This window comes from Electrona antarctica (assembly GCF_951216825.1).
Source record: "Electrona antarctica genome assembly, chromosome: 5".
Classification (NCBI taxonomy): domain Eukaryota; kingdom Metazoa; phylum Chordata; class Actinopteri; order Myctophiformes; family Myctophidae; genus Electrona; species Electrona antarctica.
This window is the reverse complement of record NC_136810.1, coordinates 48,193,535-48,481,892: the sequence shown is the minus strand read 5'-3', so window position 1 is coordinate 48,481,892 and position 288,358 is coordinate 48,193,535. Positions and strand designations below refer to the sequence as shown.

The 288,358-nt window shown below is 43.1% G+C and overlaps 3 protein-coding genes across 5 annotated transcripts; 2 read left to right on the top strand and 1 right to left on the bottom strand.

The window, feature by feature from the left end:
* Window positions 1–9,850: 9,850 nt before the first annotated feature.
* Window positions 9,851–14,325, top strand: LOC306922929 (uncharacterized protein). Its single transcript, XM_079500846.1, has 3 exons — window positions 9,851–9,992; window positions 12,041–13,442; window positions 13,709–14,325. Exons 2-3 carry the CDS (start codon window positions 12,045–12,047, stop codon window positions 13,835–13,837), a joined length of 1,527 nt encoding a protein of 508 aa, XP_079356972.1. The 5' UTR covers window positions 9,851–9,992; window positions 12,041–12,044; the 3' UTR covers window positions 13,838–14,325.
* A 117-nt stretch (window positions 14,326–14,442) lies between these two features.
* Window positions 14,443–15,152, bottom strand: LOC306922930 (phosphatidylinositol N-acetylglucosaminyltransferase subunit Y-like). Its single transcript, XM_079500847.1, has one exon. It carries the CDS (start codon window positions 14,803–14,805, stop codon window positions 14,593–14,595), a length of 213 nt encoding a protein of 70 aa, XP_079356973.1. The 5' UTR covers window positions 14,806–15,152; the 3' UTR covers window positions 14,443–14,592.
* A 75,312-nt stretch (window positions 15,153–90,464) lies between these two features.
* Window positions 90,465–271,905, top strand: LOC306923401 (polypeptide N-acetylgalactosaminyltransferase 18-like). 3 transcript variants are annotated; one of them, XM_079501461.1, is made up of 11 exons: window positions 90,465–91,023; window positions 182,014–182,221; window positions 182,714–182,880; window positions 188,796–188,982; window positions 203,741–203,938; window positions 205,645–205,759; window positions 216,796–216,981; window positions 223,813–223,950; window positions 235,766–235,861; window positions 256,225–256,389; window positions 271,534–271,905. In XM_079501461.1, the coding sequence occupies exons 1-11, from the start codon at window positions 90,783–90,785 to the stop codon at window positions 271,678–271,680; spliced, it is 1,848 nt and encodes a 615-aa protein (XP_079357587.1). In that variant the 5' UTR covers window positions 90,465–90,782; the 3' UTR covers window positions 271,681–271,905. The 3 variants fall into 3 exon arrangements, 2 of the variants coding, with proteins under 2 accessions (XP_079357587.1, XP_079357588.1); XR_013790057.1 differs by having other exon boundaries at window positions 90,468–91,023; window positions 235,766–235,865; window positions 271,534–271,668; XM_079501462.1 differs by lacking the exons at window positions 256,225–256,389; window positions 271,534–271,905 and adding an exon at window positions 248,539–248,653 and having other exon boundaries at window positions 90,468–91,023.
* Window positions 271,906–288,358: the final 16,453 nt, after the last annotated feature.

Below are 288,358 nucleotides of genomic sequence, written 5' to 3'. Positions count from 1 at the left end.
AAATACATCTTAAAATAAATGTACTACAATATAGTTGTTAGTTAAAAATAAACCATAATAGCTATTTTCTGTGATTTATTTTAATATTGCAGGGGGAGATAGAACATGGTGAGATTCATTGAAAGATGATTAGACTATATTCTTCATGCAGGACATAAAGGGATACATGTCTAAAGATGTGAATGTGGTACCAAATCGGAATTAAACTACAAGTAATCTGCATTTACCTTATTTACACAACAGCTCAAATGTCTTCTGAAGTATAATACAGCCAACAGGCCTACATGATTACATAAGAATTGTGAAGGAGAGGACACTTGAGCGACATTTAAGCCTTTCTTATTGATAAAGCAGCTGGCAAAATGACTAACGTTTCGATTCATTCACTTCTTCTTTCGCTCATCAAACTCCTCTAATACATACAAATTGTGTCAGCCATTACAGTATAAAATTAGTTCATTTTATACCAACTGGCTTAATTTCACAGAGGTTATGGGACGAATGGATATATATTATATAAAATATCCACATAATAAACTATATATATATTGACAGGATTTAGGATGTATGATCAAGGGTGAGATAGGAGGACCTCAGACGTGTGTATGAGCTCATGTACACCCTTCATTTCTCCCTGACATTATAGTCGAGGGGCCACAGGCCCAAAAGCTCAGGAAATAGAGTTTAACCTTTGATGTCATGCTGTACTTTTTATTTGTGTTTTTTCTATTCATTTGGTCATTAAGGTCCACAGAATGAGAGGCCTGCTCTGCCTGAAACATAATTTTTGTATACCACACCAGAGACAACCTATATTATAAGGCAACATTTTCCAAATTTCATTATGCTTTAAGTAGCATGATGTGACATGTCAAACTAGGGGTTTTTCATGATTCTGAATCCATTCCAAGCATTAGCTTTGCACGGAAAACACTCCTTGGACTAATTTCGGCCATAGCCATTGCCCAAATGTGCCAAAATGTGCTGACCTCATCACATTTGTGATGACGGCTATGGCCGTTTTGTAGACCAAGGAGTGTTTTTTGTGCAAAACTAATGCTTGGAATGGATTCAGAAGCATGAAAACCCCCTAGTTTGACATGTCACATGCTACTTACAGCATAATGAAATTTGGAAAATGTTGCCATGTTGTCTATGGTGTGGTAGGTCTAAACAAAACTTTATTTCGCAATGTTTCCGGCAGAGCAAGCTTCTTATTTTGTGGACATTAATGACCAAATGAATAGAAAAAACACAAATAAAAAGTACGGCATGACATCACAGGTCCTCTCAAAGTTTGGGTGACTGGCTCCCCGGCACTCAGTTTGAACTCAACTCTTCTTTTCCCAGAAATGCTCACTGGCTTTGCTTGGTTCCCTAGGCGATGGCATCAACATTTGGCAACACTACACAGCAAACTCCTGATTGTTAGTTTAGCTCTCAAAGGACAAAAATGGACACTCTCAGCTGAGTTTAATTGAAATTTATATCGTTTTAGGTATAGAGAAGATCAGGCAGAAAAGATTAAATTGATATCCTTTCAGGTATAGGTAAGATCCAATGCAGAGACAAATATTTCAAATGACAAATTTGGAAAAAAAATAAACTTAAGAGTCAAGACACATCCTACCTCTTTCTCATCTCCAAACAACACACGTTGCTTTCTAGAAATACATGTCATGAGTCTAAATGCATAAATCATAATGCCATGGGTGTTCTGTTCTATACACTGTGTGGTGGAATTGGAAAGCCTGGTGACGTGAGCTTAATGTATCCTTAGTACAAGTAACAAACTCAATTGGTTATACATTGTAGGCTTGATATGGATTTATGAAACTAAAGCTGATAATAAATCTACATGTTAGTTAACACATTTAGGCCTGTTGTAACCTGTGCGTGTTTATAAAAGTTAATGTAGGGTCCAAATGGAACAATAATGGATCTGCAAGGATGTGTTCTTATTCTTCACGGTTACTCTCACTGTTAAGTCCATACTCTGGATTGTGAGGGGGTGTATAGAGTCCTGAGAATTGGAAACGGTCTCCCAGGATCCGGCCATTCCCCTGGGTTGAGTCACCCACTTACTATTACTAATGCATTCATGGTTATAATGTAGCCAAATAGTCTACGTAAGCAGGCAGACTTTGTCAGGTGTGACTAAAGTCAATAATGAGTTTGTTTTTCCCGTACTGTTGCAGACCAGTTGGGTTAATAATTGTAAAAAGATGAGCTCAGATTCTGAATAATCGATACATAACATCTGAGGAATTCATTCTTAAATTAATTGAGTGAATGTGCCTGCTCAATTGCCTAGTCAGTGCATGTTAATTAAACTAGGCCTATATATATACTACTGTATACACCAAATCTCTCTGCAGAAGATAGCAGATATACAAGCTCAGGATGTGCCACAATTATGTGAGCTTGTAGATTTATTTTTATTGGATGTTCACCGCAGAATAGGGATGCATGTTTTTTATGTTTCTGCCTGTGTGTGTACAGTACATTATGAGGGAAATCTCATCCCCATCCACATTTTGGCTGCTGTCTCCGCAGGATTCATGCTTGATATGGAAGAGAAACATTATTCTTGACAGAGTAGTAGACATGCCTTAAGACTTCGGCACTTCACTTCCATAAGTCAGATTGAAGTAATGTCCAACAACTTGAGAGGAAGCCTCGTTTTGGTCATACTAGGTCATTCTTACTGACCCGGAACTCGCCATCAACCACCACACTGGGTGGTTTTGAGTGCACATCTGGATGTTAGTAATCTGCGCGTGCGTGCGTGCGTGCGTGCGTGCGTGCGTGCGTGCGTGCGTGCGTGCGTGCGTGCGTGCGTGTGTGTTCGGCACGCATGTGAGTGCGGAAGTGGGATTTGAGGCTCCAAGTGTATACTGTCTCGAAGGTGCCATCTTTCAAGACGCATATTCATTTCATATACACACGTTAAGGGAGATTGATGATCCTGCAATAACATGAGCGTGTGGCCATTCAACATGAGCGTGTGGCCATTCAAAGGCGGCTCCAGTGGGTGCTCGCGTTGGCCTGCTGTCCACCGTTCCACTATGGCAAAGAGTTCATGCAAAGCCACTAACGTATGTAAGTACATTTACTTAAGTACTGTACTTAACACAATCGCTGCCAGAATTTTGAGGTATTTGTACTCTAATGGAGTATATTTTTATACATTTGAAAACCTGAAATGGGACATTCTGCAAAATGAGTACTTTCTACTTTTGGTACATTTTGATGCCAATAGTACTTTTACTCAAGTAGCTTTTGAATTCCGTCCGGTCTTTTACTTGTAACAGAGTATTTGTATATTGCAGTATTGATACTTTTACTTCAGTAAAACATGTGAGTACCTTTTCCACCACTGTGCACACATAAACATACATACAGTCATGGCCAAATGAGTCACCATGTGGAGTGTTAAAGCAGGAAACCCAGAGTGTTTGGCCCATTTCAGACATGTTGCCACCTTCACACCTGAAGGAAGACACAAAAGATCCCACCTAGGCACCTACACAGATTTAAGGATTTTGTCTCCCTGCGACATGCGATCACCGTGGCAACACAAAGCTTCTCCTCAGATGTGAATGAATTATCCTCAGCAGCAATAATATTGAAAACGTGATTAATAAATTACGAGGGCCTGTAAAGGCTGTTATCAGTACTTGTACAATATGGAAATGTTTTCTTTTGGAGAGATAATGTGATTTGCATGTCTTACAGTCGTAATTCTAAATTTCTTATAGGGAACTATACCGGGGGAATGGACCCAATAGCAGTATAAAACATGGGTTAAATATTTGATATTTACTTGCGCAAGCAGAGCGCAAGCAGAGCGCAAGCAGAGCGCGCAAGTACTGCGATAGGCTGGGTATGTACTGTATGTCGGTGCCCAATCAGGGACCAGCATTATTTGGTTACGACACCATCAACAGCCAATACGGGACCACCGGGACCACCATTCTTGGTGAGGTAACTAAGGTACGTTTCAAGGTTGGTATAAGCCTATAAGGTCAATAACGGGTCTAAAGGATTTAATTAGAACAGAAGTTGCATTAGACATTAGTTAGTAGCACTCAAAGTAGAGAGGATTTACAGAGGATTTAGACCAGCAGTTGTACCAGGCAGCAGTGATGCCAGTGGTGGCGTGCTCTGCTTGCGCACAAGTAGGCCATACATGGCCTACTTGACAGAGTGCATTTCTAGTTACTACTAAGTTTGACTTGACTTATTCCTGTAGGCTCCTATAGGTGGAGCATAGGGCCGCAATCACACCCCGCCATCAGACTCTGTTTTGGGCAGTTTTCTTCAGCTGGGCCCACGATAGTCCGGTTGTCTTTGCCTCACTCTCCACTGATCTTCTCCAGGTTTGTTAAAAACTTTAGTTTAATTACTGTATAAGTTTAAGAACTGTCAGATTTCATGGCATAATTTAGAACTAACCATCATGCTAAATAATGTTATTGAAAGGTGCTACGCAATCTTTACAATCCTGCTGCACAGATGTGTTTTAACCCGTAAGGGATGTTAGGATTGAGGCGGAAGACATCCGCTCACTCCGGATGGTTTTCCTCATTTTTTTTACTGACACCTCAGGAATCAGGTGTAGAGCTATAATACCCAAGGGGTAAGGTAAATAAATGGTAAATGGTGCATTTATATAGCGCCTTTATCCAAGGCGCTTTACATAGATTGTGCATTACATTCACCCATTCACACACACATTCATACACCGATTGCGGTGGAAGCCATGCAAGGTACCAACCAGCACATCAGGAGCAATTTGGGGTTCAGTGTCTTGCCCAAGGACACTTCGACATGTAGACAGGAGGAGCCGGGATTCGAACCGCCGACCCATGGATCATTGGACGACCTGCTCTACCTCCTGAGCCACAGTCGCCCCAAGGCTTGTTGAACATTTGCAGGCAGAAGTAATGTAGCGCCACGGACGGACGCATGGAGCATCAAGAGCAGTGGAAAACAGATGAGGACGATCCTGATCTGGAAGTCACCCAAACACCATCCCTATCATCATTATGTGTGAGGACTGAATGACACACGACTATTTCATGTCTAATATACATCTGATTCTCCACAGCAGTCATATCACATGTGTAATGTTTTATGAATTATCCTAATATAATTCAGTGTGTCTGATGATTAAATGTTGCCTTTTAGACAATATATAGTGTATTTATAGTAAGTATAGTATACAACACAAGTTGGTAAAACTTTAAAATAAATCATCTTTTTCTCTCCATAGTACAACAAGATATAACAGTATACTATACAGTATAGAATGAACTTTATGGTGTCAACTGGACCGGTATTGTTTTAGTCGATTTTGTTTATTGTGGGCTTTCATCAGGACTTCACTTGTGAAGACAAAACAGGCTCATAATCACTATGCCCAGAGTAGCTTTATCTGACCAAATCTATGCACAATAATACTAGCCTGGCTAATAAACCAGACTAATATCACACAACACTGTCGCGGTATATCAGTCTGGGCTGGCTCCACTTGGATTTCATTTCCCGGGGAACATTTTCTCTTTGACGCAATTGGTCAGAGCTACTGTCAGTCAAAAGTCTCAAGCATTGAACGTCACTGTACCAAAGCCCGCCTATATTGCATACCGTGTCCCGATTGGTCCGACCTGTTCTCTGCTGTAGGAAAGAGGCGTGCTACTGAGCCTCGCCAGACCGTAATCCGCTGGTAGGCAACTTTTTTTTGCCAACGGCTGATTCGGTCTGGTTTATTAACCAGGCTACAATAATACTGTAACTTAAACCCTAGTATATACTCTATTATAGCTAAGCTTCCAAAGCTATTAGGTAAAATCCTGTAGACATAGGTTTAGAAAATAGCAAATTAAGGAGTTTACGTCTTACCAATCTGATAGCTTTGTCCAAGGGGCTTTGGTCCAAAGGGGATTGAATGTCCTACAATGAGTTTATTGTCCCTTTTCATAAAGTGGAGTTTGACATCTTTCCTGGAAAGAAGGACAAATAATGCATCATGAAATGGTGAAGCGCTCTCTATTTTTTTAATATATTACTAGATGGAAGTGGAGTAATTATTAGGCTATTTGGTAAAGTAAAGAATTCAACTAACTGTGTAGGTGGGGAGATAACAGTGAAGAGAGTCTCAAAATGATAATAGGCTAGTGATGAAATTGTTCTTCATTTTGTTTGGGAATCGTGGAACACGCTCAAGGACCTCTGGGTGTCCCTGGACCCCCCTTTCAGAGCCACTGTGCTAGTCTAGGGAAGTATGCCTCATAACATAAATAACTAAATCATTGTTTGAATTTTGTCAGACTGCAATTCAATACTGTACACTGTGGTCGGAAATTCAAATACTGTAATTCTAGTGGTAAAGTCATTCTCTCCAGGATTTACAGTCATATAATTATAAACCAGGACCAATGTTTTTGCACCTGATGGATCATATTGTATGTCTGGAAAGAGGAAAATCCAGGAAAACAAATGAGAACATTGTGTGGGTCATGCCAGGTTTTACGTGCACACGCACGCGCACACGCACACACACACACACACACACACACACACACACACACACACACACACACACACACACACACACACACGCTTTATTGTGAATGTAAGCTGTTTGTTTGCAAATATGTCTGCATACTGGTATACCAGAAGAAGAACTATGAGCTATGACTGAACTATTTTGACCTGGTGACGTCAGTGACTCAGTGTCACCCCATAGTGACATCATAAGGTGCTACGTTACGGTTACAGGAACAAAGCACATGGTCTGCTATGACGCAATGAGCCAGGCCCACATCCTATTTCCACCGAAGAACACTGGTGGGCTCGTCTGCCTCCCATCATTTTTGTTCAGTGACCTCATAGGGCCTTCATTTTCAGACGATGGATCAGAGAGACGTTTTCCCACCATGAAAAGGGGAGTCATGCATGGAGCAACAATGGCCAGGGCCTATGAAAACACTAAGCACAGTGGGTGACCAAGGACTCACACATGCACTTCCCATGCAGTCTACTACTGTGAGAAATCTGAGATGGCCTGCATGGGTGTCAAAAGTTAGTGAAAGTAAGTGAAAGTCAGTCACTTTGACTGATTTTCACTTACTTTTTGCCTAAAATTGTTACAAATAATCCCCCAGTCTGATTGATTGATTGAAATATTTATTAACAGTTTGCAGAATTACAGTACATTTCAAGCACAAACTCAATACAAAGGCTGTTAACTGTGAGTGGACGACCCAATTAAGCATTACACTTGTTTACAAGAGGGTCCACCATGTTCAATTCATCAAAACATTTAGAGACGTACAAATAGACACTTCTATATAGTCAAAGAACAGAACAGGAATTCATCATAGTCCATGGGTTAGCCTACTTTTAAACTCATTAATGACTTCCCATCATTCCAGACTTCCCAAAACAAACTGGTCAGGCTCCTACTTGACCTCGCCCCCCGAACCCACCTCACCCCTGCCCACTTCGACAGGCTGGAATGGCTTAGGGTCGACGACAGAGTACAGCATCTTGCAATGGGTCTGGTCCACAAGATTCGATACACCACCAAGATACCCATGTACCTGTCTAGATACTTCCTTAATGTTAACGAAGTCCACACCCACAACACCAGAGGGAGTGCAACGAACCATGTACAACCCAGATTCGGCACAAACAAGGGACTACATTCTTTTCGCTCCTATGCCACCAAAATGTGGAACGCCCTACCAACAGTCATTAAGACATGCGAATCCCTTGACTCCTTCAAAACCGCTCTCAAAGGGCACCTACGGACGGCTGCAATTCGAAACTGGCCCCTGTAAAATCGGAATCCCTCAAACACGGACGCAAGGACAACAAAAGAGACGGTCGCGGCCACACAGCCAACTCAAGGTATGGCCACTGAGCCGACTTGGGGACCCAACGTAAGGACAACACAAGAGACGGTCACGGCCACACAGCCAACTCAAGGTACGGCCACTGAGCCGACTTGGGGAGCCAACACAAGGACAACACAAGAGATGGTCACGGCCACACAGCCAACTCAAGGTACGGCCACGGAGCCGACTTGGGGACCAACGCAGCTCCTCCAAGAAAAACAAACAAATGAACAGAGCTGAACGTGAATCCCCCCCACCGCCCACCCCTTTTTTTCCCTCACTGTATATGTTTCTTTTCCCTTTTTACCTCCTTTATGATGAATTCCTGTTCTGTCCTTTGTCTATATAGAAGTGTCTATTTGTACGTCTCTAAATGTTTTTGATGAATTGAACATTGTGGACCCTATTGGAAACAAGTGTAATGCTTAATTGGGTCATCCACTCACAGTTAACAGCCTTTGTATTGAGTTTGTGCTTGAAATGTACTGTAATTCTGCAAACTGTTAATACATTTTTCAATCAATCAATCAATCAATCAAATGCAGTCCACCTAGGGCGATTTAAAAGCAATACTTAAACTCATTTACAGTACTATTTGCTATAATCCATGATCCCTTCAAATACAAAATCCAATATGTATAGCCTAGTAGCCTATAATTGCCTAATAACTATTCAGTCAGTTTTAATTAACATCTTTACACCTGATTATTACTGAAGTCACATGACATGTTCACCACTTCTGCTATTCTACAATGTACTTTGTCAGTGGTTGGAAAAGTACTCAAAATGTTACAAGTAAAAGGCTGGAATTCAAAATGTACTTGAGTAAAAGTAGCCTACTTGTAAAAGTATCGGTACCAAAAGTAGAAAGAACTCATTATGTAAATGTCACATTTCACAAGTTTTCAAATGAATAAAATGTCTAAGTCTAAAAAATATTTTGTGAACTTATATCGGCTACTTTCAAATGGCCAAAGGGTTCATAGTATGGGGCTGATTGATTGATTGATTGATTGAAGTATTTATTAACAGTTTGCAGAATTACAGTCAAGCACAACGCAATACAAAAACTGTTAACTGTGAGTGGACGACCCAATAAAGCATTACACTTGTTTACAAGAGGGTCCACCTTGTTCAATTCATCAAAACATTTATAGATGAACAAATATACACTTCTATTTAGCCAAAGAACAGATCAGGAATTCATCATAAAGGAGGTAAAATAAGGGAAAAGCAACATACAGTGAGGGGAAAAAATGTTGGGTGGGGGGTGGGATAAGATTTTACAGGGGCCAGTTTCGAATAGCCGCCCGTAGGTGCCCTTTGAGAGTGGTTGATGTATGGTTTGTATAATAATCTAAATCAACAAAGTAACTTAGTTGAGTATAATATTTGCTTCTGAAGTTCTGAGATGTAGTGGAGTAGAAATAAAAGTAGTGAAAACTGGAAATACTCCAGTGAAAGTTAAAAAAAAATACCTCAAAATTATACTTAAGTACAGTAGCCTTGAGTAAATGTACTTACTTTGGATTGTAGACTATCCATTACACATTATAATATTATTATACAATATTAGATATTACACAACCAATGATGTTAGACTGCTGAAGAGAAGTTACGACCTGAGTCTCACTGTTTCTCATTCTGCATATCACTAAATGACGCAACACAACCACAAAGTATGTGCAGTAAAGCAGAGAAGGTAATAGATAGGCAGTGTTTTCTGCAGTGTCTGTCAGTTTGTTACAATGTTTCCAATTTACACTGGCGGAAAGAAAGGATATCATGCATGTTTCCAAAGTCACGCAAGCTGAGCTCGTTTGTATTATAGCATAGAGTTCTATGATAGAGTTACACAACTTCAACTTGTAGAACTCTATCATAGAACTCTATGCTGCATTGCTTGTAGATCGGCTATTTTCGGCAGGAAGACAGAAGCATCATGGGAGTGGGCGGTGGCGGCGTGGCGCGATGTTTGGGATGCAGAATTGAGCGGGCAGCAGAGTACTGCACCTATGAGCGGCCCCCTTGATGTCAACAGTCAACTTTGTTGCGACCAAATAACCCGGGAAATAAACCCCACAGGTAACTTTGACTTATTATTTTATGCATTTCTTTCACTTGTAGGCTACTCTTTATGTGGGAGTGGGGTGTAAAACGTAAACGCATCATCAAAGTCTTGCGTAGACTAGACTGTGCTGTGCTCAGAAGCCACAGGTACGAGTCCGACTAAAAAAAACACATCTGGGGGCTGGGGCAGTGGGGCTATGAGTTGAGCTGAAACCTTTGACATACGGTAATCAGAATCTACTCTAGTACGACGGTGTAGCCTGCTCGCCGAAAATACTAGATATACAACAAGTTCACAGCGCATCGTATGGCAAAGTGAGGTCTCACCTGTGCGTGAGACTGTTTTACGAGGAAGGCTTAACTCCGCAGCAAAAAGATACATTGTTGCTTTTTGTTGTGGTGGGCTACATCTTAGAGTATATATGAGGGCTACATTGTTGCAGAGGCAGAGCGCCTACATTTCAATCTGACTGACAACTAATGCTTAAAAGACAAAAAGGATCAACGTGTTTAGTCAAATTCCTTTACAGGACAAGTCAGTGTTATATTATATTTACTGTATGTAGTCGTGATACCAATATACTCTAGCCACTAGCCCTATAAAGTGTACACTTTACTGGACGATGCGATCAAGAAAACGTCATTACACTAAATTGTTGATATCATTAGAATAGAAAAATCTACCAATAATTATCTGTAGAAAATGATTACAAAATCATCCTAATGTTTTGTCAAAAGTTGCTGCTGATGCTGCTCATAACTTACTGGAAATAGCTTGAGAACAATTACTCTTGTATTTAAGGTCATATTACTGAATAAAAAAGATCCCACCACCTCCCTGAACACACTGCTGGAATGTCTTAAGGACATAAAAGCTTGGATGGCCCTAAACTTTCTTAACTTTAATGAAAGTAAAACAGAGGTCATGGTGTTCAGACGCAGCACTGCCTGTGACACCTGTGGATTTGGGCCCCCTGCAGACGTTTGTGGTCACAAACCTTGGTGTCAAATTGGACAGTGATTTTAAGTTTGACAAGCAGATCAATTCTGTTGTTAAATCCAGTTTTTATCAGTTGAGGTTTTTAGCGAAAGTCAAGTCTGCTGTAACCTTTTATGATTTTGAACGTCATATACATGCTTTTATCTCAACCCTTGACTACTTTATGTTGGTGTTACCCAAGCTTGCCTGTCAATGCTACAGTTAGTCTAAAACGCCACCGCTCGCCTATTAACAGGGGCACGGAAGTATGACCACATCTCCCCGATTCTTGACTCCCTACACTGGCTCCCTGCGCGTTACAGGATGCAGTTTAAGATTTTAATGTTTGTTTTTAAGTCTGTAAATGGGTTGGCACCAGTGAGTCTACATATCGGAACTTGTATCTCCCAAAGAATCGACAAGGGCCCTGAGGTCGACTGACCACTGTGACCAGTCACTTCTCAAGATCCCTAAATCAAACTGAAATCCCCGGGGGATAGGTAATTTTCCATTGTAGCGCCCAAGCTGTGGAATGAACTTCCACCTCATGTTACCTGTGTTTAAATCACGTCTGAAAACTCACTTGTACTCCATGGCGTTCGAACATACTGATTAAGAGTTGCACACTTGCCCACTTGCCCTGTTTAAGTATTGTTGTTTAATATGCCTTTGGTATTTTAGTATTTTTTGTGTACAGCACTTTGTTTCAACTCGGTTGTGTTAAATGTGCTTTATAAATAAAGTGGATTGGATTGGATATTGTTGCTGCTAGCACTTCACTTGTTTCTTCGCACACAGGTGAGCTGCTGCAGGCCAGTGGCCACAGCAGCAATCAGGGATCATACAATTATAAATTATCATTTCAATACATCTATATTGATATGTTGCTAGTAATAGGTACATTTCATTGCAATAATAACAGTACAAGAGTTTACCCTATTAACTATATTAATTACATTTATTTATTTGCCAATAATCAAGTTGTAAATGTGCACATGTAAATGCACTACACCAACATTCCGCTGTTTATACCTGTAGGAACACATTGCCACCCTTGTTGACTGACTCTCTCCTTGCACTACAGGATCATGGATGCAGAGGCAGATTCAGACTTCCTCAAGGATTGGGACACAAGCTGGACTTCACCTCTGAAGAAAAAGACTCTTAAAAAGAAAAAGAAACACTACAAGAAGGAGAGAGATCAAAATGGTAAAAGAATCAAAGGTGACATAGCCTTGAAAAAGGAAAGCAGCACCCCGAAGAAAAAGAAACAGAAGGACGATGAGGCGATGGTGGTGAAGAAGAAGAAGAAGAAGAAAAAGAAGAATAGCAAGAAAGACAAGGAGTGTGTGAATTTAGGACTGGATAGCAGTTTTACATCGACACAGGGTGACAGTACACCTAACCCGGTTGCTCAATGCATAAGGCCTGAGCAGATATCAGCACTCAAACCTGCCACACCGAATAAACAAATTGATACGCAGGCAAAGCCTAACAAAGTAACAAGTGACTTCATCTCCCCCAAAACACCCAAAACCAAAAAGAAAGTGGCATTTCATTTATCACCTAGGTACAGTTGTGCCAAACGCCCTAAGGTAATCTCACAGCAACCCCAAGCAAAAGACAGTTATTTCTCAGAGACTCAAATGATGAGAGATGATGAGAAACTGCAATATGGAACACAGACTGGGCAGAGCACCGGAGATGATTTAAACAGCCAGGACCTCTTTATAACACAGAAGACATTCAGATCTCCATCACCTGAACCATCCAGTGGAGAAAACATGGAAGAGGGCATCGGTTCAATTCCACTCACCGTCAGAGAGCAATTCAGGGGAAAGCGGCCACCATCACCACGTCTTATGCCAAACCATGCAGCGTCAGACAGACATCAGAAGCACTCCCAGAGACCTGCTCAACATGAACTCCCACAGTTACATCAGGAGATGAGAAAGCCCAAGAAACCTGACCAGGATGTCACAAATCTGACAGAGGAGACCCACACACAACACCAGAAGAACCAGTCTCCTTCATGCTTGAAGCCTATGAATAAACCATCACGCTTTCCCCTGATATCAACAACCAACACGTCCACACAGACAGAGAATTTATTCACCACGGAGCTCTCATTTTTCCTCAGGTTCTGCCAGGAAAGTAAAGTGACGGAGAGCTCTGAGGACTTGAAACCAGTAGATCTGAGTCTGCCGCAAAGAACAAGAGCACAGCTGGGCAGTTGTTGGTCCTGTTCAGGCAAGACTTCAGCTCTTGGTGTCAAAGACGAGCATGGCAACCAGCATCTTCCATCTTCACTTATAGAGATAAAAGATGAAAGTGAGGAGGAACTGATATGTTCCGCAGGAGATAACAAAGAAAAGAAAGGGGGTTCAGAAGAAACACCACCCTCTCCCCAGTCAGAGCCGGAGCCCAAGTTCACAGACACCACCACTTCCAGTGAGGACAGCGAGTACCTGTTGCGCCTGACACAAGTGAGAAATTCCATGTTACATTTAAATATTAGTTTAAAAAATAAACAAATGTACTATTTGTGGCTCAGATTTAACTTGGGGAAAACAATATTACCACCAAATCTGATTCACTATATAAAAAGTCATCCTAGCTATTCTGTTGGAAAACTAAACTACAGTTGTGGACATGACGTGTTTTGCATAAATATAAATTTGTTATAGAGTTTAATACAAATGTATAGAAGCACTTCAACTGACAAATCAAATTATTTTTCATTTTACTACAGCTCAGAGCGGTCCAAACAAGACTCAATGAGTCATTCTTCTTCAAAGTTAAGGGAGATGGACATTCACCCAGAGCAGACTCCCCACTGATGACATTTTACAAGGGGAAGAAAAGTGGAAAGAAACACTGAAACTAGTGTTTGATGAGATGGACAGAGATGGACTTGAAATGACAAGGGTTCTAATCTTGAGGGATTCTTTTACTGCGCTGGTACAAGAAATACCAGCCATGTGTTAGTTAGTAAACTTTCCACCCAGGCCACATAGCTCTGAACTGCCTACTTTAGAAGTAGGAAGGCTTTAAGAGGAACCACTGAAGTTACGCTAAACATTAACAATAAAGCCCAGTTTGAAATGTACACTTGATTTGAAATGTAAGTTCGAAGTTTGGTTTCATGTATATTGTAATTATACATTCATTTTGGAAGTCATCCAGCTAGTGTTTGAGACAAATGTGGTCTTTGTTAATACTTTGAAATAGGTTACTGTTTTAGCTATTGAATACTGGACAATTTCATTATTGTTATGCATTGCTGTTCACTTTAGAACATTAATTGAAGGCTATTTGTTAATGTATTGTAAAACAAGACAACTTTATCGCAGTCACAATATTCCTACTGGATTTACCATAAAATTACTAATATAAACACTGCTTGTTCTAGGTAAAGTAAAATCCAGAGTATTTCCTTGCCAACCCTATGTCACTGTATGCACTGTAAAGAAATGCACCAACCCCTTATTCAAAGGAAGTAATCGTTTATTCATATAACCACCACCTCTGCTTCAAATAAGCATAACACTTAAAGCTACATTGTATTATTGTGAAATCAACCAGCCATTACCATTTTAACTGAACAGATTAGAAGTACATCAACTAAAGAGTATCCTAGTTGTGCCTGAAGAGTTTGATCCCCATCCAGCTCCAAAGGTGGAAAAAGACATAGACCGGGATGGTGACCGGCAGCAGCAGGCTGTAGAAACAGAGACTGCTGCTACTGGTACAGCCTTGGGGAAAGTTCTCGTCCACTGCAGCAGAGTAGAACAAGCCACAAAGAGACACTATGGGCACCAGCACCACCAGGTTGGACAGGGTGAACATAATTGGTAGATGGGATGATGCTGAAAAAAGGTTAATAACTAGCAGTCTGACCTGCGTTATCGTTGTATCTGAATTAAATGTCAGTAGCCAGATAAGATTATGTTTTCAGTTAGCCATGTAGACAGTACCAAAGCAAAAACTACTTTAATTTCTCCTCGGACTAATGTGGGGTGTATATATGAGAGTAATGTCTATGAGAGCCCTTTGCACTGATGTAAGTCATTACATGTGGTCAGCTGACAACATGGATTTCAGTGTCTTCAGTTGTAGGCATGTGTCTCCGGTCAGAATGTGTATACGATAAGAAAGGACACTGTATTTATGAGCCAGTTGTAGGCCCTGTGAGTGTCTTGGTTTCTATCCCTGGGTGGGTTCAGTCGGCGCGTCTGTGTCCTTCTGTATGAGACGTGCGTCCTGCGGGATCATGTTGGGGATGCCATCGATGATGGGGTAAGCAATGCCGAGCTCTTCGTTGACCAACTCGTTGGTCTTCTCGTCGTACCTGAGGAAGGATGAAAACGAACAATACTGTAACATTAATTTCCATGGGCCTGTTATCGAGTCTTACCGCAGAGGAACAACATACAACAGTTTCAGTTTTCAGTTTATTTTATTTATAGTACAAAATCACCCCAGGGGGTCTCTGTGCACTTTACAGCATTGATACAAAACAAATCAAACACAAATAGCAATAAAAACATAGTAAAATGTGCATAGCTGTATGAATCATACTGATTAAAAACTAAGCGGAACCGTAATGTATAGAAAAAAGGTGTGTTTTTAGCCTTGACTTAAAAATTTCCAGGGAGTGAATTTCTGACATCCTGAGGGAGAGCGTTCCAGAGACGGGGCACGGTGTGTGAAAGCTCTGCCCCCAACCGTTATTTTATTATGTGTTGACTGAGTTTTCCAGCATCCTGAGAGCGTAGTGGTCTTGGGGGGATGTATATATTTATTAAACTGGACATGTAAGGTGGTGAGAGTCCATTTAAGGTTTTATAGGTCAGGAGGAGTATCTTGAAGTCGGCTCTGGCCTGTATGGGTAGCCAGTGAAGTTCTATTAGTGTTGGTGTGATGTGGTCAAATTTCTTTTTTCTGGTGAGTACTCTAGCTGCTGCGTTTTGTACTAATCTGAGGCCATTTGTTGCTGTTGATGGTAAACCGGAGAAGAGGGCATTGCAGTAGTCTATTCTTGAGGTGAACAATACATGTTGTATTGTTGTGCATTTTCGAAATTATGATTGATTGAATACTTTAACAGTTTGCAAAGACAAGCACAGGAAAGTACAAAAACAAGGTCTACTAATAGAATTAAACACAAAAAAGAAGTCGTGCTAGTTGTGCTTCAATCTGTTAATAAATACTTCAATTCAATCAATCAAGAACTATGGCTTGTTTACATTGGAATCCCCTTTCTACTCAACTCAATTCATCAAAACACTTAATGACAGACAAATATACAATACTAATGATGGCCAAATGATGCAGCTGAATAAACCATTTAGGCAATAATGACATGTCCTGTCTTCTAAAAGGACCTACCTCAGTGGATTTTTGGACAGTGGGCATGCGAGGAACTCGAGCAACGAAGTGTCAAACTGGTGGTGTTGGGCTTCGTCCTTCACATTATCAGTAAAGCTCCTGTTGTTTGACGGAACAAATGCAGATGAAATAAGCTTATGCGAAAGCGCACATTTCAAGGATCGTGGAACACAAGAAGCTTGGTTCACTAATCTCCTCACAACATTTTGAATCATGACCAAAATCTAGCTATGAGCGAAATTTCTAAAAGCTGTCTGTCAACCTCCAAAACAGGAAACGATGTGATGTGTGCAACCAAAATGTAGTCCCCTCTTTCAAATGAAATGAAATTATTTGTTCCTCCTAGGTGGAAAGTCTGGTGACGCTTACGCGAGATTATGTTCCTCCATTATATTTTCCCTTATCATTATTTTTTTTCTTTCAATTCAGCTTCGCCAATATGAATCATTGTCCCTGAGCCAATTGTTTTGTAATGTTCTCTTATTACTACTAGTGCCTGGTATTTAACACGGCAGCCTGGAAATCATCGCAGACGGTAATTGTACAGTTTACACGTGTCCACTTGGTGGCAGTATTATACCGTTTTCTAATATCTCTGGTTTTAACTGTTGAGATCTAGATACTTTAGAATGATAGACCTATTGTCTGTGTTTTGGCATAGGCTAGTATAAAACCAAATAAGCTCCTAAAATACAAATGAAATGATAATTGATTTAAAAAAGGAGATAGTCTTTAGACAATACCTCTTGTCATATGAAGTGGAATAATTTGATGGAGACAGGCTTTGTCAATTGCAATTGATCAGTTTGCATCTTAGTCACGTTTAAGTGCCAGCGACATTTTCAACATGATTTCCCAGTAGGTTTACTAGCCTATACAATATTAAATATTGTCAGAGAGCGTCAGAGACAGGACATAATATATTCCCTGCCCATCTGGCCAAAGATATTGCTCTGAGACTTTCTTAGCAGAGTGAGGCTCCAACTTGTTTTAAAACAGCTCCTAGCTTCAATATCCCACTGCTGTGCACTAGTTCAGACCTAATATATTTCCTCCAGCCCTAGGCTTTATACACTTGGCTTTATACACCATTTGTATAGTATACTCCTGTCTGTATGTCTTCATTTCTCAAGTTCTTATGAATCCAGTCTCATCTAGTGTGGCTGGGCCCTGAATACTACAGTATGCCTGCAGGTGTTTGAAGTGGATAGTGCTAGTGAGTCAGAGATGTTTAGGTGACTCATTCGTTCATTACTAGATAGCATGCTACATGCAGTAGGCCTTAGTATCCTCCTCACTATCATGACTAAAATGCTGTAGGGTCCAGTGGGGCCATGACTCAAATTCAGGATATCCTCTTAAAATGAAAACTCCATACCAACAAGCTATTCAATCTGGCAGGAGAATTAGCTGTCATGGCCAGCTAGCCGCAATTTGCAACTCTAGATTTTTTTATAATGGGATGAATCTAGAGTTGCAATACCCTCCATTGACTCCCCATTCATCCAATTTGCTTTTGCGATCTGCTTGTATTAAACAACGTTAAACTCACCAACATTGCAGCTCTAGGCCAAGCTTGAATTATCATATTTCAATCTGCCAAGCTTAAGTTTCATAAAAATCCACCGTAGACATGTTATGAGCTACTTTCTGTCAAGAAATTCTCTGCAGGTGATTCTTTTTCTAAGTGTTGGAGTTTGGAGGCGCTCGTTTTTATTAACGGGTCCGCTGCTGCCTCCTGCATTAGGTGCAAATTCGAAACAGGTGGTACGCAGGACCGTTTAGTGACTTTGACGAGTGCTTCCAAACTCTAACACTTAGAAAAATAATCACTGGCACATAATGTCTTGACAGAAAGTAGCTCATAACATGTCTACGGTGGATTATTAGGAAACAAAAGCTCGGCAGATTGAAAGAGGATAATTCAAGCTTGGCCTAGAGCTGCAATGTTGGTGATTTTAACGTTGTTTAATACAAGCAGATCGCAAAAGCAAATTGGATGAATGGTGAGTCAATGGAGGGTATTGCAACTCTAGATTCATCCCATTATAAAAAAAATCGAGAGTTGCAAATTGCGGCTAGTCTGACAGTAGGGACATTTCCTTAGCCAAAGGGTCCTTGCTGAGGTACGTTTCTACCTCTCTACAGCCTGCGGACGGTTGCAGTTTAAGGTCATGCCCAGGACAGAACGAACTAACTAACTAACTTAACTAATACTAACTAATCATTCCTTCTTTCCTTTGTTGTAGATGTATGCAGTTCTTCTTTTTTTCAACTTTATTGAGCAGTTTTTATGTTATAAACGTTTACATAACAATAAGATCACAGACTTATGTTCTGAGAATGTGATGAGAAAACAGCATGGTAGTTAAGTTACCCAGTCAGCAAAAAAAGAGAGGGCCTTCACTGCCCGGTGACATTTGATAAATATTCTGTCATCTTCACACTCCCTGGCGAGAACGGACAGATATTTTATCAACCCCAAATATCACGTAACCTTTCTGAGTCATTCACTGACCTTCACTGGTCTGCTAAAAGTGCGGCCTGTCAGTTGGAGCACCAAGTGGTTGAAATAATGAGTTTCTAGCTGCTTCTGGACATGTATCCCAGCATTTGTTTTCTGTGTGGAGAACACACATTGTACAAAAAACAACCAGTAACACATCCAACACAATGGCAACACAGAGAAACTATGTTGTGATTCTGGTGGTATTGGACAACCCTTTAATGTCTCCCATCTTCCATCAAGTGCAACAAGATGGCACTGGCTCGGTAGGTCAGTGGTTGTCAAAGTGGGGTCCGGGGACCCTCGTCCTTGAGGGAGCTCCAGCGGGTGCCCAGCTAAATGATGGATAGTTTGGAACCCTTATGGGTGTGAGATCCCCTTGTTGGAACCCCTGAGAGTGGGGTTGTACTTGAAATTAATCATTGCTAGAACCGGAAAAATCCTCTCTTATGGGTCCCTGGCATATCTTGTCAAATGGGGGTCCATGTGGGCTAATAGGTATACCACTAAGTGTATAAGTGTCAATACGGGGGTCCTTGACATGAAATCGTTTGAGAACCACTGCATTTGGTGTCCCTGACTCCTCCAGGCTGTGTTCAATTAGTGTTGATTGAACTGTCCTTGAGCAAGACACTGAACTCATGGCTCAATCTCAATTACCTCCCTCAAGCCCTGAGCCCTGAACCCTCATTGACTTTAGTGACGTCAGCTGTAAGTGCTTGAGGGTGAGAGGCTGCAAGGGCTCCAAATTGTTGTGAAAGGAATGGGACAGCACTTTGAAGATATGAGTCCGCCATTCATGACACTTTGCATCACTTTATATATACCTTATTCAAAGCCAGTGCCTAGGCCTACTGTACATGCTTGGCCTATTTATGTCTATCATGTCTATTTTAGTATTTAAGCTGATCATTTTATTATTATTCATATATAATAATATTCATTATAAATTGCATTCCCATATTCTTTTACTTTGCTCATTAGTCATTTCTCATCATGTTTCCCTTATTATTATTCTTGTTATTAAATATATAGCCTATCCTTCCATTCCGTCTCCCTTTGAGAACAGTGAGAAAGCACTATTGTGTTTGTTGACATTCTAACCGCGATACATAACTAATTTGCATACTTAAATGATTGACGTTCGTTCGGAGGATCACCCCTCCTTCCCCTGGTAACGCTATGAACTGTGGGTAATTTCTTTGCCAAAGTCAGCATCAATGCTGACTTTGGCAAAGGGTGCATAAAGGGGCGGTGCTGAGCCCTCACTGATTTACCGATTTCAAATGGGACATCCCTCAAGCCCTCGCAGACTTCACATGAACGCGCAGTTAAATCAGTGAGGGCTCATTGAGTCAGCAAGGGAGTGGATTGGGATTGGGCCTTACTCCTGCTTCCAATGAGCAGGAGTAGGAGTTCCTCCATCTTTGGTGGAAATGTAACCACTGAATGTAAAGCACTGTGGATAAAGGAGACAAAATAGAAATACAGACGATCTTATTTATTCTTATCCAATAAACCTTAATCACGACTTTAATATGATCAGAGCTAATAGACAACATGTGTGTTTCACCATAATGCATCTCCTCTACTCCCACTATTCATCTGGACCACCATGGTTTACAGCTCATCTTGTCTGCAGAAATGAGGTGTGGCAAGTAGTCCATTTTAATAATAATTTGTGCCTGCAAGGACACTATGGTGAAGTTTTAACCTGTTGACTGTTCTGATTACAATAAAAACACTTTACTTTACCACTGTTTCACACGTAGAATTAGGATACACATAATGTGCTCAAAACTGCCTGCTCAAATGAGAGTTAAATGTCAATTCAGCCTGGACATAATTCCGATCATTTTCTTGCTGAGGCTAGATTTTGTCCAATTAGAAACAGGAGATTATGCCTTTCCCTGCCAGGGGAGCTTTCATTTCCATAGCAAAATATTGCTGATCCAGCATTTTCTCCCTCTGATAGTCAGAGACCTAGATTTCCTTCCCCTGCGCTCCTAATCTGCCTGCCTTTTACCCTCTGCTCTTTCCTCTGCCCCGCTTATCTTCTCTCTTCCTTTATTCCTGCACGTCCCCAACCCCTTTGCTTTTCTTGCAAGTCTCCTCCAAAATATGCCTTTGCCTGTAACACCTTCCCCCGACCACTTTCTCAACCACATTCTACCCCTACTTTCTTCTTAATTATTTCCCCAGCCTACCCTCCTCCCTGGCTGTCCCCTAAGCCCTTTCTGAAACCAGTCCCTTGACTTGAAGTGCTCTCGGGAGGTTCCCTCGTCAGAAAGTGCCCCTCCAGCTGAATCAAGTTCCATTGATTAGGGTGCTGGGTATAAAAAACTGTTTGGAAATACACTCGCCCTCCTTGTGCAGAAACAGGAAACAGACACCATTCGTTGCCATGGTTACCATCACGCAATTGTGTTACCTGTTATTTTGTTTGTACAGTTATATTGCATTTTATCGTGTATGTTTGTGACATGTGGATTTCATTAATATGGAAAAAGGAAATACAGCGTGTCAAAAATGACATGTCATATACATCCATGGTGTTTATAAATCATAAGTTGTTTTGTTTGTGTGGTTTCATAACTTTCATTTATCGTTTTTTTCACGGTGGGGTAAATAAAGAGCCCTTGTGAACATCAGTTGGAGTGTTGTCTATTCTGCATCAGATGAAGATTGTTTAGGAGGAGTTTATTTATCATTTATTTGTGGTGGTACTTACATTTGTAGGTCGCGTTTTCCATGCGGACAGAGAACAGGGCTGCACAAGGCAATCGAGTCTAGATCGGCACAGACTCGCTCTTGAGGGCTTTATAAGCCACTTCCACTCAAGGCTGCTTGGTTTCGGACGACACTTAATATGGCGCAGCCTCGCGTGAACGCGCATATCGAGAGCAAGTGTGTAGAGCGAGTGGCGAGGAGCTGGTTTCAGAAAGGGGGCTAGTCTCCTTTCCTTCATTACCTTCTCTGCTCTTCTTCCTGCATCAGATACTTGCCCCCCCCCCATGCATCAGTACAGTACTAATGGTGTCAAAATGACAAACGAGGGCAACTCTTTTCAATGCTCACATGATGGCTGTGCTCAGCTCTAATACGGTATACCAGGGGTGCCCACACCTTTTTGACTTAAGAGCTACTTTCAAAATGACCACCAGCTCAACAAGATCTAGGCTAGCCACAAAAAGTATATATATTATCCCATAATTGCTGAAAATAGCTTACATTTTACCCGAGGGGGCTTTGGAATAGCGGCGATGGCACTTGGAATGGGGACTAGAGGGGAGCAAATGGAATTGGAATAGGGTTTTCTTGTATATACATTTGTAATGCTACTGGTGTGTGCGCAACACTCTTGAAAGCAAAGTATTGCATTGTGGGTTTGAGCTGACAGGACCTTTTTGATGTCAATAAAGTCACCTTAATTCAGGCAGATACCCAAAATAGTCTTTTTTAAAATTATATATTTTTAGGGGTGGTCTACCTGCACAGCTTTTGTACTCTACCGGTAGATCACAATGTACCTTTTGGGCACCCCTGCTGTATGGGCCATTATTACCCTTTGATTCAGGTCCTGTGGTTACCCAGCAACCATGCAAACAAAGCGTTACCCGTCAATTAAGGTTACTCAGCAGAAGAGAGCCTACATATACGATATACAAGCCACGGAGGGAAAGGTCGGCAAAACATCATTACAGCTCCTTTGAAAGTCCCAGAGTGACTCCCTATAGCCTATACCTTTAATTACTCAGGCATCATTAGCACTATATCGGTTAATGTACCGTTGTGGTTGCTTGTGTTTATTATCCACATAGCGTATTAGATGTGCTGCATTACAATAACTTTGATGTTGTGAGAGTACAAGATACATGTTTATGAGCTGTTCCTGGTTCAGCTGATAGTGTGCTATAATGACTCACCAATGGAAACACTTCATGGCTTTGATGATGATGATGATGTAAACTTAGATGCCCTGGTAGTCCTGTAAATACATGAGTGTTAATTGCATTGCATGTCCAAAAACCTACAGCTTAGCTGAATTCCTGAGTATAAGTGCTAAAGGTCAGAGATCCATTCCCATTTGACTTGATCGTCTCTAGCTCTATAATCTTAAAGGACCACTTCACCACTTTTCAACCTATCTTCATATAATAGGTCCTCACTAATAATCATGAAAAAATGGTGCAATTATTTTCTACTCGGTCTGTGTCTCATAGGAGGTCTGTGGGCAGTTCAGAAACCCGTCCACCAGTGACATCATCAATGGGGAATACAAGCTAATAGAAACTGCAGGCTTTCTAGTCCTGAAAAGTTGCAATGCGAAAATGGAAGTCATCGTTCTCACGATAATTAAAATCTGCCTAATGATGATGTCACTGGTGGACGTGTGTCTGAACTGCCCACAGCCCTCCTATGAGACACGGACTGAGTAGAAAAAAATCATGCCATTTTATCATGATTATTAGTGAGGACCTATTATATGAAGATAGGTTGAAAAGTGGTGAAGTGGTCCTTTAAGGGTCTGTCAGGCCCTTCATCCATTCCTTTCCCTATAATATAGCTACAAGCTCACAATGCAGTGCAATTAGGGGTGCACGATTATGAAATTATGACCGATATCCGATCTCTGATTATTTGCAGGGTCATATCTGCCGATACCGATTCTGACCGATTCCGATATTATACAGAGGACCACAATGGAAACAAGCCTAGACCCTAGTATAGGGGCTTGGCCCAAAGCCTGTTGATAAAGTATTCAATCAATCAATAAATAGCCTATACTCTTTTGCAAGTATCTGTTTTCACAACTGAATGACTACTGAATAAGATGAGTACACAAATTAAATGTAGAATTTTGTTTTCATTTTTATTATTTTTTTGCTGGTGAAAAACGATTCAATAATCTATATTATTTTGAAACCGTTCCGATACCGATATGGCATTTTATGGCCGATATGGCCTATTCCGATTATGCTACCGATTAATCGTGCTTCCCTAATTGCAATGCATGTGAGTTTGTAGAACTGCTGAATTTTCACTGAATGTTCATCCCAAAATAGGGACAATATAAGATTCATGTTGATTAAATAAATAAATATTTACAAAGTAAGAAGCTTCCTGTCTCCATCTGACACTGAAAAACAGGCCCATCATTAGTCTAGGTTACATTACGCTAAGAAAGTCAAGTCGAGCTGAGAACCAGTTTTGCAAACTTTATTATTATTCTTTACTGTAAATAACAGTAATGCTCTTTTTTGCTGGACTTTCTGTTAGAACTTGGAAGGCTCCAGCTCATTCAAAAATGCTGCAGCAGCCAGAATGCTCACTGTGGGAAAACAATAACTGAACATGGTTCCAATGGTTCCCAAAACAATACCAAATTGATTTCAAAGTTCTGCTTACTGTTGTTTACCAGGCTGAGGCTCTAATGGTTTATCTCCTGAATATGTAACATATCCCTGACCTGCAGTGCTCACTATATAAGCCATAAAACCAATCAAACCTCTCAGTCCCCCATGGGTGTGTGTTGTGTTGCTGTATACATTAAGGTACAAGTGATTGTGTGAGTTGTTGTGGGGGTGGTAGGAGTTCATGCTATAATGAATCTATTTTATTCTCTCCTTGCTCTCTTTTGCATTCTTCCTTTCTTTAATCTGTTTACGTTTTTTTAAATCATTATTCTAACTTGTTATCCATGCTGCTGCATTGTCTGAAGGAAGCCAAACCCAAATAAGTTTTACTCTTAGGTACCTGTACATAAGATGTGACAATAAAGTACAACCTTGAACCTTAACCCAGTCTAGACGGGAACCCCTTTTGGTGTTTTAACTAAGCATTATGTTATACTTTAGCTATTGAAAAATAGCAGATCTACAAGCTCAAGTGGCGCGCTACGAGCTTGTAGGTCTGCTATCTTTGAAAAGTCGTGACATGAAATATTGAGCACCACTGATATAGAAACATAGGTATTTCAGAAAACCGTCAGGATTTAGAAGACATTTTTTAAATTTCGACGTCAGAGTCTAAATGGGTTAATGTGTAGATGGGTAGTGTTTCTAAAAGCATTTCATATAGATGGGTGGGAGGACGGGGGCGAGGGGTTACAATTACAAACTGTTGTTTTATCCGTTTGAACATAATTTATGGCTGCAGTTTTTAAGGTCGTCACCTTCTGAAACGAATGGCCCACGTCATTTTTTGAGGGAAATGATTTTTTTGGCCTCGCTCCTCGTGAGACTGGCCACCTCTGGTAAAATCGCCAAAGTCCTAATTGAAAAGGATCATGTTGATCCTGTCCCTTTTTGTAAAATGGCCTCTCTCAATGGTGTGACTCAGGAGTAAGTTAGGTAAATTGGCCTAAGTCAGGTTTAATCCTATTTCATTCTATTTAATCCTCTTATGTTACATAACTGACAGGGTTATTTTTATATTAATAGTCAAATTGTTATAAACGCCTTTGGTGAAATTAGTAAGAAATATCATAGTTTTATTTTTAGATAGATAGATAGATAAATAGATTCATTTATTTTTATTTTTCCTGAAAAACTTTAGTTTAAGTAGGTGACGATGTGAAGAGCGAGAGTTTGAAATGTGCTATAAATTACTTGACTTGATGATGCAAAGGAGTCATGTCTGTCTTCGACATTGGGGGATTGGGCTAATAATTGCAGTCAGTGAGACTCACTGTGAGAGGGGGGCTCATTGGTCATATGGTATGGTGCACCTTCTCCATATAGGCTATGGGTGTAAGCCTAGTGTGGCCCTCTTAATTTGAGGTGTTTTATTAGGAGGAGCTCATTGCCTCTGCTGTTTTTGTCATTATTTTGGTTATTTGATTTTGTTTCGTTTAGGTTTATTGTTTTGTGCAAACTTGACGTTTATGCAAATAATAGGCTTTGAATATAGGCTAAGGTATATTTAGGCTGTGGCTGTACCAGCAGTGCCAGTAGCTACGCTACGGGTGGGCTAGAGTTTGTGTGTGTGTGTGTGTGTGTGTGTGTGTGTGTGTGTGTGTGTGTGTGTGTGTGTGTAACTATTTTCTCTTCTTGTAGTGTCCATATAATCGGCGAAATCATCTGTTATCAGCACGTTTGAATGGTGCCAAAATGTCCATACTGGCATCCTCACCACATTGCCTGGTCAAGGTTTCCCCCTGGTGGAAGTGGCATTTTGGTGCATGGAACTAGGAGCTACTAATATATACTATTCTCTGTCTATGACGTAACTCGAACGGCGCTGAGTCGGGTCTGGTGGCCTTCGCAACGCTCGGCACGGGGACTCGCTCGGCTAGCGCCTCGCTCGGCGGTGCCTCACGTAGCTCAGGGCCACCAGACACGGCGCGCCTCCGTCAGGACATCAGTGATAATGACAATCGCTACAATCGCTGATAATGACATACTGAACAGTGAGGATGCCAGTATGGACATTTTGGCACCATTCAAACGTGCTGATAACGGATGATTTCGCCGATTATATGGGGTGATACCAGTCGAATGGGGTGCAGCGTGACTGAGCCTGTGTGTGTGTGTGTAACTATTTTCTCTTCTTGTAGTGTGACTGAGTGACTGAGCCTGTGTGTCCTTTGAAGTGGCGTAGTCTGGTTTCCGGGCCTACAGTAAGTGCCCAGGTCACATAATACAACAATTTCTCTTAGCAAAATACACGATTCCCGATGAAGCTGGTCGATTTGACATATGGCTCAAGTGCGTACAGTCAAAACTGTGGGACAAGTAGTGCGTCAAAGTTTAGGGTTACTCTAGCAGGAAATGAAAAATAAAGTGTTACAATTACTATAGTCAGGGCAACCACACTAACAAGGCACGCTTTTATGCCACGACAACGACCCCCAGAGTGGGTGCCCAGCTTGAGCACCGAGCGACCGTACCTGATACAGGCTCACCACCCATGAGCGAGGATCATAATATTGTGCCGTGTGGAGGACCAAGGAGAAGGAAGACGCCGAACAGAGTATTGATGCGAAATCACAGCAACCGTTGGGCTTTACGCTCTGCTTCATACCGGTAAATTCCTGATCGACTCGACACAATACTCGTGGTCCCCAGTGCTTATGCTACAGACCCATTGCCTTGTACCTGTGACTGGCGTCTTCCTTGTCCTCCACAGGGCCCCCAGAGCTGTGAGAGGTGGGACAGCGCCATCCCACCATTGTCTTGAGAAAAAGGCTAGACTGCAACGTAATAAAAAAAAGTCAACCAAAGAACAAGATTCCTATATACAGGATCTCACTGGTCAACAAAAACACCCTAAGACCCTATAACAGGAGCCCTCGTACAAGGTTTCTTCTTCTACAAGAATTCGAAACTGGCCCCCGTAAAATCTGAATCACCCACCCACCCCTTTCCCCCTACTGTATATGTTTTTTTCTCCCTTTTTACCTCCTCTATGATGATTTCCTGTTTTTGGCAATATAGAAGTGTATATTCTTACGTCTCTAAATGTTTTGATGAATTGAAAATGGTGGGCCCTATTGTAAACAAGTGTAATGCTTTATGGTGTCGTCCACTCACAGTTAACAGTTTTTGTATTGAGTTGTACTTGAAATGTACTGTAATTCTCCAAACGGTTAATAAATATTTCAATCAACCACCTCAATCCAAATCCAAACTTTTCTGTGATTGTCATTTTTCTTCACTATAGAATCTGGCCAAAAGTTCTTCTTGTTGGCCTACACAGCACTCCTTCGAAGTTTTGTTTGGTTAATTTTATTTGGACTGCATTTAATCCACAACTCCGGGATTTATTTCCATTGCAGTCTTCTCTCAAACAAACACGGTGGGCAACACATATGTGGCAATCATGGCTACAATAAATAAATCCACTTTACATTAAGAAGTAGGGTACACAATGACATTGTATAACGCAGAATATGCTTACTCACACATGTATCAGCGAATATTTTTGTCAGATTGGCACTGACAAGATTGAGGCAGGCTAAAACAGAGATGGCATAATTGTACACCACACTGACGAGATGTTCCACATCACTTCCTATTCCAAAAGGCTTTAATGAAAGGCTTATGAACGTTGGATAATTTACAGGAAAGATGGATAACTGACTGACATTGCATAAGTTAAGGCTGACAAACAAGCACTGGCACAGATCCAACCGGTGTTGTGTTGTTGAAGTCTTTGAAGTAATCACACCTCATGAGACTATTGGCTACTAATAGAGTTTCTTTGATCAGTGATTCTTTTGAACGCCAGCCCTGGTTTGAGAAATGCTGCCAACATCATGCCCCACATAGCGAGTGGCATGATGGCATCTGTTCTCATTGTAATCTGATGAGTCAGATAGATAGATGTAATAATAATCTACTAATATTTCAGTTTTATTAAAAATAGACCTTAATCAAAGACCCATGCAGTGCTCAATAGTCAACAGGTACAGTATTCTATTCATCATTGCAGCTTCAAGAAAGGTGGAAAGAGATAGAGAAACAAGAAAGGCACGGGTCAGATATCAAGAATATAGGCAGGCTAAAAATAACAGCAGTTAAGATAGCAGCAGATGTAATAACATATGTACAGTACATATGGTGCATGGTTTAATGATATAAAAAGTGTCAGCAGTAGATGTCTCAACTGCTGACCCATGGCTGCCATGTGCATCACAACAAATGTCCATGTATTATTTGTCAGGATCATTGGTCAGTATGCTGAGGAGAAAATAAGGGCGATTTAGCTGAAAGCCAATTTGTGGTGAGAGTGGAAGACTGTGTGGCTTGAGTCTGAGAGTTGACACGAAAGCCAACTTTAGCAAAATCACTGTTGCTTGACATATTGTGCTGATAAATAGGCTGAGGAAAGAGAAGACGCAGTGCTGCTATATACTGTGACTCCCTGTTGATGCAGAAGCATGTAATTATCCTCAGTGGGTAGAGTGTCAAGAAGTACAGTAGCCTAATATTCAGTTACAAGGTATAGAAATAGTCATCCAGGATCATAAGGTACAACCTATCATCTGTCTAACTGTGAGATTGATTGATTTGGATATTCTACTGTTAGAACAGTAGCATATCCAAAGAAAATCAATAATATGTACATTGTAACTATAAACACTATAGGATGCCAGGTCAACAAGGCATCTGTCTACACATAACTATCTAAATTACATTTTTAGCTTTTGCATAAGCCTGTAAGGTCATCGAGGCTAGAGCAAGTGTAGCTCTGGTTGAGGATGAGAAGTCTTTAACGCTATGGACCAGAGTTATAGTGGAAAGAGGTGAGTCTTCAGACTACGGCAGTTCAGGCACAGGCTCCTGCTAATTTAGACCAGGAAGATTACAAATGTGGTTGAGTTTTTCAGGGGCACTCAGATATAGATTATTTATTTTAATGATTTAGATCACATTTTACTTGGGTCTAGTTGGAATTTAGCTCGATAACCATTTGAAAAACAATCCCAGCATCAGAGTCAGAGTGGGCCATGTGTTTGGAACAATGTTGTTAAGCTTGGCTGTGAGTTCCCAAAGGAGGTATACCAGGTTGTGTTATTGGCCTGGATAATGACTTCCATCAGAAGTAAGCCTCATTTATATTTCTGCTGAAGCGATCCACATGGAGCCGCAGGGGATGACGGATCCCTGCACTCATACCTCGCAGTCATTTGAACAGCAACATAATGGAGCAGTTTGAGGAGAGACTTACTAAGCAAGCCAGGCACTTGAGAGTGATGTGCCGGGATTGGATTTGGCAGTGGGGAGATTTATGAGATCAATCCATAAAATAAAATACATTTAAAAACAGTTGTAGAGCAGGGGATGGAAAGCACCCAGCATTTTATGTTGTACTGCCATATATAAAGGCACTGGAACTTTTGCTAAAATCTAGTGTATCATAGTTGAAATTACACATCTTGCAGCATCATCCCCATGCCTATCAACAACTGGTCTGTCTGCTCTTAAAAATAAAAGCATTACCATGCTTGTTTTTACCTTTGCCAGTAGGTCTTTATATTGGGTCTGGGGTTGATCATGTTACCTGCAACAATACTTTGTAACAGGTAACAACATGAATAAACCCAACAATGTCACCAACATGATCATCAGGTTAAATATGTTGCCTAGAATGCCCACTTTGTCCTTTGCCACAGTCCTTATCTATAGGCATTATGGAGAACTATAAAGCTAAAGGTAAAGGTTCACTCAGGCCCAAATTAGTCATTGGGCCACTGGGGCTGTGGCTCAGGGGCCCTTGGCTCTCAAACTGGACCGTGTGGTACTGAGTTCGAGGCCCTTCATTGACCGTTGATTGTATTAGATTTAGGTCAGAAAGATGATAAAAAATTAAAAAACCTCGAAAATGCCCCAAAAGATTACGGCCCCCATGCAGGGCCCTCGTGGGTTCTCTGTCCCTGGGTTCTCTAAAGGTAACTCTCCGCTGCACCAACTATTAGACTATACTGGGAGAACATGGTGGATGGAATTGGATGTTTAGTCATAGCTGGTTTGTGTTTTGTGTGAGTTATAACTCGACTTTAAATGTCATTGTGCGTAGAAAATCTATTAAAATGTATCAAACAACTGAGTCTATATAAAGCCAAATCATCAGCACACAGCAGTGAACAACTCTTCAGCAGGCTGTCGGTATAAAACAAACAAACAATTTGAGTGCAAAGATGAAACTCAAAAGTGGTGGGGTTTATCTTGTAAAGCCCTTTACTTTGAGTCTAGTTCTATACTTTTCCTCACTTTTGGCCAGTGTTGCTTGATATATTGAATCCACAGCAGATAGCAATGCCCAGCCCAATTCACACTGTTATCTATACAGTAACCTCATAAGATAATCTTGGGCTTTAAAAGCTACTTTGAATCACGCTCTTGGCCCTCTGCTTTTCATGTTCTGGGCTCATTTGTTTAATCATACTTCTGTTTTAGGCTGTTTTATCTGTATTAGGATTTGTATAGCCACTCGGCTACAACTCAGATCGTTTGTTATAAATTGGGATTAAAGACACTGCGGTGCTGATGGTGAGAAAAGCACAGATTGCAGGGAAACCAGTTTTGGTCAAATATATTCCAATGACATATTCCAGTGCAAAATATAGCTTTCTTTCTACACACAGTGATTAAACATGTTAAAGTTGAAGTTATTTTCTTACTACACTGATGGGTTTATAGCTTCAGACTGATTAAGAGTCTTCACTCTTCAGTCTACTGTTCAGTGATTAGACCAACAGTCTATTTGACCTGATGCCAAAGTAACTGTAAGATGTTTACCTTTAATCTTATCTGTTACTTTCAAAATAAGATCCTAATGGACAATTACTGGTTAATGTGACTTTGTGCTATAAATGTAATGATCCAGACACAGGGATAGCTTGATGATAACATGTTATTAGGTTCATTCTATTTATATTTATATTGAAAATTAAGTAGAAATAATAACTAAATCATGCTAATGTTATAATGCAGCATATTTGCTGCACTTTGCAAATAACTAAAACCTAAACTAAATCTAATTGCTATGCCGTTTCAGTTTTAAACAAAACACTAGCCTGAATGTAGAGTCGGTTTGTACAGCAGTCACAACAGAACAAGCCAGTGGAGCATAAAAGATTGAACCGTGGCCTTGGTCGTTCTTCTCAATGCAACGTGCACGGTGTTGACAGTTCTTCCTGAAGTGATGAATCTCCTCTCAACTTAAGGTATCTCCTTCTGTATTATTCATTTGTGTGTTTCCAGCCTGTTGGCCAAAATACTTCCTCCCTTGATTAGGATGATTGACTCACAAGTGTGTTTCAGCCAGGCCTGGGTCATGGCTCAGTGGTCCAGGCACCTTGGCTGGCAATCCAGTCTGGCAGTGTGCCGCGGGTTCGACTCCCGATCCCGACAGCCTTCACTGCATGTCTTCCCCCCATCTCTCTCCCCATTTCCTGTCAGCCTACTGTCTGTCCCTCCATAAAAAATATAAAATAAAGGCGAAAGCCACAAAGAAACATTACAAAAAAAAGTGTGTTTCAGCCTGGCCTGCATGGTGTATCCGATAACTTAAGCGCAGTTAATGATGTTATTGGTGTGTTTCAATTCGGTGTCTCTCTTTGTGCCAGCTAGCCCCATATGTGCCCTCTCCCTACGCTCATTCTGTAGCTCTCGGAGCTACAGAATGAGCGTAGGGAGAGGGCACATATGGGGCTATGTGCCAGCATGAAGTTAACTGTGCAAGAGAGCTGCCCGTGCTGACAATCTGTAACTCCTGAAGTAAATGTACCCTCAATGTCATTAAACTGTGTTTACCACTTTACCTGTTATTGTCTCCACCAGGCCGAAGGCATGGGGAGAGAGTATGTTTTGCACTCCGTCCGTGTGTGTGTGTGTGTGTGTGTGTGTCCGTGTGTGTGTGTGTGTGTGTGTGTGTGTGTGTCCTTCCGTCCGTCTGTTACCAGCTAATCTCCGGCACCGTTAACCCGGTCGATGCCAAACTTTGCACACACACTCCCTGGATGCCAACGATGAACCTCTGCCCCACATCTTCCAGAACGGCCTGTTATAGCGCCACCAGGAGGCCGCTTTGTGCAAAACAAGTTTTTGGACAGTACACCTACAGATTTTATCCAAACATCACACAAATTGGTACACAGTCTCTCTAGAGCCATTCAACGAAACACGCCTTTCAGATTTCTCAGACTCCATCCTGATTGGCTAAGATTGGCTTCCAAAGTTCGCAGGAGTGCTCAGTTTCAAACAAAATGCTGCAAATCATGAACACATTGTGTGATTTCCGTGAAATTGTGCACGCACATTCCCACTAGGCCGAGGAAGAAATGCCACATGAACATTTTCAACTCAGCCTCATGGTGGCGCTATAACTGGCCGAAAAGTGTTTTTACCTCTAACTGCATGGATCTGTGGATAACTTTGTATGCCAACTCCCTAGAGGCCAAGGAAAAACCTTTGCCTGGAATTTTTCACATCTGCTCTTTATAGCGCCACCAGGAGGCCGACATATGTAACACGCAAATCAGTACACATGTTCTCCATAGTCATGCGATCAAGACGGGTTTGTTTGATTTCTCATAATCCACCCTCATTGGCTACGATTGGCTTCTAAACTTTTCAGGAGTAGCCCGCTTTGTACCCGTTTTGTACAAATCGCCACAACTACTCAACGCAGCGTCCGATTGCGGTGAAACTGTGCATGCATATTCCCACTAGGCTGAGGAAGAAATGCCACTTGACAGTTTTCGAATCAGCCTCATAGTGGCGCTACAACAGGCCAAGCCGCGTCTCACACACACACACACACACACACACACACACACACACACACACACACACACACACACACACACACACACACACACACACACACACACACACACACACAAACGTTTATATATTATTCTTTACTGCTTCTTGGGATTTCACCGACTGCTTGCATACTGGCTATATGAGCTGCAGTAAATTATTTAATATATTTTTTTCAGTTGTTTGAATACTCAAAATTACAAAATTACATCTTAAAATTGTTTAAGGTGCAGTCCAATTTTTTACATTTTTTCATATTAAGGAACAAGGTCAAGCATTCACATTTCAATGACGTTTCTACATGATAGATCACACAAAAAATATATAGTTTCCATCGAATTAATAATTTCACCCGTAACTTGAGTATAATGTGAAAACTATAGGACTATTACACAGCAAATGTGCCTTGTCATTTGTCAAAAATATTTTATGATTGAAGTAAATGGGGTTTGAATTGGGCTGAAAAGACATAAATGCGTCATAGACATCACATGCTGGCCACAGATCAACAATGGAGGCGTGCTGTTCCCATGTGGATCCCGAGAACCACATGATTAGATTCTTTAACAAATGGTGTAGTAGGGCCTTGTGACTGTGCAGGGCGTTGTGACCTTTCAGAGGTGTAAATTAGAAAAAAGGCTGAAGGAGTACAGTCTGAGAAAAGGAGAAGAGGAACAATGAACATTTGGTATTTGTTAGGTAATGGTCGGTGGTGCAGGAAAGAAAGACCTTGTGTCTTTCTTGTGTTATAGACAAGATGCAAAAGAGAATGATGCAAATAATCATAGTGTCAAAAAGATATGAAGCTCACTCAATATTTTACAAAAAATTGCAATTTTGACTAATCTGGGTGGTGTAGAGTTAAAAAAAAATACCCACAGTTCTTGGCAGCAGCTAGGGCCTGTCTTGGCCTGGTTCTCGGCAAACACAAAAAAAAATTCCAATAATGAAACGTCCATCCTGGCATCCTCCACTCGCATAGTTAGCTTGTGTTTTAGCTTCCAATGAGGAGGAGAGGTGAGGACGTAATGAATGGGAATGATCCTCGCTCGGTCAGCATCATTTTGCAGCAATGGCATTTATTGTCTCCACCAGGCCGAAGGCATGGGGAGAGAGTATGTTTTGCACTCCGTCCGTGGGAGAGAGTATGTTTTGCACTCCGTCCGTGGGAGAGAGTATGTTTTGCACTCCGTCCGTGTGTGTGTGTGTGTGTGTGTGTGTGCGTCCGTCCTTCCTTCCTTCCGTCCGTCTGTTACCAGCTAATCTCCGGCACCGTTGGCCCGATCCATGCCAAACTTTGCACACACACTCTCTGGATGCCAACAACGAACCTCTGCCCCAAATATTCCTCAACGGCCTGTTATAGCGCCACCATGAGGCCGATTTAGGCAAAACACATTTCTGTAGATTACTCGTACACATTTTATCCATACATCACACAATTCGGTATACACTATCTCCATAGTCATGTGATCAACACGGATCTGCACCATTTCCCATCTTCCTTCCTGATTGGCTAAGATTCGCTTCCAAAGCTCACATGATTGGTCCGTTTCGAACAAAATGCCACAAATCACAAACACAGTGTGCAATTTCCGTGAAATTATACACGCACATTTCCACTAGGCTGAGGACGACATGACACAATTTATTTTCCAAACCAGCCTCATGGTGGCGCTATAACAGGGCAATTCCTGTTTTTATCTATAACTGCATCGATCTGTGTACAACTTTGTATGCGCACTCCCTAGAGGCCATGGAAAAACATTTTCCCTGCATCCCTCCACATCTGCCGGTTATAGTGCCACCATGAGGCCAATTTCTGCAAAACACATTGCTTATGTTAGTCGCACAGATTTCATCCAAATCTCATGCAAATCGGTATAGATGATCTCTGTAGTCATGTGATCAAGACGAGCCTGTTGGATTTCTCAGATTCTACACTGATTGGCTAAGATTGCCTTCCAAAGTCTTCAGGAGTGGCCCGTTTTGTACAAAATGCTGCACATGTCCTGCTCATCCAGAATTCTATCCTCAGAGATGCTATGAGTGATCTGGCTCTGCATTTCCTCAACAAAATGAAGACAATTGTTGCAAAAAACAAACAAACATGTTTATATCACTCCTATCCTCCTGGTGGAGACCTGTGCCCAGAAGGGCACTTTTTCTAGTTACCTGTTATTATGTTAGGGGTGACAGTGGCTCAGGGGTAGGGAGTGACCGGTAGAGCAGCCGGATTAGCCTGGCTAATAAACCAGACTAATATCACACAACACTGTCGCGGTATATTAGTCTGGGCTGGCTCCACTTGGATTTCATTTCCCGGGGGGCGGGTTCAAACATTTTCTCTTTGACGCAATTGGTCAGAGCTACTGTCAGTCAAAAGTCTCAAGCATTGAACGTCACTGTACCAAAGCCCGCCCATATTGCATACCGTGTCCCGATTGGTCCGACCTGTTCTCGGTTGTAGGAAAGAGGCGTGCTACTGAGCCTCGCCAGACCGTAATCCGCTGGTAGGCAATTTTGTTTTGCCAACGGCTGATTCGGTCTGGTTTATTAACCAGGCTACAGCCGGATGGTGTCGAAGTGTACTTGAGCAAGATGCTGAACCCCCAATGTTCCCGATGAGCAGGTTGGTGCCTTGCATGGTTTCCTTCGCCATCGGTCTGTGAATGCATGTGCGAATGCGTGAATTTAATGTGAGTGGTTATTTTAAGGAACATTATGCTTATAGTTACGCATAAGGATGCCAAAGTCAACACACTGCTCCATGCTTTAGATATGTTGTAGAGCATTATTTTATGGGAAGGCTCAAGGCTGCACAGCACACCCCAATGGGTTTGTCCCTACAGTATATGCAGCATATGTTCACACCAAGTCTCACTATATAGTCTAGTTTATTTGCACCACAGCACCGCAGTCAATGTTTGTCCATCTACGTCTTCAACACGGATCTGCACCATTTCCCATCTTCCTTCCTGATTGGCTAAGATTCGCTTCCAAAGCTCACATGATTGGTCCGTTTCGAACAAAATGCCACAAATCACAAACACAGTGTGCAATTTCCGTGAAATTATACACGCACATTTCCACTAGGCTGAGGACGACATGACACAATTTATTTTCCAAACCAGCCTCATGGTGGCGCTATAACAGGGCAATTCCTGTTTTTATCTATAACTGCATCGATCTGTGTACAACTTTGTATGCGCACTCCCTAGAGGCCATGGAAAAACATTTTCCCTGCATCCCTCCACATCTGCCGGTTATAGTGCCACCATGAGGCCAATTTCTGCAAAACACATTGCTTATGTTAGTCGCACAGATTTCATCCAAATCTCATGCAAATCGGTATACATGATCTCTGTAGTCATGTGATCAAGACGAGCCTGTTGGATTTCTCAGATTCTACACTGATTGGCTAAGATTGCCTTCCAAAGTCTTCAGGAGTGGCCCGTTTTGTACAAAATGCTGCACATGTCCTGCTCATCCAGAATTCTATCCTCAGAGATGCTATGAGTGATCTGGCTCTGCATTTCCTCAACAAAATGAAGACAATTGTTGCAAAAAACAAACAAACATGTTTATATCACTCCTAAAAAATGTTTTGCCAAACATCACACACACTCCTATCCTCCTGGTGGAGACCTGTGCCCAGAAGGGCACTTTTTCTAGTTACCTGTTATTATGTTAGGGGTGACAGTGGCTCAGGGGTAGGGAGTGACCGGTAGAGCAGCCGGATTAGCCTGGCTAATAAACCAGACTAATATCACACAACACTGTCGCGGTATATTAGTCTGGGCTGGCTCCACTTGGATTTCATTTCCCGGGGGGCGGGTTCAAACATTTTCTCTTTGACGCAATTGGTCAGAGCTACTGTCAGTCAAAAGTCTCAAGCATTGAACGTCACTGTACCAAAGCCCGCCCATATTGCATACCGTGTCCCGATTGGTCCGACCTGTTCTCGGTTGTAGGAAAGAGGCGTGCTACTGAGCCTCGCCAGACCGTAATCCGCTGGTAGGCAATTTTGTTTTGCCAACGGCTGATTCGGTCTGGTTTATTAACCAGGCTACAGCCGGATGGTGTCGAAGTGTACTTGAGCAAGATGCTGAACCCCCAATGTTCCCGATGAGCAGGTTGGTGCCTTGCATGGTTTCCTTCACCATCGGTCTGTGAATGCATGTGCGAATGCGTGAATTTAATGTGAGTGGTTATTTTAAGAAACATTATGCTTATAATTACGCATAAGGATGCCAAAGTCAACACACTGCTCCATGCTTTAGATATGTTGTAGAGCATTATTTTAGGAGAAGGCTCAAGGCTGCACAGCACACCCCAATGGGTTTGTCCCTATAGTATATGCAGCATATGTTCACACCAAGTCTCACTATATAGTCTAGTTTATTTGCACCACAGCACCGCAGTCAATGTTTGTCCATCTACGTCTTTCTCCCCCCCCCCCCCCCCCCCCCCCCCCCCCTCTCTCTCTCTCTCTCTCTCTCTCTCTCTCTCTCGCTCTCTCTCTCTCTCTCTCTCTCTCTCTCTCTCTCTCTCTCTCTCTCTCTCTCTCTCTCTCCCACTCAGTTGTGATTGATTCCATTGTGTGTTGTGTCATTCTGCTGCAGATGAATGATGTTGTTTGCCTCTCTGACAACCAGTCAATACCTCATTCTGTTTCATTTTCAGGTGGCGTGTGTGCGTGTGCGCGTGCGTGCGTGTGTGCGTGCGTGCGTGCGTGTCTAGTTAAGGATGATTGCATGCATGTGTCATGACGCATGTGTCATGCGTGGGTGCATATTGTGTATGAGTGAGCATACTTAAGCATGATTGCATGCATCAGGTCGGTGAGGTATGAACTGGAATGTCACAGAATATAACAGTCCTCTAACTCTCCTACATAAAAAAACATTAGGTCTGGGGACCCCCCTGGGGTCCTTGAGGGGGTTCCAGAGGCTCCCCTCTGTTTAACCACTTGAACCATATACATCTACAAGCTCACAATGTGACGGCATCATGACATGTTGTGAGCTTGTAGATCTGGTATTTTCAAAACATCTTGATTTGTTTTATATTTAACATAAATCTTGTAGGGGTTCTCTGGCACAACATATTTTCAGATGAGGGTCGTGGGAAAGATGTGGGAAAACACTTTAATTAGGGGACTGTTGGCATGAAAGCATATATCTTGCTCCTAAGACGGAGCAACCAGAACCCCAAGGGAGCTCTTTAAGACGGAGCAACCATAACCCCAAGGGAGCTCTTTTACACTTTCTCTCTCCTTAAACCGCCTCCCCCTTCATCCCTCTCAGCTGACGCATTCACCTACTTGAAGAAGTAGATGACATCATTCAGTAGCATCTTTTCCCGTCTTCTCACTAATCAAGTGATCACTAATCGTCTGACTCACCCGATGCTAACCCAAACATATCATGCCTGCATGTTCTCCCTCTCTCTTTTCTCCAGACGAGGTCCTAAAACTAGTGGCCTCCACTAGACCAACAACCTGTCCTCTTGACCTGACCCCTTCCCCAGTCTTCCAGACCATTGCACCTGAGCTGCTCCCCTTCATTACCTCCATCATCAATACATCTGTAGTAACTTCAGGCTGTGTCCCATCTGCCTTCTAGTCCGCCAGATTCACGCTGCTCCTCAAGAAACCAACTCTTGACACTTCAGACATCAATAACTTGCTTTCCTTGCTTTCCAACCATGCAGCATTATGCATGTCTTCAAAGCCTGATCCTACCCTGCTGCAACCCCCTCCCGCTCACTCTGCAGGGAAGCTGTCAGGACCTTCCCTAAAACATCCGGGACAAACACTCCACAAGTCCTTCTCTTCTCCCTTCTGGCTCCCAAACTGTGGGGAAAAAAACTCCCCGTTGAAGACTGCAGACTCACTTCCAACTTTTTGCCGTAATCTGAAGACTCACTGTTAGATAATTTCTGATATACCGTTCATTATGACCGCTTGACCTCATGGCCTGTCATTGGCCTCACTCTCTCCTGTATTCTATCTGTCAAACTCTGCCCTGGTCAGACTGTCAACTCTGCCTTGGTCAGAGTGGCTCCTGTGAAGGCCACAGAAACACCCGGAACACATTAACATTTGTTTGCCAGCCTGCCCGTCTGTGTTTGTGACTTGCCATATCTTGAAGCATGAGGAGTTCTTTTGACGTCAGAACAAACAAACGTTGGAAGTCTCGAAGCATCGAGAACATGCTGGAACTCTGTCGAGCTTTCTGCTACCACATCCAATCACAGATTGACAACACTGGTGTCTGTGCATCACTTGTGCCTACGTAATTTGTACTATATAATCCTACTCATAACAATTGTACACTAGGACCTCCATGATTGAACATTGACAAACCTGTATTGTGTATAGAGGCTGTGATCTGATTGACTTGTAAACCAGAGAATTAAGACTAAAAACTAAACTTACATTAACTTAATTACTCCATTTCTTGTGTCTGCTTCATCAATTATTTCAGGTAATACCTCTTCCATGCATTTTGACTATTCTGTGTACCATTTATTACTGCATAACACTTTTATGTTTTATACTAATTATATACTGAATACTTGATTTTTAAGGTGGCTAAAACTACTTTTTATGCTTATCCTACTAAATTAACACCATTTACCTCACATTGACTATATCCAAAGTATCCCTGTTAAATGCTAAAACTTATAACATTAACAATCTAATTGCATCTTAAATGCCCCTGACTGGGTTTTATGTTGGAACCCCAATTCTATATTAATGACTCTTAACGGTATTAATAGGGAATTACAGTTTAACATTATAACATTAATGATAAAGTTAATATGCACTTGGTTTTTACAGTCCTTCTGACTTACTGAGTACTTTTACTCTATTACATTTCCAGAGTTTCACTCTGTCACTTCCTGTCAAAATTAAGGAAGCTTCACTCAAATATATTACATTGAAACAGACCCCATTAAGATCCATATTCCTATTATCTTAAATATTTCCAACACTCACCTCTTCAGATTCCACCTTTAGGCCCGTAGCACTTGCCCTAGCCTTGACGACCATGCAAAGATTAAAATGTAATTTGGATCGTGACGTGTTGTGAACTTGTAGAGTGGCAAATCTTGCTACTTTTAGATACAACGTCTCTGCCTGCCAGCAACGATATACAATTAATACTTATATATAGCAGTAGTGTAATCAACAACAGGCAACGTGCCAACCTCCTCTACTGTGAGTTTTACAGCAGCTTTAACAATATGCCGAGCAGCTCAAAACAGCACTTGGCCCACGTCAAGTTATATTTCTGTCTCACTGGCTTTCTGGCTCTTGGACTGAATAAATGAATACACAATGTCTAAATTTGTTCCCAACACAAAACAAATGGTATGGTATATATATGGCTGGTCAGCTTTTAGGATGTGAAACTTTTTTTGTTCATTTTTTTTATATAAATATTTTTTGAGCGGTGCACACCTCCCCAATGAACCACTACTGTGTGTGTATGTCTATTTGGAGTACGGAATGTCCGTAGCACGAGTCACGACCCATTGACCCCTGCAGATGATTGGGGTCACCCTGAGCAGTCAGCTAATTGGGGTGTCATTCGACACACACACACACACATGCTGTGTCTAATCAAGCAATGGACGGCACCTGTGTTCTGATCAGCCAGGGGATAAAACTACGGCCAACCTGCTCGGTCAGAGGCTCATTCTCCTGGGTGAGGGACGCATCGTCAGGCGGTAACCGTAAGCTACACACACACTCCACTGTTCTCAGCAAGATATTCATTGTCACTGAATATATTCTAATTAGTCTTGTCTCTAATTCTGTAGGCAACCTCTGGAGACTCATAATAAGGGGGTAAAAGGACTGTCTGTTGGGAAGAAGATTTAAGTTGGTTTGCAAATTAGGCCTACTCAAAGCTTCTCTGCCTATTGGTGGAGTACACTACAGCACTCACCTTCAGCTATTTTGACATGTCCGTTTTGTCCCCCACGTGAAATGATTTCAATCATTTGAATAATATCGTCACTTTGCCGCTTGGTGTGTGAGTGATATGTGTACGCAATGGGAGTTGGCTTATTCTATTGATCATCTGCATTGAACTGCATGCGCTAGCTAGAGTACACACATGGATTCTCAAAAGGGCAATATACACACCATTTGTTTGATGCATTTATACACAGTAGCCTCATAGTACCTTGAGTTCAGTCACATAATACTGCTCCAGAGGAAAGTAAGCCTCTAGTGCTGGCATTTATTACCCTGCTCTACCAAATGATTTATAAAGCAGTGGTTCTCAAGCAGGGGTCGATCTGGGAACCCCAGGGGTCCTTGAGCGAAATGAGAAACAGTTTAAACACCATTTTGAAACTAAAGCTATTCAGACCAGCAACATGTGACGCAATGTGAGCTTGTAGATTGGCTATTTTTACACAAAACCTTAAGATGGGGGGTCCTCGGCTGACTTTATGCACTACCTAAGGCTGTGGCCTAACTCAAGAGGTTGTATGAGGATATGCTATTATTAATAATATAACAGACTAGACTACTTGTTCATTCATGCATACTTTAATGTACTTGTCACTAGAATGTTTTGAAGATATTAGATCAAGCTATATAGGTACAGTAACATCCTCATTACATAAAAGGGAATGTCACTTTAAAACCCTTCTGCGGTCATATTTGATATTCATTTAATCAGACGCAGCCCCTCTATATAAGCCTGCCGCATTCAACTGCAAACCCCATGTAAGACACAATGATGGGTTGGGGACTGATATTGTCCTTCTAATGAACGGGGCGACCTTTATTTTTTCCATTAGTTACAGTATTTCATTATGTTCATATCTTCTGTAATGTATACGTCAAGGAGTCCAATAGGCTAAGTCCATGAAATCCTTTAAGTCCATGTATGAAATAACAAATGGAAAAATGATGGTCTTTCCATTCATCTATCTATAGTACTAAAGGGGAGACCTTCATTTTTCACAGTTACAGTTACTTGTAGTGAATGTATAGATGCTATACATTCATCTGTCCCGGGCATACCTCCAGCATGGTCTGACCAACTGACCTCAAACTTAGCATGTGTGTCTAGTGACCCAGATAACACAGATGATTCGGTCAGTGTCTAACGCTGGGTGGGAACCTACCAAAAAAAGAGTTGCTCACGCACTTCTTTAAAGATAATTTTTAGCCTTTTATTATTATCTACACTGTGTGTCACTCCCAATTTCCTGTCAGTACTGTAGATTCTACAGTATACTGACAGGAAATGGGGAGGGGACACACAGCAAAGGTCGTCGGGATCGGGGCGATCGTTAGGCTGCAGGCCGGTGCCCGGATGACTACCCCAGCCGTCCAGGCCCCGCTCATGTTCTTCTATAGCACGTACCACTGTTCTCCCTGTTCACTGTTCTGATGTCTGTGTAGCAGTATGGGCGTTGGCTCCCACTCTGCTCTTGCTCCAGTCTCCTCCTCCTAGTAATCAGTGGACTGATTGCCTGCCATATTTAAGCAGCACACTCTAGACCGGCATTAGGTGTCGTCTGGCTGGGTGTGCGTCCCTCAAGCTGGCCCGTGGGGCTGCAGCGCTTAGCCACGCTTGTCAACGGCGTGTGCGTCAAGTAATTCATCAACCAAGTTGGCCTGTTGGGCTTCAGCTGTGTTGTGCATCAGTGCAGGTATGTGCATTGTTCTGTTCTTTAGCAAGTGGCTGCAGTGTATTGTGGCCAGGAATTTGACCAGTTGTTTGTCATTATAGCCACTTGTGCTGCTACAGTCATTCCTTCTGGAGTGTTTGTCCCTGGGGTTGCTTTCCTACTACCTAGTTCCTGCCACTGAGGGCATCGAACTATATTGTGCTGCCCTAGCAAATGTGGTATGTTCCTTTTGTCTCCGTTATTGGATCTTTGTATTTTAGTATTGCATGAAATGGTAAGCTAACTTGGCCACCTGTAATTTCAGGGCCAGTGACACCCTGCTGCTTTGCCTGGATCAAATTCACCAGTATCACCATCACCGAACAGCCACCCTTGTTGCAAGGGGCCATTTTAAGGATCAAGTTTATGTTGCGTGTTCAAGCTTCAAACTGAATGTGTTTTAATCTGGAATGTGTTGTACGAGTTCTCTAAATTGTATACTGTTCCCTTTTCAGGCCTGGTGCTGAGGATCCATGTTGGGACCAGGTGATGGCTTCCCAATGGTTGTGATAATCTCCCCCCCCAGCACTAGCCATGGGCATGTATATTTTATTGCATCACTGTAATACTTGGATAAAATCCCCTTGGATGATGAGAAATTCTATAAATGAAATGCACTGCTACTTGAATAAAGTGATTTTGTATTCTGGTTAACTGGTTAATTCTGGTTTATGCCTTTATTAATTTAATGTATGTTTTAATCAGATCTTTTAACTATTTCCTGGGGTGCAACTCCCCAGGTGGCGTAGTTGGCTATATATCAATTCATACCGCCATGCTACATCTGGTCAATGACTAATTGACAATGCGCACACAGACAAACTTATTTCCCACCCGAACGGGAAAATAATCTTCACATGCGCGAGTGGGGCATCCATGTGTGACCAGTGAGACTGGCTGCATTCATTAACATTTACATGAAGCGGAAGACAATTAGCGATCTGTGCTGCTTGCGTGCATGCCTGGTGGGTTCCTGTGATTAACGTGATTGTCTACGGCGTGTCTGCAGAGGACCTACATGCCTCCATATGTTGTGGCTGGGGGGAAGGGTAGGGAGCTTAGAGTAGCCTATATATTAATAGACGGCACCGGATTTCTCCTCCCATCCACTTGCATTAAGTTGCTCAAAAGCGCATGAGGCGATTTCACTCCTCCTTCCGGGTAGGAACAGAGTGCATTCTGGGATGGATTGGGCCAAATCGTGAACGTGCTGCGCTGGCCGTTGACTATCATTGCACGCGTTCACGTATGAAACAATAACAGCGTTCACGTGTCATCATGAACGTGTGCAATGATAGTCAACGGACCAGCCTTGGCCCCAAGCTGCAATACCAAATTTGGCCACTATGTCCATTTCGCCTCAGGGTTTCCTCCGGGTGCCATCTCTATTAATATATCATGGTGGGGAGAGGTTGGCATCAGCTTCCCTGATTAGCCAACCTTCCCCATTGGCTTCACTGATTGGCAGAGCTGTGCATCACATTTGTGCCATTTTGCAAATTCGCGATTGACCATGTATGTCAATATGATGTCAGCCGTTAGGTACGACTGGATGGATATTGCGTAACAGGGTGGGGCATGCATTCGCAACCGACCGACTTGCGTGGTCCCAGAGATAGGCTGGTGCCCAAGGGCACCTACCTGTCTAGTTATTGATGGAGAGAAACAACGGAGCTTCTTAAATTAATACGGCAGTTAAGTAGCAGGAGTTTAACTATTAATCTGGTGTCCGTGAGGTCATATGTAGAGTTGCTGGAATCCTGAAGAGGTATGCGCAGGGGAGGATTATCCATCGGGCCTGATAGGCCCAGGCCCAGGGGCCCCTGAGCTAGGGGGGCCCCTGAGCTTGAGTGACGGTGAAGAGGCTCAAGCTGAGGGACCCCCTAAAAAAGGGGTAACCGTGAATAACAGTGACACACACGGTCCTTGTCACTGTTATTAACAATGGGCTTATTCATTTGTGTCAATAAAATAACCCCAAAAGTCAAACCATCATGATACGGTACATTACTGCAAGTGTTTAAACCCTCAGTTTGCATTTATTTGGCTTATTTTTTGGCTGTTTATTATTTTTAAGCAACCCCTTCCTTGCTGTAAATTCTGAATATCGCAGGCCTATATGTCATAATTGTTATGCGTACACGCGTGCAGACAGTATGCGCCACGTCAGGGGGGAAAGCTCCAGGGGCCCAGTGGGGGGGCCCTTTTGCATGACGGTGGCCCAGGGGCCCATCATTTCTAGAGCCGCCTATGGGTATGCGTCCTGCTGTCCGGTGTCCTGTGCTGTGAAGAGTTTTGAAGGTAGAGTTGGAGATCTATCATTCTTTCTTTGTGCATCTTTTTTGGTCAAAGTTGATCCCATGCCAAAGGTCCAGCCCTCGTCAGCAGTCTCCTCCGTGAGAGTGTGGAGGTTGCGCTGCTGGGGAAGATGGGCACATGCACGCATCCGCCTAGGTGACGGCAGATTGCTGGGCAAGCACTGGTGCTTTGGCATAGGATCAATTCTGACCAAAAGACCAATGAAAAATACTACTGTCTTGAAGGTAGAATCCAGGTAGAGTTGGAGATCTATCATTCTGGAGATAAATCATTCTGTTGAGCTGGTCGAGTCATCATTGTGATGTCAGAACATCATTGTTATGTCAGAACAGGCCAGCTCCGTATATGGAGATCTAGGGGTTTGATGCGGTCAGATCAACATATGGAATGAATTCTGTACTTGCCATGTATGGAGCGTGTCTTGAGTGTACACTGTACAGGGTTTGATGAGGTCAGATCAACATATGGAATGAATTCTGTATTAGCCATATATGGAGCATGTCACGAGGCGTGACGGACTGACTGACGGGAGATGCAGGTTTTCATAGTAAACTATAAACAATAATATTGAATCGAGCAACTTAAAAAACTGTCAGGGGTACACACGAAAGGTCTGTAGACATAAAAAAGCAACTGATCCTTTTAGAGCTTGTACATCAGATTTTCGAACATTTTCGAAAAATCTTGTGTGCGAACTAATGATTTAGAAGACCGAATCGGCCTCAGGTCTTAAAGTGATGTGCTCTCTGGTCTGTTAGTTTCTTTGATAACCAGTAGGAGGCAGAGTGTCATTACTCTAGAGAATTGTATTTTTGCTCAAACTAGAATGTGATTGATTAAGGTGGGATTTGTGCAGAGTTAAAATGTGGGCAAAGAAAAGTGATTAAACGCAAATACACATAAAGCCTTTGTTTGTCAATACTAATATGTCCTTCAAAATATACAGTATGAAGATATAGATATATATATAGGCTATAAAAATCAATGTTACTCTAAGTAAACCTGACATTAAGACTGACTGATGGTTCTTAAGAACTGAACAGACAACAGAGGCCTTCAGCTGAAATCTTTGAATCAAAGACCTTGAGCATTTTCCTGCGGTGGATAATGATAAATGCCAGGCAATCAACTCACCTTGAATTGCTAATTGTGTTCTTTCTAGACTTGGTACAGAAGAGCGTAACGCTGCATGCATACTTTTTAATCGACCCCCACATTGTATTGAAAGCGAAGAACTATCAGTCATTGACATTGGCAGTACCACTGGGTTCTCTCCCTTCTCTCTCTACTAACTTCGAGTGCTAAAGACCTTGTCTCATCCTTTTAACAGATGATCATTTTGTGTTTACAATTTAGGCATTAGCAGATGCTCGCATCCAGAGCGACGCACAAGTGCTGATGATGGCATATAGATACAGATTTAAATGTACCTGACTGGTGTCACAATAACAGCAATCTAATCAGTTTGTCAACCTTTTACCATTTTTGCATTAATGCAGTCTATGCAAGGCTAATGCATTTCTGGTAGAAATACTGTGCTTGAGTGGTGCTTATTTAAAGGTAGGGAGGGATATTTCCACTGACATTCTGTGTTCTGAAATATGCAAATCCTGTAACATCATTCAAAACATAATAGTTTGTTACGTATGTATCATTCTGGGACAAATATTTTGGTTCAAAGCTGCAATATATATACTGCAATATAGTGTATTATCTTGAAATGTATAACTATAAATGCACCAAGTGTGTGTGACTACAAATTCGACACACGCGTTCCACACCCCCACAGGGAGTGCATTGCCCGGTGTCGAGTCGGTCGGACCCACGGTTGTCCAGAACCGCCCCAAAAAGGCCTCTACCCGGGCTCTGGACAGGGCCCCTGCCCATGGTCCATATATGGAGCTGGGCTGTTCTTCTGACATCACACCACTCCATATTTGGCCATGCCTGACACAGAACTCCATAAGCTGGCCTGTTCTGACATCACAACACTCCATATATGGACATAAAAGGGACACAGACCAGAGGGTGGAACGGGAACTCTGCATTTCCGGTTGTCCAGAACCAGCACAAAAGCCTCTGCCCGGGATCTGCACCTGATCAGCCCTATATCTCCATAATGGATCTGGCCTGTTCTGACATCACAATACGGGCATCGCTCTAGTGGTAAAGAAAAAGGGCTCTCAAAGCCATTAAATGAAACCACATGATATTCGCTGGATGCTGATCCAGGATCCTATACTATCCTGGGGTCGGTACATATATCCTGCATGCATATTATTAGTGCAGTTCAAAGCCCTGCTTCCGGGCCACTTTTTAGTGGTTCTTGGAAATATTCCAGCATAAAAAACAGCATTTCTTTGGCAACCCAAAGTGCATACATATTCAATCTAAAAATACAGTCTTTCTTTCTGGAAAGAAAGAAATCTATAGAGGCAGACAAAAGCCAATCATTGGAGTGGAAGCGAAACCTCATGATATGCAGAATTTTTAAACAGTGGGTTAAATAGGATGCCTGTATTGATATAGATTTTGTGTAAGTGGGGTTTGACTGACTGCACAATAGCCAAAGTGCGGGGATGCTTTGTTCCTACATGGAGATTCCCGATGTCAGCACAAATAGGTGTTGTTGGGCAAAGGTTTATGTTGTGCGTGTGATGTCAGACCAGCTAAAGAGCTCTATCAACGAGAGAGAAACGGAAAGAAACTGGGTACCGAAACCTGAGCATGCTGATATCACGACGCATCACAAAGCAATGCGTAGTTGGTGCAATAACTCTGCAATGCCGGGTAAGCTGATAATGTGGCGTGAAGCGTTGCGCTTTCTACTTATCAGAGTGCGTGCGTGCATGCCACTGCCAGTGCCTCTGCATGAGGGGGCCTTGTGTGCTAGGCCTATGTGTTGTATTTGTGCTTTATGTGTGTGGCTGAAGTGCCTCAGGTTTCAACTGAGCTGTGTGTGGCTGCTGCAACACCAATTACTCATGGCATAAACAGCTTTAAGATGCTTGCTTTAATGAAAGCTTTGGCATCTCACCATTGCAATGTTCTCAGTTTGCTTTACCTCAGATGTATTAGTGCAACATGTCGTCCTTTTTAAAGTCCTTGTTCTTGTTCTTTTCTACTCGGTCTGTCTCATAGGAGGGCTGTGGGCAGTTTAAAAAAATAAAAATAAAAATATTCCATTATAGTCTTTTCAGGAATATAGCCTGTTATGTTATGAGTTGTCCATGTACATCTAAGTCTGTGTACTTGAGATACAGTGTACTGAGATACAGATACAGTGTATTGTGTACTGCCGGTACTGTAGCATACTTTATAGATAGGCTACGAGAGACATCTCAGCGCCAGCAAGGTCAGCCTTGCTGCATTAGTCACGATACTTTGTCTCATATCTTATTGTCACGTCATTATGATCCAGCACTATACATGTTCCCTGTTGTGTAATAAACTTTGTGAACCTTTAGCGTGATACTGTCTCATGTCTTGTTATTTGTTCTCCCGGGCCTGCCGCCGCAGTCGCCGTACCAAAGGAATACTTCAACTGGATTATCACACACCACCCAGTCTGCACACACTACCCGTCTGTCAGAACCAGACGAGGGTCCAGTTTAGAAACTACAACATAGGCTGCAGTTCATTTCTATTAACTTGGATACCCTATCGATGATGTCACTGGAAGACGGGTTTCTGAACTGCCCACAGCCCCCCTATGAGACACAGAAATTGTGCTATTTTATCATGAACATCCCTGGCCGGGTCATACCAAAGACACTGAAAAATGGGAATGGGGTGGCCTCCAAGCATCAAGGGTTAGATTGGGGGGTAAGTCCCTGCGACATACTGTACTGGCATCATGTCCAGAGCGTGTACTTGTACATCAAGCTGCCTCACGCTACAGAAACAGGAGATAGGCTCCTGCCCTATGGGCCTCATGGCTCGGCAAGGCTTACTTATCATGAACATTAGAGAGGACCAATATATGAAGATACTGTAGGTTGAAAAGTTTTCTTTGTGTCTACCAGCATTGTATATTGCTGTAACAATGGAGGGAGACTGATAGATTTATAGCTGAGTGAGGCTATTAAAATAGCCAAGAGACCAGATACCTTGACCTTATAAAACTTCACTGGAAAAGTGAGAACCCAAAGTATCAAAACCCAAAAGATGAAAACTTAGAGTATTGCAAAAAACCTGAAAGGATTTTGACACAAGACACAAGCTCTTAAAGTATTTCGAAGTTATCTTTAGTTAGTTTTTCTTCAGATCCAGAGCGTGTACAAATGTAAAGGATAGAGGAGAGAGAATTCTCCTAAGTGCTCTGAATGTCATCACATCATTTTGCACAAACATATATACTGAAAAACATGTCGTAGATCAGGATTCAGCTGTCACATTTCAATAGGTTGAAGTAAGGTGTCATCAGGCTGTCATGGGCGTCCGATCGTCTGAATCCTGTTTTCGACTTTAATCACGTTCCGTGATTAGGATTCTGTTGATGACTCTTTATCTCATAGGGTGAGAGTGTATGTTTATCCTCATCTTTAAGGGCAAAGATGTTGTCATGTTGTTTTCCCTTTAATATTATTTCCCTTTGGTACAATTGATAATCTGGAGTGGGTGACAGCTGATAGTGGAATTAATACACACGCAAATATTGATATGACATCCCTGGGTGACAGGCAGTCCTGTGCAAGATGTGAACATAAAATATGAAACAATAAATCATAATGTAAGAAAATACCCATGAGAGACTTTGTTGATCGTATCTTATCATTGACATGGAAGGCAGGACAAAGCAAGCTTTGATGAACATTTTCATGCAGAATTTGTTGTCTTTTGCTTCTCTATACAATTTCCGCCGATTTGGATGTCTATGTGAAGCTACTGTACAAGTCTCTTGTGACTGTCACATCTTTCCCCCTACATCAACCTCTTCTCTCCTCTCTGCTCTGCTCCTCTTTCACTTTTCTGCTTCCGATAGAGATGTCCGTCAAAGACATACTTTTTTTTTCTTTTCTTTTTTCTTTTTTTACTCTCGCAGTGGATTCTGGGTATTTCAATCGACCACCCATAGATTAGACGCGTTTATGATGACAAAAGAGACATATCATCTTAAAAAACATCCTCTAGCCAATTTGAGGCTAATTCAGAGGTTATCACATCTTGCTGATAAGTCAGGAGTCAGAGAACATTACTGTTAATTAGCTTGACATTAAAGTAAGAAACCGAGACAGAAACAGCTAAGGCTTAGAGGCAAAAAAAAGACTGATTGCACATGACGTATGTCTGATAAAACTGGATGGAATATAGACATCCAATCTAAGATATGCCTTAAAGCATTTTCTCTACATAAAAAATTGCCCCAACACTAACAATTTACTCTCAATTAATTTTTTTTTTTTTTCATCCCTCGATTTTGAACTCATGCTTCCTTCCTGCCCAAGTTGCTCCTTTACACGTGACAGGGGGGAGTTTCCCTGGTTGGACATAGCACGTGGAAGGAACACGTTATTCCAACCAGTTCCTTTCCCCTCCATCAGGCGCCCCGGCTGGCCAGGGGGAGACAGTTTGACTGCATGTTTTTGTGAGGGTATCTACCCTAGGGGACACAGGGAGAACATGCAAACTCCGCACAGAAAGGCCCTTTCGCCAACCCCGCCTCGGGTATGGGCACTGATGGAGGAGGAGGAGGAAACACGCCGCCAGCACCCACAGCGCCCCCAGGACCTTCTAGCTGTGAGGCGACAGCACTACCAACTGCGCCACCATGCCCGTCAATTAATCACAGTTAATGGGAAAAGTTCCAGTTAGTGAAATGTTGGAGAGCGGATCCATTCATCACAAAGAAGTATTACTATTAACAATCACTGCCACTACTACTCTAGGTGTCGGTGATTTGAACCATCACCGCCTACTAGGAGTATGTCTTGTTTGAACTGGCACACTTCTACTAGGTATACTACGGATATCATCTGACTTATCCGCTGGGCCACTTGCCGGCACACAATCATGGTGAATTTCTGGGCTGCTTTAAAGTTATCCTTCTGGAAAAGCAAAGCAAAGTGTCACAGTTATGCCTAATGTGGGATTTGAACCCTGGACCTGTGGCTCCCAAGGACAGCCTCTCATCACACTGAGCTAACTGCTGGTTACTACAACACAGCTTTTCTGTGCTACTTGATGTCAGTGTGGAAAGCAAAGTGTCACAGTAAAGACTGCAGTGGGATTGCAGCCTGGACCTTTATTTTTTTGTTTGAACTTGAGTGGGGTTTGAAACCACCATCTCCCGATCATGTGGCAGCATTCTAACACACTGAGCCACTGGGTCCAGACAATTCACACTGCTTTTTTGTTGGTTTTCTTCTTCTGAAATCGGTCTTGAAAGTAAAGACTTGAGTTGTCGAAGCGGTGAAAACTGGTTGTGTTCCGTCACTTGCGACCCAGTTCTCTCCCAGTGGAATGGCACAGTAGCTGGGGTGAAGTGCTCTACAGTCGGACCCCCCCGGTTCTCACCGAAGCTAAGCTGCATGGACTGACCAGAATGCTATCCGTCGCTGACGCTGGTTGTGGACTAAACACACACGGTTGATAAATTCTATTGATACTGTAGATAGACAAACAACTAAACAATATAGTTCAAGTTTTTCGTGTCGGACCCGCTGCCTTTTTCCCCAAACTCTCCCCGGGAGGAGGGGAGGAGGGGAGGGGATGAGCAGCGTGTGTGTGTGTGATATAATAGCCCTATTATTAACTATTATTGTTAATGTTAAGTAGCCTAAAAAATCTCTCTCTCACACACACACACACACACACACACACACACACACACACACACACACACACACACACCTGTTGCACCGGACTCCGTTCCGGTGATATTGATTATTTATTAAGTAATAAAAGTATGCCTACGATAGTGGCTCAAGTTTCACATCATCTGCTAATTAAAAGCAAACATGCGCTAAACGGGGAGGGAGGGGTGGTGGAGCACCATGGAGGAGCCCACGACATACAGGGAACGAGATAGGCTACACCTCACAGGGTGAAATACAGGATACATGGGCAACTGGCGGCACAGGGGCCACATGCGGCCCTCACCTTTACTTAATGCGGCCCGCAGGTTAATATCAGAATACTGATATTATTGATTGATTTAGTATTTATGTTCATAAAGTTAACTAAATGCATTTGAAATTCCAAATCAAAAGTATAGCAGATGGCCAGATGTAATTTTATGAGGTATAGTAAATAATAAAAAAGAAATTGCTATAAAACGTTGTAAATAAACCAAACATATTTAGCCCCATGTTCGAATGCCCCTGCCCCCCTGTCAAAAATCGCTAAAACGAAAGAAAGCAGAAAAAATGAAAATAAATAAATAACACTCATCTTTTACTTTCTCTAATAACCTAAAACATGAACCTTTGTTGAAAAAAAACTAAAGTTGTCCTTTAAAGCCACAATTGACAAAGTTGGGCATTAATTTACGAAAAAGTTAAAATACAGAGAGTTTGTAAATATAGTGGCCCTCCCCTCGTCACCATCAAAGTTAAATATAGTGGCCCTCGCCACCATCAAAGTTAATATAGTGGCCCTCGCCACCATCAAAGTTAAATATAGTAGCCCTCGCCACCATCAAAGTTAATATAGTGGCCCTCGCCACCATCAAAGTTAAATATAGTAGCCCTCGCCACCATCAAAGTTAATATAGTGGCCCTCGCCACCATCAAAGTTAAATATAGTAGCCCTCGCCACCATCAAAGTTAATATAGTGGCCCTCGCCACCATCAAAGTTAAATATAGTGGCCCTCGCCACCATCAAAGTTAAAATACAGAGAGTTTGTAAATATAGTGGCCCTCGCCACCATCAAAGTTAAATATAGTGGCCCTCGCCACCATCAAAGTTAAAATACAGAGAGTTTGTAAATATAGTGGCCCTCGCCACCATCAAAGTTAAAATACAGAGAGTTTGTAAATATAGTGGCCCTCCCCTCGCCACCATCAAAGTTAAATATAGTGGCCCTCACCACCATCAAAGTTAAATATAGTAGCCCTCGCCACCATCAAAGTTAAATATAGTGGCCCTCGCCACCATCAAAGTTAAAATACAGAGAGTTTGTAAATATAGTGGCCCTCGCCACCATCAAAGTTAAATATAGTGGCCCTCGCCACCATCAAAGTTAAAATACAGAGAGTTTGTAAATATAGTGGCCCTCGCCACCATCAAAGTTAAATATAGTGGCCCTCGCCACCATCAAAGTTAAAATACAGAGAGTTTGTAAATATAGTGGCCCTCGCCACCATCAAAGTTAAAATACAGAGAGTTTGTAAATATAGTGGCCCTCCCCTCGCCACCATCAAAGTTAAATATAGTGGCCCTCACCACCATCAAAGTTAAATATAGTAGCCCTCGCCACCATCAAAGTTAAATATAGTGGCCCTCGCCACCATCAAAGTTAAAATACAGAGAGTTTGTAAATATAGTGGCCCTCGCCACCATCAAAGTTAAATATAGTGGCCCTCGCCACCATCAAAGTTAAAATACAGAGAGTTTGTAAATATAGTGGCCCTCGCCACCATCAAAGTTAAAATACAGAGAGTTTGTAAATATAGTGGCCCTCGCCACCATCAAAGTTAAATATAGTGGCCCTCGCCACCATCAAAGTTGCCCACCCCTGAAATACTTGGATCCGGGGGAATACATGGAAACCTGGCTTGTTAGCCAGGCACGGCTGACCATAGACATAGAAAGGTAGACGGGTTAGCATTTTTGTAGACGGCTGGCATTTTTGTTTCCAATATGGTGGAGGCACAGCACGCTGCCACTCAAAGTACTGACCAATCACAGCACATCTTTTCCGGGTCAAAATCATCACTTCCTCAGTGATATCACTTCCTCCTTGCCTGGTAACATCACTTCCTCCCCAGTGACTAGATGTGTTGAACGCATAGAGATTTATATATTATTAGAGACGTCACCGGATTTCTCCTCCCATCCACTTGCATTGAGTTGCTCACCCAGCACATGATGCGATTTCACCCCTTCTTCCGGGAATGGAACAGAGTGCATTCTGGGATGCATTTGGGCCAAACACATGAACGAGTACCGTGTGTGCGTGCACTGTGAGCGAGTCATGAACGAGAGCCGCCGTTGTTGTGTCTTGGCTCGGCCGCCTCGCGCGTTCATGTGATTGGCCCAAATGCCGCTCGAGCTGCAGTACCTACTTTCGGCCGGTCTTTTTCGCTTCAGTGTTTCCTCTCGGTGACGTCTCTATTAATAATAAAGGTCTTCAGTGTTTCCTCTCGGTGACGTCTCTATTAATATATACTCTAAGGTTGAAGATTCTGACAAGTCCCGGAAAAGACGCACTGTGATTGGCCAGTAGTCACTTTGAGTGGTGTGTTGTGCGCCTCCATAAGATTGAATGCCGCTCCAATGAACTGCAGCAACGAAAGAGTTAATTTTGTAAAACATGCGGCTTACTTCCAGCCCCAGGCATGTTAGTCGGTTTGTGTTTGGACTGTATTGCTCCTTGGCTCTTTATTTTTCCCTCTTGTGTATCGTTGTTACTGTTGGGCAGTAACCTTTTATGTCCAAAGCTGTTACTTCCAATGGATTCAATGTTATTATTTAGTCACAAGCTCTTGTAAAAATAACCTTAATTAAATATTTATAAAACCCACGCTTTCACTTTCACCAAAGAAAAAAGCAAAAATAACTCCACAAGCTCACAACACATCAAGTAGGGCATTAATGTATGAAAACCTTACTAGTCTATATTTAAGTGTAGTTCTAGTTGTGTCACACTCTGCCCCTGCGCTGCCTGCCCCTGCCCAGTGTACTGTGTGTACCCTTGCCCTGTGGTGAGACTTTGCAAGTTTGAAATCCTCCTGAACCCTCCCCTCTCCTCTTTAGACTCTGATTTCCTAGTAGTGGACTCACCTAAGGGTGTCAGCCGCATAGATAAAAAATCACACCCGTGTGAAGTGAGGGGCGCTAATAAATTAAAGTCTAACTCATGTCGATTAGGTGATGTAATGGTGATGTAAAACAAACGGTGCCAACACAAACAAACGCCATTAACAATAAAGAGACAATATGACGTAATGAGAACATTATGACGTAAATTTTCCCTTCATTGTCAATGGCGTTTACAAAACAAACATTAAACCTGTGCCCCTCAAAACCTAGTAAAAATAAAAATCACACCCGTGTGAAGTGAGGGACGCTCTTATCATCGTACATCATCATGACGTAAAATAGACACTATGCCTATTTGCTCAGACACTATGGGCAAATAGACACTACAGGTTAAACGGTAACCAAAAGCTGGACGTAGGAGGTGCTACGCCCCTCAAAAACTGGGTTCTATTTCCATCTTTCTGTACCTTTACTTCTACTCCACTACATCTCAGAGGAAAATATTGTACTTTTACTAGAGTGATTTAAAAACTTGCTAGTTAGTTTGTAGATTTGGATTATTATTACATTTTATACATTTGAAAACTTGTGAAATGGTACATTCTGGATAATGAATACTTTCTACTTTTGGTACCAACACTTTTGTACTTTTACTGAATTCCGGACCTTTACTTGTAACAGGGTGTGAGTAGCCTACTTAGTCCATCACAGGGAGCCACTATATAATTCTATTCCATTCTCCATCTCTCACTGCCTGCCCTCCATGGTTGTTATCTTAAGGGGGTTGTAGTAGTAGTAGTAATACTCGCTAAGAACGCTCTTACACTATTAAGCAGGTGCACCCTATTTGTCACGATCAGATAAAAACATGAAATGTATTGTGTAGAATCTACACTGTAGATAACTTGACTTCTCCGTTTAGGGATTCCTCATCTCAACATATAAGGGTTTCCAGTCTGGATACTGTATGCAAAGTATCCAAGTTCAGTGACTAAGGCAAGCTGTAAAGAAATGGTTTATTTAGCTTTGCATTGATAGAGATGAGAAAATGTGACTTAGGGCAGTGATTCTAAAAAGGGGGTTCAAATGGACCCCTACAGGTCTGTAACTCTGAGAGTTATGAGGGTTCTTTACCCATTTAGGCCTGACGTCGAAATAAAAAAAACGTTCACTCTGAAAGAATATATATTCAAAGATTTGTGCCGCATTTTTACGATTTTTCAAAAATAGCAGACCTACAAGCTCGTAGCGCGCCACTCGGTGGCCACTCGGTAGCGCGCCACTCGGTTGCTTGTAGATCTGCTATTTTTCAATAGCTAAAGTATAACATAATGCTTAGTTAAAACACCAAAAGGGGTTCCCGTCCAGAATGGGTTAAAAAGGTTTGAGAACCACTGACTTATAGAGGTCTGTGATGGCTTGAATCAAACACTGGTGTAGATATGGGTGAACGCACAAATACTGGACAATAATCCAGAAAATGATGAACTAGAGTTACTAGACTGTCCTGAACCATATATTCTGCAGGCTGTGATTGTACAATACAGTGTATGTGCGTGACATCATCATCATACCCAGAAGTTTAGCGAGAACGCCTGCTGAGTTTGCTGCCTTCTTATGATCGGCTGAATACTATAAATGTGCATTAACTTGGAGAGGTGTGTCTTAATAATTAAAGTTCAACTATTTACTTTACATGGCATGACAGAATAGAACAGTCTCTGTAAGCTATAAAATTACACTTGTGTGAAGTGAGGGGCGCTCTTATCATCATACATCACATTCTGTGCTCAGCCAATCAGATGAGCACATTCCATGCTCTCTCAAAAAACGGGGATGTGAATCTTAGGATCATCATAATGTTACCATGGATACATGTGCCTGCAGTGACAGACAGAAATTACATAGTTAGTTAAGGTGTGTGTGTGTGTGTGTGTGTGTGTGTGTGTGTGTGTGTGTGTGTGTGTGTGTGTGTGTGTGTGTGTGTGTGTGTGTGTGTGTTGTGCAAGACGAGAATCTACACTATAGCTGAATAAGTAAAGTAAAAGTACCTCAAAATGGTATACTTGAGTACATGTTCTTCTTAGTTATCCTCCACCACTGGCAGAGCAGTGGTGATGGCGTTATGATGGTCTTCTGTCGTATGTCCTTAGACCTTCAGCGCTGTTGCAGCAAGTAAAGCAAATCCAGTGTGTCATTGTCTAGGTCAATTAAGCCACGATAACCATTCGGTGGCCGGTATATGGGGCAGCTGGTCAGCACGTGTTCCACGTTCCCCACATTCGCAGTGGGCACTGTCTGTGAGACCACACTGCATTGCTACACCAATACCTAATACCCATTATGTGTGGAACCGTTTGGTCTAACAAGACAAACTGGAGATAGAGGTGTCGCTTGGCCGCCGCCACTTGCATACATGTGTTTTGGTCGTGCCCTTCCTTGCGTAGATGCGGGACTGAGATCTTTGACACCATCTCGAAGAGTGTTGGGATACGATTTGAAGCAACTGCAATGACGGCTATTTTGGGGATTTCTCCCCCTATCACTATTGAAACACAAAGCTCACTTGGTGGCCTTTATCACTCTCTGTCTTAGGGTGCACTCACACGGTTCATGCAATTCTCTGTGCTCGTTGGGTGTTGTGTCATGGCCGCCCAGCGGCCCAATGCATTTCCAATGGAGGTCACATGGTTTGACCCAACATTGTGTTGTGTGAGGGGGAGGGGCGCACGACTGCGCCCCTCCCCCTCACACAACACAATGTTGGGTCAAACCATGTGACCTCCATTGGAAATATATTGGGCGGCCATGACACTACCCAACGAGCATCCAACGAGCACGAGAATTGCATGAAAGGTGTGAGCTCAGCCTACGGCTGAGCTCACACCTTTCATGCAATTCTCTGTGCTCGTTGGGTGTTGTGTCATGGCCGCCCAGCGGCCCAATGCATTTCCAATGGAGGTCACATGGTTTGACCCAACATTGTGTTGTGTGAGGGGGAGGGGCGGACGACTGCGCCCCTCCCCCTCACACAACACAATGTTGGGTCAAACCATGTGACCTCCATTGGCAATACATTGGGCGGCCATGACACAACACAACATGCATCCAACGAGCACAGAATTGCATGAAAGGTGTGAGCTCAGCCCTAGTGTCTAATTTTTATGAAATGGAAGTCCTCTGCTTCTCCCCCATCCCATCATCACTGGATTAGAGATGTACTCCATTTTATAGAATTAGAAAGAATGACCTTATTGTCCCGAATAAGACGACTCTGATTATTAGACGACCCATTATAACATTATATGTTCTGCTTTGAGGGGTGACCAAGCCATGTTGTGTGTTGTTTTGTTTTGTCTGTCTGTGTGTTTGTCTTGTTTGTTTTTTGTTTTGACTCGAGCGGTGCCCCTGGGCACTGGCCGACTTATGTCTGTGTCCCTTTTACAGTATGCCCATGCAGTTCTTCATCAGGCATGCCCAAATATGGAGCCTATATGCAGATGTCAGAATGATGTCAGAACAGGTCAGCTCCATATGGAGATCAGGTCCAGAGCCCAGGGCAGAGGCCTTTTGTGGCGGTTCTGGACAACCGTGGGTCCGACTGACTCGACACTGGGCCAACTGCACTCCCTGCGGGGGTGTGGAACACGTTTGTCGAAGTTGAAGTCGGTGGAGCGAACGAGTTACGTGCATCACAGACGCACACATGTACAGACAGACAGACATACAGAGACGTGATGCATTGATTCAGGGTATGCGGTTTATAACTGTCCCCAGCTCCTTGCTAGAGTAGGACTATACGACTTCTTATTTTTGATACTGGCACACTAACCTGCATATTGTCTCTTGTAAATACAGGGATTTATAGGCCCGTTATTTTCTTTTTGTCCTTTATGGATGTGTCACATATATTGTAAGTGCGTCATTATGAAATGCACTGTATGCCCTGAAATCCTTGGAGTGATGGAGTGATGAGTCATGGAGTGATAGAGTTAATATGTTATTTTTTCCCTTCTTTTTTATCAGCGGCTTGAAGCGCTTCATGGTGACCGATGTGATTGTGACAGGGCGAGGGTAGTCATTCAGGCAGATGATTTGGTAATCCAGGGACAGGCACAGGGGTGGTTGCCTTCTGTGGCAGAGTGGGTATGACAGACTGAAGCTGTGAGGGGTGGAATATATCAGTGATGACATCTGCCAGGTATACACATGCCTTGAGAATGCAGCCAGGCATGGTTTGTGTGATTCTTTTTCTTTGCAGTGTGAGTGGGCATTCGTCCTGAGTCACATGGATCCTCATGGCTGGTACAGTGTTGTTGGTAGTTGGGGAGAGGGTAAGTACAGTAACTACAACTTTATTAAAAATAAATAATAATAATAATAATAATAAAAGTAAGATAAGAAATAAAAGCAATAAAACACTAAAAGCATAAAGGGCGCACATTTGATATTTGATTGAGCTATAGAGGGTATGTGCGTGACATCATCATCATGCCCGGAAGTTATGTGGGAACGCCTATTGAGTTGCAAAAAACTAGGCTACTTTCTGGCCTTGACTGACAGCCCATACATCCAAACAGAAGAGTCCTATCTGATTGCATTACGCAACGTTATACTCACTTTGCCACTCACTTTGTGTGCATATACCGTCTATACAATTCATATTAGTCAATTGTCGATGGCCTCGCGGCCCAGTTCCGTCAAAGGGCCCCTAAGAGTCAAGGGCCCCTGGGCCCCCGGCCCCACCGGCCCCCTGGCTAATCCAGCCCTGCAGTCAAGAGGAGACCGCATACTCCAATGACGATGGACAGGACTCACTTAATGCTTTATTTATTTTATTTTCTGCATGACGATGATTTGGCTGTGTTGGCTTCATCAGGTGCTGACAAAGCACCTGGCAAAGCCAACGTGGATTAAGTGAAGTGAAGCATTAAGTGAGTCCTGTCCATTGCCATTGGAGCATGCCTCCTGAGATCTTTAATATATTATCTTGCCTACCAGCACCTCCACCCGGATGTGCACGAGAGCTACCTGATATGGAATGTCATTCATATATATATATATACACACAACTCAGGAGAGGAAGTCAAGATTGCCTATTCACAAAGGCATTTATTGATCATTAATGCAGAACAGAAATTAAAGATGGAGTACCATGATTTTTTCCACCCGAAAACAGGCGTTTAGGAGGAAGATTTTTTTTCAAAAAAAGTGTACAGTATTTGTTAAAATGTCTTTCAGCCTCCAGGAAGAAACCCTAAATACAAAGGGAAGACATCATTGCACATAACAACCACACCAAGGGGTCTAATGAAGTACTGTCACCTCATAAACATGGAAAAATTGGAAAAAGTACAAAAATCACGGCACTCCATCTTTAACTTTTCCCTCTCTCTTTGCAGGGGAATGCAGTCAAAGGTAGGCGGTCAACATAAAGTTAATTTCCAAGGTAAGGAGGAGGATCGTCGTCGCTGGACGTCATCGGTAGGTATGGATTACATTTACATTCACAGAGGGTTTGGGTGGGTACTCCTGCAATGGATTCCAGAGGTGAGTATATACGGTATAGTACAGGTTTAGATTAGCTAGGCCTTTAGCTTTAGCATCTCTTTCCGCACAGGTGAGATAACAACGAGTACGCTCAGGTAGGTGAATCAATGTCAATAAATGCACTGAGAGCAGGTTTCAGAACGGTAAGTATTTCTACTCAGCCTGTACTCGTGTGTACTGGGGTCGTATTTCTACTTCTTTTCCATATCTGTTGTCGATTTCCTTCCATTTCCATAAGCCGAATATTCACTTCTTAATAGCCGGTCTAGTGCACGCACCTGTCGGCCAAGGAGCGCGTGCCCGGTATAATGCATGTGAGTGAGATACAGAGAGAGTTCGCTGTCAGCATACGGATATCATAATATAACATAGAATGGTATTTGTCTTGTCTTACCGCCCAACGTGCCTGCCCGTCCCGCAGCCTCGCCTTCTCTCTGGAGAGTGGATCTGTTGGTGAGGCAGAGACTTCTTCCTTTTATACTGATGCGCGCAGGTGTGTCAATGAGCGCAGGTGCGCTGAGTTGGCCTAGTAGGTGATTAGGGAAGTATCTCCCTTCCAGGACCTGCCCAAGGGTCTGACGTCTCCACGTAGCTCTCTGCCTCTCTCTCTCCAGAGCGGTGCTTGCTTGTTGGGCGGTGTTTAACCAACGAGACATCACAATATATATAGACATTAGACACCACAATATATATATATATCACACATATATATCACACTGTATGTAGAGGCAGCAGTGGCTCAGGCGTAGAGTGGCCGATGCTGGGCTCCCCGAGAGTTAGTGTCGAAGTGTCCTTGAGCAAGACACTGAACCCCTAATTGCTTTGGATAAAAGCGCTTTATAAATAAACGCACCATTTACTGTATGCACCGGTATGTCTGTCTGTCTGTAAATCCAAATACACATGTGCACAGTTGCACACTATTGTTAGGCATTTTGTCTTCATGTCTGTGACACATGCATGCACGCACGCGCACGCACACGCACACGCACACGCACACACACTTCACTGAAAGAATGACATCAGACTGCATTACCTGCATTAGACAGAGTGTTTAATAAACTACAACATGCTGACTCAGCGCCCCGGAGACATTTATAGGTCTGGATTCTAGACCTTGTTTTGTTCTACAGAAACCCCACCTCAAACACTAACGTTTCTTTTAAAAACAAATCCACTGCAAATCCTGCCGAAACTAATGGTTACTAATAATAATAATAATAACAACAGCTTATTTACCGCCTTTCATGAACCCAAGGATGCTTTACAAAATGAACAACTAACAAAACAACTATATGCCATAAGCCTGAGAGAATAGATGTCTTTTCATGGCAGCCTTAAAGAGTCCTGCTACACTCTGGGGCTGCACACTCAGTGTGGCGTGTTGTAATATTTTCCCCTCTCTGTCTCTTTTTGTCTCTCGTGTCAAATCTTTGACTTTGTTTGTTTGACTAGTTTTCGAAATATGCGGGCAAGGACACAAAACAACAGTATAATCCTCTAAAACCTCTGCCAGGCAGTATTGCAGCTCATTATAAAGCTCTATTTTATTTCACTTTGTTGAAAGTGTGTTGTTCTGTGCTGTTGGGCTTAGACTGGGTAATCCTGTGTGCTTCAGAGACAGCCACGGACTATCCCTGTTAATCTTCCCTCTGCTGTGTGTGTGTGTGTGTGTGTGTGTGTGTGTGTGTGTGTGTGTGTGTGTGTGTGTGTGTGTGTGTGTGTGTGTGTGTGTGTGTGTGTGTGTGTGTGTGTGTGTGTGTGTGCGTGCGCCCCCCCAGAGGCTTTACACCGCAGATAAGTATAAAGAGGAAACTTACTGCAATGAAAATCAAGCTGGTACTACATTTTCTTTTATCATATATCCTCCTCATAGGTGGAAGTAGGCCTACTATTTAATGTTTTTACTGAAGTGAAAGTACCACTAAATAAAAAATACTTTAGTAGGCTAGTAGAAGTGAAAGGCCTGTATTCAAACTTTTACTTGAGTAAAAGTAGAAAGGTTATGTCGTCAAAATATACTTACAACAGCAAAGTAAAAGTAGTCAAATTTTTCCCAAAATGAACTTCATTCAAAAATAGCCGACGTACAGGTACAGGCTCACAACATCCGCTGTGAGTACCGTATGTACATGAGCTATTTTCAAAATAAAGTAGTTTTGTAATATTCATTTAACTCTTAAGGTCTGTGTCAGGCATGCCCAAATATGGAGTGTTGTGATGTCAGGCATGCCCAAATATGGAGTGTTGTGATGTCAGGCATGCCCAAATATGGAGTGTTGTGATGTCAGTTCAGCTCTGGGTTTAGGGGCCCTGTCCAGAGCCCGGGCAGAGGCCTTTTTGTGGTGGTTCTGGACAACCATGGGTCTGACCAAATCGACACCGGGCACTGCACTCCCTGTGGGGGTGTGGAACGCGTGTGTCAAATTTGAAGTCGGTGGGGTGAACGGTTCTCAAGTTACGTGGATTGAACAGCACACACACACACACACACACACACACACACACACACACACACACACACACACACACACACACACACACACACACACACACACACACACACACACACACACACACACACACACACACACACACACACACACACACACACACACACACACAGACAGACAGACAGAGACTTGGTGCATTTATAGTTAGATTTTAAGCAAGACTGCACAAACATTCACCTGCTTGTCAAAAAACTGTCATCCGAGATTTTCTGTCCAGTCTTCAAACTGGCAGATAACAAGAAGCGATAATACAAAATATATATCAAGATAATAGTTTGGCGGTCAGCAGGAAATAGAAAAGCCGAAATGGCAGCTGAGCTCATGGACATGATGTGTCCACAGAGCAGGTGTACGGTACGGTACGCAGACAGACAGAGAAACAAACCCTTCAGAACTATTGAGAGCTAGCATCGATTTTTCACACAATATTCCAAAGACAATTACACTTGTCTCTCTCACTCTCAACTCGTTGCCAATGGGTTCCTGTCGCTATAGTGGAACATCTGAAGCAGAGGATATCCTGTTCTGTGTGTGTGTGTGTGTGTGTGTGTGTGTGTGTGTGTGTGTGTGTGTGTGTGTGTGTGTGTGTGTGTGTGTGTGTGTGTGTGTGTGTGTGTGTGTGTGTGTGTGTGTGTGTGTGTGTGTGTGTGTGTGTGTGTGTGTGTGTGTGCGAGAATACAACAGTGTAACTGAGAAGAGAAGCCATTTATTAATTATAAAGTTGCCAGGGAAAAGGGCTCCTGCCAAGTTCACGATCCGCGGAAGCAAATTATCGGCTGTGACAGCGACATAACCAATTTCCAACCTAACAAATGGACCACTTCCTCCTCTTGTTGTTATAGCTGTGCCCTGTGGCGTTCCTTCTTGTCTACAGTCTGCAGTATATAAATTACACGCACCTGGGAATTTGAGGACCAGTGAATGACCTTCAGTCTATCACCAGCACCAAATACCTGCATTCATTTCAATGCATGTTACTGTATGATGTTGAATTATTATGCACAGTGGTGGTGGACAAAGTACTCAACCCAGTACCTCTGGACAAATATTACTCAACTACTTTTCTTTTCTTATTTTTTGCCCCGACAAAAAAATTAAAGCCTGGGTATCGAGGCTACTCAACTACAAGTAGCTGTGTGACATCGTACAGGAGTACTTGCTTAAAGATGGAGTGCCGTGATTTTATTCCATCCTAAAACATGATTATCAGGTATTCTTATTATATAAGGAGGAAGATTCTTTCAAAAAAGTGTACAGTATTTGTTAAAATGTTGTCTTTATGTGGTGATGGGTGGTGATCCACTTGAACTGAAGCCGCAGCTGTTTGATAAAGGGGGAGGGGTTAGGGGAGGGGATGATATTGTGCCGTCACTTTATTGTTTTTTTCATTGGCACATTTCTGCCTCTAGGAAGAAACCCTAAATACAATGGGAAGACATCATTGCACATAACAACCACACCAAGGGGTCTAATGTAGTACTGTCACCTCATAAACACATGAAAAACTGAAAAAAAAGAAAACAAAATGAAAACCAACCAAACGCTATTTTCGTGCTCGGACACAGCCAAGCAGCCAGGCAGCCAGAGACACACAAAGCTCCTTAATGAAGTGTGTAACTGAGATTTCCTATACTTGCAGGAAGCTGTCAGTGGGATGTATTGAAGAGGCCTTATGGTTTAGAGAATCTATATCTTGCCTTAGGCGCTAGGGGGAGGGAGCTGTGAACTAGATCAGTAGCTTGAGCCCAGTGATATCTAGGTACCTCCTTGTTCCAAATACTTACTCACAATATGAGATACTTATAGAGCGTCGCAGTCCCGCCCCCTACCAGGGCCCAGGAAATGATTCTCCGTTCATTTTCCTCATAGACCTTTCAGAAAGTATTTATTTAAAGACGGCTACGCCGCGGACAAAGCCAACTCTTGTCGTGACAAATCATGACAATAAACACAATGTTTTGGGCCAAACAAAGAATTAGAAAGTAGAAAGAAACGGCAGGTTACAACACTTTTTTTGTTATTTTTCTTCTTTATAATTGAAATGTCTATGGGAAAAATGCATTGGGATTCATTTCCTGGGCCTGGGGCTGGCGTCATCATGACAGGGGGCGGGACTGCGACGCTCTATAGTATAGGACATTTACCTGTAGTATTATATTGTTCAATGCTTCTGCACGCCATATTTTATAGGGTGATGTGACGTCATGGCCTAACGTCATGCTGTCGACCGTTTCCATGACAACAAAGTGGTTGCACCACTTAAAAATATGTCATGGATCACTGGTCCTCAAATGTCCAGGGATCCCAGGGGTCGTTGATGGGGTCCCAGGCCGTCTTTTCACCTAAATGATTGAGATACAAATCCAAATGAATATCAAGCTGGGGGTGTCATTGAAATGAAAAAGGTTGAGAAGTGTGCTATAAGTGCAAAATGGCTGCTGTGTGAATATAGTCAAAGGAATCAGAGCTTTATAAAATGTATAAAAACATGCATCAAGCATAAATCTATGCTTGATACATGTAAGGAGACAGGGAACTGAGGAGAACATCTACAATTGCCTTTTTTTCCCTTCGAATAGCCAAAGTATACATAGTGTTAAATTGCTCTAATTGATTTTGACACTGCATTAGCACATTTTCTAGGAACCTCCTGGAACCGCCTCAAGGACTTCTTCGGGTCCCCAGACCCCACTTTGAGAACCACTGCTTTAAAACCCATTCTGGACAGGAACCCCTTTTGGTGTTTTAACTAAGCATTATGTTATACTTTAGCTATTGAAAAATAGCAGATCTATAAGCTCGTAGCGCGCCACCGAGTGGCGCGCTACGAGCTTGTAGATCTGCTATTTTTAAAAGATTGTGAAAATGCGGCACAAATCTTTGAATATATATTCTTTCAGAAGACTTTTTTTTTATTTCGATGTCAGGTCTAAATGGGTTAACATCCTTTCATTCAGCACCACCTTGTACGATTAGGTTGAATACATGCACTCCTACTCCTGTCACTCCATTTTAACCTAAACTATATCCCAGACACATAGCATCTGGAAGTCCTCCAAATGTGGATGGATATAGAGATGAAGGGCCGTTTTCCCCCTAATCTCTCTCTCACTGTACGACAGCTCAGCAGAGGGAGATCTGATCCTAACGATAAATCCCTTCTAGACTCAAGGGCAGCGCGGCAATTAACACTTGGACCGAGAGCAGGTGATAGAGAGTCTGCGCGCGTGTCTGCTGTGTGTGTGCGTGTGCGTGTGTGTGTGTGTGTGTGTGTGTGTGTGTGTGTGTGTGTGTGTGTGCGTTTAAGTGCACACGTGTGTGCTGAAGCATCACAGCCAAATAAGAACCACCACATAAATACTTGCCGAGGATGAATAGGTTGTCGTAAAAAGTGAGGTGTGGAGAATAAACAGTCGTCTCCGTGCCAGAGGTTGGCTGCATGCTGCACTGACCCAAAGATCCTTCACGCTGCTTTATGGCGCTCTGTTCCACGGGATTATATTCTTCTGACACGCTGTCATCATTTTCTCAAGAGTCTTCAGCCCCCTGTCTAATTATTAGGCATCACCCTTTAATTAAGCAAAAGAATGATTTCCTCTTTAGAACTAGGATACAGGGGGAAAGTGTGTTGTCCTTAGAGAGTGAACTAGGATACAGGGGGAAAGTGTGTTGTCCTTAGAGAGTGAACTAGGATACAGGGGGAAAGTGTGTTGTCCTTAGAGAGTGCTGTCGATTTGGCTCATTCACTTAAGGGTGCTCTCTTTGCCAGGTGGCATATAGCTGTGAGTGTTCCATTTTGGAACTGTTATTTATGTCTTACAATCATTTCAAAGACTCTTACGGAGACTAAATAAATAGCCTACTCATTCATCAACAGCTGTCTACTATAAACCAATAATTGCCAAATGATATGAATATACACTCTCTACCGTCTTCATGAAGTCATGCACACATAGTGGGGCTGCAGTTCAGAGGCCTACCAACTCTTGCATCATCATGCAATTTCATGGTCTCTGAGGGAATTTACTCATAGCAAGAAATAGGTGATTGCTATCTTATCCCTTGAACTTGAAAGGTTTTTGTTGTTTGATTGACATTTCCTCTATCTCGGGCTCAGCCTATCATCCATGCTTTCATCTATGCCGGTTGCGTTGCTAATGAGAGATGTGTTGGTTTATGTGTGACTCATCATTTGTGTATTGTGTGATCTGTGCTGTGTAGCAAGGCCAGTGGCACTGGTGCCCTTTGTGAGACTATTTTCTTTTCTCTAAGTTAAGGAAGGGAGTCGAGCAGTGGTATTTATATAAATATGTTTTCTCTAAGTTAAGGAAGGGAGTCGAGCAGTGGTATTTATATAAATATGTTGGGAGTTGGGATATATTATTTTATCTTTGACTTCCTCTCCTCACAGTTGCCTTTCAGATGTGTGCACTCTTTTGGCAAAGGTAGACGGTACATTTCATGTTAAGTAAAAAAGCTGATAAATAAACAATCACCTTGACATGTGATGCTTGCGGAACTCCGTTCCTGACTCCGTTCCCAATAATCAGGGTTACCCTCTCGTGCAATATTTCTTTTCTCAGGTGTTTTTCAGGGTGGGGAGGCTTCAAGCCCTCTGGACATCATTGCCGATGCACGTCCAGTTTGAAGTCAATGTGTTTACAAGCCTCTGTGTCTATGTAGAGAGTGTGGTTGTTTGTGTGCACATGAGTCTGTGTCTCCTCTCAGCTCTATGGATCGCCTCTCTCTACAGTCAAGCCAACATCATTAATCATTATCCATCATAGCCCGTGATTACCCACAAGGCTGTCAACATGCACGCACGCACGCACGCACGCACGCACGCACGCACGCACGCACGCACAACATTTTTCAGAAGCAGCGGCTAATTCATGGATATTAAAGACTTGTGTGACTCTATGGGGGGTATTTTATTAAGCTGTAGAATGTTCAATCATTGTAGTATTCTATCCCACAGTTCTGGAAGAAGACTACAGGGTTGCTCTGTCCGTGAAATGCCATTAAGGAATAAAGACATTTTCTAACATCTTCTGACATCTTCATGGAGAGGTGGCCGGGATATTATTTCTGTATGACAAAACATACAGTAGGCCTATAACCACTCCAACCCTATACATGTTGAATTCCGGACTTTCACTTGTAACAGAGTATTTCTACTTTGCAGTATTGATACTTTTACTTAAGTTTTAAAAAGTGAGTACCTTTTCCAACACTGGGAAAGGGGGCACATTATGAAATAGGAATTGGACTTGGTGTACAGTGTGAACAGTGGTGGGGTATGCATTCCCAATTATCTTTGTTCCTGTATACTTGCATTGTTCCCAAGTAGGCCGGTGCTCACAAGTCTAGCCTGAAACCCTACAAGAACATCCCTTTCAATTACGTTTTTCAACAGGCTATTCTCATTTCTTGATCACTTCCTGCATTGATATTCTCAGTCTGATGACGAACAGTTTCTCTTCTGTTTTCTCCCCTTTACTTATCACTAGTCTGTTGAGTAGTCTTTGTGAATGAAGCGCCTGACAAGGAAGTTGACAAGGTTTGATCATAGGGGGGAGAAGTGAGGTCAGGGGTTCCATTTTAGGTATCAAAAAGAGTGTTTGGTGATTGTTTGTCAAAGAGACTCTATAAGGCCAATACTATACGGTACCATAATCAGAAATTGATAAACAACATAGTAGTGGCTCAGGAAAACTTTGAGATCTGAAGAAGAAAGGTTTGGTCAAGGAACATTTCTGAGGGTTTATAAAGCTCTGAATCAATTCAGAGCTTTTGGACAAATGAGGAACCTGCTGTTGCCTCCTACTAGAATGTTGGGTGAGGAATATACTTTTTTTGCCCCCTTTTTGAGCAATGCATTGCCTTTTTATTTGATTACTTGATTTTTGGAAAATAGAAAATAGAATGCTACAAATCATACAACTTATGTGTAAAACTCAAACACGTTGGTACACATTATTTCTGAGGTCATGTGATCATGATGTATTATCATATTCCATTCCAATTTACTATAACGCCAATACCCTCCATTGACTCCCTACTCATCCAAATTGCGTTTGCGATCTGCTTGTATTAAACAACGTTAAACTCACCATCATTGCAACTCTAGGCCAAGCTTGAATTATCCTCTTTCAATCTGCCGAGCTTTTGTTTCATAAAAATCCACCGTAGACATGTTATGAGCTACTTTCTGTCAAGAAATTCTATGCATGTGATTCTTTTTCTAAGTGTTGCAGTTTGGAAGCACTCGTTTTTATTAACGGGTCGCGCTGCTGCCTCCTGCATTATGTGCAAATTCGAAACAGGTGGTACACAGGGCCGTTCAGTGACTTACGACGAGTGCTTACAAACTCTAGCACTTAGAAAAGGAATCACCTGCACAGAATGTCTTGACAGAAAGTATCTCATAACATGTCTACGGTGGATTTTTATGAAACAAAAGCTAATTCAAGCTTGGCCTAGAGCTGCAATGATGGTGAGTTTAACGTTGTTTAATACAAGCAGATCGCAAACGCAATTTGGATGAGTCAATGGAGGGTATTGCAACTCTAGATTCATCCCATTATCAAAAAATCAAAAAATCCGGTTACAACACGCCTGTGGCTCCTGATATGCATGGCAGGTTAAAACTAACCCGTGGCAGGTTAAAACTAACCTGTGGTTTCCTGTGAGGTTAGGTTTAGGGTTTGGGTTTTGGGTAGGGTGTCGGACTAATGCCTGTCGGACACATGCACCCGGCAACTCGGCCTGGCGTAGCCGTAGACCTTTTCCAGTTAAATAGGTTTTAACCTTTAACAGGCTTGTTCTTATTGGAAAGAAATCATGCTATGCTTTTGCACATATATAACAGGATTAATGCTTTATTGGACAGTCCATTCCAGAGGCAGTTATTGGCGTAATTGCCCTCAGTTTTATCAGGGCTGCGGTTTAGAGGATTGAAGGACACCATAATGGACACCATAATGTCTCCTTCATCAAGTGCTATATGCTTAATGGCAGATGGCACTTTTCCTTTCCTTGCACACTACTTTGTAAGCACTTTGCACATGTTCACACTTATACAATTTGGAAATTGTTTCCCTGTACTTTATAATCTATTGATGTATAGACGCCTTAACAGACGACGTCACACTGATAAGCACCAGCATGCACGCAGGCCGGCCGCACAAGAACCCTGCCTCTCATAAGATGCAATGGAAAAGTTCTCAGTGCACTCACGTGTAAAAAATGCACCATCACACTTTCAGATGCTGTTTTTCTCCCAGTGGAGGAAGAATGATTAGGATTTTTATTGTGATCTCTCGCCCTTGAAATTTATAATCCTTGGTTTCTGTTGTGTGTGAAGAATAATAGCAATTCAAAACAGTTCACACACCTCCAGTCGCTGTCATAAGAACGCAGGGAGTGCTCATGATCACGGCAGTTGGCAGAGAGCCTGTTTGTGCCCATCAAGTATAATTTATGCTCCGTCCCGCGATGGTGTCGCGCACGCAGACCTCTAAGCTCACAACAGTCACGTCCGCGATGTGAGCTTGTATATCAAGTTTGAAGTTTATTGAGAGGATGGCCCCTTGAGATGTCGCATCTCGTTTTAGAGGGGGTCCTATACATACAACATTACAGCAGTGCATGTACACATAACATAACATAACATAACATAACATAACATAACATAACATAACATAACATAACATAACATACAGTTCGCTTGCTCCCTTTCTCCCACCCCATCCCTGACCCCCGACTCGTTTATATATGGGAATAGTGGGGAAAACGGTATTATAAACTGTCTCAAAGTAGAGGTAAACATGTGAGCAAGCATTAGAAGCATGAACAGGTTGTTTGAAGATGTGAATACAGGGAAGTCCTGGAGCGGCCTAGAGAGATGATTGATCTGAGTGGAAGCGGGAGATTATTCCAGTCAGATGGGGCTTTGTAGTGGAAAGACCTGCGTCCAGATTCTGAAAATATTCTGTTGGGAACCATAAGATAGGGATGTTGAGTGTGTCTAAGTGGGTATGGGGATGTGAATGGTTTCAGAGACTGTTTTAGGTATGAGGGGCAGTTGGAGTGGATGCATTTGAAAATAAAATAATCAGCTGCTCTCTGTGCGCAATACTGTTGCGCAATGAAGTATAAATGTCTCCTGGGGTGCACTTCACTAGCCAACACACAGAGGTTAAATGAACTGAAAACAGTGCTCCCCAAAACAACAGGTTTGGAGATCTGTTGGGAATTGATTACATGAAACAGTCACCCGCCCCCAGTCCCAATGTTTGTAAACAAATAATTGGTCTATTGATGCTGTGAGGACCCCGTTTGAATCTGACTCCCATTTTGTCTCGCATACCTACCCTGCTCTGCGCCCTTAGTTTCCTATCGTTCTATGCTTGCCTTTCTAAAATAAAATCAGAACATGCTGGGGGAGCTAGGGGGAGACAGGTAGTCACTAGAACTGGCTGTTCTCCATTTGTCTCTGTGTATTTTACAGAGCTGGCTTTCCACTCACTTTTTTTTTTACAGTGGAATGAACACACTGTTCATGGGACATGTTACAGTAAGTATAGGCATTGGATGTCGGGAAAAAATAAACATAATCAAATCACTACTTTGCCTCAGAGCATATTTTCCATAACTGCATAGCAACAGTGGGAGTCATGACACAGCACCTCCACAAGTCCAGTAGCTGTTGGCCAAGAATGATCTATAGATTCTATAGGGTAGACGTGTGTGTGTGTTTGGTTATTTATGGGTGTGCGAGATTTGTACTCATAATGAGAAATTATATATTGGGTCAGATTGATTGGAGATTAAGCAGCTCCTCTAGAGTGGGAGAGCTCAGGTCCCCACATTCCATTCTACAAACAGACCGGTGGTTTCGGGGGTTTTACGGCCTTCTCCTGTTGTAAGACAGGCCATTATTGACTCCTTTTCACAGGGGAAGTCAACTCAGCTAGAACATACAATATTGAAGTAACCAATCTTTAATTCCTCTTCAATTGTTTAAATGTGTTCTAATAACCTATTATATATTGGGTTGGTAAAAAGCCTAAATAATAAATATGTGATAGTCTAACAGCTAAGGTCAGCGGTGCAGGCAGGGAGCTGGCTGCTGTGGCTCAGAGGTGCAGGCAGGATGGTCAGTGGCATCTGATTGGCTGAAAGTGTTAGCATGGAGGTGGGATCAGTCAGAAGGCTGCATTGACTATTCTGTATGGCACAAAGTGTAATTAGATTCACCAATACCACCGAACGTGATGCATGTAGCAGGCAGACGCCAGCGGTAATTATATGCTATAATGTATTATGCGATATATAATTGTGCATTATTCATAATTGATGTAATATGATGTTTAGATTGTAACCAAATGTCATTTGTGTTTCTTTTCTCCATTGATCAAATGGCAATTAATGGAAATTGACTGAATGCTAAGGTAGATTTAAAACCACTTAATGTGCCACTTAATGTGCCACATGATACTGAACTAAGTCTGAAAGTCATCCATGACAAGCTAAGCTTACCATGATCTGGGACAGCCTTAGAGTGTAAAATGATAGTAAACCCTACCGACAGAGTTAGGATAGAACCACAGACCAATAGGACCTGTAATCCAGGTCCGGGATACTGTATTCATCTTGTGTTGGGGGGAAGTGTGAACAGAACGTGTGAATGTATGATTGTAAGTGTTTATGATTAACATGAATTAATAAAAACCCTATAAAATGCACGTTTGAGTTCATCAAATATAAGCTATCATTGGAGCATTTAGTTCACCTGTGCGTGTTAGTCACTTTACTCTGCCTACTGCATGGGCTGGTCGGAGCCCGGGCACAACATCGCCAAATAACCGAACAGTGTGTGTGTGTGTGTGTGTGTGTGTGTGTGTGTGTGTGTGTGTGTGTGTGTGTGTGTGTGTGTGTGTGTGTGTGTGTGTATATAATTTACTGAAAACATTTCAGAGGTTAACCTGCCATCTAATATTGCTGACATACCAGGCCAGCCTGATAAAAACATAGTTGCATTTGCAGCCTTGCAGGGCTGCAGGCAGAGACGAAATGTTTTTATAATCGTCATGGGGGCCCGCACCCCCTCCCCCGCTAACACGCGGCGCGATTACATACAAAATCAATGCAAGACGAGAATTGCGCGAACGGGCGCGGCGTGACCTGGTGTGGTACAAACGGGACGAACCGAGGCAAATATATATATATATATGTGACTAAATTTGATCGAGAGACTGCCATTGGATTTTTTTGAATTTTCGTTTTTTCATATCATTTGAAAGCAGGGAATCTTAGCTTCAAATTGACATATTGGTTGTTCAGTTTGACCTACCAGTTTTGGAGATATGGCTTATAGAGTAATGTCTTGCAGAAAACAGCGAGTTGAGAAAACAGGCTTGAAAGGTTCACTTCTGTGGTCTCTAACATTACACCTAGCTACATGTTTAAGCATTTATTTCATATTTACATGTCGATTTCAGCTTTTTCTCCACTGGTGAAAAGCTGGAATTTGCGCGATGGCAGGCTCTCAGTCAAATCTGGTCACATATATATTCAGGTCCAATTGCTCATGGGGGCCGAAATCCCTGGTCCAATTCCTCATGGGGGCCGAGGCCCCCTGGACCCCACAGACTCTACGTCACTGGCTGCAGGCTGCCTAAAAGGCTTGAAACAGAGTATTTCTGCATTGCAGTATTGATACTTTTACTTAAGTAAAAGTGGTGAAAATAAAGTACTTTTTCCACCACTGCTTTTTAACCATATTGACACATAGAAATGGAAAATGGCACACTTGAGGTCCATCATAAAATGGAAGGCTACTTAAAAATGAGATCCATCATCTGTATGTATAGTATTATTTTCATTTGTGTATGTTTTGTTTTTGTTTCTGTGCTAAGTGTATTATTATTTTTTCATTTTTCTTTCCTTTGAATGGGGGGTGGGAAGGGTTTGTGTGTGTGTATATGTGTATGTGATGTGAATGTTTGTAAAGTATGTCTTGTCTTTAAACCTGAAAATGTATAAATAAAATTGTAAAAAAGAAAAAGAAAAAAAAGAGAGATCCATCAGGTTCCCTGCGTGTTTGTGTGTGAGCTAAGGTGAAACATCACTGCAAGACACCGCTCAGACCCAATTAAATCCCGCTCATTTTTAGAAAACCGCGACGGTGCTTCTTTGTTATCCAGCATCCCAATATAGAAAGGTTGCTTATAGGATTTGCATGTGACGTCTGCAAGACTGCCATGTTTATACTCACTCTTAGGTTGATGTATTTGTGCAGAGGTTGAAAGAAAAAAAAGAGAACTATCTGTTACACGAATTAATTGGCTAGCTGTGTGTGTGTGTGTGTGTGTGTGTGTGTGTGTGTGTGTGTGTGTGTGTGTGTGTGTGTGTGTGTGTGTGTGTGTGTGTGTGCTCTGTTTTTCTCAGTAATTAATCAATAGTTTCATACCATTGCTTCTTATTACAGAAGCCAACTGATGATCCCCTTTACACCTGTGCTTCCCCAACAACACACACATAAACATAAATACACATGCACGCACGCTCGCAGATTCACGGACATGCGTGCGCGTGGAACACTGTTATCCAGCACTATTGTGCTTATACAGTAGCTCAGTAGCCACTAGCTGATTGAGAGAGTGCATGTCAACCACGTCAACCAATATTGCCACAATCTGTGCCAATGTTGAGATTTCTCGACATTAGGTACTAAACCCACCTGTGCCAGTGTCAAAAATCTTGTCATATAATGTATCCACAACGTCCACATACATTATAAACACGATCTTTAGCGCCGTTTTTCTCTGAATTGAGGTGAAGGACGATGTTGGGGGAACAAAAATCCCAGCGACCTCGCGGTTATTATATTAGCGCTTCCGACGAAATAATAGTAACTAGCGGGCGCCCCGGAAATGACCGATTATTACTTCCGATTCATGGGGGGGGGGGGGGGGGGGTGAATCACTGGGCTTTCAAAATAAAATTCCCTGTGCATTCTGTTGGCAAGGGGAACTGCCTCCCTGGTTTGCCTCTGTCTGGACAGTAATCTGTGTCCTTTCCTCTTCTCTGCCCTCTGTTTCCTGTCTCTCTACACCATTTATAATATGTGTTCGACAATGGATTATAGTTCACATATGTAACTCTGTTATGGTAATGTTCTGGAGCCTTTTGGCAGCTTGGCGCTAAATTATCTGCTTCCATGTTGCGCCTTTTTGAGTGGTGCAACCACTCCTAGAACCAGCAATGTCCGTCCGTCCCTATGTTTAGGGTACCCAGTGTGTCCCATTCATCTCTCAAGTCAAATATTCCATTCTCTCTTCTCCGCTTTCTTATAGCCAATTATTTGACTGATTGTCTGTTTCAGCATTATGACGTCTAAAAACATTGTATTTCTGACGAGATGCTTTCCTTTCACACTTTGGCAGCAACACATTTCCCCTTCGATGAGATGATGTGACAGTAATTGCACATTCTCCATCTAGCTGTGTGTGATTTTGATGCTCGAGTATTATATCCAATGGGGAGAGGGAGGCGAAGATTACTCTCGACCCCTTCAATTTGCCTCTATTATATAATGGGTGACTTGTTCCATACTAAGAAAAACTTTCAAAATGTGCACCACCGGAGGACTGAATGCATCTAAGCAACAGTGTTGGGTGCATTACTTTGTATTTGGAATATATTACATGTATATTACTGTCTGAGCAAGAGTAATAATATTACTATTACATATTATTATTTTTTAAAAGCTCAAATTGAACAATTAAATATTATTATAAATTATATATATTGCGTAGACCAGTGGCGTATCTACAATAAGGCGAGGCCAAGCGGCCGCCTGGCCAAATCCATTTGAAAACACGACTGAGGAAAAAAGAGAGGACAAATACCAGACCTGAGAACTATTAGTGGACAGCGGATTGGCCGTTGCCACGTAATAATATATTGTGTTACGTAGTGCGTATTACCCAACACTGCTCAGCAATAAACCATACAGGCTAGTACACTAGCCTATACCTGAGAGTGGATGACCGGCCTTTTGCCTTTCCAAAGTCATTGCTAAAATGTTTCAAGCTTTTGTTTGTGTTTTTACAATATGAGATACTAGAAAGTATTTGTTTTTACAGTCAGTTGATACTTTTAGGATGTCATATTGGATCCACCAGTAGGCTATAATCAAATCTATTCACCTATTTCGGCAGAAATGTAGGCCTACTGGGGCTCCTTGTGGGCCTAAGCACACTTTAGATTCCATGCGCGGACAGAAGAAGCTGTATTTTACGTCATTTCCGAGTTTTTAGACAGCTGGTGGATGGAAAAGAAGCTCCACCCCCGCGGCTGACTACCGCGGAGGAGAGCGTTTCCGGGAATCTGTCCGTCGCGGCAGTCAGCCGCGGGGGTGGAGCTTCTTTTCCATCCACCAGCTGTCTAAAACTACGTCGTCAGTCAGCTTCCTTTGGCCGCGCCTGTCTGCTCAAATGTGCCCACGGTGAGAGTGTGTGTGCTTCACTTCTTTCAGCCAGTGTCCAGCCATGTCTGCTTATTATAAGCAACCTTTGGCTTGTTTTTCTGTAAAGTCAGTTAATAAATTATTGGTAGTTGCTGGTTGTGTTTTTTTGGGGTTGTTTCTAAAGTGTACAGTAGTTGGTTATTTGGGCTTGCTTCCTAATGTTGTTTAAACCAGTGGTTCCCACATTTATTCACGTCAAGGAACCCCTATTGTCCACAGACATCCATCTGAAAATATTGTGCCATTTTTGTTAAAATGTTTACAAAATATTCAAAATATTTCAATTTATTCTCAATATCTTTTTAAATAACAGATGTACAACCTCACAATGTATCACTGTGAGCTTGTAGATCTGCTATTTTCATGTGTGCTTGTTTTCATAGACCTGGCCACTTGTTTTCTTGCAAAATCTGCCAACACAGCAAGAGGAAGTTATGCACACACAAAACAAACAAACAAGACTTATGGGCCATAGGAAAACAGGTCAATAAACCAGTGACTGTCAGCCTTTGGGCCCTGATTCTTCCTGCTTACAGCTGTCTCCCTTCTGCTGTTCTGGGATGTTGCTGTACATTTAAGAGGTTCATCCGCAGGAATAGTAATCAATTGATTTCACTTCAAATTAATCAACAAAAACAAAGTCAAAACTATCGATATGCATTATGTAGAAGACGGTTGAAGATGGATGGATGGATGGATGGATGTTCGGAGGTCATTTCTGATTATCCAGTGATCGTGATTGGAACATTGGCGTTTTCTAGAGCAAGGATGGACCTCACTTTAGCTTGCTAGCATTGGTGCTATTGCTTTAGCATCCAGGAAGATGGCATTCAATACCGGACGCACGTCATAGTGTTGCTTCTCATCGCGTGGCACCCAAGCGCCACCACTTTCGTCCACCAGATGGCACTCTGTGTTGATCTAATGTGAATACTACATTATAAAAAGTCACCTTTAAAAGGTGTCATGATGGTCTATTTCTCGTGACATCTACAAACTGATTGTTTTATGCTATTCTTTCAGTTTTCCATAAAGACTATTATGGGCTGGCTCTGTTTCTGACACAAATGACTAAGCCACTTGACAAGAAATGCAAATAACATAACAGTGACAATTCACACAAACGCTCTGGCTTTGGGCTCTTGGGCCCCATTCAGTAATCCACCCCTGCATTTTTGCATCAGTGCTGCTGATGCAAACCTGCACTATACTAAATGGAAGGTTTTAGATAGCATATTCCCTGCATGTCCATCAATGTGCATTGCGAGAGAATGCTGTGGAGGGGAGTGGGAGAGAGAGAGAGAGAGAGAGGGGGAGAGGGGAAGAGAGATAATTTTATAGCTCAATCTTTCTGTGTGTGGCACTTACATGTCTCACTTGGCTCATAACTGCTGCTGGTGTTGGAGCCTGGGGAACCAGAGAGAGAGAGAGACATGTGCATATAAAAGCGGAGTCGTGTGCAGAAGTTCTTGCGTGGAGAGCATGAGGACTGGAGGGATGAGGAAGGATGAGACAGCTTGCTCTGCGGGGAAAGAGATGAGAGGATTGGGACCTACACTGAGCTCAGCCAGTTGTGACACATCCAGTGAAATAGACAGAAATTCATTCTGCAGTAATACTGACATGCAAATGAGGGAGGTGTCGACTGGGGATGTCAGCAGATTTCCACCCTACATTTAACAATCTGGAGGTGATTTAACATCCCCAATATACGTCTATACTCTGGGGATAATTTGTGAAAATTAGTATTACTCATCAGGTCGGTAGGGAAGCTTGCCTTCGCGATTTACTTCAGTGCACAGAAATATTGTGTATTGTGATTTTTCTTTATTTGTTTAGCTTGGGTACATAGACTACCCTCGATATACTGTAATGTACAGTACGCATCATGCTTCTAATTTATTGAAAATTACATTATAATGTAAGATAAGATGGGTGTACAGGTAAGTGTCAACCAAAACAAGATAAATAATAATCTTACTGTAGTTTTACATATATATTTTTCCCCCACGTGTTTAGAACTGGGAATTTAGATCAAATTGAGTTGAACCCAAAACTAATGTAATAGTCAGAACTGACATCCTGTAGTACATGGGTTCCCAAAGTGGCGTCCGGGGACCCCTGGGGGTACTTGAGGGAGTTCCAGGGGGTACCTAACTCAATTAGAGATAGAAACCAAATGGACCCTTATGGGTCTGTAACTCTCAGAGTTAAATTAACAGTGGTTTTACAATATAAATTGGGGTACCAGAGATAGAAATGCCATTAAATCGGGGGTCCATGAAGTTAATGTTTCGGAATCACTGCTATAGAGCCGTAAAGATCCTCCCTTATCGGGGTCACTGGCATAATGTTTTCAAATGGGGGGTCCGTGGCCTAATAAATGTTGATTTGGGGGTCCTTTTGACACGAAAAAGTTTGGGAACCAAACCTCTTGGGTATAGATCCTGATCATCCTGTATTCTGTGCCATTAGAGTTCCATCGGGAAGGCACTCGCCCTTCGGGTGTTGACCTACTAAGTCAGAAATACACACCCCACCCGTTGTGCAGTGGCCTACCGTGTTCTCGTTCGCTTTCTTTGCCCACGACCACAGCTTTCTGTTCCTTTAGTTTACACACTGCCACTTACATTGGCGGCGCAGCGGAGATTCGGTGCACCCAGCTCCGCAGACTGGCAGTCAGACAGATGGGTTTTTCAGTTCTCCGAAAACATTCCAATTGAATTGTCACTCTGCACTGCAATGAGTTGACACCCCCCCGCCGGGTCATTTGGGACACACGCGCCAAGATTGAGGCGGTTCGGCCCAGGACACTCAGACACACACATCGTACAGTACATACCCAATAAAACCCTTGATGTGCCATAGTTTAGCTTATAGGAATAGTTTGTTTGGTATATCCATCTTCTATTCCAACTCGTAGCCACTGGCTAAAATAGTAGTTATACTCGATTCAGCATTTAAATGGGGATTGGGAGAACCAAAACAAAGCGGCGCTGAAAAACGGGAAGCCTTCTGGGGGGAACCACCATGTTTTTTTTTCCATATCCGTGGCCTAGAGCAGATCACACATTTTGGAACGCAGACCAGGCTTTCCTCCGAGGTGGAAAGGCGAGGTTTCAAGGCCCACTAGTGCTTTTAACCTGAGATCTGAAGTTCATACATAATTCCTCAAACAGTCTTTGGTGAAAGAGCTTTTAATGTGTAAATGTTAAATGGTGCATTTATATAGCGCCTTTATCCAAGGCGCTTTACATATATTGTGCATTACATTCACCCATTCACACACACAAACACACACACACACACACATTCATACACCGATGGCGGCGGAAACCATGCAAGGACAGGGGTTCAGTGTCTTGCTCAAGGACACTTCGACACTAACTCTGGGGGAGCCCGGGTTCGAACTGGCAACCTTGCGATTTCCATCCGGCCACTCTACCCCTGATCCACCGCCGCCCCTAATGTGTGCTACAGAGTGTGGGCAACACACATCTCAAACTGGGTTATCTTGTCAGCATGGACGTTTTTAAAAATAGGAATTGAACTACTTCATGCCCACTGACTTCACATGACCCGTTTTATTTTATTTTTATGTTGATATTTGTGTTATTTTATGTGAAACTTTGTATGCTGCTGTTGACTCGACTCCCTTGCAAAACCCTTTTTTATCTCAATTATGGGACTCATCATTTACATCTTATGAATACAGGATGTTTTTGAACCATTACATTCCGGTTATCCACTAAACCAGAACTAGAGTGCACCCGTTGAATTTGGGTTACCTTTTTTGCAGATCGGTTTTTTTTTCTCCGCTGCATGCACCACACGTAACAATGATTTACAGCCGCTGTATGGTGGGTGCCACTTAGAGCCCGTGGGTTCAAGCACTGCCAGTCACATTAGATGCACTACAGCCAGCTCATCAGAATAGATTTGGAGGCAGGGAGAAATGGGCAGGAGATGCAAACAGGTAAGCAAATTGCAGATTTAGTCATGAGGAAGGATATACTCTTAAGTTTCTCTACCTGTGCTCTCTCTCTCTCTCTCTCTCTCTCTCTCTCGCACTTGCATGCACGCACACACACATACAGCAACAGGCGTGAAAGCATCTTACTCATCTCTCCCCTTGTCTCTCTTTCTCTCTGTGTCTCTCGCCCCTTGTCTCCTGCACACATACACATGCATACATACTCACACACACAATGCGACAGGCGTGAAAGCCAGGCGTTTTGCTCTAATGGGTTCTAGTGGAATAAAGCTCTCCCGGGCAGAAGGCTCCGACACTAGCGAGAGAAAAAGGAGGGGGAGATGCAAAGCGAGGGATAAAAGTGTGGGAGGGAAGAGTGTGGGAGGAAGGTTGCAGTGGAGGACAAGAGAGATGAACAGAACAGGGTTGAGCAAAGAAACGTGTTTAAAGAGGGATCAGCAAAGTCAAAAGAACAAAGACAAAAGTTATTACGGAAAGACGAGAGGAATATGACATGAGAAACACATGGACACTGTGTGAATGGTCAATGGACTGAACAGAACAACAAACAAACGCAGGCGATGAGGGGAGGAAAGAGGATGGGTGAGAAAGGACCAAATGAGGCAATGTAGAACAAAGCAGGATTCTGGCCTTCTACCATGACGGTTAAATGATAGACTTGTAGGAAATCTCACAGAAACGTAAGAAGGTCATGATAAAGAAATTAGTTTGCACCGATTCCCATCAGCAGGGGTTGTTGGGCTGTTTCAATAATGATTTAATGTATCTTACAGTATGCCCCTATGCCGGGAACTCACATATTGAGCAAACCAACACCGGTCAGCTCCAATACAAATCAAGGCCTTTCCATTTAATTAGGTCCCAGACTGATTGTGGTACCTTCAACTTCACAAATTATTACATCTGGCAAAGACACAGTGTTTACAGTATAAAAAAAGTTCTCCGTCAGTCCCAGGGGTCCAATTTTAGAAGAGGCTTGCACATTAACAAAGTACAGCTGTCATCACTTTTGATCAAATTGCCTTGGCAAAACTGTTGGATTTATTAAATGGTTTTTCAATTTATGGCCCAGACGGTGAAGAATTATGGGGATTATTCTGGAGGTGAATTACATTTCATGGCACTTAATCACTTGAGTAAAAGACAGGATGTTTCATTGGACATATTTAATTTCAAGCAGTCATCATTTAAGAGATTTGAGGGAATATGAGCTTAGGTTTTAATATGAAAGGTGAGCAAGATTCTTCTCCTGAGAGGGAGAATCATTGCTAATCAGCTTTAAACTTACACAGACGTTGATCTCTCACTCCTGTGTGATTGAAACATGTAGATCTCTATATTCCAATTCTTACACTTTCTTGATGAACAGCAAGAATCTCCACCAGAGCCTCAGGACTCCGACGATGAGGGTTTCAGTTCTCTTTCCTTCGAACAGAAGAGATAGTGCATGCACAATCCAATCCCATAGTCCAGGTGCAAACAAATGACTCGGGTAGATGTCCTAAGGATGCCAAAAAAGAGATAAGTAGAAAAGAAAACTAGAAAAAGTGCCTCTCGAGGCACAGGTCTCCACCAGGTCAGGTTGTGGCAGGTTGTGGTGGTGGCGCTATAATAGGCCATTTGTTCTTACACCATTGATGGCAATTGGATGATTTGAGGCATTTTGTTCCAAAAATGTGTTTTGCAAAAATCCACATTGACCTAGAACAGGCCAATGTTAAAAGGGTGGAATATATTCCCCAGCCTAGTAGGAAAGTAGTAGTTTCATGTAAATTGCACACTGCGTTCATGATTTGAGGCTTTTTGTTTCAAAAGGGCCAATCCTGCAAACAAAAGCCAATGTTAGCCAATTAGGATGGAATCTGAAATAACGGACATTTATTTAACGGAATAAATAATTGGGACAGAGGTTCCTCGTTGGCATCCAGGGAGTGTGTGCAAAATGTGGCATCGACCGGGTTAACGGTGCCGGAGATGAGCTGTTCACAGACTGACGGACGGACGGACACACAGACGGACTGCAAAAAATACTCTCTCCCATGGCTTCGGCCTGATGGAGACAATAAGGTGTACGTGTGGACCCTTTTTAGTACTAAACCGTTTTCTGTAATTGTGGCCTCTAATTTGCATATTTAGGAATAGGCTTAGGCCGCATAGCACTAATTACATCTAAAAAACACCCTCAGAACATACGTAGATATAGACACTTTATTTGTCAGTTTTTCTTGTCATATTTTTTTATTTTAGTTATTGAAGAAATAGTTTAAAATTGGCAGCCCTTTTGTTATGCAAATTAGAGGGTTAAAAAAAAAGTTTTGCTTGGGAACCATGTTTTTCATATTCAGCACCCTTGAATTATGTAAAATGGCCTGGTTCCCCACTTTTACTCCAAAATGCCTCTAACCTCCTAATAGAAGGCAATTTTTCGGAATAATTGAAATGAATGCAACTTAATCTGTAAAGGCAAAAGTGGGCGTGGCTGTTTTTACACTAAGGAGTGGTTGTAGTGAAAAATAAATGCCAGCAATCAACTCAGAAGCATGAAAATGCCCTAGTTTGACAAGTTACTTAAGGCCAAATTAAAATATTTTGATTAAGGTTTTTTTTAAATAATTATGTAGTAGTATATAATAGGTTTGTCTCATCTATGGATACATAATATGCATACGATAATATAATATGATGACACCTACTATGTGCTCATCACCTCACCAGGTGTTAAAAGATTATTTGGGCCAACAGTATCAAGAATCAATCAGTTGATTGCTCAGTGTACAAGCAGCAAATTGTTGATGGGACATTCAGCAATCTAACAACATAACATCATTTGGGCCACAAACAAAGGAAAATAATTGGAATTGGTTCATTCCTTTGCTTCTGTTCTGTGCATGCTACTTTCCGGCTGGGAAAGCCAGTAATTCAAACTATGCATTTTGTATTTTCCAAATGGAGGCTTATATTTCTTTATGTCTCTGAAAACGTTATTTCTCCGGGGATGTCTATCACTTTGACGTTCCATGTGAGTTGAGTTGTGCTGCTGGAAGCACCCGGGGGTTTTTAGGCAAAGGAGTTTGTTGTTTAGTGGAGAAATTCCGTAAGCGTTTACCACTATTTCCAGAGTCACGTCAGGATATTCTCATAAATTAGACTAAAGCATAATGAACTAGAAAAAGTGCGCTTCTGGGCACAGGTCTCCACCAGGAGGATAGGGGTGTGTGTGATGTTTGGCAAAATGTTTAGGAGTAATATAAACATGTTGGTTTTTTGCAACAATTTTCTTCATTTTGTTGAGGAAATGCAGAGCCAGATCACTCTCTGAGGATATAATTGTGCAGCATTTTGTGCAAAATGGGCCACTCCTGAAAACTTTGGAAGGCAATCTTAGCCAATCAGTGTAGAATCTGAGAAATCCAACAGACTTGTCTTGATCACATGACTACAGAGATCATGTGTACCGATTCGCGTGAGATTTGGATGAAATCTGTGCGACTAACATAAACAATGTGTTTCGCAGAAATCGGCCTCATGGTGGCGTTATAACCGGAAAATGTGGAGGGATGCAGGGAAAATGTTTTTCCATGGCCTCTAGGGAGTGCACATACATAAGTTGTATACAGATTGATCCAGTTATAGGTAAAATCAGGAATTGCCCTGTTATAGCGCCAGAGGCCAGAGGCTGATTTGGAGGGAAAAAAATAGTGGCATGTTGTCCTCAGCCTAGTGGAAATGTGCATGTATAATTTCACGGAAATTGAACACTGTGTTTGTGATTTGTGGCATTTTGTTCGAATCGGACCAATCATGTGAGCTTTGGAAGCCAATCTTAGCCAATCAGGATGGAAGTTGGGAAATGGTGCAGATCCGTGTTGATCACATGACTATGGAGATAGTGTATACCGAATTGTGTGATGTATGGATAAAGAGATTTCTAATGTACAGAAATGTGTTTTGGAATATTTGGGGCAGAGGTTCGTCGTTGGCGTCCAGGGAGTGTGTGTGCAAAGTTTGGCATGGATCGGGTGGCGGAGATTAGCTGGTACCGGACGGACGGAAGGAAGGACGGACACACGCACACACACGGACGGAGTGCAAAACATACTCTCTCCCCATGCCTTCGGCCTGACAATTAACATTTGAATACGATGTCCTAGACCCAGACGGAGGAATAGGTTCAACAAGCAGATATGAAGACTGCAGCTGTGGTGTTATTGTTCTGTGTGTAGCTTCATTGTGACTTGTGGTGTAATTTGGTCTACTATAGAACTATTCCCGAGTAGGACTACTCAGGAAAGATGCAAATAAGGAATGCTTTTAATTTCACCTACTCTCTTTGTTTAGCAGTAATAATTGTGAAATTGGTCACTAGCACTGTAGACTTGTCTCGATATTCAGTTCAGCATTCACATGCAGGACAACAAGCTATGTCTCATATAATCCCATATGGGATATATGGGAAAAATGCATGACTCATTCATTCATTCGCACAGTAGGCTACAAAAACACTTGTCCATCTACCTTGTGCAAGTAACATTTTGAGCAGGATTTACAGTTTTATTTTGTTCTTTTTTTTTGGTCCTCATTTTTGGTCCTCACTCTGACAGTCCCAGAGGGAAAAACTCTTTCTGAGCCTTGAGCCCTGCAGCTGTGAGACACCTCCCAGTGGCAGTGCTTCCATTTCAGAATGGAAAAACAGTCAGTTACTAGGATGATGTTTGTCCTTCATAATTCCTTTTGCTATATTCAAGCACTTGCTGTTGACATATAGAATTTTACAGTGTGCTAGAAAAAAAAGTGTATACGGGGCTAAAGCATTCTTAACTGCCTCTCTGCATGTGTAGAGCCCTCAGTAGTACAGCTCATTGTTGACTGAGACTGTCTAGCCCTCAGTACTACAGCTCATTGTTGACAGACTGCTCAGCTTGAAATTTACATTAATTGATAATGACCAACATGCTTGTCCCCCTTGCCCCCCCCCCCAATATTAATCTGATTGATAAACGTCTGTACTACGCCAATGATTCTGTCAGTTATTACTAAATACTTGGTCGTGCCCTTATTTCATAGCATCATGACAGACATCCACTCTTAGTTCAGCATCCTCAGGTGAACGACTTTGAATACATACTAGTTTATAATATGATGTTTTTGCATAGTATTTTATATTATTGTTCCCCGATGAATTGAATACACTGACAGGACCCTAATGGAAACAAGCCATAGCAATTTCTTGGGTTTAATCCTTTTAGCATTGTTTTGTATTATATATAACTGTACTTTCTGTGATTTATTTTCTTCTTGTTTGCAAACTGTTAAAGTATTCAGTCAGTCAATCAAATTGAAGCCCATCATTGGCGCAATATTGTGTGCCTAACATTGTCGATTTGCAGTTTGTCCATGACCATGAGTAGGTAGTCTGAATGTGGCATTGAATGCCCATAGGCTGGCGCCATGGGCAAAGGCACTGCTACCCCGAACATGGGAATGATTAATGGAATGGTGCACTGTTGGAATGAAAGTCCTTTCTATATGGTAAAAAGCACAGCAGGTCAGGATGTCTGGGAACATTCAACTCTCAGGGTGAAAAGGCAGCATGGTTTGAAAGTCAAAGATTTAATAGGCCTATCTATTTAATTTTGGAATATTATATTCATTTAAAGGGGCATTCCACTCATTTTCAACATTTTACTATGTCATTAATATACCATAGAGCTGTTGTGTGGAAATAATTAAAAAGTCCCCCCCATTCTGTGTTTCCTAGAACTGTAAGTATGAAAAAAATCTTGATGACATCATCAAGATGTGTTTCACCATGTTAATGATTTTTTTCAGATCTAGTTCAAGGAAACACAGAATGGGGGGGACTTTTTTTTTATTATTTCCACACAACAGCTCTATGGTATATTAATGACATAGTAAAATGTTGAAAATGAGTGGAATGCCCCTTTAATAGAATTGTATTTGTAACATGTACCATTTAGTATAGGTTTCACAGATTTTTTTTAAAGGCCCTATCGGCAGCTTTCTTCAAATACATTTCTAAAATAATATTTGATTGGTAAAAGTATCCTATTCAACAAGAAGTGCCGACTTGTTTGGTAATTTAACTATTCTGGTATAAGGGAAAGAATATTAATCTTCAACGTGAGAAACAATACTTTAGGAGCAAAGAAAAATACAATGCGTAATTCCTGCTCTGATTAAGAATGCATATACTGTAGCTCTTTCATTGTTCAATTAGTTTGCAGTGCAGAGCCATTCCTCCCATCCATTCCATCAGAGCAAACACTTGTCAACAGCGCTTTTCAATTGATCCACACACAAACTGATTTAATTAAACCCCCGTCGCAGCCAGGCATGGCCCTACATAATCATCTGGATATTGTCTGAAACCATTGGAAAAGCTGTAGTCTGCCATCATTGAATAGGTCAGCGCTGCCAGTTGAGATGTTACACTGCAACAGACAGTATACACGTATCTGAATGACATGTTTGTTTGTCAAAACCGTGACGTGTCATTGTTTTACCTTCAGAATACAAGAATGAAAGAAAGAAAGAACATTTCTATCCATTTTTCACAAATATCTGCACATAGACAAACGGATGTTGAGTGACTCAACATGGTTTAATGCCTGAAACTGGTAAAACTGCCACGTTAAAGTTTGTCAAAAAATTGCAGTTTCTGTTAAAACGATGAACTTCCCTGTATTTTTGGAGGATAAATATTTATCATACAGTAGCACCACCACTTGGACATTTCAGACAGATGCCATAACTAGGGTTGCCAACAAAATACAGAATTGTCCCGTTTTCGGACACTAAAGGACGTGTCCCATATTGAAATCATACGGGACAAACTTTGTACCATATTTTGGGGTTGGGGAATCAGTATGAATGGCAGGGCGCTCCACTCTCATTGCTTTGTGTGTGAGTCTGGTGTGTGAAAGTGCACTCAAGCACAACATTGGTCTTTACTCATGGCATGACCAATGAGAGAAGCGCTTTCAGCTTTCAGGGGCGACTGTGGCTCAGGAGGTAGAGCAGGTCGTCCAATGATCCATGGGTCGGCGGTTCGTATCCCGGCTCCTCCTGTCTACATGTCGAAGTGTCCTTGGGCAAGACACTGAACCCCAAATTGCTCCCGATGTGCTGGTTGGTACCTTGCATGGCTTCCGCCGCAATCGGTGTATGAATGGGTGAATGTAATGCACAATCTATGTAAAGCGCCTTGGATAAAGGCGCTATATAAATGCACCATTTACCATTTAGTAAGACATGATGGCTGTGTGCCTCAAAGCGATTGGCTCTGCTAACCCCCACACACCCTCCCTCCATTCAAACCACAACAAACTCAGTTGCAAGCATGGATGAATTTGAAAGTACTACGCGGCTCAGAAGTTGAATGTCTAAAGAAAAACAAAACAGACGTCAGAAGTATAGGACTGATTGGGAGGAGAAACAAGGGTGGCTAGAAAGTGTGTGTGACAGAAGATTAATTATGTACAACTTGTACAAGCGAACTGCACTGTCTGCAGACAAACTTTTCCAGTTATCCACAGTCTAATCCGTGATTTAAGAGAACATGCACCACAAGAAAAAGTGAGAAGCAGCACAGAAACGAGAGAGACAAAACAAGACAAAACGGGGCCCAGGTTGAGATGTTATACTGCAAAGGCACACATGCCTGAATGACAGACACGTGTATGTGTAGGCCCAGGGTTAGCAGGGCCGTGAGCTGTGATTCCTCAACTGTCAACAAGGGAGCATTGACAAGTTGAGAATGACACTTCGGTACTGTGCTTTCCAACACAAAACAATGATATGCAGTGACACACAGCCGGGCAAAATGGTCAGCTGGGGAGTCAAGTCATGTCAACAGAGGGACAGATTGAGAGAGAGACAAGCAGCCAGACAGACAGATAGGATGACAGACTATAAAGGCAGGCAATCAGAAAGGATTGAGAGCAGCAAAGGGTAGAAAGCCTTAATATTTCACATCTAATGCATTATTCATACCCTTGGTGAGCCCGCTGTATCCGCTAGAGTGCTCATGGGTGAATGGGGAGTTTTTGATTTGGCTTTGCGTGTGCCTGCCTGCATTTGTGTGTGTGTGTGTGTGTGTGCGAATGATTGGTGAACCACTGCATGAAAGACAAAGATGAAAGCAACAGCCCGGAGGCCCAGCCTGCAAGATCCATCTGTTCCTGACAGAACCTCTGAAGTTATACTTTAGCGCTCAGGTATACCACCCTAGGTGGCCTGTGTGGTCGGGTGTGTGTGTTTGTGTGTGTGCGTGTGCGTGTGCGTGCGTGCGTGCGTGCGTGCGTGCGTGCGTGCGTGCGTGCGTGCGTGCGAATTTGTATAGCAATTCAGTGTGCATTTGTGAGCTTAGTTTGAACGACTGTTAGAAGAACTTTGGTTCCCCTTGTGGATGACCTGTGTTTGAATCCAACTGACTAATCAGTGACTACACGGGGGCTTGTGTGGATTGCAGGGTTTCCCAGTGGTGAGGTCACTGGGGTGGTCAAAAGGAGAGTGAATGTTCTGTAGCCCTGCATGCTTGAAGCCCAGAAGTGACCTAACCTTGACCATTTACCTTTGGAGGAGCAGAATAGCCTAATTCCCACACAGGACACCCGGGGTTTTAATCCAGGTGTGTGTGTGTGTGCGCGCGCGCGCGCGCGCGCGCACACACGCACACACGCACACACACACACACACACAACCAAGAGATAATGGAGAGATGGAGGTGTGTGGGCATTGTCAAGTCAAATGCCAACAATCTAATGCCCTCAGACAGACCTGCTGTGCTAGCTGAATCTCAGACATCCATTATATTTTGTTTGTCTCTTGTTTCAAATTTACAGAGATACAAGAGATGCTATTAAAGCATGCTTGTGCTCTTGCGTGCGTATACACACACACACACACACACACACACACACACACACACACACACACACACACACACACACACACACACACACACACACACACACACACACACACACACACACAACAAAAGTACTCGGATGTTTTACTTAAGTAAAAGTATCAATACTGCAATATAGAAATACTCCATTACAAGTAAAAGTCCAGAATTCAAAATGTAGGCCTACTTGAGTAAAAGTACAAAAGTATTGGCATCAAAATGTAATTAAAGTACAAAAGTAGAAAGTACTCAATGTGCAGAATGTCCCATGTCAAGTTTTCAAATGTATAACAATTTTTTGAAAACAGCCGATGTCATCTAGGCTACAAGCTCACAACGTGTTGCGTTGCGATGCGTTGTGAGCTTGTAGATCAGCTATTTTCAAATGCCCGAAATGTATATAGGGCTAGAGTGTTTAATGTATGTTTTTGTAAGAATAATCAAAATCTACAAAGTAACTAGTAACTAAAGTTTTCAGATAAATGCAGTGGAGACAGTAGTAAAAGTACAATATTTGCCTCTGAGATGTAGTGGAGTAGAAGTAAAAGTATTGAAAATTGAAAATACTCGAGTAAAGTACAAATACGAAATACCATTGTACTTAAATACAGAGCTCTACTTAAGTAAATGTTACTTTCCACCAATGCGCGCGCGCACACGCACACACACACACACACACACACTCCACTTTTTTTTGCTTACATGCTTGCTACAACGACAACAACGTGGTCTTGGTGTATCCATCGCGGTCGATGCGCTTCGGTTAAACATGACATCTCTCCTCCAGTCCTCCTCTCTCAAGCTGCACTCCTGCGAGGTGGGCCGGGCGGTACGACGGAAGATAACCCGCCTCCTCCTACGCTCCTATTGGGTTGTACAAAGGCTGCTGCCTCTGTTGAATGTGCAGCTGTAGCTTCTGTTCTGAGTGCATTCCACACTCACTCGCCGGGTGCGCATTTGCGCAAGTACAACTGCGCCTCGTTAGCACGGAGCAAGCTCTAGACTTTAGATTGGGGGAGCATGACTTCATAGTTATGGCTAGATCTATCACTTTTCGGCACCGAATTGTGTGGTGAATCTACACAGTATATTGTTGAACGGGATTGGGTTCCTTCTTCTTTGAGCGGCTTCATTCACCTGCTGCCTGTGCTGTGCGCGTCAAGGACCTATGGAGGGATGTCGCGATGCTGTGCACAAGGAGAACTAAAACTTTGGTGTCAACATGTGTGATCCTGAGCGGAATGACGAACATCGTCTGCCTACTTTATGTCGGCTGGATCACTAATTATGTGGCCAACGTGAGCCCCCGAGTTCCGGAGAGCGGAGATCTTACGGAGAGAAAGTTTGAGGAGGACAGCAAAGAAACTCTGAAAATCATCGAAAGACTGGACCGACTGGAGAGCGTTGTCAATGAACACATTAAAGGTAGGTTGTTGTTATGTTGTTGTTGTCGTCGCAGTTTTTTATTTGAGTTTATATTTGTGTTGGTGATACCGTGATTTTGATTTGTCTTTGCGCACCTGACCCATTTGTAAGGTACAGCGGTTGCTGAATCTAAATTCGGAGAGCAGATTAGGACACACACACACACACACACACGCACACACAATAAGCCTATAGATCAGTGACTTGCCAAAGTGTTAGATTTCCCCTATATTTCCTACATGTATAAATTAACGACTAGCCTATATGTCTCCAATTAGCAGTTATCAACATTTGCGAACATCAAGCCTATAGATTAGCCTACAGATTTCTCTAGCCGCAATTTGCAACACTATAGATTTTTTTCCCCCCATATTAAAAAAAAATCTAGTGTTGCAAATTGCGGCTAAACTTTCTCTTGAAACAGAGTCGATTCTGACATCAGTGATGCAGGTGGTTTTTCTTTTGTCAACTACAGTGAACATGACTTAACTTTAGACTAATTGGATAATAGCTTTAGCTTCACACGGTCACACCTATACCCTTTTCATGTCATTCCAAATCCAAAGCATCATTCACGCATCAGTGAGACAACGCGCCAGAGAGGTTCAAACTCTCATGTATTTGTGATTAGAGAATAGGGATTGCCGTGAATTAATTCACATTTGCATCGTAGGAAATGCATATTTGACTTGTCTACAGTTACTTCTGTCTGCTATATTTCTCGCTATAAAGCGTGACAGACAGGCAGAGAACTCAAATCCCTCGGGAGGAATCGGGGCCAAAAATGATGATCCGGGATTAATTCGGTGTTCGGATTCCTGATGACTTCATGGGCCATGTCATGTGAGCCGTGCACTGTCTGATCCCAGATCAGTGCTGTTGTCTCTTGATCAGAGAGGTTGAATAATATTGTTCAGGAGAAATTATTTATGCACAGATGTAACCAGCACCAAATGGGCATATGCCCATATAGTGACACCATGTGTACTGGCTGATGCGCTTTAAATGTATTGAAAAATGCAATTTTGCAACAAGAAAAAGTCAGGTAGCCTGACAGTATACTTATACCTAGCCCGTCTCCGGACCCCCCGGGTTGAGCTCCTTTGGACCCCTAACCCGTAGGGTCCGGTCTCATCGACTTCAAGCGACGTAGTACGCAATCTGACTTAGCCTGACTTACCCCTGTGCTGCGCTGTGGGTATGACGCTGACATATTCCAAAAGAAGCATATGAAAGCTATAGGAGACAACGAACCCTCTGAACCCCCCCCCCCCCGCGAACGGTGCAGAAGCCGTTAAGTATTTGTAATGTTTGTTAGACCGTTTTGGCAGCTCTCTTCCTTCCTTCCTTGACTTCCTTATTGACATCCTATTGTACCGCCTCCAGCACCGTGGCTGGCTACCTGCGACAGAGCGCCGGAACTGGCTATCTGCGCGTTCCTGCCTCTGTCGCAGGTAACGGCTTCTGAGCCGTTCGCGGGGGGGGTCAGAGGGTTCGTTGTCTCCTATAGCTCTCATATGCTTCTTTTGGAATATGTCAGCGTCATATCCACAGCGCAGCACAGGGGTAAGTCAGGGTAAGTCAGATTGCGTACTACGTCGCTTGAAGTCGACGAGAAGGAACCCTACGTAAAGTCATCAAAATGTCAGAAACTTTAACGTAGGGTTCCGAAAGGAGCTAACTTATACCAGTAAGACGCTGGCGCTTTGGGATGGGTGGTCAGATCAACACATGGAATGAATTCTGTACTGGCCATTTATGGAGCGTGTCTTGAGTGTACAGGGTTTGACGAGATCAGATCAATGGAGTTTGTATGGACAGGTATCAGTCAAAAGGGAGACATCGAAGAGGAAGGACGGGTGGGGAAGGATCAACATATGGAATGTCAGAAGTGGTCAGCTCCATATATGCTCTAAGGGTTTGAGGTCAGATGTAGAGTTGCTGGCCGGCCCCATAAATGCAGAGTCTTCTCCATGTATGGCTATCCAGGGTTTGATGAGTTCAGTGTCATGATCTTTATATATGGACGGCCATATATAGTGGTGTGACGTGTCACAAGGCGTGATCATATATGGAGGCATGACACGATGCACTGACTGATGGGAAATACAGGTTTTCATAGTAAGCGTGACTTACGGTCGCAATACACTACGTGTGTGTGTGTGTGTGTGACTGTGTGGTTAACCCTGTTTTAAGTAGTGTTTTGTTTTTTTTACTTAATATGCTTACTGGTGAACACTTATTTTGCAGTGTTTGTGTGAATCTGTGGCAACAAAGGGCCTTTTTCTCTTTTGTATTCTTTCCTGCTCACCTCCTGTTCTTCTGAACAGCCATCATTTCACATGCAGGGCAACGTGTCTCAAATGTTACCGTTACCGGTGACGTTTGCTAGGTACTGGACGTTGCTGAGACGTGATGTACAGCATCGTCTTGTTGAAATTCCTGGCATGAAGTGTGACCGTGACACTAAATTACATGACCACTCTAGAGTCTAGACAATGCATGAAATTTAGCCAAAAGCCTCACACTTTGTCTCACTTTCTCCAGCATCTCTGAACTATTGTAATAAATATCAGCCAGTGTTTTTTATGCAGTAAGTGCCAGCTGTTCCTAATGGTGTTCTGTATGTCATTCATCACGCCGGCACGGGTAAAAAAACACCTGGTGGCATAGAAAACCTGTGATGATGTAATACCACTTCTTCTTCTTCTTCTTCTCTTACCGTTGTTATTTACAGTACCCTCTTGTAATCTTGAAAGCGTTTGCGGCCCACCCATCTGACCACCTTGGAAACAAGTGTTTCATTATGCTTTAACATGTTATCCTGGGTTTAAGTTATGTTGTGATTTTACTTCTGTATCTTTGACCAAAATTGAATCGAATCAAACCACTTAATATGGCAGGCTGTGCATTTTCAAAGCATGTTTATTTTATTGATTGATCAATCAATGATTGATCAATCAATTGATTGTTTTCTGTCTTGGATCAATGCATCAATCAATCAATCAACGCATGCTTTAAAGCAGTGTTTTTCAACCCTTTTCATATCAAGGAAGGATCATTATATATTTGGCATTTGAGCTACGGAGTAGTACGGACGGACCACCATTTGATGTGATTTTAGCCTCTCAGACCCATTATTTTGTTGCCGTTGGATAAGATTTTGTCCACAAATTGTGGCATAGGAGAGAACAGGAAAATGTTTATCAAATTAACAATAATTCTACATTCTCTAATTTTGTAGACTGATTTTGTAGAAATACTGTGATGTTTTAAAATGTTTAATGTTATCATTAAATTCTTATTGTTTCGCCAATTACTTGGGGGGGCTAACATGCAAACACCACGAAGTCCACGGCCCACAGGCTGGTAATCTGTGTTAGCCGGATGGTCTGCAGAGCTACACAGTGGTAGTAATGCAATCTGCTGCAAGGGTTCAGGGGCTACACTGGGTGAGTCAATTTAGTCCCAGGAGCAGTTGGCTAGAGTACTCCCATATACTCTGCGTGTTCCCCGGAGCTGTTGCCAGAGTACATTATCAGCCATGGGCTGATGTGTTTATGTGTTTATGCTCTGTCACTGAGACAAAGAAGGCAGGGGTTCAGACATATAGGTTTGAATGAGGATTGTAGAGATAAAAGCCTAGAAAAGTGTTTTGTGTAGGCATATGTAAATTTAAATAAAAAGTGTAATTTGCAATATTCTTGCGATTATGGACAATTCAGACAATATTTGTGATCATGAATTATATTTTCCTGAAATGGATTGGGAATCCAGAGATTTTCAATTTGATGTATAATCAATTGTGCCATCTAGAGTGTGACTTGAGCCACGAGAGGCACCGCAAGTCGCCGTGCCAAGCGCTGCGAAGTCTGCTTCAGCCGACTCAGCGCTGTTCGAGATACGTCTCAAGTCAATAAGGACAAAATCGGAACTCACGTCCGCCCTCGTCAACATGTGACCCCGCGGGTACCCTGACCCGGGGGTCACATGTTGACGTTTGGTCAAATCAGTCCCAAGCTGTCCTGTCACCCGTTTGCCACCTTGGGAGTGAGAATGTGTGGACTGCCCATAAATCAGACATCCCGGCCACGCAGGTCTGCGTGGCGGGTTAAGACTCACCCGTGCTGCGTATTAAAAATCACCCGTGGCTCCCAACATGCATGGCGGCCGGCGGGTTACAACTAATCCGTGCTGCGGGTTAAAAATCACCAGTGGCTTCCTGTGAGTTAGGTTAGGGTTTGGGATAGTGTTAGTTCGGAATTATGGGAGGTCGGAATATTGTGATGTCGGAATAATGACAAGGGAATTACTCTCAGCCGACTGAGTAACAACCGAAGGGCATGATGAGATTTCACTGACATTCACAGCGTTTACAAAACGTGACATTTTTAAACATTTGACCCCAGCACCTGCTGTTGTAATTGTCAAGGTTTGTCTGATCAAGTGTCCATAAAATTAACCTATTACCCTATTGTGCTGAATGGACATTTGACATTCAATGTTCTTTTTCCACAAATGAGTCTTGAAAAATGGGGGTCATCAGTCGTCTTATATTCGGCACAATACGGTATATGAAAGGATAATGAATAAACTAGCTTGTCTCTGTCAAAACGTGGAGTTGCGGATAGATAAAAGTCGGTGACCTATTAAAAAAAATGGAATGAACTATCAGCAGTCACATAGGTCGCCACTTTTGGTGTGACAGAGTAGTACAGGTTTGGTTCTGTATTATATTAATTGGTCACACTGACCATGTGACCAATTAAAAAGTTTAGTCGCACATGATAGATTTTTGGGCGACTCAAACAAGGCAGGCACACTGATAAAAGTGAGCTTCAGCCCCCTGTGAGGCAGAGGCGTGCCGGAGCAAGGTGTCAGCCGTGCGAATGCTCTCTGAGTAGCATACACATTCGATGGGAATCAGACTATAACTAGGGTTAGTTTTAACATGGGATGTGTTGAATCGCATTGTCTGCATCTAGAAATATTGATATGGATTATTGTCAACGTTTAACATATTTGTGATTTGCAGAAATGTAATGTTTTGTCTTTCGACCTGCCTGCAATAAACCCATTAGTCACCTGTCTCCACTCGAGATTAGTACATTTGTGTTTTGTTTTGTGAACTCTCCCTTTAAGTAAGTAAGGAGAGATAAGAGGAGGCAGCTTTGTGTATATATTGAGTGGCCGCTCTAGCTGGTGCTGTGTTACACTGCTGGCATGGGAGAGAGGCAGAGGCTCAGGTTTAAGATTGCTGGGAAGAAAATTAGAGCAGTCGGGTCAGGAAAACTGGCATCTTAACCACATTTTGCTTTATTGCAGTTAATATGCAGATTTTGCACCGAGCACTTTGCATGACGCGAGGAAACATTCATTCGAATAGTCAGAACAAGCCTTTCTCCACCACATGCAATCTTCTGCTTTGCATAGAAGTGATGTTTGTTTGTGTGTCGAAGCAAACAAAGATGCAAAGATGAAGTTTCTGGAAGATGATGCATGTTGACAGTTTCTGCAGAAGAGCATGTTGCATGGGGGACAGAGATGGTTTACTTTGTGTGTGAGCGTGCATGTGTGTTTGTCCAGAGAGGAAGAGCGAGTTGCATGCCAGATGTAATAGGTCATCAAACATACATGATAGCAGTGTGAGCTCTAGTCGCACAGGCAGGTCTAGCCTTGCATGAAGAATGTCTCCCCTATACGCCAGTAACGCCACACTTGACTAAGTACTGTCTGTCACCCGTAAGTTTAGCCTCCAGTGAAACCTTACTGAGATACATAGGTGCAGTGGCAACGTTCCTCTAGTATGTCTTTACTATTTTTACAGATCATGTTTTTGTCCTCTCCCCCTTACGTACAATCTAAAAAGCCCAGTGATGTAAATAGGTTTTCAATGTAATGGTTCCCGGGCCCAGGGGTGTTTTTTTAGATGGGTCCCACCGTCCCAGGGAGTCCTACTTCAACGACGTTAGAGTACAGTACTGTATAGTACAGTATTGCATCCCAGGACCTCCGGAGGGTGACATGATTGCGTCCTTTCTCAATTTAGCAAGTCTAAGGATGCAGGCTATTTGCATCACTGAAAGCCCTGTAAGCGATTTTTGAATAATACTAAAAATTACAATACTAACATTAAGAATATGAATTACCAGCAGGAAAGGGTGTGGCTTAACCAGTCCTCCTTGTTAAGGTAAAAAGTAGAAAGGGAAGTTATCAAATGTCCAGATCATTGCCAGAGATATGGGGGGATCACACATTAAACTTAAAGTGGCTGCCAGTAACTGCACTCACACCACTGAAGGTGTAGAGGAGAGGATGTGACGCTCCATGATACTTCCCTCATTGTTCTGCACTTTCTGCCTCGTTGTTCCCTAAAGATGGAATAGTTATAGTGTGACACCGTCGATTCCAGCAGTGCAAATTTATTCAGATTAAAACGCGACGATTGTGACATTTCCACCTCCTATTATACACCTATAAAGCTTGGTGGCTGTCGTGTGCACATTTTCTATTGGCATTCACTTCAGTGGATCTCACCTTGAAGCATTTGTCTGGGGGACAAATGCTTTTATAGAGATTGCCACAGCCATATAGACATGCATACACGCATGCGCACACTTTAGATCAACAGTAATCTTTAATATTACATCATCATCATCATTTTTCGGTCGAGATCATGGATTTCACAATGCCACGCCAGACTTTCAGATCCTTCATTGCCATCCCCAGTTCCTGCTTACTGATGCATGTGTCCCTAGCGATGACATCAGGGAACGACAGTTTTCTACCTCTGGTCTGCTTTGAGGCAGGATTCCAGAGAAGAAGGGAAGATATAACCTCATTGTCAGCTCTGTAGCAGTGGCCGGGCAAACTGTGTTCTTCTGGATCAGACTTGTGAAGAAACACGGGGAAGATTGCCGTATATTAGATTAGTCGATGGGTGGCTCTTCCAAGAAAGATTTTGCACTCATTAGAAGGCGGGTGTAAGTGCCATCCAACCGTTTCTCTAATTTCTTTGAAAGTGTCCATGTCTCGGAGCCATAGAGTAGAATCGGCTCAACGGTCATCCTAAATATTTTTTACTTTTAACATCTTACTAAGCTGGGATGACCAGATCTTATGCAAGTCATTGCAGGCTGACCAGGCCATACTCATCCTAGTTTGAAAGTCCTTTTGGGAAGAAGATGTATATGAACCCAAATACTTGTAGTCATCAATTAATATTACAGCTGGGCAGACAAAGAAGTCTGCTATGCGGCTCTCACATCTAGAGCTACGTCTCTCACATCTAGAGCTACGTCGCACTGCCGATGCAACCAGTAGGTCTGAGTCATAGTGTCGGGGGGGCTTTGTCCGACTCAGAGTACCTGTTGTACCCGTCTGTCTGTGTCCCTTTTGTGCAATATATAGATGGAGATGTCTGTTTCTGTCTATCCACCCGTATGTGTCCCTTTTATGCTCATATTTATATGGAGATCTCTGTATCTGTCGGTCCTTGTCCCTTTTATGCCCATACTGTACATGGAGATCCCTGATGTAATCAGTATTCCCATATATTGGAATGGGCATATTGATCCAAAAAAGCCTTAACAAAAAAGTGGCTTACAAATGTTATACCAACTATGAATGAATGGATTGATTTAATCTATAGTATATTTATTATGGAGAGAATTACATTCAGCTTCAGAGGTCAAGTTGAAGTCTTCACAGATAACTGGTTTAGATAGATTGCTCATGTTTCTACCATAAGACCTGATTTTGTATAAATTCAGTTAAACCTGTTTAACCTGTATATGCACCTGTTTGAGTTACTTATGTATTATGAATGATCATCAATAGAGAAGAGAGGAAGATATCTCCCCTTGTGTGTATTGTACGTATATTGTCTTGTTTTGTTTTCGGTTGTATGTATTGTCAATTGTCAGTCGTTTCGTTTTCATGTATGTTTGATTAAAATTCAATAAAACGTAAATTGAAAAAAAGGAATGGGCATATTGGTTGGATCAGTGGTTCTGGACTGCTGGCTATCCAAACTATTTGACGGCGGGCACCGCACTCACTCACTGGAGTCCTTGCCGATGTGCGTGGCCGCGCACCGATGTTGAAGTCTGTCCCGTATGCACATGACCATACTATATATGGGCATAGTGGTCCGATCTGTGGGCCTGGACAACCGGTATCTCTGTATCTCTCTGTATGTCAGTCCTTGTCCCTTATATGCCCTTATGGGCTGTGTTCCATTTTCCGGTACATAACTGGTTCCTAGTAGTCCATATAAATGTATATTAAGTCCATGATGACAGCATAAGTTGTGAAAGGCAAGGGCCTGCCTGTCAGTGGCTCTTTAGCAGGAGATGCAAAGCAGATCTCCCAGCTCCTGTGAGACCTGGCACGGGGGTTGTTAATTAAAGAGAGGGGGGGGTGTGTGTGTGTGTGTGTGTGTGTGTGTGTGTGTGTGTGTGTGTGTGTGTGTGTGTGTGTGTGTGTGTGTGTGTGTGTGTGTGTGTGTGTGTGTGTGTGTGTGTGTGTGTGTGTGTGTGTGTGTGTGTGTGTGTGTGTGTGTGTGTGTGTGTGTGTGTGTGTGTGTGTGTGTGTGTGTGTGTGTGTGTGTGTGTGTGTGTGTGTGTGTGTGTGTGTGTGTGTGTGTGTGTGTGTGTACTGCGGTCAATACCGACACACACACATAATGGACTCAACCTTCAGCATAGGTTCTCCACAGTGGTTTGTGGGGTATGACCCGACACACACGTTCATTTTGGCGTGCAGTCACTAAACAGATTAACCACACACACACATTCTGCAAATCCCAAATGCGGGAAACGGAAAGGAAAAACTAGAAAAAGTGCCCTTCTGGGCACAGGTCTCCACCAGGAGGATAGGAGTGTGTGTGTGATTGGCAAAATGTTTAGAAGCAATATAAACGTGTGTGTGTGTATGACGCGGCTTGGCCTGTTGTAGCGCCACCATGAGGCTGATTTGAAAACTGTCAAGTGGCATTTCTTCCAAAGCCTAGTGGGAATATGCATGCACAGTTTCACCACAATCGGACGCTGCGTTGAGTAGTTGTGGCGATTTGTACAAAACGGGTACAAAGCGGCCTACTCCTGAAAAGTTTAGAAGCCAATCGTAGCCAATGAGGGTGGATTATGAACAAACCCTTCTTGATCACATGACTATGAAGAACATGTGTACCGATTTGCGTGAAATTTGGAGTAATATTAGAAAATGTGTTTTACATATGTTGGCCTCCTGGTGGCGCTATAAAGAGCAGATGTGAAAAATGCCAGGCAAAGGTTTTTCCTTGGCCTCTAGGGAGTTGGCATACAAAGTTATCCACAGATCCGTGCAGTTAGAGCTAAAAACACATTTCGGCCAGTTATAGCGCCACCATGAGGCCGAGTTGAAAATGTGCATGTGGCATTTCTTCCTCGGCCTAGTGGGAATGTGCGTGCACAATTTCACGGAAATCACACAATGTGTTCATGATTTGCAGCATTTTGTTTGAAACTGAGCACTCCTGCGAACTTTGGAAGCCAATCTTAGCCAATCAGGATGGAGTCTGAGAAATCTGAAAGACCCGTTTCGTTGAATGGCTCTAGAGAGACTGTGTACCAATTTGTGTGATGTTTGGACAAAATCTGTAGGTGTACTGTGCAAAAACTTGTTTTGCACAAAGCGGCCTCCTGGTGGCGCTATAACAGGCCGTTCTGGAAATTTTGGGGCAGAGGTTCATCGTTGGCATCCAGGGAGTGTGTGTGCAAAATTTGGCATCGACCGGGTTAACGGTGCCGGAGATTAGCTGTTCACAGACTGAAGGACGGACGGACGGACGGACGGACGGACGGACGGACGGACGGACGGACGGACGGACGGACGGACGGACGGAGTGCAAAACATACTCTCTCCCCATGCCTTCGGCCTGGTGGAGACAATAATGTATCTAGCCATGCATACAGTTGTATCATCCCATAAATAAGGAGTGTATCTGTGTTAATTTGCATGTGTATTCAGTAGGTGTGCGTGTGTTACGGTGTGTATTCATGAGTCCATGTGCGTTCTGCTTTTATGTCTGTGCGTACAGTCTGTTTACTAGCGTGCAGGCAGTGGAGGAAAAAGTACTTAAAGGTTTTACTTAGGTAAAAGTATCAATACTGCACTAGAGAAATACTACGTTACAAGTAAAAGTCCAGAATTCAAGTATTGGCATCAAATTGTACTTAAACTTAAAGTACCAAAAGTAAAAAGTTATGCAGAATGTCCCATTTCAAGTTTTCAAATGTATACAAATCTTTTGAAAATAGCAGATCTGCAAGCTCAATGCGACGCATTGTGAGCTTGCTGATCGGCTATCTTCAAATGGCCGAAATCAAGTGGTTAATGTATGTTTTGTAATAATATTCAAAATCTACAGTAATTAGTAACTCACATTTTCAAATAAATGTTGTGGAGTACAATATTTGCATCCGAGATGTGAAGCAGAATGGAAATTGGAAATAATTCAGTAAAGTAAAAGTACCTAAAAATGTTACTTAAGTACAGTACTTGAGTAAATGCACTTAGTTACTTTCCAGCACTGCGTGGAGGTGTGCATAAGGGTGCACTCACACGGTTCATGCAATTCTCTGTGCTCGTTGGGTGTTGTGTCATGGCCGCCCAGCGGCCCAATGCATTTCCAATGGAGGTCACATGGTTTGACCCAACATTGTGTTGTGTGAGGGGGAGGGGCGCACGACTGCGCCCCTCCCCCTCACACAACACAATGTTGGGTCAAACCATGTGACCTCCATTGGCAATGCATTGGGCGGCCATGACACAACACAACATGCATCCAACGAGCATCCAACGAGCACAGAATTGCATGAAAGGTGTGAGCTCAGCCTAAGCCTGCAGGCTTGTTCGCCACCATCGTCGCATGTCATCTTTTTGCAAGAGGCATCTCTCTCTCTCTCTCACGTCACGAGGCAGCCAGGCAGTTTGAAGAGGCCTGTTCGTATTTCACACACAATCTGTCCAACATGGAATCTAACACTTAGTCAAGCTGTCACTGTCACTCATTTGGCTCCTCAGTCCAATACAGCAGTGGTTCTTAAGAGAGGGCGTTCTGGGACCCCCAGAGGTCCTCGAGGTGGTTCCAGGTCCCTAGAAAAAGTTGTTAATTATAGCATTACAATAACTTTAATCGGCAAGTATTTTATAGACACTGAATCTTGCTTACTGTAAATCACTCTGGATTAACACAATCCATCCCAGCCCTCTAGGGGAAAAAGTGGCGCCAGTGCCAGAAGAATGTGTGAAAAAACAAGTTGAAGCTTGTTTTCTTGTTTTCTAAGAACCCCAGATTGTCTCATTTTGAGCACGTCTGATCTGTATATAGGCTGTCTAACATGTGAGTAAAAGCAAAAAAAAAACAAAAAACGAATTAACGTCAGGCAGAACCCGGGCGGCCATCTGCCTCGACCGTGTCGGGGGAGGGGGAATAGGAAGAAAGAATAGAAGAGAGATAGACAGGGAAAGAGATACAGGCAAATACAAGTAGTAGCAATAATAATGAATGAAATAGTGTAGGATAATATAATTAATGAAATAGTGTAATATAATATGGTATAACAATGTTGTCGGATAATAATAATAATTTATGAGAATATCAGGATATAGTGTAGTGGTGTAATAATATGATAGCAGTCCATGGTAGTGCATTGTGAGGGGGCCGGGTCCACGGTCACACTTTGGTGGGCTCCGTGAAGGGGCCTGGTCCACATCTGGTCCAGGTCGTGCTCTCTGAGGAGGCCGGGTCCACGGTCACACTTCTGATGGGCTCCATGAAGAGGCCTGGTCCACGGTCACACTCAGCAGTCAGTTGGGGGTTCATATTAAAGGTCCACGGAACTGCGAAGTGGAAGACGAAAAGAGACTCCGGGGAGTGGCTCCCCGGATGTTGAGTTAGTGGCAGGCCTTACTGGAGCCTATACAGTGTTTATTACAAGCACTGCTGGGAGACAAACCCACACAAACAATGTACGATTTTGGCATTTAGCAGACGCACAACACAGGTGCAGGTTTGACGGGAGGTTCCCCATACTCAGTTCTCACCCTTATTACTTTGTCGGGTGACCGAGTACTGAAGACGAGTCTAGCTATAGGCTTTGTCGTAGAGAGGTTTTTAACCTAGTCTTGAATGTGCAGAGCGTGTCAGCCCCACGGACCGAAGCCGGGAGAAGGTTCCACAGCTGAGGTGCCTGGGACCTAAACGCCCTGCCTCCTATTGTAGCTTTTGATATTTCTGGGACAGTAATACTGCATTTTTGCATACTGTGATTGGCATACTTTGTTTAGAGCGTCTGCTAAATGCCTAAATTGTAAATGTAAGAGGTGCTCCTTGTTTCACAATTTGTAGCCTATGTTTATTATTATCTAATATACGGCAACCTTCCCCGTGTTTCTTCACTAGTCCGATCCAGAAGAACACAGTTTGCCGGCCACTGCTACAGAGCTGACAATGAGGTCATATCTTCCCTTCTTCTCTGGAATCCTGCCTCAAAGCAGACCAGAGGGAGAAAACTGTCATTCCCTGATGTCATCGCTAGGGACACATGCATCAGTAAGCAGGAACTGGGGATGGCAATGAAGGACCGGAAAGTCTGGCGTGGCATTGTGAAATCCATGAATCCACTGAAGGAAAGAATTTGAAATCAGGGTCTTGTTTTGCTTTGTTTGTCTGTTCATGGTAGCAGCCAACATCCCTGGAAAGATTAATTTGTTTTAATATATGGCATGCCAGTCAGTCACAAGGTAGCATTTTGCCACTCACCATGTTCCAATGACGGTTAGAACTGACATTAGTCTTTTTAATCCACTCTGTCTGTCACTATTGTTCTCAGTGATATGAACACTGTCTGGTTTCTAGACAGAAGTGTCTTTCTCTAGCTACTGTAAATGCCTACAATTTCACAAAGGCCTTTAATCCATTTTGGGCGGGAACCCCTTTTGGTGTTAGCATTATATTATGCTTTAGCTATTGAAAAATAGCAGATCTACAAGCTCATAGCGCGCCACCGAGTGGCGCGCTATGAGCTTGTAGGTCTGCTATTTTTGCCTTGAACGCCATTTGTTTTATTTATTTGTATTAATTGGAGTGTTCAATGTTCACTCCCTGTTTTATAAGCAAAACAATCATGTCATAGGATAAACTACACACAATGCTGAATGAATCACCAGAGAGCTACAGTACAATTATGTATAATGTATGTTACAATTTACAATTTAGCAGACGCTCTTAATCCAGAGCGACTTACATTAAGCAAGAACAAAAAGCATGGCAGTATGTTGTATGTAGTATGTAAATATGTTACTAATTGACCATGAATTGACCATGAATTGTAATCTATTGCCTCTCAAGCAAAGTAAAGCAACGCAGGTGTAAGGAAAGTGTGCATAAAGGATCGACAAAGTCTACAAGAGGAATGCACTTGCTGACTTTGTGTGCAGACATTAAGACTGGGCCGTATAGAGCAGGTATATTCTTGACTGGTGACTGAGAATGCTATCATCTGGCTAAAACTATTCGATGTCGAACAGTGAGTCAGTCTGCCACTAATTCTCATGGCCACCCAAGATCTACAGAAGCATAGAGAAATCTATTGCCTGATTTTGCAACGTTCAAAATACGACCTATCCAATTTAAAACTATCAGTAAGAGAAAGATGCCCATGATTGCAGCAATGCATACTTTATTGTAACAGAATCCCGAGACACATTCAATTATTCATGGCTGGAAAATGTTACACAAAGCATTGTAGGATTTGACAAGAGGGTCAGCAAAAAACTTTTATGTCCCGTACTTGATCCAGATTGTTCTGAAATGTTGTGAAATTGTAGTTTTGCAGTTTTTAAAATTAAACTAATACATTAATAATGAGCTAATTTCACAGCATACTGGAGTGCCTTGCTACGCTAGTTGTGAACCACTATTGTGTGGGATAATCTCGCAAATGAGAGGAGAGCTCTAGGCTATTAAACCCAATACGATACGACTATATGGCAGTATTTCAGAAGGCATCTTTCCAGTGTGGAGGAGACACACCAGTTTCTTGCTTAGTGAAGAAGATAATTTAAACCGTGAATGTTACCGTCGCTCAGTACCAGCAGCAGCCTGCAGTAGTCTTTGCCCTAAGGCCATTCAACGATCCCCCCTAGATCCCCTAGGCTCCTCTGTAGCACTGTTGACCTTCAAAGAACTGTTTGAATTATTACATGCCGTCGGCTTGAAATGCATCCTACATCCCAAACATACTGCACCGCTGTATCGTAGAGATTCTACTGTTTGGTTGAATAAGGTTTAGGGGTTTTGCAGGAGCGATGTTTCACATTGAAAAGGCCGGGGCCCAAAGATCCTAAAGATTTTCTAAATGAAATCAGAGGACGTGGGCCTAAAAGCGGAAAAGACTCCATTTGTTCCAAATTAAAGTAGCCTATATACAGTAACAGCATGTGAGATGGAGGATGACTGATTTAAGCAGTCACACCTGGCCTGAGTCAAACTAGAACTGGACTCAGAGCTGGGTGTGGCTGCGCACCTGTTGTGCATGGACTTGATCAAGGCACAACAGGATAAATCAGTCATCTCCAGAAACACTCGGGAGAGAGCGTCTGTCCGGACAGTGGAGAGCTATCGCCTCTCCTGTGTAAAATGTCATATGTTGTGTTATTCCTTGCACTGAGAGGAATACAACAGTCTACTTAAGAAAGCTGCCCTGTGTTGTGTCCTTCCTTGCCCTGGGTAGTGACTAGTCGGTCACACAGCATTTTTATGATTTCTAATGATCTAGCCTAATTATGTGTGTTTTGTGATAAAAGAAAATGAAGAAGTCAAAAGATCTGTACAATATTGAGATTTTTGGTGTGAACAAAACAAGCGTTTAGAGAGTAATGTGTCCTTGTAGAGCTCTCTGTATCACTCAGCTTACCTTTTCAAAATATGTGATAAATAAATATAAGAAAGTAATTACTGAAACAACCCTGTTTTAACAGGAGCAACCATTCTGTAGGCTACTTATGGTCTGGACCTTAAAACTGCCATGGAACCTGCTGCTAATCCCGCAAATACAGTAGGCATTTACTGCAATAACATTTTAATTCCATTGTCCTGAGTCCTGAGTTTTCTCAAACAAAATGCTCATGTTTTCTCCCCATTACATTAAAAATAACTGTTTGTGAAATTTGGAGGGAATGATCAGTTAACTGATTATTACAAGGGATTATTACATTTTTCATAAGAGTGAGTAACAGCAACAGTACACTTGCACTGTTGGGTTGTACGATATATTCATACTGTACAGTACCTCGACATTTATGTCAAATATCTTAATATGATATATGCAGATATCTGAATATATGATATGACTATGGGTTCACACTTGTTATTTGATATTTTGAGTGTAGCTATTGTGAAAACTAAGCATTTTTCAAGAAAACAGCATGCTATGTAGAAAGTACAGTTTTCTTTTTTTTTATCAGAACAGACACAAAAAAATTTGAAAAACTAAAATGAAAAACTAAGCATTCTCCTAAAAAAAACAACAGTATTGGATGAGCATGAAGGGGTGCTTGTGATTGCCTGGCTTGTATATTGCAGGGTGAGTGGGAGGAAATGTTATCATCCATATGGTTGGCTTTCGTGATTCCATGTTCATACCTAGATAACAATATGATAACAATATATCATTCAGCCCTATTGCAGTGTTGGCAGGTGCAATCTGTCTAGTCTTTCTTTACCTATAATTATTAAAATTTGGGGAACCAGGCAGCTATTGAACGTTTGGGGAACCAGCTATTGAACAGTGTACACCACAGTATAGTACTGAATGTGACGGAACTGAAATTATGTCAATGAATCTCTTTTAAGGTGACTGTGGCTGCAGTAACCCCACACTATTCAGGTTTTTGCCATTTAAGCTTGACTGCCTGTCACTCACCTCAAGGCATACAATGCAATCTCTCTACCTCCATGGATTGTGAAATGCTGCAACTTCCCCAGAAATGCTGAAATTCACATGAGCTATTTGATACAGTATAGCTGAGGCACAGTGTGAACTGTCTCAAATATATTGAACATCTCAGATCTGAACATATCAAATTGAATAGATTTGCTTACTTTGACGGAACAGGTTACTTTGCAGAGAATCTTTAAACGACTACTAAAAGAAAATCCATCCCAGGTTTTCTTGAAGGCCGTGAGATGGCCATGAGGGTGATTGCAGAATTGCAGAACAATGAAAAAATCTCAGCTGCAATCACAGCCTCACTGGACCCTTAACACACAAAATGATGAGCAAGAAAGAGGCGATGGGGGGGCTTAGGAAAAACTCAATCATTGAGAATGTACGTGAGGGAGAGGGCAAGAGAGAGAAGGAGCGAGAGGTGAACTGGTGTACTGGTGTAAAGCACAGTCTATAGTGGGGAGTGGCCTCATAATTCTGGATTAGGCTGAAGTGGGTGTGTTGCAGATGGATTCAAGCAAATGCTAATTATGGCTTTTCATAATTACCCTTCGCTCTTTGATTGGACTGAACGATATGTTTTGCATGTTTATATCTAGATAAATAAAATAAAAAATTAAGATCTTACCCCCCATGCCAAAGTGCCAGCACTCGCCCAGCAGTCTGCTGTCAACCAGGCGGATGCGAGCACGAGACCCTGCCCTCAGGCGTCTTACTGGTATGCTGTATCAAGATATTTGGCATACATGTTGTCCATTGCCATAGCCCTACAATACTTTGCAATTGCATACTGGTGATTTCCACAGTGGAAGAACATCCTCAGAAACATAATTTCTAGTTTCTACCGAGAGAAAACCGACGGCCTTGTGTGGGAGGTGCAGAGTTGTCGACAACAAATCTACAGCACCTCAAACATTCCGGCAAGAGCAGATGATATGAATTGATCTAGGGAGGAAATAAGAAACGCAGTTAATATGCCTGCACAGTTCCTAACTAAGAGAAGCGTTTCTCATTGTGAAGTGCAGTTCATAAGACCAATTTATATTCGCCAAATAAATAAACTACAAGGACAGACTTTCACAGGGTCCACATGGACATACAGTTGCAAAGCCAAATCAGACTCAGATGTCCGCCTACGCTGTCTGCAAAGTAGTAATTTGTTGTGTCTGTGCATACTGTACCTGTCCTGTCTAGGTGACCTGTCCATGGCAAATGTTATCTATAAAATGGGGTAGTGTGGTGGGAGTATGCTTCCAGTACAGTACACAGGAATATGAAAGACAAAATTCAGGCAGACAGTCTGCTGGTGTGCTCCCTGTTTTTAACACGATAAGCACCATAAGAAATGGTTCGATGATATATATGACAATGGGCCCAACAGAATCTGGCAGGACAGTATGTGTAGTAATCTATCTAGTGGACCAATCAGTAAGTCTTTCTATGTAGGAGAAACCTACAGTATATGGATTTAGATTGTTCCTCAGCACATCATAAAGTATAGCGGCTTTGTTGGATACATCTAACCATTAGTTAGTGGGTTAGAAGACATTAAACATGCTAAAATTGGCTAAGCTTTCCAGCTGGGCTTCATTCCAAAGTGCAAAAGACAAGCATATCATACATACAGTATAAAATAAATGGGTTTATGTGATTTTTGTGTGCACCTCTGGCAACCAAAGTGACGGAAATAGCAATGCACCCTGCTGTGCAGTGTGCCTCGGTTAACCTGGTCTAAGCAGGCGGGCAGCGCATGCCAGGTGCAAATGGTACTCTTCATTGGCCCCAAAATTGCAGTGTTCTGCTGATTGGCAAACAACACGCCCCCTGCTGCACCTCTCTAGCCTGGGTAAACAACACGCCCCCTGCTGCACCTCTCTAGCCTGGGTAAACAACACGCCCCCTGCTGCACCTCTCCGCCCACGTCACGCCACGCCCCCTGCTGCACCTCTCCGCCCACGTCACGCACAGCAAGTCCACAAAATGTCAAGCAGATGCAGGCTCCCTGCCACGTGTGCCTCAGGAAATTGTCAATGTGCCCATCCGCTGCATGCCTCATGCCAATGTGCCCAACCGCTGCATGCCTCATGCCAATGTGCCCATCCGCTGCATGCCTCATGCCAATGTGCCCATCCGCTGCATGCCTCATGCCAATGTGCCTGCCCCAAAATAGGGCCCAGAGAGACGAGGGTATAACCTGACTCCGCCAGATGGAGGCAGTATTGAGTTCACAACTTGTGAACTCAATACTGCCTCCATCTGGTGGAGTCAGGTTAACGAGGGTGTGTGTGTGTGTGTGTGTGTGTGTGTGTGTGTGTGTGTGTGTGTGTGTGTGTGTGTGTGTGTGTGTGTGTGTGTGTGTGTGTGTGTGTGTGTGTGTGTGTGTGTGTGTGTGTGTGTGTGTGTGTGTGTGTGTGTGTGTGTGTGTGTGTGTGTGTGTGTGTGTGTGTGTGTGTGTTTGAATTTAACATTACATTACATTACAGTCATTTAGCAGACGCTTTTATCCAAAGCGACTTACAATAAGTGTATTCAACATAGGTAGGGAACAAAAACTACTAATCACCAGAAGTCTTTAGTGCATTTTCTGCAAAAACAAGCAACCAAGAGTATACCTAGCGCTAAGGTAAAAGTGCAATATATCAGCTACCTATTTCCTTAACCAGATGAGACAAAATAGCTAAATCAAATGAGCATGAGCTAAAACAATTAAGTGTATCGACTAAACAAGATCCAATAAACAATACAACAATAGAAAACAAGCGTTCGTACAACTAGTTAACAACAAGTAGGTCAGGCAGAGAGGAAGGGTAGTGTTTCCTGAAGAGGTGGGTTTTCAACCTGCGGCGAAATATGGGCAGTGACTCTGCTGTCCTAACATCAGTGGGGAGTTCATTCCACCACTGTGGGGCCAGAACAGAAAAGAGTCGTGACCGTGTGGATCGGCCAGAAGGACCCTTGAGTGACGAGGCAATCAGTCGCCCCGAGGTGGCAGACCGAAGTGGTCGGGCAGGGGTGTAGGCATCGACCATAGCCCGGAGGTAGGAAGGAGCTGTTCCTTTCACTGCCCTATAGGCTAACACCAGGGTTTTGAACTGGATGCGGGCCGCTACGGGGAGCCAGTGTAGAGAACGGAGAAGGATGGTTGTGTGGGAGAACTTGGGGCGGTTGAACACCAGACGAGCCGCAGCTTTCTGAACAAGCTCCAGAGGTCTGATGGCAGATGCCGGAGCACCAGCAAGGAGGGAGTTGCAGTAGTCCAGGCGGGAGATGACGAGAGCCTGGATGAGCACCTGGGCTGCCTTCTCCGTGAGGAAGGGGCGAATCCTCCTGATGTTGTAGAGGAGGAATCTGCAGGACCTTGTCACTGATGCGATGTTTGCCGAGAACGTCAGTTGATCGTCCAGGGTCACACCCAGATTTTTCGTAGTCCGAGTTGAGGTCACCACAGCATTATCAATGGTGATGGCCATGTCTCGGTGCGGACAGCCCTTCCCCGGGAGGAACATCAGCTCGGTCTTGTCCAGGTTGAGCTTCAGGTGGTTTGTCGACATCCACGCCGAGATGTCAGCCAGACAAGCAGCAATGCGTGCCTCCACTTGGGTATCAGAGGGGGGGAATGAGAGGATCAGCTGGGTGTCATCGGCATAGCAGTGGTAGGAAAAGCCATGGGAGTGGATGACAGCACCCAGAGATGTAGTGTAGAGAGAGAAAAGAAGAGGACCCAGAACCGAGCCTTGGGGAACCCCAGTTGTGAGCCTGTGTGGTTCTGACACAGACCCTCTCAGCATCACCTGGTAGGAGCGACCCGTCAGGTAGGATGCAAACAGGGAGAGTGAGGATGCAGACAGGTCCAGGAGTATCAGGACGGAGGAGAGAGAGTTCGCTCTAGCGGCATGGAGCGACTCCGTCACTGCCAGCAGGGCAGTCTCTGTCGAGTGACCCACTTTGAACCCAGACTGGTTGGAGTCCAGGAGGTTGTTCTGGTGGAGATAGGAGGACAGTTGTTTAAAGACAGCACGTTCAAGAGTTTTAGATAGGAAGGATAGAAGGGAAACCGGTCTGTAGTTCTTGATCTCAGAGGGGTCAAGTGTCGGTTTCTTCAGGAGGGGGGTGACTCTGGCAGTCTTGAAAGTAGAGGGAAAGTAGCCAGATGTCAGAGAGGTGTTAATAAGGTGGGTTAAGAAGGGAAGAAGTTCAGGTGCAATAGACTGCAACAGAGTGGATGGGACCGGGTCCAGAGAGCATGAGGTGGGGCGACTAGAGGTAACAAGGAGAAGGACCTCGTTAGGGGAGAGGGGAGAGAAGTGGGATAGAGAGGGGATGGGGGGGGGAAGAGGAGTAGATGAAGGTAGAGAGGGGGGGGTGGCAGGCAGACGGGGGTGGGTAGTGCGCAGGGCACCAGCCGGGGGAGGAGGGAAGGAGGATCGGATATCGTTCACCTTCTTGTCAAAGAAGTTGGCGAAGTCGTCAGGGAGGAGGGACGAGGAGGGAGGAGGGGGTGGTGGTTGTAGGAGAGAGGAGAAAGTTTCAAAGAGTTTTTTAGGGTTGGAAGCAGAAGCCTGAATTTTAGTGCAGAAAAAAGCAGCTTTAGCAGCTGATAGAGAGGAGGAAAAAGTAGAAATGAGAGATTGGAAGGTGAGAAGGTCCTCCGGGAGGTTGCCATTTCTCCATTTGCGCTCAGCCGCTCTCAGGCTCCGTCTCTCAGTCCGCACTGAGTCCGACAACCAGGGGGCAGGTGGAGTTTGGCGTGCAGGCCTGGTGGTGAGGGGACAGAGATGGTCGAGAGAAGAGGATAGAGTAGAGAAAAGAAGATCTGTGGCGGTATCAGGGGATAGAAGAGCAAAGGATTCAGGGGCAGGGAGAGCAGAGAGAACAGAAGAGGAAAGATCAGTGGAGGAAAGTGAGCGAAGATTGTGACGTGAGGAAATCATGTGGGTAGGGAGGGGCTGTGAGGGGGGAGAGGAGAGAGAGAGAGAGTAGGACATGAAGTAGTGATCAGAGAGTTTCTTACCCTTTTCACTGGAAAGAGGAGTGACAGACAGGTTAGCAATAGAGAAGCCTCTGGTGAAGATCAGGTCCAGTTGGTTGCCCGCCTCATGGGTAGGAGGAGATGGGGAAATAACTAGGTCAAAGGCGGCGAGAAACGAAAGTAGTGGGTCTAGCTGCTTCTCAGTCGGGAGGTTGAAGTCACCCAGAAGGATGAATCCAGAGCCATCGACAGGGAAGTGGGAGACTAGATGGTCCAGCTCCTCCAGGAAGCCACCAGCAGGGCCCGGTGGGCGATAAACAACTGCAATGGTGAGCTTGACTGGATGAGAAACAGTGACCACATGAAATGCAAATGAGGTAGGAGAGAATTGCGACAGTGAAACAGGAGAGCATTTCCATTTTCTGGAAATTAGCAGACCAACCCCACCACCTGTCCGCACGGCTCTGGGAGTGTGAGAGAAAGAGTACACATCTGACAGAGCCGCGGGCGTAGCAGTGTTTTCTGGTCTGATCCAGGTCTCAGTCAGAGCAAGGAAGTTAAGGGAGAGCAAGGATGCGTAGGCTGAGATGAAAGCAGATTTGCCTTCCACCACAGCCGAGTGGCAATTCCAAAGCCCTCCCGTTACCACTTGCTCGACGTGAGTTGAAAGAGTAGGATAGATGAGATTAGTTGTGTCGCGACATCTGGGTGTAACCCAGTGTTTGTGCGACCGCCAGGAAGAAGAGAGGACAGGAATAGGAAGAAAACACAGTGTAGATCACTAAACATATACTACAATACACTACTATATCTATCACACTACTATATATGTCACTAATCAATGCTACAGCTTATCGTTCAGTGACGAAGTCGGACTTTGACAAAGTCGCCTGTCGCCTTTGTTCGCCTGGCCTTCGTTTGCTGGCCGCCGCTTAACAGCTGACGCTTTCGGCTGGTGGTATAAGGCCACTCCAACTGATTGCTAATCGTCTGCCAGGAGTGCTGGCTAAACCACTCACTTCACACTTCACAAGGAAATCAAGTGGCCTATACTACTTATCAAGTGGCCTATTACAGGGTGAAACTAGTTACACTAGTCCAAAGTGTCCAAAGCCTACTGCTTGAACACAAACAATACAACTATAAACTACTGACTACCACACAAGCTAATAATATAATACTAATACAAAAGTACTTAGAGTACCACTACCAGCAGTTTGCTAAAATACAAAAGACTGCTACTTACTCAACTAGACAGGGGCCAGGAGCTCCGTTCACTTCAAATGTTGGTTTACACACTGAATTGAATACTCCCAACCTGGCTACTTATCCCTAGAGCTGTGCTGGCTGGCTAGGCTGTGCTGGCTAACATGTTTTTGAGTGGTGCTAGCTACTCCAATGCGGAGCCATGTGTGCGTACGTACGCGTTTATGGGTATGTACGTGTCAGTGCTGCAACATCTAAAGTGGCCCACACACACACACATAACAGAGGCCAGGGAGGAAGGAGTACAGCACCACTCACTTCAGACGGGTCCGATTTGTATGTTTTTAAAGACTTAAAAATGTAAGTCTAATAGTATGATGAGTGCAGCCTATTTGCTATCGGTAAGAAATATATTGGGAGCTCAGCAAGTCCAGTCATCTCTGGACTGTGACTAGCAGGGCAATTAAACATAAGGCCTCTGCAGTAGAGGGTCTACATTATGTGGAGTCATTGTATCTGAAAGCTCAACAGCAAAATCACCCATGCTGTTGTTTTTTTCATTTACGGTGGGCTACAGTGTGTTGGTTCCCATAACATTTCAATTATTTCAGTTTACTCAAGTGATTGGCTCACACCACATATTGAAACAGCTGCCCAGTGGACTCTTTGATTGGATTCAAATTGTAATATTCTAGCGTCCTGAGCTGTTGTGGTATTTGGCTAAGGAGAGAATATTCCCAAGAATGTGTTGCGTGTGTCATTGTGTTCTGTTGTGGAGTTATTATGCTGCTATTCCATGGGGAATACAATTTGTGGATTTAGGGGTTATATCTGAGAAATGCTGTTTTATGCAAATTTTACTATTGATTTTGTATATTCATTTGGGGAAATCACGTGAGCAATAGGGTAGTTGCAGTGAGCATCTCCATTCTCCTCACCTCTGCGTTGAGGCGTTGTGATGGTTGGAGACACAGTTGTGTAGTCCTCAAAATAAAAGGGATTCTTATACATGAAAAGACATGATAGACTTGCCTGATTGAACTTCATTTCCAATGTTCTTCCTGTCTGCATGCTTAATTTGACCTAATGTCTTAGAGCATTTGGCAATGATTTGAACATCTTTTTTGCAATGCAGTGTTGCAATATATAGGGGCGTTATTTAGCAGGGATGCAGAGATTGGTGACTTGAAAAAAATGTGGAAGGAGGGTTTAAGTGGGGCATCAATGGCCCTCAGCCACCTCCCCCATTCTGGTGCCACTGAACTAACACATTTTCAGCCTACTTCAGAGATAATATCACAGCCACATTAGAATGAATATCAGCCAATTCATCAGAGCCTTTAATGACATACAAATATACAGTACTATGCAAAAACATCATACAAACGGTTAGAAATAAAAAAAGAAATCATATGTACAGTAAAAGGAGGGGCTTTGACTTTACCGGGGCCAGTTTCGAACTGCAGCCACCCGTAAGTGCTCTTTGAGCACCGTTTTGAAGGAGAGTATAGGGAGGGATTCGCATTCCTTTGTGACGGATGGTGAGGAAAGCTACTGTAGCTGTGTCCTTAGTAGTAGTAGTAGTTAAATTGGACAGTCTGCAGGTGGTTGCAAAGGAGGACATGAGGTGGATGCTGGAAGCCATCCTGATGAATCCCTCTATGATGCTCTAGCAGGGATGAGGTGTGAGTACCTTCAGCCACAGACGCACCGTCCCCTGGCAGAAGACAGAGTGACTTGGTCAGTCCTTTGTGTGCCGGCTGTTATCAAGCTCCATAACTGAGCGCCCATATGTTGTTCTGTTCTGTTCTGTTCTTGGATTAATGACTCCTGCTTGCTCTGCACTTTTGCACACAGACTACTGGGATGTACACTAAAGTGCCATAACAGATGCCCGCTTTTAGGATAACTGTTGTAAATGTTTAACTGTTCATAGATTGTATATTTGCTCTTTCTACTCAATGTTGACGAACTGTTACTGTACGTATTGCCGGGGGGGTGGGGAGAGGAGAGAGGAGAGGAGAGAGGAGAGGAGAGGAGAGGAGAGGAGAGGGAGAGAGACACAGAGAGAGAGAGAGAGAGGGAGAGAGAGGTACATAGGAGGGGTATACAGAGGACAAGGTGTTTAGGGGGTTGTGGGTTGGCTTAGAGAGAATTAGTATGTGTCTGAAAGCAGATTGAAGATAAGCAGGAAAAAGGCTGAATGGAGAAAGTGAAAGGAGAGAAGGGAAGAAAGAGATTCAATACCGCTCCGGAGAATTACCCTTTCTCTCTAGTTGTGTGTGTGTGTGCGTGTGTGCGTGCTTATCCATGTGTACGCATACTGTACCTTTCTTTATATGTGTCTACAGGGGAAAAACTCTGCCTACTCGGACAAGAAGTATGCATGTGCGCGCACACACACACACACACACACACACACACACACACACACGTGTGCCGTAGAGTACGCACGCGTGCGATTAGTTTCCCCGGCTGCTTTGTAGATATGATCCATGGGGTGCCTGCTTGCATGTGTGTGTGGTGTGCACGTTCATGTACAAAGATCAATAGCACCGCAGCTACAGTATTACATTTTTTTATTCATGTGACTTTGTCCATTTGTCCATTGTCCTTTTTTGACAATGTCTGAAATGATTGCTTTGCTCAAGCTAAGCTTGATAATGAACCGCCGTTTAGTGGAGTGAATGTTTGTCACACACTTAGCTTCCGCTTCAGCAAAAACAAAATACGACGAGAACAGACTGAAGCGGTTCTTTTCCCAGACCCTTTACTGAGAACACAGCATGCAAATCAGTTACATTGTTCGTTCACACGGCAAGGGTCAGTTGCACCGATACTATCACAACTAAACGTTAGTAAAAAAAAACCATCAAGATTCTCTCCTTTCACATTTCTTGAAAACAAAGCAAAGCATTATGTTCTAAGAACCTCTTTGAATTTAGTGTAGCCAATTACCTTTACTTTTACCCTCAATTTCTTCTAATGAACTCCTCACCACAAACATTTCTGTGTGTTGCATCTGCTGTTGCATCCTACTGGGCTCTGCCGCCCCCACCGAGAGGACGTAGGTCTTTCGTCGTCCTCCTCCCGCCCAACACTCCCTGGCTACGGACAGGTGCCACCCCAACCCGTAGGAGTACATACGATGCCCATTATCACCCTCCCTGCCCGGCTTCCCTCCCCTGAACACGGACCAATTGTGTTCGCAGTGGGACCTTGTTGAGGGCCATCCGATCTCTGTACACCCAAAGCGAGAGCTGTGTCCGTGTGCTCGGCAGTGAGTCGAATTTGTTTCCGGTGGGGGTTGGCCTCCGCCAGCTAGGGCTGCGCATTGTCACTTATCCTGTTTGTGATTTTCATGGACAGGATCTCGAGGGGAAGTCGTGGCGGAGAGGTTATACGGCTCGGTGAGTTAAGGGTTGCGTTACTGCTTTATGCAGATGATGTGGTCCTGATTGCACCATCGGTCCAAGACCTTCAGCTCTCACTCGACCGGTTCGCAGTCGAGTCTACAGCAGCTGGGATGAGGATCAAATCTGAAAATTCAAATGTCAAAAAAATGAATGTAAAAAGTGGGCACCCTGGGTTTTTTTTTTTTTTTTTTTGGCACACAAAGCGTTAAGACAGCAGAAAAGAACAAAACATGTATCGCAGCAACCGATCATTTCTTAGCAGCATTGAGTGCAACTACCGCTGTGGGATAGAAGCTGTTACTGAATCTGCTGGTCCCTGACTTGACTTGATCACTCTGTACCGTCTGCCTGATGGCAGATCAGAGTAGCAGTGGCAGTATTACAGTATAGCAGTCGCTGTACCGCACTGTACAGCGAAAAGAGAGCTGAGCCAGAAGGCAAAGCTCTCTGTCTACCGAGCAATCTTCCTACTCTCAGCTATGGTAATGAAGTGTGCGTCATGAGTCATGACCGAAAGAATAAGGTTGCGAATACAAGTGGCCGAAATGAGTTTTCTCCGACAGGTGTCTGGCATCTCTAAAGGAGATGCCAGACGATGCCAGACGATGCCAGATGTCTGGCATCTCTAAAGGAGATGCCAGACAACTCATTCACAGATTGCTTGCTTCTTCGCCTGGTTCGGGCGTCTTCCTAGGGAGGTCCTCGATGCACGTCCCACTGGGAAGACCAAGGTGCGGTTGGAGGGATTACATCGACTCACTGGCCTTGGAACGCCTCGGGATCCCCCAGGAGGAAGTTACTAATGTTGCTCTGGAGAGGGAAGTCTGGAGCTCTCCGGTGGAGCTGTTGCCTCCGTGACCCGACTACGGATAAGTTGAAGATGGATGGATGGATGGATGGATAGATGCTCGACAAAGCTGGATGCACCACGGTGGATTCTAACCCACAACCTCTGTGGTGGTGGGCAGGGACCTTATCACTGCTCCACCCGAGCGCCCAGTATATAACCTCAAATAAAAAACAACTTCATAATTTGTGTTATTTCCTTAAAAAAATATATTTTATTTGTGCTAACTCGTGTACTGTATTCCTGTTTCTATCTCATTAAGGCCAGGAGATAGAAACGGGACTATTAAATAAACTGAAATCTGTGTTGTTGTTGTTGTTCAACTGTGAAATCACTCACACAAATGGGGGAGCTTTCATGAGGATATGTTGTTTTTAATATTTGTATATTCTGCACAGATGGAGCCTTTATTGCATCAACAGATTCTCACCATCAACTGTTGAGCAGATCAGGGACACTGTTGTTCCTCCTTTTTTCATCTTGTGAGGCTGTTGCCATGGAGTAATGGCCTACCCCCGAAGTCTTTCTTTCTTTCTTTCTTTCTTTCTCTCGACCTACTGTCTGTCTGTCTGTCTGTGGTCAGTGTTTCTGCATTGGCAGGGAGTTCACTGTGTGGAGCAGTGGCATTTATGCTTATGAAATTGGCCTGCTATGGCTGGGAATGTGATTTAAGGGCCATTTGAGGTCATTCAGTCTTTTCAGCTTTAATAAAGTATCCATGAAGATAACCTGGGTCATATGATTAACTGCTGCAAGCCTCGCTAATAAGCATGCCTCCAGGGGGTCTGCGTCGATATGCCGAAGGGGCGCTGTTCCGACCCACGAGTTCGGGATCAGTGTCTGCGCGCCACTGTAGGCTAACTCTTGGGCAACCTATATATCACATAATTCTTATTCTGTTTGAGAGTCCAAAACAAAGTAGCCTCCAGCAAACGTATGCACCTTTCTGTTGATACTGTGACTTGTGTTGATACTGCTCTCTCTCTCTCTCTCTCTCTCTCTCTCTCTCTCTCTCTCTCTCTCTCTCTCTCTCTCTCTCTCTCTCTCTCTCTCTCTCTCTCTCTCTCTCTCTCTCTCTCTCTCTCTCTCTCTCTCTCTCTAGCCTAACTGTTCTCTAGTGTTGGGAAGTAATGCGTTACTGTAACTCGTTTTTTATATTCGGCAGTAACTCATACTGCAACATATTATTTTTTAATTCAGTAACTCTGTTACCGTAAAGCGTTATTCATAGTCTGGATTTTCGGTGGTGAGGTGACCACCGAACTACAACATGACGTCACGAGCCGTGGTGAAGAGCAAACCACCGCACCAGCCATTCTCTCTGTTTTTACTCACCACCTCTCAACGTTATTTCAGCTCCGGTGGTCACCTCACCACCGGAGCGGAGGTCACCTCACCACCGAAAATCCAGACTATGAATGAGCCTTTACTACATAAAGTTTGTTATTTTTCATGTAGTCTCGGCTAGAGAGAGGGAGGAGAAATGGAAGAAGAGGGAGGAGGAGGAGGGAGTGTGTGGTGCCACGTGTTGGAGACGCTGCACTCGCTGTGGGTGCGTGCAGCATCCTAACCTGACTCCGCCAGATGGGGCAGCAGAGAGTACACTGGGTTCCCCCCTCCTGCTCCCATCTGGGAACTCTCAGGCAGACTTGATGCCCGGCAACAAAACGGCCTGGCCAATCAGCGGCAGCTAGAGGCGGGATCAAGGCATACACAGTGCTGCATCCCCCCCACCCAAAATCAACCAGTGGTGTTATTATCAATAACAGTACTGAAATTAAGGCTATAAGGGCATTAATGGCCTGGGAGTGGGAGCCCTTTTTTATTTATTTTTATAAAGTAACTAAAAAGTAATTTTTTAACTAAGCATTAAAGTATGAGGTATAAAGTACAGCAGCCTTGTGTTCCTAAAACAGAAAGATTGGGTATTGGGTAAGACTGACGTTATGTATCTTACAGGAAATACGTAGGCTGCGACCATGAGACCCGTTACGGAATCGGTCAATTCCTTACAGCTTGTCAGAATGGTGGAGAGAGCGAGAGATGGAGACAGAGAGAGGCTGTGCAACATCGTAATCAATTTATTGAACTTGAAAAAAATATGAGCAATGCTTTTCATCTAGCCAGTAGCTCCTTCCTTCTCTTGGTGAGATGAGTGAGGGCTAACTCTTTCTTTCGAGATAATTGGTCATTTCCAAGGCCAATACCCAGATACCCTGATGGAAACAACAGGACACCAGCAATGCAGTTGCATGCCTTACCTCAGCGGGATCTATAGGAGACACTGTATATCCACCACACACAGCCATCTGGCACAGAACATAATGAAACACAGAGAAGTGAGCGTGGTGTCATGCAGAGAGGATGGCATCACAGCACAGTTTCAGTCTTCTCATTAGGGAGGCATTACAGGGATAATAAGTTAGTGAGAAATAGAAGTTTTCTAGGGCAATGGCCAGGGGGTAGACTCACTGTTGAGATTGGACTAATGCAAAGTTCAGCAGACATAATTCGAATGGGGGCTATATTGACGCAATGGAGATAACAGTCACAAATTCACAATTATGTTTGGCTGGTCTAAATCCCGATGATGTATTATCAAATATCTTTGACGTTTGTATGAAGACAGCAAAATGAGGAATGACGACGGGCAAGACAGGCTATTAAAGTGTATTACATTGCAGGAAGAGATTATTAGAAATGCTTATGGCGTGTGTTGATTGATTTTGGTGTAGGTACTAGGCAGCCATTTTTCACGGTTGGTGTTATTGTATCAAGCACAGGAGTGAATATAGGTATGGGCAGCCAGCCAGGGCAGCATGTTGGGGACGGTGTGGCACAGGCAAATATATATGACACATTTACACGTGCAGCAGTTAGTTTGTCAGTGGATTAACATAATCGCATGACATGTCTTCTCACCTGGCCGTTTTATCATAAACATATTACATGTTTATTATATATATTTTTTTTTAATATTTTTTATCCCATGATTTTGTAACCCATTTTTCACCCTTGTGTCAATTATCTAATGTGATCCTGGGCTCTACACACCCTCCGCCAACCTAGTCCCCATATATGGGGGACATGGGGAGAGCAACAGACTTGAACCCATGCTTCCTTAATGCCTGAGTGTCCAAGTTGCTCCTTTACACCTGACAGGGGGGAGTTTCCCTGGTTGGACGTAGCGCGTGGAAGGAACACGTTATTCCAAACAGTTCCTTTCCCCTCCATCAGGCGCCCCGACTGGCCAGGGGGAGGCAGTTTTTAGAGACCAGGATTACTGCATGTTTTTTGTGAGGGTACCTACCCTAGGGGACACGGGGAGAACATGCAAACTCCACACAAAGGCCCTTTCGCCAACCCCGCCTCGGGTATGGGCACTGATGACGCGGAGGAGGAAACATTTTATTATATATTATAATAAAGAAAATGGTTAACTGAGTTCAGTCTTGCAAACTTTTATTGGTGGAATTTCTTTTCCTTCGTCTTATGTCACAGTACATTTCCATGCAGTGGCTTGGATAGGATGTGAGCGGTGGCTTGGATAGGATGTGAGCGGTGGCTTGGATAGGATGTGAGCGGTGGCTTGGATAGGATGTGAGCGGTGGCTTGGATAGGATGTGAGCGGTAGCTTGGATAGGATGTGAGCGGTGGCTTGGATAGGATGTGAGCGGTGGCTTGGATAGGATGTGAGCGGTGGCTTGGATAGGATGTGAGCGGTGGCTTGGATAGGATGTGAGCGGTGGCTTGGATAGGATGTGAGCGGTGGCTTGGATAGGATGTGAGCGGTGGCTTGGATAGGATGTGAGCGGTAGCTTGGATAGGATGTGAGCGGTGGCTTGGATAGGATGTGAGCGGTAGCTTGGATAGGATGTGAGCGGTGGCTTGGATAGGATGTGAGCGGTGGCTTGGATAGGATGTGAGCGGTGGCTTGCGAGTCACGCAATGGGGTCCGTTAACCCATTCTGGGCTGGAACCCCTGTTGGTGTTTCAAGCATTATGTTATACTTTAGCTATTCAAAAATAGCAGATCTACAAGCTCATAGCGCGCCACCGAGTGGCGCGCTATGAACTTGTAGATCTGCTATTTTTGAATAGGTATATATTCTTTCAGAGCAAACGTTTTTTTAATTTCGACGTCGGGCCTAAATGGGTTAATGATGTTGACAAGGTTTTCCAACCACGTTCCCGTCATGCATTTTGGTTCAGTGAACAGGCTCAGCCAGCATGTGGTTTGCTCATTCTTTTCAGATGAATAGATCACGAACCTCCAAAGAAGGACTGAACAAGATCATTTGGAAAGTAATTATGCCGTATTACACCCTCGAGGTCATTCTTGATGATGTTGTTTCTAGTGGCGTCTTCTACTCTGTGTCTCTCATAGTTATTAATCATCTGTGCTCCTAATGCAACGTTACGGGTCAGTAATTGATCTGCATGTTGTTCATCCACATCAGCACGACAGCTTACATAAGAAAGTAATGGTTCATTATATCATGGATGTTATAATGTTGTCTGATCCTGATGTGTGTTGCTGTACACATAGGCAGCACGTATAGATTGAATGATCGTGTTGGGGATGCAGATTCCATACTTGAATGGCATTCACACTGTTATGATAAACATAACCTATGTACGCACGCACCCACCCACGCACGCACGCACGCACGCACGCACGCACGCACGCATGCACACACACGCACACACATGCGCGCTCATTATTAATATGCTGGCTTGTCCCAGGGTCATCAGTCATTGTTCAGTCAGTTGTCAGCTGCAAGGTAACACATGGTAATGTTTTCCATGTTCACTGATGAATCGGTCGATAGCATATATAGTTATCTGAATATCTCTCTCCCCCCCCCCCCCCCCCCCCCCTTCCCCATGCATGTCCTCTTACCCTGAAACGCTCCGTTCACTCATACAGTACTTAGTGTTGGGTCACCGGTCACAAGCTCTATCCACTCATGTACGTTCAGTGTACGGCTAAGATGGATTTCACCCTAGATGATTCTGTCCCCTGCATGAAATACCATGCACTGATTGCTCCCAGCCTGTCACTCAGCACTCTGTAATATACAAACTCAATTTCAACCGTATAATGCAATGATGTCATTTTAGCTTAATATCAGTTCCATTGAAAATAATGTCTTTATCTTGACACTGATGTACTTTATGTTGCATCTTGAGAGTGATGTGCATGATGCTGGTTACATTGATTGATGGACCACTTTTAGCTCAGACAGCCGTTTTAGTGTGAAGATGTTAATGGAATACCAATATCAACATACCAATACCGATATCTACATTAACATGTTTAAAGGTAGTGTAAGTGATTTCCTTTGGTTAAAATAAGTGTTAAAAAGCTCTATATTGTGATAGTACTATATACTCTATACCAGGGGTGCCCACACTTTTTTGACTTGCGAGCTATTTTCAAAATGACGAGCTCAACAAGATCTACCCACCAAAAAACACTATTATCCCATTGCTGATTTTATTTTAAATGTACCAGTCCTAGCGCACACTTGAGGAATAGAGGGGAGGAGGGGAGGAAATGGAACTGGTAGGGTTTTAAAAATATATATATATGCTACTGACATCTGCGCAACACACAACAAAGACTTGCATTGTGGGTTTGAGCTGACAGGCACTTTTTGATGTCAATCAATCAAGTCACCGTAATTCAAGTGGCAGGTGCAAAAATACATTTTTATACTTAATTATATATATTTTTAGGGGCATGTCATGTGTTCTACCTGCACAGCCTTTGTGATCTACTGGTAGATCACAATCTACCTTTTGGGCAGCCCTGCTCTATACTCTGCGGTATATTGCTATAGAGTGTTTGTTCAGTAACAGGAGACTCCCGTTACTGAACAAACAGAAAATGCATTTTCAGAAACTGAAACTGGGATAGCAATTTTATCCAATCAGGATAGAGAACGCAGACAGGATACAAATTAAACAAGTGAAATTATGACACAAAGAAATGAGCAGACAAAATTGGAACTGGAACACTATAAAAAGTTCATAAACAGCTACTTTCTCCTGATTGACTGAAATTTTGTCACCTACCTGAAAATGTTTTAATTAAACAAAACATATCACTTATACTACCTTTCAAAAAAAATCGGCACAATGAATGTCATTTCTGGTGAAAACAAGGTTTTTCAACGGCCGACAGCAGGCGCTGTGATACTCGCAGTCTGTTTTTTTTCTGCACCGAGCGAGAGAACAACAACCGGTCAAGACACCACACACAGCATTATGTCATCGTAACACCCGGTTACGGATATTTGGCTCTTCAAAATTAGGATTGAAAGCGGAAGACCTTGGCAATGTGCGATCAATAGATTAATAGATCCTGGCGGCCATTGGGTTTTTAATATCGTGGCTGTACAGTATAGGGTTAAAATGGTTGAACTGATGTTAAAGGGCCTTTCTGTGTGGAGTTTGCATGTTCTCCCCGTGTCCCCTATAGTAAAAACATGCATTAATCCTGGTCTCTATAGGGTATAGCAGTGGAACCATCTTCAGAAATATTGGCCATTTTTCCCATGGAGATTTACAAAAATATTTATATATAGCCTAGAATCAATCCATCCAGGATCCTGGTAGCCTGGGGTCCACCTATGCTTTCTATGGCATAGGCAGCTCCCGGCAGGATCCGCCGGGAGAATCTAGACGCAGCTGTGCGACATGAGAGAGAGAGGAGTGTGTGTGTGTACGGGTGTGCGTGTGTGCGTCAATTTAACAAAGGTGCAGACGATCAGAAATCAGCAGAGAGTGATCGACGTTTGCGCTACTCTATGCCGAATTGAAGTGGACTCGGACCCAGACTTTTTTTTTTCTCCCTGGAAATAAAAACATCTGGGTTTCCGAGGCTAGGATCCTGGTGAATCATGACTATAAAACAACTTTCATTATGTGAAAATATTGAATTAATATGATATACTACCTTTAATAAATAGCCTAGTAAATACCCTTTTGTTTAGCGGTTTTCACTTTATTTTTTTCCACATAATCAAAGCTACTTCCTACCGGGGAAACCTCTGAGGGCTCCTGGGCACTGAAGCTCGAAGAGCACATGCACGTGCAAATCACAATTTGTGCCGGTTTGGGGCATTTTGGGGCGGTTTTATGCTGTTATATGAGCCTGTTCCCGGCCGCCTACCCCGCTAGTAACAAGGACATTATTTTTATTTGACCCACATAGTAAGCAAATGGGTGAGAGAATCTGCCAGTGCCAGACAGTGTATTTCAGTGTTTTTATCTTCTTCTTTTTTTTGTCAAGCCACCTCACGCGCTATGCATGCAGAATGGAAACAAAGCAATTGTTGCTGCTTTACACACAATTCACCCTTTGTCAGCCTTCTGATTGGTCCCTGACTGACTAACCAGCAGGCTCTTTCTGCCTTGTTCCGCCCTGGTTCCGCCTTGTTTGTGTTGAATTTGTTAAAACATCTTTTTAGGGAAAAACTAAAACCAAACAATGATATGCCCAGTCACCATGCTGCATCTGGGATGTTCCTTTTTACTGACACCAAGTTTAAAATAAGAATTGAGTGCACAGAATATCAATAACAAGCAACTGAAAAACATGTTATTTCAATGGTAGTGGATGGAGAGAGAGGATTTTTGTCCAACCACGAAACTGCAACCAATGGGTGCGAAAAGGGGCACAACCATCGGCGGTACTTGACAAAGGGTGAATTGCACTTTTCAGCTACATTCTCAACAATTTTTTTTTAGATGCCATTTATTTCATTCCGATTAGTGGGGAAGTTTTCTGTGGAGCTAGAAAAACGTTCCCATTTGGTAGATCCAGCCCTGCTCCTCATGCATTGAAGGAAGCATGAGCTCAGTTCGGGGCTCTACCTAGGTTGGTAGAGGGAGAGTAGCGCCCAGGATTACAGTTATAGGCATTGGCACTGGATGGAAAAAATGGGTTACAAAATAATGTAAATAAAAAATGGTTGAACTGAACTTCATGTGATAAAACATCAACTCGTTTTGCCCCGTGGAGCCCTGTCAAGGACCCCTTGGGGCTGGGGGTCCCCAGCCGGAACCCACTTTTGAGAATGTTGTGGCTCTATGAAGATAAATGCAGTGCACTTACATTTCAATTTGGATGAATGTAATTAATGTACTCCTCAGAGCTTTGCTGCAGAGCATCATCTATGCGAGGTAGCTGCATTTCCATGTTGAAGGATCAGTGATGAAAACACTAGTGGAACTAAATACATTTACTTGAGTACTTTACTTAAGTATAATTTAGAGGTAGTTTTACTTTACTTTTTACTTTCCAATTTCCAATACATTTACTGCATTGTGAGCTTGTAGATCTGCTATTTTCTAAAGATTTTTATACATTTGAAATCGGACATGCTGCACAATGAGTACTTTTGGTACTTTAAGTACATTTTGATGCCAATACTTTTGTACCTTTTACTCAAGTTCATTATGAATTCCGGACTTTTACTTGTAACAGAGTATTTCTGCATTGCAGTATCGATGATACTTTTACTTAAGCAAAAATAATGTGAGTCGGTTGGATCTGCTGAGTGGATGAAAAGGATCATTACTCTTGACAAGGTGTGTGTGTGTGTGTGTGTGTGTGTGTGTGTGTGTGTGTGTGTGTGTGTGTGTGTGTGTGTGTGTGTGTGTGTGTGTGTGTGTGTGTGTGTGTGTGTGTGTGTGTGTGTGTGTGTGTGTGTGTGTGTGTGTGTGTGTGTGTGTGTGTGTGTGTGTGTGTGTGTGTGTGTGTGTGTGTGTGTGTGTGTGTGTGTGTGTGTGTGTGTGTGTGTGTGTGTGTGTGTGTGTGTGTGTGTGTGTGTGTGTGTGTGTGTGTGTGTATTGGCTATACAGTCCAGGCTTAATTGATCCATTTGTAACTCGTACAAATGTTGCAAAATGGACCATATTAAGGAGTGTGCGTGTTTGTGCGTGTGTTTATTGCATTGGCTATACAGTCCAGGCTTAATTGATCCATTTGTAACTCGTACCAATGTTGCAAAATGGACCAATACTAAGGGTGCACTCACACGGTTAATGCAATTCTCTGTGCTCGTTGGGTGTTGTGTCATGGCCGCCCAGCGGCCCAATGCATTTCCAATGGAGGTCACATGGTTTGACCCAACATTGTGTTGTGTGAGGGGGAGGGGCGCAGTCGTGCGCCCCTCCCCCTCACACAACACAATGTTGGGTCAAACCATGTGACCTCCATTGGAAATGCATTGGGCGGCCATGACACAACACAACGAGCATCCAACGAGCACGAGAATTGCATGAAAGGTGTGAGCTCAGCCTTAAGTTGATATTAAGGAGTGTGCGTGTGTGTGTGTGTGTGTGTGTGTGTGCGCGCGTGCGGCTCCGAGGAATAGACTGCTTCAGCAGAGCTCTGTCCTACTCCCTATAGATCCCCTAGCTCCAGTCTGTCAAGCGTCAGTCCCAGCGCCCAGGATTACAGTTATAGGCATTGGCACTGGATGGAAAAAATGGGTTACAAAATAATGTAAATAAAAAATGGTTGAACTGAACTTCATGTGATAAAACATCAACTCGTTTTGCCCCGTGGAGCCCTGTCAAGGACCCCTTGGGGCTGGGGGTCCCCAGCCGGAACCCACTTTTGAGAATGTTGTGGCTCTATGAAGATAAATGCAGTGCACTTACATTTCAATTTGGATGAATGTAATTAATGTACTCCTCAGAGCTTTGCTGCAGAGCATCATCTATGCGAGGTAGCTGCATTTCCATGTTGAAGGATCAGTGATGAAAACACTAGTGGAACTAAATACATTTACTTGAGTACTTTACTTAAGTATAATTTAGAGGTAGTTTTACTTTACTTTTTACTTTCCAATTTCCAATACATTTACTGCATTGTGAGCTTGTAGATCTGCTATTTTCTAAAGATTTTTATACATTTGAAATCGGACATGCTGCACAATGAGTACTTTTGGTACTTTAAGTACATTTTGATGCCAATACTTTTGTACCTTTTACTCAAGTTCATTATGAATTCCGGACTTTTACTTGTAACAGAGTATTTCTGCATTGCAGTATCGATGATACTTTTACTTAAGCAAAAATAATGTGAGTCGGTTGGATCTGCTGAGTGGATGAAAAGGATCATTACTCTTGACAAGGTGTGTGTGTGTGTGTGTGTGTGTGTGTGTGTGTGTGTGTGTGTGTGTGTGTGTGTGTGTGTGTGTGTGTGTGTGTGTGTGTGTGTGTGTGTGTGTGTGTGTGTGTGTGTGTGTGTGTGTGTGTGTGTGTGTGTGTGTGTGTGTGTGTGTGTGTGTGTGTGTGTGTGTGTATTGGCTATACAGTCCAGGCTTAATTGATCCATTTGTAACTCGTACAAATGTTGCAAAATGGACCATATTAAGGAGTGTGCGTGTTTGTGCGTGTGTTTATTGCATTGGCTATACAGTCCAGGCTTAATTGATCCATTTGTAACTCGTACCAATGTTGCAAAATGGACCAATACTAAGGGTGCACTCACACGGTTAATGCAATTCTCTGTGCTCGTTGGGTGTTGTGTCATGGCCGCCCAGCGGCCCAATGCATTTCCAATGGAGGTCACATGGTTTGACCCAACATTGTGTTGTGTGAGGGGGAGGGGCGCAGTCGTGCGCCCCTCCCCCTCACACAACACAATGTTGGGTCAAACCATGTGACCTCCATTGGAAATGCATTGGGCGGCCATGACACAACACAACGAGCATCCAACGAGCACGAGAATTGCATGAAAGGTGTGAGCTCAGCCTTAAGTTGATATTAAGGAGTGTGCGTGTGTGTGTGTGTGTGTGTGTGTGTGCGCGCGTGCGGCTCCGAGGAATAGACTGCTTCAGCAGAGCTCTGTCCTACTCCCTATAGATCCCCTAGCTCCAGTCTGTCAAGCGTCAGTCCCAGCCTCCACATAACTCAAGAGGAAATTACTTGTGACAGGCAGCAGGGGTCACGACCCCGCACCAGGCTCTACTGATCTCCATCACATCACTTCTACACTGGTGACAGCACGAGAAGGACGGAGGAAATGAGGGGCTGAGAGAGAGAGAGAAGCAGGAGAGAGATGATGATGCTAGCAGTGGTGTAAAAAGTACTCGCAATGCAACTGCAAGTATCAAATAACGCAATATAGAAGTCCGGAATTCCAATGTATTTTGTTTTTGATGCGACGCATTGTGAGCTTGTAGATCAGCTATTTTCAAATGGCTGAAATGTACATAGGGCTGCTACTGTATGCTTTTTGTAATAATAATCAAAATGTACAAAAACTATAGTAAGTAAAGTCGGTGGAGTAAAAGTACAATATTTGCATCCGAGATGTAGTGGAGTAAAAGTGTTGGAAATTGGAAATACTCCAGTCAAGTAAAAGTACCTCAAAATGTTACTCGAGTACATACTTAATGAGCAAATGTACTTCCACCACTGGATGGATGCTAGAAAGTGAAAGACAGAAGGATGTACTATATGATAAAATGAGCAAGAAGGAAATGAAGGGGGGGAAGCCTGTTTAAAGCCTAACTTACGAAGTGTGATCATGACTCTGTAGGGATGAAGAGCGTAGTTGGAAGAGGGAGAGGATGAAGAGCGTAGTTGGAAGAGGGAGAGGATGAAGAGCGTAGTTGGAAGAGGGAGAGGGATGAAGAGCGTAGTTGGAAGAGGGAGAGGATGAAGAGCGTAGTTGGAAGAGGGAGAGGATGAAGAGCGTAGTTGGAAGAGGGAGAGGATGAAGAGCGTAGTTGGAAGAGGGAGAGGTGCGGGGATAAAATGAAAGGCAGCACAACGTGAGATTGTGGCTGAGGAAGCGAGGGAAGGAGGAAGTGGGCGTGGGGGAGGGGGGGTGATTGGAAAGCGAGAAGAACCCGAGAGCAACAGACAGACATGGATTAGTGGAACTCTGCTCCCTCCTATAGTTTTGTGATATTCTCAGTGCAAATAGCGAATGAAATCAGAGGGCGAACTTGGGGGTGGGGGGGGGGGGGGGGGGAGGTTGGGGGTTGATACTTTGGCATCCGTCCTGCAGAACAGGGTGATATTTGACATGAATACATTTGTTTACGGCCTTTTGTGCTACATTGCCCCGTATAATATTGGGAAACATGAATACACAGTAGACGGGGAACGATAGAATACAAATGTAAAATAATAACGGGCGGGAAATTAAAGGAAGAAAAATGGAATGATGTCATACCACCTGATGGAACATCCCATCCTCAAGGCCAGAAGTCCATCATTCAAACTGCTCTGGTCTCTGGAAGTACAGTAGATGGCAGATTTTTAAAATGAAAATACGGGAGAATGCCATTATCCTGTGTGTGTGTGTGTGTGTGTGTGTGTGTGTGTGTGTGTGTGTGTGTGTGTGTGTGTGTGTGTGTGTGTGTGTGTGTGTGTGTGTGTGTGTGTGTGTGTGTGTGTGTGTGTGTGTGTGTGTGTGTGTGTGTGTGTGTGTGTGTGTGTGTGTGTGTGTGTGTGTGTGTGTGTGTGTGTGTGTGTGTGTGTGTGTGTGTGTGTGTGTGTGTGTGTGCGCGCGCGCGCGTGCCCCCCGCCCGTCTGTGCAGCCCAGATTATTGACCAGTTTAATCCCTCTACAGACGGGGAAAACAGTTACCTCATCACGTCGGTCTGTCCATTTATCTAGGCTATCTATGCCTCACAGATTCTCTCTCTTAATTCCTGCCTAGTCTGCAACTCTGCATTTGTCTCTCTCACTCCTCATTTCATCGTCTCAATCCTGCTGTGAGTTTTAGAGAAGCTCAGTGCACTGCAGTGTGACCGCCGTAAACCGCCAATGCTTCCCATTAGCAGACAGTTAGTGGGCTCATCCATTAAAGTCTGAGTATGCACACGCACACGTGCACTCATACCCAACGTCCCAGACAAGTCAGCCATTTTTCATATCCCATTTTCCAGGAATTAGGGTGGTTGCACACTGGACAAGTTTTTTGGAAAACGCACCTAGAAATCCGAAAAACGCAGCAGTGTGAACCAGCCCACATTTTGAATTGAGAAGAAATGTACAGTACTGCTGCTATCAGTTTCCTCGGCCATTTGCAGTCGATTTTTAGATTAGTGTGTAGAACGAGATGGAGAGGAACAAGTTGGACACACACCACACACACCACACACCACCACGAAAGCACTATGGCGTGTTTCCATTGGGGTCCTTCATATTCAATTAATCTGTAATTACATTGTTTTGGCATAATGCACGTGTACGGCAAAGGGATTGTTAATGCCTCGTGTCAATGGACCTGTAAGGGTTCATTTGGTCTTTTTGGTAAAAGCTTTACACTCAGCTACTCTTTTGTTTTTTGTTTGTCAGGTTAGGAAGTGTGAATTGTAAAACATTTTGTGACGCCCAAAAACAGGGCCATGCTCTCAGGGTTGTTTCTGCTTCAGCATTGTTTTACATTTTGTCGTAGGTTTTGTTTTCTCCGGCTGTAATTGCAGGTGAGACAGGAATTTGGAACAGGAGACGAAGCACAAGGATCAACCACTTTAGTAACCACTCAGCAACCCAGGCAAACTCCAAGGTTGTGTCGGAGGATGAAATGTCCATTTTAATGTCCAGACAATGTGAGTGATGTGCCGTGGGCGTGGCTAACCTTACATCAGCTGACGTGGAGAAGAAAGTCACTTTATGATGATGTATAGCTACGACCCTGATTACGGCTAAACCAGCAGCGGATTACTGTTGTTACTTTCACAAACACAAACACAACCACACACACACACACACACACAAACACACACACACACACACTACTCAAGAAAACACATTGCCATTATCTTACTGTATTACAAACACATGTCATCTGCATAAATAAGCCCACTGAATATAAAACCTGTCATTTGTAATCTATCCACAAATGCATCACTTCAATGGGGTTCTGTATGTGCGTGCTTGGGTGTGTTTGGGGGCATGTTTCTTTACTTCTTTTTTTTTTTTTTTTTTTTTTTTTTATTGAGGCTCTGAGATTTCACAACTGTTCAATCACAATTCAATGTATATAGAACCACATTTTTCTTTTTTCAACATAACATAGGAAAACAACAAGAACCACAATACAGACATTACAATGCACAGACAAAAAACAAACACAAACAAAAAAACAAAAACAAAACGAGTACACCACAGTCTTGACATGATTACATTACAGGTCACCAGAGTCTTTGTTATTCACTACCGTTCAATAAGGTACATTAAAGCACAGTCTAGAAGGTTTCTTTACTTCTTACCTATGCTCTATTCACAAGCTAAATAGACATTGTTTGCAGAGAAGACAGAAAAAAGTAAAAGACAGGGGAAAGGTCTTCCTGCTATTATCTTTCTGCTACATTTTCCGCGGTAGCGCCCAAACTGTGGAACGATCTTCCACCCCATGTTAGAGCGTCTCAACCATGCCTGTGTTTAAATCACCTTTGAAAACTTGCGTGTTCAGACTTCAGACTGCGAGTTGCTGTTTCCATTAATGTGTAAGTATTTGTGTGTTCAGCACTTTGGTTCAACACTGTTGTTTTAAATGTGCTAAAGTGGATTGGATTAACATTTTCTTATTTTATCGGAAAGGTTCTAATATGTTTTATAAAATACTAAATAGATTAGTCTGGATTGTGACATTAAAACAAGGTTTTGGATTTTTCTTATTTTATTTTAGGTTTTCTGAGCTCAATTGCACCCAAAAACACTTTTAACATTCAGTAGATTTTCTGTGGTTTGGGGATTTCTGTCTGAAACAGCCCTAGGCTATATGATGGCTTACTTCTAAGGCAGGTATTCCGTGCTGAAAATTTTTATACCTGGTTGTCTCTCGAGAGTCGAGACCATTGAAATTATCCTTAGAAATTGAAACCGCGATGATGGAAAAGGTCTGTTTTCTCTGCTAGTTGGAGTGGCTTTTCATTGTGTGACCTGTTACGCACTTCAAGACAAGTGAGGAACAAAAACGGCGGTCACTGTCAGAGAATGTCTTGACCTCACAGATATAAGAACCGTTTTCTCACATAACAGCAACAAACCGCTTTAGAGCTTGACCTAAGGTTGTATCCAAGGCTATATATAGAATCACATGACTCACTGAGCACTGTATACAGTAGGCTACACAACAGAATTTGATTTTTCACTTGCCGTTCTGTGGGAGTGATGGAATGATCCAACAACCCTGCTTGGCAAGAGAGAAGGAAACACAGAGATAAAGAGTCTTGGAAAGGGAAAACATCACCTGTGTGAACCCCCTTTGGGCTTAGCTACAGCAACTAGAAAGAAGACATTTTCCATTTTTAGCTTCTCCTAATTACCTTACTGTATGTTTGTGTCGCCAGTAGGCTAGCACCTGCCTCCCTCCTCGTGCAGCACTCCATTCCTAGCTCCCTCCCTACATCTCTTCCTTCTCCTTCTCTTTTTTGAGCAGTTCTTCCTTAGCCTTCTTTCCATCCCTCCATCTCCTGTACCTCTATATCAGGGGTGACCAAAAGGCAGATCGCGATCTACCAGTAGATCACAAAGGCTGTGCAGGTAGATCACATGACATGTTTCATTTAAATATATTGAAGAAAAAAACGATTTAAAAAATAAAAATAAAAAACATTTCTCCCCCTCTATTTCCCATTCCAAGTGCATTTGTCTTATACTGTACAGATTGTAACACAAACTCTACTATTCCGAAGCCCCCTCAGGTACATATTTAAACTATTTTCAGCAATGGTATAATAATTGATTTGGTGGGTAGATCTTGCCGAGCTGGTCATTTTGAAAGTAGCTCTCAAGTCAAAAAGTGTGGGCACCCCTGCTCTATATCCATCTCTCTTCCTCATTCCCTTGCTGCCGCCCCCACCACACACACCACCACCACCACAGGGGGTGTGAGAGCTGCCATCTGCCCGGGCCAGGTTGTTCTCCCCTGGGTTTGCTCCTCCTTCAGGGCCTCCTCTCTGAAGTGGGGGCAAGAAGGTTAATTAGCCATAACCGCTACCTCCGGGACACCAGCGAGGATGTTACAGACAGTCAGCAATGCGGACCTGCTGCCTCTGTGTGGAGATTTGCTGTAGATGACCTGGTTTAGCTGGAGAAAAGCAAGACTCTCTGTCAGTCTTGATTTGCTCACTTCGGTTGAGAAGTACAGTACTGTATGTTTGTGGAAGGGTGTGTAACAGAGACCCAGTCACGATGTCACGGCTCTGAATCCAATGTTACATGCCATCCCCTCTCTGCACTCCCTGGTTCCTGTCCGTTTAAACATGAAGTAAAACGGATATAACAGATCTTGCAATAAACTGTTTTCAGACACACTGATGTAGGATGACATGCTAGTGAAGAATGTTTTACAAGATTAGCGAGCAAAGCAAGTTATACAGAATTCATGCATGTCTTTTGCCATTAAGACTACACTGCAAGACCTGTGAATGGGTTTCTAAGCTGAAGGATATTGGAAGGTTAGCTATTATGTGAACACGGTAAGCTGCTTTGGATGTTCCATTGTTTTATCTCACGCTGTATGTGACTCTAATTTTACTTGGACATTTTTTCACTGAAATTAAATATTGACTTCATCAAAATTTCAGTCGACTTTGAAAGCTGGGGTTACAAAACTGAGTTCAGTCGGATAACTCACAAATAGATTGAGACCAATAATAGCTTGAGAACATTTAATTTATAAAATGTAAATACAAGTGTGAATATATTTAATCTTGGCGTTCAGGCTCTGCTGTAAAACCCTGGTGGTGGTGGGAGCAAACAAAGCACATTGTATAGCGTCAGTGGCAGCGCTGACAGGCAGCAAGAGGAAATGCAATGGTGAGCTTAAAGGAGAATTCCATGATAGAAGGCTTTCTTACCTTTATTTGTAGTTGTTGCGTCCCCACCAAAGAGGTCCAGGTGTTATTTTGTGCAAAACCACCTCATTGGCTATTTCCCCTACCATAAGCCCTCAATGAATTGAATTGAATTGAATGGGAATTGAATGGGCCTATGGGGTGTTGTGCTAATTCTCTTATTTCCATCACTAAAAATTATTACCTTTTTTGTATATATCCTCTTCATAATGTAAATAATATCCCAAGCGGCACACTTTACTACTTATTTCGATAGAAATAAGCGAATTAGCACAACACCTCATAGCCCCATTCAATTGCCATTCATTGAGGGCTTATGGTAGGGGAAATAGCCAATAAGGAGTTTTTGCACAAAAAAACACCTGGACCTCTTTGATGGGGACTACTACAAATAAAGGTAAGAAAGCCTTCTAGCATGGAATTCTCCTTTAAGTAGTCAGCGGCTTGACACGTCACATACGCAACCTACCTTTTCCTCACCGAGTGGGAGGAGCTTGGAAGGAGCACTGCGGCTTGAGATTGAGACGGGCGGTCAGTGGGGTAGGGAGCACTCCGCTGTGTTCATTGTAGGGGTCGGGGGGGACAAGGATTCACTGTTCTGTCCCCAGTCGGCTCAAGCGAACTTCACAACGTTTGGCACGGCAACTCGCTCGCTTTAGCTTGCTCAGTGGTCTCTCCCGTAGCTCAAGTTCGCTTGAGCTTACACCTCCATCGCTGTCTAAAACTGCAGGCCGAAAGTCCCGCCCACCCGAGGAGGAACAGGTAGTTTGCGTCACATACAGTACATGGCCCACATGGTGCTGCACATGCGTATAAACCAAGCCAAGAATCTCTTCCTGCACATAACTCATCAGTCATCATCTGATAAATTCCAGGACTGATGTGGGAACAATTGGATGGATTTACGTTTCATCGTTGTAACTGTGTGCACCTGAACTCGAATGCCTGCTTATTCCTTGGTTGTTGTCCATGTTGCCACTGATTCAAATATACTGTGTGCATTGTGCTGATTTATCAACTGAAATGACAAGGAGGACTCACTTTTACCCTCCGGGGGGAGAGGAGAGGAGAGGAGGGAGAGAGGGAGAGAGGGAGAGAGGGAGAGAGAGAGGGGAGAGAGAGAGAGAGAGGGGAGAGAGAGAGGGGAGAGAGAGAGAGAGAGAGAGAGAGAGAGAGCTGATCTACAAGCTCACCATCGCAACACGTTGTCAGCTTGTAGAGGCGCTATTTTTGGGAGGCGACATTGTCGTACGACAAGGTATAAATCAGAAACGAGTGCAGAGTGAAGCCCGGGAGGCATGGAGCAGATAGGGTTTGTCTTGAGGGCTCTACAGCTGATTGATAGAATGAGAGCTTGTCTGGGGTTCCGAGGCATGGTATCACGTCTCCAAGAAGGAATTCATCATCTTTATCATCATGGACTTTATTTAAACTCTTAATACAATTGAGGCCCTCATTTCCAATGTAGCCCTGCAGGTAATTAGAAATTAGAGCTATTTGAGAAGCATTCAAGCAGTGGTGGAAATGTTTTACTTACTAAAGTTATCAATATACTGCAATGTAGAAATACTCTGTTACAAGTAAAAGTCTGGAATACAATATTTACTTGAGTAAAAATATAAAAGTATTGCGATCAAAATAAGCAAAAGTACTCATTATGCAGAACTAGGGGCGACTCACACCTTTAAAACATTGATGCATGCTTGTTGTATGAATGTTGTGAGTGTCATGGCCGCCCCAATGGAAGTCACATGGTTTGATACATTTTGGACTACAAGCTGTTGTATGGCTTTCGGCTGTGTTTCGACTTCCCCCCTCCCCCTCATACAACACAAATGTTGTGTCAAACCATCTGACTCCCATTGGGAATGCATTGCGAGCTTGCATCAGCTATACATCTCATACAACAGGCATACATCAATCTGTTGCGAAGGTGTGAGTCAGGCCCTAGAGCGGTGCCCGTTGGGCACTGGCCTACGGCCTACTTGGAACGATGCAAGTTGGGAATGCAAGCCTCACCTCACCCAGTTATGTCTGTGTCCCTTTTTATGAACATATAATGAGTTATTTGTCAGGCATGCCCAAATATGGAGTCTATGCAGATGTCAGAATGATGTCAGAACAGGCCAGCTCCAGGCCAGCTCCATATATGGAGCTGGCCTGGAACTGTGTTGTGTCAAACTGTGTCAAAAATGTCAAAAATAGCCCATCTAAAACCTCACGTTGCATCATGATGCTTTGTAAGCTTGTATATTGATGAAGTAAAAAATAGGGCATACATTTGTGCACGTGGAGTGCTCTACCACCCTCCATCTTTTTGTGTGTGTCGACTGTCCAGCATGTGATAGCAATTCATATTTTGGGGTTGTGCACATGTATGAAAAAGCACAAGGCAAAGGGTCACATCATACAGTATATCAGAAACTGACTACAAGAATGATCACAGCAGCTATTATTTATCACTGATGGTAAATGAAGACAAAACATGAAAAGTAAAAAACATCAGGCTCACATGGGAAATTAAAAATCTGTGGTAAAAAATAAACTTACTAAGATGATTCATCGTCGTCAACAAAACCAAAACCCAGTGAAAGGGTGAACAGTAAACCTGCAACCTGTCATACAGATCATGTACACCAACCTGTCATACAGATCATGTTCACTGTAACCATTGTCCCGTGACATGTGATCACATGGGTTAAGTGAACTCGTTCTGCATTGAGAGAAGATGACGTGAAGCTTTGAAGAACGTTCTCCAGTTGAAGTACTGCATGTACTTCACATCATCCTTGTCCAACTGAAGCAAATAGTCTGCCAGTGATCTGGCATCTGGGAAGTCATCGATATGAATGGAACAGCCAGGTTGGATGAACTCTTCGTAATTCTCTCTTGGTGGGCCCAGAACGACTGCCAAAGGTCCGCTTATTTTTTCCTGTGGATGGAGTTTTCAAATGCAAGGTAAAAACTAGCGATGGTTGGGTAATAGTCCTCATCGCTGAGCCGTCTTGAGTAAGCCTCACCAAAGAGGTGGACATTGATCGGGATGGATGTTGTTAGCCTTGAGTCGTTGGCCACACGCTTGTGGACCCGAGGAGGTGGAAACGCAGTGCCTCAAAATTGTACTTATAAGTTCAGCACTTAAGTAAATGTACATGATTGCAATGCTTTCCACCTGTGCACGAGGCATGTGCAAGGAGATGTGAGCGCCTCTTTCTCGTCCACCTGTGCCTATCCGTCAGTGTGCTGTGTGTTATTGTACCTGCATGCACTTATTTTTGCGTTCCTCTGCCCACCTGACCTTCAGTGTGAGCGCACATGCACCCGTGTGTGCGTGTGTGCATGCGTGATGTGCAGAATGTTTGTGCAGTGTGTCAATGCGCTTCAAAGCACCTCAGAATGAATAAATGAATAAATGTGCACTCATATGGTGCCCACTGCCCACATTTTCCCTAACATTCTGTTGTTTTGGATGTTGATGTGGCTGTTAAATAATTCAGTGGCTTTTTCCTGAAAATGCTCGAATTCTTTTTTTTATTGGAATACATAATAAAATTAAATTCTTTAAGGTCTGTGGTCGAGGTGATAGTGTGGTGGGTCAGATATTATTGTAAATGTATAGAGACAGAATAATGTGCTATATCATTATCATTAGAGGACACCACTTGATCCTTATTTGGAGTCTGCATTGTTTTTTTGTTTGCAGTGGTGGAAAAAGTACTCTCATTTATTACTTAAGTAAAAGTATCAATACTGCAATGTAGAAATACTCGTAAATGTCTGGAATTCCAGTACCAAAAGAAATTACTCATTTTGCAGAATGTCCCATTTCACAAGGATTGTAATATGGGATGTTAAAAAAATCTTTTGAAAATAGCAGATCTACAAGCTAACAATCATCACGGGCATTGTGAGCTTGTGTGTAAATGTATGTTTTGTAATAATAATCAAAATGTACAAAGTAACTAGCTAAAGTTTTAAAATAATTGTAGTGGAAGTAAAAGCACAATATTTTCCCCTGACATGTAGTGGAGTAGAAGTACGGAATAATATTGGAAATTCTCCAGTAAAGTGAAAGATATCTCACAATTGTACTTAAGTACATACTGTAATACTTACTTTACTTTACACCACTGATTGTTTGACCTCTGGCAGCCTGTAGGAAACTCTGTATGTTCAGTGAGTGATTGTGTGTGAACTCCACGTGCGTGTTCAGTTCATGTACTGAAATTAAACCTGTGTGTGAACTCCACGTGCGTGTTCAGTTCATGTTCTGAAATTAAACCTGTGTGTGAACTCCACATGCGTGTTCAGTTCATGTACTGAAAATGTCTTCAACAGTCAGTCAACAGATGGGAATAACGGGCCTCAGGCTTTATGGGTCAGAGAGGATTACATCTGCCCTCTGCTCTGTCTTTTCATCTCATGGCTTTCTGATTTCTCCCTGTTCTCTTTTATTGTACTCTAACTCTCTCCGGCCGTCACCCTACTCCAGTTTTCTTATTCACCCTCCCTCATAACTTAATTATCTTTTTTTTCTTCTCCCTTCTCCCTCCTGTCATCTGCCCTCTGCCATGGCTTCATTTCCTTACATTGTGATATTCCTTGTCTTCTTCACCCTCCTCCTCTCGTTTCACCTGTCCTCCCCTCTTTGTCTCTGTGACGCTGCTTGTCTTTAACCCATTTTTGGCGGGAACCCTTTTTGGTGTTAGCATTAGGTTATGCTTTAGCTATTGAAAAATAGCAGATCTACAAGCTCGTAGCGCGCCACCGAGTGGCGCGCTACGAGCTTGAAGGTCTGCTATTTTTTAAAAATCGAAGAACGACTGACAGAAACATAGCTTTTTCAGAAAACTGTCAGGATTTAGAAGACATTTATAGAATCGTTCCCAGGTCAAAGTGGGTTAACACCACTCCCCCTGAGTGTGTCCTCCCTCCCATCTCCCCGTGCCAGAGCCATTGGCCTGCTGCCATGATCACCAGCGCTAGGTCATGTCATGTGTGACGTATGGCTATATGGCCAGGGCCAAGGCAGTAAGACACCGGGCAGAATTAAATGGGACAGGACACATACATTATAAAGGCCTCAAGGCTATCTCTGTTTTTTTTTAAAAAACCTTTATTTCCCCGGTGAAGGCTGGCTGGGAACGCTTGCTGTGCTTGAACAAGGCTCCCGCCTGCTTCCTTGTTTAAGTAGTACCGTGACATTTTGAAATTGCGTTGCGCTTGTTCTTTCTTTGCTGGAGAGCAGCTTGTCACATTGCAGGTAGTGGAAGTATACAATTTTTTTTTATTTCATTTGCTTTACATCCACAAGCTGACAAGTGCCTACAAGAAGACAAATAACAGACCTGGATTCAAAATGTCACATTCGATCCTATGAGAGTGAGATTTGTACTGAAAATATTTTTGCCTCAGCCTTGTCATTTCCCGAGCTAAACCTTGTCCCCTGTTACTACATTCAAACTTTCCTGGATGATTGTTGCAGCCAGGTCTCCTTAACAAAATTAAAGTAATTACGAGGTGTTTACTTTGTCAACATGTCAAACACAACAGCATACAGTAGGGCTAGTAATTAAGCATCGGAGACAAATTTCTCCAGATTTCTCCAGGACCACTTCACCACTTTTCTTCATATAATAGGTCCTCAGTAATCATGATAAAATATTTGTTCTACTCGGTCTGTGTCTCATAGGAGGGCTGTGGGCAGTTCAGAAACCCATCCACCAGTGACATCGATGGGGAATCCAAACTGCAGGCTTTCTAGTCCTGAAAAAAGCCATCGTTCTCACGATAATAAAAATCTAAACATTTTTGTAAAAAAAATATTGTTTAACACTTTGATTGCTGGAAGATCTCAACAGGCCTATTTGGATGTTGCTGCCATTTAACATTGCACAAAGGCCTTGTTCGGGGGCCCACAGTAAAATGTTCTCTTATAGCGAGAATCACACGCCTACATCAAAAGAAAGCTGAACTTGTCCACTTCAATTAAAAAAATACATTTTGATTTTACCATGTTCCATTCTGGAGATATTGACCTTTTTGCAACACCTGCATTTGCCTGGAAGTGGTTATCTTGAACAGCGAGCAGAGTTATGGATGGTTTAAAGTCAGAGACATTGACAGGCAGATATAAAATTGAACCCAATAAATATCCTATACATCCTATACACCGAATGAAAGCCCTGAATGTGTACTTTTACGAGGAAAACAGTAAACATTGATCCCATCTACAGTTAGACAGTAATTGGTTATTGAATGCAGCTTGTGCCCACCAGATAACTTCAGAGAAGACATGGACGTGAACTCCTCAATATTCACAAAATAAGGCCTATAGCGACATATAAATACTATATACCGTATGAAACAGAAGACTCTCTGCTTTCATAAGAAAAAAACTTCTACTGTAGTAATAATAAAAATCACACCCCTGTGAAGTGAGCGGTGCAACTCTGTCCCATATTGCACCACTCACTTCACATGGGTGTGATTTTTATTATTACTACAGTAGAAGTTTTTTCCTTATGAAAGCAGAGAGTCTTCTGTTTCATACGGTATATAGTATTTATATGTCGCTATAGGCCTTATTTTGTGAATATTGAGTTCAGGTCCATGTCTTCTCTGCAGTTATATCTGGTGGGCGCAATGTGCATCCACCCAGTATCCAATTTATGACAAACTGTACATGGGATCAATGTTTACTCTTTTCCTCGTAAAAGTACACATTCAGGGCTTTCATTCGATGTATAGGATGTATAGCATATTTATTGTGTTTATTGTTATATCTGCCTGTCAATGTCTGACTATAAACCTTCATAACTATGCTTTCTTTTTGATGATGATTGCCGCCTCGCCTAATCTATCTCACTGCTTTCATTGTTTTGATCGCAGTAACATTGGGGGGGGGGGGGGGGGTCATGGGCACATTGGGCAGCAAAAGTCTTGATCCGTACGGCTATAAAAAGTCCCATTTCACCGTTCGGTTCAGAACTATAGTATAACGGTGAGACGCGTTGTCATCATCAGCTGATTTTGTTTTTCAAGCTAGTGAAGTATATTTACTAACAAGAGAACATGCCTGGGCATGCAGGTTGGCGGCGATGGAGGAAAAAAAAAGATTCCCCCGGCTGTGATGTCAACGACAACGGATCACAACACCACGGTTTAGGACGCGGAAAAGTTCGTTATACATTACACCCGGGTCGATTACGTCCCCGATGCGTTCATTGCGGTCTTATCACTACAATTATAATGAATAAAAAAGCGTTACAATCACACGTCCGAGCGATCTCCGATTATGACGGTTCTGCATGGCGATACGTGATCCACCAACGGCACACTGTCTTGTCGTGGCGGCCCGTCGATACTGTGGTTAGTTCGTAGTATTGTAGGCTCGGGGATCGTTTGGTCGCTACAGTATGAAGAAGGAAACATGCATCTGTCCATGTGTGTTGCAGACGCAATGCAATGCCGATCGGTTGTTTTTTTCCGAGAGACAGAGCCAGCCAGGACAGAGCCCCCATCTCGCAGGCTCCTCCTGCAGGAGAAACAGGAGGGGAGGGGGGAATCGAGTAGTATAGTGTTGTGTGAAAGCCAATAGCTGGAGGAAAGCCTGGTGAGGCGAGGTTAGGTGAAATTTGATTCTTTTCATACACCGACTGGATCATTCCATGGGCGCGTCCATTTTAGACTGGCTTAGTGGCTTCTACACGTAAAGCGGCCCGCCCTCCTGTTTTCAGGATGGGAGGGGGGGGTTTTTTTTTGGGGTTTTTTTCTGATCACGTGAGCGGGACTAAGCAACAATGATAGGGCGATGGTTCTTCATTGTCCGGGTGGGTAAAAAGATGAATGAAAGTATGCTATAAAAAAGTGATTGAAACGTATTGATACGTGATCCGCACCCGACGTTTGATTAATTGATAACGTATTGATACGCGATCCGCGTTGGGAGTGTTAAACAAAATCTGCCTAACGGTGATGTCACTGGTGGATGTGTTTCTGAACTGCCCACATCCCTCCTATGAGACACAGACTGAGTAGAAAAAAATTGTGCCATTTTATCATGCTTATTAGTTAGGACCTATTATTATATGAAGATGGGTTGAAAAGTGGTGAAGTGGTCCTTGGAACCCATTTTCCTGCACCTTTCGGTGCCTCAGCCCTTGGCTTGGAAATACTTGAAAGCTCAAGTCCCTGATATCCAGCTGCATCTTCTGTACCAATTACTAGACACATCAGCCCCTCTGAGCTTTGAGCCAAGCAGCAGAGGAAGCAGATGAGCTAACACACAGAACGGCTTCAGCCTCGGGTCCCAGTTTGGTTTAACAGTAGCGCTCACAGCCTTAATATATAAGCATGCTGAAATAATGTGACAATTGTGTAGACATCGCATAACGTCAGTGTCCGAATGTAAATCATTGCGGTTTGTTTATTAGTAGAGTTCAAGCTAGGCCACGTAGTAGACCTCCATGTAAGTTATGACTTACACAAAATGGTCACATATTTCGGAAGTTTTTCTTTTTTTTAAACATGTTTATTGATTTTTCTTTACAACATAGTCATTTCAAAGCAATTATTCACATATACCCCCCCCACATCCCCATGGCAGCACAAATACAAAACAAAATCTTCGAAGAAACATCAGGAAATGTCCATAAATACAGAACAAATTAAAAATATATATATTTCGGCAGTTTTGCAGTAATTGAATGTACCTCAGATATCTTAAGATCTATAAAAAAAAATTAACATTTCAAAAAATATTTATGTAAAATGTAACAAAAGCTCAAAGCCGGCAAGTTTTTTTGTTTTTTTCAAACTTGTGGTGGTTTTCTATTATGATTATATCACAGAAAGGTGGTCTGTTATCAAACGTTTTAATCTCAAGGACCCTCATAACTCTGAGAGTGTACAAATGGAACTAAATGGACCCGCAGCACATTTATACACCCGTACAGGACCATTTGGAACCCACTCAAGGACTCTGAGACCCACTGGTGTAGCAAATAGCGTTTCCAGTGAGCCAACATGCACAATAGAGCACCGTGTGACTCTGATTGACCAGAATGGAACAGAGCCTGGCTTCATTAGTATCACAGGTAACACCTGTTAAGGAAGTCTGAAGAGGCCCGGAAATAGTAAGAGTTAATTAGGCAATATTACACGAGAGGGTGTTCTTTTTTTAAAAATGTTTTTTTTTTTTGTGGCTTTCGCCTTTATTTTATATTTTTTTATGGAGGGACAGACAGTAGGCCGACAGGAAATGGGGAGATGGGGGGGGAAGACATGCAGTAAAGGCCGTCGGGATCAGGAGTCGAACCCGCGGCACACTGCCAGACTGGATTACCAGCCAAGGTGCCTGGACCACTGAGCCATGGCCCAGGAGAGTGTGTTCTTTATCGTCATTAATGCACTTCTGCGATGCCTTTTGGAACTCGCCCGCTCGTGCAATATTGCAATTATACAACGGTTACTCTAAAAACTAAGATAACGGCTGAAAAATAATAATTTTTCAATGACAGATGTAGCCACCACGACCACAAATGTCCCAAGAAACTAGCTAGCCTAGCCACCGAGTCTGCTGCGCTCTGAGAGAAAAGCACAACTGAATTGTTTGCTTGATTAGCCGTTCTTTAAGCACGGCTAGAAAGCTGTTTCAACCAATCAGATTGCTTCCTCGAAACGACCTGTTGTAATATAATTCTGTGTACCCTTTCTCAGCCCAACTCTAGACCAGCTCCATTCTTTATCTCCATGAGTTCTCTCCCCTCAGTGTTCTCCTTTTTAGACCTGTATGTCCTCCTGCCCCTTGATCTTCCCTATAGGCAGCAAGACATCTGCAGTCTTTTTGAACTCTGAGTGTGAGGAACGGGTCAGCTCAGAGTTAAATGTGATCTGCTATTTTCAAAAGATTGTTATGCATTTGAAAACTTGAAATGGGACCTTCTGCATAATGCGTACCTATTTTGATGGTAATACTTTTGTATTTTGTATATCAAGACATTTACTTAAAGAGTTAATGTGGAGTTTTCGTTGTGTATATGGCCACGGTGGCCGTCTGGAGTCTGTCAAATCCCAAGTTGTATACCGCCACAGGGCCCCGTGGCCTCCTTTGAGGAGCTGATGCCGTGCTTAAAAAAATAATTTGTGTCAGTTTCAATGGAGTTTTAGTCTCCCGTGGTTAAAATGCTGCTTCAGATCTCTTTCCTGCCAAGAAGAGAAAAATAGTGTCTGGCAGGTTAAAACTGCTAGACGTCATTAGAGATGCCGAGCAGCACTCCAGAAATATATGATGGACTCTCTCTGAAATACATTCTAGTCCATGTACTCCCTTAATTAAACATAGTTTGTGGCTGGAAGAATGGCATGGCAATGATGGCATGTGTTAAATCCCCACGACCACGTGTTGGGATTCGTTGTTGGGAGTCTGCAGACTATATAATGATCCTGCCCGGCCCAATCCAAACACGCCAACTTCGCCAAGTCACTTCCACTCCTGAGTGAGTACACCACCGCACTTTCCCAGTTGAGACCCTTTTCCCTCAGAGATGGACCTTTAAGCCTCCCAGTGCCAGAAATGAATAAAATATGAATCCCTCTGGATATGTGAGCAGGCTTCCTGATCGTACAAGACTCTCCCCCCCCCCGGGTGTCTGTTTTAATGCAATGTATGCGTATGCGTACTGCACATGTTTGTTTTTGTGTGTCTACAGTGTGTATATGTATCATTGACTATTTTGTGTGTGTGTGTGTGTGTGTGTGTGTGTGTGTGTGTGTGTGTGTGTGTGTGTGTGTGTGTGTGTGTGTGTGTGTGTGTGTGTGTGTGTGTGTGTGTGTGTGTGTGTGTGTGTGTGTGTGTGTGTGTGTGTGTGTGCGCGCAGGTCCAGCGGGTGCAGTGTGTTGTATACTGTACTGTACATGTATGCGTCTGTACACACACAGTGTGTAGTGTCCAGTGTTGGCGGACAGCGTATTGACTGTCCAGTGTTGGCGGACAGCGTATTGACTGTCCAGTGTTGGCGGACAGCGTATTGACTGTCCAGTGTTGGCGGACAGCGTATTGACTGTCCAGTCACATCCTCCCTGCCTACTGAGGTCATCACCAGTGACTGTGCTCTCTCCCCAGGTCAACACATTATCTAAATGATTTAATATCACCCTAGTTGCCCCCACCCTCTACTGTCACTGTGCTGTGGTGCAGGGACACTATAAAGCTCTCTGGATTGAATACTGAACACTCAACTGACTTTTTATTTCCATGCCTGCCTGGAATAGCTTAGTTATTACCTATAACTACAGTAAAATAGGGGTACAGTATGTGTATAGTATAATGTTGATGACAAGGTGTTACAATATTGTAACATTGTAACTGTACGACATAAAAGGGAATTAATATTATCAGCCCAGAGTGGGTTTATGCTTGTTGTTGAAAAGTAGCAGTTGTTGTACTTTGGCACAAATACAAAACTGTTTGATTTGTTCTCTATAGTTGCAGGGTATAGATGTTAGAATACCACTTTGTTTAAGACTTCATATTATATGCTTTTGATTTTAGCCCCACTGTGTTTTCAGAACAGTCCAGTTTGTCAGTTTAAATTACTTGAGAACGGATGGCCAGATTTTCTTGGTGAATGATCTGCCCCGGAGAGATGACTAAGTTATACGTTGAAAAGGTCAAGGCGGTGGAAGTGCATGGCATATCTTGACAGTTGCACAGTGTTGGCAGAGGTATACTTAGTGCAAACGTTCTGTTATACATCACAGGGAGCGAAATGCATCGGCGAATATTTCTCATCTCACACTGAATTGTGTCATGCCTCATTCATACAGGTTGATGCTTTTATTCATTGTGAAGAATCCACCTTTTCGGAGAAAGATTGTTACTTTTATCGGCATGTGTGGATGTACTCATGACACAAATGGCAGTTTAAATGAATGTGATGTGTGGTGTGTAAGGACCTTTACTACTAGTATAATTACCATCAACATGCATATGCAGATTTCTCAGATAATGTATGTATGATGTACAATGGTCATTTTATATCGTAATAAGATTAATAGGCAACAAAAGCCATAACTTATCCTAAAATCATTGAGTTTTAGTTTTCCTCCTCTCAAATTATTCTATATTTCTATTTATTAATAGTAAATGTTTATTTGAACAGGCAGGTGATCTGGAGCTGAATCCAAACCGGGACATTGCAGCCATGTGGATGGAACATTATTAACATGTTGATGCATGTCCCTTTAGATTATATCATGGCTCATAAAGAAGGCATAGAATATGATAGCAGACAGTGGCCTTGTGGTTAGAGTGTCCGCCCTGAAACTGGGAGGTCGGGGTTCGATCCCCGGCCGGGTCATACCAAAGACTGTAAAAATGGGACCCAATGCCTCCCTGCTTGGCACTCAGCATCAATGGGTTGGATTGGGGGTCAAATCAACGAATGATTCCCGAGCACGGCGCACACTGCGGCTCACCGTTCCAAGAGATGGGTCAAATGCGGAGAACAAATTTCACTGCGGTACGTCTGTGACTAATCGTACGACTTTGACTTTGTTTTGTTCGGCCCGCTCATCCTCGCGCCATGCGATGCGTCGCAAATGGGAAGAAGGCAATGGCAACCCATGATGTTTTCATTTATGCATTTGCTTGGAAAGTGCAAAGTTGCCAAGCTGGCTGAGTGGCCCTGTTTGGTTTTGTGTATTTGCGTATGAAAGCGAGCATGGCAAGGCGCAGGAACAGTATACTGTACTGTACTGTGCTGTACTGTAAGTCTTTGTACTGTACTGTACTCATGTGTACTGTACTGTACTGTTCTCTGTACTGTTGTATTAGTGGTTTTTTTGATTATTATTAGTATTATTATTACATGGATTAATATTCTGATGTACTGTACTATTCTGATGTGAGCTTTCTGTCTGTACTGTACTGTACTGTACTCATGTGTACTGTACTGTTGTCTGTATTGTTGATATTATTGTTGTTATTAGTGTAGTGTTGTTATTTATTATGATTATTATGATTGAAAGAGAGCATGGCAAGGCGCAGGAACAGTATACTGTACTGTACTCATGTGTACTGTACTGTACTGTTCTCTGTACTGTTATGAGTGTTGTGTTCTTATTTATTATTATTATTATTATTACATGGATTAATATTCTGATGTACTGTACTGTACTGTTCTCTGTACTGTTGATATTATAGTTATTAGTGTTGTGTTATTATTTTTTATTATTGTTATTATTACATGGATTAATATTGTGATGTGAGCTTTCTTTCTGTACTGTACTGTACTCATGTGTACTGTACTGTTCTCTGTGCTGTTGTTATGATTAGTGTTGTGTTCTAATTTTGTATTATTATTATTATTATTAGCGTTTTGTGGCGTGTGTTTGCGTGCCATTTCAGCTGCATCGCGAGGCGATCCAAATTCCCCCCCTCCCCCGCGCACGCACGCACGCACACACCACACACACACGTGTCTGCAGTGACACTGCGTTGTACACAGCTGTTCTATTTCATCCTTACTGACTGCCAGAAGCAGTGCTTAACACTGGACGCAAATCATCCAGTGTTAAGCAGTCATCCAGGATTCATAGAACCATAGTTACATACGTGACTTACGTTTTGTGTTGCAGCGCGTTGTTGCAGCGTGTGCGTGGCGTGTAGTGTTGTTGTTGTTATCCATATATGCGCCTCGGTTCGTCCCGATTGTACCACGCCAGGTGTCGACGCGGTCGTGTTTGCGTTATTGTAACTGTGTATGTAATCGCGGCGCTCTCCATCCAAGTTAGAATCAGTGTATAACCTGTGTTGTTGTTGTTCTTCTTCTTCTACGTTTGGTTTGCGGCAGGCTGTAGTACACTGTGTGTGTGTGCGTGTGTGCGCGCGCGTGTGTGTGTGTGTGTGTGTGTGTGTGTGTGTGTACTGTGTAACTTCCGGTAGTGTTTCCGGAAGTGTGAAAGGTAACACGAAACACACGTGGGTCACGTGGTGGGGTTTTGAGCCATTGGGAAGGGGTGATGTAGTGTTGCCAGGTCCACGTATTGTAAGCGAGTGGTAGTGTGTGAAAGTATAGGCTGTAGGCTGTAGGAAGTCAGGGTTTGCGGCCTTGTTTACATAGCAACAATGTTGGCGGCGCAGCCAATGAAAAGAGTGGAATGACGGGATGCAGTGTTGCCAGGTGTGCGAATTGTAAGCGAGTTGTAAGTAGCGTGTTGAATGGCATTTTTTCTGGGCTTGTTTTCATAGACGTGGCAACATGTGAGTGTGTGCGTGCAAGGGTGTGGGTGCTTGGGGAGATATTGTTTGTTGTGAAGAGATACAATGCCGGCGCGGGTGTGGAAGGGAGGCAACGTTGGTGTCCGTGCAATGAGTAATGTTCCGTGGGTGGTGTTGAGGGTCGGCGTTGGGCGCGATATGAGGAGATAGCGGCCGAACGACGCGGAGGGTAAGTGTGTGACGTCAGTGCCGTGTGAGTGTAGTGTGTTGCAGTGTGTCAGTGACGTGTCAGTGATGTATGCAGTGTGTGACTTTGGGTCCCTTTTCCTGGGTTGGGTACAACTTCTCACTTGTATATATAGATAGTACTTAAGCTTATAAAAAAAGAGTATACTAATAATACGTATAGGTAATTAGATACGCTCATAACATGGCTTATTATCCATGTTCCTCTTGTGTATGCATGTCAGTGTGAGTTTAGAATATCCTTCTAGGTCTGTGCTGGTTTCAGGCAAGGACACACCACTGCCCCTGGTCCACCCTCCCCTGGTCCACCCTCCCCAGTCCACCCTCTTTTCCTCTCCGTCTAATATGCTCCCCTGCCTCGTAGACGTTTGTACACTCCCAAGTACATGTAGTCACACACTGATGGATAACAAGTGCACACAAGCTCACAGAGACTCACAGAATCACGCACGCACGCACGCACGCACGCACGCACGCACGCACGCACGCACGCACGCACGCACGCACGCACGCACGCACGCACGCACACAGTCTCTCACACACACACACACACGCATGCACACAGTCTCTCACACACACACAGTCTCTCACACACACACACACACACACACAACTGCATACTGGTCCACTGACCCCGTCGCTTCTGTCAGATATTCCCTGCTGTTTTCTCATGCTGATGAATGAGAGCGAGGAAGAGATAATATAGCCACAAGCAGAAATGACTGAGGGGAGATTGTGAACGATGCTCGTTATCTCTGTGCGGGCCGAAGGCCAGGGATGCAGATTACGTTATCACCCTTTCATTTCAAATCTACCTCCCCTTATTGTCTTCTGTTTCACATCCTTTGATCGATAATGTCAGGGATTCCATATTGTGGTGGTAATATTTTGTTCTAAATTTGGGGGATACCAGGTCGTGGTTGCTCCTTCTGGTGCTGTGGGTGTCACTCACTTTGGAGAGGTACAGTTGGACAGGTATGAGGGCACTGTCTCTTTGAGTATACCAATGCCATTGATTTTGCCTTAACCCTGTCTTCTACCCTGAGCCATCCCAAACTAGCAAAGTGTGTTGGAATTATGTGGGTCATGTGCTCAAGACAGAGTAGTAGTCGAATCAGATTGTTTTGAAGCTTAGTTTTTAGTGACATTAAGATGTTGATGAACCAAGAGGTGCGAGCATCATTAAATGCATTGAACGGGCTCCAGCTAGAGTCTAGTCTCTCGAGATAGACTGTTGACTCCGGCAATCAAGGAAAATAGTTTTTCCTTCATTTTCCTTCATTTTTTTGATGATGGGTTCTCAGATTGCCTATTCAGTCTGAATGCACCTTTTGTTGACAAAAGTGGAAATCCTGCCCAAAGATCTTGGTTCTTTGATTGACTTTCTTGCCATGTATTGTGTTTTAATGCCATGTTTTCACCTGTCAGTTTGTTGTCAGCCCAAAATGGTTAACCTCTTCTTTGCTTGAGATTACTATCGTCAACTCTGCCACTTCAATGTATTCTCAGCCTGGTTTATGTTTTGGCCTAGAACAACAATCTCGTATACAGGGACAAGCTGTACAATGTTGGCAGGAGATGTTCCTATCAACTCTTGAAGAGTAAGTCGTGAAATGTTTTTCCGTGGATCATGACGCAACTCCCCATATAGTCTAGAGATGTCCCGGTTATAAGAAGGTAAACTGGTCTGTAAACCGTAAATGTGGTTTTATTTGCCAGTGGACTGGGAAATAATTCGAAGAAGGGGGAAAAATCTGAAAGAGAGAGAACTAGAAAAAGTGCTCCTGAGAGTCGGAGCACAGGTCTCCTCCAGGTCAGGTACGTAGGTTATTGTTGAGGCATTTTGTTGCAAAAACAGTGTCAAAGATTAGCTGGTAACAGACAGACGGACGGATGGATGGACGGACAGGGTGCAAAACATAATCTCACCAGGCCGAAGTAAAGAAGGCAAACCCTTGCATAAATATGCTTAATAATGAAGTGATTTATTTAATCAGGAGCCCTACCAGTCACCTTGTCACCATGCATTATATCGCTGCCCAACAACCCTTTAAGCTAACACTTGCAGCATCAAGGGACAGAACAGCACAACAGAATGCCCTTCACAGAGTGCACGCTACCCTCCATAGTTTAGCTCTGAGAAATGCATTTGTGTTATTGGTATGCATTTGTTTCGTTTGGATGTCAGTCATTTGCCTCAGAATAGTCATCCTCTAGCAAGACAGAAAACTCAGCCATTGGAGAATGGAGACAAATGTCACGGTGGCTTTAACCCAACAATATTAGTTTACAAATTTCCCAATGAAAGGTGACCATTGAAGGACTGTGACAACTGACGTGCAATCGCTCTTCTATTGTTCTATACGAAGCTAAGGTTTAAAGCACCTCTAAACAGAAGGTTTAGAGGTGCACGCAGGCTTCAGGAAGGGAAGAGGATGTATGGACCAGATCTTCGCTCTGCAACACACCAGAACACACCCTAGTACAGCATCCTTGTAGATTTCAGGATGGCCAGTGCCGAAACACTCTCTGGAAGATACGCCACCCCTATGGAATATCACCAAAGATCATCATCACAACCATAAAAACAACATTCTATGAACATTTTGAATGCCGTATAATCATGGGTATTAACCTTGCTGAGTGATTTCCCATGAAGTCTGGAGGGTGACAGGGATGCATCTTGTTTGCCATACACTTGATCACAACCAACACCACAGCAGACAGATCCAGTGGCATCCAGTGGACTCCATTCTCCCAACTACTGCTAGAAGATCTTAACTTTGCAGATGACTTTGCTCTCCTTCCACGAACCACTACAACATACAGGCTAAAACTAAGATGCTTAGCTTTGCCAGTGTTAAACTTGCAGTGGCAAAAGAAGAACGGTTCAGATTTGTCGCAGGCAAGACATGTTATACACCTCCTTCTCAAAACAAGTTTAATATTGTGCAGGTCAGGATGGCTGTGTTGACTCCAGTGTGAAGTTTTCACTGTCGGTGATGATTTGGGGTGCCATGACATATGCTGGTGTTGGTCCACTGTGTTGTATCAAGTCTAGAGTCAGCACAGCCGTCTAGCAGGATATTTTAGAGCACTTCGTGCTTCAGTATGTTGACAACCTCTATGGAGATGCTGATTTTCCTTTCCAGCTTGCTTTGGCACCTGCCCACAGTGCCAAAACTACTAGTAATTGATGTTGTACTGACCATGGTATTAGTAGTAGGTCGGGAGTGGCTTATTGTCGGTATCAGCCGGTAACACGCGGGAGTCTATCCCCGTTACAATGCGCTAGACCAGGCTTTCCCAAACTGGGGCGCGCACCCCTAGTGGTGCGTGGACGAACTGCAGGGGGTGCGTGACATGAAAAGGGTAATGGCGCACGGTTTATAGTGTTATTTAACACAAACGTCAAAATCCGGTAAAACACCGTTTTTGTATAGAGCTGTGTGACTCGAGACGGGAGAGCAGCAGCTTCCTCTCTCTCTCTCTCTCTCTCTCTCTCTCTCTCTCTCTCTCTCTCTCTCTCTCTCTCTCTCTCTCTCTCTCTCTCTCTCTCTCTCTCTCTCTCTCTCTCTCTCTCTCTCTGTAGTGACATTCCTCCCCACAGCCCCCCCTTTCCAAGTTACCTCACACATCCAGCGTCACAGTTTCAACTCAAGACAAGACATGAAGCCAACTCACATTGTCTGTCCATTATTGTCTCCACCAGGCCGAAGGCATGGGGAGAGAGTATGTTTTGCACTCCGTCCGTGTGTGTGTGTGTGTGTCCGTCCGTCCGTCCGTCCGTCCTTCCGTCCGTCCGTTATCAGCTAATCTCCGGTACCGTTGGCCCGATCCATGCCAAACTTTGCACACACACTCCATGGATGCCAACGATGAACCTCTGCCCCAAATATTCTGCCCCACACATTTTATCCATACATCACACAATTCGGTATACACTATCTCCATAGTCATGTGATCAACACAGATCTGCACAATTTCCCATCTTCCATCCTGATTGGCTAATATTGGCTTCCAAAGCTCACATGATTGGTCCGTTTCGAACAAAATGCCACAAATCACAAACAGTGTGCAATTTCCGTGAAATTGTACACGCACATTTCCACTAGGACGAGGACGACATGCCACTCATTCTTTTCCAAATCAGCCTCATGGTGGCGCTATAACAGGCCAATTCCTGTTTTTAGCTATAACTTCATCAATCTGTATACAACGTATGTATGCGCACTCCCTAGAGGCCATGGAAAAACATTGTCCTTGCATCCCTCCACATCTGCCGGTTATAGCGCCACCATGAGGCCGATTTCTGCTAAACACATTGCTTATGTTAGTCGCACAGATTTCATCCAAATCTCACGCAAATCGGTACACATGATCTCTGTAGTCATGTGATCAAGACGAGTCTGTTGGATTTATCAGATTCTACACTGATTGGCTATAACATTGCCTTCTAAAGTTTTCAGGAGTGGCCCGTTTCGTTCAAAATGCTGCACATGTCCTGCTCATCCACAATTCTATCCTCAGAGATTCTATGAGTGATCTGGCTCTGCATTTCCTCAACAAAATGAAGAAAATTGTTGCAAAAAACAAACTCCTAAACATTTTGTTTATCCATGCTTTGCAAAGTAAAATCCACAGGGTGTACTGTAGCATTAGTATTTAGTAGGCTGTGTTAAACAGCGCTATAATGAAGAGCTGCGCAATTCACAACACTGTGTGTGTGTGTGTGTGTGTGTGTGTGTGTGTGTGTGTGTGTGTGTCTGTCTACAGTATCTAACTATTTGACCCCAGTCATTGCAGCTTGAGGCTATATTTAACTTTTAATCTTGTTGTTTGGACCTCCCAAATGATTTCTTGGAATTTGTATAGGTGTTGACATCAGAGTTATTAGTTTCCCTGACTCGGCAGCATGGTATGTGGAGTGTGTGGGCCCAGTAGTTATACAGTATGCAATGCATGGACATATAGGCACCTGCTATAGGAGCTCCATTCAGTTTGTCCAATTTAAAACCTTGCCTAGGGCCTCGAGCACAATGCCCATGGCAATATACAAACCACAGCTGGTCCTGATGGTTGTGATTTTGTCACGAATCCCAGAACACAGCCTGACATTTACAGCAACGGGGATAAAAAAAAAGAAGTAGTGCAAACATTGTGTGTGTGTGTGTGTGTGTGTGTGTGTGTGTGTGTGTGTGTGTGTGTGTGTGTGTGTGTGTGTGTGTGTGTGTGTGTGTGTGTGTGTGTGTGTGTGTGTGTGTGTGTGTGTGTGTGTGTGTGTGTGTGTGTGTGTGTGTGTGTGTGTGTGTGTGCCAGTTATTACATAATTGCTTATTATTTGAGATAATCACAATTGTGAGCTTGTAGATTGGCCATTTCTACTAGGCTTCCCTTCCCTCTATAGTAATACTGTCTCAGATTAAACCAAAGCTTTCTTTCTCCTCCCTGTTTCCTTTCTTCTTCCGTCACTTGTCCTGCTCTTCTGCCCTCTCCTCTCCTCTCCTCTCCTCTCCTCTCCTCTCCTCTCCTCTCCTCTCCTCTCCTCACCCCTCCTCATGTTTTCTTCATGTCTCCTCCAAGTCCTATCTCATCCGTTCTTTCCCATCTCATCCAGCTGTGTGCTAATTGGCTTTCCGAAGTAACAGTTACAGGTTTTTTCCGCTGTGTCTCTGGGGGTCTCATGTTTTAGAGAACATGCGTGCCCTTCTGTTTCTCCGATTATGCCTCCAGAAGTTGAGCACACGGTGCCGTTAGTGCAAACAGGGCGCCGCCGCCGCAAATGCAAATGTCTTGTTCGGAGATAAAAAAAGAAACGTTCCAATCTGTTTCATTGCATATTTAAATTGCCGCAATTCAGTGTTGCATATTTCAAGTGAGCGATGCGGGAAACATTCTTGTTGACAAACCAGAGCATTTGCATAAATAGGATCTGGTATTTGATTTATTTATCTCCCTTAAACTGAGGTCTTGTCTCATGAGAGGTTGCAGAGTGCCACTGGCATGCAGATCACTGGTTTGTTTTAAATAGTATTCTCCGACAGTGTTCAGCCCTCAATGTTTTTCTGAATCGCCGCGTTTCACCCTAGTATCTCTATTCTGGGGTGAACATTCGTCAAAGAATTCTGATCTACAAGTGTACGACACGTCACAAAGCGTTGTGTGGATGGGTAGCCTACGCTTTTAGAGATTTGTTGTAGAGGGGAAAAAGCCCTGGGGAGTAGCTGTACATTGGATTGTTTCGGGTTTCAAGAATCAAAAATCAAGAGGGGTTTAATTGTCACTACAGGTAGGAGCAGCAACAATGTTATACACAAGAGATAATACAGCAAGAGATAATACAGCATTGTAAATGAAAAAAAATCACACCTGTGTGATGTGAAGGGCGCTCTTATCATCGTACATAATCATGTCTATTTGCTCAGACCCTATGACGTAAAAGTCTCCATTCATTGCCAATGGGCGCGTTCGCCGTCGCTTTTAAGCCTGATTTACACTCGCAGCCAAATCTAGCCTGAATGACGGTGAAATCTGTACCAAAGTCCTGACGTCACTCACTCATCCCTTGGTCCAGGGTCACAGAAGTTTAATTTTAAATCGTCTCATATAATCATTGTGGTCCACAAATAAATAAACTGTCAAAACGATATTGTCAGGGAGGTGTTTGTCTCTTTACAACAGTCAGTCACTCATATTTGATACAGTCTGTTTCTAGCAAAAATGTTAATAATTCGGCGGCAGTACCATTAGCGTTTTCTCTCAGTAAGTTGATTCTTTATATCCATAATGAGTCAAACCGCTGTTTATTTTTGTTTATTTTTGGAACACAGTTCTTATTTGACGCGATATGAAAAAGTTATTGGAATTCCGAAGGGGGGGAGGTGGTTAAATGCAAACCGGGTAGGATGTGAAATGACAATGTCGCTCCTGCTGTCGAGGAGGCACACTGCGGGGGATGCCTCCGTACAATATTCTAAACTTCTCAAAATGTACAGAATCAGACACAAGGCCGTTTATGAGGATATTTCTCGCGGAATGGTAGAGAACGGATACACGCGGTCCTATCTGCAATGTCAGATTGTTGTCCCGATGCCAAAAATTTGGCAATTACTTTTTATTGTATTGTATAATAAAAAGTACTTTTGGCATCGGGACTACGAGCTGTGCGACCTCTCCAGTCCTTTCTATTTTAAAGTTTGTCTCCCGTACGTGGTCAGCACCTCCCTACTGTGTGCGCCTTAGAGTAAATATTAATAGTCGACTATATTAATATATACTCTAAGGCAGGGGCGCCCACACTTTTTTGACTTGAGAGCTACCCAGCTAAATGAGATCTACCCACCCAAATTACTATCTTGCTGAAAATAGTTTAAAAAAAATGTACCTTTGGAATAGTGGCGTGGTGTTGATGTCACATATATATATCAGATACAGGTGTTGGTATTCCTGCTGGGCATTTCTGCCTGACGCACCTCCTCCAGTGCCTTTTGAACAGGTGTGCTGTGACACCTCACTGAACACCTCTGTGGGTGTTCAGATATCACTTGATCTAGACGTTTGACCAAGTGATTTCCCTCTGAAAAGGCTCGCTGTAACTCGACAATACTGCTCAATTACTCCACTCCAACTTATATGCAATAACACACAAACCACAACAAAAATGTATTTTGTAGTTTTATATAAAAAATAGGAAAAACACACTCATACACTTACACACATACACTACTCTAAACTGTGATAACAAGATAATGTAGGCCAGCCCGCACGATGCGTGAACTAGCTAGAATATGGTTTGATTGTTAGCATCTTCGTTGAAGCACACTGTAGCAAAGCAGCAGGTAATTTTACTGTAACAAACAAAGAAACAGACAAAACACACCATCAACAGCAGAACATACATGCGACTAAAACAATCTATACATAATGAGCATAATAAAGAAGTTTTACATAATAACAACATTTACAGGCACATTCGTATACGTACCGACAGACCGTCGAGGTTCACAGCGACTCAAATAAAATAGAACCACGAACGGGTCTTCACGCATGCGCACATCTACCCTGTATCGTGTTGAAAACAGATTCCTCCTTCATAAATGTGATGCACCTTCTCGCCGCTAGAGAGCATCACTGTTCCACCCACAGTCAACTTGTATTATTTCCAAAGGAAAACCGCACACCTCCCACTTGATCTACGAGTGACACGAACAAAGTAGGTCACACACCCCTACTTCCGATATTTACTTAAATTGGCACACGTAAAAAATAAACAAGCCTTAAACAGTTCACCAATGGAAAAAAGAGAAAATAGATAAAGAAACAAAGTTTTACCCGACATGCAAAATCAGTAAATGTAAAACTAACTAAAGGAGGTCAGTACGACGACCTAACTCCTTAACTGAGAGCAGATTTACCCACTCTCAGCCACCTCACAGAGAAACACCCACTTACTAAATGGAAACACACACACACACAAAGTCAAATAGTCTTTTGTTTGGGTATTTCTCAGTGAGGACTTTGTTGTTGGTCCTCCACAGGAATTAGGACCACCAGCCGCCGCACATCTCTCCGGAGCAAGGTCGACGGCCCCGACGCTCCGTCTTTCCGCACCTGCGACCAGCTGATTGGTTGACACGGACACGTCCGCACCATGACATCCCGCACAACGCCCTGGCCATCCGGAAACACCTCTCCGACTCGACCCAACCGGAACCGACCACGAAGAGCGTTCTGGTCCGCCATCCACACCAGGTCGCCGACAGCAACGTTCCGGACTGGAACGTGCCACTTCTGCCGCACGAACAGTTGAGGCCCCGCCAGCTGACTCCACCGCCTCCAAAACTTGTCCACCTCGATCTGGACCGCCCGAAGTCGACTGAAGGGATACGAGGGGAAATCAAACCCCAAGACATCTCCCTCAGGTCTCACTCGCCCCAACAGCAGAGAGTTGGGAGTTATGACATCCACCGACTCCTCCTGGACCTGAGCTCTGGCGCCGATGGGCCTCTCATTAGTCAGATTAGCTGCGAGGTAAAGAAGTGTCTGGAACTCCAGGGTAGTCAAATCTTCGTCCTCCCCAATGCTGCTCATGGCTTTCTTCAGAACTCGGACAGCTGCTTCTGCCGCTCCGTTCCGATGTGGCGAATCTGCTGGGCTAAACACCCACACCCAGTCAGTTCCAGCCACTGCCGCTTTCCTCTGGACATCATCCTTGTCGACCTTTGCCAGGAAACTATAGAGGGCTCCCAGGGCTGGTCTAGCCCCCACAAAATTTGTCCCCATGTCAGACCAGAGCTTCCTCGGGTGACCCCTCAGAGCTGTGAAGCGCAGGTACGTTTTCAGAAATCCCTCAGTAGACAGATCTTCTACCAGGTCTGCGTGAATAGCGCGTGAGGCCATGCAGCTGAAAACGACACCCCAGACCTTCTTCTTTGTCCGTCTCTTCACCAGATCCCTGATCATGTAGGGGCCGAACAAATCCAGTGTTGTGAACTCGAAAGGAGCCGCTGGTGTTGTTCGTTCCGTAGGGAGATCGCCCATCACTTGAGAGCCCAACTTAGCCCTCCTCTTCCGGCAGAGCAGGCATGAGTCACATACTTTGCGAGCGACTCTCGACCCCTGCACCACCCAGGCTCTCTTCCTCATTCGAAGGAGTGTCCCAGCGATCCCCTCGTGGTTCGCACGATGAGCCTCCTCGCCCAGAAGGTAACCGACGCGTTCTCCATAGGGAATCAATGGGACCCCATCTCTTCCTCCATTCACAGCCTGAACGCGACCATGACACAGCAACAGGCCTGTCTCCTTATCTTTGCTCACTACCAGACGATTGAGAGTCGTCGTGGCAAAAGACGCTCCTGCCTGGGCTGCAAGACATAAGTCAAGGAACGCTGCTTCACGCTCTTTGACTGAGAGTACAACCTCCTGCTCTCCTTGTCTGGCCACACGATCCATCATGTTCCGTAGTAGACGGCGCCAGTAGCCTACCGCACCGCAGAGCTTGGTTAGCGTGCTACTACGTGTCAAGTCCACGTGGTCAATGAGAGCCGACCCCCACAGCTTCTTCGTCCAGTCAATAGACGTCACCGCAGGTTCCTCATCCGAGTCTGACACAGACCCCACATCAGCAGCAGCTGCTGCTGGTGCACCACCGTCGTTGATCGGCGAAGACCTCCCATCACCGCCTGGAGACGAGTCAGAGCCACCATCACTACCTGACGTAGGACCCTGGCGCTTAGCCTGAGCCCTAGTAGTGACAGCAGAAAACGCCTTCCTTTGCAGTGCTCCAACAGCCTCCCTGGACCCAGCAGCCACCTCCGCAGCGGACTTCATTGGCCACTCCTCCACTGGTGCTGTAAGGAACCTGGGACCTTGCTGCCACAGAGAACCACTGCTCAGCTGTTCAAGAGTGCTCCCTCTCGTGACAAGGTCAGCTATGTTCTCCTCGCCGGGAATCCACCACCAGTCCGTTACAGGCCCGGCCTTTTGAATCTCACCAACCCGATTGGCAAAAAAGGTCTGGAACCCGTAACTGTCCCTCTGTAAAGCGCCCAGCGCTGTCTGGCTATCCACGAAGTGGAACCATTTCTCCACCTCCAACCGGCCATGTTTCAACATGTGCCCCTTCAACCTGGAGGCAAAGACAGCCCCGCAGATCTCCGCCTTCACTGGGTCACCTTTTTGATCCAGGGGAGCCAGCTTAGCCTTGGACTCCACTAGCCGGATCTCGACTCCACTCGCTGTCTCCCAGCGCAAGTAAAGCACTGCTCCATACGACTCTGAACTTCCGTCAGAGAAGGTGATTCCCCAGGGCTTACCCACCCAGCCAGGTGGAGTAATGGACCTGGGAAACGTGACAGAGCTCAACTGAGCGTACTCTTTAAAAAGTTCAATCGCTCTCCCTCGAAGCTCGTCGGAAAGAGGCTTATCCCAGGTGTCCTTCGTCAATGTTCCAGCTTCTTGAAACGCTCTCCTCACCAGAATGACACCCTTCTGCTTGAGAGGCGTTGCAAGACCAAGAGGGTCATACAACCCAGCTACCTGACTCAGTAGCTCACGACGAGTAAGAGGGTCTGGTGTCTCTCTTTCCACTTCGTCCACGGTGAGGTCAAGCCCTGTGCGCAGTTTCCTCTTCCGCGCAGAGAAATTGATTGCCACCATGAGGAAGAGGCTGTCCTCCCCCACGTGGTAACCAACCCCAAGTGCCTTGTTGTCCTCTTCACGCATCTGGTTTGGCAACAAGACAGTCTCTCGCTTGCCCTCGCCGACTTCCTGCCTCCCACTTTGGCCAGACCGCACCCAAGGCTTCAGGTGAAACCCCCCAGTGGCCAGAATGGTCTTGACCCCCGCCAAAATGTCATTCAGTCTCTCGGGGACATTATGGGAAAGCAAAAGATCATCGACGTATGAGCCGTCCATTATGACGCTCTTCTCCTCAATCATGCTACTGAACTGTGGCAAACAAGCAGTTTCACGCATGCAAACCTGTGCGATGCACCCCGCAGGTTTATCTCCCATATTCACGCGCACCACGGCGTAATCCTCAACCTCTTCTTCTGGGGAGTCCCTCCACAAGAACCGATGCACGTGCACCTCCTGTTCCTCCAACCAGACAGAATTGTACATCTTGGAAATATCGCCAATGGCAGCATACTCCCCCTCACGAAACCGCAGCAACACCGCACGGATGGAGTTCAGAACGTCCGGGCCCTTCAGCAGAATGCTATTCATGCTCACCCCCTGGAACTCCTGACTGCTGTCCCACACAATCCTCACCGGCGTGGAAGTTGAATGCGGATTAGGCGCCATGAGGTGGTTGATGTACCACACAGCTCCGCTCCACTCCTCCATCACAACCTTTGACAGCTTGACAGCAGCTCCTCTCTCGACCATGTCATGCACCTGCCTCGCATACGTCTCCTTCCACTCCGGATTGCGACCGAGACGCCTCTCGGAATTCAGGAATGTAGCTTTGACTGCATTGCGATTGTTTGGCAGGGTAGATGGGTCTTCCTTCCATGGGTAGCTGGCATCCCAATGTGGCTTGTCACTGTGCGCGTCGCTCACTCTGAAGGTCAGGCCTCTCTTGATTATCTCGAGCTCTCTCTCGTCAGCAAGAGTCATTTCCTTTCCCCCTGGAGCGCACTTTCCACACCGACAACCTCCGCATACAGGATCGCAGGCAGCTCCAATACTGTCCCACCGCAGCCACTCCATGACATCAGCGTTGCAGGCAGCAGTCGAGCCTTCTCCACAGCTCTGCTCCGGACAGCTAACAGGTATTTCCACCCTCACAGCCTCCGCTCTCATAGTCAGAGCACAATGTGTAGCCACCTGTGCTGTCACCTCCACGTCCTCAGCCAAGTCAGGATGAACACCTGTGACCGTTTTCCCCAACGGCGATTCCCAAAGGACCAAATCACCACGCCTCCTCAAACGCTGAGGAGCGAGGCGACCCTCCCTGGCACTGATGAGCAGCTCCACTTTATGTGGACGCTTGAGATCTCCAGCTCGTGGAAAGAGCTTCTCCAAACGCCTCACATCCACTGCATAACCGATCCTGGCAATCTCATCTAGTCCATAGCAGTCCATCTTGTGAACTGGCCGAGACCCTTTCTTCGTTGCCACATTCAACTCCACAGTGTACTTCCTTGTCTTCACTGTAGTCTTCATCCCAGCCACACCATGTACAGATAGTGTGACAGGTTCACCATACAACCCCAGCCTCTCTGCCGCCTGGTGGGTTATATAGTTGGTATCGGACGCTAAATCAATCAACGTTCCGATCCAGTCCCCTCCCATGGTTTCGACGTTGATTAACATCATGAGGACCGGGTGTACTTTTGGCCCCCTTGTCCCCACACAGACAGTTGTCTTCACCTGATGTGTGTGGGCCTGCCTGAGTTCAGCCAACTGTTTCTCCAGTGAGCTGATCTTCTCGGAAACACTCCCCTGCTGTGCAGCTGGGCTCCGAGGCTCTCTGTCATGATCCACTCTGGGCCCCCCTCTTGCACCTTCCCTCACATTGTCACTGGAAATAGTGTCTTTGGCGGGCCGTGGTCTAAAGCACAAAAGGAAGTGGTGATCCGAAGGATTATCCCCCTTTTTGCACTCGTCGTTTCTGCATAAAAAGTTCCTCCGACACGTCCCCTCATGGGGATGCAAACACTTCAGACATGCCTTCACCTTCTTTGCATAGGCTCTTCTGTCAGGAGCACTGGCCCTACGAAATGTTTTGCACCGATACAACTGCGTCGAATGTCCTTCCTCTCCACATGCTACACAGGAGCCCCGCGACGAGCTACTCTTCTCCCCGCTCACTGTTGCCTTGGTGAATGCCCGCCGTTCTTGTGCTTTGTCTCCCGTCTGCTTACTGCGAGGCTGTGGCTCACTTGCCCTGGCATTGTCCGGCCGCTTAGCCTGCAGTTGCTCCTGCCGTGTAAGGACAGTCTTTTGACACCGAAGAAAGTACAACAGTCCACTAAACCGGTTCAATGCAGTGATCCGGTTCAATGGATCGGACTGAAACACAAGCCACCGTGTCTGCAGATCATGAGGTAGTTTGCCTTCAAGCGCACGGACCACCAACGGGTTATTAATAACCCCGGCACACTTCAAGTCAGTCAGGTCATCCAGAGCGCGTTCCACTTTCTGGATTAACTGCAAAGTCTCCCTTGGCTGGTTTTCACGCACTGCCGGCATCTCCTGCAACTCCATGACGATGTCATCAGCGATCAAGGAGACGTCCCCATACCGATCGTCCAACGCATTGAAAACGTCAGTCACATCGCGATAATACTCCAGCCTGAGTTCACTTTTTACCGCTTTGTCAAGGCTGTCCAGCAGGTGGAAAAGCTGCAATTCCGGTAAGCCTGATGGCTCAGCTAGACGTTGCAGTTTGATCCAGTTCTCTCTCCAACGCATGTAGTTCCTCCTATCCCCGTGGAACTTTGGAAGACTCAGAGGAGCCAGCGTCAGCTTTGGCGCCACCACACCTACTGTTGGGACTGACACGCCTGGCACAACACCAGACCCAGCGCTCGCCCACCTCACTCCACTGCTGCTCGACGTATCCCGTGCTTCCCTCTTAACGTTCACGTCCTGCAGTGATGGCAACTGACACTGGCCTGGGGGATTAACCAGCGCGGCACCTCCCCCCGGCGCACCGTCAAGATAGTCGTCCTGCTCACCTGAAGCCCCGCCTGTGACTGGCGCCTCGCTTTGCATGACTTTACCCTGCACTCCATTAGCAGGCGAAGAGAGGTCGAAGGTATCCTCAAAAATGTCACTTCCTTCACTCCCTGTTTTACGCACTTGGCGTTTCAATGCTCTGATATGCACCTTTAAATTACGGTCGTAGTCCTTGATGCTCTCCCGTATATTAGCACCCTCCTCCTTGGGGACGAAAGGGGCCCACTTGTCCACTATTACCTCCAGGTCCGTGGCAGTGGTGTTTAATAGTTCGCACATATCCTCACACTGAGTTGAGGTGATCTCACTTTGCTTAAGACCTTTGGCTTTTTCAAACTCACCATCAAGTCTTATTTTTGCCTTCTCGAACTGGACCGAAACATTGTCTCTCCATACTGTACTTTTTAGTTGCAGCATAGTGTCCCTGTATTTTTGCCGACAGCTCTCACCTTTACCTCTAACATCAGCGACTTCCTTTTGATGGTCTGTGTCTGCATCCTCCTCCATTGCATCTAGGTAATCATCATTAATGCCCCAGAACACATCATAAGCCATCTGAAGTCCCCTCTGCTCATTGAGTAGCTCTTCTCCACTCAACAGGTCCAAACTGTCAGTTATTTTATTGACTCTCCTTGAAAAGTCTCTTTGTGCATTGGTGCGTTTCTTTTTCATGTCATCAAGTGATGCCATGGCGACCCACTGTGGTCAAACCCCGTCAGTACACTCAATGTGCTCTTTAAAAGAATGCAATGTCAATCACAAGTCAATACCGCCGCCAAGTGGTCATTCTCCGCCAACACACTCCTTCCTGACTCACCGTTCCTTTCCTTTGTGGCGTCGGGCCTTCTTGTTTACGTTAGGAAAATGACACTTTACGTCGGCAAAATAAATGCACTTTAGCTTGTAGCACAAAGTTAGCACTTAGCAACTGGTTCCCCAATGATGATAGCCAGTTAGCCAAAACGAACAATGTTATGCCAGCAATGTAAAGCACACAGTCAATAAACACAACACACAGCTACTTCAGGGATCGGCTCATGAGACGTCCGACCCTTTACACAATATGCGTGGTGTGGTTGCACGCGACGCTCCACCGTGCGACGAGGTCCTTCACTCGGGGCTGCGGTGTAGCATCGACGTCCGTCCTCCGTCGTTGTCGTCGCCGACCTGTCACTCTCGGAAAGCGACGAAACGGATTGGATTTGGTAGCCTCTGGCTCCTGAGATCCGAAGAGTTGGGAGTCCCTCTCCGGTGTTAGAACGGCACTACAAGGCGACGTCGCCAGTCCCGCTCCTCTTCCTCCTCTTCCTCAGCTATAGCCAAAGGCTAGCCCACTGGTATATAACAAAGGCTTCACGAGCACGGACTGGCCAAATGCTAAATACCCTCACTTCACTGTGATCACTTGATCACAGGGTTACAAAAATACGTAAGATCACTGGTAGCGTAAAATTACTGGTCCGTAAAATTACTGGTTCTCCGTAAAATTACTGGTCCGTAAAATTACTGTTCAGATATCACTTGATCTAGACGTTTGACCAAGTGATTTCCCTCTGAAAAGGCTCGCTGTAACTCGACAATACTGCTCAATTACTCCACTCCAACTTATATGCAATAACACACAAACCACAACAAAAATGTATTTTGTAGTTTTATATAAAAAATAGGAAAAACACACTCATACACTTACACACATACACTACTCTAAACTGTGATAACAAGATAATGTAGGCCAGCCCGCACGATGCGTGAACTAGCTAGAATATGGTTTGATTGTTAGCATCTTCGTTGAAGCACACTGTAGCAAAGCAGCAGGTAATTTTACTGTAACAAACAAAGAAACAGACAAAACACACCATCAACAGCAGAACATACATGCGACTAAAACAATCTATACATAATGAGCATAATAAAGAAGTTTTACATCATAATAACAACATTTACAGGCACATTCGTATACGTACCGACAGACCGTCGAGGTTCACAGCGACTCAAATAAAATAGAACCACGAACGGGTCTTCACGCATGCGCACATCTACCCTGTATCGTGTTGAAAACAGATTCCTCCTTCATAAATGTGATGCACCTTCTCGCCGCTAGAGAGCATCACTGTTCCACCCACAGTCAACTTGTATTATTTCCAAAGGAAAACCGCACAGTGGGCCTAAACGGGTCATCAGCTGGGGACCACCATTCATCAACGTTTCGCTCCTTTAACCCCAGTACGTCTCATGGTGGCGGAGCGGTGGCAGGGATCTCTTCCTGCCACCCCCTGCTGATGCCCTAGGTGTTTGTCCCCCAACTCCTATGCTTCCTCCTTAGCCACAGCCAGAAGCTGCCTTTCTCCGCCTCCTCAGCCAGCTCTTTCATGGCTTTCCGATGCCCCGTTCCTGTGCATCCCATGTCGCGGAGTAGGCGAGCAGTTGAGGAACCTACGAAGCCCCTACACCCCACTTCCACAGGACAGATAACAGCTTTCCAGCCAGCCTCCCTGCACTCTGCCGCCAGGTCTGAGTACTTGGCTCGCTTCCGCTCATAAGCAGCCTCCAAACCTCCCTCCCATGGGACGGTGAGTTCGACCAGAAGGACTGTCTTGCAAGCCTCTGACCACATGACTAGGTCTGGCCGCAGCGATGTTTCCACGATCTCCCTGGGGAACTGGAGCTGCTTCCCCAGGTCGACCCTCATGGTCCACTCATTTCCCGGTGAGAGGAGTCTTGCAGTATCTCTCTGGCGGGAGGGTTTGACACCCTCTCCAGCCCTCGCAAACTGGATGGGATGTCTGCCTGGAGCGGAAGGTCTGCTGTTTGCTTCCTTTCTGCATGACTCTGACACCTCTGCCAGCTTTTTCAGAACTTGGTCGTGTCGCCATCCGTAGCGGCCTTGGGACAGCGCTGTCCTGCAGCCCGACAGGATGTGCTGGAGGCTTGCGTTGATGGTGTTGCATAGAAGGGTGAAAATGGAATTGGTTGTTTTTTAGTAGGCCTATATAACTTTGTAATGCTACTGAGGTAATGCTACAGACCCTTTTTGATGTCAAAAGTCAAGTCGCCTTAATTAATTCAAGTGGCGGATGCCTATTTTAAATTTAAATTATATATTTTTAGGGGCATTATGTGATCTACCTGCAAAGCCTTTGTGATCTACTGGTAGATCACGATCTACCTTTTGGGCACCCCTGCTCTAAGGTGTGCGCTCCTAACTTTTTTGTTAGATTGTTGTTGGTTACCACGGTAACCAAAGCAGATATGTCGATGCAGGGCGGCTTTGCATTGAGTTGTTAAAATCAGTCTGAATGCACAGATCGGATCTGGTCACTTGCAAACGGTAGTGTGAATGACCGGGCCAAAAGATCGGATCTGAGAAAGAAATCGGATTTGAATCTGATCTGACTTGAAGTGACTGCAGGCCTTAATGTCTTAAGTTTACCCTGGCCCTTACAGCCTACCCATGTACTATGTGGCCCTTACAGCCTACCCATGTACCAGGCCTTAATGTCTTAAGTTTGCCCTGGCCCTTACAGCCTACCCATGTACTATGTTACCCTGCCCTTACAGCCTACCATGTACTATGTTACCCTAGCCCTTACAGCCTACCCATGTACTATGTTACCCTGGCCCTTACAGCCTACCCATGTACTATGTTACCCTGGCCCTTACAGCCTACCCATGTACTATGTTACCCTGGCCCTTACAGCCTACCATGTACTATGTTACCCTAGCCCTTACAGCCTACCCATGTACTATGTTACCCTGGCCCTTACAGCCTACCCATGTACTATGTTACCCTGGCCCTTACAGCCTACCCATGTACTATGTTACCCTGGCCCTTACAGCCTACCCATGTACTATGTTACCCTGGCCCTTACAGCCTACCCATGTACTATGTTACCCTGGCCCTTACAGCCTACCCATGTACTATGTTACCCTGGCCCTTACAGCCTACCCATGTACTATGTTACCCTGGCCCTTACAGCCTACCCATGTACTATGTTACCCTGGCCCTTACAGCCTACCCATGTACTATGTTACCCTGGCCCTTACAGCCTACCATGTACTATGTTACCCTGGCCCTTACAGCCTACCCATGTAATATGTTACCCTGGCCCTTACAGCCTACCATGTACTATGTTACCCTGGCCCTTACAGCCTACCCATGTAATATGTTACCCTGGCCCTTACAGCCTACCATGTACTATGTTCCCCTGGCCCTTACAGCCTCCATGTACTATGTTCCCCTGGCCCTTACAGCCTCCATGTACTATGTTCCCCTGGCCCTTACAGCCTACCCATGTACTATGTTACCCTGGCCCTTACAGCCTACCCATGTACTATGTTACCCTGGCCCTTACAGCCTACCCATGTACTATGTTACCCTGGCCCTTACAGCCTACCCATGTAATATGTTACCCTGGCCCTTACAGCCTACCATGTACTATGTTACCCTGGCCCTTACAGCCTACCCATGTAATATGTTACCCTGGCCCTTACAGCCTACCATGTACTATGTTCCCCTGGCCCTTACAGCCTCCATGTACTATGTTCCCCTGGCCCTTACAGCCTACCCATGTACTATGTTACCCTGCCCTTACAGCCTACCATGTACTATGTTACCCTGGCCCTTACAGCCTACCCATGTAATATGTTACCCTGGCCCTTACAGCCTACCATGTACTATGTTCCCCTGGCCCTTACAGCCTCCATGTACTATGTTCCCCTGGCCCTTACAGCCTACCCATGTACTATGTTACCCTGCCCTTACAGCCTACCCATGTACTATGTTCCCATGTACTGCTTATTGTATTGTACATGTTGCTCTTTGACACTTTGAGTTAATGCTTTTCCTTCCTCTTTGCTTTTATCTATATTCTATCCTCTTCTTCTCTTTTTGCCTCTGTGTATGTTATTATGCTCTGTAATGTGAAGCACTTTGGTTCGGTCGTTAGAAATGTGCCATACAAATAAAGTTTGATTTGATAATCTTTCTGTAGGACAAATAGACACTATGCTGATTTGCTCAGACGTAAATAAAATGTCAATGGGAATTTAATGTTTGTGTAGGACGAAAATCTAATAGCTGAATATAGGAGGGGCTAGCGTCCATCAAATAAACAAGGGATAATCAACGTGGGGAGTCATTATTGAGAAATAAACCCAGACAGAAAGGGATTTATTTCTCAATAATGGCCGGCTTTCTCACCCTGGAAAACATGAGCCAGGTGCTCTAAGCCTTTGATTAGACAGTGAGAGAGATGTTAGCATTAGTCAACAAATTAGATCAAAACATACAGGTAAAACACAGACACTAACCATTTAAAAAAGGTTACAATCCAGTCTGACCAAGCAGCAACCTTATAGGACCATTCTTTTATATATTAATTCTTTAACTGCAATTTGCAATTGATTAATATCCTTCTTTCTTTCCTTTTTTATATGGTCATTTCTTGCCTACAAGTTTCTTTCTTAATCATTTTTTGTAAGTCTTGTTTATAATTTTTTTTAGTCTATTCTCCCGTCAGGGCTATGTTTTGTCATGTATTTTTGTTGTTTTGTTTACTGTGTTCCTTGTATGTCTTGTATTTTAAAATGGAAAAAACACAATACAATATATTTTAAAAAATAAACAAGAATTGATGACATAGAAATGAGGCAGCCAATCAGGACGATAGGTTGTCGGTAGCCTACAGCCATTGAGAAACAGGTCTCAACTACAGCAAGTGGGCGTGAAAGCACAGGAGAGAGAACATTGACCAGCTGTGCTTACACAGCAGCTGGTAAAAAAGAGATGGGAAACTGAGGGCAGAGATAGAGTTGACAAGCAAGACATGATGGGAGTCCGTTTCAAACTCTTGTCCTCTTGCGACTCACAAGGAGTGCTGTAACTGGCTGGCGGCTGCACCACCAGGCACCCAATGGTTGCATTTTTAGGTGTCACGTTTGTTTACTACTGATATTAAACTGTTGTTGGATTACCTATTTAAAAAAACCATCAAGTCGCAGCAAGTTGATTTCCATGCAATTACAGTGAAATGAATGGGGGTTGATATTTGCTAATGGCCTAGTGGTTAAGGTGCATACCACATAATGCAGCCTGACAGCGCATTGCAGATTCAATTCCTGACGACCTTTGCTGTGTCACTTTCTCTCTCTTCGTGTGTGTGTGTGTGTGTGTGTGTGTGTGTGTGTGTGTGTGTGTGTGTGTGTGTGTGTGTGTGTGTGTGTGTGTGTGTGTGTGTGTGTGTGTGTGTGTGTGTGTGTGTGTGTGTGTGTGTGTGTGTGTGTGTGTGTGTGTGTGTGTGTGTGTGTGTGTGTGTGTGTGTGTGTGTGTGTCTTTAAAAAAAATACTGAAATGAATGTAATCCAGTGGCTTCCTCAAAAATCGAATAAACGGCGGTAACCCTTGGAAAACGTTCAGCAGGAATGTTAAGTAATGTGTATACTTTAAATTTGTTAAGCCGAATTAGAGGAAGTTGGATGGAATGCAATCTGCACTCAAATGCCTTTTCTGACAAAGCTGTTTTGTTTTCTTCTCAACCACTGATTGCCTTTATCCTCATATTTAATTGTTTTGCAATAACCATATTTTCATTATTTGAACTCATCTTCGCTTACTTGTTTCTTAATAGAATGTGCAAATTCAGTGGAATGAGTCTGGAGATGTTAATGTGTTTGATAAAAAGTATTTTTTGACTTGTAATCTCTGCCTCAATCGCTTTCCACGTAGAGTGCCTTTGACTGGAATGTCATTTTCTCATCTCTTTGTGTGAGACTACAGGGCCTAATCGGCAAGGCTGTAGCATAATTAGTTTAGAGGTGGTGCCATCTGTCCTAGCAGGTATATGGACTTACAGCAAGACCTGCTCAGGCAATCTGTATTGATTTGAGGGCCGAATGATCGAGGGAGTAGTCGAGCTGCAATTGATCACCTGAATCTATACTCGGCATGTGTGTCTATGCGTTTGACACTGTTCTACTGTCCTGTACGTATGCATGTGTGTCTGTGTGTATTTGGGCTGTGGCTGTGTGTGTTTCACTATCTGTGTTGTGTGGGTTATTGTATGCATATCTGAGAAAATAGTCAGTGAGTGAGTGTGTGCGTGCGTGCTCGCTCGCTCGTGAACTCTTTCTCCAGAGAGTGATGATGGATAATGATGTTGGCCTGACTGCAGAGGTAGAGGGGATCTATTGTCCACTTATTTTCCACATGCACAGATGGGTGGACACACACACACACACACACACACACACACACACACACACACATGCATGCGTACGCACACGGAAGGGAGGCAATGATCATCGGTACAAGCCATCTCACTACCGCATCATGGCACAAGACTATTGCTGGTGGTTTAAAGGGCTAGATAATAGAACAGCCTCCTTTGAGTTCTAGTCTGCAGCCTGTCAACTATTATTTACAACAGAAAGAGGAGAGAGACATACAGTAATAGACCAAAACAAAAGGCTCATATCGTTGCTGTCGGGAGGAAACCTCATAACTCCATTTTTGAGGTTTCTGATATTGTTTTTTTCTTCATAATTCAGTGCTATTGAACACCCTTTATGTGTGTTGTTTCTAAAATATTGAACCAATGGTAAGTAGTAAAAAACGCATTGGACCCTCAAACTGTCTGCTAAAACAGCTAAAGGCTCATTCATAGTCTGAATTTTCAGTGATGAGGTGACCACCGCTCCGGTGGTGAGGTGACCACCGGAGCTGAAATAACGTTGAGCGGTGGTGAGTAAAAACAGAGAGAAGGGCTGGGGTGGTGGCGGTGGTTTGCTCTTCACTGAGGCTCGTGACGTCATGTTGTATGAATAACGCTTAACTCAACCACCTTTCTCCTTCTCATGCAAGTAATTGACAATATCTAAAGTCACAACACCAACTTTGATGAGGCAGTATTGCATCTTTTTCTTCATACTTTCCTTAAAAAATTATATTTTTTCTTCCCGACAGCAACAATATGTTAAATTTATTATTATTATTGTTTTTAATTTTGAAATTTCTGGAAGATAACTATTTTTTATATATTGCAATTATTGTTATATCCTGGCCATATTCGGATTCTCACTGAGGCCATAATTTATTGTTTTTGTAACATAATTATTATGTTGCGTGCAAGTGTGGTGGAATCAAAAACGTAATTAACGTAAACAGATTGCCGCACATGTAAACTGACTCATTGTAATGCATACAGTATAACATATTAAAAAAAATGTTATCCTATACAAAGAAAAACAAGAACTACTGAACAACTAAATGTTTCTCACGTTTGTTCCTTTGCCAGTTGTATGGCTCTGTGTGTGTGCCTGCCAGAGGCACACACACTGTCTGTCCGTCCGTCCGTCTCTCTGTAGTTATAATCATAGATTGTACTTGTACAGAACTGCAGGTGTGATCCATTACCCACATTATTCACACCTGAGGAGTGGCAGGAGAGGGTTGGAGATCACCATCTGCTCAATGGCTGATTAAAGGGTAAGACCACTTTTGTAGAGGTTTGGGTTGTGTAGTTACCTTGCCATGATGTAACTCCAAATGTGGACAAGAAATCAAAAATAATTTCTCCAGTGATTAGAAATTGATAATTCAAAATATGCTCCTCATTGACTTACATTGTACGCTGAAACAGCTCTCAAAGTCACTCTTTTAGTACGTAAACAAACACAAACAAAGTTGTTTCAGACAATATGGAGCAACACCAAAACTCATGTGGTTTTATTTTTTCATAAAAATGTTAACTTCCTGTTGATTTGTCCATTTTTATTCAGAAGAAAACCCGGACTGGATCCATGGATCCGGATCCAGATCTTCATATAGTAAAATCAACAGGAAGTTACCATTTTTATGAAGAAATAAAACCACATGAGTTTTGGTGTTGCTCTATATTGTCTGAAACAACTTTGTTTGTGTTTGTTTACGTACTAAAAGAGTGACTTTGAGAGCTGTTTCAGCGTACAATGTAAGTCAATGAGGAGCATATTTTGAATTATCAATTTCTAATCACTGGAGAAATTATTTTTGATTTCTTGTCCACATTTGGAGTTACATCATGGCAAGGTAACTACACAACCCAAACCTCTACAAAAGTGGTCTTACCCTTTAAGTGAATCGGTGTGGGTGTGGGTGTGCGTGCGTGCCAAAAGTAGTATTGCACATAAACCTCCAGAAATAGTCCCATTGTACAAGAGGTATGTGTGGGCTCACATTTTGCCCCAGTTGTGAGGAGTTCAACATTAAGAGCGGATTATTCTCCAAACATCCTAAAGGCAGCTAAATCCACTGGCTTTTCAATGACTCGACAGTGCAATTTTGGTGAGACAGAGTCACCAAGGGATGCAAAAGAGGATGTTGTACAAAAGACAAATGAATTCCCTCTGTTTTCCCTTATGCCTTTTGTAAATACTGGAACACAAAACGCTTTTGGAGATAGAAAAGGCACTTGTAAAGCGTGCAGCGCAAATGAGATTCTCCCCATGAAAAACAAATTCCCTCCTGATCCTGTGTGAGTGGGCGTATGTTTGCATTACAAAGCCTTCTGGGATAGGTTACCGACCGTGAATCCAGCGCAGCTAATGTTTAAATGCCGAGTTGATTAGGTAATTAAAAGTAGTAGGAGGTGGGCTGTAATTGTGTGTTTATATGAAAACACACACACACACACACACACACACAGTGCTATGGACAATGCCTAGATGCAGATGCCTATAAACAATTTATCCCAATGATATGAGCTATTGTCTCATATCATTGGGAAAAATTGTTTATAGGCATCTTAATTTGCCACACATGGATACCCCTTTATCCATGAAGATCTTCAGTATAGCCATACGTTAAGCTCCCTCAGATGGTGAAATTGAACAGTAAACAAGTTTAATGCGTGGATGGCTTACCAATCAAAACTTATATTGTAATTATTGTTATAACCTGGCCATGTTCAGATTCTCACTGAGGCCATGATAATTGTTTTTGTAACATAATTATTATGTTGCGTGCAAGTGTGGTGCAATCAAAAACGTAATTAAGGTAAACAGATTGCTGCACATGTAAACTGACCCATTGTAATCATATATGCCTTTGGGATAACTCATTGTAATGCATACAGTATAACACATACAAAATCATTTGGGTCTAGGTAGCTTGTAAAATGTTAAGGCAAAAACGCAATAAAATCATTAATCGCAATTGTATGACAATTAATCAACTTGTGACGATTACTATGTGTAATGGTGACAGCCCCCAGGCTGAAGGGAGAAGGTAGCGAGGGGGCATGACAGGCGACAGATAGTGAGCTGGATTCAAACTCACGTTGCGAAGCACACGGTGTGTGTGCTGCAGCCTGCTGAACCATCACGACTCTCATTCTGAATAAAGTGACTGGAGAACATGGCTGGACATTTTGTCCCCCCTGCGCGGCAGGCCATTCTTAAGCCATTAGATCGTGCCGTTGTCTGTCACTATTGGTTCCCTGTAAGGATGTGCAGGGCAATTTCTTAGAATGCTGTGTTTGTGCGGGTTTGATTCCAATTCGTAGCCTATACCGATTACCGATGTTTTGACTTATATTTTGTCAAAAAACTGCATCAAATAATTTTCAGCTAATTTTCTTCAAAATTAGCTGATCTACAAGCTCACAACCCTTTGCTTTGTGAGTTTGTAAATCAGTTATTTATTTTTTTAAACATTTTTGAAGAAGGTGGTATAGAGCGTCGCAGTCCCGCCCCCAACGAGCGGCCCGGAACAGAATTTCCCATTAATTTCTCCCATAGTTTCAGAAAGTAATTATTTAAAGACCTGTAAGCCTCGGACAAAGCCAACTCGGATGGTGCCAAATCATGACAACAAAAAAAATTGGGCCGAACAAATAATTAGAAGAAAGAAAGGCAGAGTACAACTTTTTCAACTTTCAACTTTTTCTTCTTTCTAATTATTTTTCCGTCCAATTCTTTTAGTTTTTTGACATGATTTGTCAGCATCCGAGTTGGCTTTGTCCGAGGCTTACAGGTCTTTAAATAAATACTTTCTGAAACGTCTATGGGAAAAAATGAATGGGAAATTCTCTTCCGGGCCGCTCGTCGCTCTACGTCCCCCGAGAAGTCCCGCTCAGGGGTAGAGTGGCCGGATGGTAACCGCAAGGTTGCCAGTTTGAACCCGGGCTCCCCCAGAGTTAGTGTCGAAGTGTCCTTGAGCAAGACACTGAACCCCTAATTGCTCCTGATGTGCTGGTTGGTGCCATGCATGGTTTCCGCCGCCATCAGTGTATGAATGTTTGCGTGAATGGGTGAATGTAATGCACAATCTGTAAAGCGCCTTGGATGAAGGTGCTATATAAATGCACCATTTACCATTTTACAGACTGCAAAAAAGCTTCTTTCCCTAAACAATCAGATACATGAACGAACTGATAAGAACCAGAGCGAACAGGGCAAAGGAAAACGCTAGCCCCCCCAAACACACACACACACACACACACACACACACACACACACACACACACACACACACACACACACACACACACACACACACACACACACACACACACACACACATTCACCCTCCTCTCACACTATTATGCTCGAACTTCACCTTTATAAACTAAATGTGTTGTATATATGGAACATAGCCTCAAATTGCACCTTTCTAAACTTTTTTGCTATATGGAACATAAGCTTTACCTAACTTTGCTACTACCGTGAAAACGCATGCCCATGTAGATAGGTTACTCTTTCTTTTTTTTTTTTTTTTTACTCGTTGTTGTTTTACTCTTTCTTGTAATCACTTGCTGTGATTGAGTACAACCTTGACCCTCTATATGCACAGATGGGCCAGGCGGCCCAGACCGATATATCAGTCTGGCTCTCGTGAATATATGTGGGTATTCACATGGGTGTTTGCATGTATGCAACTATGCATGCATGTGTGTTCTGCTATAGACATCTCAACGTCTCAGTTAATTGCAGAATTTGTGAGCAGATATGACAAATTACTTGCATAAAATACAAACAAATCACAGACACATTCATATATTTTTCTTTCCACAAAAATGTAAAAATGGTGGAAATAGTTCATCTACAAAGCTTGTAGATCTGCTATTTCTGCTATTTTTGAATGAAATGTTTGAAAATGTATGGACATTTTTCAACATGGAAACAATGGACAATTATACAAAAATAATGGCGAATATCTAAAATAATAATGTTAATTGTGACAGGCCTACTAGCCCCCGTGGAAGAATACCTTCTGTCACAGTTCTTTTATTTTCTCGTTCTGCTCATTCTTCCATGTCTCTCTCTCTCTCTCCCCATAATTCATACTGCATCTCCCTCTACATTCTGTCACAGCCTATTCTCTTGTTCTCTTCACCTCTCTTTCCCCTCATTCTCTTCTCATCGCCCTCCATTCAGTCACAGCCTCTCAACTTCGTGGCTGTCTTTATTTGCTAGTCTCTTTCCTTTTCTCATTCTGCATTTCAGCTATTTTTTTTTGTCACAATCTTTTATTCCTCACGTCCTGCAGTCACTCTTCCTTGGATTTGGTGATGCATTGAATTGCATTGCATTTGTGGTGTAGGTCTGGTTTGGCCTACAGTATGTGAATATTTCAATAAAATAATGTGTATTTTTGTTACCGTCAAAGAAAAGGAAAGGTGTTAACAGATTTGGGCCAGACACCTAGGTGCTAGACACCTTTTTTATATACTGTTTAGGTGAGGATAAAACCTTATTTTAAATATTGCAGATTAATTAATTATTTGAATTTGTGAGGCATATACCGTATTGTGCCGAATATAAGAAGACTCTGATTATAAGACGACCACCATTTTTCAAGACTTATTTGTGGAAAAAACATTGAAGACAAAATCTGGTTATTTATAAGGAAAATGGTTTAAACGTTTCTATAATCATTTTTTTAATAAAATGTTTTTTTTCATATCACAATAGGGTACCATAGTAATTGAAAATAAGTATTAGTATTTCTTATACCAGTAACAATCAGGCTATAGAATATCTCAGGTATATCTTAGGTTAGTTAGGGTAGGAACTAACAATGTTGTTAGGGGACATATTCGCGTGGGACAGCCAGATCTGCGGTGTTAAGAAACAAACGCTGTTATGAAGATACTGCGCTGCTGTGTTGGTTCTAGTTGAATAAAGAAGGCATCAAACTTCTCCTCTGTTTGGTTAACTTGGACAGCTCTGTTGAACCACATCATACATATCACAGTTGAGCTGTAGCTGCTGTTCTGTTGATTCAATCGCTCTATTCATTACACTGGTTTCAGCGGTACTGGCGCTGTGTGTAATGTAACTGTATGTACATTTCAGGAAAAAAATAAAACTGTATATCTCAGTATAATTATATCAGACTAAGCCCACAAGTCACATACAGCCAGACTGCATCTGTATGTGTAGTTTGTGTGTTCGACTGTGCGAGCGTGCGTGTGTGCAGTGTGTGAGAGAGAGAGAGAGAGACAGACAGACAAACAGAGAGAGAGAGAGAAAGAGAGTCACAGACAGGAACAGAGCTAGGCACACGTACAAACGTAGGAACAAGGACAAAAGTGAGTTGGAGGTCCCGGATAAGATAAGATAAAGCTTTATAGATCTCTCTGGAGAGAAAGTCATGTGTGATGGAAGCAACAAGGTTGAATCACAGGGGAGGCACATGCAGGTGAGAGTAAATCAAAACAAAAAAGAACAAGCCAAGACTAGAAAGGTGCCCTCAGTGGAGTGCAAATCTCCGCCAGGAGGCATGCCCTACTTCCCTCCATCGTTCTATCTCAACTTCTTCAACTTCAAGTTTATTCAATAAACTTGAAGTTGAGATAGATACAATGCAACATTGTTCAAAATACAGGTAAAAAGGGGGTGGAATTCTATGTTTTACAAGCTCCCATTATTTGCAGTTTTCAAGAAAGGAGAAAAGAATATAGATAGATGTTCTGCTTTACTTGTTTACTTGTTTACTGAAGCTGTTGGCCTGTAGCATACTTTACATTCTGTTCTTGTAGCCTTATTGGTCACCTTTAGCTCCGTCTGAACAGCCTTGGCCCCTCAGTGTCCCCTGCCCATTAAGCCCTCTCTTCTTCCTGTAAGTCCCCATTGATCCAGGGCTTGGGGGGAAGCGGCATACTCTTTTGCAGTGGATTTACTTAAGTACTATACTTAAAGTACAAATTTGAGGTACTTTTACTTTACTGGAGTATTTTCTATGACTTGAGGCAAATATTGTACTTTTACTCCACTATAATTATTTGAAAACCTTAGTTACTAGTTAGTTACTTTGTAGATTGTTAATATTATTATTACAAAACATACCACCTCATACATACGTATACATACATAGATACATACATACATACATACATACATACATACATACACACACATATTCTTCACAATGAATACTTCTACATTGCAGTATTGATACTTTTATTTAAGTAAAAGTATGAGTATTTTTTTCTACCACTGCCTGCTAGGGCTTCTTCCTGACAACAGGCTTTTATGTAGCTACAAGACTTATCTGATTGTGGCCTGAGCAACCGAGGGGGAAGCAGTGGACCTGTGTGCATCCCTAGCATTGGTTTTGAGTAGGTCCAGGCTATTATTCTCTGTTGTTTTTACCCGTCACACTACTGGGTATCGGTGTAAGAAAGTATCGATACAATTGAGTACCACGATAAGGATTTTTTTCATTAATTATTACTTTTAGTATCAGTAGTGCTACTGTACTGTATGTAGTTCGATATTACAGGGACTGTGATTAATTCAGAAGCATTTCCCACTGTTCTGATTGCATACACAAATATTTTTATAGTTCAGTCAGACAAGTCACGAATAGATTTACCCAATATTTATTATAGAATGAGAATACAAGTGTGCATACGATATTAGACTTGGCGTTCGGCTCTGCTGCATTTTCTACCTGCTTGGCGCGATTAAACTCCATCGTGAAACATTAAGAGCAGGGAGATAGATATACAATAAACCCCCCATGGGGAGAATAAATAACAGAGCCCACCGGTGGTGCTGGGGTGGTGGTGGAACATCACATAACAACCAGGAACCATATGCAGAGGAAGGCAGGAAGAGCATGCAGACTGGTGAGCTTAAGTACCGTAGCCCGCCCAATTGGTCAGCTGACTGCCACATCAGCGAATGACATGTGGGACTTGCACACACTTATACACCCACGTAGTAATGCAGCATGTTAACCCCTTGAGTATAGTATGCGCCTTTGAGCATGGCATGAACCCCCTCGAGTATGTCTGCATGAACTAACTCTGCAGGCTACGCATCATTTAGTGGTTTAGTTTCGTTTATTTGATCATCTTCACAGTATCAATATAATTATACATAAACAGTGCCTATCCTAATTTTAGTTACTCAAAATAGTCCATCCGAACCAAACAATTACCATATTCAAAATACATGATCCAAAGACAAAAACATCAATCCCACACCCGTCTCACCCATGTCACTATAGACATCCACCAGGATCCATATAATTTATTTTGCACTAAATAACCATTAATTAGACATTATGTGGAGGTATGGTCTTTGTACTATGACAGTTGAAATATCACACTGTATATAGTTGTAGGCTATGAAATCGCAATATATTGAATCATTATTGTGATAGGTACATTGACTATGATGAATGCGCTCAAACCCACAGCCAGCAGGGTACAGATGCATTCCTTCACATTTCTAGTTGAGCAGACGCTCACGAAGAGCCAAGGAACAAGCTAAGGCCCGTAGGGCGCTACAAGACATTTGCCATCATAACATCATGCTATAGGTGGCTGACAGCATGTGCACGTGTGTGCGTGCGTCCATGCGTGGGTGCGTGTGTGTGTGTGTGTGTGTGTGTGTGTGTGTGTGTGTGTGTGTGGCTGGCTTATAAATATGCCTCTCTTCTTCCCCCTAATTGACCCTGACTTGCCAGTCACTCCACTACATACAGTAGGTACAGTTTCCCCTAGAGCTGTGCTGGGCAAGTATCTGGGTTGGCTTCAATACGTTATGAAACATGTCGGACACGGTGCAGTGCAGGACCCAACAAAACCCTCGGTATGAGTCAGTCGCAACGTGTAGAAAACCATAGGGATATCTGACACTTCCAGTACAATGCACCTGTCTTTTCCCTTCACGAGGAATTACGCGGCTGGAATCTCCACAAGCACTCACTGGCAATGGGTTTCATCCCACCTGGGATCGTCCTAAGTTAAAAGAAATGATGTACACTCTTGAGCTTTGCATAAAAGCATTCGCCAAATGTCTTCTTTCGCCATTCGTTATGCTCTCAGACTTCTGGACTCGATGTGAGACCGAGTAATGGATAAGAATGCACAATGCACTTACATTTTTATATCCAAGTAAACATCCCAAATCAGATTCCAGGCTGCTAATTAACATTGAAAGATGTGAGATCTCTGTATATCTGTCTGTCTACCTGTGGCTCTTTTATGCCCATACACAGAACAGTGAATTAAAATGCAGATAAACCAAATTGTGGCCATACTGGAGCATATTCTGTTCACCTCTGCAGAAAAAGAATGGTGATTGTCACTACACGCTATTTATATTAACACAGCAGTTGGTATTTGTCACATCCTATTTGTATTTTGTCATATTCCTATGCAGCTGAAATTATTATTTTATATGTGATGCCTTGATAACAACAGACAGCACACACTGTGCATTCACACCGGACACGATACAAATAATCGTGTCGCTTGAAATGTGGGAGCCGTGTCGCTTTATTCAAGTGACATTCTATGTCAGTGTATCTGTGTATGACCAGTGTGCTTGTTGAGCAACTAGGGATGTCATTTGATTTTGAGACATACCGATCTTTCCCGATCCGATCTTTATAATACACTTTATATAACACTTATGCCATATCACAATAGCAAATATCCTAATCTATGTCACTCTAGTCTAGTCTGTTGTGTTGCCTTTCAATTATTGAAAGGTAAAATGTGACTATACTTTTATTAGAATGACTGTCATTGTGTTTTTTTTTCTTTCTATGAAAGCATGGAATCATAGCAAAATAATGATGTATTGGTTAATTAGAGTGAATACAGTTCTACAGATTATAGAACTGAAGTCAAGTTAAAACTCTTTAAGAGTATCTCTCTCATTCAGAGAGAGTACTACAGACACCTATGCCATCATGCATATCATGGGTTGCATTTCCTTTGTTTTCATCATGTGTCTTTCACGCCTCTGAGTGTGACTAGTCTGTGTTTGATGATCTCTGACTGGGACCAGAAGGAAAACACAACAGTTCATTACACAATCTCATTGCTTATACATCTTTCTTTGAGATTTACATTAGACGATTAAAAATCTGATCTTTTCTCCCCGATTCCGATCTTTTGAAAATCATGTGATCGGAGACGATTTCCGATCACCCGATCCGATCGGGACAACCCTACCTGCAACAAGCAAGCACGTCTGCCTACCAATGACAGACAATTCTCTCTCTCACTAGTCACGAGTGAGAGAGAGAATCACTAGTCACTAGTCCATTCACCAGTGTTTTACCATACAGCCCAAGAAATCCACAGCAACTACTACTTCTCCAACTGGGTCCTATATTGGATGTTGCACCTGTTTTATCAAGAAACTGTTGAGTTGAAGATGAATTGCGTGATCTGTGTTGCTTCAGACATAGAAGCAAAGATATTGCTCGATATTGCTCTCATCTTTACTGTGACTAACAATGAATTCAAAAACATTACATCACATGGATCCCATGTGAATTCACCTTGAGCCTTGAGTCACAGTGAGTAGAATTAAAAAAGAAAAAAATCGTCTGGTCATTTGGCTCCACAATCATTTTGAGCTTGTTTATGTCGGAGAGAGAACCAAAGGTTAGACTTTGTATTATATTCTCACCACCACACACATCTAATAGACCCTAGGGTTCTCCCAAGAACCAGAAAATACCACCACATTAGCCCTGCTATGGCCTCACTGCACTGGCTTCCTGTGGCGTTCAGAACTGATTTTGAAATTGTATTGTTAAATCTTGCCCACCTGCCCACATTTCTGACCCTCTGACCCCTTACACCCCTCCCTGCGGTGCAATCTTAGATCTGCACAGACAAGCTATTACTCAAGGTCCCCATGCAGGACAAGGCTTGTAACAGAAGGCAATACAGCATGTGCCTTCTTGTGCCGCAAGGGCTCCACACTTGTGGAATAAACTTCCAATGGAAGCTAGACACAGTGGTCATCAATATATCTGTACACAGACAAATGTGTCCGTGGCAAAGACTTGGTCTTGTCTGTGGCAAATCTTGGATTATCTTTTTACGCACCATTATAAAGTTCTTATTTTGATCATAAGACCCAATTACTGTATGTCGAGTCTCCAGGATTTCTTCAGCATATGTACTGTACGACACTTATTTACTACGACACTATGACATATTAGGAGTCCAACAATACTAGTGGTTCTCAAATGTTTTATTTGCAAGGACCCCCTTAACTCTGAGACACCGTGTAAACCAAGAGTAAAAAAGCACTTCACCTTTTTGACTCAAAACCTGTGTTGACTCCGTTTATTTGCACCTCCAATGCTTGATATCCCTTTTTCTTACTTTGTTGTGAAACCCTCTAGACTTATCATAAGACTATTAACATAGGGCTTTCAGCAGCGTACAAATCCTTTTGCTTCCATTTGAACTCTAAGTGTTACAGAACTATTATGGTTCCTGTTCAGGGCTAGCTCTTTCTGCTCTTTCTCGTTTTATATGTCTGTGACAAAAATGGACAGTCTAGACAGTCTACCGTAGGGGCCACTTATACAACTCTTAAAGACTCATTATTTATTTTTCATTGCCTCTTCGATGTTCTTATTGTTTGATCGAAACGATCTTCATACTTTGCTTGTCTCTTATTTTTATGTCTGGGACTGTGAGGCACGTTGTAAAAACTTGTTTTTGAGAAACGCACAAAGTTTTATTTGGTATTTAATTTCACCTCTGCTCTGTCTCCACTCATTCCTCTTTCTTTTTGTCTCCCCACAGACGGCCCTCAGAAAGATGGCGAGGACACGGCGACCTCGCCCCACTCTGCGGCTGACCCCGCCTCCTCCCTGTTTGACCGCTGGGGTCACGACCTTGGCCCGGAGAGCCGTAGGGTTGCTCTCAGGAAGTTTCGTTACTATGGTTACAACGGCTATCTCAGCGACCGAATCTCTCTCAGCCGGTCCATCCCGGACTTTCGACCGGACGGGTTAGTTGACCATACTGTACATACAATTTGAACTGATCAAAATGGATGCAGTTAGTCCCGATCCGATTCCGATCATTTGATTTTCAGTATCTGCCCATATTGATTTTTCCCGATTCGATATTTATGCCATAGATATCACAATAGTACAATATCCAAAATCACAGACAATATCCATTCTTATATCATGATATGGATATAATATTTATACTAGGGATGTCCCGATCACGTTTTAGTTACTCCCGATCCGATTCCGATCATTTGAAAATGACGTGATCGGCCCGATTTCTCGATTGATCGCATCGGAACAACCCTAGAAACAGTGCATTATAACAGAATTTGCCTGTATAGATTTCACTGTAGCTTTGTGTGGGGGGGGGGGGACTTTTCCAGTGAAAGGTTCTTGATAGGTAAAGTGAAATTCACTGTGCTCTGCCAGTGTTGGATGTTGAGAGGTCTAGTTCAGTTTCTCTGTGCGTCTCTCTCCCTCTGCAGGTGCAGAAATATGTCATATTCATCAGACCTTCCTCAGCTCAGCGTTATCTTCATCTTCGTCAACGAAGCTCTGTCGGTGCTGCTGCGTTCCATTCACACAGCCATCCAGAGGACACCCTCCCATCTGCTCAAAGAGATTATTCTGGTGGACGACCACAGCAACAGCCGTAAGAACCACAAACCTCACTCCTTTTCCCGCTTTAAAATGTTGTCCTTATGCCAATTCCCCCCCATGTGTACAGTCCCTGTCACTTCTAACTAGGGCTAGTGGGTACTGCCAACAACCTCACAATCATAATACAGCGGCCACAATTGGATATTTATCGCGATAAGCGTTGATTTTGAATGATGTGTGTCCTACTAAATTGACTTTTGCAGAGTCCTAGACCACCGATTGCCGATGTTTTGCCAAATAAATTTGAAAAACTTCAAAATGTTTTGATGGATAAATGCAAAAGATTTAATCATATATACGGTAACTGTTAATGTTAAAGCCGCGTCACACACAGCATTTCCTGCCGTATCGATATGGTGCCATACGATACGATTATTGCCGTATTGATTAATTGAACCCACCCCTACTTCTAACACATGATTGCGGAGTTAGTTCAGTCAGATATACTCGCGCGGCTTCATGCTATGCTCAAGGGCGAATACATACTGTATACTCGACGGGTTAATATGCTGCATTACTATGTGGGTGTGTTTGCAAGACCCACATGGCATATGCTGATGTGGCAGTCAGCTGACCAATTGGGCGGGGTATTTAAGCTCACCTAGAATGCATGCTTTCTTCCTGTCTTCCTTCTGCATATGGTTCTTGGTGGTTGTTATGTGATGTTTGCTCCCACCGCCACCCCAGCACCACCTGCTATTTCTATTCCCCATGGGGGGTTGTTATTGAATATCTATCTTCCTACTCTTAACAGGTTTTGTGCCCAAGACGTCCTGGGAATTACCTGTATGTGGTGCACAAGACGTCTGTGGACATCTTGGCGCAAAAAAATAAAAGAAGAAATGTCAAAAAAATGAATGTAAAAAGTGGGCACCCTGGGTCCCTATTTTGAAATTGTTGAAAGGCAACACAATGTGTTAATGTTTAATGATGGTGTTTAATTGTGCCGAGCATGGAGACAAATGTAGCGTGTTGGTTTTGAGGAGGGTGTTGAAAACCACGTGTCTCCTCCAGTACACACAGTGATGTGCCCACACAGCCTAGCCACTGCCTTTCACCTGGCAGTGAGAAGTTTCACTATGCAGAAGGGTGCAACACACACATGTGGAGCAACATGCTATACTACTTTCCCAGTTCTGCTCTCTGCCGAACAGTTGCTAATAGTGCAGTGACAGAGATTGCCGTGCAGTGACAGAGATCGCCCTCCCCAACCAACTTGCGAACATGGTCAATTGTGTTCGTTGAAGTACCACTAACTACAACATGTTGTTCTATTTATTTTATTATTCTACTTAGCACAGTGCGTACGTAGCTCATAGCGCTTGTAGATCTGCTATTTTTTTTAAATCGTGAAAATATTTATTTCAGAAAACTGGAGGATTTTAGAAGATTTATTTTTTAATTTTGAGGTCAGGCCTAAATGGGTTAAAACTTGTTGAGAGGCACGATGGCACATAATCCAAGAATTTGGTTTAACTTGATAGAACCAACATTAGAATAGTAGTCACGTAGTATGAATTATGGAACATAAACATAAATAATGCTGCCAAACATATAATTACCTTCATGAGGAATATGCCACAGTTAGTGCTGCCTGCAGGTTTTATGGGTCTCTCACTGCTTCTCTGTTCCTCAATAATATATCAGTTAGTTTAGTTATGGTAGCTGCCCAGTGCTGCATGCTGATTAGCAGAGCAACCAGTATGATGAATAGACTTTAATATTTCCACTCAAAAAATAATACAATTCATCGCACTCTTCAACAATTATGGAGGAAATTTGATTTAATACTGCTGCTTTACCTTGAATAACAATTCCCTTCCCTGCTATGATAACTGAGGAGACATAATTCAACATCAGTGCAAGATCATTACTGTTGTTTATTGATTGTCAGCTGTGTAATTTGGACAAACGATAATTAAGAGTGCCCTCATGGGTTATATTTATCAAAATGCACGAACCTTCTAAGAACGTGAGTACCAATCTAGCATTCCTGAAACAAATTAAACTAATTTCGGAAGGTGCGCTCTACAGGCAAGGCAATTGTATTTGTATAGCCCATTTACAACAAGGCAATTCAATGTGCTTCACACAAAACATCAAGCAAAAGGAAATACAATAATATAATTATAAAATTACATTAGGTTGCATAAAACAAGTAAAAGTTACATAGATCCTGTTACAGTGCAGAGGAGAAAAGGAAAAGATAAAAAAGAAAAATAACTATCAAAGGCAGCAGCAAACAGAAAGTTCTTAAGAGAGGCAGCAGGCCTTCATGTAGTTTTCTGGGAGTTTGTTCCAGATATGTGACCAGTGCTGCAGTGCATAAAAACGAAATGCTGCTTCCCCACGTTTATTTGTGGTTGAAAACTGAAAGCAGTCCTTCCCCAGATGACCTGAGAGGTCTGGATGGTTCAGAAATGTATTTTGGCCCTAAACCATTCAAAGCTTTATAGACCAACAGTAGTATTTTGAAATGAATTATTTGACGCAGGGAGCCAGCTAGTGTAAGGATTTAAGAACTTGAGTGATATGCTCCACTTCTGGGTATTAGTAAGGAGTTGAGCAGCAGCGTTCTGAATCAAACTGCAGTCATCTGATGGATTCTTTTAGGGAGTCTTATAAAGACACTGTTACAGTATTCCAGTCTACTGCAGACGTTTTTCTAGATCCTGCTGAGACTTAGTCCTTTAACCCATGCTATATTCTTTAGGTGATAGTAGGCTGATTTTGTTAATGTGTTAACTGTTTAAATTCAGGCCTGAGTCCATGACTACGCCAATGTTTTTGATTATGGCTAGTTGTTTATTCAGCATAGCGTTGGTTCATTACAGGCACGGAAGTCAGGAGGCTTATGTGGTATATGGAACCACAATTCACATTAATATAGCATATATAGCATGTGTTAGCGTTAGTTCATTACAGGCACGGAATACAGGCTTACATTCTAACTCTCTCTTTTTAAGCAGCCTCTGTTCACTGCTCGTTCTGCGTGCTTAGCTGTCAGAGCCGGTCGTACAGCTGCCAGTGTCAAAATGTTGTTTGTTTAATATTGTTACTAGGATGATCATGTAGATTGTACTGTGATACGACATGTGATCTGTAATATCACATGAGCAGAGCCACACCACCAAACTAAATGTAATATCATTGCAGTAAATGGTTAATCCAGCGCTGAAATGTCTTAATGAATTAACATTACCGATTGGAGTTGGGTGCTGACTTTTAACCTGTTTCTTGGATCCAAAAGCTCTTCAGTTTTGTCTTTCTTTAGCACATCCAATTGTTGATTTGTCCAATTGTTGATTTGTTTTGGATCATAGTCCTCTGCTGATACGGTTGTATCGATTTGTTTATCGTCTGCATAACTATGGTAGCTTATTTTGTTGTTTTCCATAATCTGAGCTAGTGGGAGCATGCACAGAGCACAAAACTCTGCCAGGATGGAGACAAAACTGTGGACAATGAATGCTAGGGCTGTAGTGGTATGGAATGTCTTAACGCGGTGTAAAAAGCAAAACAACACTATTGATCACATAACCATGGTATTGTGGTAATGCGACTGTCCCAGCCTTAGCTAACACATGTGTGGCGTGTTGTCATTTAAGCAACATTTATGTGTTGCTGGGACAACTAAACAGTCAACAGGCGAGTGTAAAATCTTGTTCTTCTGTAAGTGAACCGTAAAATTCAAGGTCTGCTTGATGTAATGATTATTTTTGTTTTGCTTTACCATTAAGTGAAATCCGATACTATGCAGGGTGTTGTTCATGTACACCAACGCTGTTCAAAGTTGCCACGCTTCTGTGGCCTGGGCTGTAAACTGTGGCTTGTTAAGAGGATACAGAGAGATGGCTGATGTTAAAGATCATCAGAGTCATACTGCAGCCTGCAGGCTCTATTACTGAACGTACGTAGTGGAGATAAAGTCCATTTGTGGGCAGCCAATTAGTGTTGTGTGTATTCCTGTGACTCATTTCTCAGTTTATGACTTCACTGGATGCCACCATTACTTCAATATCTTCCTCAGTCTTCAAATGTTGTTATTTGTCATGATAGAAGCACAAACTCTAAACATTGGTTTATTCCATATACTGTTATGTGTATTCTATTTGCCGGAGGATATCGGTCTAAAAGGATGTCTCATGGATGAATACAGAATAATACTGCAGATTAGGGCTGGGCGATATGACGATATATATCGTATAGACGATAGAAAATGTCTATCGTGAAAAATGTTCTCTATCGTTTATATCGTCGTATTTTACGTCACAGCGCCCAGCCACGCTGTGCTGTTTTTTCACAACAAACATGAAGGGAGATGATGGCTGACGAGATTCAGAGCGGAGTAACACTAAAGTAACTGGCCATTCACTTTTATATATGCAGGTTTCATGTTGGGTCAAATTGATAAACTGCGTGAGCCACGCATGTTTTACACAGTTGCACAATTGAGCTTGTCCGTCGGGTGCAAACTTCTTCTACGTCTTTCCTCTTACCTGTCTTGTTTTATTGTTCCAAATAAATTATTCCATTTGAAAAGTCCTTAATTCAGCAACAGCTTCCAACAACAACAACAACACAAGACGCTAACTTAAGTTGTGATCATCATCACAAAAAAAAAGGAAAAGAAAAACATCCACTCCCATACGCACAGCTGGGCATGGAGAGTTAACGACGCGGTCGCGTTGTCTCTCACTCTATCGCCTGTAGTCAATTAAACATCGTTAAGCTTCCCAACGTCTTTAACAAACTACACTACAACTACAACAGAACCTATACAGAGCTTAAAATGAACTGAAACAACTGTGGCAGTGAGTGACATGAGGTATTTCTTTTTTCCTTAAGACAATTGAATGCAGACACAGGCCTGTACTTCTGTGTCTGAATGGGAAAGTCTTATTTCTTTATTTTTGCTTTTTAATTGTCATAATAATAATAATAATAACTATTATATGAATATAATACTGATGCCCTGCCCATGCACAGACAGGCCTAAAGCAAGTACAAAAAGAATACAAAATAATAATAATAATAACTATTATTATTATTATTATTATTATTTTATTTTGTATTCTTTTTGTACTTGCTTTAGGCCTGTCTGTGCATGGGCAGTGCATCAGTATTATATTCATATAATTAGACTGGATATTGTGATTTTACATATTGTAATTGGCATAAGTTTGATATTGGCATAAGTGTTCTTTTCCTGTTTTTTTTTGTGGTGCAACCACTATGACAGCTATGTGTGTCCCTGTATCCGAGCACGGAAATAGCATAATTATTGTCACCACCAAGTGTCACTTGGTACGGTACAGTACAGTACAGTACAGTATATTGCTTGCTCTGGGTGGATCTTTGTTGGTTGTCTTGAGACAACTTGTTGTGATTTGACACTTTAATAAAATTGAATTGAAAAATTGAATTGAGTACAGTACAGTACAGCCCAAGTACAGTACAGTAAAGTACTCAGCCTGAACAAAAATCTATTTTTTAGATTAAAAAATCGGTATCGTAAAAAATATGCTATATCGTGAGTATATCGTTATCGTGATAAAAAAAATTCTATATCGTGATATGAGATTTTGTCATATCGCCCAGCCCTACTGCAGATGCAGTTTCTCACTGTACAGTTCTGCTAACATTCTCTGTACTGTACAGACACACATGCACTCATGAACCTCTTTTTCCACCGTCTTATGGAGCAGATAAATTGTCTACACTGCGAGTGTTAATTTAATTTAGTTCGACTACCGACCCCATGACCTTTGCTGCAACCCCCCATTTCCTGTCAGCCTACTATAAATCTATCAATAAAGGCAGAAAAAGCCTCCAAAAATAATTTAAAATGTTGGTTGGTGCGTCTGTCCATTCACTGTGAAAGTCTGTCTGTCCCCATGTCCCCAGCGGAGCTAAAGGAGCACCTTCAGAGCTTCGTGGCAGAGACCAATGGCCAGCATGGTCCGGATTTCATCAAGCTGGTGCACCATGATAAGCAGGAAGGTCTGATCAGATCCCGTGTCAGTGGATGGAGAGCAGCGTCTGCCCCCGTGGTCGCTCTGTTTGATGCCCATGTGGAGTTCAACGTTGGATGGTGAGTGTCAGGGTTCATGCAGTAATCCTGGTCTCTATACTGCCCCCCCCCCTGGTCAGCCGGGGCCCAAACAATCTCACATCACAATTTTGATATACATAATATTGCAGATATAAATGCGTGATTAACTTTAGTGAGAGAGCGTAAAAATGGGCTCAGTTTTTACTGTCATGCGCTGCCGTTCTGATAAATCATGCATACGAAGAATCCCCCATAATTGAGTAACTGTCTATGTCTGGGAATCACAGAGGCAGCTTTGACAGCTTTGACATCTTACTTGGCAAAAGACAAAAGTGACGGCCATTTGATGTGATATGGCTAGTTGTCTCTAGTGAAAACACAAAATGACAGGACAATTATAGTTCGGTGGTTCTCAAAGTTGAGTCCAGGGGCCCTTGGGGAGGTTCTCCAGAAAAATGTGTCAACTCATTGACTGCCCAAATTGTCTGTGTCCCTTTTCCTGCTGAGGTCTTTTCAGCCGGATATCAAAATGTTCACAATTTAGAACATTCATTTTTGAATACATTGGTATACATTTTAAACCCTAACTTGAGCAAAGAGGTGATGATTGGTTAATGTAGGGCAATATTTCAGGGTAAGCCAATCAGAGACAGAGTTGGGCGGGGCTTGCATTATGGGGTAAACAGTCACACACACAAACCCTTGCTGAACGGACGCACACACAAAACGCCGGTGTTCCGACAGCACGCCCACCACCACACGGTGCAATGGCAAATGACAGCGACAGAAAATATTTATTTCAGAAAACTGGAGGATTTAGAAGACATTTTTTAAATTTCGACGTCAGGCCAAAATGGGGTAACAAAGTCCATGGGGCTACGAAACTAGTGGCCAAAGACCCTACTGTACCTCTACCACACCACCCCACCAATGATTCAGATGGACCACCGCCATGTAAACAGACTTCATTTTAAAACAAATTTAAGTAAAGTCACTAGTAACTAGTTACTTTCATAATTTAGTAACTAGTAAGTAAGTTTATTAACTAAGTAATTTCCAGAGCTATAACTATAACTAGTTACATTTTAAAAGTAAGTTGAACAACACTGCTTTTAACACAAATCTTCTGTTATGGGGGTCCCTGGCACGGAATATTTTCACATGCCTATGTATCGATTTGAGGGACCTTGACATGAAAATGTGTGAGAATAGTTTAGTTTAGTTATTAGAGTTTATTCTGTAGTTTTGATTGATTGCTGTATGATGATCTTCCCTGTATTTAGTACACATGCCCAGCTAGCGTGACTCCAAGAATTACCCATCAGCGAGTAGCTTAATTATAATCAGGAAACAAAATATAAAGGCATATTTGACACATCACTGCCGGAACCAGAGCATGAGAGGTGATCAAGGCAACTATCGCAGTTCATAATGAGTTCAAGCTACATGCAGAATTGCATGAGCGCCTGGCAATTAGGTTAAACTGCCGTATAAATTATTTTCCCCGAAAAATGTAAGTGGAACTGAAAAGTGGAAAAGTGGAATTGGCAGTAGTCCACAGTCCACTCTTCTTCACTGAAGTGGGTGGTTTGGTTTTTAACAGCGGTTAAAACCCGAAATGGATACTGTATTTGTAAGTCGTTTATGTCGGACAGAAACCTTGTAACTCCATGTTTCATCTTTTTCTGTTTTTTTTTTGTTGTGAATTAATGCCCTACTTCATCATGCGATGCGAGTGTCACGCAAAAGGAGCAAAAAGTGATGATCTACAACTACATACAACATAGATATAGGAAAGGCTACATGCCTGGTCTCTAAACTGCCTCCTCCTGGCCAGCCGGGGCGCCTGATGGAGGGGAAAGGAACTGGTTGGAATAACGTGTTCCTCCCACGCGCTACGTCCAACCAGGGAAACTCCCCCCTCTCAGGTGTAAAGGAGCGACTTCCTCTTCCGGTGGGGCGCCTCTGTTTTGATTCCCAATTTCCCACTAACAACATTCTGCATGCCCCTGCTGGCAGATTCAGTAGTGTAGCTCGGAATCTGTTCTTGAGAGATTCGTAGGCTACAACACATACATGTAAACTACAGTACAATAGAGAGGTATGCGTAGTCAATTGAGCCATGTTTGGCATTTTCAGAGTGGCATACGTACAATACATACAGACAGTATCACCATTCACAGTATGTTGGAAACAAGCAACAAGGTTCACACAAAACAAAATCTCTAAGGCACAGAGCACTAAATCATCAGGTGTGCTTTGTGTAGAAAATCAATTTTCACACATTTTTGTGACACATTGTGGCATGAACAACATGCAGCAATATCCATGAATGCAGCATTTCTCTGCTACTCTAACTCTACTGTAACTACACCTCGGTCTCATGTCCAGCACTCACATTCCTTTGATTGACCGTACACCAACCTTGGCAGCACCGAACGTGGCTGCCATTGAATTGGCATTCAATAGTGTGTGTGTGTGTGTGTGTGTGTGTGTGTGTGTGTGTGTGTGTGTGTGTGTGTGTGTGTGTGTGTGTGTGTGTGTGTGTGTGTGTGTGTGTGTGTGTGTGTGTGTGTGTGTGTGTGTGTGTGTGTGTGTGTGTGTGTGTGTGTGTGTGTGTGTGTGTGTGTGTGTGTGTGTGTGTACACATATGCAATACATACAGTCTATACATATCTGTAAAGGTACGGTCTTTGTGCTGAGTATATACCCCTGGATCTTTGCTTAAAAGCCATTCAAATCATTTGTTCATGCAACAGCAGTACTCTTTGCCTGCTCTCATTTACATTTCACACATTTGTTCTATACGGTAACACGCGTGCGGTGCACAGGTGCACACATGCTGACAAACGTGCATAGTTGCATACAAACAAACACAACCATTCTCACTCACACGCTGGTTCCAACGCAACAGTCGGTGGTGCTAAAGCAAAGCAGCGAGGTCATTCACGCTTCCGTCTGCTACCCACCATCTCCTTCTCTCTATTCTTATTTGCTCTCTCACACACACACACACACACACACACACACACACACACACACACACACATGCACATTTATACACACGCAATCTGTCAGCGACACAAACCTCCCACGCATATCCACAGGGGGGGGAGTGACACATGATGTGATACTTTCCAGTGCCACGGTGGAGCTCAGCTGGATATGAAAAACTTCTTAGCTTAGCTCCTGTCAACCAAGCACTCACACAGACAAACACCTGTGTGCGTGCGTGCGTGCGTGCGTGCGTGCGTGCGTGCGTGCGTGCGTGCGTGCGTGCGTGCGTGCGTGCGTGCGTGCGTGCGGCAAACGCACACACACGACTGACAGGTTGCATTAGAGCTTACAGTAAGTGTTTCTCTGTGTGGTGCAGTGCTACTGTATACAGTTGCCTTGATAAGCTCATGTTGTTTTAGTCACACTGAGTGAAAGTAATTAGCAAATTTGCATCAAATGTAATTTCACACCTAGTTACTGGGAATGTATGAGCAGTGCTGTTTTTCCTTCCTTTGTTCTCTCTCTCTCTCTGTCTGTCTCTTACAATCTTTATTTAACGATTTAAAACAGATATAGTGTACTTCCTTGACAGGCGTACCCAGGGTTCAATACTTGGTCCCCTCCATTTCCCCTCTACAGTCAGTGTAGAGTCAAATCTCTTTGCCGATAGTAGCCGATCTACAAGCTCACACATCACAACGCATAGTCGCAACTAGGGATGTCCCCGTCACGTTTCTTTGCTCCCGATCCGATTCCGATCATTTGATTTTGAGCATCTGCCGATACCGATTTTTTTCTGATCTGATATTTATATTTTATAGAACACATTTATGCCATATCACAATAGTACAATATCCCAAATCACAGACAATCTAATCTAATCTAATATCATGATATGGATATAATATTGATACTAGGGATGTCCCTACACGTTTTTTGGCTCCCGATCCGATTCCCGATCATTTGAAAATGACGTGATCGGCCCCGATTTCTGATCACCTGATCCGATCGGGACAACCCTAGACACTAACACTTGTAGATCTGCTATTTTCGCAGAATGTTGGCCAAGTTTTGCTGAATGTTTGTCTATTATGAGATGCCCAGAAGCTCAGTCGGTAGATTGGACCACAAGGTCTTGGGTCCCGGGCACCGCCAACTCAGCGAATGCATAGCACGGCTTGGGTGAGGCAAGTCGTGCGGGAAGTACTGGGAGCTGATGGTAGGTGTGGCGCTCCACCTCAGCAATCCATCTCCCAGGGGTCTAGCGCATTGTAGCGGGGACAGACTCCATCTCCCAGGGGTCTAGCGCATTGTAACAGGGACAGACTCCATCTCCCAGGGGTCTAGCGCATTGTAACGGGGACAGACTCCATCTCCCAGGGGTCTAGCGCATTGTAACAGGGACAGACTCCATCTCCCAGGGGTCTAGCGCATTGTAACAGGGACAGACTCCATCTCCCAGGGGTCTAGCGCATTGTAACAGGGACAGACTCCATCTCCCAGGGGTCTAGCGCATTGTAACAGGGACAGACTCCATCTCCCAGGGGTCTAGCGCATTGTAACAGGGACAGACTCCATCTCCCAGGGGTCTAGTGCATTGTAACAGGGACAGACTCCATCTCCCAGGGGTCTAGCGCATTGTAACAGGGACAGACTCCATCTCCCAGGGGTCTAGCGCATTGTAACAGGGACAGACTCCATCTCCCAGGGGTCTAGCGCATTGTAACAGGGACAGACTCCATCTCCCAGGGGTCTAGCACATTGTAACGGGGATAGACTCCATCTCCCAGGGGTCTAGCGCATTGTAACAGGGACAGACTCCATCTCCCAGGGGTCTAGCGCATTGTAACGGGGACAGACTCCATCTCCCAGGGGTCTAGCGCATTGTAACAGGGACAGACTCCATCTCCCAGGGGTCTAGCACATTGTAACGGGGACAGACTCCATCTCCCAGGGGTCTAGCGCATTGTAACGGGGACAGACTCCATCTCCCAGGGGTCTATAGTGCATTGTAACGGGGACAGACTCCATCTCCCAGGGGTCTATAGCGCATTGTAGCGGGGACAGTCTCCCGCGTGTTACCGGCTGATACCGACAATAAGCCACTCCCGACCTACTTCTTCTTCTTCTTCAGAATAGAGACGCTCGTTCATGTGATGAAGTGTTTCTTGCTCTGCGTGTTTGGGCCACAGAAACAGTGCTTCTCAAAGTGGGGTCAGCGTTCCTTTGGGGGGTTTCCAAATCTTACAGGTGAGGTGTGTAACTCTCTGAGCGTTATGGGGGTCCTTGAAATTGAGAAGCTCGAGAAGCAATGCCATGCTTCTGTGTTTCCATAAGTATTCAATCCATGGTGCTTTTGTTGGAATGTGAGGAATCTTTGTGAGATGTATGGCATCCATATAGCAAGTGTCATCCGGTCCCCCAGTAAAGTACTTCAGATGTATGGCATCCATAGTAAGTGTCATCCGTTCCCTCAGACAGTAAAGTACTCCAAATGCCTGGCTGTGAATACGGAAGTAGGGCGCTTCCGACATCTATACTATTTATATCTCTCTCTCTCTCTCTCTCTCTCTCCTGCCCAGTACAGTATAAGGAATATGTTGTAATTGTATACATACATACATACATGCATACATATCATTAAAATTATCTGTAGCCTAATTATACCCAAATCATTGACTGCTAAATCTGCCTTGTGCCTTTAGACGGCATTGCAATTATCTTAATCCCCATTGGCTATTGTTCTGTCAAATAATTATATCCCCAAGTAAGGACATTTTTTTCAGCTTGTAGATTTTAGATCTATAATTAAACGTGTGTGTGTGTGTGTGTGTGTGGGGGTGTGGGGGGGTGGGTGTGTGTGTGTGTGTGTGTGTGTGTGTGTGTGTGTGTGTGTGTGTGTGTGTGTGTGTGTGTGTGGGGGGGGGGGGGTGTGCGCGTGTGCGTGTATGTGCATGTGTGTGCGCACGCTCGTTATCTACCACCATGGATGACCAACATTTTCCTAAATTAATTTCAGCTGTTAACAGTGCCTGCAGGGGTTTGGTTAATCTACAGTAAATGTATTTTTATAGTGTAAATGATATTGCATTCTGACCACTCACCATTTTACTAACACCCACTTCAGTGAAGAAGAGTGGACTCACAGTCACCATCTCCAATTCTGGTTTAAAATGTACTGCAATTTCTGGAAACAGAATCAGTACAGCATTGTGGGAGAATACAAAAACCTAATTGCCAGGCTCTCATGCAAACCTTCATGTAGCTTGAACTAATATGAATATGTGCGTGTGCGAGCGTGCGCCCGCCCACCCGAATATTTTTACCAGGCTTGTTTAAGGTTTTTCCTTTCCTTTATAATACCCAAACAGTTTTTTGCGACCACAGTGTATTTCCCGTCAGTTAGTTAGTTGGTTCGTTAGTTCGTCACCCCAGGCATGACCATAATTATATGGTCATGCGCCTCGTGACATCATGTGACATCATCAGAGATGGAGATCCCTGATGTCATCAATATTAAGCCTTAATGTAGCAAAATGTAGCAACCTTTAGCTTGTTTGGCTAACGGCCGACGTAATCTACCTAAAACGTCCGAAATTCTCGCGTGCACGCTCGCATGCACGCGCGTGGTCTTTATGTGCATCGCTGCGTAAAATGCGATATTTGGGGCTTGATTAGAGCTTAATTTGACTTAGTTATTAAAATAAACGATGATAGCTTAGCATCCCGGACATCTGACTGTGTAGCACAGTGGAGAAAACTAGCGGATGTTGTGATCACGTGGACAGGAAATGACATCGCCAGATTCGCTCTATTTGGTCAAAATCGGCATAATGGTGAAGTTACCGCCACCATCAGGACTGGGTATAATACTATAGGATTGCCGTGTTAGAATGAGATATAGTGTGTATGTCACGGATTTTTCGATTGGCATTAAAATGACGAATTAAACATATGAATAGTGCAGGTAGAAGGCACAATCCACTGTTAATAGGCCTATCTCACAGCCCCCTTTCCACGCCCACTTCCGGTAGATAGTGGTGTCATTTAACATTAGGCATTTACACTTTTTTTCTCTGGAGAATCTAAGTACATTTCCTAATGTTAAAATGTCAAAGACCGATAATAATATGAAGAAAACACAATGGTATAACAACTCAAATAAGTAGAATAAACCTTACCTTTACAAAACGGTAGTTTGTGGCTTGTGAAAATACCTCTTTTAACATGGAAGCCTATGGACCGCAAAAAAGAATAACACCACTAGCTCCAAAAGGGGGCGTGGAACGGGGGCGGGGAAATGCTGTGAGATAGGCCTATTAGGGTGGCCATAAGAGGGTTAATATAAAGTGTTACCCAGAATTCATTCCATATGTTAATCTGACCCCCCATGCCAAAGCGTCAGCGCTCACCCAGCAGTCTGCCGTCACCCAGGCGGATGCGTGCATGCGACCTCGCCCATAGGCGTCTTACTGGTAGTATTCTGCTGTGAGTCTTGTTATTTGAGCACTGTATAACCTTTCATCTTTTACTGTTTGATCTGGTGGTCTTGTTAATTAGATGCCTATCCAGCTTTAATTGTCTGATAGCTACATTTCATTGTTTGCTGGGGGGGTTCACTGTGTGTGTGTGTGTGTGTGTGTGTGTGTGTGTGTGTGTGTGTGTGTGTGTGTGTGTGTGTGTGTGTGTGTGTGTGTGTGTGTGTGTGTGTGTGTGTGTGTGTGTGTGTGTGTGTGTGTGTGTGTGTGTGTGTGTGTGTGTGTGTGTGTGTGTGTGTGTGTGTGTGTGTGTGTGTGTGTGTGCGTGCACGTGTGAACGCGTGCGTGCGTGCGTGCACGTGTGAACGCAAGCAACGCTCTCTTATAAATTAGTTGTGTGTGAGAAAAAGAGAAGGAAAGCTGTGGAGTTTCTCAAATCAGCAGGCAGCATGCAGGATAAAAGACCACCACTCACTTTGCCTACCCTATATCTCCGCTCGCTCTGATGTCGGGACTTGGTGATGTTATTCTAATGTACTTATAAATCATGTATGAATGTGAGACGGTGCACGGTCCCACAGGACTATATGGAGTCTGTGGACTTTTGCCACGTCTTTCCTTCAACATCAATGTAATGAGATTGTGTCTGAAGGTTGTTTGATTCCTGTATAAAGTACAACAGTGAGTCATCTGCGTCCTCTTCATCTTCATTTCACTGGCAGATCTTGGTTCTGTGTCAGAATGAGTCGATGTTTCGGCAATAAACATCAATAAAAAGGCTTAAACTGTCCGAGCCGCTCTAGTGTCTTTTCCTTGTTCTCAAGCTTTTGTTTGGACCACCAAATTAAAACGTGTTAAGCCGCAGACCCCCTACTGAAAACACCTGTCAGCTGGGGAAAAGTGATTTTTATGTTATATTGACTAATTGACACTGGGGACCACCTGGATCCCCCCCCCCCTCTTTGAGAACAGGGTTAATTAAAACAAGGTTAATTCACATTCACTCATGCAAACAGTGATGTGACTTGCAAACAACAAATGAGTGACAGAATACAGATCGCGCAAATGTCATCATTAATTTCAGATTCACAAAAAAAATTATATATATTCTATTTTTTTTGGACCTGCCAGCCCTGTTTCGCGATGTGAGCTTGTAGATCTAATATTTTCAAACAACTCAAGGTTTCAAATAAAAACATTTTAACATAGAAATCTGGTACGGGGGTCCCTGGCACAAAATATTTTAGATGGGGGATTTGTGAACAAATACATTTTGTACAATTTGGGAGTCCTTGAAATGAAAACAGCCAAATAAGCAACTGCATTTTACAAACAAGCCCAGAAACATGCAACAGATACAGTATATCAATATCTACAAGCTACAGAAAAACGAGCCCAATGTCGCCCATGCAAAGTATAATAAGCAGACATGGCAACACTGGATTCAGTCCAGCTGCTTTTCCAAGCTCTAGTTATCTGCCATCTGGATAGTATCCCACCACTGGGCTGGCATCACTCCCAATGTTCTCTATTCCGCCCCTACAACTCATCCAGAACACTGCAGCCTGCCTGGTCTCCTGACCTCTCTCATGATACCTCCTTCCTTTGTTGCTCCTTCTCATATTAACCACTTAAAGGTTTCGTGACATTCATTTTCATTTTTTTTTTTTTCCGGTTTTTCTTTTATGTTTTATGACCTCAATTACACCCCAAAAACCTGAACTTTGAACATTTCAGTGGATTTTCTGTGGTCTGGAGTTTTCTCTGGGGTTTGGAAGCCTTTAGAGCTGCAAATCCCATTGACATATATGGGATTTGCAGGCTGTGACATCACAAACAGCAGGAAAATCAGAGCACTTGTTTGAGCCAAAAAATCCCAGACCACAGAAAATCTACTGAATGTTAAAAGTTCAGGTTTTTTGGGTGCAATTGAGCTCAGAAAAGAGCAGAAGACCCAGGTTCGGGGCTACCTACACTGATGGAAATATTGGAAACATATGGTTCTTACTCAGGGTATGCCCTTAATGTAAATAAAACCCAGGTATTGACATTCAATTACAATCATACACAAGAAAACATAACAAAATACAATTTTAATTGGTATTCATCTCATATTAAATATCTAGGTGTGAATTTGCCCAAGGACCTGTCACAATTGTTTGACGTAAATTACAAAGGTGCAACGGAAAAAATGTATGATGATCTTGGCAGGTGGAGCGTGCTTCCTCTCGATTTAGGTGGCAGAATAAGAGCAGTCAAAATGGTAATTTTACCCAGATTACTATACCTTTTTTTGTCACTGCCAGTGGAAATACCTTTAAAACAATTCAGGGAATGGAATAAACATATCTCACGTTTTATTTGGGATAAAAAAAGGCCAAGGGTGAAAATGTTCTACCTTACAACTGCCCCGAGAGAGAGGAGGCATGTCTCTCCCATCTTTAAGGGACTATTATCTAGCAGCTCAGCTAAGACCCTTGGTATATTGGTGTAACCGACCCTACATTGCAAAATGGAAAAGCATAGAGTTATCCCTGATGGATATACCAATACAGTCACTATTGGGTTGCACTGACAGAGAGAAAGGACTGTTTCAGACGAGGAGTCAGTGGGTAAATTTATCGTTCAAAATATGGCTGGAAGTTGTTAAACGCTTCCATCTTCAGAGGGAGGCAAAACTTTTAAGATGGCCAGCATATGACCCTGACTTCATACCAGCAGTATTAGACAATAGGTACAAACAATGGCGCCACAATGACATCACCTCTATATGTACTATGATTAGAAATGGAGATATTGATAGTTTTGAAAACTTAAAGCAGAAATATGGGTTGGCTAACCAGGACTTTTATAGATACTTGCAGGTAAGGGATTATTTTGGTAAAAAGGTAAAAGGGTCTACTCCAGGTATTACAACAAGTCTAATCACTATATTTACAAATGCTTATGGCTCAGGAAGTAATAGGGGTCTTGTAAGTAAACTATATAATGGACTTATGTCGTTGAAAAAGGATTCTACAATATATGTGAAAGAGAGATGGGAAAAAGAGATGGGCATTGATATAAGTGATGAAGTATGGATGAATACATGGAAAACGCAATCAACGACCACTAATTCCTTGATTTGGAGAGATTTTTGTTGGAAAAACCAGATTCGCTTCTTTATTACTCCTAAACTAAACAAAATACATTCATACATGGATGCACCTGGGACGTATCCTCAGTGATGTATCCTAAGGTCATCGGGGTTTCGGGTCTCCCAACATCATACCCCTCACTCAGGTGACCCAGCCGGGGTGATCAAGTCCCGACTTACGTCCCAGTAGCTACCCTCGATCAGTCCCATTAGGGAAAAACCAGGGCCACACAATCCGTTCTTCCTGAACTAATCTGCCGGGACTGGGAGGTACCATTCTGGCGCGTGGAAGGACTAGGCTCTGTGGGTTGACTCCTGTCCGGGCCCCTCCTACGTCTCACCAGGTCCACTCCTGCTCTCACCAGGTCAGGCCCTGTGCGTTGCACCAGACTCCCAGCACCAGGCACTTTATTCAGGAATGGTGGATTCTCGAGCCGCAACAGTTCCGCAGGCTCCACCTTGCCCTTGGTGGTGCCGCCGGCTCCGCTTGAGGCTTGAATGGCCCTCCTAAAGGCCTCACCGTGGGTTTGTTGGGCTTCTTCCTCACGGAAGACACAGGCTGGGGCGCCAACCCATACTGCTCCCGGGTGCCGTCTAATTTCCGGCTGCCACCCGTCTCTCCGGTGGTCACCAGACTATTCCTGGTTGTCACGTAGTCTATTCCTATGAGTCACTATAAATAGAATAACTAAACAAAATACATACATACATGGATGCACCTGGGACGTATCCTCAGTGATGTATCCTAAGGTCAAAACAGAAGTCCAAACAGACTGGCAACCATATGGACTGTTGGAGAGAATGTGGAGATACCATGGTTGATCATGCACATGTCTTTTGGTCTTGTCCTGTAATTCAACCATTTTGGAAGGAAGTAACACTTATCTCAAACATTATGGGTTTTGGAATAGATGATACATTCACATCTTTGTACCTAGGACAACTCCCAGATGGGCTAAATCAGGATGACTCCTACTTACTTAAGATTTTACTTGTAGCAAGCAAAAAAGCTATTACAAGAAATTGGTTACAAAATAATTGTCCTACTGCTGACCTATTTATCAACATTGTGAAACAACTACATCTCCTAGAACAGATGACCTATTCTTTAAGACTGCAACAAGAGCTGGGTGAAAGAAGATGGGAGAAATGGATAGAGTATTTAGCTGGGGGGGCGGATATGGAGTGAATATGGGCTGTGTCTTTCCGGTTGTCAATGAATCCAAAAGTCTGTAATATGTATTGTTGTTGCTTGTTGCTGTACATCCCATGACCTCGTTTGTTTGTTTGTTTGTTTGTTTTTATTATTCTGTTTCTTCTGTTGATGTTTTTTGTTTTAATGTATGCCTTGTTTGTCTTTTGTGTCTCTTGCATATTCAAAAATTCAAAAAATAAAGAGTTAAAAAAAAAAAAAAAAAAAGAGCAGAAGATTAAAAAACAAAATAATAATAATGTTTTATGCCACAATCCCTTTAAACCCTATATAGCCTACGGTTGCCCAGAGTCATGCAGGGCTCTAGGCCCCCTCCTTTCTTTTCCTTCTACAGTGTAGTCTACACCACATGTCAAAAATAGCAGATCTACAAGCTCACAAGTTCTTGCAGATGGGTTTCATCCTGCACTTCATTTGGAGTGAAGCGGATGTGTATCATCCTGCAGAATCTTATTGAGTTTTTGTAGATAGTTTTGGCACAGAGGCTGATGGCTGTTTTCTGGTCAGTGCATTTTCCTGTTACACTAATTTGTTGTTGCAGCCTGACTTCGGCCTGCTTGCGAATATAAATGATCTAGAATCCAAATTGTGTCACTCACAAGTAGCGAAAGGTTGGTTGGTGTTTCCACAAGACATTGTTTTTGTAAAATGTTTCTTTTTCGTTCTGTTTTGTTTGTTCTGATAGACTTGCAGAATCGTTGATACAGTACTTTTTTTCTATTGTGACAATTCATTTAAATATTGTGTGGGCATAAGCTTTTCGAAACATGCCCAAAAAACTAACTACTGTAACTAACTAACTAACTATATCAGCATACTATACAAAAGATGATGCTGGGTTTAAAGAAACAAAAGAACAAGAAAAACAAGACAAGATAAAGGCTTGAAATAAGTACTGAATAGACCACACACACACACACACACACACACCGCACGCACGCACGCTGCAATTTCAGACTTTCCTCAAACAGTCCTTCATCTCAATTTGTAGTCGTCAGGGCCCAGAAGCGGGGGGTAGGCGGGGCGAGCTAAAGGGTAGACAAACGGCTTCGAGTTAGAGAGGCGTATGCAAAGTGGTAATCCATGGAACAGGTCCAGGTCCGTAGGGCAGGTGAACAGACTGGGGTACGAAAGGGACGAGAGCAAAGCTAAATCCAGGTAAAAGGCAGAGGTCAGAATCAGGAATGAACATGAGTAAATCCACATGTGAATCCACAGGTTCTTGGCTTACAAAACAGGCAGTAAGCCGTTCTTATTATTAGTAGGCAGAGTAGAATGGAACGTGGCACTCAATAAATGCTGAGATCAGCGGAAACGGGCACAGATGTGGAAGTGGGCACAGGTGTGTGGAGAAGGGCAGGGGGGGCATGCAGAGAGCTGAGGGGGCATGTGCCCAAACCCCAATAAAGGGCGCATGTGCGCACGCCGATTTTTGGGCTGGTCTTTTTGTGGGGGTCCATCCTGCCATTTAATTACTTTTACATACACACATGCAGCAACCACTCAAAAAGCTCCTCGCTGTTTTAGAGTAGGCAGCGTGGTTTTATTTCTTCTAACATCAATGTTTTCTTTTTGTTTAGTTTCAGATAATTGTCTACGGCCCATTTGTGCGAAATGTCTTCCTCAAAAGCCCCAGCAGAAGCCTCTTGGAATGTAGAAACATTGCAGTGTCATCTGCCGGCTCAAAATGAGTGTGATGGGCTGCTAAGGGCTTGGCAGGCGTTGGTGTACATTATTGTGGAGACTACCAAACAGTTAGCCCTTTCTTCTCTCCAGAGACCTGCCAACCCACCTGGCCTTAAATTAAAGCTTCTCCTTCCTCACTGAGCGATGGTGAGATGAAGCTTCCCATCACAGTCACGTTTGTAGAGTATCTCCCAGTCTGCCATGTAAATTGAGAACAAAGTTATTGTGTGTCTGGGTGGCATAAGTACTGTAGAACTAGCCTGGCTAATAAGCCAGACAGAATCAGCCGTTGTCAAAAAAAATTGCCTGCTGGCTTTGAGTCTGGCTTATTAGCCAGGCTATTGTAGAACAGGGTTACAGTGCACAAGAAACTAAAACATTCCTTTCATTTTTCTTTTTTTGTATTTTTCCATGAACATTCCGTGGCCATGACATTTTTATGTATTTATTTTTCATGTATTGTTTCACATTATTATTCGGGATGTCCCGATCACGTTTTTTTGCTCCCGATCCGATTCCGATCATTTGATTTTGAGACATATCGATCTTTCCCGATCCGATCTTTATATTTTTGAGTGGTGCAAACCACTCCAATAACCAGCTTTGTCTGTGTGTACCTGTGTACCTGTGTACCTGTACGTGGCCCCACGTACATGTGAGCATGGTGGCTATGGTTAGTGTGTGACGTCACTGCACCACTCAGTTCACACGGGTGTGATTTTTATAAAACACTTATGCCATATCACAATAGCAATGTAGTCTGTTGTGTTGCCTTTCAATTATTGAAAGGCAAAATGTGACTATACTTTTATTAGAATGTCATTGTGTTTTTTTTTCTTTCTATGAAAGCATGGAATCATAGCAAAATAATGATGTATTGGTTAATTAGAGTGAATACAGTTCTACAGCTTATAGAACTGAAGTCAAGTTAAAACTCTTAAAGAGTATCTCTCTCATTCAGAGAGAGTACTACAGACACCTATGCCATCATGCATAGCGGGGGTTGCATTTCCTTTGTTTTCATTGTCTTTCACGAGTGTGACTAGTCTTTGTTTGATGATCTCTGACTGGGACCAGAAGGAAAACAACTAGCATAAACATGACAGTTTTTTACAAAATCTCATTGCTTATACATCTTTGAGATTTACATTAGACAATTAAAAATCCGAACTTTTCTCCCCGATTCCGATCTTTTGAAAATCACGAGATCGGAGCCGAATTCCGATCACCCGATCCGATCGGGACGACCCTAATTATGATGTTTCTATGCCGTGTGTCTCTCTGCAGGGCAGAGCCCATACTGCAACGAATAAAGGACGACCGGACACGCGTGGTGTCGCCCTCGTTTGACAACATCAAGTATGACACCTTTGAGATTGAGGAGTACCCGCTGTCTGCGCAGGGCTTCGACTGGGAGCTATGGTGTCGATACCTGAACCCTCCAAAGTCCTGGTGGACCCAGCAGAACCACACAGCGCCCATCAGGTAAAGCTCTCGTTCAGTTTTTAGAGTAATGGTCCCTCAAGACCTCTTTGTTTCAAGGACCCCCAGCTTGGTATGCATTAGGCCACGGACCCCCATGGGTCCATTTGGTTCCTACTGTAACTATCTAATCATTTAGCTGGGGACCCCTGAACCCCCCCGCCCAAGGATCTATAATTATAATTTCCATTATCATGACATTAAAATGAATGTCTTGACACCATAAATTATCAGCCAGTGCAATGATAATTCAGCATGAGTTGATTTAAAGCATATTGAAATAGAATTAATAAGATTCCTTCCTGGCTTTTCGTTTTGTAATTTCTGTAACACTAAACCCGGAACATGAGTTATAGTCATATGCTCAGTCATATGCTGCAGCACATCAGGCCTGACATATGAGAATTATGAACCTGTGGGCATTTTGCCCACATTTTGACGCATGAGCATGCTATGCTATGGTTTCAAACCACATTTTCCTAAAATATATGGCCACCCGTGGGTACTGTATGTGATGCGTGCAAACAGTTGAGCTGACGAGGGTGACATTCCCTGTCATCCCATTTTAATATCGTCCCCCTGTAAAGGGGTCCGCTCGGCGCTCACCCTAAAATAGGCTGGCAAACTATTATAAATGCTGTTGATCCCCTGCATATCCCAGAGCCGTAGCAATCTCATTTCACTAGGTATTGAAAGGCGATGAGGGGTTTATTTAGTTCTGTACCACACAGAGCTTGGTATTGTGAGCACACCACCATTTAATGATAACATTATTATATTATCTGTGTCAACCTTGTATGGCCAAAACGGTTACCTTTTAGGAAATGGAGAGGGTAAAAACTGTGTTCCACTGGATCCAATATTAGTGTAGATTTTCTTCTTACACAAACATTAAATTCCCATTGACAAGGAATGGAGAATTTACGTCATATGTGTCTGAGCAAATAGACATGTTTGTTACGTCATGATGGTGTGATATTCAGAAGCTCTTGTTAATACTTTTCCTTGGTTGAATATCGGAGACATACTTAACCACTTGTAGAAGAGCTCACCAGCGTTGCAGTAGAGCTGTTGCTTCTATCGACAGTGAAGTGAAATTCATTAACAAGATCATATTCTGTTTCATACTGATATTCTGATATTCTGTTTCATCCAATGTCCAGCTTTTGGTGTGTGTGCAGTGTGCACAAACTTTGTCCTACACAAACATTAAAATGCCATTGACAATGAATGGACAATTTTGAGTGTTTGTGTAAACACAAACATTGCTAACACAAGCATTGATGATGAAGGTGAGGATGCAAATTGCTGTACAATGATAAGAACTCCCCTCACTTCACACGGCTGTGAAATATATATATTTTTTCTCCCTAACATTTAATTTAAAATGCCTAGCATTTGTTGTATTTAATGAAAGCACCATTTTGACAGCTGAAGTATTCAATATTAATTTGTGCCTTTCACTTTCATCATGAACGGTTTCTTATGTGTACGACATGAAATATGCACCATATTTCAAAAGCAGAATATCAAAGAACTGATATTTAATGTGGAGATACTTTTTTGTTGCGTGTGCGCAAGACTGTGCATGCGTGTGCATGTGCGCACGTGCAGAGAGTGTTTCTTGGTTTCATGTCCTAATAATTGTTAATTGCTTGTCTCTTCATGGCTTCACTCCAGCTGTGTCTCTTCTGTTCTTGACCCTGTAGGAGTCCAGCTCTGATTGGCTGCTTCGTGGTAGACAGGAAGTACTTTGAGGAGATTGGCTTGCTGGACGAAGGCATGGAGATTTATGGAGGAGAGAATGTGGAGCTGGGCATCAGGGTAAGTTGTTCTGAAACAGCTGAAACCATTAACAGCAGCCATACTACAGTAACACTGTCCCTGCTGCTGGGGTGTATATGCGTTTTGCAGGTGGGGTAGGTTATAGGGCCTTTTCACAGCAATTTTTTTTACAGGTAAACACAGCTGAAGGTAATAACATTAATTACCTCTGCCAGGTCGAAATAGCCGGGTGCGGGAGATTGTGTTTTCAGTCTGTCTTGTCCGTGTACCGATCGGTACCAATCGGCATGAGACTTTGAACGCACACACATTTTTGGACATATTAGTTTCCTCCTGACGCAGACAGTGACGATATGTTAGTTCATTATTGTATAATATACTATTATGACTTGTACTGGCAATATTATTGTAGCTGACCTAATTTCATTTGATTGGGAAATAGACCCACACATACTGCTTGTGTCTGGTTAATGTAGGGCGCTGTCTATGGTCCTGAAACTTATTTGCTTCCGAGCTGGTGTTTTGTGTCGGGAGGTGTGGGGGGTGGGTAGGCACTAACTTTCCTTAGTTTTAATCTTGTAATACCCATGGTGTAAGCAGGATATCCGCTAGGAGGTGTCCTGTTATCTCAAACATTACTGGAAAAGACAGAAGTGGTGAAAACTTGGCGTGAAGTAAAAAAAAAAAAAAGGTTTGCTTTGTAAATCATTACTCTGCTGCGTAGGAACTCAGTTAGTATTTGAGATGCAGAGTGTCCTACCTCAAACTATCAGAACCTCTTGGCAATCCTCTATTTGGAAACCCTTTGAGATGCAACAGAGAGCACACAGTGGAGTAGACAATCCAATGGAAACCGCTGAGTCAGGCTCATAATTAATTACCTCTGCCAGGTCGAAATAGCCGGGTGCGGGAGATTGTGTTTTCAGTCTGTCTTGTCCGTGTACCGATCGGTACCAATCGGCCTGAGACTTTGAACGCGCACACATTTTTGGACATATTAGTTTCCTCTTGACACAGACAGTGACGATATGTTAGTTCATTATTGTATAATATACTATTATGACTGGCAATATTATTGTAGCTGACCTAATTTCATTTGATTGGGAAATAGACCCTCACATACTGCTTGTGTCTGGTTAAAGTAGGGCGCTGTCTATGGTCCTGAAACGTATTTGCTTCCGAGCTGGTGTTTTGTCGGGAGGTGTGGGGGGTGGGTAGGCACTGAGCCTAGTCCTAACCCTGGGCACGCCAAAGTCTTAACCCATTTTGGGCGGGAACCCCTTTTGGTGTTTTAAACATTGTTATAATTTAGCTATTGAAGAATAGCAGATCTACAAGCTCATAGCACGCCACCGAGTGGCGCGCTATGAGCTTGTAGGTCTGCTATTTTTGAAAAATAGTGAAAATATTTATTTCAGAAAACTGGAGGATTTAGAAGTATTTTTATGTCAGTGACGTCACACACTAACCATAGCAACCATGCTCGTTTTTCTGGTTGCTAACCATAGCAACCATGCTCGTTTTTCTGGTTGCTAACCATAGCAACCATGCTCGTTTTTCTGGTTGCTAACCATAGCAACCATGCTCGTTTTTCTGGTTGCTAACCATAGCAACCATGCTCGTTTTTTTGGTACGAACAAACACAGGTACAAAGCCAGTTGTTGGAGTGGTTTGCACCACTCAAAAATAGCAGCTCTACAAGCTCATAGCGCGCCACCGAGTGGCGCGCTACGAGCTTGTAGGTCTGCTATTTTTGAAAAATCGAAGAACGACTGACATAGAAACATAGCTTTTTCAGAAAACTGTCAGGATGTAGAAGACATTGAATCTGATCTCAGGTCAAAATGGGTTAATCCGGTCCTGTGGGTTAGACGTAGTAGTAGCAGTAGTTCCAAGTTCCAACCAGGATTTGGTTTGCAACCATAACATTTTTGAGTAAAATTGTGAATGTTGTTGCTAATAATTTGCATATACTCTTATACCATGGCTATGGGCATTTAAGGCATTTAAGGCACTACTTCATTATACCATGGCCTGGGTGAAAACTGTATTCAGATTCATGTAGTTCTGGTAGAGCTGCCCTATTATCACCATTCCACATCAGCACTCCACTTAGTTGTCACCATAGCAACACTATAGTGAAACTTCATGCCTGCTTCATAGCTTATACACATTTGTGTGAAATGCTAAATCTATCTGAAAATAATATATTGGAACCTAAAGCATGGAGCTACTGTAGTAAAACAGTGTTTATGTGGGTACTGTTTTTTTTAGTCTGGCATCCTAGGAAGTGTGGAAAGCCAAGATACTGTAGCTGAATCAGCTGTGGGAATACAAAAAAAATCCAAAGGTTTGGCACATTTACTGTCGATAGTGCTGGCATAAAGTTGGCACTTACTCACATTTACATTTCAACACAAAATGTCCCCAAATATGAACTAACTTTCCTTAGTTTTAATCTTGTAATACCCATGGTGTAAGCAGGATATCCGCTAGGAGGTGTCCTGTTATCTCAAACATTAATGGAAAAGACAGAAGTGGTGAAAACTTGGCTTGGAGTATAAAAAAAAAAGTTTGCTTTGTAAATCATTACTCTGCTGCGTAGGAACTCAAACTATCAGAACCTCTTGGCAATCCTCTATTTGGAAACCCTCTGAGATGCAACAGAGAGCACACAGTGGAGTAGACAATCCAATGGAAACCGCTGAGTCAGGCTCATAGTGCCGTCAGCATTGGTGAAGCAGAGGTTTGATTACCCGTCCAACTGTAATTGAAGCTGATCCAACCCATTGGAATTAAGGATGGGTCGGTCATGCTCATAATCTTTGCCCTTCCCTCAAGCTCTACATGATCATTTTCAGACTGAGCAAACTTGTTTTAATTGTTTTATTAGTCAATGACAACAGAGAAAACCTGCCGTGCAGTAACAGACAGTTATAAACATTCACTTGTCATTTACAATAGTTGTTACAGTTTAGTCTAACCACTTTAACCGTAGATCTGCTATTTTTGAAAAATCGTGAACATTTGTGCAAATCTTTGAATACATGTTTTAAAGCGAACATTTTAACTCAAATCTTTGCTTGAGGTCCCTGAAACAAGATGTTTTTAGATGGGGGTCCGCAGCGAAATTCATATAATTTTGACATGAAAAGGTTTGAGCACCACTCATATAGCAACATAGGTTTTTCAGAAAACTGTTGGGATTTGGAAGACATTTTGTAGAATCGGCCTCAGGTCTTAATGGACTAATGTAGAAACTTGCAACTACTAATAAGTGAATGAACCGCTTCAACTGCTTTTCATGTCCTACCCAGGATTCAAACCTGGGTCTCCTGCATGAGAGACCAGATTACTACCACACTTCTGTGAAAGGTGTACTACTGTAGGTGTACTATTGCCTCAGTGGAAGAGTAGCGAGACCACCTCCAAACACTGCAGATGACGTGCTATTTTTATCATACTGTACACATTAACATACCACAGATTGGTTATTCATTCAATTATATAAGTTTGGATTGCAGCTTTGCTATATCAACTGGGACACTTTCAATCAGACTGCTGACAGTTCATCAGTTGGGGGTGTAAACATAAGAATTACCCTTAGTTCTTTCTGACCAAAAATTATACATACATGTTGACGTTATTAAAAAATCCGAACACATTAAAGGTTTTGTCTTCTCCCTCACGGACGAGTGTTGTGGCTTTTGTATCCCATCTCCCAGAGAGCGTATAGAGTTTAGATCCTACCTTTGTCCCTGCCTCGATTCGTGCAGTCAATGCTGCCAGTAATCATGTAATGTGATGATGATGATGCTGAAACATGCACTATATGCGGCACTTTATATCTTAGCACTTTTTTTGCCTTTCTTATTTCTTCTATCTCTTCTATACCATATATATTCTATACTATATATTCTATACCTGCACTAGATGCGACCAGACCTCTGTTTATGCTATGGTGTCTCATGTCTGGTGTTGTCCTGTATTGTTTTGTATTGTTTGTATGTCGGAAACCACTACTGTTGCTGTAAACACAATTGCCCTTCTGGGACATCAATAAAGACCTTGAACTATCAAGCAGTATCCAGTAACTAAATAGATTTTAATTCGAACACACATCCTGACAAAAACACATACTGTAATTAAACGATCTACTACTTGTGTGTCCTCGCTCCAGGCTCCTCCGGGAGGCTCCTTTCAAATCGTTGACAAGTTTGTTTTCTTCCACTTCCTTCTAAGTCCCTTAGAAACATCAACACACCAGCTCTCTGCCTGTGAATTCAAAAGATACCTGGTCTATTCACACATTCTGTAGTTAGTTAGTTAGATATTACACAGACTTTGTAGGAGGGAGATGGTAGGCAGGGTAAAGCCAGTTGCATGTCCAATCCTCCTGATTCAGACATTTGCATTCTCTATGTCTAGATAAGTTCAGGGTTACAGTGCATGTGTGAAAGAAGCATGTGTGATAACTGATAATTGGTTTAAAGTTAGTTTAAATGGACAAAACTGTGAAAACTGCCACGTATCTGTCATCCTTTTTGTTGAGTGGTGTAAACCACTCCTACAACTGGCTTTGTTAGTGCAGAAAAAATGAACATGGTTGCTATGCTCACCCTGTTCACCCGGGTGTGATTTAATTACGTCAGACATGATTTAATTACGTCAGACAGGCTAGACCTTACACCACTCAGTTCACACGGGTGTGATTTTTCTAATACTGACTGCCCTTTACGTGGTATATGACTGACGGGGATAAAATGGCTTGAAATCTCTGCAGTTATAGGTATTATGGGATTACAAGTTACAGCTGTTTCCCTTACTTTGAGCATGGTGGCAACCTTCCATGTAACTCCATCTCTAGTAGAGGCAGAGGTTATTGTCATTACACTTCAGAAGACCCCTCGCTCATTCTCAATCTCTCTCTCCAAACTATTCTGAAATTCCCCACTGTAGAAATATGTGGAGTTGATACCTTTGGACTCAAGCGGAGGAGAGGAGTTTGACCTCTTGCAGCACAGCACAAGTATCAGACAGTGTTGATGTCGTCAACTAAAACTATGACGAAAAATGTTCATCGACTACCTTTTATCACCAAGGAAACTAGATAAAAACTAAGCAGCGATGATATTTTATTGACAATTCCATCCACGAATAAAAACTAGACTAGAGAAGAGATCCAGTAGAACAAAAAGACAAGTCTTTTCATCCTTGGTTGCATCCTGAAAATTGCCGATCTACAAGCTCAAAACACATCGCAGCGCGACACGTTGTGAGCTTGTAGATCTGCTATTTTCAGCATGCAACTAAGTCTAAAATCAGTCATTATGATGCCATGACTAAAACTAAATCAAAATTTTCTGTCAAAATCAGCACTAGTAGCAGACCATGAGCACACCTCCTCCTCTGAAGGAGTACATTTCACCACCCTGGTGACCCTCCGTGGTGTGTTTTGACGACCCAGACCAGATGTTGCCTCCAGCTGTCTGTCTCCCTTTTCAGGCTGCACTTAAACTCAAGCAGTGGAAATGGGACCGCTAGCCAGACACACCGCCACTAAGCAGTGGAAATGGGACCGCTAGCCAGACACACCGTCACTAAGCAGTGGAAATGGGACCGCTAGCCAGACACACCGTCACTAAGCAGTGGAAATGGGACCGCTAGCCAGACACACCGTCACTAAGCAGTGGAAATGGGACCGCTAGCCAGACACACCGCCACTAAGCAGTGGAAATGGGACCGCTAGCCAGACACACCGCCACTAAGCAGTGGAAATGGGACCGCTAGCCAGACACACCGTCACTAAGCAGTGGAAATGGGACCGCTAGCCAGACACACCGTCACTAAGCAGTGGAAATGGGACCGCTAGCCAGACACACCGTCACTAAGCAGTGGAAATGGGACCGCTAGCCAGACACACCGCCACTAAGCAGTGGAAATGGGACCGCTAGCCAGACACACCGTCACTAAGCAGTCGCCCGCCGGGGTTTATGATAACGGAGCAAATTCCAATTTACTCAATTTGGGAATTCCATATCAGAATGCGCAATGAGCCGTGTGTGTGTGTGAGTGTGTGAGTGTGTGTGTGAGTGTGTGAGTGAGTGCGTGTGCACGCACGCAACAATATGCCTTGCAGTTGCAGCAACAGACAAATCTGATTCAGGCTGCACATCTCTGTTGAGGAAAAACCTGTAATTCCACAAAAGAATTACAATAAAATAAATACATTATAAAAGAAGTAAAGAACATAAAAATAAGAATAAACTCAAAGTACAGTATACCATAAGATATTCAAATAATAACACAATAGAATCAATAAGTTGTTCAATCGATCTGAACAGATCGATTGAGAGAGCCCACTGTGTTCATGTGTTTACGTCCTCTTAACTGATGATGGACATTGACCTACACTGCAGTATGCAGGGCCAGGGAGTGAGGAAGCTGTTTCTTTGCCTTTTCCAAATTTATCCATCCATCTTCAACCGCTTATCCGTAGTTGGGTCGCGGGGGCAACAGCTCCACCAGAGTGCTCCAGACTTCCCTCTCCAGAGCAACATTAGTGACTTCCTCCTGGGGGATTCCGAGACGTTCCAAGGCCAGTGAGTCGATGTATTTCCTCCAACTGCGCCTTGGTCTGCCCCGGGGTCTCCTCCCAGTGGGACGTGCGTCGAGGACCTCCCTAGGGATGCCCGAACCACCTCAGCTGACTCCTTTCCTTTTCCAAATTGATGCTGTTCAATATTCCACCCAATATGTGGGTATGGATTAGTTACTCTTCATCACAGACTCTTCATTATATATATCCAGCGCAGCGATAGTTCATGGAAGTTAGGAGGCGGCTACTTATTATCTCTCCCCGGATCCCCCCATTAATTTGCTTATGCTCTGCTCTGGGGAGTATGTGATCTGAGATTGTGTATGCTGCAACAGGTAATCTGTATTATCACATGAGCAGAGCCACACCGCCAAACTAAATGCAATAGCATTGCAATAACTGATAAATGCTTAGTCCTGAGCTGGTGTCTCAATGTCTGAACTTAAAATATAGGCTCTACCTTCAGGACTCTAACTTCAGGACACCATGATGACCTCTAGGGCTCCTTTCATCAGGATTATAACAGCTATCTCTCAACACCACCCAGAGACACATACTCTAGGGTTATGTACTCAGCATTGGTTACAGTAGGAGTCTGAAAGTGTCATTTTAAATTAACTGAAGTTTGGAAAGGTTGCATTGGCTTAAGCATGAGTAGAGTGAGTTGCAATAGCCTAGAAATTCTAGCCTGTAAGGATGTGATGTGACAGAATACATGAATCTTAGACGTTCTTTGTAACTGGGTAAAACTAGACATTATTGGTGTTTGTTAAAAAAAGATTGGCATTGTTTTAATAATAACTGATCTCAATATTGACCTATAATAGAGCACCGAAGTCTGACGTCAATATCGGTAGAGGGCACAAATCCACAGGTTCATGTACTTTTTATTTGCATTGTAATCCCCATAGGGGGATTTTAGATAGCCTCATATAAGAATGTGATTGTGAGAGAGAAAACGCTATTGTTACTGTGCTGAATTAGTTACATTTTCGCTAGAAACAGACTGTTATAGTGACTGACTGTTGCAAACGATACAGAGACACCTCCCTGACAATAACGCAGAGACAGCTTGTTTATATTTGGACCACAATGCTTATATGAAACGATTTTAAGATGACCCCATGTTATTCTCCATAGAGAAATTACTTCCGTGAAGGCGTGAACCAGGCAGAACCAGGGGATGAGCGAGTGTCAGGACTTCGGTGCTCTATAGGTTTTGCCATAATCATGCAGTCTATAACAGTGACAGCAATGGTACAAATAAATCATTAAAATATTATATAGGCTGTAGTATTTTATTATTTTATTTGACCTATAATCATGCAGTCTATAACAGTGACAGCAATGGTACAAATAAATCATTAAAATATTATATAGGCTGTAGTATTTTATTCTTTTATTTGACCTCTTATCTTATACCATTTTGGAAATAGGGAACCGTTAGGAACTGGGATCGATAAGAAGAACCAGAATCGGTACAGGACTCGCTTTTTTGACGCTTCTTAGATGAACATGATGTAACTTGTTTCATTCCTACCCACAAGTCCCACTATTTTTTAAGATCCTCAATGAAAATTGAAAATTGTAACTGCGGTCGGATCTAAAAGGATTAAACTAGACGAGTAGCCAGAGTCAGCAGCTAAAAGAAGATAATTGAACCTTTTTGAGGAGTACACACACTAAAGAAACCATTTCCGGTCGCAAATGAAATTACTTGTTTTGCAACAAGTTTTTTGAAGAATCTTGGCCAGAAGTTTGGAGATAGATGAAAGTTGTTCAGGGTACTGTGATCTAGTGAGGACTTTTTGAGAAGCGGTTGCACAATTGCAGACTTCAAATGATCGGGGACAGTGCCAGATGTGAGAGGATTTGCTAACGATAAAAAATAAAAGGACAAACTAGCTGCAGGACTTCTTTAGGGAAACGGCTGGGGAGGGATATCAAAAGAACAGGATGTGGGCCTATTTGTTCTGGTCTTGGCTAAATTATCAATGATCTTCATTATGGGGCACAGTCGACGCTCGTTGCCTTTTATCGCAGCATTCGGTCTCCTTTAATGTATTTTATAATTTACAGCATCGCTTATTATTGTCCTTCACTTCTCATTTTCTAATTAAAACTTTTAAAAGTGTATGACCACGTGACGCACGCACGCACGCACGCACGCACGCACGCACGCACGCACGCGCAGTCACTCAGCACACAAAGCACGAAACACATTTAATGCAGACACATGCAGGCATGTTGCACGGCCATATATCTTTTTTTGAGTGGTCCTCCAGACAGCTATGTGTGTCGCTAGCTGGCTGGTTGGCTATGTCCATCCCTGCCTGGCTGGGTCTGTCCGAGCACGGAAATTGCGTTTGGTTTGTGTCACTGTTGCGCACCCTAACACACACACACACACACACACACACACACACACACACACACACACACACACACACACACACACACACACACACATACATATTAACTGTATATACAGTTATATATAATGTCCCCACCTGGGGACCCCCACACGGTAACTCTGTCATTTCTCAACCGTTTCTGACGCGGGGCGGCTCGCCGGAACCGGGCCGGCACCCTGGCCGCGTTCTTGTTCCCACACAGAGTTGCACCACTCACTTCACACGGGTGTGATTTTTCTCTTTCTCTCAGTTTCTCCTCTCTCACATACAGTACAGTATGCACAGAGCATGCGCAAGCCGCAAGCCAAGCATAGCAGCCACACAGTTACCTCATAATGAGGCTGTAACAGTGGCTGCTCCGTGATGTTTGCCAGGTAATTAGTTGCAGCGTGACCCTTTATTATCCCATGGTAGAGGGCTGTTGTTCTGATAGATGAAGAGGGAAAGCAGTGAATGACAAGAAGGCTCAGATATTATTTTTCCATCTGTCCCCTTTAACCCATTTTGGGCGGGAACCCCTTTTGGTGTTAGCATCATGTCATGCTTTAGCTATTGAAAAATAGCAGATCTACAAGCTCATAGCGCGCCACCGAGTGGCGCGCTACGAGCTTGTAGGTCTGCTATTTTTGAAAAATCGAAGAACGACTGACATGGAAACATAGCTTTTTCAGAAAACTGTCAGGATGTGGAAGACATTTATAGAATCGTTCCATTTGTCCCCTTTAATTTCTCTACATCTCCCACATCTTGCCTTTTCTCTCTTGCACTTTCTCATCTCATTCTCCATCTTCATCTCCCTTAATTCTCTCCCACTGTTTTAGCTCTGCTTCGTCGTCGTCCCCCCCCCCCCCCCTCGTTTCAGTCTATCACTCCCTGTACACACACACACACATGCTCTGACAAAGCCTTTAATACTCGAAGAATAACTCCTTACGCTCTAGCCATATGTAGTAAATCCTTTGTCGAGAATATGTCGAGATATTTCTCAGGGAAGTGTGACTTATCTAAAAACTTGGCTGTAATTTCTGCTCCTGCTGGGCAACAGGCCACTGCTGTCTGCTGTATACCGGTGGCTTTTGTGCCGCTGTGCTATACAGTAGCTTCTCCCTTTAGAACGAGAGGAGGAGGCGGCAAGCTGGCGTATGGGGGATTATATTGCACACACAGTGAAAGAACCACAGTAGCTGGAATGGAGAGAACAGTTTTTTCCCCCCACTTTGAAGTGGTCATATGGATTGTTGGAGTTAAGTAAGATACTAATGATGCATTACCATGGCAAAGGGGCATACAAAGGTTATTATCACTAGACTATATAACAGCCATGTTATGGTCCCTATAAGGAATATCACCATTTGTTTTGGTAGGTTGTGTCTATCTGGAGTGTGTTTTAATATGTCTGTTGCTTTTCACTATCTTGTTATGGTATTGTCTTGTATAATGTATTATGAAAAACATGCATACACTGAGAACAGCACGCACGCACGCACGCACGCACGCACGCACGCACGCACGCACGCACGCACGCACGCACGCATGCACGCACGCACGCACGCACACTAGTCGTCAATTCTCATTATAATGATTCAGGGGATTTGTTTGGGATTTGTTGTCGTTTCTATTGTCAAAATACTGCTCATATTCTGATTAGATTTCAGGATGCACCCCTACTGTATCCTATCAGAATGATGTTCCCTCGCTAGGCCTGCGTACACTAAGCCATGCCAGACCATGACTTTAATGATTAATCCCATTCATCTGGCATCTCACAGCATGTCATGGTTATTATTGGACAAGTGATAAGGAAATGAACAGATTACTCAATGATGTACACATGTTTTGTATTCACGTGTGTGTGTGTGTGTGTGTGTGTGTGTGTGTGTGTGTGTGTGTGTGTGTGTGTGTGTGTGTGTGTGTGTGTGTGTGTGTGTGTGTGTGTGTGTGTGTGTGTGTGTGTGTGTGTGTGTGTGTGTGTGTGTGTGTGTGTGTGTGTGTGTGTGTGTGTGTGTGTGTGTGTGTGTGTGTGTGTGTGTGTGTGTGTGCTCGCGTGCATGGTGTAATTCCAGGTGTGGCAGTGTGGGGGCAGTGTCGAGGTCCTGCCCTGTTCCAGGATAGCCCACATTGAACGTGCACACAAGCCCTACACGGAGAACCTCACGGCGCATGTGCGTCGCAACGCTCTGAGAGCGGCCGAGGTCTGGATGGACCAGTACAAGAGCCATGTGTACATGGCCTGGAATGTTCCACAGCAGGTGAGAGAGCCCAGTGTGTTCATGTGTTTACGTCCTCTTACCAAAATGTCCACTAAATTGTTAAATTGCAGTACTTAGTTTAGACAGTTTTTGGTTTAGACTAGTCATTGGTTAGACCAGTCATTAGTCCTACAACTACAACCTATCTCAAACCCTCACCCTAAACCTAACCTCCCACGGGACAGTACACCTAAACCTAACCTTAACCCATGTCTAACCAATGACTAGTCTAAACTAAGTATCCACCCCGTGCATTCGTTCCAAAAATCGAACCTATCCTTACTTCTCAAGACCTGGAAAGAATTATACATGCTTTTGTCTCTCTCCGTCACGATTACACTGTAAAGGACTCTACACTACCCTGAGACGTTCCTCTATTCATCGACTACAATTTGTAGTCACCACACACAGAGCACATAATACTGTACAGTACGTGACTCTGCGGTGTGGTCTGTACAGTACGTGACTCTGCGGTGTGGTCTGTACAGTACGTGACTCTGCGGTGTGGTCTGTACAGTAGTGACTCTGTGGTGTGGTCTGTACAGTACGTGACTCTGCGGTGTGGTCTGTACAGTACGTGACTCTGCGGTGTGGTCTGTACAGTAGTGACTCTGTGGTGTGGTCTGTACAGTAGTGACTCTGCGGTGTGGTCTGTACAGTACGTGACTCTGCGGTGTGGTCTGTACAGTACGTGACTCTGCGGTGTGGTCTGTACAGTAGTGACTCTGCGGTGTGGTCTGTACAGTACGTGACTCTGCGGTGTGGTCTGCACAGTAGTGACTCTGTGGTGTGGTCTGCACAGTAGTGACTCTGTGATGTGGTCTGTACAGTACGTGACTCTGTGGTGTGGTCTGTACAGTAGTGACTCTGTGGTGTGGTCTGTACAGTAGTGACTCTGTGGTGTGGTCTGTACAGTACGTGACTCTGTGGTGTGGTCTGTACAGTACGTGACTCTGTGGTGTGGTCTGTACAGTAGTGACTCTGTGGTGTGGTCTGTACAGTAGTGACTCTGTGGTGTGGTCTGTACAGTAGTGACTCTGCGGTGTGGTCTGTACAGTACGTGACTCTGTGGTGTGGTCTGTACAGTACGTGACTCTGTGGTGTGGTCTGTACAGTAGTGACTCTGTGGTGTGGTCTGTACAGTAGTGACTCTGTGGTGTGGTCTGTACAGTACGTGACTCTGCGGTGTGGTCTGTACAGTAGTGACTCTGTGGTGTGGTCTGTACAGTAGTGTCTCTGTGGTGTGGTCTGTACAGTAGTGTCTCTGCGGTGTGGTCTGTACAGTAGTGACTCTGCGGTGTGGTCTGTACAGTAGTGACTCTGTGGTGTGGTCTGTACAGTACGTGACTCTGTGGTGTGGTCTGTACAGTACGTGACTCTGTGGTGTGGTCTGTACAGTAGGTGACTCTGCGGTGTGGTCTGTACAGTACGTGACTCTGTGGTGTGGTCTGTACAGTACGTGACTCTGTGGTGTGGTCTGTACAGTACGTGACTCTGCGGTGTGGTCTGTACAGTACGTGACTCTGTGGTGTGTCTGCATTCTGTATGCCTTATATATTATGACACCGGTGTTGGCTACACTTCACTGGCTGCCCATTAAATCCAGAATTGATTTCTTTTTTTAATTTAATAACCTATAATACATTACATATGAGCTCGGCCCCACTTTATATTTTGAACTGCACGCAAAGCTAAATGTCAGGTCATCTGACGAGGGCCTTCTGGTGATAACCTGTGACCAAACTCAGGGGGAACCTTTGCAGTGGTTGCTCCCACACTGTGGAATGCCCTGCCCCCACACTGTGGAATGCCCTGCCCCTGTCCAATAAACAATGCTGAGTCTTTTGACGCTTTTAAGAACTAGTTAAAAACATATTTATTTCGTAAGCATTTTGTCTTATGAAATTTGTATCTTGACCTATTTGTGCAGGTCATTGTTTTGCTTTTACTTGTTGTGTTTTGTTTTAACTTGATTGTTTTATAATGTTGTCCACTGTACAGCACCTTGTGATATTGTTTCAAAAGGTGCTTTATAAATACAATGTATTTACTTACTTACTTTGTGTGTGCGTGCGTGTTCATGGCGGTAATGAATCAACACACGATTTAATATGATTCACGATCCTAGGTTCATAATAAGATTTCCTCCCAAAACTATAATTATTTAAATGTATTATTCATGTTTTCTATATCAAATGAAAGAATGGGTCAGGTTATGTCTGGTTAATGTATTGTCTGTCATATCTTGTTTCGACACATCAAAAATAGCAGATCTACAAGCTCACAACACATTGTGATGTGACACGTTGTCAGCTTGTACATCTGCTAATTTCAGGCAGGGTCATGATAGCTGTCAATATCGTCAAGAAGAGTGTTTTGCAAATGCTGTGTTTTAAAAAAAGAGTCCTTACTTTTGAGATGGTAGGGAAGCTGAGAAGTAAGGCGTAGGAGGAGCACACTGTTTTGAAAATGGCTTTAAAAAAAATAATGTTTATTAGTATTATTAACTCCATGGCCACTGCCCCTGATGGTGTTAAACGTCTGCTTCTCAAAATGTCATAGAAAGCCACTCTAACCCAGCAGTCATAGAAAGCCACTCTAACCCAGCAGTCGGTGGTGAATAATAGAAGGTCCTTTCATTGATCCATCCAGGCGTGATGTGAACATTGTAACATTGTACCTACAGTATGCTGTGGTCATTCAGTTCAACACAGGGCTACCTGCATCCTGCTGCCTGTGAAAGGCTTTTAGTGTGTCTACATTGATTCAGCTCGAAGCAGGCAGGCAGGCAGGCAGGCAGGCAGGCAGGCAGGCAGGCAGGCAGGCAGGCAGGCAGACAGACAGACAGACAGACAGACAGACAGACAGATTTATTGCCTTCAGATTATCCAACAAATGTTCAGGTGCCCCTCCCCTGTCCACCCACTCACCCAGCCAGCCCCATCTCCACTGTTTCCCATCAAAGATTTACAACATTATGTAAATGAGGAGGAAGGAAGCAGCAAGGAACGGCCACATTTCAAAATGACTAAGAAATCTGCGTTAATCGGTCCACAGTTCCATGTTTAAAGGAAAATTAAAAATAGGTTTTTCACACTTTTAGAGCATATCCGTGGTCATAATAATATGGACATACCTAACCTAATAGATGCCAAATAGATACTACTTAGCCTGTCTGACGTAATGAAATCATGTCTGACGTAATGAAATCACACCCGGGTGAACAGGGTGAACATAGCAACCATGCTCATTTTTTCTGCACTAACAAAGCCAGTTGTAAGAGTGGTTTACACCACTCAAAAATAGATGGATGCTTAGGAATACATTTGAATGATTGCATTCACTAGTGAAGATGTGCCTACCCACCCTCTGCCCTTTCATCATGGACATTATCAACTCTTCACTGCAAACTGGCACAGTACCCTGGCCTGCAGCCTCAAAATCGCCTCAATCACCCCGATTCTCAAGAAGTCTTGGAAAGAGTAGTTGTCGCCCAAATCCAACAACACGTGTCCAACCATAGGCTTTATGAACCACTCTAATCCGCATACAGAACTCACCACAGCACGGAGACCACCCTATTAAAGATCACCAATGACTTTCTCATTGCTGCTGATTACAGCATTGTGGTTCGTCTGGAACTCTCCGCAGTTTTTTACAGTCTCCCACACCATCCTCCTCGACCACCTCACCACCTGCCTTGGCCTCACAAACATAGGTCTCTCCTGCTCTTCAGATATATCATATAGCATCAATTATAAACTCCTCCTTCTCACCTAGAAATGTCAAAACGCCCTGGCTCCACAGTACCTCTCAGGCCTCCTCCATAAACCTCCTGTGACACGGAACCTGCGGTCCACAAACTTGGACCTCCTCTTGGACCTTCTGATTGGTTGAGACACTGTTTTAGACTCAAACTTTTACATGTAATGTAATGTAAATGCATCTCCCTTAGGTTACTTTGTCCTTTTTTTAAACAGAGTTTCAGATAAGCCCCGTCCATTTACAGTACATACTTTAGAATGTATTATCAGTTCATATAAGATGTACAGAACACCACAGTCCTTGAAAATCCTTGTTGTCGGGTGTCTACTGTATACTGAAAGTCTTAACCCATTTAGGCCTGACCTCGAAATTAAAAAAAAATCTTCTAAATCCTCCAGTTTTCTGAAATAAATATTTTCACGATTTTTCAAAAATAGCAGACCTACAAGCTCGTAGCGCGCCACTCGGTGGCGCGCTATGAGCTTGTAGATCTGCTATTTTCCAATAGCTAAATTATAACATAATGTTTAAAACGCCAAAAGGGGTTCCCGCCCAAAATGGCTTAATGTCCAAGTGGTGTATAGTTGTTGTCTTAATGGCCCAAACTAAACCATCTTGGAATGAAGCTATACAGAATAGATATGTATTGTCACCACTCTGAAATTACACCCCTCGAGTCTCTGGACAGTTTCAGGATCTGCAATCTCTTCTCATAATGATATAGCTTAAATATGATAGCCTGAGGATATTTAGCTTGTCTTTATTTGGCCTATAATGCGGTGCATTCTTTCAAATCCTCTTCCTTAAGCATTATGGGGCCATTTGTACTTAGTTGTGTGTCGGTGTCACACGCTTTTATAGCCAAGCTTGTACTGTATATTATCGACTATTATACAGGTACAGGTAGTCTCGAGGAAGCAATCTGATTCATTCAATAATCTAAAATGGTTTTTGACAGTGTCAGTTTTCATGCTGATCCTTTTTTTTTAAATGTTTTTTTGTGGCTTTCGCCTTTATTTTATGTATATTTTATGGAGGGACAGACAGTAGGCTGACAGGAAATGGGGAGAGAGATGGGGCGGGGGGGGGGAAGACATGCAGTAAAGGCCGCCGCGATCGGGAGTCGAACCCGCGGCACACTGCCAGACTGGATTACCAGCCAAGGTGCCTGGACCACTGAGCCATGGCCCAGGCCTTCATGCTGATCTTTATCTATATATAGTCTTAAGGCATGCTTAATTGTCTCCACCAGGCCGAAGGCATGGGGAGAGAGTATGTTTTGCACTCCGTCCGTCCGTGTGTCCGTCCTTCCGTCCGTCTGTTACCAGCTAATCTCCGGCACCGTTAACCCGGTCGATGCCAAACTTTGCACACACACTCCCTGGAAGGCAACGATGAACCTCTGCCCCACATTTTCCAGAACGGCCTGTTATAGCGCCACCATGAGGCAGCTTTTCACAATTTTTACCTAAAACTGCACCGATCTGCGTGAAACGTTGCATGCACACTCCCTAGAGGCCAAGGACAAATCTTTGACCTGCATTTTCCGCATCTGCCTTTTATAGCGCCACCAGGAGGCCGACTTTTGTAAAACACATTTTTTGATATTACTCCAGATTCTGTCCAAAAATCTCACAAATCGTTACACAGTATCTCTATGGTCATGTGCTCAAGTCGGATCTGTCCGATATTTCATATTCCATCCTAATTGGCTATAATTGGCTTTCACAGTTTGCAAGATTTTGAACAAAAGCCTCAAATCATGAACGTAGCATGCAATTTACGTGAAATCTTTCACACATTTTCTTACTAGGCTGAGGAACCCTTTTCACATTGGCCTGTTATAGCGCCACCAACAGGTTGATTTTTGCAAAACACATTTTTGGAACAAAATGCCTCAAATCATCCAATTGCCATTAAAGGCGTATGAAGAAATGGCACCCTTTTCACATAGCAGGCACTCTGCATTTCCTCAACAAAATGAAGAAAATTGTTGCAAAAAACTAACAAACAAAAAAACATGTTTATATTACTCCTAAACATTTTGCCAAACATCTCACACAGTCCTATCCTCCTGGTGGAGACCTGTGCCCAGAAGGGCACTTTTTCTAGTTTCTTCTCAAATTCAGAGACGCAATTTTCCAAGCCTTGCATTTCAGCCATCAGGGTCTCTATTCTTGTATAGAGACCCTGCCCTTCTGGGACATTAATAAAGACCTTGAACTTGAACCTTGAGCATCCACTCTCTGGTCTACAGAGTTCAACAGTGAATACCGGTAATTTAAGGAGTTTAGTTCCAGTACTGTAGTATGTCCAATTTCGGTTCTATTTAATCAGATCTGACATTGTACTACGTAGTTCCTCCCCTTAGTTTACTTGACCATGGTCTCCCAGGGGACTAGACTGGTCTTGGTCCTCTCCCTTTTCCCCTGTACACCAAATCACTTTGACAAAAATAGCTGACCTACAAGCTAACGATGCACTCACGCTGTTTCATAACCCCGCACTTACCTTGCGGGGTCAATGTCTACTGACCTATCGAGTTGTTCTCACTGAAGTATGGGCTGAAATAGGTTAATACATGGAACTTGTATAATTTGCAAGATTGTGATCTGAAGTTTCTGATTATCTGGTGCAATATTGTCAGGATCTCAGTCTTATGGGTGGCATCACACAGCCAAAGGCTCAGAGGTGCTTCTTTGTAAAACCTATCTCTGGGTTTGTGAGTTCATAATAATGGATTGCATTTTTATAGAGCTTTTCTATGCACTACGTGCTTTACAATGGTCCATTCATTCATACATTGTGAGGTGAAGCGGCGAACAGTCAACGCCAGCGTCCTCACTTCCCACATTCACACACTAATGGTGGCAACCACTGGTTGCCACCAAGGTGTGGTTCAGTGTCTTGCCCAAGGACACTTCGACATGTGGACAGGAGGAGCCGGGATTCAAACCGCCGACCCACGGATCATTGGACGACCTGCTCTATCTCCTGAGCCACAGCCGCCCTAATACTGTGTGCGTGTGCGTGTGTGTGTGTCCATGCATGCTTTCCCTTCTCTAGAACTCGGGTATAGACATCGGTGACATCTCTGAGAGAAAGGCCCTGCGCTCTAGACTCAACTGCCGACCATTCACCTGGTTCCTCACCAACATCTACCCTGAGCTCAGATCTTACAGTGACACCATCGCTTACGGAGTGGTGAGTTCTCTAACTTAATTTCCAGCTGTAGTACTTCCATTTGTATCGCTCATCAGTTGTCAGAATGCTTGTGTGATGTATACGTTTTAGTATCGATTTTAGTGTTATCGATTTTAGTGTTGAGTTTAGTGTTGCTCTAGTCTAGAGTCTCAAATGTGCCGTAGAACTTAACCCATTTTGATCTGAGGCCCATTCTTTAAAAAATGGCTCAACTTTTTTCATGTCAAGGATCCCCAGAATTATCTGTATTTGGCTGCAGACCCCCATCTGAAAATATGTAGTTCCAGGGACCCCCCAGAAGCAAAGACTTGAGTTAAAAATGTTTGCTCTGAAAGAATGTATATTCAGATTCAAGATTTGCGCCACATTTTCACGATTTTTCAAAAATAGCAGATCTACAAGCTCGTAGCTTGTAGATTTTTCTTCCTTTGTTTTTCATTTTTATCACACAATTTTTGCAATCCATTTTTTTTCACCCAGTGTCAATTATCTAATGTAATCCTGGGCGCTACACTTCCTCTGCCAACCTGGGGGGGCAGCGGACTAACCTCATGCTTCCTTCTATGCATGAGGAGTCCAAGCTGCTTCTTTTCACCTGACGGGGGTATTTCCCCAGCCGGATGTAGCGCATGGAAGGAACACGTTATTCCAACCAGTTCCTTTCCCCTCCATCAGGCGCCCCGGCTGGCCAGGGGGAGGTAGTTTAGAGTTTAGAGACCAGGATTACTGCATGTTTTACCCTAGGGGACACGGGGAGAACATGCAAACTCCACACAGAAAGGCCCTTTCGCCAACCCCGCCTCGGGTATGGGCACTGATGACACGGAGGAGGGAAGACGCCCCCAGCGCCCACAGCATCCCCAGCGGGAATCGAACCCAGGACCTTCTAGCTGTGAGGCGGCAGCACTACCGACTCTGCCACCGTTCCCCCGATCTGCTATTTTTCAATAGCTAAAGTATAACATAATGCTTAAAGCACCAAAAGGGGTTCCCGTCCTGAATGGCATCAGAGTCACAAAGTGCTTCACAACAACAAAAGCAAAACATAACAATGAAGCAAAGGAGACAGAAAACAGAATGGTGATGCTGTAAATCAAGAAGTCAAGTTACAAAGGCCTGTCTGAGAAGGTGGGTCTTTAAAAGTGTTTTGAAAAGGTCCACAGAGGCCACAGATTTCAGGTGGTAGGGGGAGGTCATTCCATAGCCTGGGTGCCAAACTAGCTACGATCGCCTTTGTGGGAGGAACAGTCTAGATGCTTCTCCATGTTGAACATAAAGAATTGAGGACTATTCAAATCAATTATTAAATGCTATAAGAACAATTAAGGCACTGTTATTAGTTTTCCAAAAGGCAAAGTGTGCTTATTGAGGTGGCAATAGAAGGAAAAAAAGGCAAAGGGGTTCAAAGAATCGATGTCAAAATTGAGAATGGATAGGTGGAACTTTACCAAGGTCACTGTCAAGAGCAGCATTAGGTAATGGGGTCATATATCTCATGGAGAGACATACATAGAACAAGATATTTTGGTGCAGGCAGAATTTGCACTTCCAGGTGCATTTAATTTATTTTCAGTTACTGGAGTTGTTCCACTTCTATGGTGTGGCGCCTACGGGGTGAGCCGTCTAGAAGAGATCCGTATGTGTGATGTAACACATCCCACACCCCACATTTTTGTGTCTCACTGTCCTTGGCTAATCTTGAAAGACACAACACCATCAAATTCATTGTGCACGCTGCCAGCGGGCCAAGAAAGTAAACCCCCAGAATTACTTGAAGACTCTTTATTTTTTTTCCAAGTGAAACATTTTCATATTTTCTGAATTCTTAATCTCAGATGGACTGAACCACTGAACATGGCTCCACATTTAGGAAAGAATCAATATGCTATCAGTAATTCACAGGGAAGCCAGTTTGGTGTTTTTTTCTCTCCCTCTGGTATTTACTTGTGAGTCCTCCTCTTCTCTCCATGCCTGTCGTTCAACCATAATAGAGAGAACTCAATGTTATATTCATGAGGTCTTCAACGACGGTTGCAAAATCAATTCTAAAGACAGGCATAGAAAGTAAGTAGGTAGCTTGCACTTGCACTTGCCACTAAAATGTCACTGCTTCAATCGGGAGCATTGAGAGTGTGCCATTCTTGGAGCCAAGTTGGAGGAAACTATGAAAACAATTTCCCCAAATTCAGTGGTGTCACTTTTTAAAAGTTGTTTGATGGGCACAACACAGCCTAAGACTAGAGCTAGAGCCATCGGCCGGTCTCGATTGTAGTTCCACGCGTCGTTGGCTCCCTTGCGATGTTGTCACCCTTGCAATGTTGCACTGCTAATTGTAGTGAGCAAGGAAGGTGTTGGTGTTAGTAATGAGTGTAAATGGATGCACAATTGCACATGGAGAATAGGGTGTAAATGCAGACGGAAATACGATAGCATCTGTTGTGTATAATCATGTTGTAATGTATGACAGTGTTTGTAGCAAAGAGTAAGAGGCTAAATTGTAGTAAAATGAGATTACATTAGATTAAAGATTAAAATGAGATTACATCCAGGATATGACAGTATGAATGTGTCTCAAAGCTCCATGAAGGGGGTCGTCTATTGTAGTAGGAGGAGGATGTAAGAGGTGCAGAGTAAGGTGATGACTAAAGTACTTCCTGCCTGTGGACGTGATGGTGTGATGAGAGTGATGATAAAAATACATCTTGAGGTCTGCACATCTCTACTCGTCTGTACGTAAGGTAGCAATGGATGAACTTTTCTATTAACCCATTTAGACCTGAGACCTGAGGACGATTCTACAACTGTCTTCTAAACCCTGACAGTTTTCTGAAAAACCCTATGTTTCTATATCAGTGGTGCTCAACCTTTTTCATGTCGAGGACCCCCAAAAATATATGTAATTGGCCGCCGACCCCCATCTGAAAATATGTAGTTCCAGGGACGCCCCAGAAGCAAATATTTGAGTAAAAAATGTTCACGATTTTTCAAAAATAGCTGAAGTATAACATAATGCTTAAAACACCAAAATGGGTTCCTGTCCAGAATGGGTTAGGCATCTTTTCTAAGTCTTTATGTTCTCTAAGCCACAATAGTGTAACTTTTCCATTAACACTGAAGGTAATTGTGTGAACAATAATGTGAAGTAAGCCACTCCAAGGAAAGAGCTCCCTTCAAATTATTTCAAGTGAAAGAGCGAACCTTTTCTTCACACCACTTAATTTCAGTGTGGCTATTCCCTCTTACGCTAAAAGCTGTGGGAGGATTTTTGCATAATTGAAGAATGGAAGCAATCTGTTGAAAGCAGGACAGAAGTAGCCCACCTCTCTCTCTCTTAACACGATGGACGCCAAATCGCTTCGAAACCCGTCGGATGACGGGTTCAGATTTAACCCCGGAGGTCGCCGAACCCGTCAGATGGCGGGTTGTAAGGTTTATATCTATACCAAGCAGCCGCAGCTCAACACTAACCTTTCGTGCTGCCCAGGCTGCTAGACAGCGCCTACATTTCATGTAGATTCGAAAAATGTTTTTGCTCCTCCTCTTGTTGTATTGGGCTGTGTGGGCGGAAATGCTTGGCGCCAATATACACATTATGCCCTGGCTGCCTGCAGTCATTTCAAATGAACACCAGGGAGCGCTGAAAGTGTTAACTGATAGAGGGCAAAATCTGTTTCTCATGACAGATTCAGTCCATGTTATGTCTTTCTGCTCACACATGCACAATTTCAGTTTTGATTGTGAGTGACCAGAGTTTGATAATTATAAGGCTAACTTAAATTTATACTGTGTAGCACCTTTGAAGAGACCCATGAGTGCTTTATGCCGAAACGGAGAAGGAACAGATAGGTAGACAGAAAACTAGTGAACATGTTCAAATGTGTCACTTTTTAGATTTGTTTGAGTGAATGTGAAAATAAATAAATAAAATAAAATTAATATATATATATACACACTGTATATAGCTTATAACTCATGCCTATTGTACGTGCTCCATGAAACTATTAAAAATCAATAGAGAGTATGCGCATGCATAAAGTGAATGGAAAATCGAGTGGCAAAGTGAGTGGCAAAGTTAATTTAATGTGTTTAAAGTCATTAATACGATCAGACAGGACTTTTCTGTTTGGATGTTGGGTTGTCAAGGCCAGAAAGTAGATTTTTCCACTCAGTAGGCTTTCTCGCATAACTTCCAGGTATGATGATGATGATGTCACGCGCATATACCCTCTATTAATTGGAATAGAGAACTAACTTGTGAATTGATGGGAAATGGGTTGGCTGCGGTTCTGTACAGAACATCTACCCCTCTCTTGTTGTTTTATAAACACTCTTCAACCGCAGAAGCCGTTGCATGGTAATTGTTGCTATTACCGAGCATGTGTGTGGGGTGCTGCTTTGAGTGCAGGAGATGAAAGCGTTGCCGCGGTGACATCTGAGAGATGCAGATATGATGAAGTTTACATAATTTGTCAAAACAAACAGTCAGTCAGGGGATGCGCGGCAGATGAAGTGAGCCCTGTATACTCACACGGTACAATCAGTGCACAGCGTTTATTCACTCAGTTCTGTTTAACATGAAATGAAAGAAATTACAATGAAATTGTGCTCGTATGCGGTGTAAATATCTGAAAGCATAGGAGTTATTTGTCTTTGCTGAGCAGTTCCATTCAAGCGCCAGATCCGACAAAATTAGACTTTGTCTGATTGTGCTGTCCTCCTAACAGTGTCTCCATTAATTGACAGCCAGCCAAACTCCCTTAAACACCACACGGAGTCAGGTTGTAGCGTTCTACTGTAGCTCCAGTTTTAATTTTCTTGATGTGTGTAAAGTATATAGTAAACTGCAATTTAAACAAAACAGAAACACAAATATTCCATCAGCAAACAATAAATAACACAAAAAGTAACCTTTTGAATTATGTAAATGCAAACTATAAAATATATCCACTTACAGACAATGCTTACGAAGGAGAACACATAACTCTGCAACATGTGCTGTAACAAACTCAAAATCTCTGCCTGCTGTCTAGCAGTGTTGCTTCCTAGAGTGACTGAGCTCTGCTCTATCAGTATTCTGGCTTTTGCCCTGATTACCTCCAATACAAAACAGGTGCTACTCTTGCAATCAACAACTCACAAGAGTTGAACACTCAAATGACCCATCCCCCAGTCCTACTTCTGTTGCAATACCACACTGGAAGCACAGGTGGTGCTAAACACAAAATTAACTGCCTGGGAGGCAGAACATTCCCCGTCTGGCATCTGTGATGCCACTATCAAACATTTACACATTAACAACTTAAAGTTCAGTCTTCTTTAGGCAGAAGAAGAATGACCTCTGTGACAGGCCTTAGGAATGTCTTTGAACTTCCTTGAGCTGTGGTCTTGGAAAGGTCGAGGTTACCAAAGCTATGGGCCACTGGTTGTCTTTCAACAGCACTGCCTCGCCTTCTGCATGTTGTGATCCTCGACCCACTTGCGGCCTTGGTGTTTTACCAGCTTGTGGTGATGGCGTGTCCTTGGATCCCTGGACGCATGTTCATCCTGATTGCGAGCTGCTGCTCTCTCCAGGTTGGATTTGTGAGTGCTGATTAAACTACTCTGTTGTTCCCCGCCATGACAGAGTTTTTCTTTCAGATTCATGAAACTGTTGCAGGGTGTCAAGTAGGAAGGATGTCCACTTTCTAACATGTGAGTCTTGAAGGTGCTCGCATTAGGCTTGTGGGCATTCCCAAGACATACTTCCCCAACCACTACCCAGCCCAAGTCCAATCTCTGTGCAAAAGGGGCATTGTCTGGTCCGTTAACCTGCTGTCTCGCTTTGTGAACTCTTACAATGTCTCTTCCTAGCAAAAGAAGGATTTGGGCGTTTGGATCGAGCTCAGGGATGTGACCTGCTACAGACTTCAGGTGACGATGGGAGAGAGCTGCCTTTGGAGTCGGTATGTCTGACCTGTTGGAGGGAATCTGACTGCACTCAATCAGTGGGGGTAATGCAAGGGTTTCTCCTCCATTCACTGGTTCTATCTGGAAGCCTTCAGCCTTTCTACCAGACGTTTTGATGACTCCAGCACATGTTCTTAATGAATAAGGAGAAGATTGGCTCTTGACATCAAATAGCTTGAAGAATTCGGGCCTTGCGAGTGAGCGATTGCTTTGATCATCGAGTACAGTGTACATAGTGATTGCCTTGTCACGTTGTCCCTGGGGAAACACTCGCACCAGACATATTTTAGAGCAGGACATTGCTGGTTGCCCGTTACCACAAATTTCAGTGCAGTGTGAGGTGACAGTAGGTGAAGATGAATGATCTTCTTCCGTGCTCTCCTTCGTAAGCATTGTCTTTTACTGTGCTGTCCTCCTAACAGTGTCTCCATTAATTGACAGCCAGCCAAACTCCCTTAAACACCACACGGAGTCAGGTTGTAGCGTTCTACTGTAGCTCCAGTTTTAATTTTCTTGATGTGTGTAAAGTATATAGTAAACTGCAATTTAAACAAAACAGAAACACAAATATTCCATCAGCAAACAATAAATAACACAAAAAGTAACCTTTTGAATTATGTAAATGCAAACTATAAAATATATCCACTTACAGACAATGCTTACGAAGGAGAACACATAACTCTGCAACATGTGCTGTAACAAACTCAAAATCTCTGCCTGCTGTCTAGCAGTGTTGCTTCCTAGAGTGACTGAGCTCTGCTCTCTATCAGTATTCTGGCTTTTGCCCTGATTACCTCCAATACAAAACAGGTGCTACTCTTGCAATCAACAACTCACAAGAGTTGAACACTCAAATGACCCATCCCCCAGTCCTACTTCTGTTGCAATACCACACTGGAAGCACAGGTGGTGCTAAACACAAAATTAACTGCCTGGGAGGCAGAACACTGATGATCACTGCCTCATTCGCTTGTTTGATATTCTTGTATTAAAAGTAGAACGAGATTAAATTGAACATGACGACTTTAATTAAATTGAATTTTGATATAACCAGAGAGAAGAGCACAAAGGAAGTGCAACAGACACAGACGGCCCAAGACGGGTGTGATATATTGAAGTGGGGAAGTCTCATGTTTGGATGATTTGGTCAAAAACCTCATTGAGGGCCTGGGCCATGGCTCAGTGGTCCAGGCACCTTGGCTGGCAATCCAGTCTGGCAGCAGTGTGCCGTGGGTTCGACTCCCGATCCCGACGGCCTTTACCCCCCATCTATCTCCCCCTTTCCTGTCAGCCTACTGTCTGTCCCTCATTGAGGGAATAGAAACACATCTTAAATCCCACCCTGTCCTAACCCTTCTGAGAATACATCTATATTGAGGTTGAATGTCCTCCCCACCCCACCCCGGGAATAGACTGTTGCAATTTTAACAGTTCCAAAAACTAGGCTATATACCTTGAAGACTAGTTTTTTTTTTTTTAAAGAAACGTTTGCCCTTCATTGAGACAAAACTGTTGGAAAGTTTTCAGCAAAGAGGAGGCAGTGGTGTGTTCTGGCAGGATATAGGCCAAGAAAGGGGTACATGGAAGTCAAGAGATCCAATCTGCCTTGGAGACTTTATTTAGCATGCAATCAGCAGAGATATCCAACAGAGAGATCCAACTCATAGTTTTGTCATTCATTCTAATGCCATTATGGTCAGTTGAATCCCATACACTTAAGATGGTTACTTCTAAATATTCATCATTCTTGTGTCAAATTATGTAAGCATAATTACAAGACGCAAAATGTGGATTTTCACGCGGAAACATTTAACCTCTCATTTCACTGCTAAATGTCACCAGGTATACAGTTCCTCTTGGAACTGTGCTAACAGACATTTAGCTTGCTTACCGATCATCCTCAGCATACCAAAATTATTTTCATTTTTTGCAACTGAATGGCTGGAAAATGGAAATTAAGAGTTTATATAGTACGTGGTGCATGCATAAACTTTCCTTAACACAGCGAACGCTAATCGCGTATCAATACGTTATCAATTAATCAAACGTCCGGTGCGAACCACGTATCCATACGTTCTAATCACTTTTTTATAGCATACTTTCATTCATCTTTTTACCCACCCGGACAATGAAGAACCATCCCCCTGTCATTGCTGCTTAGTCCCGCTCACGTGATCAGAAAAAACAAAAAACAAAAAAAAAACCCTCCTTTCCTGAAAACAGGAGGGCGGGCCACTTTACGTGTAGAAGCCAGTGTAAAATGGATGCGCCCATGCCGATCTAGTCGGTGTGTGAAAAGAATCAAATTTCACCTAACCTCGCCTCACCAGGCTTTCCTCCACCTATTGGCTTTCACCCAACACTATAATACTCGATTCCCCCCTCCCCTCCTGTTTCTCCTGCAGGAGGAGGGCCTTGCGAGATGGGGGCTCTGTCTCGGAAAAAAACATGATGAACGGAACGCTGTTACGCTGCCTAAACACATGATCTGCACCAGATCGGCATTGCATAACGTCTGCAACACACATGGACAGATGCATGTTTCCTTCTTCATACTGTAGCGACCAAACGATCCCCGAGCCTACAATACTACGAACTAACAAACGAACTACAGTATCGAGAGGGGCCGCCATGACAACAGTCTACCGTTGGGGGATCACGTATCGCCATGCAGAGCCGTCATAATCGGAGATCGCTCGGACGTGTGATTGTAACGCTTTTTTATTCATTATAATTGTAGTGATAAGACCGCAATGAACGCGTCGGGGACGTAATCGACCCGGGTGTAATGTATAACGAACTTTTCCGCGTCCTAAACCGTGGTGTTGTCACTGTTGTGATCTGTGGAAGTCATTTTTTCCTTGTCGTCGACAGCACAGCCGGGCTTAGCACCTCTCTGGACACTCCCGGTGAAGCTTTTTTTTTTCTCCATCGCCCCCAATAAAGCTGCATGTCCAGGCATGTTCCCCTATACTAGCTTGAAAAACAAAATCAGCTGATGATGACAACGCGTCTCACCGTTATACTATAGTTCTGAACCGAACGGTGGAATGGGACTTTTTATAGCCGTACGGATCAAGACTTTTGCTGCCCAATGTGCCCATGACCCCCCCCCCCCCCCCCCCCAAATGTTACTGCGATCAAGACAATGAAAGCAGTGAGATAGATTAGGCGAGGCGAGGCAATCATAGATGTTTATATATATCTATGGAGGCAATCATCATCATCAGCCTCATCTAAAGAAAGCAGAGTTATGAAGGTTTATAGTCAGACATTGACAGGCAGATAACAATAAACACAATAAATATGCTATACATCCTATACACCGAATGAAAGCCCTGAATGTGTACTTTTACGAGGAAAAGAGTAAACATTGATCCCATGTACAGTTTCTCATAACTTGGTTACTGGATGCACATTGCGCCCACCAGATATAACTGCAGAGAAGACATGGACCCGAACTCAATATTCACAAAATAAGGCCTATTGCGACATATAAATACTATATACCGTATGAAACAGAAGACTCTCTGCTTTCATAAGAAAAAAACTTCTACTGTAGTAATAATAAAAATCACACAAGTGAAGTGAGTGGTGCAACTCTGTCCCATATTCTGTTCTCTGCTTATTCAATACAGCTCGCTATATACGGACTGAGGCAGAAAGTCATGTAAACCTTTTATTTACAGTTTGGTCTGTAAATTTCTACTGTAATAATAAAAATCACACCCATGTGAAGTGAGCGGTGCAACTGTTCTGTACTTATTCACTACAGCTCGCTATATACGGACTGAGACAGAAAGTCATGTAAACCTTTTATTTACAGTTTGGTCTGTAAACTTCTACTGTAATAATAAAAATCACACCCCTGTGAAGTGAGGAGTTCACGTCCATGTCTTCTCTGAAGTTATCTGGTGGGCACAAGCTGCATTCAATAACCAATTACTGTCTAACTGTAGATGGGATCAATGTATACTGTTTTCCTCGTAAAAGGACACATTCAGGGCTTTCATTCGGTGTATAGGATATTTATTGGGTTCAATTTTATATCTGCCTGTCAATGTCTCTGACTTTAAACCATCCATAACTCTGCTCGCTGTTCAAGATAACCACTTCCAGGCAAATGCAGGTGTTGCAAAAAGGTCAATATCTCCAGAATGGAACATGGTAAAATCAAAATGTATTTTTTAAATTGAAGTGGACAAGTTCAGCTTTCTTTTGATGTATGCGTGTGATTCTCGCTATAAGAGAACATTTTGCTGTGGGCCCCCGAACAAGGCCTTTGTGCAATGTTAAACGGTAGCAACATCAAAATAGGCCTGCCGAGATCCTGTAGCAATCAAAGTGTTAATGATTATATTTGGTTTCAGTATTCATTTATGATATATTTTCTCTATCATTATGGTTATTTTTGCAGTCAGTTTTATTGGTGGTGGGGAGGGGGGCGGGGCGGGGGTCCCTAGCCAAAAAAGTTGAGAACCCCAGGTCTAGACTCCACCACCACACCACATACACCATGGGTTCCCAAAGTGGGGTCCGGGGACCCCTAGGGGTACTTGAGGGAGTTCCAGGGGGTACCTAGCTCAATTACAGATAGTTAGGAACCAAATGGACCCTTATGGGTCTGTAACTCAGAGAGTGTATAAATGGAACCAAATGGACCCGTTAGGGTCCATTTGGTTCCATTTGTACACTCTTAAATTAACAGTGGTTTTACAATATAAATTGGGGTACCAGAGATAGAAATACCATTAAATGGGGGATCCGTAGGCTAATGCGTGTGAAACTGGGGGTCCATGAAATTAATATGTTTCGGAATTACTGCTAGAGCCCCTCTCTTATGGGGGTCACTGGCATGTGTTTTCAAATGGGGGGTCCGTGGCCTAATAAATGTTGATTTGGGGGTCCTCGACTCGAAAACGTTTGGGAACCACCACTGACATACACCACCTACAGTCCTCTTTCTCCCTCGCTTTCAACATTATTTCTATTCTGGCCAGGCGTCCCTGCTCACACTTGACCTTCCCTTCAAACTCAAACCTGACGACCACAAACCAGACACTGATGGAAATAACTCTGCCTTGAGCTTAACAGATGCAAGACTCTTGTGTTCCTCCTCAAGGTTCCCTAATGGGGGCCATTGTTGACTCTCTGCGACTATCCGTTGAACACGGAATACATTTTTGAGTGAAAATATTTATATTATTATTATTTCTATTTTCTTTCGAAAATAAATACTCGTAAATACTCAATCTCATAAAAGACTAAGGCCGTTTAGAAGAATTATGGTATATGGAGCTGTCACAGCTGATATATGACATTCTATAAGTAGCTTATGATTCTCAAGAGGATCACAACTGAAGCAAATGATACGTGCCAAAACCTACTAATGTTTTATTATTGTCACATATTGGATTAGCAGCAGAGTGCTGTAGAAACTTAATGTAGCGATGATGGAGCAGGTTTATCCACAGTGTTTGTCTGACGACGTCCTCCTCCGGGCAAGTAGTAATTAGCCTTAAGTGGTTCCATTTGTCTCAGCTTTTAGCCACACAACCATACGGTAGCTGTGCATTGTGGCACTCCGTCATAATGGACTAATTATTAACACGTGTGTGCGTGCGCGCGTACTGTGCGCGCGCACGTGTGTGTGCACACGCATGTGTGTGTGTGTGTGCACACGCGTGTGTGCACACGCGTGTGTGTGTGTGTGCACACGTGTGTGTGTGCGCGTGCACACGTGTGTGTGTGTGCTCGTGCATATGCGCAGGTAATATAAGATAATGTTTCCCCTATTTTCCTATCTCTCCTCTCTCTCTCTGTCTCTCTCTGTGTCTATGTTCTCCCGGACCCTGACTCATTTCACCAGTTGAAGAACAGTCTAAAAGATGACCTATGCCTGGACCAGGGACCAGACAGCGACAACATCCCCATCATGTACCTCTGTCATGGTATGACACCCCAGGTAGGTCAGTGTGCTCTGTTCCGTTCTGCTGTTTCCGCTGACTGTGGTGGTGCTTTTGTGTTTTTAGTATTCCCTCATTATCGCTGTGCTGCTGAACGCACCCAGAGCAACGTAAACACTGTTCTACTTTTCAACCCCACGTTGTTGCTGAGCTGGTTCTGGTTGGAGCCGCACTCCCAATGCCCAGTCTCTTCGAGAGGCTGGGGGGGAGACGAAAGAAGTCATCAATCATTGATCGTGAGGAGTCTCTTTAAGAAAAGATTCCTTATAGGGTCAGACCAATCGCATTGTTTTAACCCATTTTGGGAGGGAACCCTTTTTGGTGTTAGCATTATGTTATGCTTTAGCTATTGAAAAATAGCAGACCTACAAGCTCGTAGCGCGCCACTCGGTGGCGCGCTACGAGCTTGTAGATCTGCTATTTTTGAAAAATCAAAGAACGACTGACATAGAAACCTAGCTTTTTCAGAAAACTGTCAGGATGTAGAAGACATTTTTAGAATCTGATCTCAAGTCAGAATGGGTTAAATGAAGGAAACTAGAAAGGTAAGGAATACACAACACTGGAAGACAGAAACATGACGGCGTCAAAGCGCGTCCCTCAGAGATAATGTCCTGACTGAAGACAGAAACATGACGGCGTCAAAGCGTCCCTCAGAGATAATGTCCTGACTGAAGACAGAAACATGACGGCGTCAAAGCGCGTCCCTCAGAGATAATGTCCTGACTGAAGACAGAAACATGACGGCGTCAAAGCGTCCCTCAGAGATAATGTCCTGACTGAAGACAGAAACATGACGGCGTCAAAGCGTCCCTCAGAGATAATGTCCTGACTGAAGACAGAAACATGACGGCGTCAAAGCGCGTCCCTCAGAGATAATGTCCTGACTGAAGACAGAAACATGACGGCGTCAAAGCGTCCCTCAGAGATAATGTCCTGACTGAAGACAGAAACATGACGGCGTCAAAGCGTCCCTCAGAGATAATGTCCTGACTGAAGACAGAAACATGACGGCGTCAAAGCGTCCCTCAGAGATAATGTCCTGACTGTGGCCGTGACTCATCCGCCTAATCCCAGCTTTAAAAACGACTATCCACCAGCAGTTCATGAACCGGTTCCAACAGGTTTAGAGCAGTTCATGAACCGGTTCCAACAGGTTTAGAGCAGTTCATGAACCGGTTCCAACAGGTTTAGAGGGACATGCCACTTGGCCCTTCCTGTCCTATCACACTGAGAAGGGTGTTCTATCTAGAAAAAGGACTCCACGCTGTAAAAACCTGAGTGTTGTACCCTTATGGGTCCATTTTTACACTTGAGAGTTAAAGGTGGCTGAAATTACTTATTATTTTTTGTTCAAACAAAAATAAATGTTAATTCCCGCCCATTTTGGGCGGGAACCCCTTTTGGTGTTTTAAACATTATGTTATAATTTAGCTATTGAAAAATAGCAGATCTACAAGCTCATAGCGCGCCACCGAGTGGCGCGCTATGAGCTTGTAGGTCTGCTATTTTTGAAAAATCGTGAAAATATTTATTTCAGAAAACTGGATTTAGAATATTTTTTAAATTTTTTGAGGTCAGGCCTAAATGGGTTAAAGCTGTATATTCTGTAATATATGGTTGCTCATTAGCAGGGGAGGGGAGCCCCATCTCTCCACAGCTTCAGTAAACAGAGAATACCTATATGGTCACCAATTTCATCCAATAAGCTAAGAAAGCCCATGTATCAGCTTAATACTTATATTGTTTGAATTACAATTCTGTTTGCTCATTTATTTGTTTCATTGCTTCCAATTTCAGTTGTTTAACCTTGTATGAGTTCGCTCTCCTGATTGGATGAAATTGATATCCTGACCCGAAAATGTATTAGACGTATAAAAATCCTTGCACGGAATGACCGGTTGCAGTAAGGGCATGTGATAGTTGCGTGCGTGCGTGCGTGCGTGCGTGCGTGCGTGCGTGCGTGCGTGCGTGCGTGCGTGCGTGCGTGCCTGCGCCACAAATATGGTATCATTGTGTTTAGTGGGGACGCTGAATCATTCTATATTCAACAAGGGAATATTACTGTGTATTTGCACTTTGTAATATTCCGTACCTCTGCAAATTAAAATTTCATATTTGACCGTCTACAGCGCTTACTGAATATTCACTGCTATAAAAATAGACATACAGCACGGAGAGGAAAACAAGACTACTAGGCTACATCCAAGCATAGTGTCTGGGAGAGTTTTTTGTAGGACGCAATGCCTCACCTCTATTGTAAGTCAAGTTAATAGCTTTGGCCATTGCCTAGCCATTCAAAACACACAGCCAGTCTATTTGAGTCCTACTCAATACAATATAGCTTCCAAAGGTGGCTGGGTTAGCATGTGTCATTGCCTCCCCTGTATTTTCCATTTCCATTTTCTTTCCTGGGGATCAGCAGTCACTAATAACTAAGTTTGTAATACACTCTTTTTTTTATTTAGAAATATTTTCCTAGAGTCACTGAGGCCACTTCCATTGTAAGGAATGGGTTTCCCTGAGCGTGTCCTCACATGATCTGAATGTGTTTCCCTGAGCGTGTCCTCACATGATCTGAATGTGTTTCCCTGAGCGTGTCCTCACATGATCTGAATGTGTTTCCCTGAGCGTGTCCTCACATGGTCTTCCATTGTAACAGAATGGGTTTCCCTGAGCGTGTCCTCACATGGTCTTCCATTGTAACAGAATGGGTTTCCCTGAGCGTGTCCTCACATGGTCTTCCATTGTAACAGAATGGGTTTCCCTGAGCGTGTCCTCACATGATCTGAATGTGTTTCCCTGAGCGTGTCCTCACATGGTCTGAATGTGTTTCCCTGAGCGTGTCCTTCCATTGTAACAGAATGTGTTTCCCTGAGCGTGTCCTTCCATTGTAACAGAATGTGTTTCCCTGAGCGTGTCCTTCCATTGTAACAGAATGTGTTAACCTGAGCGTGTCCTTCCATTGTAACAGAATGTGTTTCCCTGAGCGTGTCCTTCCATTGTAACAGAATGTGTTTCCCTGAGCGTGTCCTTCCATTGTAACAGAATGGGTTTCCCTGAGCGTGTCCTTCCATTGTAACAGAATGGGTTTCCCTGAGCGTGTCCTTCCATTGTAACAGAATGTGTTTCCCTGAGCGTGTCCTTCCATTGTAACAGAATGTGTTTCCCTGAGCGTGTCACATGGTCTGTATACTGCTGTTGAGGGGCTTTATCCCACACGGGTGTATTGTGAACTGATCTCAGTTATAATGGGATAACTTGTGAAACTATACAGGTTATGAATGAAACCGCAGTTCTACCAATCAGGAGTGAGATCACTCACTTAAGCAATATTACACGAGAGGGTGTGGTTTAACGTGATTATTGCCACGACAGTGATGCGGTCCTAAAGTCGGCTCTTCGGTGCTACTGAAAACTTCTGACGAGCCGAAATCATTTCGGCACTACAGCGCTAAAATAGGAGTATGAATCGGCCCTTAGCCTGTAAAGCAAGAAAGGCATTTTTTGGTGAGGTATTTCGGTGCTCTGGCACCCTCTAGTGGTGACACAGAGGACGTGTGTGGACGCACCGCAATCATGGATCGCAGGTCGGGCCCCGAGCGCCCAATACACGTCTCACCATTGCAATCTCTCTTCACTATGTGCAATGGTGGCCTCATAGTTACTGTATGTGGTATATTTGTTTTGTTTGTTTATTTTGCCTGTGCCCTCTGCAGCATCGAGTAACGGCATGCCACGGTATACCGAATTTCGGTAATACCGCGACAGGAAAAGCCACGGTGTTGATACCGTGAGATTTCCGAGCTTACGGTATTTTAATACAGCATCGGTGGGCAGCGCATGCTGCGCATATGCAGTGCAACTCCACTTGCAGACTAAGGCAAAACATTTATTTTCACCACACAGCTGCAGTAGATTGAAATGTTGCTTCCTACCTCTGAGTTAGTGTTGCTGAAAGACACCCAGATCCAATTGTATATTCCATATTTCCATACTGTATGTCCTAACGCAGTGTGAACTGTCAACACAGCACACAGAGTTGTGAGCATGCGCAGATTGCAATTTGCACACTAGCTCTGCTTCAGCGTGCAGGGTACAAAACGGCCATTAGGGGGAGCCATAGTACAGTGAAATACAGTGGGGAATAGCTATTGATTCATTGATTGAATACTTTATTGGCAGAAATGTAATCAGTAGGCTATAGGGTACATCCAAAGGGATCACTGAAAAAAGTCCTTGCAGTCTTGTTTCCATTCAGGTCCTGGGTAATCAATTCATAATCATGATAAGTCACATGACAAATAACAAAATTCAAATTATCATAAAAGGTAAAAATAAGAAATAGGATATGTAGGCCTACAGGCCTACAGGTTGGGGACCAAAGAAGGGCTTATAAGGAGGTGGGGCAATCTTTTTTTTAATATAAATACCGTGGAATACCGAGGTATAGGTTATCAATACCGGCACCGTACCGTACTGTAAAATCTCATTTTTCATGCCTATTCGAGTTCATGCAGGGAACAATAGGGGCACAAACAATTTGGCTGTCTATCCCGTCTCCTATTTGGCACTGCTGCAGGTGGACAACTGGACATGTCCTCTGTCTGACTTGCCAGAAAAAACCCTTAATGAGCCCAAATGGAGAGTGGTGGAGGGTTACCAATTCCAACTCTGTCCCCGACTGCTATGCTGGGCACTTCTTCAAATACATTTCAAAGAAATGAGAGAAACGGTTGGATGGCACTTACACCGCCTTCTAATGAGAGCGCAAAATCTCTCTTGGAAGAGCTAATCTAATATACAGTACGGCAATCTTCCCCGTGTTTCTTCACTAGTCCGATCCAGAAGAACACAGTTTGCCGGCCACTGCTACAGAGCTGACAATGAGGTTATATCTTCTCTGGAATCCTGCCTCAAAGCAGACCAGAGGTAGAAAACTGTCGTTCCCTGATGTCATCTCTAGGGACACATGCATCAGTAAGCAGGAACTGGGGATGGCAATTAGGCATGTAACGATATATCGTATATCGCAATATTTGTATTAATTTTAGGGGGGGCTAGTGTGTGATATGAAATCTGAGCTGTAATCATATTCCATCATATTCACGTGCTTTTGGAGAGAAATGAGACAGACTCCATGCAGTCACTTTTAGTAGTAGAGGCCTGCAGATGGGAGCTGTATGTGTCTGACTGTGCCCAGGTGATGGTCGTTAATTGATGCTCATTAATACAAGGAAGGAAGGAAGGCAATTATGTTTCTGCACTGTCAAATAGGTCTACATCTATATCCTAAGATGCCACATGTTAACTCGAGCTAGGTTTAAACAGGAAAGCTTGTTTATACTGTAGTTGTAATTTTACATGAAAAGTAATGCTACTTTTGCAATGTAGTTAAATACAAATTGTGAAAAAAGCTTGGGGGGGGGAATCATTAAAAATCATTTGTCTGGAAAATGATTGTGTTGAAAATATCGTGAAAAATCGTATCGTGAACCTCATATCGTGATACGTATCGAATCGTGAGTTGAGTGTATCGTTACATGCCTAATGGCAATGAAGGACCGGAAAGTCTGGCGTGGCATTGTGAAATCCACGACCTCGACGGAGGTCGAAAAATTATGATGACTTCTTCCTCTGCTAGGTCCTTTTGGCGGCTGCTGCAGGGGCAGGGGCCGCTCCTTAGTTTGGGGAGGGGGAGAGAGTCTTCATTTTGCGGTCTGGCTGTCCCTAACGCGGCTTTGGCAGGTTGCTGTACTTGTACTGGCCTCCTCTCTATGACTACGGTTAGTTATTGAAACCTGACGATTGGTCACAACTGTACGTGTTACAGTGCAAACAGTCTATACTGTATTTACTACTGTACACACTACCACATTAAATGTTGAAATAAGGATTGGAAAAAAAGGCTGTCATGTTTTTAAAGTTATACCAAGAGACACAAGCAATGATGTGTGTCATGGATAAGGAGAGCTGTAGGGTTTAGGACCATGGACAGAGCTCACCTACTGACTGTACTATCTGTACTGCCCGGCACATCATGTTTTGATTTAGACATTTATTTTCCTTTCTACTTTAAATGTATTGTCTTTTTCTCACTTCTTATCATGTTTTGAATTTTAGGTGCAAATAAACTAAACTAAACTACTACTCAGCACCTTGGACAGCGCTCACCTATCCACTGTACTACTCAGCACCATGGACAGCTCACATTCATGTGGTTTAGCCCATTCTGGGCGGGAACCCCTTTTGGTGTTTTAACTAAGCATTATGTTATACTTTAGCTATTGAAAAATAACAGATCTACAAGCTCATAGCGTGCCACCGAGTGGCGCGCTACGAGCGTGTAGGTCTGCTATTTTTGAAAAATCGTGAAAATGCAGCACAAATCTTTGAATATATATTCTTTCAGAAGACTTTTTTTTTTATTTCAACGTCAGGCCTAAATGGGTTAGATTGTAAACCACATGAACCACGGTGGTTCCCAAATGTTTCCAGCCTGGAAACCAGACTGAAACTTTACAGGTCGAGACCCAAAAGTGAGATTAGACGTTTGCCCGGGACCTAAACTAGGGGAAATAACAGATCTACAAGCGCACAATGTGTCGCTTTGCACCGCGTTGCGCGTGCAGCTGTTTCCGGTGCACAACATGATGCGTAACCATGTACAGCTCATTCGTGACATAATAGTTCTTGCCCTCGTGGAGGTGCAGCCTCTCAGGATCATTCCACTGTTCACATCAAGAGCTTTATTATTCTTTAGAGTGTTCTCTGTGTCTTCAATTAATGCTTCATTGCACTCTGTTCTTTATTCCTTATTCATGGAAGGTCTTTTGTACCACCGTCCCCTAGGCCTGTAATCCTTATCCTTTTTTTGTGGTTCCTCCATCGCCTTAGATTAACTCTGAACACTCCCTATTTTAATAGAATCATTCCACTGGGATGTAGACATATATATATGCACGTGCGTGCGTGTGTGTGAGAGAGAGAGAGGCTGGCTGTGAATAGTTGATGAATTGTTGAATGTTGGCGATGCATAATGTACGTAAGCTTCCTTTTCAGTCACTTGTCTGAGACAAGGGAGGGATGCACAGGAAGGTGAGAGGGACAGAGAGGGATGAAGGTGAGGGGGACAGAGAGGCAGAGAAGGAACTGACATGCCAAGAGATACGATGAGAGTGACGAGGGACGGGAAAGTGAGACCGCACACTGTTCTGTGTGTGGAAAAATTCCATATGGCCTTGTTGTTGTATGTACAGTGTGTGTACTATGAGAGAACAGAGCAAATTTGGACTCGTATGTACCTGTAAATGATATGAAACCTTGAATCTTTATTCAGGTTAATTTGTACGCTGCCAGAGTCAAATTGAGGATTTTAGTGTGTGAGACAGAATGACATACTGTACAGACCTAGAGAGAGGCTCACAGTGGGTGGAATTTAAAATAAATCTGCTCTGGCAAATGTGGTGACGTCTATGAATAAATCAGTAAGTAACCACTGTTTTGTGAGGTGTGACCACACACACGCTCATCGTCTCAGTCTGACAGTAAACTTATATTAATTAATATCAAAAAGATTGTGTGGCTGCTGATGCAGGGTGTGGTTCAAGGTTAACGCGGGAGACATGAATATCAGCATTTCCCAAGACAACTCAATAAAGGTGAGAAGTGACTCTTGGAATCTAGCCAGCAATGGAAACCGTCTCGGTGACGGTTTGGCCTCGCTCGGATAGATTGGTTTGCAGCTCGATCAATAAAGTCGGAAAATTAGATCCTTGTGTGGTTATTTAGCTGGCCGCCATTCATGCATGAGCTACACACACCACACACGTACATGTACTGTATAAGCTATAGCTCTGGTCCATGATAGCTCTAACGCGTTGCATTTAGAGTACATGTACTGTATAAGCTATAGCTCTGGTCCATGATAGCTCTAACGCGTTGCATTTAGAGTACATGTACTGTATAAGCTATAGCTCTGGTCCATGATAGCTCTAACGCGTTGCATTTAGAGTACATGTACTGTATAAGCTACAGCTCTGGTCCATGATAGCTCTAACGCGTTGCATTTAGAGTACATGTACTGTATAAGCTACAGCTCTGGTCCATGATAGCTCTAACGCGTTGCATTTAGAGTACATACTGTATAAGCTATAGCTCTGGTCCATGATACTCTAACGCGTTGCATTTAGAGCTAAGTTACTCTCGACTTCCGCCGCTCGCATGAATGCAGACAAGCCTCTCGTCTTTAGTGTAAATAAAAAGAACGTTTTTTGCTACTCACCAAAACAAAGGCGGGTTGTGTCATTAGAAAGACAACTTTCCGGCCCAGGCGGTGGCGTAACCGTCTGGGCACTCGACTGGTAATCCAGTCGCAGTGTGCCGCGGGTTCGACTCCCGAGCCCGACGCGGCCTTTACTGCATGTCTTCCCCCATCTCTCTCCCGCTTCCTGTCAGCCTACTGTCTGTCCCTTCAAAAACCAATAAAAAGGCGTAAGCCGCAAAAAAAATATCTTAAAAAAAAAAAAGAAAGACAACTTTCCTTAGTGGCAGCACTCTGAGCCCCCCACCACACGTAGAAACGGTACTTTTTGGCCAAAAGGGGATTTTGTTTCCACCCGAGAGGCTGGTCTGCATTCATGCGAGCGGCGGAAGTCGAGATGTAACATAGCTCTAAATGCAACGCATTAGAGCTATGGACCAGAGCTATGTACAAGCATGCATGTGCATGAACATACACACACAGAATATGCGACATGCATGGGCACAACTAGCTATAACTCAGGATATACAATGGAGGCAAATTATGAGGATATTGAAGCTGAAATAAGCAACCTGCTTGAAGACTTGCGTTGTTGCACCAGGAATTGATTTGTGTGAAAGCGAGAAGAAAAGAAGGCTTTGTAAATACGTTACAACTTGCAGAACAAGTTTTCTCAAAGACTGCATTTAGAAATGCAGCATTGCCACAATTGGAAAATACTTTTTCCCCAACAATGACTTTGTTCTCCTTTAAAGGTACTTTAGAAGACATTGATTTATGAGTTTGTGGAAGGATGCAGACTGTAAATGATTAATTCTAAAGTTATTTCACTAGGGCGTTCGTTGGTTTGATGCAAGGAAATCTCAGACCAATTACTGGACCTTTAAAAAAAAAAACCTTTGACAAATCACAGTGCTGTGTGTGAGCGTGTGCGTGTGTGCGTGCGTGCGTGAGAAAGTTAAGAAACAAATTATGAGACCTTTAAAAACTTTGATGTAAGGCTAAATGTATCTTTGAGTGTGTGTGTGTGACAAACAAACCGTTGTCATTTCATCACAGTAATGCTTTCTTCAAGTTGACTGCATCAGTAAGCTTATTAAATCTGTAATCTGATTGTTATTATGGTACTTAAAGATATAAGTTAGATATAAGTAGAAAAGAGAAACCAAAGATTTGTGTTCTATCAACTCTTCTATCAAATCTAAGAGTTAACCTCCCTGGGCCTCATTCATGCGAGTCATGCACAAGCATCGTTCACACAGTTTATTATTGTCTCCACCAGGCCGAAGGCATGGGGAGAGACTATGTTTTGCACTCCGTCCGTCCGTCCGTCCGTGTGTGTGTGTGTGTGTGTGTGCGTGTGTGTGTGTGTGTGTGTGTGTGTGTGTGTGTGTGTGTGTGTGTGTGTGTGTGTGTGTGTGTGTGTGTGTGTGTGTGTGTGTGTGTGTCCTTCCGTCCGTCTGTGTACAGCTAATCTCCGGCACCGTTAACCCGGTCGATGCCAAACTTTGCACACACACTCCCTGGATGCCAACAATGAACCTCTGTCCCGCATTTTCCAGAACGGCCTGTTATAGCGCCACCATGAGGCAGCTTTTCACATTTTTTACCTAAAACTGCACCGATCTGCGTGAAACGTTGCATGCACACTCCCTACAGGCCAAGGACAAACCTTTGACCTGCATTTTCCGCATCTGCCTTTTATAGCGCCACCAGGAGGCCGACTTTTGTAAAACACATTTTTTGATATTACTCCTCCAGATTCTGTCCAAAAATCTCACAAATCGTTACACAGTATCTCTATGGTCAAGTCGGATCTGTCCCATATTTCATATTCCATCTTAATTGGCTATAATTGGCTTTCACAGTTTGCAAGATTGCCCCATTTTGAACAAAAGCCTCAAATCATGAACGCAGCATGCAATTTACGTGAAATCTTTCACACATTTTCTTACTAGGCTGAGGAATATATCCCACCCTTTTCACATTGGCCTGTTATAGCGCCACCAACAGGTTGATTTTTGCAAAACACATTTTTGGAACAAAATGCCTCAAGTCATCCAATTGCCATCAAAGGCAAACATGTTTATATTACTCCTAAAGATTTTTCCAAACATCTCACACAGTCCTATCCTCCTGGTGGAGACCTGTGCCCAGAAGGGCACTTTTTCTAGTTATTATTATTCTTAGCTGAATTTTCTCATCCATGACCTCCCCATTCACTGTACTGTATACTGTAGCTCTAGGACTCGCATAGTATTGCCACACAGAATTGGGGTGCCAGGGGAAACTATGCATTTGTTTGACTTATTTCTCAAAGTCGTATACAAAATGTAAAGGGTAGTCTACGTCATTGCTAGCAAGAAAGATGGCAGTAGTAAATGCAGCAGGGGAGAATCTTATCTGGTAAAATGTCTGCCATGGGTGAAGTAAATGGCTCATCAAAACTGCTTTTGAGCTTTACTGATCAACTTCATAAAGCTAGAGAAGACAAAGTCTGGCTGATTTGTTTGTTAGGGGTGAATAGTACATTTGCTTTTACTGTAGACACTTGAATACATTTAATATCACATAATTATGTTCGCTATTTAGATATTTCTTCTTCCATCCTTCCTCAACACTGACTTTTCCTCTCTCTCTCTCTCTCTCTCTCTCTCTCTCTCTCTCTCTCTCTCTCTCTCTCTCTCTCTCTCTCTCTCTCTCCTCTCTCTCTCTCTCTCTGTCTCTCACTTTCTGACTGCTCCCTTGTATAAACCTCTTCGTTATTTGTGGGAACAACGAGATTGTTTTTCTCGTATTGCACCTGTTGTTTCCTGCAGAGTGTGTGTGTGTGTGTGTGTGTGTGTGTGTGTGTGTGTGTGTGTGTGTGTGTGTGTGTGTGTGTGTGTGTGTGTGTGTGTGTGTGTGTGTGTGTGTGTGTGTGTGTGTGTGTGTGTGTGTGTGTGTGTGTGTGTGTGTGTGTGTGTGTGTGTGTGTGCGCGCGTGCCCATATATGTGCTTGTGTTTGTCTTTTCAGTGCCAGAACAGGTGCTTGAGTGAAACACCAGTGATTAGCCTGTCTTATGGGCTCCCTAGCTGTCAGTAATAAGCTTTGCCCAGAACCTCAGCTGGAGCCATTTCATTGTCATACTGAAAACAAAGCAACCAGGTAACACAATGGTGCCAACTGGCAACTGCTGGGTCCCTCCACCAGTTCGCCTTAATTATTAGTGACTGCTACTCTTTCATGTCAGTGCTGGTTGGAGGGGGGCTACAGATAGGAGGGCAATGGTATTTTTGAAGCGTGGCCTTTGGCCCAGCCGTCTAGAGCAGACTTTTCTGCATATTATTGCTAATGGGCAGTAACCTTTTTATGTTTTTTGTTTTTTGCATAAATGAATGCCCTATTTTATATTTCGTCCTATTATGGTGTCCCACAAATGTTGCAAACAAATAGGCCTAGCTGATCTATGCACGTGTTGTGCATTTTTTCAATTGCATATAATGACATGCCCAAGACGTGCGTGCGTGCGTGCGTGCGTGCGTGCGTGCGTGCGTGCGTGCGTGCGTGCGTGCGTGCGTGCGTGCGTGCGTGCGTGTGTGGCGTGCGTGGCGTGCATGCGTGCATGTACATCTGTAAATGTCGATGGTACAACAGAGAGGATTAATTATTTGTCAAATCCGTAATTGCGATATTTCAGTGAATCTCTAATCAAAATAAATGAGAATAATTGAATGAAAAGTCATTATAATCCAGTTCATAGACATGACATGTTGTATCTGTTTTGAGGTTAGCACACAGAGTTAAGGAATACTGTCACCACTGTTATACTACAGTATATACATGTGTGTGCACTGTAGGCTATGTCTATGCATAGCTCATACTGTTACATAAATGTCATCACAAAACAGAAGCACCTTTAGGTTATGAAAGCCTAACATGTCTGGTGAGTAAGTAATTAAGTAAGTAGCCTTGGGAAGCAACGGTTCTTGAGCCAGGCGGCCCATTGGGTCAGGAGCCTGTCTCCTGTTTCTGGAGCCTGAGGAAGCTTGATGTACTGAGCTACACCCCCTGGACATCACGCCAGTATGTCGCAGTGGTGGAAAGTAATTTAATACATTTACTTAAATACCATTTTGAAGTACTGTATTTCAGTATTTCCAATACTTTGTACTCCACTACATCTCTGATTCAAATGTTGTACTTTTACTCCACTACATTTATTTGAAAACCTTTAGTTACTAGTTACTTTGCAGATTTTTAAATTGGGACATTCTGCATAATAATTACTTTTACTTTTGGTACTTTAAGTAAATTTTGATCCCAATACCTTTGTACTTTTCTAATTCCGGGCTTTAACTTGTATCGGAGTATTTCTATATTGCAGTGTTGATACTTTTACTTAAGTAAGAAATGTGAGTACTTTTTTCCAGGTTACACACTGGCATTCCGAAGCCCGCTATTCCGACGCATGGCCATTCCGACTGGCCGCATTACTAACCCTGCACCGGAAGCCCTCTGCGGGGAGGCATTGAGTACCATTTAAAGGTTTCATGACATTAATTTTCATTTATTTTAAATTTTGTTTTGTTTTTAGGTTTCATGAAACCTAAAAGAAAAAAGAAAAATTGGTAACCAACCTTTTCAAGCCCAAGAGCCCATTTTATTCTCAATTGTAAGCCATGATCTACCACTAAAATAGGCTATGTTTAAAAAAACACTTTGGTTTTTTTGCAATTTCTGACAGGCTCAATGCATGTGCACACATCCACACAAAGACTATAGTTTAAATAGGAATAAATACTGATAGTTATATAATCAATCCCAAAATATTAAGACAAATGTATTTTTCCATAGTCAGAGTAGAGTAGTCACTGCTTGCCTGTGTAGGTATGGTAGTGAGTGAGAGGCTGTTTAGCTCTGTGGGTTTTTATACCATAGTTCTGTTCTGATATGCATGACTATTATGCACAAGTTGTGCATCACAAGATAGCGGTCAAACAAGAGAACAAACGAACTCTGCAGTTGATGGCCCGATACACATGTCTGGGGCCATCACTGATACACATGTCTGGGTCCATCACTGATACACATGTCTGGGACCATCACTGATACACATGTCTGGGACCATCACTGATACACATGTCTGGGACCATCACTGATACACATGTCTGGGGCCATCACTGATACACATGTCTGGGGCCATCACTGATACACATGTCTGGGGCCATCACTGATACACATGTCTGGGACCATCACTGATACACATGTCTGGGTCCATCACTGATACACATGTCTGGGGCCATCACTGATACACATGTCTGGGGCCATCACTGATACACATGTCTGGGACCATCACTGATACACATGTCTGGGGCCATCACTGATACACATGTCTGGGGCCATCACTGATACACATGTCTGGGGCCATCACTGATACACATGTCTGGGACCATCACTGATACACATGTCTGGGGCCATCACTGATACACATGTCTGGGGCCATCACTGATACACATGTCTGGGGCCATCACTGATACACATGTCTGGGACCATCACTGATACACATGTCTGGGGCCATCACTGGGGCCATCACTGATACACATGTCTGGGACCATCACTGATACACATGTCTGGGGCCATCACTGCGAGCTATTCTAAATCCACGTTCTGTGAATTGGTATACTGGCTGCCTGTCAGTCTGACACCCGCTCACTCTGGGATCTACTTGAATGGCTCGTGCAAGCTACTGGTAGCTCCCGAACCCCTGGTTGGTTTACCCATGAATTACAACCACCCAAACTGAACTTTGAACATTCAGTGGATTTTCTGTGGCTTGGGGTTTTTTCTGTGTGTTTCTGAAGACTTTTGAGCTGCAATTAAAACGGCAAAATATCTCAACAGTGACATCTGCTGGCAAATTGTTATGTCATATACTGTATGGGATTTGTGGACTAAATCAGAGCACTTGTTTGAGCCAGAAAACCACAGAAAATCTACTGAATGTTAAAATTTCATTTTCTTTTTAAATAAGACAAATTACAAAAAACGTTTTTAATGTTACCTTTAAGTCTTTGGTGACTCGGTCGGGTATCGTACCATGGGTATCGTACCATGACCTTCCAATATCAAGACGGACTACCGGTATCTAACTAGAAGGCCACTGAGCTTTAAATGTCTGGTGAAGTATGTCTGGTATTACATAAGAAGAGTGTGTCATTTGGGTCGTAGTGAAAAATCAATGCATTTATAAGAAACTATTCCGGGAAAAACTGCAGCCAGCATGTTTAGTTTGCCGTCACCACTTTTTTCAGTGGCTTCATTCAGGCTTCATTCAGAAACTGCATACATACTAACTAATCGTGATTAAAATATAGTAACTAAAATAGCCAAGCTCACATCACAAGTTTTTAGGTGTATATAAAGAAGTGGATGAAATTATTTTATCTTTAAAAAAAATTGTCCTTGTGAGTTGCAAGGACCCAGGTTCAAATCCGACTGCTGGCGTCTTGTCTTGTGTCTCTTCCCCCTTCCTTTGTCATCGATTTATTGTCTCTCTACACTCTCCTATCCAATAAAGGAATAGCTGTATCAAAACGCTGAAAAGCAGCCTTTTACAGTTGCAAATGTGTTCATCTGTCAAGAGAGATCGCTATCTCTCTGACATGGCATTGATACCGATCCGTCTATTAGAGGTTTTAAGGAGCCGTGACGGCAGAGGAGATAGCATTATGCAGCTCTGTTGGGAGCCCAGCCTCAATCTATTGACAGATGTGAGTAAAATAGCTGCTATTAGCACACAGGCAGGCAGGCAAGCACACACACACACACACACACACACACACACACACACACACACACACACACACACACACACACACACACACACACACACACACACACATACACACAAATGATGCTACACATAAACACTCGTATAGACACACCCATGCATGCACAAGCATGCACGTATGCACACGCTTCCCCCCCACACATACACACACACACACACACACACACACACACACACACACACACACACACACACACACACACACACACACACACACACACACACACACACACAGACAAAGCACAAGCACTTCAAACTAACACTCAAACGCACATAAATGGGCACTGTAAAAGCCCTTTACTTGGGCTGGTCCAATTCGGGTCCAGTTTCACCCTCTCAGAGATGGATAAACACTGAAGGATTTGACCGTGTGTGAGTTCACATTTACACCCATCACCACTTTATTTCTGCTGCCGTCTCTCAGATTGTTTTTAAACTACAGTACAGCTTAGAGGCTGTCTGGCTGTCTGGCTGCTCGACACTGTATGATGGCCACATTCATTGTCCTCCATTACTTCCTTTGCACTCCACACTCTCTTCTCCACATGCACAGACTCGCAACCTATTTCGGTTAGCAGAAATGGAGAAACAGCATGTACCCTACACACACACACACACACACACACACACACACACATTAGCAGAAATGCACACAATTGTACACACCCTACCACAATTGTTTTAGCCAAGGGATCATATATATAAGCCCCTGAGATTAGCATTTTATGCACACACACACACACACACACACACACTATAGTCTTTTACAGTATGTGTAGCACTATTCTGTCCTCTGTACCACCTCGGACACTGTTGGGAGGTGGCCAAAAGCAGGATGAAGAATACACCCCTATAGCCATCACGGACAATCCCTCTCACCTCCTACATCAGTGGTTCTCAACCTGTGGGTCGGGGTCCCCAGATGATTTTGAAGTGACAATTTAAGGGGGGAAAAAGAAAAGAAATAAAGACTGCATCAGAGTAATCAACTGTATACCATAAAAACTGGTCAAACATTGGCCAAATTGTCACGCTCTGTGCCCTGAGCGTGCCATGCCTGGGTCGCTCGCCGCCCTTATGTTTTCCACTTGGTTGTCCTGTGATGTTTCTCTTCCCCCTCTGTGCTGTGCGTGAGACTCTTAGACCTCTTTTACACCAGAACGGTGTTCATAGAAAACGGCAAAATAAAGTATAGTTTGTGGGTGTCTTTTTGTCTTTTTTGGGGGTGAAAACGCAACAAAGTGAAAACACCCTCCAGAGTGGAAATCTTTGCAAACGCCGTTTCCTCCCGTCTCCATGTAAACAGGCCAAACGGTGAATGCGCAAAACTTGTGACATCATGGCTCACGTCGGCTCACAACGCATATGTTACATTGATGCAGAGCCATATGTGATATTATAATATTTGGTGTTCCTACAATGAGCAAGCGCTCCCTCCTCACTTACAAAGTGCCGCTCATCAGCGATGGTGAATGTAAAACCATGATGTAAAGAAAAAGCCTTATGATAGGCGGCAGCAGCGTATATGTAGCGCAGCCTAATGTATGTATAAAATATAACCATCCCGTGGGGCGCTCTGCCTGTATGCCTCTGGGCTGCCTGTCAGCCTGTGTGTCACTCGATGCGGTTAGTAGAAAGCAGGCAGAGACGGCCACAACTCCCTTGTGGTCTGGAAGCATTATTCAAAAGAGAAACCCTGATAGGGTTGCGTGAAGGGGGGAGCTACCTGGTTCTTTACGTGGGTGACTGGTCTATCTGGCAGTCCGTTACCGCCACCTAGAGACATTATAGCGTTTTCATAAAGTGTGCGTTCTCATGTAAAGGGTCAATAAAAAATGAGAACGCAACGGGACTATCGTTTTATCTGATTGATTGATTGATTGATTGATTGAAGAATTTATTAACAGTTTGCAGAATTACAGTACATTTCAAGCACAAACTCAATACAAAGGCTGTTAACTGTGAGTGGACGACCCAATTAAGCATTACACTTGTTTCCAATAGGGTCCACCATGTTCAAAATCTGGCGACCGTTCTCGTGTAAAGGTGGTCTTAATTGACTGAACATTGCCACCCGTGTGCCCAGGTGCGCTAATGATTGCCTTCTGTATTTAAGGGACTTCCTAAGTTGTGTTCACTGCTGTAACTTCGTCGGTGCGTCCTCTAGTGTTCCCCATGTAGGGATTAGAGGACGTTTGTATTGCCACTATTTCCCGCCCTGTGTGGTGTGTACGTTTGTTTGTTCCTGTGTTACTTGACCCAAATCGGCAAATAATATATTAAGAAAGAGCCAAAAATCATGAAAATAGCTGGTCTACTGCTATCTTCACAGTATTTATCTGTGGAACCGAGTCAAACAAAATGTAATGCCTCAACTCCCTGTGTGTGTGTGTGTGTGTGTGTGTGTGTGTGTGTGTGTGTGTGTGTGTGTGTGTGTGTGTGTGTGTGTGTGTGTGTGTGTGTGTGTGTGTGTGTGTGTGTGTGTGTGTGTGTGTGTGTGTGTGTGTGTGTGTGTGTGTGTGTGTGTGTGTGTGTGTGTGAATCAAATATGATTATTTTGGGGGGGTCACAGCCTTGAAAAGGTTGGGAACCACTGCCCTCCGTGACGCTGTGGCAGGGCAGAGAAGCTCCTTCAGCAGCAGACAGTACTTTACTTACACCCACGTTGAAGGAAGGAAAGGAACGCTGTAGGAGCTCTTGTTCTGCCTCCGGCAATAAGACATCTGAACAACTCCTCGTCTGGCTGGCTGGATCAGGCTGATTCTGGCTGGATCAGGCTGGATCAGGCTGATTCTGGCTGGATCAGACTGGTTCGGATGGGAGGGGTGTTGAATTCAAGCCTTTGGACTTAGTGGTTTCTGGTCTGTCGTTTTTCATATTGTACGTTGACTATGATTTTTATGCCCGTTTTAGATTAGGTTTTTGTTTTATTACACCTTAATTTCCCCCTGGGATGAATAAAGTACCTACCACCTACCTGCCCATCTACCTTCCTATTCTTTTAGCTGCTAGCAGTTTTTGGATGTTATTTATAACTCATTTCCACGCTTAATGTCTTTTAGACTCAATGTGGCCGACTCTTAGTTTATAGTAAGTAATAAAATTATCAGGTATTCAAAAGGAGTAAAAACTATGGTAAATGGTGCATTTATATAGCACTTTTAGCCAAAGCGCTTTAAATAGATTACATTACATTACATTAGGGGTTCAGAGTCTTGCTCAAGGACATTTCGACACCGGGATCGAACTGGGAACATCACGTTTTTTCCATCTGGCTGTTCTACCGGCCACTCTACCCCTGAGCCACTGCTGAGCAACTGCTGCCCACAACTTAATTTTAGTACTGTAAAAAAATAGAGAAAAAGAAAGCAAGTCAAACAGAAGCAGCAGCACCGTAATCCGGCTGTTAGATCAATCCATCGAAAAAAAAAGTATGATAATAGCCGCGGAATCCAAACAGTTTTTAAGCATCCATGTAGGCCTACTGACATTTTATGTCCAGTACAAAATGTCGTGAAATATCCAATTCCATCGAGGTACTTAAATCCATGCAAAAAAATATGCAGGAGAGGTAATAATAAACAAAAATATAGCATAGACATCCTGATCAATGCCAAATCCATGCCGAATCCATTTAGTCTTTCACAATTAAAGAAGTACAAAATAATCTGAATGAAGTAGTCGTCCTGATTTATGCAACTTCGATGCAAAATGTCAAAAAATACAAAAATATAGATGTTGAAGAAAAAAATATAGATACTAGCATATTTTCGCCAGCAAACAGGATAGCACTTCATGTATACTGGTCGAGGTCTTTGGCGTCTCTTACCGTTATTATCTTTGCCGTTTCTGGCGTGTCTCCGTTCAGTTTGATCTGCACCCGACAGTTCCTGGTCCAAGTTGCCTGGATTTTTTTCTGTTTCTTCAGCCGGCGGGCATCTCTGGCAATCTCGGCATTCTTTTTAGTGAGGTGCTCGTTCATGTATACGTCTGAGCCCAGCAATTTCTTCCACTGTTTCAGTAGATCCACTTTCAGCTTTCTGTTCCAGAAGCGTATTATTATGTTGGGAGCCGCTCCGTCCTTCCGAGGAAGTGTGTGACATGCCACCAGGTCGTAGGGGTCAATCACTATCTCTTTGGTCTCAAAGAAATCAATTACTTGCTTTTCAAGTGATAGTTGATCCTCAGGCGGTGCGTCCTCGCCGATACTTCGGCCTTCTGCCGCCGCCTTAGCGTACGATCTAGGCTTCACTTTGATTCCAGTAATGATTACGTCCTCCATCCTTGTGTATTGTTCCACTTCACTTATTCTCAGCTCAAGCTCCTCGATTTTTTTGTCTTTTTCTTTAACTGTGTTCTTCAGTGCCTTGACTTCATTTACCAATTCGAGGAGTGTGGCTTGTTGCTTCACTAGTGAGCTCAACTCCGCTGTCACAAAGTTTAGCGAGTTTTTGATGTCCTCGATGTCGTCCTCCATCGTAGTCTTTGGTGCCTGGGCGGTACCTTTCTTGGGTGGCATTTTATCTTTATCTTGATTTCGTTAGTTAGTTTAGTTTGGATTCATTCATCCAAACTTCCAAACAGCAGCACCGCAGGGTGCTCCACGTCCGCAGTTCACACGGCGTCACAGGTTGCCAGTCACAGGTTGCCAGTCTGTGAATGAGCATGGCAAATATTCCATAAATGAGACTTTGGCTGACATTCTGAAGATTAAGTGGAGCCAGCATATTGAAAATGGAAAGAAAATTGCTTGAATAAGTGAGAAACTGACATTAAAAACAGTTTGCAGTCAGGTTGCCGACTTTGTCGCTGTATAGCGGCACTCCCCCAGGCAGAGAAAAGAGTATTACAATGTCTCCAATCTTGTAATTTGCCACGGTTTGTCTTTCCTAAACCGTCTCCTCTCCATCTTCCTTCAGCTCTTGCTCGGCATAAAAACGATATGCTCTCAAAATAAGAGAAAATTTGAACTCTGTCGCAACATAACTCATAATGTAATTAAAAAGAGGGTGAAACCCTAAACAAAAAGTAGCAAATGAGAGCAAACCGAAATAATACCTACATTAAAGGGTGAGTTGTACTCATTTGTGTTGCGCTGTGCGTTGTGAGCTCGCAGATCGCACTTTTCAGTCGCTCTGGATAAGAGCGTGTGCTAAACGCCTAAATTGTAGAATGTCTATTTTTGGTGCGTGACACGGCGTCACATGTATCTAAATTTAGCAGGGCTTTGCCTTTTATACTCACCCTGTGTTGTTTCTCTGTGCAGAATGTGTACTACACCAGCTCCCAGCAGCTGCACCTGGGAGTGCTGAGTCCGACCATCGACGACGATGACAATAAGTGTCTGGTGGATGTGAACAGCCGCCCCAGGCTGCTGGAGTGCAGCTATGCGGCCAACAAGCACATGAAACTCACCTGGACTTTCACTCAGGTAATGCATACAGGAAATGATGCACCTACTGTATGCACATCACTCACATACAGTAGATAAATTTCACAGTTAAAGCTCTATGTTGCCCGCACACCATATAAGGTACAAAAAAGACTTTGTTTCGATCCTGTGGATCTTCATCAGGTTATCGACCTGACCTGATGAACATCCACAGGATTAAAACGTTGTCAGACAAATAAATTAAGTATTTTTTGTACCTTATGGTGTGCGGGCTGAGCCGGGCTCCATCCGGGGGGCTCCATCCATTTTTCAACTGAAATGTCTTTAGCCCAGCACCCACCTGTCGATGTGCGCCGTATTCTACGTCCTCTACAGGTACAGCACTAAGCATTAGAGCTGTGGTTCTCAAACTTTTTAATTTCAAGGAACCCCCTAAATCAGGGTTATTCAACTAGATTAGGTAGCGTACCACAATTGTAAGATTACTTAAAGTTGGTGGCCACAAGACGACAACAAAAAAACTCGGAAACAAAAGTCACATTGTATTTTCAGCGGCATATCAACATAGAGTGTACCAGTAAGTGAGTCTTGAGTGCAGTTCGTCCATTACAGGCCATCTTCCTCAATTTATAGCTACCTAAATAATTCTCCATCTCATCCATTAGCTTTTACACCGTTGTGTGTCTCATCCAATCACTCAATAGTTTCCCGGGCTGAATGTCATGATGCCCGAACTCTCATCTAATGGTTCAAGAAACACGTCATGAGAGCATGTGGCCTTATATCAACTCGCATATAAACAGAACAAACTAAAACCTTTCATTTATTCAAACATAGAAACACTTCACCATGTCAGCCTGCCCCCAATAGTCTCCTCACGAAGATGCTTTCGTGCCATGGACACATTGAAAGACCTTCTTCTATTTTCTCAAACTAAAAATGAAAGCCTGTGATTGTCTGGCACAGAGATGATCCTCTCAAACATCAAAATGTATAAATGCAGTATGAACGGTGTAACACGCAGTAAAGACCGTCGGGATCGGGAGTCGAACCCGCGGTACACTGCCAGACTGGACAGCCAGGTGCCTGGACCGCTGAGCCACAGCCTAGGCCTTTGGTGCATTCATTCATTCATTCATTCATTCATTTATTTATTCTCGAAATTACACTGAAATTTTCCCGGTGTAATCAAACTAATTTTCAGTGTCGTCGAGTAATTCAATCAATTCCTAAGCCAATAATTATTTTGATGACCAGGAGTAGTTCCCTATGGAGACACAAAGGAGACTCTTTGTGTCTCCATAGGGAACCACAGCTGGACAGCATTATTATGATCTTAGGGCATGTGAAAGTGGGGCACATACAGTACAGTACAGTACGTGTATGTGAATTGATATCTAGAGTCCCCCTGTGCGATCTCCCACAGGAAAAAAAGAAAATTATTCCTCCTACACCTCTAACTGGCACTGCATATTCTGTATGTGGCAGTAATTTTCCCGGTGCTTTTTGGACTGTTCAAGTGCTAAAGATGCCCTGCTTTCATTTGAATAGATGGCCGAACCATCTCAATTAAAATCCTGGCTCTAGACGGCACCTTGTCTCAAATTGTTACGGTGTGTGGATTAGTATTTCACCATACCAAGTTTATTTATGCAATAGGATTGTATAAATTCCCGTCTGCTTTAGTTTAGCTGGCTAATTCAACATGTGCCTCTGACTTTTAACAACCGTCTGTATTATTTTTACTCTTCAGCCGTGACATTTTGCACACGATGAGTACTGTAGATGAAGCAGAATAATTAGTATGAATAGGGCAGATTGTGCATGCACGCCCTTGGCAGCTCTCCTGGATGTGTATTTGTCTGTATGAGTGTTGAGTGCATGTAGGCTACTGCTCTCTGTACGAGGCATGTTTCCATAAAGCCCTGGTGGTTTTGCGCAATAAGGCTCTTGCGAATAAAATCCTGAATGGAAACACCTCAAAATGCGAATAAGTCTAAGTCGCAAAAGCACTTTTGCGCTTGCAGACGGGTGGATTTTTGGGCTATATCGAAAAAGTGAAATGTGCAAATGGGGTATGCAAACACTTGCAGACAAGATTTCTAATTAGAAACTCGCATTATATCGCATTATAACACGCGATGGCGAGTAGTGGACTTCGAGAGTGAATGGGAGGATGGGTGGGATGTGGATACATACATTTACACACTCTCCAAGCCTCTGTCTGCAGGCTGAGGCTCTTGCTGTCCCCCGGTGAATGCACTGATCATGGAAGTTAGATCGGTTATTTCTCCTAAACAGCTCGGAACGGACGACGGGAGACTAGTAGTCAAAAACAGAAGCGACATCAACACGGCCAAAATGGAACTTTACTGTCAAGTCGCAGGGCAGGGGTCCCTCGTCCCTGTACTTGAAAACTAAACTATACCAGCCCCTGTCAAGTCAACAACACACGCCTATTTATTTAACAGACAGCCTGATAATATTTTTTAGAGCCTAAAAGAACCTCAAATGCACCGTGGTGAAGCACAAATCAGAACTTGTATAATTTGCATTAGAAAAAAGCACAACTGATAGTTTTTTCAAGCTAAGATTGTAACAAAAAAAAACAAATTGAAGATTTTTACAGTGATTGTGATGTACACGATAAAGATCCAAGTTGTGATCTGAAGTTTCTGATTATCTGGTGCAATGGGCTCTATGCAGCCAACACTTCACTCATTCACTGTGAACGTACGGTTGTGATTTTGTAGGAATACATTTCAGTTCTTTAAACCACACTATTTCATTTGATAATGTGATGTAATGTAATGTGTGGCATAGTTTTTCATAGTTTGTATTATTTGTGTTGCGACGTTGACATGATGACATGAGTTAGAAACGTCTTAAATCTCCTGTTAAAAATGGGAGTTCTTCATGGAGTTCTTCCAGTTGTTACCGGTGTTGCCATGTCCGCTTGTTATAAGCGACTTGGGGGTTGTTTTTCAGTAAAGTTGCTTGAAAATATTGACAGTAGTTGCAGGTCGCGTTTTTTGGGGCTTGTTTCTAAATTGTATGCTTATTTAGCCTTGTTTCCTAATGTTGTTTAAACCTGTGATTCTGCTGGCAATGAGTGGCTGCCGACCGGAAGCGTTCCGGTGGCCCAAACTGAACGCGGAAGTGTTGAATGCATAATATAGCCCATTGTCAGGATCTCAGTCTTATGGGTGGCATCACACAGCCAAAGGCTCAGTGGTGCATGCTTCTTTGTAAAACGTATCTTTGGGTTTGTGAGTTCATAATAATGGATTGTAGCGCTTTACAATGGTCCATTCATACATTGTGAGGTGAAGCGGCAAACAGTCAACGCCAGCGTCCTCACTTCCCACATTCACACAATGGCAACCACTGGGGGCAAGGTGGGGTTCAGTGTTTGCCCAAGGACACTTCGACATGTGGACAGGAGGAGCCGGGATTCGAACCGCCGAGCTGTGTGTGTGTGTGTGTGTGTGTGTGTGTGTGTGTGTGTGTGTGTGTGTGTGTGTGTGTGTGTGTGTGTGTGTGTGTGTGTGTGTGTGTGTGTGTGTGTGTGTGTGTGTGTGTGTGTGTGTGTGTGTGTGTGTGTGTGTGTGTGTGTGTGTGTGTGTGTGTGTGTGTGTGTGTGTGTGTGTGTGTGTGTGTGTGTGTGTGTGTGTGTGTGAGACATGATAATCGTGTAAGTGCGTCTCACTTGACTGGCAAAATAGCGCCACCTACTGCTTATTTAATATCTCCCAAGAAGCCCATTTTAACCAGTGGAAGGAAACAGGATTGATGGAAAAGCACCTGTCTCTCTGTCTCTCTCTCTCTCTCCTTTTGTACCATCAGAGGACAATAGCTCTCTATCCTGTTGACACCCCACTCTCATCTACAGTATAGCCTTTTGCTACCCTTGTGCATTCACAATAAATCTCTCTAATTAGCTTTGATCAGATTCAGAAAATGCTCGTCCATCTTATTTCAGTGTCCCTGTCAGAAGTTAGAAAACTGAGATGTATTACCGGTATGCATAGCCCTATCGCGGCGCTCCTAAATGAAAAGTCCCCTCCCACCCACTTACTTGAGTGGATAACATTTAAAATATGGATAAGGGATTAATAGAAGGAAGTATTGTGGTGAAAGAAAAGATTCACTTAACCGCTTTCAACCTGGTGTAAATATAATTCAATAAAACTCAGTGTTCCTGTGGTGGGTTGTCCCTTTTAACACTCTGATCGCCCGGGGGTATTTGGGAACATTAAATCAGGGCGCCCAGCGATTTGCAGCTTCAGATCCTATTTCAAGGTTGCTCCGCGCCGTCTTGGAAGTAGCTAGGTTGTTTGTCGACTTCTATTTGGCATCACGAGGTGTGCCTTGAAATGTTGCCCTTTGCTGTGAATTATGCACTAAATGTCACATCAGACATGGCCCTGTACACATTTGAAAACCAGACCAAAGTGATTTTTGCACTATACATACTGTAATTGTCATTTACTTTCAAAGGGAGGGACGGCACTAAATAGTGCATTGTGTGTGTGTGTGTGTGTGTGCACGTGTGCGCGTGTGTGCGTGCGTGTGCGCGAAACGTTTGATGTCTGCAAACGGCGATATTCCTCTTGGGAGACGCTAAACACTCCAGCTTGCAGATCTGAAACACAGCTGTTTGAAGACACAGATTCAGTGTGGATTGGTATGAGAGAACAAAGTGGAACAATGTGATCAAATAAAACAAGAAAACTACCAGCGCTGGAACCTGGAAGAAGTACTCCGGTTTTTACTTAAATGACGACTTCACCCATTTTCAACCTATCTTCTATTTAATTGGTCCTCACTAATGCTCATTATGATATCGTGCCATTTTTGTCTGCCCCGTCTGTGTCTCAGAGGAAGGCTGTGGATCCCGCCTACTGTACCTGCCAGTGACATCATTGATGGGATACAAGCTAATGGAAATGGCAGACTTTCTGTGCCTGTAAAGTTAGCATTAGCATGCTATATGGAAGCCAGCCAATAGTATGTTCTATTCCGGTTCCAGTCCCAAAGCCCCGCTGCCTTTAAGTAAAGTCGTCCTTTATTTATTTTTGTATTTTTTATCATTTTTATCCCACGATTTTGTAACCCATTTTTCACCCCTGTGTCAATTATCTAATGTGATCCTGGGCTCTACACACCCTCCACCAACCTAGTCCCCATATATGGGGGACATGGGGAGAGCAACGGACTTGAACTCATGCTTCCTTCATGCCTGAGTGTCCAAGTTGCTCCTTTACACCTGACAGGGGGGAGTTTCCCTTGTTGGACGTAGCACGTGGAACGGTGGAAGGAACACGTTATTCCAACCAGTTCATTTCCCCTCCATCAGGCGGGGGAGGTAGTTTAGAGACCAGGATTACTGCATGTTTTTTGTGAGGGTACCTACCCTAGGGGACACGGGGAGAACATGCAAACTCCACACAGAAAGGCCCTTTCGCCAACGCCGTGCCCCCCAAAGTCGTCCTTTAAAGGACCACTTCACCACATTTCAACTTATCTTCAGTGGCGTGCACAGACATTTAGAGGGGCAGGTGCTCAAGTGAAAAAAGGGCACCTTGTGCAGCGCGTGGAACCGGCCGGTTGCCTTAACAAAATCGGTGCCGGGATTCCTTCAAAATAGGAGCTCTGGGGTGCCGGAAAGACAAAAGTTGCAATGCAAAAGTGGAAGCCATCGTTCTCACGATAATACAAATCTAAACATTTTTGTAAAAAAAATATTGTTTAAAAAAAGATCTGCCTAACGATGATGTCCCTGGTGGACGGGTTTCTGAACTGCCCATAGCCCTCCTATGAGACACAGACTGAGTAGGAAAAAATGGTAAGCAGCAATACCACAATGTAGAAATTACATTGTGTAGTATATTCAAAATGTGACTTGAGCATATTAATTAAGTACATCATTATTGGCATCTAAATATACTTGTATTATCGAAAGTAATTATTAGTACTCATTAAAACATCCCATTTCAAAATAGATTTGTCAAATTCCTTTGAAAATAGATAATCTACAAGATCACAGCGCAATGCGTTGTGAGTTTGAGAGCTTGTAGATTGAGTGGCTATTTTCGTACAAAGTATAAAAAATCTGACAAATTGTTAATGTATGTTTTATAATAATAATCTAATGTACCAAATAACTTGTAAGTACAGTTTTTAAGTAACTGTAGTGTTCTTTTAGGATATTGAAGCGAGCAGCGAGCATGACTATAACAGTTCATATCAGAAGAGTGTGAAAGACAGAAGTGTGGAGGAAGAGAATAGGAAGGGGTGCAACAGTTAATCAACATCTATTGAGTGCAGGCAGCATTGTTTTATTTTCCTACGTTGCTTCTTGTTTTGTTGCTCTGTATTTTTAGCCGTGACCCAAAAGAGAAATTTGATGTCAGCCCGTGACCCAAACTAGTGAAAATAGCAGATCTACAAGCTCACAACTCGTCGCTTTGCACCACATTGTGAGCTTGTAGATCGGCTATTTTCACTACTAATTAAACATTTGTTTTCTACTTCATGAAATTACTGAATGAATCATAGAATTTTGTCTTTATATATGAAAAACATAGATTTTTTGGGAATGTTTTTTGAAAATGATTTGAAATTATGATAATTAAAAACATAATGTAGGAAACCAAAAATAATGTGTCTGCGACCCACAAATGGGTCCCGAGCCAGTGTTTGGGAACCAGTGTGTGTAGGCCAATAAAAATAGTTAATCTACTGTAACAATTGTGGGACACAGACTAGTCCCTGCAGCTTGCTATACACACTGCAAATCCAAAGCACATTACTTATTTTCCCTTTTTACCTCCTTTTTGATGAATTCCTGTTCTGTCTATAGAAGTGTCTATTTGTACGTCTCTAAATGTTTTGATGATTTGAACATGGTGGACCCTATTGGAAACAAGTGTAATGCTTAATTGGGTCGTCCACTCACAGTTAACTCTTTGAGCGTTTCAAGGATTTCTATATAGTAGGTAGACTTCTCTATGGCCAGAATGGCGTTTTTGAATGATTTATTGAAAATTCTCTGTTGTGAATGTGTGACAACGAAAGACCTTCAGAGAAAGCTTGACTTGTCTGCTTACAGGAAAAAAATGAACTGAGTTGATAAAATGTTTAGTTCTTGTGTTGGAAGCCATTTAAAAGAGCCTGCATTTACACTGTTTTCTGTTTCTAGGACAACCAAAAAAAGTTATGCCCGGTTGAAGTTTTATTTTCTAAATAACTTTTTTTCTGCTGGGCGTACATAGCCATGCAATATCTCATTTTAAAGGGTGAGTTGTCTAGTTCAATTAAAATAAAATAAAAAGTTTCTCACATGTACCACTGTAGATATTTTGCCATCTATAAATAGCATGGTCAGTCATGATCAATCTGACCTATCCAGCTAAAAGTCCCCATAGCTCTGAAATTGGAACATCATATAAACTCAATTCTTTTTTGGGGTAAAATTAGACATTCTAACGCACATTTTGATATATACCATGATTACATAGTCTTACCAGTACCTTGTCTATTCATGCATGCATCTCAAAAACCTGTTATGAAGAAACACAGTTTTGATAAAAAACACATCCAAGGACATTGTTTTGATATGACTTGGTGCCCATGATATGTATCAAAATATAGACTTGAATGTATACTGTATTATAAAAAAGAAATTGAGTTATTACCATCTACCGTTACAGAGTAAATCACAGTTGAAACTTGCTTAGTCATATACAATAAACCTCACAATAGTGAACAAAATAGTCATGACAGGTCTAACTCATTGTAAAAGCGTCTTTTATTTTTTACGACTACTAACATAATAAAATGATAAATATTACAGAAAATAAATAGGCCTACATACAAAACAGTTACTCCTCCCCTAGCTCTGATCCATAGCTCTAAATGCGCATTTAGAGCTATGGATCAGGGCTACTCCTCCCAAATGTCCCCAAACCCAGTCCTTGACGGTGTGTGTGTGTGTGTGTGTGTGAGTTAACCTGACTCCGCCATATGGGGCAGCAGAGTGTACACTGTGTTCCCCCCTCCTGCTCCCATCTGGGAACTCTCAGGCAGACTTGATGCCCGGCCACAAAACGGCCTGGCCAATCAGCAGCAGCTTCTAGCAACTTCTAGCAGCAGCTTCTAGCTTCTAGCTGCTGCTGATTGGCCAGGCCGTTTTGTGAGCAACTTCTAGCAGCAGCTTCTAGCTTCTAGCTGCTGCTGATTGGCCAGGCCGTTTTGTGGCCGGGCATCAAGTCTGCCTGAGAGTTCCCAGATGGGAGCAGGAGGGGGGAACCCAGTGTACTCTCTGCTGCCCCATCTGGCGGAGTCAGGTTATGTGTGAGTAGGCTAAATAAAAAAAACACCCAAAAACGCCATCGCAGTCTTGACTCTTCATCCTCCTCCTCCTCATCTGATGCCAGTTCTAAATATATAAAAAGAAATAAACATTTTAGCTGTAGTCAGTGCACGCTACTATTACATGGCGTTTTACCCGGCTGCTGGCGATCAAATGATTTTATTGTGCAGTGTCTTTGTGGGCCGAGTCGTGGCATGAAAAATACAAATAGATGCTTGTATAAGTAGTATCACGATAAAATAATATGGCGACGTTAGAATGAAACACCAATGAGTGACCGCTGGTAATGTAGCTAGCTGCCCAGGGTATATCCAGCACCATTGCGTCGCAATCATCCAGCAACATTGGTACTGGCTATTGCCCGGGCTTGTGGTACTATAGGTGATCGACGTAGCTAACAAAAACATCTGATCAAATGAATGTATTGTACTGTGTCTTTGTGGGCCGAATCGTGGCATCGTGGCATACAAATAGATGTTTGTATAATTAGTATCACGATAAAATAATATGGCGACGTTAGAATGACACCACCAATGAGTGATCGCGGCTAATGTAGCTGCCCAGCGTATATCCAGCACCATCGCGTCACCACATTCCACTGGCTGTTGGCTAGTAGTAGTTGCTAACAAACGCTGCACAAATGGTACTGGCTATTCTCCGACTATGCCTGTCACGATGACTAAACCAGTTAGATCTATCCATATATGGTTCTACCACATCTATCTGATATCAGCACTAGGTCGGCTCGGGCCAAATATAGGGATCGTCTTACTAGACATGTCATATTAGGGCATTTTCGAATACAATAAAATTACCTTTTAGCGAAGGCATCAGCCTTGGTGGTAACTCCGGTGGGGAGAAGAAAAAACATTGCACACGTGTAATCCGCGAGGGTGGATGTTGCAGCCCGGCCAACGGTCTGGGACTGGATAATGCCACTGGACACGGATGGATCATTTTTCAGATTGTTTTTTTTGCGGCGACTGCAAACCTGGCTGAAAAACTCTTCCTCCAGTGCCCACCTCGGAGGAGTCAACCAACCCCCCTGTTCACTGGGGGCTGGGCGTCAGTTTCCAATAGGAAAGCATACACGTGTGTCACGTGACACGGGAATTCTGGGAAATGTAGTTGATATTTATGTTCAATACTCTATACAGAGGTGCGGACCGAATTAATATATTGGTATTAATAAAAAAAGAGAACTACGGAAAATCACGTACAGGGCAGACAGAACTAATGCAAAACTCCACGTGTTTTCCAGTAGTAATCTGTCTAAGGGTTAACAGCCTTTGTATTGAGTTTGTGCTTGAAATGTACTGTAATTCTGCAAACTGTTAATAAATTCTTCAATCAATCAATCAATCAACACCACTTGCAGTATTTGTTAATTAGGCCAGTTTGTCCAGCCTTCTCAATCATTTTAATTAGTTAGCAGTGTCATTATTATACAGCAGGGAGGGTGGATGCAGTATGCTACTACCACCCAGGATTCAAACGCCAGGACAAATGACAAATTAAAACTCACAGCAGTCCCCATCATTTACAAACCAAAAGACTGAGAAAATGGCATCGATGCAGCTTTGAAAATGTGTGGGTATGTGGATGTGGCTGCGCCATCAACGACATGCACGGCACTGCTGCTGCATTTGTGGTGGGGTTTACAGTGGTGACTGGTCAATGCAAGATAGCCGCAACACACCGGTGCTTCTACAAAGGTTATCTATTACAACCTTATTTATGAGGCATCGGAGCTGATTTAATCAGACCGGCGGCATGGCCTTTTTGGTAGCGTCATTATTCATGCTTGTTCTGGTGCCAACTTGATAGCATATTCCAGCTCTTAGCCTCCTAGCCTAAAACACCTTGTGTACCTGGTGTAGTGAAATGGCTTTTTGGGGCAATTTATTTTGAAGTTTCAGCCTCAGACGGCAGGATCTTAGTTTCTGAACCAATCAGAGCGTCTCATCCCTCCAGGCTATGGGACGTAGGTCCGTCTCATGCACGACCACATGCACGCATATGCAGAGTGGGTTGTTTACAAAGTGACAGAGAGACGGCAGCAAAGCCAGGGGACACTGTCTGGATGTCATCTTGAATGAGATTAAAAATGGAGTATTTCTGTAATCAAAACCACCTGTGTTTGGAGGATGATGCAGCAATGGGAATCAAATGGGTGAGCTTCATTTTTATTGGCTTGTATTGATGTGTATCTGTACATGTCATCACACAGCACGTTTTTGTTTTAAGGAAATAATTACATTTTTATTTTTATGGACTTTTGATATAATAAAAACACAAATGAGAAGTTTCCCATTTTGTTGGCATCCATTGCCCATATGATGACCACGAATATGGTCTAAACGTGTGACGTCTAAACGTTTTCACTACACCTTTAAGTTTACCCATATTGCACGGTGGACTTTAACTCGGTTGTATTGAAGAGCATTATACAAGTTGCACAGAAAACTCTTTAAACTGTGCAATGATTACTGATTCTTAATGTCCACAACAATACCTTTAGGTAAAATGTGTCGTTCACCAAAACAAATTGTTACTTATTTTCTTTGAGTCTCCTACGGGACATTCTGTCGGTTATAACTTATTGGCATATAATGTGACAATCTCCATGAATTCAAGGCTTCATTGGGTGTGTAAATAATTTATTTCATGTCACTCATTGGTGTTTGAAAATTACCTGCCCAATCAACATCAGGCACGTGACGACCATGATATAATGAAGGCCGTTCACGGCCGAAACGTTGTGTCCTAATTTATAATGGTGTTTTAACACAAATAAACACTGTTGGAGCAACGCCTGTGTGCGGACCACTTCTTCACTGTATGTATCTACCTTTGCAGCTATACCTGCTTTTTAAACTAAATAATAGAAAATACATTTAGTTTTTTTGGGTGAACTACTCCTTTAAAGCTCTATTCAGATAGTAGACATTGCTATAGAGGGCTTGTGCTTATAACCACAAAAACTGTGGACAGTTTTTGAGGGGCGCTAGCCCCTCAATATAGAGCTTTAATGTTTGTTGTCTGAACAAACATTAAAAATGCCTTTGACAGTGAACGGAGAATTTACGTCATATGTGTCTGAGCAAATCGGCATATGAATGTCGGTGGGAATGTACGACGATTAGAGCACCCCTCACTTCACACGGGTGTGATTTTTGCCACGCGAGGCACTACCAAGCAAGTTGCCGCGCCGAACATTGAGAAGTTTGATTGAGCCGACTCGGCGCCGTTCGAGTTGCGACGTCCTCATACAAGTGGTACAGGGTTTGGGATGACACTTCTGTAACACGGGTCTCTCTGTCTCGCCAGAAATAAACTGTAAAAACATTTAACACGGGAACAGAGTGGAATTCCGTCGCACCGCCATTCCAACTACGTGGCTTCCGCGTCCACCGTGTGGTTAGGGTTAGTAATGAGTGCGTCGGAATGGCGTTACGGCGGAATAGCGGGCGTTGGAATGCCGGTGTGTCACCATTTAAATGTAACGCTTATTAATCACTTTACTGCACCTTTAACCCATTTTGGGCGGGAACCTCTTTTGGTGTTTAAAACATTATGTTATAATTTAGCTATTGAAAAATAGCAGATCTACAAGCTCATAGCGCGCCACCGAGTGGCGCACTATGAACTTGTAGGTCTGCTATTTTTGAAAAATCGTTAAAATGTGCCTCAAATCTTTCCGAAAATTGTCATGATTTAGAAAACTTTTTTTTTTTAATTTCGATGTCAGGCCTGAATGAGTTAATACAGGATGCTTGATATTTTTAGCACTTAATGTCCGATAACCCTTACACAGGGTTCTTATAGAACACATCCTGTGTTGAATAGCTGCATTACTGAGCATCTGATAGATAGACTAGGCTGACTTGCTGGCCGACCTGACTGCCTGGTGACTGGCTCGCTGCCTAACTGGCTGACCGACTGATTAACTGATGTTCCCGCCTTAATAGCAGGAGATCAATAGTGTGATCTAACACTGCGCTCTGCAGAATGACAGGCAGGCGCACTGCTGCAGCGAGGACAAGGTGTTGGAGCCATTCCAGGTGTGCGTGCGTGCGTGCGTGCGTGTGCGCCTGCGTGCGTGTGCGTCTGCCAACTCAGCTTCTATAGTCTCAGTCTGAGCTGTACTCTTTGGAGGGCAAGGGGTAAAGTACAGGCTTTTAAGTGTAATATTTGCTGGAAGTCAGTCAGGAGGTTGTACACACAGAGAAACCCAATCGATTCTTCATGAGCAGAGAATACAGGAAAGATCATTGTGATCGATGGATATGTATTCAGCCTATACTGTGTACCGCTGCAGCCGCCAATGATCGCCTTGACGGATGACATTCTGTGACGTGTTGTTGCGGACTCACTCACTGATTGTCGACTGATTGTCCCTGACTGACCGACCGCAGGCTGTCTAATTGTTAAAACCTTAATTTGAAAGCAATCATTTCAGCTCCCACCACCAATGGCATCTTACAGCTTACGATCAAAGAACAATTTACAAACTTCAGTGGCTACCCAGAACGCACACTGAATTTGGGAAAGGGCCTTTATTTTCTCTGCTCCTCGGCCTAGAATGAACTTTTAAAAACTTTTTAAAAAAACGAGAAAAAAAAACTGCAGGCTTTCATTAACTTATTTGATTTGAAAGAGAAAGTTATTGGCATGCTATGAGTCTATGAGATGGGAGAATGTCGACATTATATTAGTTCAGTCCGACAACTCACAAATAGATTTAACTAATGAGAATACAAGTGTGCATATATTTGACTTGGCGTTCGGCTCTGCTGCATTTTCTCCCTGCTCGGCGCGATTAAACACCATCATAAAACATTAAGAGCAGGGAGATAGATATACAATAAAACCCCCATGGGGAACATAAATAACAGAGCCCACCGGTGGTGCTGGGGTGGTGGTGGGAGCAAACATCACATAACATCCAGGAACCATATGCAGAGGAAGCCAGGAAGAGCATACAGTCTAGTGAGCTTAAGTAGCCCGCCCAATTGGTCAGCTGACTGCCACATCAGCGAATGATGTGTGGGACTTGCACACACATAGAAATGCAGCATGTTAACCCCTTGAGTATAGTATGCGCCATTGAGCACGGCATGAACTCCCTCGAGTATGTCTGACTGAACTAACTCTGCAGGCTACGTATCATTTATAATTTATTTATTTGTATTAACATGACCACCTCTCCCCAGCAACCACCCTATCTATCCTCTAATTTCACCCCTAATCCCAATCATTTAACTTTCAGGTCACTGCATATTCTTGTATTTTTGTGTCTTGTATGTTTGTCTAATAATTTGGCCATTTTGGCCAGGTCTTGCTAAGAAAAGAGATCTGGTCTCAAATGTATACCTTAAAGAAACATCAATGTTTGTTTCAATTTGCACACTGTCAATTTGTACATCTAAATAATTATGGAAATAACGTATGTTGCTTTGTCTGCTTGTGTGGCAGTTCAACATTCAAAATCAGCAGCACTTAATTCTGATAAATGAGATTCTTCTGCTTAAGTGACCATGAAATTGTGTATTGGTTTTTGGCACATATTATATCGGTTCAAGAACAAGTCAAGATCTTGGCAAGCTCCAATATACCATGGCAGCTGTGCAGATACACAAACAAAATCTGTGCAAATCAATATCTTTTGAAAGGAGAACCTCAAGGAGAACTCCCAAGCTGTTCAATGTCCTACTTACTGTATCTGTGTATTTTTCTGGCCTGGCACACTGCAAGAGGTGATGAGAGGGTCTGTATGTTTGTCAGGTGCTAATCTTGCAAACTGCTGGACCAATCATTTAGCACCAAACTATACACACTGCTAGTAGGATGCAGAAGTACCTTATAATGGGACCTTGACCAACTCAGATGTGCCTCATGGATATGACAGACAACTGACATTATAGGTGACTTGTGGTGTTACAATTTACAGGTTGGTCACCGGAAGTTTGATATCTTCAGTCATTTGGTACTTAATTGAGCTTCTAAATACTCAACAGAAGCGATATCTTCAATAGAGGGTATGCGCATGCATAAAGTGAGTGGCAAATCGAGTGGAAAAGTGAGAGGCAAAGTGAGTTTAATGTTGTTTAATGCAACCAGATCAGATTTTCTGTTTGTATATATGGGCTGTCAAAGCCAGAAAGCATTTTCTGTCACTCAGTAGACCTTCCTGCATATCTTCCGGGTTTGATGATGATGTCACGCGCATACCCTCTATAGTTCCATCAATAGATCCATCAAATAAATCAAGTTGGATTGGAATAGCTCCATCATTCAATATAATCTCCCCTCCCTACACTGCGCAGAGAAACATGTCTCAAAGCCACTCTTTTTTTTAGTACACAATCAATGGCAAACAAAGCTGATTCTGCCAATGTATAAAATTGCAGAACCAGACATAGCGTTTTTGACGTCATACTATCATCATTTGTTACACAAGCAATCACAAACGTGATATAAGTCGAATTCTCCTCATTCTAATTGTAAAAATGCTCTTTAGAAACACTGGCCTCATTTGTCTTACTTAATCTTTCTACATCTCTTACTGGGCTTGATAATGATGTAATGTGATCCCTGAACACAAATTGATTTCTTGTCATATAGTATATGGGTAGATGGATGACATGCATTGCACACACACACACACACGCGCACACGCACACGCACACGCACGCACGCCAGCACACACACACTGCAATTCTATTCATAAATATTTGTTTTTGTCTCTCTCATCCTCTCTATCTCTCTCTCTCTCATCCTCTCTCTCTCTCTCTCTTTCTCAGGGAGGGTCCATCCAGAACAGTGACACTCAGAATTGTCTGGAGCTGGTGAAGAGCGGCCAATCAGAGTTTAGCTTCCATTTGGTCATTCAGTACTGCTCAGGTCAGAAATGGACCATCACCAACATACTGACCGTCCTGCCACAGTGATTGCACTGTGGTCGGCTGAAGCACATCATAATTCTGTTTGTTCGTTTGTCTGTCGAAGTGAGTTCGAGTGCGGACGCACGCTGCTGGACTGAAAACTTTAATGCCATGTGGATCAGAGACGCGAACCCGCTCTTGTTCCCAGAAATTACACCAGTGAGGGACGGGGGCAAGGCGAGAGCCGGGAGAGACTCCTACGGAAAGGCTATCATATATTAATTTACTTATATTGATCCTATCAACAATTTAGTTAAAGGGGCATTCCACTCATTTTCAACATTTTGCTATGTCATTAATATACCTTAGAGCTGTTGTGTGGAAATAATAAAAAGGTCCCCCCATTCTGTGTTTCCTAGAACTGTAAGTATGAAAAAAATCATTAACATGGTGAAACACATCTTGATGACATCATCAAGATGTGTTTCACCATGTTAATGATTTTTTTCAGATCTCTAGTTCTAGGAAACACAGAATGGGGGAACTTTTTATTATTTCCACACAACAGCTCTAAGGTATATTAATGACATAGTAAAATGTTGAAAATGAGTGGAATGCCCATTTAATAGTTAAGGTTTTGCCCACTCAAATGGTGTCTATCTATAGCTATAAGGACTATAGCTTATAAATTATAGCTGTTTCAATCATGATACAATTTCTCAACTCTTTCATAACAGATGCGCCAGATAATCCCAGATATAACTAAATACCAAGATAAAAAATAATACGTTTCAGTCATTCAGTCCGACTTCACTGTAGTAGCCTTTTCATAAATGATATTTGTACTTGGGCTTTCAAACATTTATAGAAATTTGAAGTTTCAAACACCAAAGTAGTAGTAGCAGTAGTTTAGTGAATTAGCAAACTGGACATTTGGACTGAATGTTTCCTTTATCGTCATGTTGTGCTAATTTTTTATTTTTGTTGTGTCTCATAAAGTGCGTGTCCGTTGTCCTTCAACACAGCCGTCTGTGCATTGACTTCTGTGCGTTGACTGCACCCCTGTCATTGTCACTGGTGTAATTTCGGCGAGGAAAAGCTAAAAGTCCGTCAGGGACAGACGACGACGCAAGCATGCTGCAGGACTTGCGAGGAAGACGCCGCCACACAGCATTCATATTGAATATTGACTGACCATGAGCATTAGGAAAAGAACAATGACTAATCCGGATTTGATTGCTCTAGTTGGAAATGGGCCTTTGCCGTCAACATGCTGACAGCTAGTGTTAACTAGGTGTCTGTAACTGACAAATGAGAATTTATGCGAGATTATATCTTTAATGGGGAACCACGTGGGAAAGTAATCTGCCTCCATCAGTAACCTAACAACCGACCGGAGAGGATTAGACTCACGGAAGGGGAAATTACTCACGTCAGAGTTCGTATTGCTTTCCGTGATCTAAATGAGAAATACAGCATTCTGTCACAACGTCAAACCACTGGTTCTCAACCCCAGGTCCAGGGACCACCACCAGGGGCTCGAAATGGACCCTTATGGGTCTGTAACTCTTGAGTGTATGGGTCCATTTGGTTCCATTTGTACACTATCAAGAGTTAAAATAACACTGGATTGTACAATGTAGACGTGGTCCCGAAGATAAAACATGGGTTGGTTCCATTTGCACACTGCCACCGTCAGATTTACAGACCCGTAAATCAGTGGTTCCCAAAGTGGGCTCCGGGGACCCCCAGGGGTACTTGAGGGAGTTCCAGGGGGGACCCAGCTAAATGATAATTTGGAACCAAATGGACCCTTATGGGTCTGTAACTCAGAGAGTGTACAAATGGAACCAAATGGACCCTGACGGGTCCATTTGGTTCCATTTGTACACTCTCAGAGTTAAATTAGCATTGATTTTATAATATAAATTGGGGGTCCCAGAGATAGAAATGCTATTAAATAGGGGTCCATAGACTAATGCATGTAAAACTGGGGGTCCTTGAAATTAAACTGGTTGAGAATCACTGCTAGAGCCGTAAAAATCTTCTCTTATGGGTGTCCCTGGCATGTATTTTCAAATGGGGGTCCGTGGGATAATTAGTGTCAATTTGGGGGTCCTTGACATGAAAAAGTTTGGGAACCGCTGCCGTAAGTGTCAATTTGGAACCCTGGTGACGTTGAGAAATGGTTATGTAAACACAGGAGGAGGAGCTGTTTTGGAGTCCCGGTTTAAGCGAAGGTGTACAGAAGAATTTATACTATTTGCAGAGGGAGACATCCTGTACAAAGACTGTACTTTTATTCATTTCAGTGGGAAAACACAAACTGTTTGTGTCCTTAAACGATAAATATCAGTAAATTCCCTGGTGTGTGTGTGTGTGTGTGTGTGTGTGTGTGTGTGTGTGTGTGTGTGTGTGTGTGTGTGTGTGTGTGTGTGTGTGTGTGTGTGTGTGTGTGTGTGTGTGTGTGTGTGTGTGTGTGTGTGTGTGTGTGTGTGTGTGTGTGTGTGTGTGTGTGTGTAACAAGATCTATAATTAATGTATTCTGCTCTGTTTTATTCTATCAAATCAAAGTTTGTAAGAGGGTTTCTTCCCTTAAAAAAAACCCAACCTGTATCCAGTGAGGAAGACACACTGAGAGGGTCTTTGAATTATTTGGATCCAGTGGGAAATTAGCACAAGTTTTACATGGGGGGGGGGGGGGGGGGGATGGTTGGCACATAAACTGACATTTCTTTTATCTTTCCTTCAGAAAGCTGTTGCAGTGCTTATTAAAATGTGTCCTTACAGAGGGGTGGAAAATCTCCTCTGATCCTGTTTGATCAATCAACTGCGTGCATCCCATGTCGCATCTGTGACCCAAAGACTTTTTATTATGTTTGAAATGTTCCAACAAAGAATATAAGAGTGAATGATTATTTATTTGGGTGTAAGATTGGAATGTCTGGGTGTAGGTTTTTCTGATTTGAGACTTGCTTAAACTGGTAAAGGATTGATTTTACATTTACAGTGCTTCAAAAGGTTACATACTGGAAGTCTAATGCCTAGTTTATGCTAAACTGGTATGCTGAAACTAGCTGGCCTACAAGATCACAACGGATCGCATACATGATGCGTCGTGAGTTTGTAGGCCGGCTATTTTCGGCGCGCACGACACTATTGTACGACCAAGTATAAATGGTGCTCTTCTACCCATCCACACTTTGTTTAATCAAACGCCAGTCTTTAATCGGCTAGGCCTATATCAATAATTCAATGGAAAAACAGGAAGGCAACTCATAATTAATCCTATTATCACGTACTCACTTTTCCTGCTCCTGCTACAGCTCATTCTCCATGCAGTGAGGTTCCACAAGGACACTGAAGCCTGATTTATACTTTCTGCGTACGACAGTGTCGCACGCAGAAAATAGCAGAGCTACTATCTCAAACGGTGAGCTAGTAGTGCACAGGTTCCCAAACACTGGGTCGGGACCCATTTGTGGGTCGCGGACACTTTCAAAACATTTCCAAAACACTCACAAAAAAGCTAAACGTTTCATGAATTAAAAACGAAATTCAATGATTTATTTTTTTCAGTAACTCCAGGAATAAAATAAAAATCTAAAAAAATCAATAAATTGGAACACAACGCGGCACGTAGCGACATGTTGTGAGCTTGTAGATCTGCTATTTTCACTAGTTTGGGTCCTGGGAGAATGTCTAATTTTTGTTTTGGGTCACGGGCTAAAAGTTTGGGAGCCACTGACTGCTAGTGGATTTGTTATTTTCAGCAGGTGACACCGTTGTATCAGTATAAGTTCAGTCTGGGAGTAACACCTGGAGCACTGGAATTGTATAGCTTGCATTTAGCTACTGTGTAGCATTTATTACCAGACACCTTTTTTTTTTCTTTTCTTTTTTCGTGGCATGGATTTTCTGATCCGGAAATCCGAACAGTATCTCAATTTATGAGGAACTGTTAACATTGAGTTATGAAAATGTCTAAGCTGTTTTATTAGTTTATTTAAACATAATTTAAAATATTTATAAGCACCTACAGTAAAAAATATATAATTATAACAATAATAAAAAACAGTTGACAAATCTTATCGTGTAACTATCTGTCTTTTCTGCTGATAATCAAAAGTAGTGTCATTTATTGTATTTATTTTATGTTAAAAGCTTCCGATCATTTGTATATAGACTAGTTTGTTGCTCACCAACAGGGGTCTCCCATTCGCTCCAGATCTTAAAAGAAAAAGATGTAGTACACTACTACACTGTGGCTGAGCCACAATGTAAATTGTGTGTCTGTCTGTCTGTCTGTCTATCTGTCTGTCTGTCTGACTGACTGACTGACTGACTGACTGGGATAATCTCGTATATAGCGATGGACTGATCAACAGCATATTTCTTCAATTTTTTATTCACATTTTTATCTATTACCCCAAGAACCCCTTTTGGTGTTTTAAGCATTATGTTATACTTGAAAAATAGCAGATCTACAAGCTCGTAGCGCGGTGTGAGCTTGTAGATCTGCTATTTTAGAAAAATCCTGAAAATGTGGCGCAAATCTTTGAATATATTCTTTCAGAGTTGTTTTTAACTCAAATCTTTGCTTTTGGGGAAACATATTTCCAGATGGCGGTCGGCAGTCAATTACATATCATTTTTGGGGTCCTTGACATGAAATATTGAGAACCACTGATATAGAAACATGAGGTTTTTCAGAAAACTGTCAGGATTTAGAAGACATTTTTTAAATTTCGACGTCGGGCCTAAATGAGTTAATTTCTGACATTAAACTGCCCGGGGCATAACTCTGGCACCATCCGAGGGGCAATTTGATCGGGCCAGCGGTTTCTGAGAACAGAAAAACCACAAATATCTCTTATCTGACTGCCTGGGTATGCGGAGGATGCACCGGTTCTGCATAGGAGGCACCAAATCACTGTAGTTTTCTTTTTTCTTTTCTTTTTTTCGGGTTAGTGATTCTAGTGAAGGCACTGGCTTCCCTGATTAGCCAAATCGACCCATCTGCATCCTGGATTGGTGGGCCTTTGCATCACGTTTGTGCGACTTCGCAAATATAGATGGCAGCCTGGCGGCAGGGCAGCGTGTATAATAGAGGATATGCGCGTGACATCATCATCATACCTGGAAGTTATGAAAAAACAAACACTTTATGGCCTTGTGACAACCCATACATCCAAACAGAAAAGTATCTGATTGCATTAAACGATGTTTAAAGATGGAGTGTCATGACCCCCCCCCCCCCCCCCCCCCCCCCCCACACACACACACCCTTAAAACATGATCATCAGGTTCTATGATTATACTAGAAGGAAGATTTTTTTTCAAAACAGTGTACAGAAAGTGTTAAGATTATGTTTTTATGTGGCCACACCCACCAGTTCAAGTATGGTCTGGTTTTCACCTTAGTACCACCCACCTGAACTTAAGCCTCGCCCACAGCTGTTGTTGTATGATAATGTGGGAGGGGTTAGGGTTATGAAATGGTGTTATTTCGATTGGGCCTTTTGACTCAAAACCTTTAAGCTTTCAGGAAGAAACCAAAAAATACACAGGGAAGACATATTTGAATATTATAACCACACCTGGGGGTCTATTAGAGTAATGTTAACTCTATAGACACACGCAAAACTGAAAAAGTACAAAAATCACCACTCCATCTTTAACTAACTTTGCCACTCACTTTATGCATGCGCATACCCTCTATAGAACTGCATTCACGTACTCCCATGTACATCATCAGCGCCATATTATTATAGACGCCTCTTGCCCTCAGCTTGCAGTGTGAGGAGGGTTTGAGAACTGAATGCTATTGCAGAGAGCTTATATTGGTCTAAACATTTTCTTTGCAGGGCATCAACAGATGTTGTTGATTCCACTCTTTTGGGGGTGGAGGGGGCTAATGAGCTTCAAAAACAGCTGTGTCGAAAATTACTCTTGACTTTCTTGCTCTGATACAGATGGGTCCATCCCGAACGAATTTGTGTATTATCTTTTCTTCTGTTTAATAAAACTCTCATTAACATTCAGTCAGGATTAAGAGCTTGTTATTTGAATATTTCCCTGACATAGTCCCAGTCTTGTATAAACAGCTGGTGTCGCAGGTGTAATCTTGCACTTTCCATTTGTGGCTATACAGTATGTAATGTGTGTGTGTGAGCTAGATAATGTCAGGACAGACATCTGAGAGAATCCACTAATGAGCACTCTGCGGGCAACATTTCTGAATGTCCGGTCAGACCTCTGAAATGTTGCCCCCCCCCCCCCCCCCCCCCCCCTCTCTCTCTCTCTGACTGTCATTATCCACCACATCTCTCTTCCCTCCCATTTATTATTTCTGCTTCATTCTCCCTTGTAAATTCCTCCCCTCTCTTTAATTACAGTAAGTCTGCACATATTTCCTTCTGCCAAGATACCCGTATAAAGAGCTTCCCTCTCACAGTGAGAGACTCACTGAAACCTTACTTCATTTTCTGCAATTATTAGCCCAATCCCCCAATGTCGAAGACAGACATGACTCCTTTGCATCATCAAGTCAAGTAATTTATAGCACATTTCAAACTCTCGCTCTTCACACAGTCACCTACTTAAACTAAAGTTTTTCAGGAAAAATTTAAAAAAAATTAATCCAAAATATGATATTTCTTACTCATTTCACCAAAGGCGTTTATAACAATTTGACTATTAATATAAAAATAACTCTGTCAGTTATGTAACATAAGAGGATTAAATAGAATGAAATAGGATTAAACCTGACTTAGGCCAATTTACCTAACTTACTCCTGAGTCACACCATTGAGAGAGGCCATTTTACTAAAAGGGACAGGATCAGCATGATCCTTTTCAATTAGGACTTTGGCGATTTTACCAGAGGTGGCCAGTCTCATGAGGAGCGAGGCCAAAAAATGATTTCCCTCAAAAAATGACGTGGGCCATTCGTTTCAGAAGGTGACGACCTTAAAAACTGCAGCCATAAATTATGTTCAAACGGATTAAAAAAAACGGTAATTGTAACCCCTCGCCCCATCCTCCCACCCATCTATATGAAATGCTTTTAGAAACACTACCCATCTACACATTAAGGTTCAAGGTTGTACTTTATTGTCACATCTTGTGTACAGGTACCTAAGAGTAAAACTTATTTGGGTTTGGCTTCCTTCAGACAATGCAGCAGCATGGATAACAAGTTAGAATAATGATTTTAAAAAACATAAAAAGATTAAAGAAAGGAAGAATGCAAAAGAGAGCAAGGAGAGAATAAAATGGATTCATTATAGCATGAACTCCTACCACCCCCGCAACAACTCACACAATCACTTGTACCTTAAAGGGATAGTTCAGATTTTTTTAACTTAAGTTGTATGAAATACTTGCCATTAATATAGTGGTTGCAACTGTATTAATTGATTGCCCGAGTCCCGTGGTGGGAGTTCTGCTCTGGTTTTGGTCAATATTAAGTAGTTCCGGTCATTTTGTGGGGGGCACTGGGGCCACGCAGTAAAAGTAGATGAATCCACAAAACGAACGTAATTTGTATTGTTGACCTATTTCTAAAATATTAGCGCGACTTTCGTTCAACTTTGACCCCTCTATCACATGGAACTATTTTTTGGGCGTAGTGATATGGACACAAATAACATAGTTCTGGGTGATAGAGGGGTAAAAAAAGAACGAAAGTCGCACTAATATTTTAGAAATGGGTCAACAATACAAATTACGTTAGTTTTGTGGATTAATTTACTTTTACTGCGTGGCCCCCAGTGCCCCCCACAAAATGACCGGAACTACTTGATATTTCACCAAAACCAGAGCAGAACTCCCACCACAGGACTCGGGCAATCAATTAATACAGTTGCAACCACTATATTAATGGGAAGTATTTCATACAACTTAAGTTAAAAAAATCTGAACTATCCCTTTAATGTATACAGCAACACAACACACACCCATGGGGGACTGAGAGGTTTGATTGGTTTTATGGCTTATATAGTGGGCACTGCAGGTCAGGGATACGTTACATATTCAGGAGATAAACCATTAGAGCCTGGTAAACAACAGTAAGCATAACTTTGAAATCAATTTGGTATTGTTTTGGGAACCATTGGAACCATGTTCAGTTATTGTTTTCCCACAGTGAGCATTCTGGCTGCTGCAGCATTTTTGAATGAGCTGGAGCCTTCCAAGTTCTAACAGAAAGTCCAGCTAAGAAGAGCATTACTGTTATTTACAGTAAAGAATAATAAAGTTTGCAAAACTGGTTCTCAGCTCGACTTGCCTTTTATTAGCGTAATGTAACCTAGACTAATGATGGGCCAGGAAGCTTCTTACTTTGTAAATATTTATTTGTTTATTTATTTAATCAACATTAATCTTATATTGTACCTATTTTGGGATGAACATTCAGTGAAAATTCAGCAGTTCTACAAACTCACATGCATTGCAATTAGGGAAGCACGATTAATCGGTAGCATAAAAATGCCGTATCGGAACTCAAAATAATACAGATTGTTTAATCGTTTTTCACCAGCAAAAAAATAATAAAAATGAAAACAAAATTCTACATTTAATTTGTGTACTCCTCTTAATCAGTAGTCATTCAGTTGTGAAAACAGATACTTGGAAAAGAGTACAGGCTATTTATTGATTGATTGAATACTTTATCAACAGGCTTTGGGCCAAGCCCCTATAGGGTCTAGGCTTGTTTCCATTGTGGTCCTCTGTATAATATCGGAATCGGTCAGAATCGGTATCGGCAGATATGACCCTGCAAATAATCGGAGATCGGATATCGGTCATAATTTCATAATCGTGCACCCCTAATTGCACTGCATTGTGAGCTTGTAGCTATATTATAGGGAAAGGAATGGATGAAGGGCCTGACAGACCCTTAAAGGACCACTTCACCACTTTTCAACCTATCTTCATATAATAGGTCCTCACTAATAATAATGATAAAATGGCATGATTTTTTTCTACTCAGTCCGTGTCTCATAGGAGGGCTGTGGGCAGTTCAGAGTAGACACCCGTCCACCAGTGACATCATCATTAGGCATAGATATATAAATAATAGAGACGGCACTGGGATTCCCATCCCATCCAGTGCCGTCTCTATGATTGATATCTATGCTCAAACCAAGTGGAAGTGTGTAGGGTGAGTGGCAAGGAGCTAGTTTCAAAAAGGGGGTTAGGGTGTTCTTTGGGTGTCACTCTTTAAAACATGTGTTGGGCAGAAAGACATGAGCTGGACTTGAACCCATGACCTGTGGCTCACATACACAGCAGTTTAACCCAGAGAGCCACCATGCGCCTCCTCTGCTTTGCATCTTTTTCCAGTGTTCTTCTCCAAAACATGCTCCAGAGTGAAAGAAGAATGAGCTCAGCTGGGTTTGAACTCACAACCTCTGGCTCACATAGACATTGTCTTAACACTGGGAGCCACAGAGCTCTCTTTGATTCAGCTCTCTGAGATTCCTCATAGTTTTGCTTCTGTTTTAGGTTGTTCTTCTGGTTGTCACTTCAAATGGGGCCTTGGGATCATATACAGAGCATCTTAACAGCGTTTGCTGTTCCATCTCATGTGTCTTTGATGCTTTTAAGTGTTATCATGGATGTTAGTCAGATAATACAGAGGAGAAACCATGACAGAACACAGAGAGCCCGGTAGCTCAGTGTGTTACATGGCTGAACACATGATCCAGACGTTGTGGGTTCAAATCCCGCTCTGCTCTTTACTCTGAAACTTTACTTTGAAGAACGAAGAAGATATAAGCGCCCGGAAATCTCACTCAGTCAGGAGAACGCTGTGGTGGCGCAATGGTTAGAGACCCTACCTGCAGCAGCGGAAAGACTCTACCTGCTCCATCACTCGAGTTCTCCTACCGGTTGATAAGTCATGGACCATGTATGGGAGTGGGCGGTGTTGCCCCCTGGTGGTCTAGGACAATAAAACGAGGTGGTTATGAAAATAAAATCCAGATCTGGCTGAAATCTTAATACAAGGAGAGAGAGACAGGAAGTGGTGTGACTAGAGAGAGGAAGTGAGAGAGGAAGGGGGTGTGGATAGAGAGGAAGGGGTGTGACTACAGAGAGGAAGTGAGAGAGAGGAAGGGGGTGTGGCTAGAGAAAGGAAATGAGAGAGAGGAAGTGAGAGAGAGGAAGGGGGTGTGACTAGAGAGAGGAAGGGGGTGTGGCTAGAGAAAGGAAGTGAGAGAGAGGAAGGGGTGTGGCTAGAGACAGGAAGTGGTGTGACTAGAGAAAGGAAGTGAGAGAGAGGAAGTGAGAGAGAGGAAGGGGGTGTGGATAGAGAGGAAGGGGTGTGACTACAGAGAGGAAGGGGGTGTGACTAGAGAGAGGAAATGAGAGCGAGGAAGTGAGAGAGAGGAAGGGGGTGTGGCTAGAGAAAGGAAGTGAGAGAGAGAGAGAGAGAGAGAGAAAGGGGTGTGGCGAGAGAGGAAGGGGTGTGGCGAGAGAGAGAGAGAGGAAGGGGTGTGGAGAGAGAGAGAGAGGAAGGGGTGTGGAGAGAGAGAGAGGAAGGGGTGTGGCGAGAGAGAGAGGAAGGGGTGAGGCGAGAGAGAGAGAATAAGTGAGAGAAGAGACAGAAGAGAGACGAAAGATACTAGAGAAGAAAGAAACTAGAGAGAGAAGAAAGAAACTAGAGAAGAAAGAGAAGAAAGAAACTAGAGAAGACACTAGAGAAGAAAGAAACTAGAGAGAGAAGAAAGAAACTAGAGAAGGAAGAGAGAAACTAGAGAAGAAAAACTAGAGAGAGAAGACACTAGAGAAGAGAGAAACTAGAGAAGGAAGAGAGAAACTAGAGAGAGAAGAAAGAAACTAGAGAAGACACTAGAAACTAGAGAAGAGAGACACTAGAAAAGGAAGAGAGAAACTAGAGAAGACACTAGAGAAGGAAGAGAGAAGAAAGAAACTAGAGAAGACACTAGAAAATAGAGAAACTAGAGAATAAACTGGAGAAGAAATAAACTAGAGAGAGAAACTAGAGAAGGAATAGAGTAGAGAGAAGAAAGAAACTAGAGAAGACACTGGAGAAGGAAGACACTAGAGAGAGAAGAGAGACACTAACATTGTTTCATAGTAAGTTATAAATATGTGTGTTTCATAGTAAGTTAGAAATATGTGTTTCATAGGAAGTTTCTCTCATAGAAAGTGAGTTTCATAGTAAGTTAGAAATATGTGTGTTCATAGGAAGTTTCTCTCATAGAAAGTGAGTTTCATAGTAAGTTAGAAATATGTGTGTTTCATAGGAAGTGAGTTTCATAGTAAGTTAGAAATATGTGTTTCATAGGAAGTTTCTCTCATAGAAAGTGAGTTTCATAGTAAGTTATAAATGTGTGTTTCATAGGAAGTGAGTTTCATAGTAAGTTAGAAATATATGTGTTTCATAGGAAGTTTCTCTCATAGAAAGTGAGTTTCATAGTTAGACAGGGTTTTTGTATTTTTTATACAGATTTACAGTTCAGCAAAAACAGTTAAATAGTACTTAAAGTGTATCCTTATACCTGGGTGACATGTTTTTACATTTTTGTATGCATAGCTTATCTCAACACATAACTTTTATTCCAGGGATAAGCTAGCATATCACAAGATCTACCATCAGTGTAGTATCCTTCATGATTTTTTAAATCCTCAAATCAAAAATTAACTTTCCCTGCATTCCGTATGACCTATCCGATTAAAACACACCACAGGCAGAATAGTCCGTATATCGTTCAGCGGCTTCCAAAGTCCACCCCAAATTTCATTCACATGGTGGTTTAAGCAATTCCATCCGTAGCCTATTGCAAAAACATGCTTTTTGGTATAAATCCACTATGTTTGCAACAGCGAGACACTGTACATAATTTGGGTAAAGCCCTTCAGGTACTCTTCTCGATCCACTGCTGGTGTAGAGGTGTCCTCATGATGCATCAGGCAACCCAGAAAAAATAAAATAAAAGCAAAATATTTAGTTACATAGACATAACAATTAACATCCCTAGCTGGAATACTGTAATTGTGAAAAAAAACATAGCAGTGGACTTAGGCATAATGCAGTTGTGTCTAGGTCTCCCTGTCGACTAATCCAATAGTTATGAAATAATCACTAAGAAAATGAGCTATTGCAGCCATAGTTTGGCTTAATGTTCTCTCCCGTGTCACTGACAGAGTCACTATGTCGTGAAGTCCTTCAGGACCTCCAGAACTTTGAGTAGAACTCAGCTGTATGACACCTTCTTCCAGCTGCCGCCAGCACTATGAGTAGAACTTCCACTGTATGACACGATAAGTCGATGACTGTGGCGCCGCCAGCACTATGAGTAAAACTTCCACTGTATGACAACTTGGTGCGGTACCTTGGTACTACACGGCACAGTGACTCTGTCAGTGACACGGACAGAACATTGGAGCAAAACTAGGTCTGCAATAGCTCATTTTCTTAGTGATTATTCCATAACTATTGGATTAGTAGACAAGGAGTCCTGTGCCCGGCCTCGACACAACTACATTATGCCAGCTGTAGACTCTGTCCACTGCTATGTGGCACAATGACATTATGCCAGCTGTAGACTCTGTCCACTGCTATGTGGTTAGAACTCAGCTGTATGGCACCTTCAGGACTTTGGTAATTTACAGTATATATATATATGGTTAAATTATTACCCTCAGGCAGGGTCTGGTGTTTTCCACTGAGGTCAAACACAAAGCGAAGCACACAGTTATATTTATAATCCATTCATTTCAACAGTAGAATAATGAGCTGTGTGGCTGTGTGGCCCGGTTGAAAAAAATAGTAGTAGTAGTATTGTCTCAGTTAACTAGGATCACAGGTAAACCAATAACAACATCGGCCTAACATTATAATGGTGTGTAAAACAGAAAATTCACCACGGACAAGACCAAGTCTTGCCATGGACACATTTGTCCGTGTACGGACATATTAATGACCTCTTAAACATTTAGAAAATACACATTAAAATAAATCCAACACAACTTTCAAACAAGTCTGTGGAATCTATGAAATCTATGCAGAAGTTTGATCTGCGACACAATTGTATCAGTACATTGAAATGCCAGATAACCAATGAACAATGAATGTTCAAGTAGCAAGATATCTAAATTAGATTTTTAACATAATCCATTCATCATGTCATTCATCCCCAATGCATGTATTTTGAAGATTAGTCATATCACATGTGGCAGCCAAGTCTATGGACCTTTTAATGTTTGTTTAGAGCACTAATACGTAAATCATTTGCCAGCCAAGTCTATGAACTTTAATGTTTCCAAACGTACAATACATCGTAGACAGTAAACTATAGGACCACATAGACAGTAAACTATAGGATCACATAGAGACAGTAAACTATAGGATCACATAGAGACAGTAAACTATAGGATCACATAGACAGTAAACTATAGGATCACATAGAGACAGTAAACTATAGGATCACATAGAGACAGTAAACTATAGGATCACATAGACAGTAAACTATAGGATCACATAGAGACAGTAAACTATAGGATCACATAGAGACAGTAAACTATAGGATCACATAGAGACAGTGTAGTGCCTCCAACCCGATCTCACCCAAACACGTTCAAATAACACACACGACTAGTAAACCCCAAAATCCGTACATATTACACTACTACTGTTTTGACCGCGACGGAGGCGTGGCTTTCAACGGCTAGTAGTGTTAGTGTATGTACAGATTACAGAATTGCCAATGTACAGAATTGCCAATCTGTGTTATTTCACTGTGTTTGGGTTAGACCCTTTGGGTGAGACCGAGTTGAGTGCCTCAGTAAACTAGGATCACATAAAAACAGTGTAGTGTCTCAGTTAACTAGGATCACAGGTAAACCAGGAACAGGGTAGTGTCTCAGTTAACTAGGATCACAGGTAAACCAGGAACAGGGTAGGGTCTCAGTTAACTAGGATCACAGGTAAACCAGGAACAGGGTAGTGTCTCAGTTAACTAGGATCACAGGTAAACCAGGTAGTGTTATATTTAAAAAATCACACCCGTGTGAACTGAGTGGTGTAAGCTCTTATATAGACTGATCAGCTGTGGTCTGACGTAATGTCTGACGTAATGAAATCACACCCGTGTGAACTTGGTGACCATAGCAACCATGCTCATTTTTTGGTACGAACAGACAGACAGACAGACAAACTAACAAAGCCAGTTGTAGGAGTGGTTTACACCACTCAATAACAAAGCCAGTTGTAGGAGTGGTTTACACCACTCAAAAATAAATGCCTCATCAGGGACGGCTCCAGGGGGGTAAGGAGGGGCTTTAGCCCCCTCTGGTGGAGGCTTAGCCCCCCTCCAAACAAGCCAAATTGACTGACTGAAATTGAAATTCATTGATTCATTAGCCCCCCCTCTAAATAGAGCGTCGCAGTCCCGCCCCCTACCAGGGCCCAGGAAATGATTCTCTGTTCATTTTCCTCATAGACATTTCAGAAAGTATTTATTTGAAGACGTTTACGTCGCGGACAAAGCCAACTCTTGTCGTGACAAATCATGACAACAAACACAATTTGGGCCAAACAAAGAATTAGAAAGTAGAAAAAAACGGCAGGTTACAACACTTTTTTTGTTGTTTTTCTTCTATGTAATTATTTGTTTGGTCCAAAATATTGTGTATGATTTGGGTTATGATTTGGGTTAGGGTTAGGTCTTTAAATAAATACTTTTTGAAATGTCTATGGGAAAAATGTGATTCATTTCCTGGGCCTGGCGTCGTCATGAAAGGGGGCGGGACTGCGACACTCTATAGCCAGCTCCTCCATAGCACCCCCAGTCACAATTTAACCCTAACCCTTAACCCTAACCCTAGTTCCAAATTATCATTTAGCTGGGTCCCCCCTGGAACTCCCACAAGTACCCCCTGGGGGTCCCCGGACCCCACTTTGGGAACCACTGCGACAAAGTATAAAATAAGCATCAAAAGATGACATAAAAAAAAGAATATACAAGGTTTCTAACTGACAGTTGTTCCTTTTGTAGCACTCTATAGTGTATGTTTACGCATAGTTTCATTATATAGATATTCCACTGTTAGGTTCTTAGCTTACGTATGATTCTTGACGACTTGATGTATTTATGTATTAGCATGTTTTAGTTTGTACGTAGGGGTGTGTGTGTGTGTGTGTGTGTGTGTGTGTGTGTGTGTGTGTGTGTGTGTGTGTGTGTGTGTGTGTGTGTGTGTGTGTGTGTGTGTGTGTGTGTGTGTGTGTGTGTGTGTGTGTGTGTGTGTGTGTGTGTGTGTGTGTGTGTGTGTGTGTGTGTGTGTGGCCTCTTACCGTCTGCGGTTGGGTTTCCCAGGATGGTGGCGACCTCCTTGTTGGTGGGGTTCTGGCCCAGCCGCCCAGAGCACTACAGATATCGGCCACCAGGTTCTCACCAGCTCTGTCAAAGAGACCGAACGCCTCCTTGAAGTCTGGACACAAACAAGACAAGACAGACACACACACACACCTTTGAATGCGGCGAAACGGAATTCAACATCGAGAGAGTAAATCTATAACCGCGTACATCTTGTGTCATATATTAAATTATACATGCATTTATTGTACAGTATACATGTACTGTGTACTGTACTATTTATGCCATGATTCATGACTGTCACTCCATCAACTTTCCCTGACTGAAGTGAGAAACATAATTAAATAAACTAGCGCCACGCCAAAAAAAGAATACAAATACAAATACAAACAAAAATTAAAACAATGTTAACCCATTTTGGACTGAGGCCGATTCTAAAAAGCCCTCTAAATCCTGACCTAAGCTTTCTGAAAAACTTATATTTATGTCTTATATTACACTTATTACACTATTACACTTATTACACTGTTGCACTTATTACACTTATTACATTTATTACACTGTTGCACTATTACACTGTTGCACTTATTACACTATTACACTATTGCACTTATTACACTATTAAACTCCTGTCGCAAGTTGATGTCATATCAAATATTGCTTTGCTCATATTAACCTTAGGAAGTATTACATTGTTTTTATTAGCATATGCATTCCATACATTCCATAGGACTAGACCATTATGGACATATGACATCATCAACTTGCGATAGGAGCAGTTCCTATTGAGTGAAAGATTCTCTATTTAAGAAAGTGTTTTTATTTTAGTTGTAGAGCAGGGCAAGAATAATGTTTTAAGGCATATTTGTCTTATTAGCCAGGGATCCTTTTAAGACACTCAAACAAGTGTTGTTCATGTCAACAAAATAAGCAGAATGACCCTTTAATGTTTTGCCATGCTGTTGCCTCAGTAACCAAGGCTAGCTAGCTTAAGTAAGTAAGTACATTTTATTTGTAAAGCACCTTTCAAGACAAAGTCCCAAGGTGCTGAACAGAACACAGAACAACAATCAACAATAAAGCAATAAACAAGGCAAAATCTCAAAACATAGGCATGTAAGATAGTAAAATAGAGTCAGAATCACAAAAACAAAGTATGTAAATGCTTAAGTAGTTAGCATCTTGGTTAGCATCAAACTTCTTCATAAACATCACTACAATGTTACAGTGTTGCACTAAAGTATGATTAAAACACCAAGACAATATTCTCTGGCATGGTTTTTATCAAGTATCTGGACTCAAACAAGCAAATGAAGTATGTTATGACATGGTTAGCATTAGCAACAGGCTTTGGGCCTAGTGTGGATTCACAACATTAAACTTGACTGAATTCTCTT

What these genes read in the sequence shown, in the direction of transcription:
- LOC306922929 (XM_079500846.1), top strand. Translation starts at nt 12,045, where the DNA reads ATGGATGCAGAGGCAGATTCAGACTTCCTCAAGGATTGGGACACAAGC. An exon ending in ACCTGTTGCGCCTGACACAA is followed by an intron (nt 13,443 to 13,708) that starts GTGAGAAATTCC and finishes ATTTTACTACAG; the next exon opens with CTCAGAGCGGTCCAAACAAG.
- LOC306922930 (XM_079500847.1), bottom strand. Translation starts at nt 14,805, where the DNA reads ATGTTCACCCTGTCCAACCTGGTGGTGCTGGTGCCCATAGTGTCTCTT.
- LOC306923401 (XM_079501461.1), top strand. Translation starts at nt 90,783, where the DNA reads ATGCTGTGCACAAGGAGAACTAAAACTTTGGTGTCAACATGTGTGATC. An exon ending in GGACGACCACAGCAACAGCC is followed by an intron (nt 182,881 to 188,795) that starts GTAAGAACCACA and finishes CCATGTCCCCAG; the next exon opens with CGGAGCTAAAGGAGCACCTT. An exon ending in GTCATGGTATGACACCCCAG is followed by an intron (nt 235,862 to 256,224) that starts GTAGGTCAGTGT and finishes TTCTCTGTGCAG; the next exon opens with AATGTGTACTACACCAGCTC.